The sequence below is a fragment of the Simochromis diagramma genome, unplaced genomic scaffold (genome assembly GCF_900408965.1).
Source record: "Simochromis diagramma unplaced genomic scaffold, fSimDia1.1 OVJJ01000107.1, whole genome shotgun sequence".
In the NCBI taxonomy this organism is placed as follows: Eukaryota; Metazoa; Chordata; class Actinopteri; order Cichliformes; family Cichlidae; genus Simochromis; species Simochromis diagramma.
The window spans coordinates 6,495,673-6,784,030 of NW_024387209.1; the positions used below are offsets into that span (position 1 = coordinate 6,495,673).

General features: G+C 40.9%; 5 protein-coding genes, 1 long non-coding RNA gene and 1 other non-coding gene across 12 annotated transcripts; 3 read left to right on the plus strand and 4 right to left on the minus strand.

The window, feature by feature from the left end:
• Positions 1 to 6,444: 6,444 nt before the first annotated feature.
• Positions 6,445 to 8,322, plus strand: LOC120746051 (E3 SUMO-protein ligase ZBED1-like). The gene is made up of 3 exons (XM_040051258.1): positions 6,445 to 6,869; positions 7,227 to 7,887; positions 8,114 to 8,322. The coding sequence occupies exons 1-3, from the start codon at positions 6,636 to 6,638 to the stop codon at positions 8,320 to 8,322; spliced, it is 1,104 nt and encodes a 367-aa protein (XP_039907192.1). The 5' UTR covers positions 6,445 to 6,635.
• A 24,400-nt stretch (positions 8,323 to 32,722) lies between these two features.
• Positions 32,723 to 105,561, minus strand: ahr1b (aryl hydrocarbon receptor 1b). Of its 5 annotated transcripts, none has more exons than XM_040051372.1 (12): positions 105,082 to 105,553; positions 104,853 to 104,978; positions 102,942 to 103,129; positions 85,459 to 85,574; positions 74,680 to 74,769; positions 70,850 to 70,973; positions 52,803 to 52,939; positions 49,911 to 50,116; positions 49,720 to 49,829; positions 45,287 to 45,428; positions 43,928 to 45,197; positions 32,723 to 34,084 (listed from the first exon to the last, which is right to left on the minus strand). In XM_040051372.1, the coding sequence occupies exons 2-12, from the start codon at positions 104,891 to 104,893 to the stop codon at positions 33,926 to 33,928; spliced, it is 2,583 nt and encodes an 860-aa protein (XP_039907306.1). In that variant the 5' UTR covers positions 104,894 to 104,978; positions 105,082 to 105,553; the 3' UTR covers positions 32,723 to 33,925. The 5 variants fall into 5 exon arrangements, with proteins under 5 accessions (XP_039907306.1, XP_039907308.1, XP_039907304.1 ...); XM_040051374.1 differs by having other exon boundaries at positions 43,928 to 44,104; positions 44,282 to 45,197; positions 104,853 to 105,552; XM_040051370.1 differs by having other exon boundaries at positions 104,853 to 105,553.
• An 837-nt stretch (positions 105,562 to 106,398) lies between these two features.
• Positions 106,399 to 204,581, minus strand: ahr2 (aryl hydrocarbon receptor 2). The gene is made up of 11 exons (XM_040051369.1): positions 204,105 to 204,581; positions 185,622 to 185,809; positions 121,731 to 121,921; positions 121,561 to 121,650; positions 115,544 to 115,658; positions 115,202 to 115,341; positions 114,899 to 115,101; positions 114,698 to 114,807; positions 114,391 to 114,532; positions 111,418 to 112,969; positions 106,399 to 109,736 (listed from the first exon to the last, which is right to left on the minus strand). Exons 1-11 carry the CDS (start codon positions 204,161 to 204,163, stop codon positions 109,650 to 109,652), a joined length of 2,877 nt encoding a protein of 958 aa, XP_039907303.1. The 5' UTR covers positions 204,164 to 204,581; the 3' UTR covers positions 106,399 to 109,649.
• LOC120746098 lies at positions 134,064 to 153,275 on the plus strand. Its single transcript, XR_005698777.1, has 3 exons — positions 134,064 to 134,173; positions 145,969 to 145,974; positions 153,264 to 153,275. It is a non-coding gene; the product is annotated as an uncharacterized LOC120746098 (long non-coding RNA).
• A 40,903-nt stretch (positions 204,582 to 245,484) lies between the features above and the next one.
• Positions 245,485 to 255,402, minus strand: LOC120746162 (cell adhesion molecule 4-like). Of its 2 annotated transcripts, none has more exons than XM_040051474.1 (4): positions 255,206 to 255,402; positions 252,541 to 252,636; positions 249,503 to 249,541; positions 245,485 to 248,703 (listed from the first exon to the last, which is right to left on the minus strand). In XM_040051474.1, the coding sequence occupies exons 1-4, from the start codon at positions 255,339 to 255,341 to the stop codon at positions 248,504 to 248,506; spliced, it is 471 nt and encodes a 156-aa protein (XP_039907408.1). In that variant the 5' UTR covers positions 255,342 to 255,402; the 3' UTR covers positions 245,485 to 248,503. The 2 variants fall into 2 exon arrangements, with proteins under 2 accessions (XP_039907408.1, XP_039907409.1); XM_040051475.1 differs by having other exon boundaries at positions 248,042 to 248,703; positions 255,111 to 255,219.
• Positions 255,403 to 257,967: 2,565 nt separating this feature from the next.
• On the minus strand, positions 257,968 to 262,555 carry s100b (S100 calcium binding protein, beta (neural)). Its single transcript, XM_040051476.1, has 3 exons — positions 262,425 to 262,555; positions 261,415 to 261,571; positions 257,968 to 261,208 (listed from the first exon to the last, which is right to left on the minus strand). Exons 2-3 carry the CDS (start codon positions 261,550 to 261,552, stop codon positions 261,062 to 261,064), a joined length of 285 nt encoding a protein of 94 aa, XP_039907410.1. The 5' UTR covers positions 261,553 to 261,571; positions 262,425 to 262,555; the 3' UTR covers positions 257,968 to 261,061.
• A 17,848-nt stretch (positions 262,556 to 280,403) lies between these two features.
• Positions 280,404 to 280,476, plus strand: trnar-ucg. Its single transcript has one exon. It is a non-coding gene; the product is annotated as a tRNA-Arg (tRNA).
• Positions 280,477 to 288,358: the final 7,882 nt, after the last annotated feature.

Sequence of the window (288,358 nt, forward strand, 5' to 3'; positions counted from 1 at the left end):
AAACCAAAACCAAACCGCTTCTTCTTTGAAGGAAACACCAAACCAGCGTTCTTAATGTCCTCAGCCTGCAGCACATGATGAACCTGAATGATGAGTTCACCAAAGCCACAGAGCAGAACAAAGACTGCTGCTGGAATCTGTCCTCTGAGGCGGTGCCATCGTCCACCTGTGAGACGAGGTGAGTACTTATTAATCCTTTTAAAAACGCCTGCTTCCAGCTGTGGAAAGAGGCGCTAGATGAAATTAGAGGGCTTCACACACTCAGTATAGACGCACAACTCTACAGGACAGGACCATCACTCGTCGCTCTTATTGTCAAAACACTAACATGCAGGTGTGTGTGTTGCACTGAGGTGCCAACAGCTCCGACAATGGCAGAGTGACGTGGCGGCCTGTTCACGCCCCTCCTCAGATCCGCCGTGGCAGCTCTGACTGGGTGACAGGAAGAGACTCGGAGAGGTTGTGGAGGTCAGGAAAACACGGGGTGTGCCGGCGGGAACAGATTGTCCCTGCCGCTGTCAAGTCTTCAATCAGGCCCTCTGATTGAAACACAGCGAGTGGACGCCCAGGAAAGTGATGACGAATGTCTTTATTTATTAAATACAAGTGACTGTTAATTACTGCTGTCCCCCTAACTAGTAGGCTGAGTAAGGGCGTGAAGAAGACAGGGTGTTACGTGGAGTTAAAGTAAATAAATAAATTTAAAAATAAAAAAAAATTAAATGAAAAACACAAATTAATTATAATAAATGCTAATGAAATAAAAGGTGTAAGAATAAAAATAAATAAATTAACTAAAAATTGAAATTGTGGGACGAGAGGAAGAAATAAAGTAATTCTAACTAATGATCAGAAAGAGCAATATTAACAGTAATGAAATAATTGATATTTAAAAAGATACATGTAAATGGGTGATGGAAATAAAAGATAAAAAATAATCAATAATAATGACAATATAATGTAAATAAATACAAATATAAAAAACAATAAATAAATAAATAGCAGAATAAATAGTGAAATTTATTATTGTTGACAACTGTTGGAGTCAAATTGTTAAATGTTGTCATTGTGTTACTTAAATTTGTAAGTCTTAGTAACTGTAGGATCAAAGACATTCCTTTGTCTCTGACCACCTCTCCAGCCAGTTTGTTGGTGGGGGAGGCTGAAGTGTTTTATTATAGGATAGATAAATAGATAAATACTTATAAACAAATTAAATTTGTGAGGCAGGGGAGAGACATAAACAACAATAAATAAAGCATAAAAATAACAAATATTGATAATAAAATAAATACAAAAACTGTAAAAAATATATAACAAACAAAACAATAACAATCCCATTTTAATTTTGAGGATTGATCAACACAGTGCTCGTTTAATTTAAAAAAAATGAAGAAAATATTTAAATACAAAATTTTAACCACTTAGTTCTTTTATCTCGGGTGCTGAAAAAAAAGAAAGTTTAAAATCCTTTGAAATCAGAACCCACTTGTGCTGTACGTGCTGTGATGATGTTAAAGAGTCTGATGGAGGCTCCTCGCTGAGTGTGAACCCATTCCTCTGAATAAACATCATCACTTCTGTCATCGTCACCATCGCCACCTTCATCATTTGTCTGATACTTAATTACTGCTGAGATCAGAACTTCATAAACAATCTGGCAGATTTTTACACACATCTAAGGCTGAGTACTCGTGCTGATGTGACTGGTTTCTGCTGCTATTATTATTTTTTAAAAACACTGCAGTACTCGTTCTGCTATCAGCACATCATAGTCACAAGTACTTGAGCTACACTAAACCTGCAACCACAGTAAAACTACTGCTGCTACCTTTGAAAAACTACAACAATGGGTCCAAGTGATCAGTCTAATAGTAATGCTGTTCAGTGAAGTGTTCCTCTGTTCCTCCCGTCTGGCAGCTCCATCTCCAACATCCTTTTTCAGATATATCCACTATCCCTCCTCTGCACATGCCCAAATCATCTCAGCCTTTGCCTCTCTAACTTTGTCTCCAAACCGCTCAATCTTTACGTACTCATTTCTAATCACGGACATTCTGGTAACTACCAATGAAAATCTGAGCTCGGACTTCCATGTTTTCTTTTTTTTTTGCAAATCTCTTTTTATTAGCATTGTTTTTTTTTCTTCTTTTTAACAAACAGAAAATACTTAAAGAACATTACATAGTAATAAAAAAAAGAGTAAGAACAAGATAAAAACAACAACATAAAAAATTATAAAGACAAAAAGAGGCAGTGGAGGAGTTACAGTGAGTAGGAGATTAGCTCGGCTGCAGAAACCCCATTTCAAGTTAGAATTTGATCATAAAATAAAATAAAATTTAAGATTCCTATGTGAAACCAAAACCTTCATGTTGAAAATTTGTAGAGATTAGAACGTTTGTCCACATAAAGGACAATAATATCGGTTTCCGCCACTGAACACCTCGTACAGATTATATGCAGGTCTAAAGATAAAGCACACATATAATAATAATATTAATAATAACAATAAAAGTTACATCCATAAAAATCCACAGGGGAATACATGTCGTTGTTGTTGAGAGTAAAGTCAAATCTTGCGTCAGAAATGATCAACATTGACCACTTCTTCCAGTTCTGAGTGAAGAGCTGTAGTTTCAGTCGTAATGCAAAAGTTATTTTTCCATACATACTTTTTGAATTATGTTTGTCCAGTGAAGGAAAGTTGGGGCCTCGGGCTTAAGCCACAGCCTAGTAATGGCTTTTCTTGCTGCAGTAAGAAGAATCTTAGTTAAATATAAGTCCTCTCTTTTAACTCTATCATCAATATTTCCTAAAAATAAAGCAGTACAGTCCTCAGGGACCTTGTAACCAAAGACTTTTTGTAAGGTATCATTCACTGTTGTCCAGAATAATTTTAGAACAAGACCAAAAGATATGGGAGTGGTTAGCTGCCACTTCACCACAGTTTCTCCAACAAGGCTGCTGTGTGCCCACCTGCTTGCTCCTAATGTGAGGAGTGATAAAAAAAAACCTAATAAGACATTTCCAATTAAATTCCCGCCACTGTAGGGAATTTGTAGACGTTTGAAGTGAACCACATAACTGGTACCATGTTTCATCTGTAATTGACAGTTTTAGTTCCTGTTCCCATTTTGTCTTTACATATAAAGAGGTAAATCTTTGATTCTTCATCAAATTAGAGTATAATTTGGATGATAGTTTAGTAGTTTTCTGCTGGTAGGCGTCGCACATCATCTCAGCCTCAGCTATCTCTTTATTGTAATAATCTCGAAGTTGTAGATATCGAAAGAAATCCCGGTTTTCCAATTCAAACATGTCCTTAAGCTCTTGAAAGCTCCTAACTTTGTCCTTTTTGGTAATTAAACAGAGAGCAGTTAGGCCCCTGTTGGTCCACTCTTTGAAAGCCTTGTCATATTGTCCTGGTTTAAAACTCTTGTCCAAGGCTCTCCATCTCAACTTCCTCTGACCATTTTGCGGTTTTAAATGTTTGACAATAGAGCACCACATCTGTAATGAAAACTGGGATATGGGATCGAGTTTTGACTTAATAATGTCAGTTAAGGTATTTTCTCCTAACAGTGTCTGGACATTATAGTCCGTGCTATCTTGTGTCTCAATCTGTTTCCACTTTGCAGTGTATGAATTATCACACCACAGGCATAAAGGGCGTAATTGTGCTGCCTGGAAATATAATTTAAGGTTTGTCCTTTGGCAACTGCAGAGTGGAGAAGCGTATTCTTGCCTTTTTGCCTCCCCATATGAATCTCGACAACATTTTATCCCAGGCCTCGAACTGTTGAGATGGGATTTCAACTGGCGGTGCCTGGAAAATGTACAGAAGCCTTGGCATTATATTCATTTTTATCACATTTATTCTGCTGCTAAAGTCCAACGGGTATGTTGACCACCTCTCCAAGTCTTTTCTAATATCATCCGTGATCGGAAAATAATTTGAAGTGTACAATGCAGCTGGGCTTCTTGTTATGAAGACACCCAAATATTTGATGTTTTTAGTTTTCCAATTGATATTAAAGCCTTCTTTAATTTCTTTGCTCGGTACATAATTGAAGTGAATCATTTGTGTTTTTGCGATGTTTAGTTTATATCCCGAGCATTCATGAAATTCTGCTATTACTTCCAGAAGCTCAGGAAGGGAGGTGTTCAAGTCCCTCAGATACAATATTACATCGTCCGCAAATAATCCTATTTTATATTACCTTTTTCCTATAAAGACCCCTTTTATATCTACCTCTTGTCATATTGCTTGAGCCAGAGGTTCAATATATAATGCGAAAAGTATGGGACTTAACCCACATCCCTGCCTTGTTCTGCGATGCAGGCTGAATCTTGCTGATAGGGATCCATTTATTTTAAGTCTAGCTACAGGTTGGTGATACACTGCCCTTATCAATTTTATTGAGTCTTGAGTGAAACCAAATCTTTCTAAGGTCTGATACAAGAATCCCCACCCAACCCTGTCAAAAGCCTTTTCGGTGTCCAGACTAGGTAGATCTAGTGAGTACAAACATTTTTTTATTGATTGTACATCTACATTTCCTTCTTGCAGATAGAGATTTTGGTAGTAATTGTTGAAAATGTTTTCTATTTCTTCCGGTTTAGTTTCCAACTTTTGAGTTATAGGGTTTCTAATTTTGTGTATTGCTGTATCTACATGTATCTGCTGTTTTCGCAGTCTGCGAGCTAATAATGTGGCAGATTTAGGGCCTAGGTCATAATAATTTAGTTTCAAATATCTTGCCTTTCTTTCCGCTTCCTGATTCAATAAATTTTCTATTTGCATTTTAACCTCTAAAATTTGTTTCTGTGTTATGGGGTCCTTTTTAGTCCTGAAGATTTGTTCCAGCTCTTTCAAATTTTTTGTCAGCTGATTATATTTTTCAATTCTTTTTTTTTTTTAACAAAAGAAGCTTTTGCTATCAAGCTTCCCCACAGAACAGCTTTCATTGAATCCCAAAGAATTAGAGGGTTCACTTCTCCGTTGTCATTCTCTTTAATGAATGTATCTATTTCTTGTTTAATATCATATGTAATAGAGTCATTATTCAGAAGCCCTACATTAAGGCGCCAAACCGTGTTCCTTGGAAGTGAGTCCAACTGAATTGTCAAAAAAAATCGCATTATGATCTGAGACATCCGCTACCCCGATTCTACAGTCTAACACTCTGTGACATTCTTCCTTTTGCATTAGAAAATAATCAGTCTGGGTGTGCACTGAGTGTGGAATTGAGTAATGTGTGTAGTCCCTTTGTGAAGGATGCAGTAATCTCCACCAGTCCCGTTTCCTCAAGTGTCAAGTTCAAGTGTCTGCCTATATGTGTTTTGCATCTAGTTTGACTAGTTGTGTCCAAATTATAATTCAATATTACGTTGAAGTCTCCTGCACAAATACAAATTCCCTCTGCCTCCACTGAGATTAGGTCAAAAAGATCTTTAAAGAATGATTTGGGACTATTTGGTGGTGCATATATACAGACAAGAGTCAAGACACTATTTAAGGTTTTGCCCTTCACAATGATGTACCGTCCTTCTTTATCTTTTATTACTTTAAAGAGTTCAAATGACAAAATGTTCGCCATAATTATGGCCACCCCTCTTTTATGGCTGTTGATATGAGAGCTATAATATGTTTTTCCTATATCTAAGTTTCTTAAATTTTTTGTTCTCTTGTGGTGACAAATGGGTTTCCTGCAGAAAGATTATATCCTTATTTTCTTTGTTAATTTTTGTTAATACTCTGGCTCTTTTGATTGGATTTCCCAGGCCGTTAACATTAAGCGACATCAATTCCAGACACTGTGACATAGTATACTGTTGTGAAAGTAAAATGATCCTCCACCACTGACCTCGAAAACAAACAAAACCTAAACCAAAACACGGTAGGACAAATAGATGAACAATTAAAGAGAACTGTAGAATTCAAAACTCGAACAACATTGCAATATGACTCCCAATATGAGACTATCAAAATCGTCGACGCCTAATTTAATAGTCGACGCATCATTTAAATGCCGTAAAATCCTGAAAGGTGCAGGAATAATAGTAGGATTTAAGAGTGTAATAACGGACTGAAACAGAAGATGGCGGAAATGCACCTAAAAAGGATACCGTTAAACGCCAAAGACGAAGAAGAAGAAGCAGTCTTCGTTATCATGGCTACTCGGCAACGGAACTCAAAAGTCTGGGAGCATTTTGACCAAACAAAAGAAAAGAAGGTCCAATGCAAAATCTGCAAAATGGAACTTGCCTTCCATGGCAGTACAACGGCGATGCACGAGCATCTAAAAAGGAAGCACGTAGTGGCATCCGACGACGAAGTGGTACAGTCGTCTCGGTAAGCTAATTGGCTAGTTAGCTGCTAACATTATCGTAAACAGCAAGCTGCTAATTATTTGTGCTGTCAGCGTTAATATGATGTTAACGCCATAACCGCATTAACGCGGCAAATCCCCGTTAGTCAGTGCCGTGCAGCCCTTGCACCTATCGCGCTGATGGGGATTTGCCGTGTTAACGTCGTATTGACGAGATTAACACTGAGAGCACTACTTATTATTGCTTATATTAATAGCTGTTAACGTTACAGGACTGCTAAAAAAATACGTTCGTCTTCAATGAACGACTTTGTCACCAAGCCAACAACATGTACACCTCGGCAAGAAGATGTCCTGACTGAATCAATCTTGAACATGTTGGTGACAGATATGAGACCCCTGTCTATGGTTGATGATCAAGGTTTCAAAGAGATGATCAAGCAGTTCAACCCAGATTACCATGATAACTACCTACCAGGCCGATCCCACTTCACCAAATTGATGGAAAAGAAATATGATGCTACCTTTGAGAAGGTTGGTCCCTCTTTCTCTCCACTCTCTCACACCACAAACAAAAAATAGCAATTTGTATTAGAATTTAATACATTTCATGATGAAATAATATTAAGAGCTTGCTGACTGAGCAACCAATAAATTAATCTTGGTTAAAGCATGTAATGGAAAGTTGTTTTTTTGTTTTTTTTTTTTTTTAATGATATGTTGAATGTTTATTGTTTAACATGCGTAACTGTATTTGATGTAACTGAATTATTCAATTGGTAAATTTAAATCTTAATGCATAAACTGACAAGCATTATTAATAATGAAAAAATATACTGTAATATATTTCCCTAATGCTTACTATTGTTCCAAATCATCTCATATCTTTAGGTAAAGCAGACCCTTGGTGGTGTCAAAGGTTTCTTCACCCTGACTGCTGATGTCTGGACCAGTCGTGCAACAGAGGCCTACCTTGGTGTGTCTTGCCATTTCCTGAGTGAAGATTGGAAGATGAAGAGCTTCATCCTTGATACCATGCGTCTTGAGGAGAGGCATACTGGTGCCAATATAGTGACATGGATGGAAGAGGTGCTAACAAAGTTTGACATCTTGCCTGCCAAAATAAAAGCAGTAGTACATGACAGTGGTTCCAATATGGTGGCAGCAATGCGACTGCTTGAAGAAAAACATGGATGGGCCTCTATCCGCTGTGCTGGACACACACTCCAGCTCATAGTCAATACTGCTCTCAAAGAAACCACCATCAGCAGAGCACTAGGTGCTGCTAGGCAGCTAGTGGAGCACTTTAAGAGAAGCGAGCTGGCTAGTACAAGACTAAAAATGAAACAGGAGCAAATGAATGTGAAGAAAAATACACTGATCCAAGATGTCAGTACAAGATGGAATATTACATTCCACATGATAGAAAGACTCCTCAAACAGCGCTGGCCTCTCACTGCCACTCTTTCAGATCCCGAGGTAACGCCAAGGGGGAAACACTACTTCGACTTGAAGCCAGAGCAGTGGGTGCTGCTTGAAGAACTGAAGCAAGGTTTGGCACCTTTTGAGACTGCTACTGTTTACCTTAGTGGACAGCAGTACACAACGGTTTCAGGTCTTCCACAGGTGGTCAAAGGGCTGACACGGGCTGTACACCAAAGCCAACTGGAGACGAGCTCAGGAAAATCTTTCATTGCCAGTGCAGAAAAAGGCATAACACAGAGATGGGGGAGTATATGTACTCTCAGCAGACAAAGAAAACCCTGTTATTCTCGCAGCTGCCTTGAACCCCAGATACAGAAAGTTGAAGTTTTTGGCTCCTGAAGATGTCATCAGAGTGCAGGGGACTGTTGAAGTGCTTGCTGTCAAAGACGCAAATGCTGGGACACATGAGCATGCAAAAGTGCAGTTGGCCAATGGTTCAGGTAGAACTGAAAAGACTGCTCTGGACAACCTCCTTGAGTCTGACACAGACAGTCAAGGGTGACAATGAGGAAGAAGCATCTAAGGAGGATCAAGATGTCCAAGTTGTGAGAAGTGAAGTTCAGCTGTACTTTAAAGAAGCCACAGTTTCTAAAAAGGATGATCCTCTTAAATGGTGGAGCGAAAATGAGGGACGTTTCCCCACACTATCAAAGCTAGCTAAATCTTTTCTGTGCATTCCTGCAACCTCCTGCATTCCCATCGGAGCGGATCTTCTCCACATCAGGGAACATATGCTCTCAAAAGAGAGCAAGCCTTTCTGCAGAACATGTAGAAAAGCTAACTTTCCTGGCTGTGAACAATAATCTCGTGTAGATTGCTATACTGACTATATAGTCCCAAAGTTCAATATAGTTGTGAGGACTGAGCACAAAATACTATTTTGTTATATTTGTTTTCAGGTGGCTTCAAACTTGAAATTTCATTAAAAGTTTAATAAACTATCATCTTGTCTTTATTTTTAGTTTCACATACCTTAAACACTTAAAGCTGTAAGCTAATGATAGTTATATAAGAGCAGATGCATGCTGCTGCAATAATCTGTACGTTTTACGTCCAATGGATGCATGATCTGATTAGTCGACTAATCGCAAGAATAATCGGTGACTAGTCGACTATCAAAATAATCGTTTGTGGCAGCCCTAAATGACACACCCCCACACAATGATGAGAGGGAGAGCCACACCGAAAGTGAGGGCCCTCTCTTAGAATCAGTGAGAACCCCGATCTGAGTCACACTCATCCTATCTTAAGTTGTTGGCTACCTCAAGGTAGAGCGATTATACACAACTAGAACCATAAAGAACATATTCATTATTCAGGAAAGGCAGATATATATTTGAAATGTTCATCTGCCCCCACACTGAAATAGTTTCTACAAAGTCAAACCCTTCTCTGAAGTCAAGTTGTTCTGCGCTGGAACTCTTGTAGTTTGTCGCGCACTCTCTGAATGGCTCCGCTGTTGCTTCTCCGGGTCACGGGTTGCCATGGTGACGCTTGCTCCAGTTGCTCTAGTTGAGACGTAGGGTCGAGTCCTCCTCTTTCGCGTGGCTCCTCCACCGTAAATCCCCTCCGCTGCATCTCTCGTACCGCATCCGCCGGACTGTGGTACACCTGAGGGCCCGTGTCCCAGTGGATCCGGAGTTTTGTGAACGGGGATTGGAATCGTATGCCCTTTTGTTTAAGTGCGCTTTTCACTTCTCTATATGCACGATGCTGTTGTACTACCGTAGCAGTGCAATTATGGTCGAAACCGATGGGTTTGTCTTTGACGAGGATCTTCTTCTGCCATGCGTTTCTGAGGACGGTTTCCTTTGTTTTAAACTGAAGAAAACAGACGACAATGGAACGGGGAGCGGCATCAGCACCTGGCTTAGGACCGAGGGATCGGTGAGCCCGTTGTATTTGTGGGTCAGTGCCATCAGGTATTAGCCTCTCTCTTCTGATCACATTTTCAACAAAGCTCATTACCGAGCTGCCCTCTTCTCCTTCGGGGACTCCGTAGATTCGCAGGTTATTTCTTCTCGATCTAGACTGAATGTCTTCTAGCCTTTCGGTTAGTTTCCTCTGCTCCATTAGCGATTGTCTCAGCGCGTCATAGGCCACCGCTGACCAGCTTTCAAGCCCCGCCACTCGTGTTTCGGCTTCCTTGAGTTTCTCGCCGTATTCTTGGACCGCTAGCTTGTTAGCTGAGAGCTGTTGGTTTGTGTCTTCTTTGAATTTCTTTAGGTCGTCTTTCAACTCACGCCTGAAGTCTTCTTTGAATGCGTTGAAATCAGCTTTCATCTCCGTCCAGAGGTCAAAGATTTGTTGGCTGATATTTTTAATGCCCTCTTGCAAAGATTCGAGATTGGCCCCCGCGCCATTTGCTTCATCTGAGTTAGCCATATCAGCGTGCGTGTCCTCTCGTTCTTCTGGAAAATACTGTTCAGTTGGTTCATGTATCTTCTTATTCTTTTTCTTTATTCCCCCCGGTATTGTTTTAAACATAGAAGCAGTCGGAAAACTTGAAATTAAGGGGGAATTCGCTCGACCTCGAGGAGCTCATTCTGCTCGCTGCCAACCAGAAGTCCGGACTTCCATGTTTTCATCAGCACCACTCCAAAATCTCCAAACCGTGCACCGTAGAAGGTCTCTATCATCTTGCAAACCGTCACTTTGACCCTGTCATAAATCATCTCCACCCTGCATGTGCTCTCTTCTTCTCCCCTCTTGTGCACTGTCTGTTGCTTTGAGTGGCTGACCCCAGGTATTTAAACTCATCTACCTTCACTCTTGTCCATCACCACTGCAAACAAGAAGGGATTCAGAGCTGATTCATAACCCATCTGTCACTCCTTCTGCACGCCTCACCAATGTCTTGCTGTTCTCATACATGTCCCGCATCACCGCCACATACTTCCCTGCCACCCCCATGGTTTTATTATTCATACATTACTTCCAAAAATTATTCTTTTCACCTTCCAAGCGCACAATCTTCAGTCATAAGTACATTTCCGTCTCTATCCTTAATCATCCTAATCTGTTGCAGATCTTTTTCAGCTTGATCTCTCAGTCTAATCAATGACTACAGGTTCTTTTCTCCTTCCTTTGATTTCAGCTTCCCATACAACTCACTATAGGCCATTTCCTTTCCTTTTGCCAGCTTTCTCTTTGCTGTACGCCTAGCCTCCCAGTACTCGTGTCTACTTTCTTTAACCACTATGTCCTGGATCTGCCCCAAGGTCTTCTGCCAGTTGGGTACACCCAAAACACCTCATCTAGAAGACATCCTAAGCAGCTGCCTCCTTTCAATGTGGAACTCCTTCCAAATGACTGAGTTCCTCATTCTACCACTTATGCTGCTTGTATGTTCTTATTATCTCAGTTTCTACCCACTGTTCAACCAGTAAATGGACAGCTATGGTTTCAAGCTCCACTCTCTAAGTCTGTAGGGGTGGAGTACATTTACAATCCTTAGGGTGAAGATTTGGATCATTTTCATCAATGGAAAACTTCATGAAGTGTGATAAAGGAGAATTCCTCATAAGCACTTAGGAAAAGAGAATCCGGCTTCATTCACTCTAGCCACTCTACTAACATTAATCAGGGTTTTGTTTTATTCTATTTGCAGCCTGGTCACGGATCTCAAGTCTACCATCTGTAACAACCAAACAATTCTTGTGTGAACTCTGACCTCTGTGTGCGTGCACGTTTCCAGACAGAGGTGCAGGCGGTAAAGAAGAAAACACCTACACACACACACAGACACACACACACACACAGACACACACACACACACAGAGTCTGCGTCTCCAGTGGTCTGAGGTTGTCAGGGTGGATCCATCAGACCAACAGGAGGGAGGCGGTGACCTCCAATAATGCTCCTCACTTCATCCCTCTCCCAGCTCCTTGTTTTATTCCTCCTCCTTTGCTTTTTAGCTTTCCCCCCAAATCCTTTCCACTTTCCTCCTGTCCATATTCTTTTCCTGCTTTCCTCCCTCATTCTATTTCCCAACCTCATCTGTTCCTCTTCAGTCATATCTGCTGCATCTGCTTTTTTCTTCCTTTCCTGCTTTTTCTTCCTTTCCTGCTTTTTCTTCTCCGATTCACCCATGTTTTTACTCTTTTCCCTCATGCTTTTCATTTTTTCTTCATATTCCTGTTTTCTTCCTTTTATGATGCTTATTTTATTTTTCCCTCATATGTTTTCCTCTTCCACCTCTTACCATAATTTTCTTCTCCCTCCTTTCCTCCTATTTTCCTTCTCTACCCCTCTTGTGCTTTACTCATTTTCTTCATCGTCTTCCTTCCTCTTCTTCTCAATTTCTTACTACGTTTCTCATCTTTTTTCTTCATCCTTCCCAACTTTCCTCCTCTTCTTTCCCTTTTCTTAATTCTCCTTTCCTCCTTTTCCCCTTTTTTCTTGTGTTTTTCTAATTTTCTTCATCTTCTTACTCCCTCCTTTCCTTTTCCTCCTTGTCTTTCTACTTCTCTCCTTCCAGTGTTCCCCATTTTTATTCATCCTTCTTTCTTACTTTTTCCTATTTTCCTCATTTTCTTTGTCCTCCCCCCTTCTCCCCCTTCTCCCCCCTCTTTTCTGTTTCTTTCTCATTACTCCCTTATCCTCTTCTTCACTCACCTTCTTCCTTTCTTTTTTCATGTCTTGGATTTGCTGTTTCTGCTTCTCAGTTAACTTTTCTTTGACTTCTTTCTTCCTTCTGGTTTTAAAACTTTCCTTCTCTATGAAAACAATTCCATGGTCTGTTAAAATCTCTTTTTTTCAAAGTTTTTAACTTCTTCCCTTCATGTTTGTTTCATATCTTTTCCCCCTTTTGTTTCCTTCTCTTGGTTTCCTCTCTTACTACTTTATCTTGTATTATCCCAAAACTCATTTATCGCTCCACCTTTTCTTTCTTCATCATCTCTCTTCTCCCCTTGTCCTTTTTTTCCTCTTCATCTCCACCTTTCTCTCTTTTAGCCTCTTTTCCTCTGCCCTTGTTTCACCTCTTTATTCTCCATCCTTTCATTTCTTGTATTGATGCTCTTGTCCTTTTCCTTGAATCCTTTTCTTCTTCTTTATCGACTATCTGGGTCAAGGTTGTGTAGCTGCTCTCTAGTCTGGACATGTGACGCACACACACACACACACACACACAAACACACACACACACACACACACACAGGCACTGCTGTGATCACCCCTTGAGATGTCAGAGCTTTTAGGTCAGCCTGATCTGTGAGCTTCAGCAGCTTCCTGGAAAACCAAAAAGCAGCAGGATGCTAAAAACTCTTCTGAATTATTCAGCATCATCGTATCAAAGTCAAGACAACAAACAGCAACAACAAGAGAAGCTGTCAAAAACGGAACAGCACGTTCACCTGTTGGTGCCATGAAGGATTTATGGTTCCACATTTTTCATATTTGAGTTTAAACTCTCTTATTTTGTGCAGGGAAATCATTCACAGGTGGATATAAGCATAAATGTTAGCACATTTTAGAAATGGCCACCAACTCCGGCCATAAAATGTAATTTCTGCTAAAATAGTTAGAAGTGGACTTCAGTTTTAAGCTTTAAGGCGATTCCCCACCAGCTTGCTCAACTCTGGGCAATCTTCTCCAAATCCCTCCAGGAGTGTCTCCAGTGCCAGAATTCATAGTTTCTCTTCATATTTTTGTTTCTCCTCCATGGATAAATGATCCGAGTAGTCTTGGCTCAAAACACTTTTGTCCTGCAGTACTACCGACTGTCCACTACTGACCATCATGATGAAGTAATGTTTTGCCAAGTCAGCAAGTTAGTCATGTGACTGTAAACTATGAACTATGAAAGTTTGTCTGCAGTCTTCACTTGTAATCTTTTGCACAGACAGCTTTCAGAGTGTAGTATAGCTTTCACACCGGTGTTAAACATCCTCAGCTTCAGAATCAGAAAAGCACTTTGAGTTTGTTGTTTCTTTCCATCACATCTGCATCCATTCCACTCATGCGTGTCCCCCATGCTCCCAGTAGATAGGTAAATGGGTGGACCTCTTCTGCTTCATCCTCATGATCTTGGTCTTACTCTCGCTGATTTTGAGGCTTAATAGTCTGAAATTACTGAGAAGCTTTTTTGAAACTCATGTGTACACATTTTTTCAGAGCACCACAGAGTGGGTGTGTGGTTGAGGGAGTAAAACTGGTAAAACAATAAACAAAATTGGTAGGAGAGCCAACCCAAAGTTGGATTTATGTAAGACAGCTAACCTAGGAACTGTAATGAGATGCAAGAAAAGAAATGGAAGGAAGTGAACAGGTAAAACCAATGAACTCAAAGGACTTTCTTGTATGCAGCTTTTAACCTAATGTTCACAGACCTGGGGTTCAGCACCTTGCCCGAGGATGCTGCAGGTTGGAGGAACCTAACTCTTGATCTGAAGTCATTGATTAAATGGCCTCTATGACCTGGATAAAAGGTAGAAATCTTATGAATGTCTGGACTACAATGGGGGAAAAATGTCCTTTTCTGATGTGTTCTATTTGCGCTGTGCCTTCATGTGTTCATTAAACGCACCCTGAGAATTGAGTCCACTCTAAAACTGAGAGTTTCAGAGTGAGCGAGAACTTTGTCCAATAAAGAAAGTCTGTTTCTTCTGAGGGGGGCAGAAGGTTTGGTTTTATTATCCGACAACCTCTCTACACTCCTTGCTCGCTGGGGTCGCCAAAATAATGCGCTGATCCAACCCGATTTGTCACACTGATGAGAAAGAAGATGATGAGAGCCATGTCACACATAAACTGGGTGGTGTGTGAGCATTTGAGGCTGGGTTGAAAGTCAAAGCAGGGAAAACGCAAACACGAGGTCCTTCTTTGTCTTTCTTTCTGGTCTCCTTTTACGTTACTGCATGGATAGATAACATAAATAACATGAAGGGTGTACGGCTGCATTCAAATATCTATTTTCTAAAACTGATCTACCATTTTAGCTCGAGAGCATGACACGTCTCTCACTCTCAGCAGTGATCGTCACGCTTCACTTCACCTCGTTACAGACTTTGTCATGTAGAATTAGTGACTCTTCATTCACTCTGAAAGCAAATGATGTCCTGCCTTTAATTTAGACTACTGTTTGAAAATGACTCATGTATATTGAATTATCTGTGCTTTTTTTTCCACATACAGAAAAGTCTTGATGGGCATATTTGCTTCAGTCAATAATTTCGACTTGATTTTAGTAGGTAAAGAACATTTCTGCACTAAGAGCTCCAAAGAGTGATGGGAATGTTTACCTTCCAAGCCTACATTTAGTAATGCTGTTCTTAGACTTGGATGTATAGTGAAGCTTTCCATGGATTGTTGGTCAGGTAACTCATGAAACAGAGTTTCTGTAACAGTGCGCTCTATGTACCACAGAAATCTGACAAAAACTCAGATCTCTGTTTTGTAGCACATTAAGGAGAAGTTTTTATTCAGTATAAGTACTCTTCTAAAAAAAAAAAAGCTCTAGGATAGTGATATTATAATTGTATAAAAATATAACATTTTAGAGCCTTTTTACTTTGGTGTATTGTTAGGTTTATGTACAGCACACTCAAAATACACAAGCTAGCACAAACTCAATTTCTTGAGGCACAACATTTTTTACAGTGTTTTTTAAAGGGTTTTTTTTTAAAGGTTTTTTTTTACAAGTTTTTTTTCAGTAAAAAAAGTACATCAATGATTTAATAGCTTGTAGAAACACCTCCACTGAACTCTGTTTTTTTTTTTGTTTTTTTTACAGTATATAGCACCTAATCACAATAACAATTGCTTTAAGATGGTTTATATTGTAAGGTACAAACCCTACAATAATACAGAGAAAACACCAACAATCAAGTGACCCAACATGAGCAAGCACTTGGTGACAGTGGGAATGAAAAACTCAACAGGAACCTAAGGCAGAACCAGGCTCAGAGAGGGTTAGCCATCATCTGTGACTGGTTGAGAGTGAAACACCATCAACAGCAATAACTTAAACTAATAATTTTCTGTATGAATTTTTCAGTCGCTCACATTGTTGTGGATGAATTTTTGTCTTTACAGCATTGTTTCAGCTCCTTGTGGTTCATGCACAGCACAGCTCTCTTAAGGTCCCACCTCAGTATTTCAATCAGGTTGAACAGGAGCCTTTCAACAGGAGCCTGTTTCTTTGAAATGGGAAAATCCAGAGATGTCAACCAAAACACCAGGAAAAGAATCGTGGAGCTCCATAAGTGTGGCTCAATTTTGAATACAATTTGGTGCCATTTACAATTAAGAAATACAGACAATTTCTCTCTTTACTCTTAAAGTTAACAAATATGTTTTTTATATTTATCAATCTAAAAAAATGAACATTTAGTCTGATTTGATGTTACAATTAAAAAAGTGTTTGTGTTTTGATCTGAAGAGTACATAAATATCTGGTTTCAACTGTATATTTGATGACTGTCAGCACAAAGAGGGAGAGAGAGGAGAACGAGGACAGAACAGAGATGGAACAAGAGCAGGTGAGACACACATGTTAGTCAAATGGTTGTTTACCAAAAGTATCACCGTATCATAGGTACTCATGTATCTCGTACCTAGTGTTTCTTTTTAGGTTTGCTATTTTTCAAATTCTGTATTTATTAAGTTATGCAGGCTTGTTTGCACAACGAGGCTAAATAATTATATAAACTTTTCTCAATCTAAATAGTGTTCTTTGGTAGAATTAAAAAATAAGTGTAGTGCAGGTCTATGACGATTTTTAGTGCTACTATCATCTAGTTCTGATTCTGGTTCTGTCTTGGTTAAATCCTGAGTAGTCCTGATTTTGAACTGTTGTAGTCCTGTTTTAATTCCGGATCAGTTCTGGGTCTGGTTGAATTGGGGTTTAGTCCCTGTGTCTTGATACAGCCCTGACCTTGTTCTGCCCTGCTGCTTAATTAAAAAACTAGTTTAAGGTGTCCTGCATATGTGATATATATTTTTCCCTATATGAAGTCATTGTTTTTTGAACAAAACTCAAAACAGAGCCAATTAATCTTTCAGTCATTTCTCACCCCCAAAAAAAAAAAAAAAAAAATCCCACATGCATACTACCCTTTAGGGCTAAGCCCCGGGTGTTTCAAATGTCTGGCTCCGCCTCTGGAGTAGAGGCTTTCTCCTGTCAGTTTTTCTGAGCATGCTCCACATCTCCAGGTCTGAATGCTCCAGACCAGCATAATACAAATATTTCTTCTTTTATACAGGTTCTCACCTTTGCTGATTATTAATTTTAATTCCTTAGGAAACATTAAAGGTGTAATTAGTTTTTCACTAAACTGCAGTTAAGTTTATAAAACACATCTAAAATAAACTTAAAGAGTCCTCCACTTTTAGCTCTAATGACTGAAGAACTTTGAAGTAAGGTATTAATTCTGAGAATCTATCCTCAGAGGCACTTTTTGTAATTACCCTCTGTGGGACTTAACTCTATTTTTCACCATTAGGGGGCAGTGTTTTCCCAACAGGTTTGATGTTTTCAGATGTGCAATGCTGAAATGAAATTTAGATATTTCTTTTTATCTTTTGGTCCCTATTGTCATTCTTTGTCACCAACATTGCTCCACATATAACCTTACTGTGAGAAGACAAGCCTTTTGGACCCATGCTTCATGCTTAAATCAACTTGATGAGGCAAATTTTGCACTTACATAAGCATCAGGTGAAAATCACCTGGGGGCTTGCTGCTTGGTGAGTTCAGTGTTCAGTGTTGTCTGTAACTTAAAATTTTGCAACTCCAAATTGCTGTTATAATGTGTGTGATTAATGTGTGTGATTAATGAGGAGATTTACCATTTGGCGGGTCCTAGCTGCCAGCTGTCAGTCAAATATCGGACCCTACAGGACATCTGTGGAGATTTGACCCAAGCATCACGCTGAGGTCGAAACCTGCACGCTGAACGCTGACACTCACAGTAAAGGTCAGGACAGTGGAGCACAGGGCTCTGGAGGGTTGGTGACCTTTCAGCTCGCTACATGTGGACTCTAAGTGAACCAGGTTTTTAGGAAGCAGAGTGAGCAGTGGCCCGACTGTCCTGCTGTGAGAAAATTAGCCCTGTGGTCCATCTGCTGGTTCATTAGACAGCTGATGGTTTGACCTCTACAGGAAGAACTCTGTTCTTGTGAGGAAAGGGTTGCGGTTTATCCCCGTACCTTAAGATGAAACATTTATATTCTGATTGGAGCAATCGCTTCCTGGCTACCTCCTTTTCCTGCTTTTCTCAATAAAAGGCTTTGTGATTGCTGCTATTATTTTGAAGGTGTTGCAACAGTCCGTCTGACCATTTATCCAAAGTTGGGCCGCAGTGCCAGCAGACTAAGCAGGTATTCCAGCAACATTTTCTATCTCCTCCTGGGGGATCCTCAGGCATTCCCAGGTCTGATGAGATATATTGTCACGGTCCTGGATCAGTGACCCAGTGTTTTGATTTTTGTATTATTATTATTATTATTATTATTGCTATTCTTGTTCCCCAGTCTTATGTCTTATGTCACTCCTGTCTCTGTGCTCCCTGTTATAATAAAGCAGCCTCCTTGAGTTCATTCCTCCGTCGGAGTGTTCTGTGTTTTGGGTCCTACATCCTGCCTGCCACAGCTGTTTCATGACAGAACGACGCGACCACACAATGGACCCAGCAGCACTCGCCCCCTCAGAAGAACTCCGGCAGGATATCATTCACTCTGTGGACCAGCTATGTACTGTATTTTCCGCACTATAAGGTGCACTTAAAATCCTTTTGATTTTCTCAAAAATCGTCAGTAAGCCTTATAATTCAGTGCGCCTTATGTATGGATTCTGGTTGTGCTTACTGACCTCGAACGAATTTTATGTGGTACACGGCACTCAAAAAATGTTTTAGTACGACTTTGGTAAGCTACAAAGCCGCAGCTGGAGCATTACGGCTACCATAGTCAGGAGCCGTAATGGAATCTGGGTCCAAAACTCCGTCTGCTCAGGTCCCAAAGTCAAACGAACACTGCGGCATCACTGAGAGTTAAAAACCATCTAAATTCTGTCATTAATGAATCAATGGTACGGAAGTGGAGGAAGCTAGAAGAATGAGTTGAGTAAAGTTTGATCTGATTTTGTTTTGCCTAATGCGCCTTATAATCCGGTGCGCCTTATGTATGAGAAAAGACCCGTTCATCGACAACGCGCCTTATAATCCGGTGCGCCTTTCCGAAAAATATGGTAACCAGTGGCTGGATTTTCCTGAGGAGGAGTATCATCACGCTGCAGCTAACCGGCTACAGCGATTAGTTTCTGGTTACCCCTGGCTACTGAATTCTCTTCACCTGCTAATACAGGATTTTCTTCTCAATACAGTGCACCTTCATTGCCCAACTCCAACCGCTCACCTGCCCGGCCTACCGGAAAATTCGCAGTCCCACCCGGCAGAGGACTCGCAGCACAAGCCACCGGACGTAACGCCACCCTGAAATGTCGGTTCCTCCTTTTTCCCAGAGAAAGTGGCGTTCACGCCGCCGTCATCCTTCGCTCGCCGAGAGAGCTCCGGTGGTCAGTGGAAGTGACTGTTTTAAGCACACTCTACCCGTGGGCGGTCAGCTCACGCCAGCACAGGCTTTCTGCAAAGCATTGGGAATAATTTTCGCTCCACCCAACTTTTCCACACCACAGCAGGGGAAGCCATGTCAGAGCTGTTCCACATCGCCATCAGCTTTCCCTGCTGCTACCGCTCCCTCTTCTAGGAGGAAGCAACTTCCGTGCCACCGGCGGTCATCAGTAGATGTGGTGAGTCACAAAGACTTTTGTATTACTCCATCCAAGCCTGGTGAAATAGAGACTGTATATTCTGAGGCCATTTATTCAGGAACTATGGAGGTAAAAGACTCATTTCATCTCCCTCAGTCCAAGCCAGGAATTACAATTTCTGAGACTGTTTTTTCTGAGGCTAATTTCCCACTCATGCTTAAAGAAATGTTTTTTTTGTGTTCCTCCTGGGCATAGTAATACAACAGACTTTGTTCATTCTGCTCTTTCCGAGCCTGGACTTACACACTCTATGTCAGTCATCCCTGAGTCTACAAACTCCATGACAGCTAACTCAGGTTATGTCGAGTTTAAAATCGTAAGACTGTTTTCTCCGAGACCACATTTTCTGCCTCTGTCGATTATAAAGACTTTTTTCATGCTCCATTTGAGCCGGGGACTATAACAACAAAAAAACTGAAGGCTAACTCAGAGACTGAAGATTCAGAAACTGTGCATGTAGCTGCTAAGGTAGCGTTTCTAGAGACTGACTCTCTCTCCAGGGCTTCCCCAGAGCCTGGGCTTCAGACCTCAGCTGACTCTGGACCTTTGGAGGCTATAGAGCTAGTGCAGCCCGCTCTACCATCCGTGGCAGCTCAAAGTCAAAGTAAACTTTATTGTCATTTCTGCTATATACAGTACAGTATACAGAGAGACGAGACGACGAGGCTCCAGTTCCATTCAGTGCAAAAGAACAACAATAAATATAGGAAGAGTAAGAATAAATATACACTATAATACTAAGGTAAGGGGAGTAAATATACACTTGAGGTAAAAAGAGTTAATAACCGTGTAAAATTTACAATTTACAATTGGGATTTAAAGTGACCTTGACGTGGTTTAAAATGACCAACATAGCAGCTTTTCAGATTACAATGTGGTAATAAAGTGATCAACATGAGCAGGTTTCCTCAGAGTAGGATTTTCCATAGAGCAGCATCTGTATTTACAAAGGCAGTAGTATTTGGAGTGCAATAGAGTCAGTCAATGGTTTGTGTGGGTGTGTGTTGTGGGGGGAGTGGGGGAGCTGGTTGTGAGTTCAGGAGTCTGATGGCTTGCGGGAAAAAGCTGTCTTGCAGTCTGGAGGATCGGGCCCGAATGCTGCGAAAGCATCCGTGGATGCTGAGTGGTGTGTGGGTGGAGCGAGTCTTCCTGAAGTCAACGATCTCCTTGGTTTTGTCCACATTCAGTGACAGGTTGTTTTTACTGCACCAGAACGCCAGCTGCTGAACCTCATCTCTTTAGGTTGACTTGTCACGATCATCTTTCTCAGCGATGAGTTGAAAATGTCTGTGAAGACATCGGCCAGCTCAGCCTTTTGTTTCCACTGAGAGCTCAGGCAAACTCAGCCAGCCTGCAAAGGACTGTTTTTTTATCTGCCCACTCAGAGCAGAGCATTAATCTCACAAAGACTGTTTTCTCTGAGCCTGCCATTCTGACTCCTTGTGCTCCTGTTCTCAGGACAGCTGTGGCCCAGCACTTCACTGCATCTGTCTCTATTTCCAAGGAGAGGGGGGCTGGGGCCCAGTTGATCCCTGCTCTGGTTTCCAGGTCAGCTGAGGCCCTGCTGGTCCCTGCACCCATATCAGCTCCTCGGGTGGGGGCAGCAGCTGCCCAGTCTCTACCGAGACCTGTGCCAACTCTTGAGGTGAGGCCCGCCTGGATGCTGCCGACCTCCGCGCCCGTACCTACTCCTTGGGTGGGAGTGGCAGGGGTCCAGAAGGTATCTGCACCCGTGTCTGTCTTTGATGATGGCTCAAGTGAGCCCGTCCGGAGGCTCAGGAGAACCAACACCTACTCTACGTCCACTACAACCTTCAGCTGTCAGCTCTGCCCGCAGCTCAGTTATCTGTTCAGCCAGGGGCCTCTGTACCTGCTGAACCTGTGTCTGCTTCTGTTGGAGGGTCCGAGGAGCCCGTCCAGCCGTCTTCTGTTCCTGCTGGGGGTTCTGGAGAACTGTGCCAGCCATCTTCTGCTCCCACTGGAGGGTCTTGAGTTTTTCTTTACCCTGGTCTCGTCATGTTGATTGCTCTGTGCTCCCCTCATGTGTCTCATCTCCTCGTTTCCCTCAGTGTATTTTAGCCCTGTGTTTGTCTCTGTCAGTGTCGCGTCGTCCCCTCATGCTGTGTGTGTGTTTCTCCTTCCGTGCTCCCTGAGATCTCCGTCCCTAGTTTCCTGGTTTCGCAGTGTTTTGTTTTCAGTTCCCAGATTTTAGTTTTTGGTTTGATTTTGCAAGTATTTTTTTTGTTTAAGTTTTGTCACTGCAATAAAGCAGCCTCCTCTGAGTGTTCTGTGTTTTGGGTCCTACATCCTGCCTGCCACAGCCATTTCATGACATATATAATCTCTTCAGTGGGTTCTCATAACCAGATGCCCAAAGCACTTCAACTGGCTCCTTTGGACATAAAGGATTAGTGGCTCTGAGCACCTACGAAGGAAACTAATTTCTGTATTTGCAACTTCAGTCTTTTCTTCATTACCCACATGTCATTAGAATGTAGGTGAACTGGCAAATGAAAAACCTTCAAGCTAAACTCTCTCTTTAGCACCATAGACCGGTATGATGGTCACATTACTGCTGGTGCCACACCACTTCATGTCACCCCTGAATGACATCCTGAGAACCACCGCCTCAAACTTGGAGGTGTGGACTATCATCCTGGACAATTTCAGGCTGCAAATTGCTTCAGTGTTTGCTGAAGGTCAATGAAGAGCCCAAGTCAGTTTTGATAAGATCTCCAACACCAACTGAAATGCAGCCCCAAACCATGACAGAGCCTCCAGTGTGTTTCACAGATGGCTGTACCTGTGTTCTGACCTCCATTGTACCGTCAGAAAGCCTGCAGAACTATTGCTCCATACTTATTTAAAAATTAGCATAAAGTCTGGCTCTTAGGAAAAAAATATAAAGAAATGAGAAATAGCCAAAGCTAAGAACCTCTTTACAAATAAAGCCCCAGATATGGGTTACACTGATGATAGGTGGTCTCCTCCCTAAAAGCCTCTCTGACGGTGAACACTGGCCATTAGCCCTCTGTTTGAAGCTTCATGACAGCTCACGCTTCACTTTGCTTGGCTGTCCAGACATGTATGTGTCACTCAGGGACGCTCGGATACGGTGTCGTTAAATTATCAGGAATCAGACGGCTATTTTAGTCGAGCTACAGCTCGACTAAAATAGCTGTAAAGATTTTAGTGGATTATTATGTCTAGAACATCTTCATTTTGTGATTGTACCCCATAAAGTTGCTCCTGATTAGCCATCATTCTCTCACAGGCATTTTTATTTTAACTCAATGCAGGAGTGTGTGTGTGTGTGTGTGTGTGTGTGTGTGTGTGTGTGTGTGTGTGTGTGTGTGTGTGTGTGTGTGTGTGTGTGTGTGTGTTGGGGTAGAGCTAATACACTCTGACAGCCCAACGGGTGGAGACAGGGCATGCAGAGAGAGAGAGATCAGTGTTTCCTGCTGCAGCTCTGAATATGGACAGCAGCAGGACCAATAATAGCAGGAGGACAAAAATCAATCTGCCAGCGATCAATCGCAGCATCAGGGAAAACATCGATAGAAACACTTCTATAATTGAAAAGTTCTGGGGTTTTTTTTTCGTTGTTTGTTTTGTAGATTTTTCACTTAAATGTACACCTGCCTGTTTTGTGAGCAAATGCACAATACAAAGCAGTTTGATGTAAAGTTTTTGAGCGTGGTTTGAAAGCAGGTCAACGGCTCTGCAGACAGGAACAGCACGGTGTCCTCTGAGCAGGCCTGAGTGGTTATAGACGCTCCTTAAATATTTCATCTGTCTTCTGTGCAGCAGGAACAACTCACAGACCGGAGAGGATAAAATGCTGGACACGTCAGTATGAACACAGCCTTCATCGTTACCTTAAGCAACCTTTGGCTACCCAAGTCTGTTGCATAAGACAGTTAAGGGTGTTTTTTCCTTTGGAGCACTCCAGAGAGGTTTAACCCTTGATTTTGCACAGGCTTTTTTCCTGAATTACATTATAATGCCAAAAGTACTTACTCATCTGCCTTCAAACACACCATAAACTTGAGTGAAATACCATTCTTAATCCACAGTTTAATATGTTGTCAACTGACCCTTTGCAACCATAACAGCTTCAATTCTTCCTAGAAGGCTTTCCACAAGGTTTAGGAGTGTTTCTGGGAATTTTTGACCATTCATCCAGAATCACATTTGTGAGGTAAGGCACTGATGTTGGAGGAGAAATCCTGGCTTGCAGTCTCTAATTCATCCCAAAGGTGCTCTGTTGGGCTGAAGTTAGGACTCTGTGCAGGCCAGTCAAGTTCTTCCACAGCAAACTCACTGAACTATAGACCTTGCTTTATGAGCATGAGTTTTTCCAAAATATCTATATATCTTATGTCTATATATCAAAATATCACCCTCCACCAAAATTTACACTTGGCACACTGGCAGTCAGACAGGTACCGTTCTCATGGCAACCGCCAAACACAGACTCATCCATCGGATTGCGATGGATTTATTGCACAGACAAGTGGCATCCTATCATGGCTCCACAATGAAATGTATTGAGTAGCAACTTTAGGTGTGCTAAAGCAGTGTAATAGGATGCCCTGTACAAGATTTGAAACATGGCGTGAGGAAAGGCTGATGTGGGCTGGCACAGAGATTTGCAGAACTGCCATGACTAATGGTATGTTTCAGTTTTTTTACCCATCACATCAAAACACCATCATCAACGATGCCCTTATACATTGTATATAAAAGATAGCAACTTATTTCTGTACTTATTGCTAAGTGTTGATATTCATGTGTTTTAAAATATAGTGCGTACAAAATATTTTTACATAAACAGTAGTAGACTAAATGCAGTCTACAATCTGTGGTGACAATTTTGCACACTGTAACTTTGAGAATTTACATAAAGTGTAACAAAAAAAAAGTATGAATACAGTTGTGTTGAAATTAATCCAGTCATTATCACCTGTAATAATAAAAAAAACATTCCTGTCAGTTTTGGTGTGAAATCAAAGCCTCAGCAGCAGGTATCATTGTTGGAGACACTTTTATCATTTTCTTTTGGTTGGATGTTTTTCATGTGGTTTCTAGTGTTTGCACTGTGGTGAATTATCTCAGTGGGAAAAGAACAAAAACAGCACCAGTAGCTTATTTGCTCTGGGCGGCTGTTCTGTAATATTTGAGCTCTCCCCGCTGCCTCGCTGGGTGGCCTGTGGCAACGGGCTGCGCGAGGCATCGGTCTGAGGAGGTTGAAGTGGGACACAAAACATCTTGCTTGGATGATTGATCACGTCACAAGCAGGCAAAGTTAACTGTCAGCAGGTTGCAGGAGAAGGAAAACTCTCATGAATTAAAGATGTAAAGTCAGCAGCAGACAGTGTTCTGCACTTGGAGAGGAAGCCTTATGAGGAAGCCTCCTTTTAGCTACCTTCTTTTAGTCATGTCTTTATTTTTCGGTTAGTTAGTTTGTTTTAACTTCACAGTCAGGCTTCTGTTTGCATTTTTTTGAATGAAGTAATCTTAATGATGAAAAAGAGCTCAAAGCACAAGTAAAACAAACATAAAGTTGTCAGACCTCTTTTTGCTCCCAGTCCACAATACTAACTAAGGCAGGCTTGATTCATAACATGGTACATCCCAGAGTTTCTGGTTGCACTGTGAATTATTCAATGTGGTGATTGAGATGTGGGTGCAGAGCTAAGACAAATAGCTCAAATAAGCTAAGACAAATATTCAGTATTTTAGTCTGTAAGCAGGGCTGGACTGGGACAAAAAAAATCAGCCCGGGCATTTTGACTAGAGACCGGCCCACCAGGTATTATAGGAAAAGCCATAAAGGCTTTGAATGAGAACAGACGCTGTTGTGACAGTGATGTACACTGTCTTGTTGGTTGGTATATGTATGATTTCTATACATTTTACATCAGATAAAAACTTTGGTTGTAAGATCCACATAATTATTTAATAAAAGCCAGATATTTTTAAATGAGAATAAGAAAGAAAAGTATTTCTTTGTGCCCCCCTCTCCCTGTTAATGCCCTACCTGCCCCCCTGGCAAAACTTTGAGCTACTTAGAGAAGGATCCTGGTGCTATTTGTCTCTCAGAAACAGTTCATAACTTCCCTTCAACTCATTCATGTCACCTAAAAGGTAAACCTGTTTCTCCATCACCTGTTCAGCTCTGATGATTCAGTAAGGACATCTCCTGGTTTCATCTTCATGTTTCCCTCTCACCACATATCCAAACCGATATCATGACCAGCAGCTTTTACAGCTGTGGCTCCAGCAAACATCAGCTGATACTAGAAATTAATATTAAATAAATTCTAACAACAGCTGATCAAGCTTAAACGTGCTGCTGTTGTTTAGCACGACCTCCGCTGGTTTCCTCTTTCTGGCGCAAAGTGGACGATAAATAAACAAGAGGGAAAAGCCGATCAGCTGATCATTGATCAGTTTCATGATTGAAGTAGCAACAGGAGAGGGAGGGGAGAGAATGAGAGAAGAAGAGGCAGCTGTGCAGCATAAAGACACAGAATAACTCCAGCTTTGTGTCTTTTTCATTGTAGCTGAAGTCCGGGACAAACTGTTCCTCTTCACCTCAATACGAAACGCGAAATATTTTCTCTGAATACGAGACGTTTCCGTTTTTTACGGGACGATTGGCAACTCTACTAACTAACCTTATGAATTAAATAAAGTTCACTATCAATAACATCAAAGCACCCACCCAGCTGTATAGAAATTCCGTCATGCTAGCTAGCACGCAGTACGAGTTATTGTAACTGACTGTAAAAAGTGAGCACAACGAAAATAAACTCCACCTAAACTTGGTTTATATCTGACCCAGATAGACTGCAGGTCTTCTTACCTTCTTCTTACCTGAAGTTCAGTTCACCTGACACACCTCCTCCTGCCTCTCTTTCCCTCATCCACCTGCTGGCCTCTGTGGAAGCTCCACCACAGCCACCGCCAAACAACTGAGTTATTTTTACACATCGACTAGCATCTGGCCAATCCACCACCTTTCATTGTTTATACCGTTACAAAAAAAAAAAAAAAAATCATCGGCCCATAAAAACGAAAAATCACCATCGGGCCCACCAGGCATATGCCCGGTAGGCCCGATGGCCAGTCCAGCTATATCTGTAAGTCTTTGCTGTTGGTCACTTTACACTCCCTGGTATCATTGTATGTTTGTTTGCTTTCTTTTGGGCAGGAGTTCACATGTCTGTTGGTGTAAAAAGCGCGAGTAAGGACATGTGCAGCTAAAAGCCTCCTCAACCTCTTGTTGGTGCCGTGTTTCACTTCAGCATTTAAAGTCTGAGAGGTTTCTAATGCAACTGTAAGGAGTGTGTCTAAGTTTCACACATGCCACTTTCTGCCCTTCTGGTGCTTTCTGTTGCCACTGGTTTAGGTATTCCTGGAGAAATAAATATAGTTATGTTGATCAAGAATTAACAGCAAAATCAACAAGGCCAATATGAACTCATAGTATCAGCATGTGTAACATTATGTAACAAAATGTTATACTACCATCAATTAACATTGAGGCTACAATAAATAGCTACAGTTTTCAGTTCTTAGTTGGCAGAAGTTGCACCTGGTGTGGTCTTCTGCTGCTGCCGAGGTGCTCTTCGGTAGATTGGCAGCTTGTGAAAATTCACATCAGCCAGTCTGGCATCAAAAACCATGCTGCGTTCAAAGTCACTTCAAATATTCCATAGATAATTTTGACTATCTTGGATGTTTTGAGTTAGCCCACACATGTTAGCCCACATGGTGGCCGTGCTGCGCTGGGATATGTCGGCAGCTGATTATTAATTCTGATATAACATGGACTCTTAGTGGGCGTTATGGTGCTTTTTAAATCCTTAACTCTTCTTTACTTCTTACCCGACTTTCCTTTAATGATGTCATGCATCTGGAGTGGCTATTTGTACACTGTCGTCTAAAAATCTGAGGACATCAGGTGACATCAGAATTGGGGACTACACTGACACCCGGTGGGCAAAAGACAGCAGTTAGCACAACCAATCAAATAGCATAAACAACACGACAAAGGAGGCCCCGCTACAGTGTGATTACACAAAATCCTTTATTTCAAGGATCCAAGAGCACATTTCAACACATGGCAGACTGCATTTTTTTGTTTTTTAAACACATGTTAGCGCACAACTACAACTTCCAGTGATTTAAAAAAACAAAACAAACAAACAGCAAAATAAAGTCTGCGTGCATTAAAAAACAGCACAGGGAGAGTTTGGTTTAATTTAAACTCAGATTTTTAAAAAAGAAAGATTAAATCTGTGGACAAAGTGGGTTTTAGCAAGTGAAACAAGTGATTTTAAAGTCTCCAAATGCTGAGAGCAGAGCAGGTCTTTGCTCATCGTTATGGCACCATACTGCTTTGAGCTAACGTGTCTTCAAACATGACATATAGATAAAACACACTGAGACTCTTAGGGACAATATTCATATGACAAGGAATCATAAAATGCTTTTCTTAAAAACTACTTTCAGTGCAAGAGCTTGTCAGAGCTGTGATTACAAAGCAGTGCTTGAACAACACCATTATAAACACATCTTATACACACACACAATTAGTTTTTCAGGTTGTAAATAGCCTTGAGATTTCATAAAGTTTTTTTTTCTTCCATACAGCGTGTCAGTGGGTGATCTGACTACTGATTTTAAATGATCTGCTTTAAGAAAAATCTGATCATCATCTGATCGTAAGAAAAAGTCAGTAAGAAAAGGAAAAAAAACAAAAACAAAGAGGCAAATCTATAAATGCGTTTCGATTGTCGTCGGCTGACGTGAGCAAAAAATCGCTTCTAAGCAACTTTCTGTGGCGAGTTGAAAGCTTTGTGATTCACACGAGACATTCAACAACAGAGCGCCTCTTTTGGTTTCTGAGTCAGTGCTAAATGCTAAATGCTGTCCCGTCTGCCCTCCAGCTGCTCTTAATAGCTCCGTTCATGTCATGTCACCGCTGAGCTAATATATGTCAAAACACAAAGCTAAAATAATGATGTTGTGCCCTGCCACATTATACGCACAGAGACAAAACCTGTCAGTGTGTCTTGAAACGGCTCTCTTAAGGTGCAACAATGCCTTTCAGCTAGTTAGTGAGCAGCCAAAGGAAGTCCACAGCCTCAAGTGAAGCCAATCCTGTTCAACTGATGTCTAAAGTAAGTTTTTATAATTATACATAATTAAATATGTGGACTGATCTTGATTTAAAAAGCTGCACAAAGAATGCTAAAACTGCATGGAGAAAACAAACAGCAACATGCTGACTTTAAGTAAATGTTCTGTAATTTTGTTAAATAATACAACGTAAAATGTTCAATTCAATGGAATCTACTCAAAAGAAATTTATGTGATTAGTATACATTCAGTTTATACCAAGCACACTCCTCAATGAAGCAAATAAACCTTTTATTTTATATATTTCAGTTGCATTCCATTAAAAATTAATGCTTTGTGTTTATGAGGTCAAAAAATCATTTTTTCCACAACTTTTCCACATTTTTATTTCATGACAAACTTTCGTTGACGTGAGTCAACACGACAGAAAAGCTTTCCTTGTTGCCTCCTCCACTTTATGCTTGATTTAACATTTCTGGGGAAGCTTTTATTACGCTTACAGTAACATAACGTGTTAACGTTGTACTCCACTGCGTGGGTGAGGAGGTTCACTCACAGTGAGTGAGTGAAGAAAGGAGAAACTATAGAGGTGCTGATTAACAGCGGCAAAGACTCTCACACTGAGCTGAAAGGAAACTAGGGCAACTGAAACAGGTGAGTGACTCCAGGACAATTTTTTTATTGATTGTATTTATCTTGTTGTTTTTAACATTTCACCGATTCAGTACATTTATATTTTAATTTTACAAATCTGGGAAAGCAATGTTTAAGTCAGGCGCTACACTTTACGTGTTCGTGATTCCTGTAGGGTCCACTTGGGTTAATTTCATCATCAAATAGTGAGTGTTAGGCTCTACCCAAGAGTTTTTTGTGACTTCTTTACATTATAATACAACAGCTACTCACATGCAGAGTACTAAAACATAATCATAGCTTGTATTAATTGTGTATTAATTTTACCCTTGTATCAGAAGCATGAAATTGGCACGTCACATTTACATTTCTTACAACTCAATTGAGGTTTTTATTCTTACACTGTTACAGATAAAAATAAGTTTTTAGCTATGCTGCAACGTTTGTATTGTGCATTGTCCATACTGAGTGCCCACCAAGGGTGTTTTGTCCTACCACCACACAAAAATCTTTTTTTAAAGTATGTTTTAATTGGCCTAAACTTAAAATAGACTTATTTTAAGTTCAGGCCATTTTTCATCAAACAGCCAAAATCAGTTTTGTAGATGTAAAAATTCAGTTTTAGGGTCTTCCGAACTTGAATTACAAACAAGAATGTTGCAGAGTGCCCTCTGGTGGACAAACTGTGCAAGCTTAACACTCATAGCATGGTTGAGGGGTGTTTCTTATTTAATTTTCATTTACAGGTTGTCTTAAATGCTGATACCAGCTAATATCAGCCCTGTGATAAAACGCTGAGGCACCAACCAAAAATCCTGATGGTTTCACAGACACTTTATATCGTGTGAGACAAAAACTTTGGCTTTAGTTTTCATTTTCCTTTTGCTTCATAATTTGAAATCACACTTCAAAATTCATGCTTCGCAAATTTTGCAAAGAGGGATGAGAGGAACGGTAAAAAAAATGCTACTGTCTGTGAAGTTTCTGGATTTAAACTAGGGCTGTCACAATTTCCAATAACAATATTTTTGTGATGCAAGCACATTTTGTTTTTTTATTACTGTGTGTTGTTTAACATAAAACACATACAGCCCCAGTTTAACCCTCTGATCATGCAGACATATTGATTACTATCACTTTAATAACTTCTTCAGTTCCAGTTAATCTGACATGACATGAACGCAGTGGGCTGTAAGCTTTGACGTAAACTGCCTTCAGAACAGCTGGATCGCAGTCTCAGTGAGCGAGACATTTTCAAACATTACACAACCAGCAGGGTCAACAGGGGCTTCACGTGAAGAAAGCCCAGCCAGGTGAGCTCTAGTACTGCTAATTAATGTGCACCAGGGTTTAAAGTGTGGAAGTCAGTCAGTGCTAAACCAGCTACAAGTTCTCACTTTAGATATGAGAATAAAATATTTTTTTTAGTTATTCACACTTTGAAGGAATAAACGATCGGGAGTCTGACAGGCTGAAAGGCATTAACGGGAGATTTTCACACTCTCCGGTCAGGAAACAAACCAAAAAATGCTCTTTGATGTTTGATTTCAGCACCGCTGATCGACAAATCAGACCGCCCGAGCCGGTGCACGACATTGGTGTAAACTTCAAAAAGGCGAAAATGCAGCATTAGGGTGAACCGATAAAAACCGTCTGCTAGTCCTCTCTAATCTTAAAAGGAACCCAGATTATGAAATCGTGTAGAGCTTGTGATGTCATCTTGTGTCTTCATTTTATGAAAAGTGGAAAAGTCCTTTCACTAATAGGCTGCCATGTTGTTTAAAGTTGCAGTGCACTCTGGGTAGAGACATCTAATGGTCCCTACAGCAAGACAGACACTTTTTCTGGTCGGCTGTACTCGAGCTGTACAACATGAAGATGACCACTGTAATAATCCTCTACGTTTCTTATATCACGTCCATGTGTCTAAACCCCTCTCCCCTTACTGATCATGGCTGAGCCCGACTCTGCTGGACATTTCTTCCTGCTAAAAGGGAGTTTTTCCTTCCCACTGTCATCAAGTGCTTGCTCATAGAGGCTCGTCTGACTGTTGAGTTTTCTGTGGATTATTGTAGGGTCTCTACCTTACAATATAAAGCACCTTGAGGCAACTGCTGTTGTGATTTGGTGCCATTAAATTGAATCAACTTTATTTGGACCAAAGCACCGTAAATGATATCACAGTAGTTCATCCTTTGTGTAATTTTGAGCTGAATGCATTGCACATGTAAACTAATGGCAGCTTTCGTAGGTCAAAATATACCTGAAACATTTAGGATTTGCTTGATCAGCAGAGGACATTAAGGCCAATAAGCTGAAATAGTCTGGGTTCCTCTTAACCTTTCTCAACATATTTTAAAAGACAAAAAAAATCTAATTTAAAACAACATCAATAGGAAAGAAATGCTTATTTTCCCAATATGTAGCACCAGGGGAAAAAAAACTACTAACCCCACAGTTGATCTACATCTAGGTGACAAAACGAACACTGATGTTTAAATAATCTGTTTGTTTCTCTGATCTGACGTCACAGCGTTTTCCATAAATGAATGGCTCAAAATGTTTGCATTAAAATATACTGCAGCTTGTATATGATTAAAGTCTTCACCAGTGGTTTTAAATGTTTCAGATGACTCCTTGTGACCAATTTTCTAAGCACACCACACCATGAGCTTTAAGCTAAAATGTTTCCTACTTTAAAGGCAGCTGTTGGTTTGAGTTTGCTGAGAAAATGCAGTTTAAGTCGAGCTGCAGACTCAAGACTTTACAGGAGATTTGTTTTTTGGGTTTTTTTGGTCAACACATCATCAAGGTTGTGGTGAATTAGCTCTCAGAGGATTTAAAGACTTTAACCTTCACGTTACCCAACACCACAAAAATGTTTCCTGGATTCATCAGTCTATTTTCCTACAAAGTTTCATAGTTTTGACAGGAATTATTCGCTAGTGTGGCAAAGATAATGGAAAGCATGATTTGTTCTATGTTCGAATTTGATGCTCTGATTTGATCTGATCTTCTCTGTTTTGAAAACCATTTTTGAAACATTTTAGTCATGAGAAATATTTTGAGTGTTTCTCCACAAAATACACTGACTTAAAAGCAACTTTGTTGCAATAAGACAGAGTCTGCAATCAGTCTGCAACTGAATGGGGTCAAGTTGGCAATTACATGCAATCTGCAAATCATTGATAAAAAGTTCTTCAGGATTGTTACTGAATTAAATTATTTTAATTTTACTTACTCATTAGACCTTTTTCATTAATAAACATTTTATTCTATTTATTTTTTATTTTTTGCTTTTTATTGTATTTTATCTGACCTTATTTTATATATCTTTATTTATTATTTCATCTGTTTTACTTTCATCATGTCCAAAGACCATTTAAAATTTCTGTTTTACTTCATCTGCTGCCTTTTTATTTTATTTTAAAATTGGCTAACATTGCAAGCTAATGTCTTATTACCATCTCGTCATTCATCAATCAAGTACATTAAACTGCACTGAGCTGCATGAAAGATGCTATACAAATAAAGATTCGCTGACTGATTGCTGTTGCTTGATGCAGCATATGTGATATTTTATTTTTATTAATGCTCAGCGTGTAAGTTTTGGTCCTTCTCAACTACCATAGAGATCACTTCTCAAAGCTCATGCTCAAAGTGTTTGCCTGTATTTATTTTATTACTTGAATATTTGTATTTATTTCTATATTTTTCAAGATATTTGCATGAATATAAAGTGGTGATCAAAAAGGTTTTCATAGGAACAAGCAGGATAGATTCTATCACACTCAAGTTAATGGAAGTTAGGTTAATGGGTACAGTAAATTATTACAACTACAAACGTGTGTGTATAAGTAGCTGTTATGCTTCTAAAGCATCTCTAATTAGTGTAACTGAAGCTCCGACATATTATAACAGAGTTCTTAACATAAAAAAATGAACTGAAATGAGTGTAATTAATAAACCCCCTAAGTTATTTTAATCAGGAAAAACAGCTCAGTGGTTTGAGAGTTAAAGTCTTTTAAACTTGAAGATCATTTCAGCCTGAACCTAAACCAACAGCTGGGTGTGCATACAGTTAAAAAAATAGCCGGCAGTACTTGAATAGTTCAGTTTTCACATTATGTGCCACTAAAACCGGCCTTTTTGTTGACGTTTCTTATTTTGAGCACCAAAGAGAGATAATAAAGATAAAAAAGTGCAGTAATTGAGTGTAATTGCGTCTTCCACTTATTTTCTGTTCGATTAACTGTTTACACACCGGTCACAAAGTGATGAGTTTTGGCTTGACAGCAAAAACCCAGTTGCGGTCAGATCGTCAGGACCACATGTTTGAACCAGATATGGACACTTTCAGAGAGAGCTCGTCCTCTTCCTCTACCAGAGGAGATCTGAGGTTTTCTGAGCAGCACAGGTGAGATGAAACAAATGCTATTAAAGAGAAGCTGATCTGAAGTCTTTTTAGTTTGCATCCTTATAAAATCATGATTGTCAAATGCAGACACAGTCTGTTTTTCCTCTTCTCTTTTCTGTTCTACCTTCTCAGAGGAAAAATCCAGATTTCTGGGAGTCCTGAAGGGCAGGAAGTTCATCTGGGCATGGGACTGGGATGTCGCCTGTGGCCACTGCGTTCCCATTGGACATCAGACACGTCGTGACGTACGCCGTGCTTGCGGCTCCAAGGAGGCAGCCATTCTCCAGCTGAGAAACAACACAACAGGGTCACACTGTAAGAAAAACATACTAATTTCTGAGAAAAAGGGCACAGTTTTAGAAAAAATGTATCTCTCCCCAAACAACCAATAACAAAACTAAAAAAACTGTCAAATGTCCAAAAAAATGAAGTAATTTCTAGAACTGGCAGATGTCCAAGAAAAAACTGTCTCCAAGAAAAAAACTCCATAACGGAAAGATATCGATTCACTTTTCAAGGTTAAGTTGAAAAGAAATTTAAGTAAAAATGGACAATAGCAGATGTCTGTGTGAAAGTGCTGCAGTTTAGTGAATTACACAGCTAGCTACATATAGAAACCTCTGCTGGAAGGATGAGTCGTTCTAATGAAAACTAATTTGTTGTCTGCTTTACTCACATGAATGAAAAGAAGTGTTGGTGGTGTTCTACTCACTTTTCTTATGAGTTGTAGAAGGCTTTAACCTCATTCATTATTGTTCATGTTAATTATTTCTTTTCTTCAGTGGTCCAAACGCGCTGTAAAACCGTGTAATCTGTTCACAGCAGAGCTGTGCCTCTCTCTGGCTGCCTCCCCCTCCCTCCCCCCTCCTCACTGCATTCGCAGCATTAGGTAATGATGACAGTCAAATTGTAGGTCAGTGCCGCTCATGCTTGACTGGTCAGCCTGCCAGTATTTTTCTTTCAGCGACAGCCACTGACCCTGAAGAATAACAGCAGAGGCTGAATGGGGAGGGGATGAATGGATGCCTGCTGGGGTCGTCCATCTCTGGGGCATCCCGACCTTATTCTATTCATTATTGTACTCCTTCTCACTGCCGTCGCTTTGCTGCTCTGTGCTCCTGTTTCATCACATCTCTTTTGTCATGTCTCAGTTTGTTTTTTGGCTCCAAACACCAGCAAAAAGCTACTATGACAACTACTGAGCAAATTTCAACAATGCAGTATGTCACAAAATCATTAGCACTGGAGCAACATGCTACGTGAGCCCTTTTTCTGTCACACAAGCTTCACGTTGGGCTTTTATTGCCAAGTTAACAATGCAGACTTGTTATAAACCTTCAAGCCTAAATCTGGCAGCGCCAACTGGCGAGGTCTCATTCCCTCATTATGTTTTACAATGGGAATTTCTCTAGACCTCCAACTTGTACTCCAATAGATCAGTGTTTTTAGGACCTTTCTCTGCTCTGCTTAGTTATTACTGGAAAAGGGTTTGGTTGGACTTTAAAGACAAGTTCCCGTTTCTCCTGAACATTTTTGGGTCTCATTAGGCAATTTAAATGATGTTATGGGGAGCTGAGTTTAGAATTGGCTGTTGTGAGTCTAACAGGATCCAAACATCAGAATGCCTGCACTGTTTTAAATACCAACATCTCAAATAAAACACCTCAAAATAATGGATTTTATTCAGGCTTTTATAACTACTAGCTGGGTATCTAACTCGTGAACAGTAAAAACAGTCTTGAAACTCAGTTTAAGGCTTTTCTCTGCAACACGTGACAGTAAAGTGTCATGTTTCTACCTTCATTCGTGGAGTAGCATTCATTATTTAACACCATAGGTGAAAGTGGTGAACTGTTACTAAGCTCTTAGCAACACACTTACATTTCAAGATTTAACTATGGAAAGATTTAAGACTCAAACTCTCATTAACCCTAACTCTCATGTAGCATCAGCTAAAATACCTGAGAGACCAGCGTGGCCACTCTGAGTGAATCTGGTGACAGCCAGTTCATATCATTAGTTGATAAAGTAGTTTAAAAATGGCCAGTTGCTCAGGCCTCAGACACACAGGCCTTGAGGCACGTTGGCAACCATCTGGCAACCACCAGTTGCACTGGAAAAATATATATTCCTCAACTTGTTGCGCGTGGTTGCTGGCAGTCCCTGTGAAATTGATTGCTAAAGCCCCGTTCACACAGGCCTAAAGACTGCTTGGTAACCACCTTTCGCTAGTGGTTGCTAACAGTCACTAGCAAGAAAGAGGTCAATTGTGATTACTTTGGTTGCTAACAGGTTGCCAAACTTTGACTGCAACCCTTCAGTAAAAGTTGTGTCTTACCATCTTAATTGTGCCTTAAGCAACACAATTAAAGCAACACAACTTTACTTTGATGGCAAATGTGCTCATGTTTTCAGACAGGACTGTCTTCAGAGTCAGTGTTGGTTAACTAGTGACCGAACTCCTTGTGGAAAACAAAGAGTCTAAAATTAAGTCTTGGCAGGCACACGTTTGTACTTCCTCTGGCTGCAACAATGAGTTTTACGTTAAAAACCAAAGACTTTCGGGAAAGATCTTTCACTCTTTGTGTCTTAAGCAGTAAGCGGTTTGCTTGGCTAGTTGCACTAAAACAGGAAAATCCACATGTTACCCGTAATGTTAGAGTTTGTAAGGTACTTTATAAATGGGGACTGTGTGAAGGAAACAGAACCAGAAACCAAGACCAGAAACTGGTTCTGAAAATAAATTTGCGTTTGATCTGGAACAACTAGCTGGCTAACCTTAGCTAGCTTTGTTTCCTGTTTGTGTTGGAATCATCAAAATCCCACCAACAAATTAAGATCTGTACAAAGTCAGACAGACAAAGGGTTTATCCTTCAGGTCTCAATAGTGCCTGCACTAAAAGCACACACTGTAATCCAGCGTTAACACCAAGCCCTTCAAACACATTCATCACAAATAAAAATAACCTTCCTAGTAAACTAGCCCTGACTCTAACCTTTCACTTATCCCAACTCCCAGTGACTGTTTTCTTAGGCAGTGCTGCTCTGACCCATCTATCCCTTGTCTTATTTACATGGGATGTCTGATCACATCATCACAGTGTACTCTGAGCTCCATGCCAGCCCGCAGCCTTTGTGCGTTGACTTGGAAAAAAAAATCCATGGTCATGACAGTGAAAGAGAGCAGCACAAGGCTAAAGGGTTGGAGTTTCTAGATTCTGCGGCCCTGGATTTGTTGATGGTCAATGATATTTGAGGGCATCTTCAGGCCTTGTGAGCTGGCTGGAGTCACAAACCTAACCACAGCAAACAGGTCTGACGAGAAGTAGCCACTATGGACATCTGAGGCTAACTAATGAAAGGTACCTACTAGCTATCTTTCACAGTATTTTCATTATCTGACAATTAATATGGCTTAATTGTACTAACAGACCATCCAAGATGTCGATGCTCCAGTTAGGCTGAGTGTAAGCCTTGTAGTTTATTAGTCTGTTGCTTGGCATTAACTAGCAGATATCCGTTTTTATCCCGTCTGTTTTTTTTCTAATTTTGGATGCTAACCAAGCTAGCTAGTGTTAGCTGATAACTCAGTACATCATCGTCTCGTCCAAATACGGCCACTTCTGGCTCAGAGAGCCATGCAAATCTCTCTCTCTCTCAATCTCTCTTTCATATATATATATATATATATATATATATATTTATTAGGGGTGCAACGATACACAAAATTCACGGTTCGGTTCGATACTTTGGTGTCACGGTTCGATATTTTTTCGATACAAAAAAAATGTTCATGCCTTTTTAATTAGTCATTTATTAAAATTATAAATATATATTTTAACTCAAAAGTACAGTTTTTAAATTTAACCCTAACCCTTGTGCGTGTTTTTTATTTTGACAGCGAATGCGCACCTGCGGACCACTTATGTGCACCCCCGGTTATTTAGCTCGTCATATTGCAGCCACAGAAATTCTTTTGTCCATGAAACCATAAAGCTGCACTTTCTTTTTGCCTTATAGTCTGATTTGTCATAACTTTTCCGTTTTGTGGTAAGCTTTTCTTTGGCTGTCACTTCTTCACCCTGACCTGTCTTATTTGGCTCAGCAGAACTAAAATATATATCCTGCTGCTTTTACACAGGCACTCACATAACGCTCAGCGATTCTCTGCGCGATCAACCTCTCACATGTTTAAGCTTGCTGCGGGAGATTTCACTTGTCATGTTTGCGTAGTAAGCTAACGATTGATAAGACGATGTCAGAGGAATTGGTGCGCAAATTATCACCACTCACCAATCAGTACTGTCGCTCTCTATACACAGTTCGCGCGATTGCAAAGTGAAAGCAAAAAAAAACAAGTGCAAATTCAAACGCGATTTCAATATGTCACATATTGACAGTGGCTCACCGATGCCAAAGACATAATTACCCAGCTACATTTCCGAAAGAATGCAAAAGCATTGACATATATTTTTCCTTCCTACAATAGCCCGACGGGGTAGATTAGTAGAGATAGATTTTGGTAGCCCGACTGGAAAAATTGCTAGCCCCGGGACGTCGGGCTAGCGATATTGCGAGCCCTGTATCTGATTGAGGAATCACTCATCTTTGGAAAAGAGAGTTTATTACAGAGAAATGGCTCTTTCCAAAATAAAAGCTATACTAAATGCTTCTTCTGGGCTATATTCTCAGCAGCATATTAAACATATCAGGTCCCCATAAGGAGAATCATGTGCTAACGGCTGTCTAAATGACTTGGGTAAAGTTTGTAGCATGCATGCTTGTTGTTTTTGTCTGCTTCCACTTGTCTTTGCACTAGGATGATGTCAGCGTAAATGTGCAGTCATATTCGTTGTGTTCCCACTAGTGCTTTCAGGTTAATCTCGTTGAAATGACCTTAACGCCACAACACGGCAAATCTCCGTTAACAAGCTACCCCTGATCGCCCGTGCATGGGGCTAAACGGCCAACACGTTAACGAGCTAACTGCGCTAACACACTAGTTCCCACCCATGTAATTGAGCATTGCGTGGCACATCCAACATACTGTTTTACTTTAGTCCATGACGCGCTTACCTTCAGGGTCATACGTCACATGAAAACCAAAATAATTCCAAACGCCAGATCTGAATGAGGGTGGGGGAGGTTCAATTTGCCATGTTGCAAGGAGAGCTTAACTTCTGTCTCGCTAGTATCGTTGCACCCCTAATATATATATATATATATATATTAGGGGTGCAACGATACCCGTATCGATATTGAACCGTTCGATACAGTGCTTTCGTTTCGGTACGCATATGTATCGAACAATACAACATTTGTAATTTATTTTATCAACTTTCCTTCTGACATGCTGTCTGTGTTGAGCGCTCAGTGAATCTGCGTTCGACTACTCCGCCTAGGCTGCACTGTCGAGCGCAGATCCACTGAGTGTTCAACACAGACAGCATTGTCAGAAGGAAGAGCGCAGGGCAAGCTAGCGAGACAGAAGTTAAGCTCTCCTTGCAACATGGCAAATTGAACCTCCCCCACCCTCATTCAGATCTGGCGTTTGGAATTATTTTGGTTTTCATGTGACGTATGACCCTGAAGGTAAGCGCGTCATGGACTAAAGTAAAACAGTATGTTGGATGTGCCACGCAATGCTCAATTACATGGGTGGGAACTAGTGTGTTAGCGCAGTTAGCTCGTTAACGTGTTGGCCGTCTAGCCCCACGCAGGGGTAGCTCGTTAACGGAGATTTGCCGTGTTGTGGCGTTAACGTCATTTCAACGAGATTAACGCTGACAGCACTAGTGGGAACACAACGAATATGACTGCACATTTACGCCGACATCATCCTAGTGCAAAGACAAGTGGAAGCAGACAAAAACAACAAGCATGCATGCTACAAACTTTACCCGAGTCATTTAGACAGCCGTTAGCACATGATTCTCCTTATGGGGACCTGATATGTTTAATATTGTGGCGAGCTCAGACAAGGAGGAGACGGAGGTATCGTTTGGTCTTGCTTCCCGTTAGCTAGCCAGGGAGCACAGCCGTTTATTGACATCTGCAGAAGAACACTGCCGCTAGCTAACTGCTCAGCGCGGCAACCGCACAGCAACAACAACAACAACACACAGGGCGCCCTCTGACCCCGGAAGGACACACCGTCGCAGCGAGAGGGCGTCACCCGTCACTATGGCAACATAAACAAACCATAACTGTACAAACAGAACCCCGAACAGCCCTGACCCGCTACATAGCCCCCCACCTAAGGGGTCAGTCGTCCCCGACAACCCCATTGCCCCACACAAAGTCCTGCAAATGTCCAGGTGCCTTCTTTTGGCGCACCGGCCGGTCACGACTGGTGGGGGAAAAGTCACTCGGGTCAGAACATGGGTTGCCACCATCATCCCACTTCTGACACCAATGTGGCGAGCTCAGACAACGAGAAGACGGAGGTGTTGTTTGGTCTTGCTTCCCGTGAGCTAGCCAGGGAGCACAGCCGTTTATTGACATCTGCAGAAGAACACTGCCGCTAGCTAACTGCTCAGCGCGGCAACCGCACAGCAACAACAACAACAACAACACCACACAGGGCGCCCTCTGACCCCGGAAGGACACACCGTCGCAGCGAGAAGGCGTCACCCGTCACTATGGCAACATAAACAAAACATAACTGTACAAACAGAATCCCGAACAGCCCTGACCCGCTACAATATGCTGCTGAGAATATAGCCCAGAAGAAGCGTATAGTATAGCTTTTATTTTGGAAAGAGCCATTTCTCTGTAATAAACTCTCTTTTCCAAAGATGAGTGATTCCTCAATCAGATACAGGTGTTACCGCGCCAGATCCACGGCCCCGAACCGTAGTAAGGAAACCTCTGTCAGTTACTTGAAGGTTCCGTAACTGACTCGTAGCTGGCAACAGCTTACTATACAGGTCAACTCCGCTAGCAAAAAGATCGAAGGAGGCGTAGGAAACTGCTTCACCGAACTTTATTTCTTCTCTAAGGCACGAACACCGCGTACAGTGGGCTGAAACAGTTTACTCACAGCGAGCATCGCCGACACAACTCTGGCTGTCGAGGGAGTTATTATATTCCTTTTATTTATTTTCTTTTCGTCTCTTCTGTCGCTAACCGTTACTTTTTCCCCTTCTCCGCTCTCTCTCTTCACACACACACCAGGCAGTCCCGCTACACATATCCCGAATACATTTCCCATCAGGCTTCATCCTTAAAGGGCCATGCCTGTAACACAGGGCTTGCAAAATCGCTAGCCCGACGTCCCAGGGCTAGCGATTTTTCCAGTCGGGCTACCAAAATCTATCTCTGCCCTGCCCGTCGGGCTATTGTAGGAAGGAAAAATATATGTCAATGCTTTTGCATTCTTTCTGAAATGTAGCTGGGTAATTATGTCATTGGCATCGGTGAGCCACTGTCAATATGTGACATATTGAAATCGCGTTTGAATTTGCGCTTGTTTTTTGCTTTCACTTTGCAAATGTCCAGGTGCCTTCTTTTGGCGCACCGGCCGGTCACGACCGGCGGGGGAAAAGTCACTCGGGTCAGAACATGGGGTGCCACCATCATCCCACTTCTGACACCAATGTGGCGAGCTCAGACAACGAGAAGACGGAGGTGTCGTTTGGTCTTGCTTCCCGTGAGCTAGCCAGGGAGCACAGCCGTTTATTGACATCTGCAGAAGAACACTGCCGCTAGCTAACTGCTCAGCGCGGCAACCGCACAGCAACAACAACAACAACAACACACAGGGCGCCCTCTGACCCCGGAAGGACACACCGTCGCAGCGAGAAGGCGTCACCCGTCACTATGGCAACATAAACAAAACATAACTGTACAAACAGAACCCCGAACAGCCCTGACCCGCTACAATATGCTGCTGAGAATATAGCCCAGAAGAAGCGTATAGTATAGCTTTTATTTTGGAAAGAGCCATTTCTCTGTAATAAACTCTCTTTTCCAAAGATGAGTGATTCCTCAATCAGATACAGGGCTTGCAAAATCGCTAGCCCCGGGACGTCGGGCTAGCGATTTTGCAACCCCAGTCGGGCTACCAAAATCTATCTCTGCCCTGCCCGTCGGGCTATTGTAGGAAGGAAAAATATATGTCAATGCTTTTGCATTCTTTCGGAAATGTAGCTGGGTAATTATGTCATTGGCATTGGTGAGCCACTGTCAATATGTGACATATTGAAATCGCGTTTGAATTTGCACTTGTTTTTTGCTTTCACTTTGCAATCGCGCGAACTGTGTATAGAGAGCGACAGTACTGATTGGTGAGTGATGATAATTTGCGCACCAATTCCTCTGACATCGTCTTATCAATCGTTAGCTTACTATGCAAACATGACAAGTGAAATCTCCCACAGCAAGCTTAAACATGTGAGAAGTTGATCGCGCAGAGAATCGCTGACCGTTATGTGTGTGTGTGTAAAAGCAGCAGGATATATATTTTAGTTCTGCTGAGCCAAATAAGACAGGTCAGGGTGAAGAAGTGACAGCCAAAGAAAAGCTTACCACAAAACGGAAAAGTTATGACAAATCAGACTATAAGGCAAAAAGAAAGTGCAGCTTTATGGTTTCATGGACAAAAGAATTTCTGTGGCTGCAATATGACGAGCTATATAACCGGGGGTGCACATAAGTGGTCCGCAGGTGCGCATTCGCTGTCAAAAAAAAAAAAAAAAAAAAAACGCGCACAAGATATGAAGTTGCAACGCGTGTTTGCGTACATAAGATTTTCTGGAGGAGGACAGACATTTGTTTAGAACTCTTAAAGATGTCGAAGAAGCTCCTTTAAGCAATTACTTTGGTGTTCCTCCACCTCCAAAGAAATGTCAGAAGGAGTCCGAACCACAAAAGAAGCACGTATTCTCGGAAAAGTGGTTGCAGGAGGTGAGCTGGCTTCAAACAAATGATGAACGCACAGAGATGTGGTGCGGAATGTGCCGTGAAAATCCCACTCTAGCGGACAAAAACAGTGCTTTTTATATGGACGCAAACGCGCGTTGCAACTTCTTATCTGGTGCGCGTCTTTTATTTTGACAGCGAATGCGCACATGCGGACCACTTATGTGCACCCGTGTAAATAACATAATGTTCTGCCGGGTGTGTTGTTGGTTTTCTCTCGATTTCTGAGTCGACAAGCGCCTTTGTTACTGGGACCAGTCATTTTAAGAAAGGCCCCCATTAGAACCCATGAGAAATGCAAGAAATGCATTATTGCTCAGTCTGCAATATCTTTCCCAGAACAAACACCAATTGCAAATAACATACTAAAAATAAACCTGAAAAATCTGTTTAGAACAGCGTACTATGTTGCAAAGAGTGAACTACCACTGGCAAAATTTAGCAGTCTTTGCGAACTTCAAAAAGCAAATGGCCTAGATCTTGGTTCCACTTGTCTCTTACCCGTGACTTCAGTGGAAATTTCAAATTCAGGATCTGACACAGACTGATTCATGTCCTACACAGTTCTTACAAGTTCATAGAAATTTCTGTTCAATTAGAACCAAGTATTTGAGTTGATGATTGTAATTTTTATACAATGTTGTAATTTGTTTTTCAACAATTTTTTGATTAATGTTTTGTTTCCTTTACAATATTATACTTTAATGTATAATATTGTAAAGGAAACAAAACAGGAAACAAAACATCAATCAAAAAATTGCTCTCTTTTTTATTCGGGCTACTTACATTTATTTTGGGCTACCAAAAACTGAAGAGTCCCTGCCCGAAGGGCTACCAGGGATTTTGAAATTTTGAGAGCCCTGAGATATATTTATTTTTTTAATTACTTTTGTTTCAGCAACATTAAATTTAAAAACTGTACTTTTGAGTTAAAATATATATTTATAATTTTAATAAATGACAAATTAAAAAGGCATGAACATTTTTTTTGTATCGAAAAAATATCGAACCGTGACACCAAAGTATCGAACCGAACTGAACCGTGAATTTTGTGTATCGTTGCACCCCTAATATATATATATATATATATATATACACACACACACACACACACACACACATCTATGATTATGACCTATTTGGGTCATGCGATTAACCTTCTGGCTAATTCAGTTTCAGGTTGAACCTATATTTCCACAGTCTCTCACCTTGCTGTGAGTGGAGTCTTGGGTGGCAGCAAACACACCGTAGGTCTCTAAAGATGGTACACTGTGCGGTGGCTGTGTCAGGACCAGTAACTGCTCCAGCTCCTCAGTCTGTTCCTGCTTATGGTGTCCCAGCAGCTGGTAGGGCTGCACAGTGCTCACCAAACTTTGACAGACCTCCTGTAACGTAGAGTCATTTAACACTGCGCCGTCTGTGCCACTGACGCTGTAATGTTGGTGTCCAGCAACCACGCTTGGGGGAAAAGCTGAGAGTCCATTTGGGATGCAAGACCCGTTTAAAGTCGGTCCGTGCGGATTATTCTGGAAGCCAGACAACAGAGTGCTCTCATTGCTTACCTGCAGGTACTGGAGGGGGGCAGAGAGCTGTTCCTGTTGCAGCTGCCACTGTGGAGCGTTCGCATGTTTGCTGTCCAGCTCCGTGGCTTTGTTATCGTTGGTGTGATGACGGTTGTGGTGATTCCCCGTCCGTACCACCCAGTGACTGTCAGGTCTCCCCGTCACTGGTCCAGCAGTCAAGCACACCTGCTGGGAGACACTTTGGGCAGAATCTGAGTTTGACTGGTGGTTTGAGGACCCAAATCTGCCTGTGTTCACCTGTTCCTGCCTCTCGCTCGCACCCTCCAGAGAGTCGTGAATGTAGGAGAGGATTTCGTTGTTGGTGAGAAGGTCACTGAGAGTTGGGATGTGATCTGGGTCCAGTTCCACATGCATCATCCTCTCGTCCAGCAGCAGCCGCTCCAGGTCCTCGGCATTTAGGCCCAGATTCTCCAGGGCGCTGAACAGTTCGCTGTTGGAGCATGTTTCCTCTCCGTCGAGAGACAGAGAGTCCAATGTGGTCAGAAGGGGGTCAAAACTGGAGGTTTTGCCGTTGCGTTCCCCTGGCGACTCCTCGCTAGAGACGACATACCAGCTGTCACCACTGAACAAAGCACCCAGACCATCAGCCCTGCTCTGCTGCTCACTGAAAAGAGTGCCGTGGTAGGACACTTTAGGCTCCGTATCTGGCTGGCATACGTATACGGACTCATCCTGACTCATCAGCGCCCCCAGTAGGGACTTTGGGTCCAGCTCATCTGAAGAGCCCTTCTCTCCTTTGCTTTTCTTGGACTTGCTGCCTCTGGCTTTGCCCTGGAGCGGGTCGGAGAAGCCGTGCAGCGGATACCCAGTTTGGTAGAGCAAAGCCTCACCGGTGGCAAAGGTGAAGGGGAGATGCATAGATCGCTTCCTCAGGTGTTCCCCTCCTTCTTCGTCCCTGTGAATGAATCCATTAGAGAGGAGAAATTAAATAAAGAAGAAGAAGAAGAAAAAAAAAAAATCACACTGGAATCAAGAAACACTCACGCCAAAGGCCTCTGAGTGGCGATGATGTAGTCTGGCTTGCCGTTCTTGTAAATGAGCCGGGCGTTGGCCTGGACCCACTTCCACCTGTTGTCCTTGGTGAGCAGCCTAAAGACGGTGAGGCCGCTCTCACCCGTCTTTATCACTGGAAAGACAGAGGACACGTTAGAGCCTCTGCTGTCTGCACACACTCACTCACTAATGCTCCCTTAGCTCAGCAGGATGTGCTGCCGATGCTGGCTTTGGCTACATGTACATGTTACACGTGCTGTTTGCACACAGCGATGTGACGCCAAAGCTTCATTTTCATGAGTTCCTCATCTTCCACGGCCTGTGCTCGTGTAATCGAGGTGCAGCTCGTGTTTCTGAGCTTTCTAATGTCAAAAACAAGGGCGAGACTACAAAACCAGCACAAGATTTTTTTTAATTATTTTTTTAAAAACTTGCTCTGAAACAATTGCTGTTTCTGAAAAATATTTTTAAGCTTGAACCCACACAGAGAAGCTTCAGGAAGTCAATAAACAGAAGAGAGAGATGGATAATTTATTTTAATTAAATAACAAAGGGATGGATCTGTAAAGTAACATTTAAGATTGAACTGTAGGTCTGTAAATTTTCTTCAAAGCAGACTTGCTGACAAATACCAACATGGATATATGTGATGTAAACACTGGCATTTTCCCGAGGGGTACAGAGAAAAGGATCACCACTCAAACATACACTGTGGAAAAGAAAGAAAAATAAAAAAATATTACTTGGGGAAAAAAGAAATAATTATCCCCTGTGTTGCTCACACAGTGCTGGTTGGATAAATTCAAGGGTGATATCTATGAAACTTCAACTAAAGTAATACATGCCCCTCTTTGTCCCTTTGTTGTCCTCAAATACTTACAGGTAAAATGTGACAATAGGAAAGAGATACAGCTGTTAGGTTTATAGATCCTTGAACATCTGATTGCTCTGGTTTTTAAAAAGAAGTATCAGGGGGAGTGGACACAGCTGGATTATGAGACACAGGTGAAGCTAATGAAAGACAATGTGTCTGGGGAGTAAGTAAAATTTAACACTAGATGCTAGAGATGAGAAGCTATCAAAATAAAACAAGAAGTCAGAGCTATAACTGATTAGGGAACTGCACACAAAAGATGACAAGACAGGAAACAGAGGGAACACTCAAAAATTAACATTCACACTCTAAAATTACAACTAAATTATAATAGAAACCAAAAACCCCCCAAACACTCCAGAAAACATAAAAATGAATAAACAAAACTAAAACACCAAACAAAGAATTCATCAGTGCTCTAATGTTCAAAAACCCACAATCAGACCTAGGATGATTACAATCTGCCCCGCCGATATATCGATATAAGACACTGGCTGATATATTGGTATTGACATTTTGAAGGTGTGATAAACAAAAAAGTAAAGAAGAGACAGGAGAAACAGCCTTTAAGTATATTATGAGTGTCAGCGTTCCAACTGGAACGCTGCAAGCAACCATCTGATCTGAGCAGAGTCGGGCAGAGTGTAAACAAGCAAATAAAAAAACTGCACATAAAAAAGTTGGGGAAATCTGTTTATGTTTTGTGCATCTGAAAGAAAAATATCAACTCATATATCATAGTTTTAAATCACCAAATATCGGTGATGGTATCTGTACTGGTTTTGGTCTTAAAACCACTGTATCGGTCAGGCATCAGCTCTTGTTTTTTACTCCTCAGACAAACGTCAGTTTTTGTGTCACATGAAAGGAGACACAGACAGAATACATGATACTATTTCTACTTTGTGACATCAAATAACAGAGCCAACATCATCTGTCTTCACTTAGGGCTAATAAGATACATAAGCTAATGTAACGTCATTTTTTGTTCATGGTAAATAAAAAGACGCACAGATTTAGTGGAGATCAGTTTGTACTATACCAACAGAAACCCTGAACTTCGCAGATCTACAGATGTTTTAAGAAATCCTGAACCGGATTAGCAGTCTTGGTTTAAAACACGTTTGTGTTTAAAAAAAAAAAGTAAACAAAATGAATCATCTGCTTTCTTCCTCCAAATCACCAAAAACGTGAAATCATCCTACACAGTTTATCTGCTCTTATTGTCATTATGAGGGAATTTTTGTGTTCTGGTTTTATTACACGGGGTCTATGATATAGAAGTGATTTACCTCGCCTCCCATCTGTGTTCATCCGAGCATGCTGAATGTGCATCTCTGCGTTTCTATGCATACATCTCCCATTCTGTATGCATGAGTAAATGCACACAGCATGTATGTGTATGTACGTGTGTGAGATGTGCCTGGTGGTGGTGGTGCGGGCGTTGCTCGGCGCCATGGTTACACATAACCGGGTCATTCGGTACACGAGGTAAGTAGGACACTTGACTCTGGCTCCTCATCCATGAGCGCCTGTTTGTGAGCTACATGTGTTTGACATGTAATGATGAGCCACACGTGAGGTCAGTAAACTCTGACTCAGATTACAGATTATAGATCATAGAGGAGATTATGCACTGACTCTAATGGGACATTTTCTGTCCTATATGTTTCCTGTGTGCCTACAACGGATTCCTCAGAAATGGCCAGATGTGATGTGCATCAAACTTGACCTGCAGCAATTTAAAAGGTTATTTATAGGTTGGAAAATAATCACAAGAATACTCTCGTCCTCTGAGTCACATATGGGCAACTATTTCGCCATAGGACAAATCTCAACCCGACCTACAACATCTGTAAAAACAAAAACAAAACTAGGGATTTTCCTGCATACAAAAGACCTGAGTGCCCACAAAAGAAGTTCTGACCTTCCTTTAGTGGAAGGTCAGAACTTCTTAATCTTAAAATTAATCTTGAAATGAACTCAGTCCTCCTCCAAAGACCCAGTTTGTACCAGAAAGAAACTCTATAATCTGTCACATTCTTGTATACATTCATTAAACATTATATATCTTCCGTGTGATAACACATAACAGATCAAAGATCAGCTGCCTCCTCACTAAGTGCACCCTTAGTCCCTCCATAACAATTAAGTACTAGCCAGGTACTGCTAATCAAATCTGCACATATGTGCACGTCTATAGAAGAAGTTGGGGATGTGTGCTGGTCTGGAGCATTCAGGTGTGTTAACATAGTGACAATTCTCTGAGCAGTGGATGTACCAGTAAATTCACTCCACAGTCAGACCGTGCAATGCTTCAAAAAACCCAAGAGCTACATCTCAGACTCCACAGGCCTCAGTTAGCATGTTAAATGTTGAAGTTCATGGTGGTTCCATTATTACCCAGGAGAGCCTCTTCTTTCTAAAAAGAACACGGCAGCACGGCTTAAGTCTGCAAAGCTGCATCTGAACAAACCACAAGACTTCTGGAACAATCTCCTTTGTACAGATTATACCAGCCCAGTGAAGATGTTTGAGCATAACAGACAAAACCAAACTCAGCTTATCAGTACAAACACCTCATACCATCTGTCAGAGCAGTGGGGTGTTGATTCGGGCTTGCCTTGCAGCCACAGGACCTGGACAGCTTGCAGTCACTGAGTCGACCATGAACTTCTCTGTGTAGCAAAGTATTCTAGAGTCTAAGTCTGAGGACATCTGTCTGACAGCTAAAGCTTGGACCAAAGCTTGGACCAAACTGGGTCATGCAAGCACAGCAGCAAATCTACAACAGAGGGACCGAAAAAGAAAAGAATGAAGGTGATGAAATGGTCCAAACCTCAACCTGACTGAAATGCTGTGGTGGGACCTTAAAAGAGCTGTACATGAACCTCAATGAACTGAAGTAACACTGTAAAGAAGAGTGGGCTAATATTCCTCCACATAATTGTGAGAAACTGATAAAGTCATACAGAAACAATTACTTCAACTTATTGCTGCTAAAGGTGGTTCTACAAGCTGCTGAACCATGGGGTGTACTCAGCTTTTCACATAGTTTCTGCATTTTGGTTTAGTTTTTGTACTTTCTTGTTGCCATGAAGGCTGGTGTTATGTTCCCGGGGTTTTGTGCTGAGTTGAGTTTTGGATTCTTGTGTTTTTACTGAGTTTTTGTTCAAGTTTTTGCCTCCTTCTACCTCTTTGCTGTAATGTCTTTGTTTTCTTTCCATGTTTCACCGATACTCTTCTTTTAATTATTTCCTGTTTTGCATTTATTTTGGTTTTACTTCCTGATCTTTTCCCTCCTTTCAGATCGTCAGCCCCGTCCTCACTGCTGCAGAGCTCTGCTCTCCCCTGTGTATCATTGTTCAGTCAGACCTGTGTATTTTTACAGTCTTGACCTACACCTTCCAATGTAGTTGTGGTTTTTTGCTTACTTTAAGTCAGGCCTCTATCTATATTTAATTCCAGTACTTCCAGTCATTTGCACCAGTAACCTTTCAGGCTGAATGCTGCAGAGAAGCGTACAGAATGTAGAACAGTTGTGACTTACTACGGACGTGATTTTCGGCGCAGTACAGCATGTCAGCAGCGTGGATGAACTGGTATCCTGAACCTCGCACTCTCAGCTCCGCCTCGGTGTATCCCAGAACTATCTTACCCCTAAAAAAAACCAAAACAAGTGTAAACAAAATTATTAAATAATCAGAATAAATAATCATGTTTGCCAGTGCTATGATATACTTTGCATCGCACGCCATGGGCGTGAAGTCCAGCTTGTGTTTGGTCCTGAAGATCATGTTCCGCGTCCTGATTTCCAGGATGGCTGGAGGCTGGAGGGGCGTGGCGATGGCAAAGAGTGCCAGCTGGGGCGGCGTGGTTCGGTCGCTATCGCACTGCTGCCGGCTCTGGCCGTGAAGGAACTTCAGCCGACCCTGGATGTTCAGCGCCTGAGAAGGTTTGACAGCGTTAAAATCGCGGTGTTAAGTCATTAAATCCGAGGCATTAACTTCATCTCCGTGAAGGCAGTGAGACAAATGAGAGAGCCCAGAGTGGTTCCTGCTCAGATCGAGCTTCTCAGCAGACACATAAGTGCTGCTTCCTCTCTCCCTGTCAAGCAACATCAGTCTTATTTACACTGCTGGGTGATATAGAGAGTAGAAACCACTTCAGGATACACTGTAAACACAGTAACATGACTCTGAGCAGTATTGAAGTGAATGTTACAGTTTTTAGAGGTCTTGTTGAGAAAATAAGACTCCTTATTGTCATTCTTTCAGCAGAACAGCAGGACTCTTAAACTAACCAGTAGAAAACAGAAGTGACATGTTCTGTAATATTAAACTTCAGCCAGGACTTTTGATCTGAAGTTATTTAAAGGCCCATCCATGTGTAATGGGGGTTATTGCAGAGGTAGACCACAAAATAATCCTTTATTGGCTGGTTAAAAAGGCACTGAAACACAATGTCAGAAAGGTAAACAAACTAGGAACATGAGGAACAACATAGGGTAAGAGACAAAGGAAAAGGAAAGACAGGCGTGTATCCACAAACAGGGGTGTCAGGTGATTAGAGAGCTCTGTGAGCTGGGGAGGAAACACGGGAAGCAATCAAACCCAGGAGCAATGAATGTTCCCAAAATTAGTTCCCACGCAAAATTATGGTTGAATTCATGAAATGTACGTGCTGACTTTCTTCTCAAAACCATGAGGAACCATTGGCCTTATGCAATCTCCACACTATCCGTATACTGCCCTGTCCCCATTTCTCAGTTAGCCATCGGGACAAATATCTGTCAGTTCACAATGCAACTGTATTCACGCAATAAATCCGAAGTGAAACTTTGCAATTGAGAAATGGAAAGAGCAGCAGAAAGACTCCCTAACTTAAAAGAATAACAGATACGATAAAAACAACATAAAGGGGTGGAGCTGGAGTGAAAAAGGGTTGCAAAGCAGCTTGCAGAGATAACAACAGCAACTGTGGTCAGTGTCAAATGTGTTGGTGAGATATGGAGAGGATTTAGCTCTTTAGTGTCTTCTCATTGGTTATAGCAAACAGAAGGTTTGAACAGCAGGTGGGTGGGGGCACCTTAGAGCTAATCCCTAATATCAAAATATTAGGAACAAGCCCTAAAGGATGAGGTTTTTAAAGCAACACCCAGCAATAAGTTGATGATGTAAACTTTAACGTGTTGTTAACATGTTTTGTTGTCACCTGAATCCACCTCCATCCTTCATAGCTAAAGGTTTCTGATAATGGAAGTTCAGTAAATATCACAGAAGCCTCAGGGAGGCTGTAACAGAGCAGAATGGTTGGATCAGCAGCCCGCAGGGAGGTTTTTACAGCCTCACAAAAACCTAAAAACACTTTCTCCTGTCTGCTGTCCTTTTCTCACCCTGCTGCATCTCATGTGAAGACCCCTCCTCCCTGTCCTCCTCCTCCTCCTCCTCCTCTGTTAGCTCTGGTTAATTGACCTTGGTGGGTTTCAGAGCCTGCGGCTGTGATGTCAGGAATCTAGCCCCGAATAGCAGGAGGGATTACAGAAAACAAAGCCATAGCAACCGGTAGACCGCGGCAGAAACCTGGCTTACTGCTCACGCAAATGCACGTGTGAGAGGGAAGACTGAGAGAAGCTGGTTCAAAACCCACCACAAGTCCTGCTGAAGTACCTTGGAGCAAGACAACCAACACCTTTAACTCTCTCCTGCATGTGCAAGGCTTCAGGTGTTTCGTAGAACAATAATACATTTTTTAATCAAATAGAAGAAGCTGCCCTCACCTCCGCTCCAATCTATATTTTTTATTTATTTATTAAAATATTATTTTTGTAACTTTTAACTTAAAAGCCCTAAAAATCTCCACCGCTCAACCACATTATGCTTTTCTTGGTGGGAGCGGCAGTGGCCTGTCTGAAGCGTCCATTCTGACTGAGCAAGTTTTCCCCCAGAGCTGCTCTCACCTGCTGTGGGTGGTGGTGAGGATTAAGGGCATTTTTTTTCCCCACGACCCCGAGGTTCTCCTAAGGAGGATTATGGGAGTTAATGGTAGCTTCTGATCGCCGATGGTGATCGCGGAGGTGGCACGCCATACCGCCGGCAGTACAGTAGGGTGTAGCGGTGCGCAAAAGTCACAGCTCGGTGTGAACCTCACAGCTTGTTTTTAAGAACCAGCAGAAAACCCCCCAAAACTGTCCATAATTATTTCTGTGAAGATGCAGAATACTGCATAATAAGACTCTGTGGGCTGTCTGCTTGCAGTTATAGAAAAAAATAAAAGGAAAATTCTGCAAAGACAAATCTGCATCATTCCCATGACGAAATAACAATTAAAGCACAAAAACTGTTTTTATGTACACCCTTAAGTAACAGGCCTCAAAACACATTTTTAACATATTTATTTAAAAATCCTTTCTGCAGCAGGAGGGTGGAGCACTCTATGAGGTCACACTTATCCATGAATAGAAAAAAATGCCTGAAAGTGAGTGTTTTCCAGTTATCTGAAACAGACTTTTGTTCACATTGAATATAAACATCTAACACTGGAATGAGGGAAAATAAAATCGAAGATGTTAACTTTTATCTGTTTCCTTGTTAAATTGTTAAAATCTAAAGAATAACCCAAAAAGCGTCTCACCAGGAAGCCGAAGGAATTGTCCAACAAACAGCGGAAGCGGCAGACGAAACTTCGCTCCAGGAAGGACGAGTTTTCAGGGGGAAGCTGTTCAGGATTGTAGCTCACCAGGCAGGAAGAGGTCGACACCGATTTCCCATCTGAGAACGATATTTTTAAATGATATTTTTACCGTGTGGGTGTATATATATACAGTCATTGTAACAAGAACGTACACCCTCTGTCTGTTCTAAGGTTTTTACCAGGACATAATCAAATAATATTTTCTGTATGACTTTATCAGTCTCTCAGTGGATCCATTATGGCCCAGTCTCCATTCAGTACTTTGCACTGTCGTTTCCAAGCGATTTCAAGTCCATCAATCTACACTGAGTGACTGTTCAACTAAGACTGATGTACCTCCATGGATGTGTGCTGTGAAATCAACTGTGAGTTGTGGTTTAGTGGCTGATGTGCAGTCTTCTGTGTGTTTTCCTTTGTGTGCATGCACTATAACATTTAGACCAACTCTCTAGAGGGTTTAGTCAAAGGTCACCTCTTCTGGCCTCTCCGTGACCTTGGTTCAGCAGAAACCAGCACATCTCCTCTGTCTCTCGACTGGATTTGATCTTTCAGCTCTACAGTTTTTACAGAAATAAACCATCTTCGGCCTTTCAGTGCTTCATAACAACACCACACTTAGCCAGTACATCCACAGCTGTAATAACATTTACACGAAAGTCTTTCTATATACAGTGGGGCAAAAAAGTATTTAGTCAACCACCGATTGTGCAAGTTCCCCCACTTAAAATGATGACAGAGGTCAGTAATTTGCACCAGAGGTACACTTCAACTGTGAGAGACAGAATGTGAAAAAAAAATCCATGAATTCACATGGTAGGATTTGTAAAGAATTTATTCGTAAATTAGGGTGGAAAATAAGTATTTGGTCACCTCAAACAAGGAAAATCTCTGGCTCTCACAGACCTGTAACGTCTTCTGTAAGAAGCTTTTCTGTCCCCCACTCGTTACCTGTATGAATGGCACCTGTTTGAACTCATCATCTGTATAAAAGACACCTGTCCACAGCCTCAAACAGTCAGACTCCAAACTCCGCCATGGCAAAGACCAAAGAGCTTTCGAAGGACACCAGGAAAAGTATTGTAGACCTGCACCAGACTGGGAAGAGTGAATCTACAATAGGCAAGCAGCTTGGTGTGAAAAAATCAACTGTGGGAGCAATCATCAGAAAATGGAAGACATACAAGACCACTGATAATCTCCCTCGATCTGGGGCTCCACGCAAGATCTCATCCCGTGGGGTCAAAATGATCATGAGAACGGTGAGCAAAGATCCCAGAACCACACGGGGGGACCTGGTGAATGACCTGCAGAGAGCTGGGACCAAAGTAACAAAGGTCACCATCAGTAACACACTACAACGGCAGGGAATCAAATCCCGCAGTGCCAGACGTGTTCCGCTGCTGAAGCCAGTGCATGTCCAGGCCCGTCTGAAGTTTGCCAGAGAGCACATGGATGATACAGCAGAGGATTGGGAGAATGTCATGTGGTCAGATGAAACCAAAGTAGAACTTTTTGGTATAAACTCAACTCGTCGTGTTTGGAGGAAGAAGAATACTGAGTTGCATCCCAAGAACACCATACCTACTGTGAAGCATGGGGGTGGAAACATCATGCTATGGGGCTGTTTTTCTGCCAAGGTGACAGGACGACTGATCCGTGTTAAGGACAGAATGAATGGGGCCATGTATCGTGAGATTTTGAGCCAAAACCTCCTTCCATCAGTGAGAACTTTGAAGATGAAACGAGGCTGGGTCTTCCAACATGACAATGATCCAAAACACACCGCCCGGGCAACAAAGGAGTGGCTCCGTAAGAAGCATTTGAAAGTCCTGGAGTGGCCTAGCCAGTCTCCAGACCTCAACCCCATAGAAAATCTGTGGCGGGAGTTGAAAGTCCGTGTTGCTCGGCGACAGCCCCAAAACATCACTACTCTCGAGAAGATCTGCATGGAGGAATGGGCCAAAATACCAGCTACTGTGTGTGTGCAAACCTGGTAAAGACCTATAGTAAACGTTTGACCTCTGTTATTGCCAACAAAGGTTATGTTACAAAGTATTGAGTTGTATTTTTGTTATTGACCAAATACTTATTTTCCACCCTGATTTACGAATAAATTCTTTACAAATCCCACCATGTGGATTCATGGATTTTTTTTTCACATTCTGTCTCTCACAGTTGAAGTGTACCTCTGGTGCAAATTACTGACCTCTGTCATCATTTTAAGTGGGGGAACTTGCACAATCGGTGGCTGACTAAATACTTTTTTGCCCCACTGTATATGTTATTTATGCTTGCCGGGAGATTTATAATTCTAATTGGACCACAATTACCAAATGTAATTGGAGCCATTTGTAATCCAGTGTTAAGCCAATAGATATATAACTGAAGAAGCCACATTTGGAGTGTGTTATGTGTTTCTGTTGCCACTAACTTGGCCTGATTATGAGCTATGATCTATGCTCAATGCCAAGCTTTTGTCATACTTTAATTAACGAAACTAAGAAAAAGGGACTATGTTGTAAGTTGTTCTATGAGTCTTTAATTTGAAATATCCCAAACAGAAATCCCTCATTTGATCCGACTTAATGTTAAGTGAGAGTCCTGATATTATGAGCCATATATAGTAAACTGAGAAAAATATCGGGTGAGCACAATTGACCCTGTGCACGAGAAAATGCTAACTTCCTGGTTTGAGACCGGATGTGGGGTTGTACATTTCCGGTAGCTTTACTTTGCGGTCAACCGCTACTGCGAAGATATACTCCAAAATCATGTCCAAAACTCGAAAACGGAAAGATCGCGTTAAGTTACAAAGAGCAGAAGGTGGGAACACTCACCACTGTTGTGTCATAAAAAATCTAATGATCAATTTTGACGTTTAAAGAGTTTAGATCAATCAGTTGTTTACATCACTCAACACAAGCAGAACTGCATTACTGCAGCAGAAGACACCTCGTCCACATTCAGAAGCACATCTCTGTATAGTGACAGTTATTATGATTTAAACAGGCAAATGTTCAGCATTCAAACTACAGGTGAAGAATAGTCAAACCAGATGTTTCCCGTTATGTCGATATCAGCTAGTCAAGTACAGCATGTTAACAAACCGTGAAAAAAGCCACACAAAAATGAATGATTGCTGGTAAGGGTTTCTATACATTAGTATTTACGAAGGGTATGTTGTGACTTACCTTCAAAATTACAGTGGTCCCTCGCTAATAACGCGGTTCACCTTTCACCTCGCTGTTTCACAGATTTTTTTAGTGCAAGTTTGCACGTTTTTTTTACGTCACATTGTGTCCTGCGTCCTGATCGCTGCAGACGATCTCCTCCGTGACATCTCTCCTGTACAGTACAGAATCGCTGCATCGATCGCTAGCAGTGTGACTCTGAAGAGCAGTACTGTATGTCCACGATGTCCACGAAACGTTTTGCACCGTCAAAAAATTAAATTGGCTACTTGATTTCACCTATCGCTGGTTATTTTTAGAACATAACACCCGCGATAAACGAGGGTCAGCTGAGAAATATAACATTTGAATCCCTTTTCTCTTTTGCTCTGAGGCACGGGGAAAAAATATTGACAAGTCGATGAACATCATTTACAGATATATTGGGTAAATGCCCAAGACATCTATAGAAATGTAAATCACCGCTTGATTCATTCATTTGCTTAACTTGTTTTGGACCGTAAACAGGGCGTGAATACGACACCGGAAACAAAGCTCCCCACAGGAGTTTCCGCACTGGAAGTAGCATATGCTAACGTGCACATAGTCAATACTCAAATAATGCTGATAGGTGTGGTTAGTTTTATGGGTGATTAACAAAAGTTACGCTGTTTTGTAAACACAGGTGCAGTCAATTAATTTCATTAGCAAGTGCAAAAAATAAAACAATTAGTAAACTGTGTGTCATAAACATCAGTAAATCGGTCTGCATGTCTGCTTTAAATATTCTCCTCCCTACAAATGCATTCAACAGGGTCAGTCGATGAAATTTCTGAGTTCTCACCTCTTGCATTCAATCTCATCACTGTGCTTTCTTTTTAAATACACAAAGAACCCTGGTTGGGTTGGCACAACTTGTTAGTAAATCTGTCTCTAAGTTAGGCTAATGTTGGTTTCTGTTAGACAGAGAGAGAAAAAAGAAAGATGTGTACATTAGAGCCCAACTTATACATCGGACGATATTAGCTATTTGCTGATATGTCAGCTGATATGTCAGATAGTATCAGCATTTACAACGGCTGATAAATAAAAATTTAAAAAATTAAGAAGCGATGGGTAAAAACCCTGTAACTATCTTATGCATCATATATAGTCGTATTATCTTAGTAAATAATAAACAAAATAATTAAAAATTACATGTGACAAATATTAGGGAAAAGAATATTGGCCTATATTTTAAAATCACCAAATATCAGTATTGGTGTTAAAAATCCTATGCTGGCTCTAGTAAAGGATACATTTGTTGATGTTTGGGGTTTCACTTTACCTTTCCTTTTTTTTCATATTGTGTTTTATGTGTTGAGCTATTCTGCTTTATTTCAATCAATCCTAAAATTGTGGCAAATTTTTCTGTGGCCTTCCTTAATTCTGCACCCTCTGTTACTGACTGTTCCATACCTCCTATGGCTGATGTCTTTGCAAATTCTTTGTTATCCACATGCTTCTCTTTCCTTGACGCTGTGGCACCTATTAAAGTTAATTGTCCTAGAACTCATTCTCAACTTTGGTTAAACGACTCTACACGTGCCCTACGACGTGCGTGTTGTCGAGCTGAGAAGAGGTGGAAAAAAGATAAGCTCCAGCTTTCTTTTGACATTCTACGTACGAGCCGTCTGAAATTTCAATATGCTGCTAAAATGGCTAAAGCAGCTTTCTTGTCAGATATTTTTGTGACTAATGGACATAACCCTCGAACGCTATTTAAAATCTTTAACTCAGTGGTCAGACCCTGTCCTGAAATACCGAGGGTGTCCTCCCCGGCTCTCTGCGCACAATTCTTAAATTATTTCACAGATAAAATTTCATCTCTTAAGTCTCCACACTCTTCAGTGGTGAGCCCTGTTTCCATCCCAGGATGTTTATCAACTTTTAATCAGTTTGAGCCGTCACTCCCTACCCTTAAGCAAATAGACTCTGTGAGCCTTAGCATATGCTACTTCCGATGGGGAAACTCCTGTAGGGCGCTTCGTTTCCGGTGTGATACTCGCTCCTTGTTTACGGCCGTTTTTTCGAAAACAAGTCAACCAAATAGATGAATCAAGCTGCGATTTACATTTCTCGAGATGTCTTGTGCATTTACGGAATATATCTGTAGATGGTCAAAGGAGCTTGCAAAGAAAAGCGTCTGGACTTTAAGTTACTTGAAGACGTTTCACCTCTCATCCAAGAAGCTTCTTCAGTTCTAAGGTCAAATGGTGGAGAGTCCCAGATATAAACCTAGTGGGAGTATCCCCCCACAGAGGGACAAAAGGACCCCCTGATGATCCTCTAATCGCCTGAGCCAAGGTGTGAAACTGGGTGTGGGTCCCAATCAGCCAGAGTTTCGGGTGAGTTCATTGTGAAACCTGGCCCCACCTTATCATGCGAATTCCTGAGATCAGATGGCCCAGGATGTGAGTGGGCGTTAAGGCGTCTGGGAAGGGATCTCAAAACTGGATTATAGATGGCAGAGAGTTGGTGTCGTAAACCACCGCCTCTGTTCAAAGATGGTCGCTCACAGTGGACATAGATGGCTTCTTTCACTCCTCTTTCAAACCATCTGTCCTCTCTGTCCAAAATGTGAACATTGGCATCCTCGAAAGAGTGTCCTTTATCCTTAAGATGCAGATGGACTGCTGAGTCTTGTCCTGTGGAGGTGGCTCTTCTGTGTTGTGCCATGCGCTTGTGAAGTGGCTGTTTGGTCTCTCCAATGTAGAGGTCTGGGCATTCCTCGCTGCACTGTACAGCATACACCACATTGTTAAGTCTGTGTTTTGGCGTTTTGTCTTTCGGGTGAACCAGTTTTTGTCTGAGCGTGTTGCTGGGTCTGAAATACACTGGGATGTCGTGCTTGGAGAAAACTCTCCTGAGTTTTTCTGATACACCGGCTACATAGGGGATGACAATGTTGTTGCGTCTGTCTTTCTTATCCTCCCTCGCTGGTGTCTGATCTTCTTTTCTGTGCCTCTTTGCTGACTTTAAGAACGCCCATTTAGGATAGCCGCACGTTTTGAGTGCTTCCTTTACATGTGTGTGTTCCTTCTTTTTTCCTTCAGGCTTAGAGGGAACATGTTCTGCCCGGTGGTGTAGGGTCCTAATTACTCCAAGTTTGTGTTCCAGAGGGTGATGGGAGTCGAACAGGAGGTACTGGTCCGTGTGTGTGGGCTTCCGGTAAACTTTGATGTTGAGGTTGCCATTCTCTTCAATGTGCACAGCGCAGTCCAGGAAAGGCAAACAGTTGTCCTTTGTGTCTTCCCTGGTGAACTTGATGTTTTTATCCACAGCGTTAATGTGCGCAGTGAAGGATTCCACTTCTTGTGTCTTGATTTTGACCCAGGTGTCGTCTACATATCTGTACCAGTGGCTGGGTACTCTTCCTTTGAAAGAGCCAAGAGCCTTCCTTTCCACTTCCTCCATGTAAAGGTTGGCTACAATAGGTGACACGGGGGAGCCCATGGCACAGCCATGTTTTTGTCTGTAAAAGCCTTCGTTGTATTTGAAATATGTAGTGGTGAGGCAGAAGTCTAACAGTGTGCAAATCTGATCGGGTGTGAAGTTGGTCCTGTCCTCCAAGGAGCTGTCTTCTTGTAGTCGTTTTCTGACAGTCTCCACGGCCTCCGTGGTGGGTATGCAAGTGAAGAGAGAGACTACATCAAAGGACACCATGGTTTCATCTGGATCCAGGGTAAGTTTCTGGACCTTGTCGGTGAAGTCGGTGGAGTTCTTGATGTGGTGTGGGGTGTTCCCCACGAGAGGAGCAAGGATGGTAGCAAGGTGTTTAGCAATGTTATAAGTGGCTGAATTTATGCTACTGACTATGGGTCTGAGTGGGACAGCTTCCTTGTGGATTTTAGGAAGTCCGTAAATGCAGGGTATGGCATCCCCTGGGTAAAGACGGTGATATGTAAGGCGGTCAATAATTTTGTCCTTTTCAAAGTCTTGAAGGCAAGCTATAACTTTCTTTTTGTAGCTGCTTGTGGGGTCTCGCTTTAAGGCTTCGTAGGTATTGTTGTCACTGAGGAGAGTAGTGATCTTTGTATGGTAATCTGCAGTGTTTAGGACCACAGTGCATCTTCCCTTATCAGCTGGTAAAACAGTGATGTTGTGGTCTTTGCTCAGGGAAGCGACGGCCTTCTTTTCCTGTATTGTGAGGTTGGATGGAGGGACTTTGGCACTGGAGAGCGTGGCTGAGACTTTCATCCTGATTTGCTCTGCTTCTGTCTGTGATAATTTATTAATCCGTATGGCAGATTCTGTGGCTGTGATGAGGTCCACTATGGGCAACTGTTGTGGAGAAATGGCAAAATTGAGTCCTTTGGCCATTTCTCCACAACAGTTGCCCATAGTGGACCTCATCACAGCCACAGAATCTGCCATACGGATTAATAAATTATCACAGACAGAAGCAGAGCAAATCAGGATGAAAGTCTCAGCCACGCTCTCCAGTGCCAAAGTCCCTCCATCCAACCTCACAATACAGGAAAAGAAGGCCGTCGCTTCCCTGAGCAAAGACCACAACATCACTGTTTTACCAGCTGATAAGGGAAGATGCACCGTGGTCCTAAACACTGCAGATTACCATACAAAGATCACTACTCTCCTCAGTGACAACAATACCTACGAAGCCTTAAAGCGAGACCCCACAAGCAGCTACAAAAAGAAAGTTATAGCTTGCCTTCAAGACTTTGAAAAGGACAAAATTATTGACCGCCTTACATATCACCGTCTTTACCCAGGGGATGCCATACCCTGCATTTACGGACTTCCTAAAATCCACAAGGAAGCTGTCCCACTCAGACCCATAGTCAGTAGCATAAATTCAGCCACTTATAACATTGCTAAACACCTTGCTACCATCCTTGCTCCTCTCGTGGGGAACACCCCACACCACATCAAGAACTCCACCGACTTCACCGACAAGGTCCAGAAACTTACCCTGGATCCAGATGAAACCATGGTGTCCTTTGATGTAGTCTCTCTCTTCACTTGCATACCCACCACGGAGGCCGTGGAGACTGTCAGAAAACGACTACAAGAAGACAGCTCCTTGGAGGACAGGACCAACTTCACACCCGATCAGATTTGCACACTGTTAGACCTCTGCCTCACCACTACATATTTCAAATACAACGAAGGCTTTTACAGACAAAAACATGGCTGTGCCATGGGCTCCCCCGTGTCACCTATTGTAGCCAACCTTTACATGGAGGAAGTGGAAAGAAAGGCTCTTGGCTCTTTCAAAGGAAGAGTACCCAGCCACTGGTACAGATATGTAGACGACACCTGGGTCAAAATCAAGACACAAGAAGTGGAATCCTTCACTGCGCACATTAACGCTGTGGATAAAAACATCAAGTTCACCAGGGAAGACACAAAGGACAACTGTTTGCCTTTCCTGGACTGCGCTGTGCACATTGAAGAGAATGGCAACCTCAACATCAAAGTTTACCGGAAGCCCACACACACGGACCAGTACCTCCTGTTCGACTCCCATCACCCTCTGGAACACAAACTTGGAGTAATTAGGACCCTACACCACCGGGCAGAACATGTTCCCTCTAAGCCTGAAGGAAAAAAGAAGGAACACACACATGTAAAGGAAGCACTCAAAACGTGCGGCTATCCTAAATGGGCGTTCTTAAAGTCAGCAAAGAGGCACAGAAAAGAAGATCAGACACCAGCGAGGGAGGATAAGAAAGACAGACGCAACAACATTGTCATCCCCTATGTAGCCGGTGTATCAGAAAAACTCAGGAGAGTTTTCTCCAAGCACGACATCCCAGTGTATTTCAGACCCAGCAACACGCTCAGACAAAAACTGGTTCACCCGAAAGACAAAACGCCAAAACACAGACTTAACAATGTGGTGTATGCTGTACAGTGCAGCGAGGAATGCCCAGACCTCTACATTGGAGAGACCAAACAGCCACTTCACAAGCGCATGGCACAACACAGAAGAGCCACCTCCACAGGACAAGACTCAGCAGTCCATCTGCATCTTAAGGATAAAGGACACTCTTTCGAGGATGCCAATGTTCACATTTTGGACAGAGAGGACAGATGGTTTGAAAGAGGAGTGAAAGAAGCCATCTATGTCCACTGTGAGCGACCATCTTTGAACAGAGGCGGTGGTTTACGACACCAACTCTCTGCCATCTATAATCCAGTTTTGAGATCCCTTCCCAGACGCCTTAACGCCCACTCACATCCTGGGCCATCTGATCTCAGGAATTCGCATGATAAGGTGGGGCCAGGTTTCACAATGAACTCACCCGAAACTCTGGCTGATTGGGACCCACACCCAGTTTCACACCTTGGCTCAGGCGATTAGAGGATCATCAGGGGGTCCTTTTGTCCCTCTGTGGGGGGATACTCCCACTAGGTTTATATCTGGGACTCTCCACCATTTGACCTTAGAACTGAAGAAGCTTCTCGGATGAGAGGTGAAACGTCTTCAAGTAACTTAAAGTCCAGACGCTTTTCTTTGCAAGCTCCTTTGACTACGATGACCTGGATGACTGAGAACCTTCACAGACATATATCTGTAGATGATTTTTATCCACTTGTCGATATTGTTCCCCCGTGCCTCAGAGCAACAGAGAGAAAGGATTCAAGTTCTATATTTCTCAGTATTTGTAAACAGCGGTCCCTCGTTTATCGCGGGTGTTATGTTCTAAAAATAACCCGTGATAGATGAAATCCACGAAGTAGCCAGCTTTATTTTTTACAATTATTATAGATATTTTAAGGCTGTAAAACCCCTCACTACACACTTTATACACTTTTCTCATACAGGCATGAACAGTTTCACACTTTTCTTTCTTGTTTAAACACTCTCAAAGTTCAAACCTTTGTAGAAAAATAAGTCCAGTATTATAAAATGAAACCAAAGATCAAACCCCGTTTTCAGGTCCAGAGCATGGGAATAGAGCAGCTGTGAGAGAATTCAACATTAATGAATCATTAATGAATCAGTGAATCAGAAGTCCAATTTTTTGTGCGATGGTTAGCTTCCTCTGCCTTTTGGGTGCTACCGCAGGTGCCTTTGACGGTGTAAGACGTTTCGTCGACATTGTTGTTTGTTGGGGAAAAAACATACAGTACAGCACTTCAGAGTCACACTGCTAGCGATCGATGCAGCGATTCTGTACTGTACAGGAGAGACGGCACGGAGGAGATCGACAATGGTCTGCAGCTGATCAGAACACAATGCGATGTGTAGAAAAAAAACAAAAAAACAAAGCATGCAAACTTGCTCTAAAAAAATCTGTAAAAAAGTGAGGCCGCGAAAAGTGAACCTGCGAGGGACCACTGTAATTTTGAAGGTAAGTCACAACATAACCTTCGTAAATACTAACGTATAGAAACCCTTACCAGCAATCATTCATTTATTTTTTTGTGGCTTTTTTGCACGGTTTGTTGACATGCTGTGTAGGTGTGTACTTGACTAGCTGATATCGACATAACGGGGGAAACATCTGGTTCCCTTTCAGTCGATTCACTCGGTACAACACATAAGTATGGGATATCACGCCCTCGCGTGTCCTGGCTGAAGAAACCTTTATTCACGCCTTTAAGGCAGATGACATGTGATGACACGCGCATGGCCCCGCCTGCACATATAGCCGCTGTCATCACAGTCATCCCTCAGTTCTTACGCTCTTCACCTCGCTGAGAACACCTCTGCTGAGTTGGGCTAGCTAGCTGCTGCTAGTTAGCTCCGTTGTCTGCCGACTTGGACTTAGCTTAACTGCCCCTGTTGGTGTTAGCCTCCACCGCGCAGTTGGTGCATAGGCTGCCCGCGGAGCGCTAATTTCAAGTTTTTCCTGTGCAGCGTTTCGCTTTGCGTTTTGGAATGGACTCCAAACCGAAGCGAGCAAAGCAAAAATCTTCTGTTCGCCCCTGTCCTCAGGGATGCGGTTTCTCTTTGCACAACAGCGACCAGCACGATGCCTGCCCTGTCTGCCTGGGGATCGTCCACGCTAGGAGAGCGTTGACGGAGCCCGAAGCCTGTGCGTTTTGCCGCCAGCTTCGGCGCTTGACCCTGGAAAGACGGGTGACATTTGTGGAAAAAATGCTGGGACGCTCGGCTGTCGCATGGCATGACCCTCTCCTTTCCGAGTCTGGAGCCCCGGCTTCGTCCGAGTCCGAAGACGAGGATTTTCCGGTCGATGTCCCCGCAATTAGCTGGGCTGACCATATGGAATATGTTGACGGGTTAGCTGATGACGAGCCGGAACCATGCAGGAGCGCTGACGGGCTTCAGCCTGGGTTGAAGCCCGCCAGTGCTCCCCAGGAAGACGATAACGTGCTGGACATCGGCCTGGACATCCATGGTTTGTCGGAGGATGAGCAGGAGAGTTCACTGTCGGCCCAATGTGGCTTAGCTAACCCACCCCCTATGGAGCCATCTCTGGCTGCTTATCTGGCCCCGTCCCATAACCATGGTGTCGGTGGCCCCGCAACTCTGCCGTCCAAGCACTGCAGATTCTCTGCTTCGCAGCTGGAGAAGATTTATCGAGCTCAGGCCGGCACTGCTCGCGCCATGAGCTCTGTCACCATGCTCCAGACGTACCAGGCAATGTGCTGGTTCCTGTTGACAGCCCGCTGGCACCTCTTCTTAACGAGGTCAGAGTCTCCACAGATTACATCCTCCGTGCGTCTCGCTGTGCTCTCCCTGGGCAGAGGGATGGCTTCGACAGTAGTGGCGCAGAGGCACCTGTGGCTGACCCTCTCTGACGTCCCGGATAGTGTCTGCGGCTGGGTTATTCGGACATTCACTTGAAGCCATTCAGGCTAGATTCGATCTGAGGAAGAAGCAGACGGAAGCTCTGCGCGACATCATCCCCAGACGTCAGCCGAAACCCAAGACCGCAGCTAGCTCTCACAGGCCCGTCGCTCCTCTGCTGACTGGCAAAAGACCAGCGCCCACTGCTGAAGTGGGTGTGCCGCCAGCGAGGGCACATCCTCCGGCCAAAGGCCCACCCTCGGGCCCCCGGCGGGACCCGACGCCCAGGAGGAAGAAGCCTCAGCCATCCTAGCTGTGGTTTCGAGTGGAGAAGGGGTCCAGCAGCAGGGAGACGCTGCTTTTACCCCTCTGTTGCCGCACAAGAGGTGCTGCTTAAGTTTTGTTCAGGTTGTCAGCCCCAGAAGGCGCTGCACTTTCCTAACACTGTCTCCCAAGCACACAACCCCTGCACAAAAAATGCCTCGGGTAACTCCCTGTTCAGGTGTGTTAAATGTTCAGGTGACCACATCGAGTGTTCCCGCTGTTATTCATTGTTGTGCCCCAGAAAAGGTGCCTCCAACAAAATGTATGAATGCACATGTTTCCATGTTACAATCAATAAAGAGTGTTGTTTATTCTCAAACAATCTCAAATGCTCAGCCTGCAGGCAGAATGAGCCAGGTCAGGCAGGTGATGCAGTCCCCTGCAGACACACTGGGGGGCGACAACGCCCCGCCGACGGTGCTGCAGGTCAGCCGGCTGGCTGCTCACTTCCCTCAGTGGCGCGCTTGCGCCCCCTCTCCGTGGGTGCTGCGAACCGTTGCCATGGGTTACCGGTTGCAGTTCCGGGTCAAGCCGCCTCGTTTCCAAAGAGTTGTAAATACGACTGTCAACACCGAGGCGGCCATGATACTCAGAGAGGAAATAAAGGCGCTATTGCAGAAAAGAGCGATACGAGTGGTCCCCGCTTCGGAGACAGACAAAGGTTGGTACAGCCATTATTTTGTTGTTCCGAAAAAGAGGGGGAGGGCTTCGTCCCATCCTCGACCTGCGAGTCTTGAACATGTATCTACGAACGTACAGATTCAAGATGCTAACACTCAGACAGCTCTTTAATGCAGTTGGCCCGGGAGATTGGTTTGCAACAATCGATCTAACAGATGCTTATTTTCATGTGGTTATGCACCCGAAACACAGGCAGTTTCTGAGGTTTGCATTCGAGGGTGTAGCCTACGAATACCTAGTGCTGCCGTTCGGGCTGTCGCTCGCTCCTCGCACCTTTACGAAATGTGCCGAGGCAGCGCTAGCGCCCCTCAGAGAGAGAGGCATCCGTATGTTAGCCTACCTAGACGACTGGGCTCTCGTAGCTTGCTGCAGAGAGCAGGCGGAGACACAGCTGTCGCTGGTTCTGTCACACATTCAGACACTGAGGTTCTCTGTGAACTTTCAAAAGAGCTCGCTAATCCCGAGTCTGCAGATTACTTTTCTCGGTTTGGAAATATGCTCGCTTTCCAGCCGCGCACGTTTGTCGGAGCACAGAGTGGCCGCGTTTCATCGCTGCCTCGCTCAGTTTCAGCTGGGACGCAGACTGCGTTTCCAGACGATATTAAGCTTGTTGGGCATGATGGCATCTATGATCGCCGTAGTGCCACTTGGACTGTTAAAAATGAGAGCGTTTCAACGCTGGACTCTCTCTCTCACCGTTTGTGTGCATCGCGTCACCTCCGGAGGAGGCTGCCGGTAACCGCGTCTTGCATACTAGCTCTCCGTCCTTGGAGGGAGCCCAGGCTGCTGCATCAGGGCTCTTGGATTGGGAGGGTGTTGTTTCGCAAGGTGGTGTCCACAGATGCTTCCCTAAGAGAGTGGAGAGCGCTGTGCAAGTGTGCATCAGTGAGAGGGATCTGGTCCGCAGCCCAGTGCCAGCTGCACATCAACCACTTAGAGCTGTTAGCAGTGTTCTTAGCTCTAAAGTATTTCCGTCTGAACCTGGGGCCGGACCTTCTCTCCAGGGGGGGGGTCCTCTGGTGAGAGAATGGAGGTTACACCCTTTAATAGTGGCTCAGATTTAGGATGTATTTGGCAAGGCGCAAATAGATCTTTTTGCTTTCAGGGTAAATACTCACTGCCTCCTGTTCTTCTCCATAATCGACCATGATGCACCCTTGGGCTTGGACGCGCTAGCGCACCAATGGTCAGACGTGCTCCTGTATGCATTTTCCCCAGTGGAAATGATATCTCCAGTTCTAGAGAGAGTGCGTTGCATTCCCTCTCTCTGATTCTAGTGGCCCCTTGGTGGCCCACAAGGTCGTGGTATGCAGAGATAATCAGCCTGCTAGCAGCGAGTCCTTGGCAGCTCCCTCTCCGCAGGGATCTCCTCTCTCAGGCGTGAGGAGAAGTGTTTCATCCACGCCCAGACCTGTGGCGCCTTCATGCTTACCTGCTGAGAGGTTAAACTTGATTGCTAAGGGTTTGCCACCTAGTGTGATAGCGACAATTCAGAGCGCTAGGGCCTCATCTACTAGAGGCTTGTATGCTTACAAATGGCGAGCCTTCGAGCAATGGTGCCAGGACCGCCACACTCTCCCATTTCAGTGCTCTATTGTGGATGTTTTCACATTCCTGCAGGAGCTGCTGGATAAGGGCCTTTCATTTTCGACAATTAAGGTTTATTTAGCAGCTATATCTGCTTGTCATATTGGCTTTGACGGGGTGACACCAGGTGCACATCCCCTCGCCATACGTTTTCTGAAAGGAGTTTGCCGGCTGAGGCCTGTGCTTAAGTCCAGTGTCCCTGCTTGGGACTTGTCTTTGGTACTGGAGGCCGTTTGTAGCCCACGTTTGAACCCATTGAGTCTGTGGATATGAAATTTCTTTCATATAAGACTGCATTACTTCTCACTTTGGCTTCGGCAAAGCGAGTGGGTGACCTTCATGCGCTGTCTGTGCATCCCTCCTGCACACAGTTCTCTCCTGATGGTCACAAGGTCGTATTGCGTCCAAATGCTGCCTATTTTCCCAAGATCATGCCTGCATCTTATAGCTCAATGTAGTTTGAGTTGCTGAGCTTTTGCTCCCCTCCTTTTGCATCTGAGGGGCAGAGGAGGATGCATTCTCTTTGTCCAGTGCGTGTGCTACGCACCTACATTGAGCGCACTCAGAATGTGCGTTTATGTGACCAGCTGTTTGTCTGCTTCGCTAATCCAAATAGAGGTAGAGCTCTGTCCAAACAGAGGCTGTCCCACTGGATTATAGAAGCTATCTCACTGGCATACGGCACCAGAGGTCTTGCTTTTCCCCACGGGGTGAGAGCTCATTCCACCAGGGGGATGGCAACCTCATGGGCTCTTTTTAAAGGGGTGCCTGTAGCTGATATTTGTGCGGCAGCTATTTGGGCATCACCGCACACTTTTGTGCGGTTTTATTGGTTGGACGTTACAGCCCCTTCGGTGGCTCATACTGTCCTTTCTGCTGGGTCTACCACTCACTAAGGATGTGGTGGTCCGATTCCGGTTCGGTGGCTGCTCTGTGGGGCGCGTATATATGTCCCATACTTATGTGTTGTACCGAGTGAATCGACTGAAAGGGAACGAATAGTTATGTCTATAACTTCTGTTCCCTGAAGGAGAGGAACGAGGTACAACACAAGCTGGCCCCACTGAGCAGTTTGGCTCGGTGAAGAGCGGCTATCGAACTGAGGGATGACTGTGATGACAGCGGCTATATGTGCAGGCGGGGCCGTGCGCGTGTCATCGCACGTCATCTGCCTTAAAGGCGTGAATAAAGGTTTCTTCAGCCAGGACACGCGAGGGCGTGATATCCCATACTTATGTGTTGTACCTCGTTCCTCTCCTTCAGGGAACAGAAGTTATAGACATAACTATTTGCTTTGACTATTGTTCACCTGTAGTTTGAATGCTGAACATTTGCCTTTTTAAATCATAAGAACTGTCACTATAGAGAGATGTGCTTCTTAATGCGAACGATATGTCTTCTTTTGCATTTTGTAATGCAGTTCTGCTTGTGTTGAGTGATGTAAACCGATCAATCTAAACTCTTTAAGCGTCAAAATTGATCATTTGATTGTTTTATGACACAGTACTGGTGAGTGTTCCCACCTTCTGCTCTTTGTAACTTAACGCGATCTTTCTGTTTTCGTGTTTTGGACATGATTTTGGAGTACATCTTCGCAGTAGCGATTGACCGCAAAGTAAAGCTACCGGAAATGTACAACCCTAAATCCGGTCTTAAAACAGGAAGTTAGAGTTTTCTTGTGCACAGGGTCTATAGTTGAACAACTGAAAAATACCAATTCTGTACACGATATCCTCCCATCTCGCATTAGCAAGGATGGTTTTAATGCAATTGGGCCTAGTATTCTATCTTTAATGAATTCATCATTGTTTTCGGGCTGTGTCCCATCAGCCTTTAAACATGCTGTAGTGCAGCCTGTCCTCAAAAAAAGGAGTCTTGATCATAATGACCCTGCGAATTATAGCCCAATTTCCAAACTCCCGTCTCTGTCCAAAATCTCGGAGAAGATAGTTCTATCTCAACTGAAGGCCTATCTGGACGCAAATAACATCAGTGATACATTTCAGTCTGTCTTTCAACCACGTCATAGCACTGAAACAGCTCTGCTGAGAGTCCTTAATGATCTTCTCCTAATTGCCGACTCAGGACGCTCCGCAGTCTTAGTTTTATTGGACTTGTCCTCAGCCTTTGACATGGTAGACCATAATATTCTACCAACGAGGCTAGAACATACAGTGGGCATTAGAGGTAACGCCCTTAACTGGTTTAAATCGTACCTTTCAAACAGGTCCTTAAACGAAAAGAAAACTGAGATTGTGGTGTTTGACAGTCATATCCCCCGGGGCCAACTAGCTGATACTTTTGGATCCCTTGCCGCTTTCTTCTCTGACACTGTTAGCAATCTAGGTGTTCTGATGGATAGCTCTTTCAAATTCGATAAACAACTGTCCTCTGTAGTCAAATCTAGCTTTTACCAACTGTGTCTTATTTCTAAGGCTAAGCATTATATACCGCACAAGGATCTTAAAAGATTATTCATGCCTTTGTGACCTCTAGATTGGACTACTGTAATTCCCTCTACTTCGGTCTCCAATCTGCCCTTCTCCATAGATTGCAGCTTGTCTAAAATGCTGCGGCACGCCTTTTGACTGGAACCAGAAGGTTTGCCTCTATCACCCCTGTCCTTGCTGATTTGTACTGGCTCCCTATCAAATACCATATTGAATTTAAAATATTGCTACTTACCTTTAAAATCCTAAACAATACTGCGCCTAGCTATCTGGTTGAACTCCTTAGACCATACACCCCTGGGAGAGCCCTCAGATCATCAGCCCAATTACTCTTCGTACAGCCTAAATCTCGCTGTAAGACCATAGGTGACCATGCATTTTCCTTGGTTGCATCGAATTTGTGGAACAACCTTCCCATTGCTATTTGCACATCCGACTCCATCCAAACATTTAAATCACGACTAAAGACTCACTTATTTAACCTTGCTTTTCCGGTTAGTTAATGCATGTATCCTATACCTCACTCCAATACTATCTTCATTTTACTTAGTTACCATTGTATTTATCCCTTCACTTAATATCCATGTGTTTCTATTGATTATGATTCGATATTTATACCTTATTTAACTTTTATTCTTGCGTAATTAATGCTATTGACCTGCTAGCATATTCGGGACATTGTTAATGGTCTTTTATTATTCATGTTTTAATCTGCTGTACTATTGTGAAGCACTTTGGTGTACCCATGGTCTTTAAGTGTGCTATATAAATAACGTTGTTGTTTATTTAATCCCTGCTGTTATAATTTGGGTCACACAAGAATTTCAAAACTTAATAAATAAAGTTTCTCTTATCTCTTATCTTGTGACGGCTGCTCAGAGAAGTCCTTCTGGATCAGGTTTACTGCCTTGCTAACAAGAACACTCTCATTACTCTGGCCTAGACTTCGGTTTTATTTTACCCTCTCTACTCTAGTTTAGTGAACCAGACTGTCTCCGTGAAGCAGACCTGGAGGATCTGTTGGGGGTTCGAGGCTCACAGGGGGGTTGAGGGCCCAGTGCAGGTTCCTCTTGAATTCCTGCTGGTCATCAGTGTGGATCAGCTCAAACACACTCTGGTGCATCACATCAGTCTAAAAGGACAGAGAAGAAGAATTTAAAGGTCAGTCAAGGTGGAACACAAGTCAAATTTTAAGCCTAATTAACTTTTTTATTTTATACAGTAATGCAGACCAAAGACCCCATGAGTAAAGGTGGATGTTTTGGTGGAGCAGGCACTATCAGGAGGTACCCTGAGGGGTGCGCTTGATTCCGTTTGCCTTGAAGTGGAGCCAAGAGAAATCAAGTGTCACTGCGACTTTGCTTCAAAGAGCTGAATCTGAGCCAGAGACCTGCTGCGACTCCAATATCTGTTGTCCAGACCCGCCACGACCTGGCTTTGGACCCCAGTGAAACAACACTCCACCCTCCTCCCACTGTGGGAGGGGTCAGCGCGGGGTCACAGAGAGGAATGTTGACAGGTCGAAGTGTGACATGAAATGCGTTTCAAACATCAAACCAAGAGAAGGAGTTCATATCATACAGCCAATACTGCAGCTGATGAATGGATGTTACCTTCACTCTTATTATTTATCCTGTATACAAATATGTGAGAAAGCGGCTAAAAGAAATAATAAAACCAGAGAAAAACCAACGTTGTTTCTCTAGTTTATAGCAATGAACTACATTCACATTCAAAATATAATTACTTTGACCCAAAGATTTCCCAGCTAGAGTGTAATTATGACACTTCCCATGATAGTTAGTTACAGAAACTAAATTTTGTCTTTGGAAGTCACGAGGAATAACATGCCTGCGTGCAAAAATATTTAGAGTATGAGGATAAAATTCTGCATAGCATCATTAAAAATGAGTGAAGTTACAAAAAACAAAGCAAGTGATAATTCAGAAGGAGTCAGGTGGGAGGAACTGATCTTTCTGGAATAACCTGAGAGGATATGAAGATGACTGTTATTGTATTTCTTTGCGTTAGCCTGTCAGTTGGAGATAACGGGCATCATGGTGGTGTTTATCGACTTTCTCTGATAAGCCAGACTTTCTGCTTCTGGCCTTTCACGCATCATGTGTCAGGGTATGGCTGCATGGGAGGTAAGAGATGGACTCAGCAGACAAAAAGTAAACTCAAAATCCAGCTTTAATGCTGATTGTTCACAGGAACAACAAAAAAGACCAAAACCTCTGCAGGGCTGAAACCAGGAAGGACAAGAACAAAGGACAAGTGGAGACTCGGACAATAAACACACAGGGGAACGAAGCCCGGGGAAAACCCATTGGGAATGAAACAAAGGAAGTTAAAATCAATACAGGGCACATGAGTCGAGAGACTACCAAAATAAAACAGCAAATAACTATACATCCAGATAAGATCGGATATACAATTTGACACAACTAAACAAGAGCTAATCAACCTAAAGTGATTTAAGCTAGAGACAAAATAGGGAACCAGTACCAGGGATTAAACTGATAAAAAGAAGGAAATAAAGCATTATCAACAGAAACTAGGTGTCACGGTTCTGGGTCCGTTGGACCCAGTATTTTGAGTTTATTATATTTCGGTTTAATTCTGCTTCATGGATTGTTTTCTTATTCTCGTAGTGATGATGATGATTATTATTAGTTTCTTGTTTCTGTTTATCCGTGCTTAAGGATTTGTTCTCGGTTATATCTCACGTTTAGTTTAATTCAGGTTCCATGTGTCATTCTGTCTGTCTGTCTCTCAGTGTCAAGTCTGTGTGCTTGTTTAGTAATTCATGTTTCCTGTTTTATTGTGAAAGTCTTTGTCTTATGTTAGTGTGTGCAGCTTGGTCCCCCCCGTCTCGTTAACCCTGATCTCTCCCAGCTGTGTCTCCCTCCTGTTGCCCATTCCCTGATTACCACCCTGTGTATATTAGCCCTGTGTTTTCCTGTGCTCAGTGTTGCGTTGTACCTTCAGATCCTGCCTGTGTGTTCCTGTTTGGTTTCTGGGTTTGGTTTCTGGGTTTGGTTTCTGGGTTTGGTTTCTGGGTTTGGTTTCTGGGTTTGGTTTCTGGGTTTGGTTTCTGTTTCATGCCAGCAATAAAAGCTGTAGTTTTCAGTCACATTTCGTCTCGCAGTCCTGCATTTGGATCCACATTTCCACCTGCCCGCACACAGAGCCCTGACACTAGGAACATTAACCCATTAACGTTACTTTGTAGTACACCCATAACAATACTGAGACCACCCATACTTCTTTAACAGGTAAATAGCTAAAAAACAAGAAATAGCAACAGCATGTTAGACCAGGAAGTAGAAACAAACAGTGAGGAGATCAGGCACAGAGAATATTAACAACACCAGAACAAAATTAGAAACCAAAATTTAAAAAACAAAAAAACAAAACAAAACTCCACAAACACATGATAAAAACCCCAGGACTGATTCTATCTGATAAGTCAGAGGATCCTCTTTTTATTTTGCTTTTATTTTATAAGAGCAGAAACTTGTTTAACACACTCTGTGAAGTGAGCTTCGATTTCTTCCTTCAGGACGTGGGAGTACAGTCCTGTAGCTTTGTGGTTTTATATCTCACAGGATGGGGTATGGATTTCCTTCTCTATTATGTTGTATCATGCTTATCTGTTGATGACTCACCGACTGTGAACCAAATCTACTTATAAGTACAAATAAAGTAACCTGAACCTAAGACTGCTCCTGAGCACATGGGGGTTAACTTTGGCAGGCCCTGGAGCGAGATATTTCATTCTCTCTGCTAATTAAACCTCAATTGTCTGCACTCCTTCATAACTTGTGTCGCTGGTTTTATTAAGCCCAATGGTTGTCCTGTCACATTGTGTTGTGCATGTTATGTAGGAAAACAAATCCTCCTCGTGTCCCTCAGCTGTGTTGCTTAATCGTGCGATTGGGGTCTCCTGGGTGTCACCCTACGTCGGCTTGTTTCCAAACACTGCACGTGAGCAGGAACGGCAGCTTCACCCTGGATTTGAGCTTGTTTGGTAAACGCAAAGTGACGGGCCTCAGGTGGATGGGGAAGTGAGGGGTGAAAGGTCACGTTCACACCCCGATCCGTGTGTGTTTGTTTACAGTATGCTCACATACACTGTGTGAATATCTAAACCTGCAGGCCAGATTTAGATGCAGATAGAAAGACTTTGGGTAATTTGATAATCGCGTTGTCCAGAATGAGATTAGACTGGACGCAGCGTCGCCTCGTCGTGAAGCCAATTGGATTAAACCTCCCATTCCATATGTGCGCTTCCTTCAATCCTCTTGCTGCTCTCGCAATCTACTTCATCTCAAGAAAATAACCAAAGGCAAAAAGAGCAGGAATGACCAAACGAGTGGACAACAAGGGTCACTCAGATCCTCATCCAAATTTCCACCAAACTCCAGCATCTTCACTCCAGGGCCTGTCCTACTTCTTGCTGGGATTCTGCTTTGCTGTGTACCTTTATCTGAGTCGAAGCTCCAAATGGTTCATTCTTCAAATCTGTGCTTTGATAAATAAAATTCAGTTTTTTGAATTTGAGGATGTGTTTTATAAGATTCTGTAGTATCTTTGTATACAATGCTGAAAAACCCAGCGTCCACATAAAAAGCAAAATAAAGACATACAAACCTCTTGAGGTATACTTTTTTGTACTTTGCCATCACGTTCTTAAGAGTTAACAGATTTGTTGACTGATACCATTAGCTAGAAACAAGGAGATATAACACTCTGTCTTCTTGCTGTAACCATAACAACATCATGTAATCCAAAGTCTGACCCCGGTTTAATCATCAGTTGTAGGAATTCGTTACCTGATGGAAGCCGAGGTAATCCTGGATGGTGTGAGAGCAGAAGAAGATGATCCCCTCAGCCGTGACCACCAGAACGAAGCCGTTAAGGGCCTGTGGAGAGAAAACCTGACGATTGTATCATCTCACTGATGGTGATCACGTTTGTGATGTGACCTGATAAAACAGGAATGGGTCAGCGAGGTAAGTTTTGGATAAGTTTAACATACTCAAGATGCTGACATTCTTATGAAGCCACCGAAAAATATTGTAAAAAACAACTTTCATCCAGCATCTGATATTCCAACCTGATCTCAGCCAACAGTGTTCAACAGTATAACTAAATATATGAATGAGTTACAAACAACAACCCCACCACCCTGACTCCATACAGCTACCATGTAGTGCAGTCTATCCACAGAGTTCAAAGTTGGACATTTTAAATGCGACAGAGTCACTTTTGGAGGCAGCCTCTAGTGGCCACTAGAAGAAAGGCAGTTTTAGGTACAGACGCTGCAGCTTATTTAAATCTTTTGCCTTCACATGTGCTACCCTTAGTGTAAAAAAGATTAACTGAGAGTCCCACACTAGTCTCGCTCATGGCCTAACCCACCATCGCCCAAGGACACCGTGTGTGGAACTGAGACACTCCAATAGCTTTTACAAAACTGCTTCATTTTGCACTCTGAGACTAAGAACGACCTCCCTTTTGTTCTGTAATTATATGGAATAATCTCAGCAGAAAAGCTGCTTTCTAGAAATTTCATAAATTACATTTACAATGTCATTTAGCTGGAGGTAAAAGACAGAGCAAATTAAGACTTCTGAATCTCAAACTCCAGCTCTGATTAGTTCATAGAGGACCAAGAAGAGTAAAGGCTGCAAAACAAGAGCGAGCAGAGAGGAAACAAGCAGGGATGAGACTTCTCCCCGGGGCCTAGAGAGAGGCTGGAGAGGAGAGGATGTCAGTTCAAAGAGAAGTCATGTGGCGGAGGAGGAGGTTGGAGGAGAAGGAGGTCACTACTGAATGACTAACACCTCCATCATTGCTCCTCCTCTCCCTCCTCAGAGCCCCAGGGCACCGTGAGGAGGTGATGACACGGTGTCCCGACGCTGCCGAGAGTCACAGCGGCATGCTGCCAGCATCCGCCAGCACCTCTCCGATGAGGACCAAGATGCTTGCGACCTCCGTAGACGCAAAGTCTTTATATGAACGGACACGCATGCAGCAGACGTCCCCGCTTTCCGCACGAGTCCCCGGATGGGTTTCTAAGACTCGGATCACTGCTGCTGGGCCAAAACTCAATGTTTGCTTTTGAAACCTCTTTGAAAATCCATTGCAAGATGTCAAAAATGCATTAGCATCAGGCCCGGAACGAGACAGGGTCTCTCAGCTGCTGAATAATTCACACTGTGGAGGCAAGTGGGAAGTGGGGGGTCTCACTTGAGGAGGGGGCTGCCAGCAACCCAAACTCTGATTTCTTCTAATAAAACCTTCATCCACCCAACTGTCAGTTCTGCTTCCCTGTAATCACTGTAATCAGCTCACAGTTGATCATTATTTTTGCTTTAAAGACTGTCCTTTTAATTATACTACCCCTTGTCATTTTTACAACTACCGAGTGCCCTAATCCTTTTAAAAAATGTAAAAAATGTATTCTACATTTGTAGAATACATTACATTGTATTATACAAGGCCAAACAAAGCTTCTACTCTGGTATTATCAGTTCTTATGAGGGTAATGCAAGGACTGTATTTTCAGTTTTCAACAAACTAATTCAACCCCCCAACGCTTTACCACCGCACTTCTATTCCTCTGAAACCTGCAACTCCTTGATGCTGTTCTGGACTAGGAAAATCAATAACATCCACCAGCAACTCAGATCAAATGTTGTGTCTACGCCCTCTCCAGAACCTTTTCTCCTTTTTGAGCCGTTTTCCACTTTTCATCTTCCTGATTTATCTGATATTTCCGAGTTCATATGTAAATCAAAGCCTGCCACATGTCATCTTGACCCCATGCCCACAGGGCTTGTGAAATCCTGCCTCTCTTCTTTACTCCCACTCATCTGTGCTATCATTCACTCTTCTCTCACCACTGGTATCGTTCCCTCCTTATTGAAGTCTGCTCTAGTCACTCCTATACTGAAAAAACCTTCTTTAGATCCTAACAACTTTAACAACCTCCGTCCGATTTCCAATCTACCCTTCATTTCTAAGATACTCGAAAAAGTGGTTGCAGCTCAACTTCATTTACACCTGGTTAATAATAACATCTACGAGAGATTTCAATCTGGTTTTCGCTCATGTCACAGTACCGAAACTGCTCTACTTAAAGTCACTAACGATCTTCTAATTGGAGCTGACTCTGGTCTTCTCACCATTCTCGTCCTTTTAGATCTGAGCTCAGCCTTCGACACCATTTCTCACTCTGTACTTCTAAGCAGACTTTCCTCTCTTGGCATCTCTGACACACCCCTCGCCTGGTTTCAATCATATCTCCTCGACCGTTCCCAGTTTATTCAACTAAGATCATTCCGCTCTCGTCTATTCCCTGTCACCTCTGGTGTACCCCAAGGCTCAGTTTTAGGCCCTCTTCTCTTCATAATATACATCCTCCCTCTAGGTACCATCTTCTGCAAATTTGATCTTCAGTTTCACTGTTTTGCTGATGACACCCAGTTATATCTCTCTTGCAAACCTGATTCCTCCCTCCCACCTTCTTCCCTTACAGAATGTCTATCCGAGTTAAAATCCTGGTTTACCTCTAATTTTCTAAAGCTCAATGAGGATAAAACTGAGATCCTCCTTATTGGCACCAAATCCAACCTTTTGAAGGCAAACCATTTCTCACTCACCATCGATAACTCCACAGTTTTCCCTTCTCCTCAGGTTAAGAGCCTTGGTGTCATCCTAGACAGTTCACTTTCCTATAAATCTCACATCAATAATCTCACCCGTTCTGCCTACTTCCATCTACGTAACATTAACAGATTGCTTCCTTCTCTTTCCATTCAGTCTACGTCCATTCTTGTCCACAGTCTTGTTACCTCCCGTATTGACTACTGCAATTCTCTTCTGCATGGTCTCCCCCAAAAATCCCTCCATAAGCTTCAACTGGTTCAGAACTCTGCTGCTCGCATTATCACCAGAACCCCCTCCTACCAGCACATCACCCCTGTTCTTCAGGAACTTCACTGGCTCCCTGTGAAATTCCGGATAATTTTCAAACTTCTTCTGCTCACCTTCAAGGCCATTCATAACCTCGCTCCTCCTTACCTTTCTGACCTGTTAACCACCACCTGTTCTGCCCGTTCACTTCGTTCTTCTTCTTCAATCCTTCCTTCCGCCTCACCACCATGGGAAGCAGAGCTTTCAGCTGCTCTGCTCCCAGGCTGTGGAACTCTCTGCCCCCAGAAATAAGAAACATTGGTTCTCTCCTCCAGTTTAAATCCCAACTCAAAACTCATCTGTTCAAATCTGCATATTCACTGTGAATCCACTGTTTGTTCATTTTATCTTGTGCTTTTATTTTATTGTTCTTATTCTGCCATCGTTTTACTAAGTGTTTTATCCTATTGTGAAGTGTCCTTGGGTGACTTGAAAGGCGCTCATAAATAAAATTTATTATTATTATTATTATTATTATTATACAAACTGTGAATGTATTGCTAACTACAGGTTTAAAATAAATGCACTGGTCTACAGTTTAGACTCACAACGATCAGCTGCAGGTATATTAGCGACAGATAAAGAGGGACGGCTGCAATTTTTACCAGGAATGTGTAAAAATTCCCCTTTCAAACTAAGAGCAAAGATATTTCCCACGAGTAATAAATAATAATAATAATAATAATAATAATAATAATAATATTACAGCAGCTGCCAAACATAATTGGATTACAAACCTGAGTCCAGCTTAAGTGTAGGAAACCAGTAAGTGTAGTTTTAACTATTCACTTTTATCATATGGATGTACAGTTTTTACTTATTTTCTGTCATGTATCACATGTTCCAGAGCTGCTCAGAATTCAAATGATGAGGTCAGTATATGCACAAATAATCCCCCTAAGACAAAAACTCGGGATTCAGAATGCTCTAAACCCTCAGTCTCCCCTAATTTTTCTAATCTTGGTTCTTTATGATGTCATAGGGAGCAGATTTCCCTACTGGCTGTGGAGGTTCTCAGTCATCCAGGTCATGGTGATCTAAGGAGCTTGGAAAGAAAAGTGACTGGACTTCTTTAATCAGGTATCTGAGGCCTGGTGGGAGTCAAGAAGGTCGTTGACCCACTTTTGATCATGTCCCTAATATGATATCCCTAATATCGTCATCTCAGGTACAGAAGTCCCATGCACCTGCTGTTCAAAAGGGCCTGTTTGTGAGGGACAGCCAATCAGAAGAAAACTTGCTTAAAGGGGAGGAGCTAAAAAAGCTCGCTTCAGAAGAGGAACTGAAAGGCTCCGAATAATAAGGATCATTTTGAGCTGTGAATGAGGAGAAATGAGGAGAATACACCTGTTAAAAAAAACAGATGTTAAAATATTAAACAGAATAAAATCTGTATCTGTGCAAAGTGTGCAAACACACACACATGCACAGTACACAGTGGAGTGGCACACATGTTCTGTGTATAAATATTTACAGTAGCTTCTTCTGTCTGCAGGTCGGTCTCTGTCTCCAGAGACTGAGACCGAGTGTGTTTGCATGTGTGTTCGTGTTATAAATGTTTGTGCGTTCCCTGAAAGACGACAACCCAGTGGCAGCAAGCAGTGCCAACAAAACACAGGAGAACTGTGTGTGAGTGTGTGTGTGTGTGTGTGTGTGTGTGTGTGTGTCTACTCCAGCCTCAAAGACGAATTTAAAGCTTCGCCTTGTCTAATCCGACCCTCTCCTCTTCCTGTTCTGTGCAGAGTGCTCTGAGTCGGCTGTCAGTCCTCTTTATCTCTGCTCCCGCACACACAATCAGCACTGGGCTGTGTGTGTGTTAGATTCAGGGCTATACTGTGAAACATCCAAGAATACTTTAAATGCTTTTAGTTTATTTCCACCAACACACTTTGTTCGTCTTCACTTCAATAATAGATGCCCTCACCGGATCTGTATAATTCATGGACTGCTGTCTGTAAAAGAGAGCAGTTGAAGACAGGAAGGTTCAGCCTTCCTTTTCATTGCTGCTGCTCACCGAGCCCTTGGGATCAATGCATTTATCAATAAACAGATTGAGGTTGGTGAACTCTGTGTTAAAGTCTGTCTCTAAAATTATCTGCATTTTATAACTGGTCAATTCAGACTTTTATTCTGAGCGCCCTCTATGGGTTATATACCAGTACCAAAGACACTGAATAAAAATGTCAGCCATCTACCAGAATGACCTCCAAACATTGTCTTTTCTTGAGGTCTAGTTTCGGCAAGTTTTGCTGAATCAAAAGTTTTGCTGACGCTGAAGAGGTACATTTCAGGTATGTCCTGTTATATAATGTGTGGACTACATTGCCGAACTTGCTAGCAGAAAAGGGTTTATGTTTCACATTATCCTTTAATCGACTGGAAAATGAAACAAACAAAATGGAAAGAAGAGCCATGATGACACCTACCAAGGGCTGGCCGATATGGCCTAAAATCCATATCGCGGTTAAATTTGAAGCATGTGCGGTAACGATATATATTGCGATATATTCTTTTCTTCTGTATACCGTATCTTCTGCACTATAAGGCGCACTTAAAATCCTTTAATCTGGTGCGCCTTATGTATGAATTCTGGTTGTGCTTACTGACCTCGAACTGATTTTATGTGGTACACAGTGCTCAAAAATCTGTCAAAAAATGTTTAAGTACGACTTTCGTAAGCTACGAAGCCACACCGCTTGATAGATTGTCGGAGCATTATGGCTACCATAGTCAGGAGCCTCGCAGAGTAATCTGGGTCCAAAACTCTGTCCACAACACTCCCAAAGTCAAACAAACACTGCGCCATCACTGAGAGTTAAAAACTGTCTAAATACTTTCATCTTTAATAAAATGATCAGCGTCCTGCTTTATCAGGTGTAACAATCAAGTTTAACATCAGGCTTCCGTGAAAACAGAATTTATCCATGAAAACAGAATTTAGAAGCTAGCAGGAAGTTAGCTTGCTAGTTTCCACCCAAACATCATATAGCATGTTCTGACTGAGAGATTTCTGAAAATTTTTAACGTACAGCTCTGCCATCGCTTCCAACGTAAATGAAGACAGAAAACTACACAGCAGTGACTTTTATAGAGTTGCTGAAGTTGGACTAGCTGGTATATAATGATGTGCTATGTGATCGCTAGCGACACAGCTATGTTAGCATAACATTAACGCAGTGAAGCTGGAGGATGAATGCCAAACTTTTTTCCACTCAATAAAAGTTAACGCAAGGGTTCCTGATGGTTAGGGACAAATCGCATGGCAGGATGCTGTAAATGGATCAAACTTCAGTCAGGAGAACAACTGAGATATCCACAATACGAGGTTAGTCATTAATAACTGCAACAACAAGGGAATAGAGCAGCTGCGAGAGAATTTGACATTAATGAATCAATGGTACGGAAGTGGAAGAAGCTCAGTTTTTGGCTTTCCTCATATTTCAAAACGTACTTCATCTCTTTGCTATTACTGTTGCCCGGCATAATTTCCAGATGATATTGCTTGCAGGCGCTGCAATGCTTTCGACCAAAACAGGCACAGCTTGATGACATCATCAACATGCGGTATAGTCAAAATCTCTACCGTTGGCCAAATTCATATCGTTTCTACCGTATACCATTTATACCGCCCACCCCTACACCTACTACTACTGTATTTACCATTACACCTTTCAGTTGCTTATTTGCAAAGAATCGCCACAACAGATGGGATTACACAGCTCTCACAGTAATTTGTGTCTCCTCCTGCTCTAAAACTGATTATCTTTTTAGGTGAATATGTTAACCACAACTCTATGGAGCCACATAAAGGTACTGTAATACAGTTCATAGGTTTATAAGGCGACACCGTCCCGGATGGTCAAGATTGGCATGCAATAAATGAGAAGTCAATCAAATGTCTTTGGATTAGGAAAAACTGCTAAATGTGCATTTAATCTCTTCTCTGCAATAATCTGATCAATTGTTTTTGCATTCAAAAAGACAGGCATGATGGACTAACAAGTGTCTAACAACAGTTTAGTCTTTGCCATCATAAAGCAGGATTGTCACTATGACAAACACTCGGAATAACGCTTTTTGGAACAAGAAAGCGGATGGTTTGAGGAAAGAGTACAGGAAGTCATCTGGAATGACCACAGGTTATAGTCCACAACTATCAGCCAGCTATCAGCCACCTGTAACACAGTCCTGAGAGTCCAAAAAAGACCATTTAACTAACATTCACACCTCAATCTCAGTAACCTTAATGATTCATGGGATTACAGGGTGGGGCAACAACTCACAAACATCCCCTGACATGTCCTAGAGTGTCTGGGCCACCGTCAAGGCGACAGTCCTTGGGATAGGGAATTGAGTTCGAAAATGTGACCTTATTTCCGGGATACAACCACAAAGGATTGTAGGTAAAAGTGGCTAGCATGCACAGGCTATTACAAGACAACAGTCACACAGAGATAAACAGACACAAAGAATGGCAAGAAGCTGTTGTATTATTAACTGCCATAGCCGGCTGCATGATAGCCACGGGAAGCCGACGGGTAAAGAGATCGTTTTTTATCGGATTCCTTCGTGGAAGAAATATGTTCAAGTCATGTTTCTGAAGTCCCGAAGAGGCGATGGATGGCCTGGATTGCGGGGTAAGTCCCGAGCCACACCGTGCTACAACAAATCTCTTTCACTGGAAAGAACAGTGACTGTTGCTGCCCCCTCTCTCTTCCAGTACTCCGGAGCGAAGAGACAGACAGGACGACTGGGGACGCCGCCGGGTTTTCTTTGCTCCGCTCCGATTTTAGTGGATTTTAATGCTGTGGCTGACGCCACTGCTCGTATGGGTCTAACCTTTTCACTCCTTTGATTTTTTTTCCTCGTACCTTTTTTTTGCCTTTCGTCAAGTCTGTCTTTGTACAGACCTGCCGTGTTGTCCTTCGTTTTGTACATAACTGTTTTGGTAAATGGTAAATGGCCTGTATTTATATAGCGCTTTACTAGTCCCTAAGGACCCCAAAGCGCTTTACATATCCAGTCATCCACCCATTCACACACACATTCACACACTGGTGATGGCAAGCTACATTGTAGCCACAGCTGCCCTGGGGCGCACTGACAGAGGTGAGGCTGCCGGACACTGGCGCCACCGGGCCCTCTGACCACCACCAGTAGGCAACGGGTGAAGTGTCTTGCCCAAGGACACAACGACCGAGACTGTCCAAGCCGGGGCTCGAACCGGCAACCTTCCGATTACAAGGTGAACTCCCAACTCTTGAGCCACGATCGCCCCACGATTGTTTTGGGGGCAAATAAAATGCAAGTAGGGATTAAAACAGCAGAATGAATGGTTAGTGCTGGAAATGCTAGCGCTTGATGCAGTGTTTTGATTTTGCTGCCGCTCGTACCTACAATGCAATGCGCACATGTCACGTGAACTAAAAAGAAACATCTTTAAAACTTAACGGTCCAGGTGCCTTTGACTCCAGCACTTTAGACCACCAGGATCTGGATGACTGAAAGCATCCAGACATGTTTTTCTGTATTTTAATTTTATCATTAATTATTTAAAATAGTGTAAAACTTCCCAAAATGAACTAAATCTATAAAGAGATTGTAAAGAAACAACTTCTATGACTTTATATCCTTTGTTGTGTTGACATGATATCCTGTTCAAGTCACACTAGGCCTGGACTGTGCTGTCGTGCAATACCAAATTTGACCAGAAGACAGTGCAGTGAGTCAGTGTTTATTTAACCGGGTCGGTTTGTTTTCGGCATCTTCTTCCCGCCCAATAGTGGCAATGGGCATTTGTCTCTGCCCATTCTGCCATTCAACAAAAGCCTTTATTGAGAATAATTTAACCCTCATCCTCCATCTTTCCTGTGGTAATGTGCTTGTGTTAGCCTAACCATAGCACTGTAGCTAGCCACCAGCTAGCACACTACTATATATAAACTAGCCCAACTTCACTAACTTTCCAAAAGTCGCTGTTATTTAGTTTTCTGTCTTTGTTTACACCCAACGTTATAGAAATGCTGTGTTTTGTTTTAGTGCTAAGTTCTATCTCGTACGTCTTCTCTTTCATTGATGTCTGGATGTTAAACTTTAACACTGACCATTTTATTGGAGATAAAAATACCTGGACCATTTTTAGCTATTAGTGGTGTCTGAGTGTTTGTTTACTTTTGGGAAGTGAAAGAACCTTTGGACCTGGAAATATCCAGCGTGCAAATGAATTTTCCCGAAACACTGAGGTAAGTTGATGTTATGGAGCTGTATTATTAATTTTCAGTGTCTGTGTTCACCTTAAGTATCCTGAGCCCCCTATTTTTTATATACATATATTTTTAAATAACTTTACCAAGTGTAGGGAGTAATAACAGCAAAAGTGTGAGATGGAAGTCATGTTCGGTTAAACAACAGCTCACTGTGGCAAAGTGAAACTCTCGAGTGCACATCCAAAGGGGAGATGTCACCGCTGTAAGTCAAGGAAAACAAGCCATTTGTCTCCGCATCCTGCTGTGCAGAGCAGCCTCTCCTCCATCACAAGGTTTCCACTGACCTTATAAACCACCAAGTGTGGACACTCTCTGCATGATGCAGCGAAAAAAGCCACAAACTGAGAGCCTCAGAGGCACACAGTTAGCAGTGACACCGGTGAAAAAGACTAGTCGAACTTTAAAAACCATGTTGAGAAACACATCTGTTTCTTCTACAGTTATTAGATGGTTTTAGAGGTTGGCCGGATTGATCCAAATACCAATACCAACGATGGTATTGGTACTGAATCGATATGGTTATGAATAAATTTAGGTGTAAATTTTACCACAAGAGGGTTGGCTCAACTTAAAAGTGACCCTTAAAAGTTCCCTTATCGTCAATCATGCTTTTCTTTCTTTCTTTTATTTGATTCCACTGAAATTTAGAATTCATTGTGAACTCTGCATGGCTCCTGCTTAAGTAGCTGATTTGCTGAGAACTTACTCCATGTGACTGGGGCTATTTAGCTGTTCCACACCTTTAAATTTCATATCCACAGGCGACCAACTTTTAGGCAGTAGCTCCTAAAGTTTGGAACAGCTGTTTTCCATCTGATAGGTTGGCCATAACACTGGTTTTGCTTTTAATTGCATGATGAAGGAGAATCTATGTTGTAAAGACATAAATTTCACATGATCTCTAAAAACGTCAGGCCATCTGAGCACCCAAGTCTGAGGCGTTTTCTGGGAATGGTGATGCTATTTTGTCTGTTTTGATATCTTATCTTTAAAATAATCTTCTCTAGAGCAGGTTAGGTCTCCAGCTTCAGAAGTCTGCTTGAGAACTCAGGCTTAAACCTCAAGTCTGAGTGCAGACTTCAATTCAATTCAATTTTATTTATATAGCGCCAAATCACAACAACAGTCGCCTCAAGGCACTTTATATTGTAGACCCTACAATAATACATACAGAGAAAAACCCAACAATCCAGGCTTCTGGATTTTTTTGGGAAGAATTCTATAACATTACAAGACTGGTAAAATTGGGAGTTATTGTCTTCACGTTCTCAAGAAAATACCACAACCTGAACTGGGCTTTATTGGAGCAAAGTGCAATAAAACAGATGGATGTCAGCAGGTAAAACATGTCTGGCTCTCACCCACCTGAAGAAGCAGCTCCCCCTCGGGTATCTGGATCTCTGTAGCTCCCGTCGTCTTGCTGGCATTCTTGTGATCACTGCTCCTGTTCGTGCCACTGGATAGCCGGTTCTTCAATGCCACTGCAGAAACAAAGGGGACAAGTTAGTGATGACCAGCAAAGGTCCGGGTAAACCAGATCCGAGTAATTCAGGAACAAAAATGGAAAAAATGTTTTGCGTTTGAATTTATCCTTTGCAGCTGCATCCCGTAGTGAAGAAGCCGGAGGGTTTTCAGAAGCTTTGTTTGAAGGTATTTTGACAGGAAGGCCAGTGGGGATAACAGCTTTACAGAAAGAGACAGAGAGTGACAGAGGGGGATTTCAGGACACAGCATAGAGGGAGTAACACCTTAAATGAAGGTGTGAAGAGGGAGAGAGCAACACTGTTTTTACACATGAACTTTGGATCATTTTGAGAGAATCAGGCTGGGATAGTGCTTAGTGTGTCATAACACAGTTGTACTTCCTCAGATGCAGCACAGAGCAGGAAAATGTCTGCTTCAAAGACATTCTCAGAACTGCAAATAGTGTGTGAACTTTGCATGAAGGAACTGCCATTATAGAGGGTGGAGGAGGCAGGACTGCTGTTGTGAAAAACACATATGAGGTATGTGAATGTTGCCTAATTTTAGCTAGAGAATAAACCAAAGTCATGATGGCTGATTTCTTAGTTTTTGCAACAAATTTTTAATATTAGACAAAAATAACCTGACTGAATACAAATGCAATTTTTAAATGATTTCATTTATTCGGGGAAAGGATATCCTAATTTACCTGGTCCTGGGTGAAAAACCTAATAACTGGTTGTGCCACCCTTGGTAGTAACAACTGCAGAGTCCTGTGCAGAGTCCTGAGACCAACCATGGAAGATGGTGTATTATGCGTGTGTGTGTGTGTGTGTGTGTGTGTGTGTGTGCGCACCCTTGAGGAGAAAATCTGTAGCAGGTCAAGTCTGAAGGAAACAAAGAGCTTTTCTGAAGCACCAGTGGAAACCTTAACAGAGGAGGAAGTCTCTGACAAAATAGAGGCCGGAGGTTGGGATGGTCAAGCGGTTTCTTCTGATCGTGATCCAGACGCCCCGCGGGATTTAATAACGCTCCATCGTACCTCTTTAATATCACGAATGGAGTGGCTATGTTGACCAGCCCTCGGTGGTAATGCACAGCATGATGACCAAACACAAACCTCGGCATAGAGCCATTAGAAAGTTATGATTTTGGATGGAAACAACAGCAGTCTCTGCTGAATGAGGTCCTCCTGGTTATTATCTGAGTTACATTTCCAGGATCACTTCACAGGGATAGGAGCCACTTTAAACCTTTAACATACTTCTAGTATTGTCAGCAAAGAGTTGCTTAGATTAAATTAGCATGACAACATTGTGCTTTGGGCCTTTAATTCAAACAGTGACTCCTTAGTGAGCTGCAGCCAAACCTTTGTCTGCTGATGACTCAGACACAAAATAAAGCCTGTCGACCATCAATTATTAAGAGCGAGACAGGGTGGAAGGGGGTTTTTGGACCCTGACGTCATGACTTGGAGCCATTGGACAAAAAACACCCCGAGGCAACCATGAGGAGGAGGAGAAGCGACATGTGTTTGCAAACAGAGGTTGATGAAAATTCACAGAGGTTTCCTCAAGAGGTCCTCACTCGAATAGACACTGCAGTATGTGCACAGAAACGTTACAGTAAACAGGAACGCGATATTATCATAGTAACACATCAGTAACTGAGGGAGTTCATGAAGAGGCCCTTGGATGTCTTATTTTGTCGAAAACCCAAAATATATTCAGTTTCCAGCAAGGTCTAGCAACCTCCCAGGGTGCAGTTCCTCCAATGTCCACTTGGCTCTACCTGCACCTCAGTTTCCAAACAAGACTACAAAAGACAAGGGTCATAAGTGAGTAAATGCTTGTTTCTGCTGTTTATACAGTAGCATCTACACTCACTTTACCGCTCCAATGCCTTTCAGTCAGTTAGCAAGTTAGTTCAACTTGTGCTGCTAAATATTGGCTCTAAAACATTTTGTAGCCGCTTTACCCCACTCTTCTCATTGTATTAGAGTGTTTCATACTACCAGGCATGTCAAGAGTATATCCCTTTAGTGCTTAGTGTGTCATAACTGATACATACAGATTTTAAGATTTCTTTATAATCAGTGTGATGCCCCCCCAAAACCTAAATAAATTGCACAATACATTGTTAAACAATAAATACTCCCCCAAAATTGTAGAGATAAGTTATGTAGCAAATATGATGAAAGCTAAGATTTAATGTCTTTTGTTTAACTCGTCAGAAGGTTCAATAAACGCTCGAATCATTGACTCATCTGATGAATAATTTGGCTTGCTGTGGCAAAATGTTTATTAAACTAGAAAAACACCCAAGAATGTTGCATTTTACTGTGTGAAATTGTAGTATTTTATTATAATAATATCAGGTATTGGTAGGGTTGAAAGCAGTACTCTGTACCTTTTACGGTACCAACTAAAATACTGAGTACCGATTTGCACTAAATTCAATTTTGGTACCCAAGCACATCTGGGTTAGAAGAAGAAAAAGAGTGAGACCATGTGATGACTCAAACCTGAACAAAAACTCGATGCAGGCAACACTAGGCCCTTCAAAGAATGTCTGTGTGAATGAGTCTTGTACGAACAAATCTCAAAATAAAGTAGAAAATCACTTATAGGTACTAGTAAGGTAGCTGGATAAGCAGTTTTATAAGTTTTATGATGGTTACGCTGACATTTCTTATCAGCATGCTATTTATGGTAAACAAATATGTTATGTCGGACGATATGTCTGAAATGTTAGCAGGTAAATGGTAAATGGACTAGTTCTTATAACTTTTACTATTTCATATTTTAGTACACAAACACCAGGAGACTGATGCTTACATCATTTACATCGTCTGACAGCAAAATGTTGTAAATAAATAATAAAACACAGAGAAGTATGGACTTATTTTGTTTGAGAAAACTTTGAATTTACTATTTCAAATGAAGCAAAGCACCGGAAACAGTACCAAATTCCACACACTGGTACTGGTTTTGGTTTAGCTGCTTACCAAGCTAATTACTTTTTATTTGTATTTAGTTTTAATCTTTTATTTTCATCTTTAAAAGTACCGAAAGTACAACAAGTACTGTTTGAAAATGAAGGATTTTTCCACATTATGTTTTATGGATGTTTTTCCATGTGTTTTAATTTCCATGGATATTTACAAAATATCGATAAAGTTCAGTAAAAAACCCTGATATTTTTATAGGCAGAAAATAACCAGGACATAAAATGGTAACACTGAAACTTAAAAATTCAAGAATCCCACAGGTGACATCACAGTGGCCATGTCCATCTTTTACATACAGCCTATAGTTTTCAGTTGTAAAGACCTGTCACGTTAAAGTGTATTGATAAATGACTAAATTTATTTCTACCATTTATGATGACTTAACAGCTGGTTTTTGGACATACAACCATCTTCTTGGATGCTTATTCAATGATAGCAACCATGTGCTTGGAGGTCCAAGCTCTGACAGACAAATACACAGTACTTTTAAAGCTTTCTGTCAAAGTAAGCTATAAACCAGTCTACTATTGACTTCAGAACATCAGCTCCTTCACCTGATCCAGAAAAACTTTGTTAGAAGACTTGCACAGAGCTTTGGCATCAGTTCACAAAGCTGTGTGTGAGCCTGAATATCTGAGAGTCAGTGGATTTGTTTCTGACTTTAATCCAGGCAAAGTCGCAATCATGCTTCCAGGTCCAGCACTCAACAACAAGCAAACACAACAACTGTGAGGTCGACCTGCAGCTAAGACGACCAGCTGACAACAGAGGGATGACGACGCAAATGGTGACCCCATCTAATCTCATCCTGCTGCAGGCCCACGTTCACAGAGCGAGCGATGGAAATGAATTTTTCAAAGGTTCAGACGAGTACAGAGGAGAGCACCTCTCTGGGGACAACAGAAGCAAAACAGAGAGCACTGTCTGCAAACTACAATGTGTTTGTGGGTGTGGGTGTTAAATTTTTATGAAGGACCTCTGCCTTCTCTAAAAACTGCAACCAAATCAATTTTACACTCGTCCCAAATGTCGCAATCTAAAGACCAGATCTTGTTCCATACATTCAGAAGCACCAGTTTTATAAATTTTATAAACAAGTTTTATTATTTTATTATAACAAGTTTTTATTATTAAAATGTTGCTCAGCATTGGTGTTAAGCCACTTAACAGTGACCACTAACTATCGGCAGCAGATAAACAGTATGTGAAAGTCATGTCCTAAAGAAACAGGAACAAATCCATTAAAGACCTGACACAGGACCTAAGAGATCCATCTGGACCTTCAGCTGATCATCTACTGTTCACTGAAGCCTCATCAGAAATTGTCTCAGTGGAAGGCTGGCTGTCAAGAGGCCATTCATAAGGAAGGGAAACAGAGAGAAAAAGCTGAGGTATAAAAATTACAGAAGAACTGGACTGAAAATCAGTGGAAACAGGTCTGATGGAGTGATGGATCTGGTCTTAGTATTCTCATCAGTATGTACAGAGAAGTTCAGGAGAGAGGTACAACAGTGAGCACCTACAGCCATCTGTAAAACATGGTGGAGGCTCTGTCATGGTTTAAGCTGGATTTCAGTCACTGTTGCTGGAGATCTCAGAAAAGTACTGTTAGATTTTGATCGAACATGCAATACCATCTGGAAAACACCTGAGTGGCAACAGCTTCATTTTTCAGAATGACAGTGATCCCAAAACAACTGCCAATGCAGTAAAATATACATGGATAGAAAAATTTGAATTTGAAGCGTGTGGGGTAACAATATATATCGCGATATATTCTTTTCTTTGGTGTATCGTATTTTCCGCAGTATAGAGCGCACTTAAAATCCTTTAATTTTCTCAGAAATCGACAGTGGGCCTTATAATCTGGTGCGCCTTATGTATAAATTCTGGTTGTGCTTACTGACCTCGAACCGATTTTATGTGGTACGTGGCGCTCAAAAATCTGTCAAAAAATGTTTTAGTACAACTTTGGTAAGCTACAAAGCCACACCGCTTGTAGAGTAATCCAAAACTCCGTCCGCTTCAGGTCCCAAAGTCAAACGAACACGGCAGCATCACTGAGAGTTAAAAACAGTCTAAATTCTTTTTTTATCTTTAATAAAATCCAGGCTTCCATGAAAACAGAATTTATTAAATTTAACAGAGTTAGAAGCTAGCAGAAAGTTAGCTAGCTAGTTTCCACCTAAACATGATAAAGCATGTTCAGACTGAGAGATTTCTGAAAAATTAAAACGTACAGCTCTGCCATCGCTTCCAACATAAATGAAGACAGAAAACTACACAGCAGTGACTTTTTTAGGGTTACTGAAGTTGGACTAGCTGGTATATGATGATGTGCTACGTGATCGCTAGCGACACAGCTATGCTAGCATAACATAAACACAGTGAAGCTGGAGGATGAATGCCAAACTTTTTCCACTCGATAAAAGTTAACGTGAGGGTTTGTGGTGGTCAGGGACAAATGCAATTGCATGGCAGGATGTTGTAAACGGATCAAACTTCAGTCAGGAGAAGAACTGAGGTAATCCATCCACAATACGAGGTTAGTTATTGCCTTTTCTCATATTCCAAAACGTGCTTCGTCTCTTCGCTATTACTGTCGCCCGGCATAATTTGCAGAGGATATTGCTTGCAACCGCTGCGATACTTTCGACCAAAACAGGTGCAGCTTGATGACATCATCAACATGCGCTATCGCGGTAGAGCGGTATAGTCAAAATCTCTACCGTTGGCCAAATTCATATCATTTTTACTATACAACGTTTATACCGCCCACCCCTAAGTGGAACACTATCAGTCATGGATTGGCAGAGAAAAGAAGAAAAGGCATAAAAATCCAAAGAAGAGCTTTGAATGTCCTTCAAGAAGCCTGGAGAACTATTCCTGAAACTACTTAAAGACAGACTTAAAGGCCCGCGGGCCACATCCGGCCCAGCGTACATTTACATCCGTCCCACGAGATCATTTTATATAGATTTATTATTATTGTTATGCATGGCCCGGCGATATGAGGCGCTAATAACACACAAACAACAGATTCCATAACGCAGCGCTGCAGCTTCCTTGCCAAACGCTAGGCTACTTGGGAACATTCCCGCGTTAATCAAGTCAAACTTCTGTTATTGCGAAGCTAGCCCCTCACAATGGCGAAGAGAAAAGTTGATTCTGTAAACAGAGCCTTTCAGCACAGGTGGGTGACTGAATATATGTTTACAGATATTGCTGGTAAATCCGTGTGTCTTATTTATGGAGCTAATGTTGCTGTAATTAAGGAATTTAATTTAAGACAACACTACGAGACAAAACATCAGGATAAGCTGAAAAACCTAAATGCAGAGCAGAAACTACAGAAGGTAGAAGAGCTAAAGAAGAATCTAACATTTCAGCAGACTTTTTTTCACCAGAGCAAAATCACAAAGTGAAGCTGTTCTGAAAGCAAGTTTTATTGTAGCAGAGGAGACAGCCAAATCAGCCCGGTACCACTATGAAGAGCTGCATGATGAAGGTGTGCGACGTCTTGTGTCCAGACAAAACGCGCTTCATTCGTGGAGTGGAAATATTGGACATCAAATCGATGCACGGGACAACGACAGGAAAAGATATTTTTTAAAACGTATGTCAAAGTATAACCAACGTGAAATTGCCCTGGGACAAACTTGTTGGACTGACAACAGATGGAGCGCCGGTGTTGTGCGGTGAAAAAAGCAGACTAGTCAGCAGGATGCGAGTAAAGATGCAGGAGGAGAACTGAACCGGTGAGTTAACAGCATATCACTGCATCACGCACCAGGAAAGGCTGTGTGGTAAAATCCTAAAAATGGAGCATGTAATGATCACCGTAAAGCAAACCGTACATTTTATCTGAGCTAAAAGTTTAAATCACCGTCAATTTCAGTCTTTTATGTGGGAAACAGATTCAGAGTTTGCGACATTCCTCATCATACAGAGGTCCGTTAGCTGAGTTGGGATAAAAATTCTCAATAGAGTTTTTGAGCTCAGCAAGGAAATCTGTCAGTTTATGGACATGGCATGTATGATGCAGTGAAGGCATTTCAAGTGAAGCTGTCACAAATGCACCAGTGCAACTTGCCTCACTTTCCCTGTTGCCAAGTAATGTTGAACCAAGTCGGCGCACTTTGCTGAACTGCACCTGTGCAGATTCAGATGGAGCTGCAGTGTAATGATACACTCGAGGAAAAGTACGACACTGAATGGGCCGCACAGTTTATTAGTTCCATTCCTGAAGCAATGCCCAGCTCCGTCTACATGCGGCTCCAACCTTGTGTATGCTTTCATTTATTTTTTCTGGGGTTTTTGGCAGCATGTTCATATTTCTAACCTGCATAATTTTGACAGGATATATTTTTATGAAGAGCAAAATATTTAAAGTTAAAGTTTATTTTTTTTAAGTTTATTTAATCTGGACTAATATTCCTGTCTGTTTTTAATTCATATTTATGTTTAAAAAACATTGTTTTAGTTTGTTCAATAAATGTTTATCTTGTTTGGCCCGCGACCTAAAGTGTGCCTTGAGTTCTGGCCCCCTGTGCAATTGAGTTTGACACCCCTGGTGTGAAGCTTGCACAATTGGGGTGTGAATCTGTTCACACATATAAATAAACAACCTGAAAAGGTTGCTTGAAGTCCTTGATTTCAATTTCACCTGTCTTAATGACCTGCAGGACCCCTGCATCAGTTTCGTGTCCTAAGAAAATGCAGGTAAAAATCAAAGGAAATACTCCTACTTTAAGGACAGCTCTGCATGGATGTGAATGTGGAACAATTTGATGAGAATAAATATGAATAAAATCATACCAACATGAAACAGCTGTGTAGTGCAGCAGCTGTATTTTCTTCTTTGATAGTAAATTTGCTGACAAGCGTCTTTCAAGTTCATGAGTTTTGCCAGATGTCATGAACGCAGCATCGAAGTCTGATGTGACATTTTCTTCTCCTTCATTTGCTGCTTCATGAGGCGGAATGAAATCTGATGCACAAAGACATAATCACAGAGGTTGAAGGGAGAGTTGAAAGTTCACTTGAAATGTTCTCAGTGTTTGTGATGGGCTTACAGATTTTTGGTTGGTATCGGTGTACTGGAGACTTCACAATAAGCTGCGCACAAAGTAGGTTGTAAAATCCACTGATGAAAAGTTAATAAAGTGATGGCACCGTTTTCTCTTTTATGTATATTCAGTGAATTTATATATATATGTTTTTAAGCCTTTAAGTCTGGATCTAACCGAACCCAAAGGGGAAAAGCTTCACACAACAGCTTTCCCCCTTTGGTGTAAAACTATTTATTTTTTAAACTTGGATTAAGAATTATCTTCATACTTTATAACCTTCAAATAGGGCTGTGCGATATGACCAAAATCTCATATCCCAATATAAGACATCTATCGTCCGATAATGATATACAGTGGGGCAAAAAAGTATTTAGTCAGCCACCGATTGTGCAAGTTCCCCCACTTAAAATGATGACAGAGGTCAGTAATTTGCACCAGAGGTACACTTCAACTGTGAGAGACAGAATGTGAAAAAAAAAAATCCATGAATCCACATGGTAGGATTTGTAAAGAATTTATTCGTAAATTAGGGTGGAAAATAAGTATTTGGTCAATAACAAAAATACAACTCAATACTTTGTAACATAACCTTTGTTGGCAATAACAGAGGTCAAACGTTTACTATAGGTCTTTACCAGGTTTGCACACACAGTAGCTGGTATTTTGGCCCATTCCTCCATGCAGATCTTCTCGAGAGCAGTGATGTTTTGGGGCTGTCGCCGAGCAACACGGACTTTCAACTCCCGCCACAGATTTTCTATGGGGTTGAGGTCTGGAGACTGGCTAGGCCACTCCAGGACTTTCAAATGCTTCTTACGGAGCCACTCCTTTGTTGCCCGGGCGGTGTGTTTTGGATCATTGTCATGTTGGAAGACCCAGCCTCGTTTCATCTTCAAAGTTCTCACTGATGGAAGGAGGTTTTGGCTCAAAATCTCACGATACATGGCCCCATTCATTCTGTCCTTAACACGGATCAGTCGTCCTGTCCCCTTGGCAGAAAAACAGCCCCATAGCATGATGTTTCCACCCCCATGCTTCACAGTAGGTATGGTGTTCTTGGGATGCAACTCAGTATTCTTCTTCCTCCAAACACGACGAGTTGAGTTTATACCAAAAAGTTCTACTTTGGTTTCATCTGACCACATGACATTCTCCCAATCCTCTGCTGTATCATCCATGTGCTCTCTGGCAAACTTCAGACGGGCCTGGACATGCACTGGCTTCAGCAGCGGAACACGTCTGGCACTGCGGGATTTGATTCCCTGCCGTTGTAGTGTGTTACTGATGGTGACCTTTGTTACTTTGGTCCCAGCTCTCTGCAGGTCATTCACCAGGTCCCCCCGTGTGGTTCTGGGATCTTTGCTCACCGTTCTCATGATCATTTTGACCCCACGGGATGAGATCTTGCGTGGAGCCCCAGATCGAGGGAGATTATCAGTGGTCTTGTATGTCTTCCATTTTCTGATGATTGCTCCCACAGTTGATTTTTTCACACCAAGCTGCTTGCCTATTGTAGATTCACTCTTTCCAGTCTGGTGCAGGTCTACAATACTTTTCCTGGTGTCCTTCGAAAGCTCTTTGGTCTTGGCCATGGCGGAGTTTGGAGTCTGACTGTTTGAGGCTGTGGACAGGTGTCTTTTATACAGATGATGAGTTCAAACAGGTGCCATTCATACAGGTAATGAGTGGGGGACAGAAAAGCTTCTTACAGAAGACGTTACAGGTCTGTGAGAGCCAGAGATTTTCCTTGTTTGAGGTGACCAAATACTTATTTTCCACCCTAATTTACGAATAAATTCTTTACAAATCCTACCATGTGGATTCATGGATTTTTTTTTCACATTCTGTCTCTCACAGTTGAAGTGTACCTCTGGTGCAAATTACTGACCTCTGTCATCATTTTAAGTGGGGGAACTTGCACAATCGGTGGCTGACTAAATACTTTTTTGCCCCACTGTAAATCACAAAAATGTAACATTTTCTGTAAATTCTGTGAATCTCGGGCAGCTCGACTTGCGTGGAGTGTTTCCAGCTGGGCGTCGTGTACCTGGAGTTGAGTGTTTTAACCGATGCATGAAACTATACATTTTTAGACATAAGTTGTAACGGCCGCCGTTTTCTTTGTGAGTATTTATTACACGGCGTGCTGCGGGGAAAAGCCTGTTCTAACGTTTGAGTCTAAGGTTTATTTTTTAGCACCTGACGGCTCTTTTTTGCTTCTCAACCGTAAATACTCTGCATACTCTTTCAAGTGATTCAGTTTATTTTGAAAAGTCTCAGCAGGATCTTAAGCTTTATTGGTGGAAAGGTGGAAAATAAACAAGCGGACACGCGATGGTTTTACCGTCGTTGTTGCTAACGACAACGCATAAAAACAGGCGCTTGTCCGTCTGTAGTGTGGTTATATAAAATATAAGAGAAAGAGAGAACTTTAAGACATTAATATAGCCACTACAGTGACCATCAAAACGATGAAAAAATATTGCCGTAAACAGTTTATTTTGCGACACCACGAAACAAACGATAGCGTAAAATGAAGCGATAGATGTTTTTATATCATCATCCGATATATATCGTTATATCGAACAGCCTTACCCTCAAATGTAACAAATCTAATGGTTAAACCTCCAAAAATGGACTATTCTAAGAATGATGTTGGCCCTTTTTAAATTCTGTAGTAGCAATACATCTCAAAGAAGTTGGAACATGGGCAACAAAGGACGGGCAAAGAAAGCGGCATAAAAAGAAACAGCTGGAGGCACATTTTGGAACTAATTAAGCTAACTATCAACAGGGCAGTAACGTGACTGGGTATAAAAGAAACATCTTAGAGAGGCAGGGTTTCTCAGAGGTAAAGATGAGCAGGGTTCACCAATCTGCAAAAATTTGCAGGATCTCCTGTTGTGAACTGGTGTTATATGAATGAAACCTAAAGTAATTGGAAAAATGTCAGGAACATTGACTGTGACCCAAACTGTTTATATCACATATCGGAATCAGTTGATAATTTCTTGATGCATCCCTAGGAGTGAATTTGTGACATCACAGCACTGCAGATTCTGCTTTGTTCAATCAGCTGCCCCCTTTCCTCTTCAAAGGCTCTGTAAAGCATCCATGAGTGGATTCTCTCGCTGTGTTTTCATTCTCTGGGGCTTTCATCTCATCTCTGTTAACTGTAGTGCTCAGTTTGCTTAGACGTACATTATTGTGTGGCTGAAACTCAGGTGTAAGGGTCATCTCATGACCACAGGCACGGGGAGCTGACCTACAATACATTTGTGCTGTGCTACAGCGTGAGGATAGGGGGGTCACTCAGGGTTCACGCACTTGTATGGAGATGCTTCTGCAGGCTGTTTTTGAAGCTTCTGTTGTGCATTTTTAGCTCTACAGAGGATTTGAGTGGGAGAGTTAATAACTCAGTAAGTTCCCCAGGAGACAGTGGCGTAGCAATACACTGTGTAGAGTGGATCAGGTGAGCTAAATCATCCAAACTCATACTTATCTGATAACTAGCTAACACTACAAACCAATGTTTTGATGCATACTCAATGATCCAGGTAAGTAAATCCCAAAAGGTTGATTCTGTTCATCTGGACATAACGTTTTCAGTGGGAGAAACGTTTCGTCACTCATCCAAGTGACTTCTTCAGTCTCAGCTGACTGCAGGATTCCCCAACCTTATAAACAGTACATTTGCACAGAAACTGAAACCAGCCCGCTGAATGAACAATGGGCTGTGAGGTCAGGGTTGGGGGCCATAAGCTTTGTACCAGAACACGAAGCAAAAGAAACGAAGAGAGAAGGAAGGAAGTAACCCAGACAGATCCAGAACTCCAGTACAGAGGTCAGAGGTCACAGACAGAGTCCTTTTCAGGTTACCAAAGTAAATCCAGGTAACTCATCTAATGGTGAAAGTAATGTTTCAGTCAGGGCTGGGGGGGGGGTGTTCTAATTTGTGAGTAAAAATGCATTTTACTTGAAACAAGAAAAGAAAATTTTATTATTATTTTATATTCAGAATATCCCCCAGATCACTGTGAAAGTTAGTAATAAACAAAAATGGCTGAAATACTGTTGAATTGTATCTGTATTTGTTATATTTACAACTTACAACTGCTACTTCAAAATATATATATGCACTGAATCATAATGCAGGTAAAATTTACGTCATTCTGGAGCTTTGTTTGAGGAAATGTTCTCTTACTAGACCTCCCTAAATTTTAATTGAATACTCCTGCTGTGAACAGTGTGTTTTGCAAGACCACGATGAAATGTGTGAATGTATGAAACGCTGAAACAGCACTTTTGTGTCCTTTTTGTCATAATGCACGTCCCTAATAACTACACACACACACACACAACTCACAAACTACAACATATCGTCAAACTATTGTTATGCAACACTGTGATAATGAAAAAGGATGAAATTAAAGAAGGCTGCAAGTCATTCCCTGTGTTATCTGGGATTTGCAGCGCAGTTTGGGACGAGTGGTTCCTTCACAGTTAAAAGTAATTATGGACACAGACTCCTTGTTTTACAGTCAGTCGCTCTATTTTGGGTCATGCTCTAAAAAACTCAAAGATTATTTTGTAAATTTGGCTCATTCTAAGTGTGAGAAAAGAGAATTATCCAGGATATCCAAGCACTTTGTGGCTTTATATTTATCATTTGTGGCCGTTACTCTTTTAAAATGTTGCTCTAAATATCTCTAAAATGGACAAAAATGCAGGTTTTAAAAACCAAAATAAATCTACAACACACAGATTTGTGAGAAAACAAAAAGCCACTATTAATGGTTCAACACACGATTTAATGCATCCTCAATATGTTGAATGAATAATGAAATTAAATCAGAAAATAAAGCATAAAGCAATAAAGGTTATTATTTTTAGGAGCTACGTCTGTGTACTCTGATGGCCATATGTAAATCCTTTTTGGTTAGTCTCATTACTTAGATTAAGTTTATGTCAGTTTATATGAACACACAAAATAATCTTGCATAAACTGGCAAAGTCACGTTCTCCCTCACGCTGACTGACGCTGGAGGATTTTTCAGGCTGAGCAGATTTCTGAGGGCTGTTTGTTGTTTTTGGACAGATGTACAATCTGCTTTTAATGGATAATCTGTGAAAACATTCAGCGCTGCCTCACACACACACACCCACGCGCGCACGCACACACACACAGAGTAAAATCCATCTGCTATGCCTGTAAGCCCGCTAACTCCTCGACAAAGCTGATCCTCCTGCACTTTTGCACTTCTTAAACAGAGTCTGAATCACAGACGCAAGGGTCACCACCAATGTTCCCTCTAAGTTTTCATGTGTCTGAGCAAACACACAAACTCCCTGAGCGGTCCTTTAGACGTGTGCACTGAGGTCACGCCAGCATCGAGTTACATGGTTTATTAAAATAATCAAATTACAGCATTTACATTTATGTTAGACTACTTTTAATTAAGTGCTTTAGCCCACTTACAATGAAAATTTAAAAAAATCTTGTTCATGACTTGTGTAGTATGTTAACACTATTGGAAGTAAAAATAACATGAACTCCAATTTTTAAAACACAACTTTCTTTTTAAAAAAAAAATAAAGCTCTGACTTGTATTATGAGTATGAGTCTGTGGTCTGGGAGAGAGTCCTGTAACTCTCTGTCTGCAAAATACAGTATATAATGACCAATGTTGGGCAATTAATTATATAGTTACTTCTAGAGCAGGGCGCTATGGCCAAAAATATTTATCACGATATATATTTGAAAATTTGCGATAACGATATAACTGACGATATAATTGATGCGAGACAAAATACAACTCCACAACTTTACCAGCGCAAAAAAACCCCATCCATTTATTTTCACTTAAACAAGCAGCTGTTTTTTTATGTGCATTACAGTGTTATAAAAATGCAACAGTGCAAATGCAAATTCCTTGCTGAAGGTTTAACCAAAAGGCATTTCCAGTAGAAATGGGCTGACATATCCTGAGCATAACCATGTATAATATCCACTGAAGTTAAAAAGAGCACCACCAACCACGATCACTGACACCCTTACAAACACCATTGCCTTCATAATCAAGCATTGAGCCTCGCTCTGTTGTATAAACTTTTCAGGCTCAAAGTGGTTGAATTATTAACTGCAGGCAGCTCCTAAGTTAGTCTCTGTGAGGACCCAAATATAAACTCCTTAAACAAGAACAGGATATGTTTCTGTGTCCTTGCTACAGAGTTCCTGCACAGCTTTAACCTCCTAAGACCTGAACTCTTCCATGGCATGCATTTTTAATTTCTCTTTGATATTTGGGCATATTGGGACCCGATGAATGTAAAAACAAAGAATCACCGGATTTTTTTTTTTTAACCCGATTTGTACATTTGTTTTAAATTTTGATAACACAGAGGCAGTATAATGTCCTCGTAAATGGATATCTATGGAAGCCCGTTTCCGCCACTAAATAAAAACAAAACAGCTAGCATCCATAACTCGAAATTTCGAGTTATTTTCTCAAAATTTCGACTTATTAATTCGAAATTTCGACTTATTTACTCGAAATAAGTCGAAATTTCGAGAAAAGTAACTCGAAATTTTGAGTTACTTTTCTCGAAATTTCGAGTTAGCTCTGCCAATCAAAAATATACGTGAATGAGGTCGCTTTCTTGTTACCCGGAAGCATATGGCGCAGAGGAACGCGCACTCAAAAACGGATCCCAACAAATTGGTGCTTTGGCGAGTACGTTTGCTGATAGTAACACCATGTGATTCAGCTAATAACACGGGGATTTCATCATTTGTGAAGCCAGGCTGAAAACACTCAGCAATCTGTGCATTCACGACTGGATGTAATAACGGTAGCTTAGCTGTAGCATTTGTAGCTGAGCCTTCAGCTTCCGGGTAACGAGGAAATGACGTCATTCACCTAGATTACTGATTGGCAGCGCTAACTCGAAATTTCGAGTTACTTTTCTCAAAATTTTGAGTTAATAAATCGAAATTTCGAGTTAATATGTCGAAATTTCGAGAAAGTAACTCGGAATTTTGAGAAAATAACTCGAAATTTTGAGTTATGGATCCTTTTTTTTTTTTTTTAGTGGCGGAAACGGGCTTCCATAGATATCAGACCCTTGTGGAGCAAAATTTAGTATTTTGATCTAGTCAATCCAAAATGTGATGGCCACATATGTGGATGGCAGGTCCTAGGAGGTTAAAACGGCAAAAGTGATGCTTTTAAGTCACAATTTTAAAGGTAATAGCTAGAAGTTAGAACTTAGCTGTATTGTTTTAAGCTGCCAGAGAAGCCAAATTACATTTTTGAAAATCACTTCAACAAGGTGCTGGAAACATTCCTCAGTCTGGTCTATATAGACATGATAGCATCACACAGTTGTTGCAGATTTGTTGGCTTCACATCACAAAGGTGCTATCTGGACTCAGATCTGGTGACTGTGGAGCCCATTTGAGTACAGTGAACTCATTGTCATGTTAAAGAAACCAGTTTGAGATGATCTGAGCTTTGTGACATTGTGTGTTATCTTGCTGGAAGCAGCCATCAGAAGATGGTACACTGTGGTACAATACTCAGGTAGGCTGTGGTGTTTAAATGACGTCAGTTAGTACTAAGGGATCCAACGTGTGTTTTGTTCAGTTTTGGTGAACCTGTGTGAACTGTAGCCTCAGTTTCCTGTTCTTAGCTGACAAGAGTGGCAACCGATGCAGTCTTCTGCTACTGTTGAGATGCTCTTCTGTATACCTTGGTTTTGACAAGTGTTCATTAAGTTTCCTTCCTATCAGCTCACAGCAGTCTGACCATTCTCCTTTGACCTCTGACATCACCGAGGCATTTTCAACCAGAGAACTGTGGCTCTTTTTCACACCATTCGCTGTACACTCTAGAGATGGTTGTGTGGGAAAATTCCACTACATCAGCAGTTTGTGAAATACTCAGACCAACAACAACAACAACATGTTAAAATTTACTTAAATCACCTTTCTTTATTATTCTGATATTCGGTTTGAACTTCAGCAGGTGGTCTTGATCACGCTGCTAAATCCACTAAGTTGCTGCCATGTGATTGGCTGATTAACGAGTAGCTGAACAGGTGGACTGAAAAAAGTGTCTGGTGAGTGTATATATTGCATCTGGTCAGATCTAGTCTGCACTGTTTGGCAAGGTGTGGGTTGTAATGGAGGAAGCAGGATTTTATTTAACCAATGACAGAGTCCCAAAGAGGACAGAAAGGCAAGCAGCAAAGTCTGCACTCAAAACATGGAAACTACATGGGAACCCCCCCCCCAAAAAAACCCTCGTCTCCTCTGTCCTCCTACCTGTGACCTGGACATTAGTCTTACTACAACACACTGAAGGTTTCAATTCCTAAAATGCAACTGAAGGACAAAGGAGAGAGGAGGCCACAGGAGGAACTGTAATCACCCAACTTAGTCCCAGCTACCTTGCATCAGAGCCTCACTTATATAAAATTTGGTTCAGCTCCATCATAAACAGCTGTGTTAAAGTGACTGATGTTCCATCTGATGAATCATTTCTTTGCCTTACAACAGTAAAAACCTTCCTGACTCTCCCGTCTGCTCTGGCCTGCAGACCGCCTCTCTGACCTCCTTTCTGTGTACTTAAAACCCTCTCGGCCCCATCTCTGTCTGCATGCTTTTTGCCTCAGTGTCTGCAGGTTCTTTGTGAGGTGTGAAAAGCTACTTCAGGAGGCGAGGAAGGAAAAGGGCAAAGCTGACATTTGCCACCTTCTCTTTCTTTCTGCATCTATCTCAAGTTCAAGATGCATCTTTTGTACTTTTTTAAGTCGAGATCACTTCACCCTGCAAAGATGCAGTCAACTTCCTGTGAGGAGCTACTGGCAGCTACAGCAGAGATGCTCTTTTATGGCAAAAACCATAATAAGTGTAAGCACATGTATTCAACATGATTATTCAATAACCTGACAAACACCACACAGTGATTGAATTCTTTAAAAAATATGGTTTTTATATTGGACTTCCTTGAACTTAAAATATAATAGAAACGATAAATAAATGAACAAATAAAATTGGAAAAAGAGGTGGTTGTGAAGGAAACAGGACTTAGGCCTAAACTAGATGATGTCTTGGACCACAAAGAAATCCCACAGCTGACTTTCTGGACTTATAAATCATGCACACCCCTTTCTTTTACAGTGTTCTTGTTCCGCCGTTTAGTCCACCTTGAGCAAAGGTAACTTAAAGACAGCCCTTGGTCAACGGGTAAAAGTAAAGCTCAGTGTTCCTAAAGGTGAGCCTGTGCAGTGTTTCCTACCTGAGAAGAAGCTCTTGGTGCGCAGGTAGCTGACGCTGAGCCTCAGGATGGACAGCTTGTCCAGGCTCGATATAACATCTTCGGGGAAGGGCAAGAGGCTGGCGAGCTGGTCCAACTCCGAGTTCAGGCGGTCACGGTGGCGTTTGGATGGGTTGGATTTGGCGCCTTCGATGGGGGGCGGTTTGACTCTGGAAATCAAGACATTTTTACAGTTTTCCTGGATCCATCTCTGTCTCTCTCTGGCTTATGGGAGCATTATTGAGGCTTCCCACCCTCTTTTTCATTTTACATTTCGTAACATAGACACACACACACACTCTACACTCTCTCTCTTTCGCTCTCACACACACAGACACACATCCCACAAGAACATTGCTGATTTATATACCTGTGCATTTTCAAATGTTTGAGTTACAGGTGTTGTATGTTTGTTTTTCTTACAGGTGCGGCAGTTGGTGATACATTACACATTTCTATTTTGTTCTGTCCTTTTATTACATCTTACCCTAGTCCCTGTATACCACATATAATGTAACAACTTTAAATAACATGAAGAGAAATGAAGCAATGAACCGACAAACCCTGAACAAGATCAATTATAGAGCTGACGTTGGAAAAGCAAAATGTGTTTGGTACAACAATGCATTCAGATCATAATTCTGATTGCCAATATATAAATAAAATCATATATATATATTAGTTGTTTGCCACTATATTGGTATCAAAATTTATAACGGCTGATAACTGAAAAGTAAAAAAGCGAAGAAGAGATTCGAGAATTTCGTTGCATAGTTTGTCCACCAGAGGGTGCTCTGCAACTTCCCTGTTTGCAACAATTAACATCTAACATTATCATAGTAAGGAGTCATAAATTCCTACATGTAGCAAATACTAAGAGAAATCTATTTGTGTTTTGATTTTGAAAGACAAAAAAATGTCAACTTTCATATCAGAATTTTAAACGCCCAAATATCGGTATTGGTATCAGTCTTAAAAATCCAAAATCCTATATAGTTGTGCACTTATGGACATCTGTGAATTCTACAGATGGCACTCACTGCATTTTTCACTGATTTTGTTTTGGTGTGGGGCTCAAAGCCACATGTGAAATACAATACATCTGTCCGGATGAGAGGCATATGTCAGATATTATTTTCTTTTGCTTCTGTAATTCAGGGTCGAGGGAGCCGGGCACTGGTGTCCTATGAGAGTCTGTCCCAGCTATCTTAGGGCAAGACACGGGGGTATTACCACACCTCTATTTGGGCATCAGCATAGTAATTCATCCATCCATTATAATTGTTATTTAATAATAATAAAAATAATAACATTATTATTATTATTATTATCCATCCCCTGTTAGCAATAATATTAATATAGTAACTGCTGTAGCAAAAAAGAGTTTCCCAAATACAGGAAAAAGGGAAGTCTTTCTGGTCATCTCATAATCTAAGAAATACATTTTTTATTACAGCAGTTAACAGACCACCACTAGTAAAAGTGCACTTTTACTACTACTACTACAAATGATAATAATAATAATAATAATAATAATAATAATAATAATGATGATGATGATGATGATGATAACAAAAATAACATGGAACATTGCTGTCAGTATCAAAAGCTAATATTGGTTACTACTAAACAATTGTTGCCTTTTTATTTGTATCCATCGATCTGTAACATACCAGTGACACTATAAATTTGTAGTGTTTTAAATAAACATTTAAAAAAGATTTTTTTTGTGCCTGTCTTCATAACATTACAATAAATACGACCAATATAATATATATTTCATATTTAAATAATGATGTAATATTTGTGTATAAAAATAAAGCTTACAACAGACCCATTTCATTACTACTTACATGGCGTTCACGATAACAAATATAGTTTTTCATAACGTACCCTTTCTGGGCCGGTTTTCTTCTTTTCCGCCCGGCATACATCTCGCTGATTTATTCACAGTGAAGCTGGAGGAAATCCATCAAACTGGTCCAGAAACCGCGGATCACCAACACCTGTTCTCACCGACTAATGTGCAACATCCCGGGCCGTCACCGTTAGCCAGAGCCGTGATAACGACAACTACAGCGCTAATTCAAAGGGCTGAAACAGACGCCATAGATAAACTCACAGTGAAGCTGAGGCACCGAGGCTCCCGGTGAGGAATGTCGAAGTAGTAACGGTACCGTCACCGGTTTATCCCGTCCATGGCGCCCCGCCGGCGGCTCAAATCCAGCATTTAAAAACAAACAGTTTGAGCTTCACATCCTGACACATCAAAAAACTGTAAGAATAGTCGATAAATTTCAGTTGTCGTCCTCAAAGCGCTCGTCCCTGTTTGCTGTCTCTCTCTACTCTGCTCTCTGACCGGCGCGCGCTTCCCGGGCACCTTTCTGGGCACTGATTTGAAGCCGAGAGCGCGCTTCGGGTCAGAGGTGACGTAAGAGAAGAAGAAAAAAAACGTCGCCGAGTTTTCATTTAAAATGTAAAAAACAACGTTTTTCAACATCATAAATGTACATGTTGTTGTTTTCTGATGTTAAAATTCATTTCCTTGTTTATGTTTTTTTGTTTTACAAAATACAACAAAGTATGAACCACAAAGTTTTTCTGGATTATTATTATTATTATTATACATTGTTTAAATACATTTTTATACATTTTTTGTATGTTTAAAAATTGCAGTAAAGGTTTTGTTTGTTTGTAAGAAAAACAATAACGAGCAGATGAATTTAAAATAGCAGTGTTTTAATCGGAATTCCAACCAGCAATTTTTTAAAGCTTGCAAGCTGCAATTTATTTTGCTTAAGGATTTGTACAGCGAACTCTATATGAGTTCTTTAATTGTGTTTCAAGGGCAATCTTAAATGTTTCAAAATCAGAAAAATGTCTTCAATTTTAGAAGGATTCACTCTTAAATTAGGCTTCTACGATGTCAAGTTTAAAAAAATGTATTTACCAGCAACTTATTTTGTGCTATTGCTGCATCAAAGGTCGATTGCCTCATGTTAGCATATATACTGGAAAAGCTTTAGCTTTTTGAGCAATTTTAAATACATTTGTTGTCACAATTTTAATTTTATATCACAGTCAAAACATCTATCTGTCCATGAAGCATACAACTACGTATGTATTTATTTTTTTATAAATATATTTTCTAGCCCTATTTGCAGAAATCATCAACTTAAAGTTTAACTTCAAGGAAAAAGTCAAACTTACCAAAATAGTTACACTGTCATCTAGTGGCCACTGTGGACACCATCACAACAATCCAAACCAGTAATATTATATTATATTGTATTATTAATCACTTTATTCGTTATTAATTATTAATTAATAGGTATTTATGAATTTCAATCCACTGTTTTATTTTTAATCCCAAATTTTCCTAAAGGAGGTTTAGAAAAACTTTGTTTTCACAAAAAAATAAAATAAAATATAGCCATTGTGTGATCAGATCACATTTAATTTATATGGTGAGCATGTAAAGAGTCAAACACTCATACACAATTAAAGCCAAATATTGACGGCAAAGCCACAAGATATAATAAAAAAACATCATAACAGGAGGTTACATACATATGCAATGTGCAGAAAATGTACAAAAAAATGATAAGCGTGGGTCATGTTAAGGCAATACAATATTAAAATACACAATATATGACAGTACATACTTTGGGAAAAAAAAAAGCATAAAAGGACAAATATATATATTTATATACAGTTACACAAAGATACTGCATTTGGAGTCTTGGCCTCCGACGGACTGAAAATGAAAGTAGAGTAAAAGTACAAAGTCAGTATAATGTAGATAAAGCAACAGGAGATATTTATATTTCCACTGAGAGAATACTTTATGAAGAAAAGCTCTGATTAAAAGAAGAGGAGGAGAAGCAGAAGTGCTGTGAAGAACTATTTCTGTACTGAATCTCCATCTCCACCCGTGAGTGCTGATATTTAGTTTTGCTTTCATGGCTTTTGGTGAAACTGCTGCAAAAGTTCACAACGACGTTTACACAGGCATAAACTTGGAGCTGCATGAGGTCAAATTCTGGTGCTTTAGATCAAGCTGTAAAAAACTAAAAAACGCTTTCAGATAACTAGCGCCTGAGCGATATAGGGTTTTGAAGAACGATACCAATACCGATATTGGTAATCTAAAAATCCAATATTATGATATACTGGCAGATTTTTTTCTTTCAGACACATGAAACATCAAGAGATTTTCCTAACATTATTATGTGTAGTTATTCACTTATTCTCTGACCAACTGTTGTTTTGTGGGGTTCGACACATGTATTGTAGTGCGTGGGGCTGGACGGCGCTAATGTGTTAACGCTCTAATGCGGGGAGATCCGCGTTAACTCGCTAACGGAGATTTGCCGCGATAATGCGGTTATGGTGTTAACGCCATTTTAACGAGATTAACCCTGACAGCACTAGTTTATAACCTTGATGCCACTGGTTTAGTCATGTGAACAAAAATTCACAGCTCAGAACAGGTTGCTTTGTTTCCTAAACTGTTTTAAACAGACAGTCAAAAAGAGGTCAATTTAAAAGACACTATAAAGTGTGAATTCTTTTTTTTTTTCCATTTTTCTCTCATTTAAAATATACAATAGCTGCCTCTGAGTGTTTTACTTCTGTGTTTCAATGTTACTCCGATAGCAAGAAATGAGTAAAAGAAGAAGAAAAGACACAAAGGATGGAGGTTTGTTGTAGGTAACAAGAAATCTGGTTTTGAAAAAAATCCTCAGCTTCAGTTTTTTTTTTTTTAAGATTTAGTTGTTTGGATTTAAAAAAAGATAACAATACAAGTTTTTTTAAAAATCTGAACTTTGACTCAGTTTAAGTTTTATTTTAATTTGTTTGATTTTATCATTAAAACATTTCGATATAACCTTTAAATGACATAATTAAAAAACAACAACAACAACTAAGTACTAAAGTTGTCTAAATTGTTCTCAGTTTTTTGTCTAGCAATAGTAAGTCTCGGACTTCTCACTGTGCTTTGGCAAGTCAAACAATTTAAAGGAGTAGTGCAAAAAAAAATCTCAAATAATGGCTAAAGCTTCAGTCACACAGGCAAACAATGGTTGCTTGCAGTTGCTGGGTGAATCATTTGTGCCGAAAATCTCCTTGCAAGTGCGTTGGTCGCTAGCAGATTGAAGCAGTTGACGCTCACTTGTCTGCAAACTATTTTAGTGGTAGTGAAACTGTAAAAAAAAGTTGTCATTCATGGAAACAATAGGTGACCGCAGCAATCTGGTAACGATCTAAACAACCACAAAGAAGTTTTTTGTGATTGATTGCAACCTCGAGCACCGCTTGTTTGGAGAATGCATGCTTCTCCCTAGTGGCTGGAGGTTATTTGGGCCTGTGTGACTTAGTTAAGGCAAGGGCAACTTTGGTCTTCTAATTAATCTCTACTGACTGTCCCTTTAAAGTTCCTGTCAGTTTAAGGCACGATCTGCAATTTTTTTCCTGGTACAATAAAAATAAAGCAACAACACAAAAGGAAAAGGAAGGAAAGAAAACTGGCTCAGTGACAAAGCTCTTAAAATATATCAACAAGCAGCTGGTTTCACTGAATTAAATCTTACATATGGTCTGTTAGTAGGATGATGCCGATGTCTGGTTGTGCGTTTCTTTTCTTTTTAAACTACAATAATTTTCTACCCTGTCTGCAAAGCAAATCTCCCTCACTGGGACAGTAAAGACTTGAAATGAACTGAATCAGGATGCCTGTTCAAAGGGACATAAAACAGCAATGTTTAAAAAAAAAGTTGGTATATGCTATCCTTCTGAGCGTTCAAATTAGCAAAGGTGTTGAAATTGTGTACATTGCAGACGGCAGAGGATTGACAGGCGGTTGCCTCAGTGATGTTTCCTTTAACTTCCAGGTCCATCTGTCCCACCCAGAAACATCCCATCCACACAGTAAGGGGATTTTTAAAAAGAATAAAAAATAAAGGAGAAGGGAAATCATCTGCTTTTTATTACAACAAGGGGAAGCTAACCCAACCAGCCAGTCCTCATCTGTGGCGGAATATATACATGACCTTACTAATATAGTGATCTTCCTCTTAATTAATTGGTTTTTAAAGTGCAATTGCTGGATAGCACCACCAGGTGGAGCCTCCTTCCTTTTTTTGCTGAGTTTCTGCCAGCTGTTGGAAAACCTGTTTTCAAAATTTGGGGCATTTTTTGGTTTAAAAACTCATTTCAAATATATTAAAACAATTTGAGTTGGTTAACTGGGTTTTGGTGGCTGAGGTCTGATTGGTTGGTCATGTCAGCTTCACCTACCTCTGATAAAAAGCAGCGCCCTTTAACTTGTTTCCATCAGAGGGATCAACTCAGTCAGACTGGACTCATTTTGGTTCCCATACATCCAAATATTCTCACCAAGCAGTCGTTTTGCATTGGTACAATCCAACCACATCCGAAAGAGGAATCCAAGCTTTTATCCTGATTTTTCGTCCTGTTGAGCCACCCTGAACCAAACATGAACTCTAACAGCTTTCATCACTGTTTCGTCATAAGAGAAAGAAAAGAAAACAAATAAAAAGAGGGAGGGAGGGAGGGGTGTCTTTGATTGTCTTCTCGTCCATTTTCTGGAATTTTCTTATTCTTCAGTCTTTTCCTTTCAGTTCAAGTTGAGATCCTCTGCCGTCCAGAAGTCACAGCGACTGATTCCTATTTGTTCTCTGAGTAGCACATGTTCCCATTGGGCAGCGAAGGGAAGGGGAAAACTCCGTTCCCGACAGCTGGACGGTTGTTCATCTGTGTGACGACAAACGACAAGTTAGAAGGACTAATTTCTTCAGACACCACAGAAAGGATGCAAATACAACCTACCAACACTAACTGATCCAACAGTTCGACTAATAGTGGACTTTCATGTTTAAAATTCAGCTGAATTTAGTTTTTTAAACATAAAAAAACAACTGTTTCTAGACCAAAATCACCCAGACATGAAAGGACTTGGAGTGCCACTGTATGTGGATGAAAAACACTGACATTAAATTTCTAGCTGTGTCAAGAACACATCTGATCGACCCCTCTGTGAGCAATTATAAGCTATAGCAGATACACCAAAGTCATGTGTATAAAAATACATCACATAAGACAACAGTTATAGATTCTAAAGGAGAAAAGTATATAGGACATTGTAATTAGAGGCTGCAAAGTTTTCCCCACGAGGGGACAGTGTTTTACCAGAAAGTGTTACTGTAGTTGCCCCTGTGTTGAGAAACACACCACAAAGACGTGCTTGCTGAGTTAAGTGATGACTTTAAATTGGTCGTAAGTGTGAACATGAGTGTGAACAGCTGTGTGTGTCTTTCTGAGCTGGTGCCCCTCACCTCCCGCCCTGTGACAGCTGGGACTGGCTAAGTTGTTAAAAAACAGTTTGAAAGGTCATCTCGTGCTGCAATTACATACGATGAGTTTGTGATAAAGACAAACTGACACAAACTAACACCAGGTGATGTGAACAGCGGCGAAACCACATTCACGTGAGTTAAAATAATTCAACTTCTGACTCACAAAAATCCATCAGCTGACATTCGCCCGAGACCACCGGCAATCAGACCTGAAGCCTAAACTCACTGACACTGTGTGAGGGCTCCTGGAGCTAAATGCTTCAAGTTTTATTTGGAGCAAAGTGAGCTGACTGATATGACTTCACGGTAAACTGCAAAAATATGATCCATAATGTCCTTATCAGTTGGTTGCCAGGGGTGAATATTTACAGGTCTTCATGTACAAGAGTATCATGAGGTAGAACTTGGTGTGGACGCGCCATGAGATCCACCAGTAAACAACTATGAACTGCACATCTGTTGACTGATTAGTAGGTGGCACATGTTAACTGGAACTCAACCCCCTTCATAATCCTGAAAACGCAGCGATAAACCAAAAACTAGCTGTCAAAGTTCCAACTCCTCCTTCACAGTACAATCTTCTGATGTTAGGATTTGTTTACATTTGCACTTAATTTAAAATGGAAATGCGTCTGAACAGAATCTGACAGCATCTATGATCCAAATTCATTTACTAGAGCCTGACCGATATATCAGTGGTGCCGATATATCGGCTGATATTAGCTCTTTGTTGATACACAGCATTTATAACCACTGATAATTGACATTTTTAAATGCAGACTAAAGAAGAGACGGGAGAAACACCCTTCAACTGAGTGATGATGTTGATGTGATTTGGTGCTATATAAATAAAATTGAATTAAATTGGATTTAAACTGAATTATTATCTTAGTAAGGACTCATAAATAATGCCCCACAACAAATGTTAGGGAAGTCTGTTTGTGTTTCGTGTGTCTAAAAGACAAAAGAGATACTGCCAGATTAATAACCAAATATCGGCATCAGTGACTGTATTAAAACCTCAAACCATTCAACTTCACATCTCTACAAAGATTAATGTTGCTGAACTGGCTCTTTACCTGCGTCTGCTCACTGAAGTTCAGATATTGCTTCTGCTGCCCCAGCAGGCCGTTCGGTTTCAGACCAGTGGGCATCTGACAGGACAGTGAGGCCTCATCCAAATTTGGGATCGAAGCCATTCCTGATATGGCTCTTCCTCCGACCTGGTAAAAGCAGGAGGGATTGGAGGGAATCTGACTGGGGGCCGGGTTCAACCTCGGCTGACTGTGGTGCACGCCGTTCACAGGCAGTCCTGGGGCGGCATTTCTGTACATACAGCTTGTAGAAGCCGGCGACCGCTCCAAGATCTGCTGAACAGGAAGTGGATTAGAAGTCTCTGGAGTCATGAACTTGTTGAGAGAGCCGATGTCTGTGGGGTTCCTCTGGAAAGAGCCCATCTGCTGACCCGTGATCAGCTGCTGCTGCTGAGGCCACGCCTGCCTCTGACTGTTGCCGTTTGGGGTCTGTACAGGAAAGTGGCTCTGCATGCAGCTGAGTGATGAAGAGAAAACAGCCTTGTTTGAAATATTGGAGGCAAATGTTTCTCCACAGCTGTCTGCTTGGTGTGTCACTGATTTGCTGCACTTGGTGCCCTGGAAGGTAAAGACATTATTTAACTGTCCTTCCTTGTTTTGGTCCTGGAGGCCAAATGTTTGGTTGGCTGGGATCATTTGAAGAAGCACTGGGTTGGTTGAAGGCTGCCTGAGCGGGAATGCTCCGAGGTTGTTGTCCATGCTGCTGGCCTTTAGCTGACTTTGTGTTTGAGGAAAGCTGTTTGGCAGGACGTTGTTAAAGGTCAGTCCATTGGGACTAGAAGAATTAGGCTGAGGAAAGTCCATGTGGCTCAGTTTCATCGTCTCCTGGACCGCTGTCATCTGCACTCCGTTGGGTATCAGCTGGGTCTGTGTCTCGAGAGCCCAGTCAAAGTTCAGCTCCCCGCCTTGATCTGGATCCTGGTTTTGAAGTGGGTCCAAACCAGAGAGGCAGGCTGGGATGCCGTCAATCTGTTGCGGCAGGTTGAGTCCGACATCCTTCTGCAGCTGCTCCTCCACGTAAGACAGGATGTCATTGTTGAGAATGTCGCTGAGGTCGTCGCCGAACCCACCATGGCAGCTCATCTGCAACAGCGTGCTCTCCCAGCTCTTGAGCTCATCAGGCTCAACATGCAGGCTTTCGATGAGCTCACAGTCCCCAAAGATCTGCTGCAGGGACTCCATGATTTCCTGAACCGTGGTTTCTGCTTTCACTACGTTTCCCACTGCCGGGCTGGGCTCCGTGTCTCCGGGAACGTTGAGTGTGGCGTTGGTATCCTTGAAGACCATGTCGTTGAGGTTGCTGAGGGTGTTGGCGCTGTTCTGATCGCAATAGAGCGAATGGTCCTGATTCAGCATGCAGCCCAGCAAGGAGTCGCGACTGATGGCGTCACTGTCAAACTTCCCCTGCTTGGGGGCGGAGCACGGGTCACGGGGCTCAATGTTGGGGGTGACATCATACAGCAGCGCCTCTCCGGTGGTATAGTTAAATGGCACCTGCAGACGTCTGAGGCGAAGCTGCTCTTCTCCTTCTTCATTTCTGCAGGTGAACACATGAGTGAGTTTTCCACTGGGTCCAAAACAAGCTTTCCATTTACTGAGCCAAACACCTCTGTCTTTATGAGAGTGAGGAAACAGCACAGGAAATAAGGAGAGGAAATATGAAGGACTCAGGGAAGAAGAGAAACTGAGGAGAGGAGAGGAAAATTTAAGGAAAGGAGGAGAGATAACAAAGGGAATACATAGAGAGGAAATAAGAGAAGAAATGACATACCAAGGACACAGGGAAATGAGATCAGATGAGAGGGGAGGAAACAAAGGAGAGGAAATAATGAAAGTAACAAGTACAGGAAAATAAATAATAAAGGAAACAAAAAGAGCAAAGGAAATAATGAAAGAAACCACAAGATGAAACAAGAGAGAAAAAAAACAGTTGAGACCAGAGAGGAGTAGGGGTAACAAGGAAAGAAGGACAGGAAATACTGAGAGGAAACAAACAATGTAAACAAAGATGAGAAACAAGGAAATGTGAGGAAAAAAAGCAAAGAAAGGGAATGAAGAGAGGAGTGGAAGCAGTGAAGGAAATAGGAAGAGGAAAAGAAACAAAACAGGAAGCAGGAGTCAAAAAGACATAATGACAGGAAATAAGAGGAAAAACCAAGAGAGGGAAGGAAACAATGAAAGAAACCACAAGATGAAACAAGAAAAAAAACAAACAGTAGATACAAGAATGGAGAAGAGAAAACAAAGTAAACAAGGAGAGGAAAAAATATGTAAACAAAGATAAGTAACAAGCAAATGGGAGAAAAAACAAAGGAAATGAGGAAAGGAGTGGAAACAGTTTAAGAGTTAAGAAGAGGAGAGAAAATGAAGTACGCAACAAGGAGATGAAACAAGAGAAAATCAAACACTAGAAAAAAGATTAAATGACAGGAAGCAAGGGAAGCAAAGACAGTAAACAAGGAGAACAAACAAGAAAATATAGGAAAAAACAAAGGAAACAAGGAAAGGAGTGGGAGCAATTAGGAAAGTAACAAGAGGAGAGGAAACAAAGTTGGAAACGAGGACAAGAGAGCAAATAACTAAGGGAACAAGAAGAGGAGAAGAAATTATGAAGAAAACAAGGGGAGGAAAGATTAAGGACACAAGAAAAAGGGAAGAAATAAAGAGAAAAGGGAGGAAACAGGAAAGGGAGGAAACAATAAAGGAACCAAGTAGCGAAAGCATAAAGTACACGATGAGGGGATGAAACGAGAAGTGAAAAAACGCAGAGAGGAAAGGAAACAAGGAACAAGGGAAAGGAACCAACAGGAAGAGTTGAACCAAAAAAATAAAAGTGAACTAAAAGAAAAGAAAGAAAGCAAAGCAAACTGATTGAGCAGCAGCAGATAAACATCTGACTGCGGCTTTAATGAATTCTTCTTCATGTTCCTGCTGGAGGAAACAAGTCTGCAGACTTACGTCAAAGCTCTCTGCTGGGCCACGATGAACTCGGGTTTCCCGTTTTTTATGATGAGCCGGGCGTTAGCCTGGACCCAGACCCACCGGCCGGCCTTGGTCAGCAGCCTGAAGATGGTTATGCCACTCTCTCCGGTTTTCATCACTGCAAGAAGACGTGTCATTTTTAGATTTTGCTGCACAGCAGCTGGCAGATAGCAACAGATTTCTTGAGTTATGGAACCCAAGTGATGCACACAGAATTTAAAACCGGCCGTGCCTATTTTGGCATTTTTCGCCTTTTGTAAACCGAGCGGAGCTTCCGACTTACTTCTGACATGGTTTTCTGCGCAGTACAACATGTCGGCAGCATGGATAAAGTTGTAGCCCGAGCCTTTCCTACTGATCTCTATCTCGGAGTAGCCCAGAACCAGCTTCGCTCTGTGGATGAAACACACGCCAGACTTCACTTGAGCGCCACAGCTTCATTCAGACGTTCAGTGAGAGATTCAAACAGCTCTCTGTGCCTTACCTTGCGTCGACGCCTATGGGTGTGAAGTCCATCTTGTGTTTGGTCTGGAACATGAGAGTCTTGGTGCGGATCTCCAGGATGGACGGCTGCTGCATCGGCGTTGCGATGGCAAACAGAGCAAGCTGCGGAGGAACCAGTGACCCGTCCTCCGACACGTGGTTCTGATTGTGGAGAAACTTGAGGCGGCCGTGGAAGTTCAAAGCCTAAAGACAAGCACACAGTTTTAAGAATAAAGACCTCCCTTTAGGCCAGGAACATCTTGTGGATCCCGGTGCAGTGAGGCGTGTTGGTGTGTGTGTTTACCAGGAAGCCAGACGAGTTGTCGAGTAGGCAGCGCAGGCGGCAGCAGAAGTTCCTCTCCAGGAAGGACGAGTTCTCTGGAGGGACGGCATGCGGGTCGTAGCTCACTATGTTTCTGCTGATCTCAGGGTTGCTCTGGTCACCTGGAGCGATGAGGAAACATTCATCTTTAGATTATTACACGAAGCAATACGATGCAAAAGAATTAAAACGAGCACCGCAGATACACAAAATCACACTGGAAAATGTAGACTGCAGCAGCAAAGAGACGTGACCATGTTTCTGGCTCCTCCTCTGCAGGTCACCTGGACAGGTGTGATCACTGTGCAGTGTGGGCAGACTTACTGGGGCCGTCGGCACCCTCTGTGTTTGGGTTGAGAGAGAAGTGGAGCTGCTGTCTGAAGAAAGCTCGGTCGTCTGTGTGGATCAGCTCAAACACGCTCTGATGGACGACGTCCGACTGGAAGCAGGAAGCAGAAACATATTTTTAACGACACGAATCAACCTCAAAACTTTCCTCTGACACAAGCGGTTGCTCTTCACGTCTAGTGCTTTGTCTTTTTTAACCTTTTAAAATATTTTCAGTTAAGCTTATTTCTTCATTTTATCAATTGCACTTACAATCCATCATCTTTCTTCTTGGTCCAATGTCCTATTTCTCCTTTGCTTGTTCCATCTAGTTTTCCTACAGTGCTTTTATGTCTTTGATTTTTTTCACTTTGTTTGTTTTGTTTATTTTTTCCACTCACTTTACATCGTTTCATGATATTTTTGTAGTTGCTTTGTGTCTTCTTTACTAGTTTCACCCATTTTCCTTTATGATTTCACATCACTGTGAGAACAGTTTTACTACTTCTTTATCTCTTTGCAGTCTCTTTTCTTCTTCTTTGGTTGGTTTTGTAGTTGGTTTGTGTCTTTTAACTGTTTATCTCTTTTGCATGAATTTATGTTCATTTTTATGTTTTTCTGTTCTCTCATTAAATAACAAACAAAAACTTGTAAAAAAAAAAACAAAACTATAATATTATGATATGTTAAATTGCAAATGCAACGCAGGGAAAATCACCATGGAAAAAAACACCAGAAAGGTAATCAAAAACTCTTAATTTCTTTAAGTCTTCAGGAATAGTTCTCCAGGCTTCTTGATGGAATTTCATTTGGATGTTTTTTGCCTTTTGTTCTGACTTCTGCTTTCAGGAAGTCTGAATAAACTATTGCTCAAGGCCACCTTGAAAAACAGTCTGGCTCCTTGGAAGCAAAACAGAAAGAAACGAAGGGTGGTGCAATATTTTTGCACAGTACATATTTACATTTGACTGAAAATATTTCTCCCATAGAATGAAGTTACCATAAGTTAAAGTTACCTAAAAAAAAAAAAAAAGTCCCCAACCCCGTTTTGTTAATACAACACAGGAAAATGACCCTCACATGTCTTAAATAAAGGTGTGAAATAACAAGCGATGCAAAACCACAATAACATTAAAATTAACTTATGAAAAGACTCTTAATCACATCGTAAAAGTACCTCCAGTAGTGTGGAGGAAATTTAGACCCTTCTTCTGTGTAAATGTGTTTGCATGTTTATCTGACTAAATACACCCAAAGCTAGTTTGAAACTTGTTAAAACCTTTTTAAATTAAATGCATACACCTGATTTGATTTTATATATTGTGATATTGACATTTTATTCCCATAACTAAACAAATGCTGTACCTTTTGTACAGTGTGACTTATTACATTACCATTGTGGCTACTGTGAGACAGAAAGCAGAGGTGGGCTTGCCTTTATTTTAAAGCTTTTTGAGTAAACGTAAACAATGTTGACCTCCATCCTGGTTTTCGTGAGCATCAGGCTCACAAACTGCACTAACAAAAGGTGTAAAGGACGTCACTTTCTTTCTGAGAACAACAAATATTAAATAATGGTTCCACAGACTCGGTCCTACGCCTTCCCACCTTTCCAGTGTTTGTCCTGCCGAGGTGCGTTCAAGAGCGATGATGCAGGTGTAAACACACATGGAGCGAATAATGCTCCCAGCAGTCAGAGCTGATGGACAGGGCTTGAAACAGAGGCGCTGTTGTTGTTGCTAAAGGAGCAAGGTGCTGAGAGAGCCACACCTCAGCAAACAAAGCCCAACACAAAACCCTCCTTTGTGAGCGACGCTGAAAAATGGCCTCGAACTTCTCATGACAATTCGCTGCGCACAAAGCAGTCCTAAAGTGAGGATTTGTGGCTTTTTCTAGAGAAATACTCAGGCCCTTGATTTTTACAGTAATCTCCACGTTTTCTTCACGTCTGTTTCCTCTTTTGTCTCCTCCATGACTGTGCTCAGAGCTGCTCTATAAATACACTTTATAAAGTCATAAACAGTTGAAGCAGCTGGTGAGTTGGGGCTTTAAAAGTCACTGCAGCCTCCAAAACAAAACGTTTCCTGCCCTGATCTGCAGCCCCACTTCAGACCATGTTATGCATGTGAACGAGTGTTCAAATGTGTGTGTGTGTGTGTGTGAGGGCTGTTTACCACGTGCACTCTCTCCAGGCAACATTTTTTTAGGGTTTTTTTTCTTTTGCTTGTGCTTTTTCTTCCCAGACTACAGACTACATCTTTAACCCCGGTTCAAACAGATTTGTTTATAAGTCAAGAGTTCACCGCTCACAAAGCATTTGTCATGCACGCACGCATACTCACAGAAACAAACGCAGACACATGAGTCCCACACAACTCCACTACTTAGTCATTCGAAATACCGAAACTTTAAAAAATAAATCTTTCTTATGAAGTGATGAAGCAGCTTTTTTATTTTTCAAAAGTCACATTTTAAATGTTAATGCTTCTGATGTAACTTTTAGGATGTAGTGAAACAAGTCGGGTAAAAACCTGTAGTGCTGTTTGTCTAACTACAACAATGTCATGTCCCTACTGCTGAGTCGTGGCTTGTTTCTAAGGCTTGGTAACCATAGGGCCAGTTTACACACATTAACTAACTATACCCTGCCTGACCGTCCTGAGCCGTTCTAAATCTGAGAGCTTAGGTGGAGTACAGGGTTTAGTCAGACAAAAGCTGCTTCATTACAAAAAAAGTCCACTTTAGACTCATGAAATCCATATATATCAGCTGACCTGTAGGGTGTGCAGAAAAGGAGCACAAAACATTACAACCTGGAGACCTTGATTGAGCTGCAGGTATTTATTAAAGTCAAAGGTAAGAATCTGAATCACAACCAGCTGTGGGTTTCTCCAAAATCCCAATTTAGATTAAGCGTTTGTGTGATTGAAACGCACTATCTATATGAGCAAAGACAAAAATAAAAAAACTTATAATGGTAAATGTTTTTATTTTATCGGAACCTATAGCTGAGAAAAAGACTCACTGAAGCCTTGTCACTGGATTTTATGGCCAAATCTTAGGTGGAGTGCATGATTTCTCCTGCTTTATTTAAAGAAGTGTGGTGTACCCACCAGTAATATGTCTTTACTGGCTGCTGCTGATGTTAACGCAACTGAATTTCACTCGCTGAACAAGCAAAGTACAAAAACAACCTAAATGTCAAAATGAGAAAAAGACTGATTTGAGACCGACTTATGAAGGTGGAGTCATCTATTATAAACTGGTCAAGGCTGTGTGGGATCATGGAGGTTGAAGTAGCTGTAATCTTTGAATGGATTCAAAAGGATTTAACCGAGTCCAACATATACGCTACGCCTAAGATCTGTGTCAACGACTGAACTGCAGGACGTGTAGAAGAACAGCAGAAAACATGATTCACAGCCAGACTCTGGCTGGTCCTGATACTGAATTGGACCAATCCATGCATGCCATGTGGGGCTGCAGGTATTTATTCAAGTCAAAGCATCACAAGTGACTGTGAACAAAATGCAAAATTGTTTGACTTACTTTGAAAATTGGAAAAATACTATTTTTGATCCTGTTACATCAATTGGTCATGTAGAAGTGAAACATTTCAACATCTCTAAATGTGAGTCCCTGATTGATTTTGAATTCTAAGTCAAATACTCCTTGTTAGTTTTTTTTTGTGTTTTTGATCAGCTATTAAAAGTCAAAAGATTTACAAGCAGTCCTTGTTTGTGAGGAAAAAAAGAAGGCAATAGATTGAAATCTGTGTGACCTGACTTTCATGGACAACAAATGTGAACTGAAACCCACTGCTTGTTAGATGAAAGGCTGAAAAAATGCGGCGGTGTACTGTTAAAGGATGTTTTTAAGAGGAACATCAGAGTTCAGGAGGTCACTGAAGTGGAAACAGGTTCTTGTGCAGTAAAAACTTATTTCTGCATGCAGGCTTCTCTTTTTACCTGCTGATTTGATCATTTCTGGAAACTGACCATTGTTGCTCCATAAAAGGAAAAACACGGCCCGCCTTCGGATTTAGTACATCCTTACTCTAAAATACAAAGACAAGTTATGTGCAAAGGCATAGCCTCACTGTCAGGCCTTTAGGTCGTTCAAAAAACCTTCAATTTCAGAATCAGAATCAGTCGCAGTTCACAGGTTACTGGTTGGCTATATCCTCCTGAGCCCCAGCCCATTGAAAGATACTGTTTTTCCTTGGGTCTCGGGTGGACCAGTTTAAGTACACTGAGAATCCCAAGGAGACTTGCAAACTGTCATATTAACGATGATTTGATCTCATTTCACTGAAATACTTTGGAAGGAACAGTAATTCTTGTGAAAAGGGAAATGTGCCTGTAAAATGACAAATAGGTCCTTGATCTTGAGCACTGTATGGGTAACGACCCATTAAGTAATCACTAAACTAACTGTTGCTGGACGAGCAAACAACACATAGGTGGCAACGTTTAAAAGTTACACTTTCAACAGAGACGACTAGAACAACTGGACAATCCTGAGCATCTCGATATCACTTGTTATTTAATTCAAATATCCCTTTCTGGGATTTCATTACCTGGATGAGAATCACTTCATCAAGACATTAATACAAATGTATTTGTTCTTCTTGCTAGAATAAGAATAAGTCTCTTTAAAGTTTTAAAAGTGCAGCTTTTTATCCTAAAACTTGATTTTTTTTTCCATGTTTGTCTTGTAAAAATAAATCAAACCTGTACAGTGAAGGGTTACACAGGTTGAGGCCAGCTGAGACCAAATTGGAGCGTATGTGCCCCAGGCTGCTAAAATGAGCGAGACACCCCTGGGCTACGGTTTGATTTTAGCTTGGCACATCAGCGTTATACTCTTGGCAATCATTACTGGCTTTGTGGTATTGATTTAAGAATGTTTGGGCTGTGCATGCTAACTGCCTACACCTCAAGTGTGCACAGAGGCATGCCTAGGGTTGGCATAGGAGAGACTACCACTTCCTGTTAGCTCCTTTCTTACTCTCCTGGTTGAAGTTACACACATTTTAGCTTCGATTCTTTGAATAAACAAAGCCCGTGTTTATTTCTTGGTTCGTCATACAACAGTACCTATGATCTCCCCTTTATCAGCCACCAGCCTCAAGCAAGCAAGACTACACAGCTTCTCCAGCTGCAACTTGGTTGTTGTTGATGGTTTCTTCGCTGGGGATTAATTATTAAACATATTTGATTTTTCCTTTGTTCTGTGATTTTGAGTGTTGCCTGACGAGATGATCAGAAACTGGACCATAAATGACAAACAGGTTGCTGGAAGTTTATCCAAAACATAAAATTTCAGGTTATTACTCAAATAAAAAAAACAGATTAGACCCCATTGTGAGAGATCTAGTGAAAAATCTACTGCAAGAATTCCATTTTATTAAAAATTCTTATCATTATTGTGTGCACGAGTTTTTAAAGATGTTTATTAAACCTTTGAGGTTGATGCCAAACCTAATCTTAGGCAATCGGAACATGAAATTTGTGTTTGTTGTTGTTAAATTTTGGCAATGAGGGAACAGCAACAACATACAGGGTTGGGTAGGGATAGGGTTGAGAGGGTTAAAGGAGTTCTTACTTGGTATCTATTTTCTTCTGCTATGATTTCTATTCTTGACTTCCTGATGAGGAGCTCTGTGTATAAACAGTTTTATGTTACTAAACTGTTACTGACCATCTGTTCATCATGTGTTTTTTCCACCTGAATTCTTGGATGATGGGTCATGGAAGGTAAAATTTCAAGCTAGATTAGTCCAAACGGTCGTTTCGTTGGTTTGCTGCCACTTTTCAGACTGTTTCAAAGCTTTTTTTCCCAATGCTGCTAGGTGGAAATAATTTGAATTCTTCATGATAGATCCTACCACTTTTCACATGCAAAAAAAAAAAATCAAATATTACTATAACAATGAACATTTTTGACATTTTTATCCCACTTTTTATGTGGTGCAAGTATCTGAAGTACTGATCATATTGTTTCTCTTATACCTGATGGAAGCCGAGGAAGTCCTGAATGGTGGGGGACGTGTAGAAGACGTAGCCTTCAGCTGTCACCACCAACACGAAGCCGCTCAACGCCTGGAGATCGAAAACAAGCTTTACCATCTTCGTTCTATCAGAATGTCTGAAATAAGCCACAAGCACGTGAAAGGCGTTACCTGAAGCAGCAGGTCTCCCTCAGAGAAGTTCACCCCATCGATGGAGGTCACTGTGGAAGTCGTGAAGGAGGAGGGGGCAGTGGAGGTTACGGAGGATGGCTGCAGCGCCGAGCTCTGGCTGTTTCCTCCAAACATGATGCTCCGCTCGCTGGTGTAGCTGGAGTTGTTGTTCTGGCCCATCTTCATGGTGGCTGCAGGTGATGAAGATGAACAGTTAATTTGCTGAAGCTTTAAAACGTGTATGACATTTAAAACACCAACAAGGATTGCTTGGGGGGGTAAAAAAAAAAAGACTATTTTGCTTTGTTGTTGGATTTATTTTCCACTTTTGATTTTGTTTTAACACAGAAGACCCCACAGGGCCAAACCGAATGCAGTTTGAGACGTGCTAAACAAATAAAAAGTGATGCAAACATGACTCTGACCTCATCTTGAAACAGCTGGCTGTCTTATTACAAAACTGTCAAATTTCTCAAGAATCTCTGATGAAATATGAAGTGAGAAAAACACCAAAAGCGGAACATCACTGTCTCTTTCCATCAGGGTGGAGCTGCCTCCTGCTTCCTGTCATCTTACAACACCGTAACTCTGCTCTCCCTTCTCTTCCTCTTCCCTTTCTGGCACTTATCGATCAGCTTTTATCACAAAGAAAAACAAGAGAAAAAAATAACTGCCCCAAAGCAGCTTAGCACAGCCCCTCAGGGAGGAAGCAGGTGGTTTTCGAAGATGGAAGCCGGTCTTAAAGGGCGATAGAAGGACTGAAGGAGTCTGGAGTGTTTTTACTACACTCGGTTGGTTTGTTGGTTTTTACTGTTTGTCTCGCACTGATATTGAGAGATGCATTTTACACTTCTGGATATTTTTTCTTTTCTTCGGCCTTGGTCTTTTACCGTCACAGTATTTTGCTTTTCCTTGTCTTGTAGAGCTCGTTGTAAAGTTTTTTTTGGGTGCTCTTGTGTTTTTTTTTTCCTCACAGGGCATAAAAGGTCTGTGCAAATTTGCTTTTATATAGAGCAACACTAAAAAAGCACAGTGATTTGACAGAATCAAGCATTGGAACGCCTTTAAAACTCCAAAATACTAAATCTTGAAACTATAAAAACATCCTTAGCTCCAACATGTCTACTCTAAACATCAAAAATTACTAATATCTCACAGGTTCAGCTTCTTGATTTGTTGTTATTCTTCAAGTTTTATATAGCAAATTGAAATTGTTTTGGTTTTAGGGGGAGGGGAAACAGATTTAAAGATGAAAAATGAGTCGATTAATCCAGAAAATAATAGTGGCGGCCTTCACTCTGTGCAGACTGCTGGTTTAGAGTACTGGCAATGCTTCTGTCCCAGCCCAAGCGCTGGGTTTTGAAATTCAATTCCTGGAGGCTTGCTCAGCCCCCGTCCTTGTTAAAAGTCCAGGCTGAATGAGGATAACAGACGGAGCCACAAAATTACCCGTTGGCCTCGGCGTTTCCCCCCATGGACCAAACGCAGCGGGGAGGCAGCCATTTTGGACGACAGAGCTCATGTGAAGTGGTTGACGGAGGCCCTGGGAGCTGCCGGAGAGGCTTGGATCGATCTGGTTTTCTAAGAGCACGAGAGGAGTTGCGTTGCAGCCTCTTCTCCAACAAAACAATCATAAAGGCATTTCGTGTATAATTTAGAGATACTGGATAAAAACCCTCGGATTATAACTGCCTGAAAACAAAAATCACACAGAGCTTTTTTAGGAAAGAAACTCTTCCCTGAAATGATTATGTTTGACAAGCTCAAACTTTGCTCTGAAATGGGGCCTTCAGCAAAGTCTTCTAAATGATTAAAGACACAAAACTAGAGGCTGTGGAAAAAATGCAACTCCAATGTGGATTAAACATGGGAAAAGTTTTGAATAATAAAGTCAGTTTAAGTACAAGAAGTCCTTAAGAGGTGGGTTTTTTCTACTCTTGGATCTTAATGATGTCATAGAGAGTGAATATCTCTAATTATAGTCATTGGAGACACACAGCTCCCTAATTTATCAACTCACTGTAACACTTACAGGTATATTAGTGATGCTCTATGGCCAGAAAAAGCAACAGTACCAGATTTGAGCACTCAAGCCAGAATTCGAACGACTCGATGATCTTTTATTGAATTTTTGACACAAAGTTAAATAATTCAGTTTTGATATGCTCTGTTTGGTTTAAGTTGCTTTAAAGTCAAATATGTGGTTAAATAAAACAAGCACGGAGAATATCAGGAACATTTTCCCAACTACTGGGATCTTCCAAGGGAAAGACTTCAGTTTGCTTGGAGCCATAAAAATACCACCAGAGCCAGATAATCTGATATTTGCCTGGTACAAAGACAGGAACATGCCGGAGGAAAAGCAAACCAGATGGGTTGGTTAAACACACTAAAGCACACGGAAAGGAAATGTACCAGTGTGGGCTAAACTGGGCACATCAGCGTCAGTGCGTGAGTTTCCTGAGAGAGAGAGTGGCAGCATTACATTTCAGAGTTTATATCAAAAGACACATTCTTGACCACACAAACGATCTGGTACACATAATAATCTGAGGTATGGAACGCTTGGTACAAATATTAAAATACACCAAAAAGCCAAAGAAACATACCCTGCAGAGACGGCTACATCTTTAGCTTGGTAAAAGATATAAATCAGTTTCTTCTTTAAATGTTGTAATTAATGGTACTGCATGGACTTAACACTGGAATTTACAAAATGCTGGGGTGCTTCCAAGCTCTGATATGGTATTATTTAATTGGGACAAAAGTAATTAATAAAAAAAAAACTATAAAAATGACATCAAAAAGAGTTTATATGTGAAAGTCACTACAAGTGGATAACGCATATGTCAAGCTACGTCATGATACATTATGACAGAATATTGTACGATATGTGAGATATGATATCGTAAAATACGATAAGCTATAAAAGGGTAAGTCATCTTGACACAGTAAGAGAAAACAGTTTAGGATAATCACACAATACTGTATGATACAGTGATATCATACGATATTTTACAATACAATAAGTTAAGATACGATACAGCATGACATTGATTTTAATTTAAATACCACCTTTGGTGAAGAAGCAAACATTAACAGCAAAATTCACGCCCAAACCTGCTCATACATAGCACAAGATTATATAAGCAACTGTACTAACAAATGCACAAACAACAATAAGATAATGGCTGGACTCTAAATAACAACAAAAGCATCTCTAAGTTAACAGTCTGGAGACTGTTCATGGAAAATTTACAGTGACCATTTGATTCTGTGTGATTTTCACCATACAAAACTTCATTGTATAAATCCACAGAGCACAAATAACAACATGCTAAACCACATTACGAAAAGTTGCATTACAATGCTCCGTTTTTTTTTTTATATGATAGCATGATGAAATGCAGGATGAAGCTTAAAGCTCAGCTTAAAGATGATTACTGTTTACCTGTGGGTAGCATATTGGCTTCTTTTAGTAAGTTCCCATCGAGCACTGTGGGTGTGTCAACATGCATACTTCAATAACAGACTCATTTTTAATCCCATCCTTCTTTGCTTTCTCCCCCATCTCAGGAAGTTTTCCCCCCGGTACCATGCCAAATGTTTTACTGCTCCCACGGCACGCTTTGCACAGCATTTAACATGATTTATGGGAAAACATAACAGCACCAATCGATTTCACGCCTTCTCGCAAGTCATGAATTTGAATACTGAATCCTTTTTTCTCGCAGGCCTACAGCAGCATTTACAGGATCAGTCTGAGGAGTTATGTACAGACATGATTTTATTTTGACTGTGTTTATCGAGCTAGGAAATATTTACCTGCTTAATGGGTTTAGATTCCCACAGGGAAGCGTCCCGGCACAACCATAGGCATTTAGGTTGGGGTATTTAGCAACTCTATGAGGGCAGTTGTTGACAGCTATAGGTAATGCTAATAAAAACTGTACAAGAACTTCTGACATGGCTGATTTCAGTCATTCAGCAGTGAAAAAATGCTGATTAGCCACATTCCCAGGAGTCCAATTTGACATTGTCTGCTATATCTCATCATCAGTTCCCATCACCAAAGATATTTCACCAGTATTTTATTTTAAAGAAGAAGAGACAATAAGTTCTTCCATTTGTTTTTGATATTTTGGTTACATAGGCTTAATAAAGAATAGATTATTTTTCCTTCATTTTTAATGCCACATTTCATGTACCCATTTGATGTTTAACATGGAATTCTTTTAAATAACTGCATTGTACGCTTGCATAACATCACTACACTGATAGGAGATTTAAAAACGTAAGATCTCTCCAAAAAGTGTTTGCCACACAATCGCAGAAGCTAAAGTCAGGTCCAACAACAAAGAGATTCAAATCAGGAATCAAAATGTGTTGGGAAGTATGGGGAGTGCTTGGTGACAAACAGGGATTATAAAAATGCATAGAGCTTCTAAGGAGGGGGAGAAGACAAAGACAGGAAGTAATACAACAAAAGGTGCCACAGAAAGCCAACTACCAAAATAAGACAAGAAGTAAAAACAGAGACAAAAAGAGACACTGGAAAAATGCAAAGAAACCACAGCTCTGTAAAATGACTTTGAAGTCATTTGTCTCAGGGAATCAACTGAAATGAGCAAAACCCAGTCGATCACCAGACACCACACAAGCCTCATCTACAGTCTGTGGCTACAGGATTATTGTAGCCAAAGTAGCTTATTTGTCAGCAGGGAGCAGGGAATATATATCAATGCGTCAACGCGTTAACAAGCTAAGCGCACTAACGAGCTAAGCACACTAACGAGCTAACCGCGCTAACTCGTTGACAGAGATTTGCCGTGTTAATGCGGTTATGGCGTTAATCTCGCTGACAGCACTAATATATATATATACACACACACATATATATATATATATATATATATATATATATATATATATATATATATATATATATGCATAGTGTACAGGAACATCTGTGCCGAGTATAACCTGGAAGTCCCGAGGTCAAAATGGGAGATGCCCCCAAGGGTGGTGGAGAATGACCGAGCTAAGATCCTGTGGGACTTCCAGATACAGACGGACAAGATGGTGGTGGCTAACCAACCAGACATAGTGGTGGTAGACAAACAGAAGAAGACGGCCGTAGTGATCGATGTAGCGGTTCCGAATGACAGCAATATCAGGAAGAAGGAACACGAGAAGCTGGAGAAATACCAAGGGCTCAGAGAAGAGCTCGAGAGGATGTGGAGGGTGAAGGTAACGGTGGTCCCCGTGGTAATCGGAGCACTAGGTGCGGTGACTCCCAAGCTAGGCGAGTGGCTCCAGCAGATCCCGGGAATAACATCGGAGATCTCTGTCCAGAAGAGCGCAGTCCTGGGAACAGCTAAGATACTGCGCAGGACCCTCAAGCTCCCAGGCCTCTGGTAGAGGACCCGAGCTTGAAGGATAAACCGCCCGCAGGGGCGTGCTGGGTGTTTTTTTTTTTATATATATATATATATATATATATATATACACACACACACACACACACACACACATATATATATATATATATATATATATATATATATATATATATATTAGGGGTGCAACGATACACAAAATTCACGGTTCGGTTCGATACTTTGGTGTCACGGTTCGATATTTTTTCGATACAAAAAAAATGTTCATGCCTTTTTAATTTGTCATTTATTAAAATTATAAATATATATTTTAACTCAAAAGTACAGTTTTTAAATTTAACCCTAACCCTTGTGCATGTTTTTTATTTTGACAGCGAATGCGCACCTGCGGACCACTTATGTGCAGCCCTGGTTATTTAGCTCATCATATTGCAGCCACAGAAATTATTTTGTCCATGAAACCATAAAGCTGCACTTTCTTTTTGCCTTATAGTCTGATTTGTCATAACTTCTCCGTTTTGTGGTAAGCTTTTCTTTGGCTGTCACTTCTTCACCCTGACCTGTCTTATTTGGCTCAGCAGAACTAAAATATATATCCTGCTGCTTTTACACAGGCACTCACATAAGCTCAGCGATTCTCTGCGCGATCAACCTCTCACATGTTTAAGCTTGCTGCGGGAGATTTCACTTGTCATGTTTGCATAGTAAGCTAACAATTAATAAGACGATGTCAGAGGAATTGGTGCACAAATTATCATCACTCACAGATCAGTGCTGTCGCTCTCTATACACAGATTGCACGATTGCAAAGTGAAAGCAAAAAAACAAGCGCAAATTCAAACGCGATTTCAATATGTCACATATTGACAGTGGCTCACCAATGCCAATGACATAATTACCCAGGTACATTTCTGAAAGAATGCAAAAGCATTGACATATATTTTTCCTTCCTACAATAGCCCGACGGGCAGGGCAGAGATAGATTTTGGTAGCCCGACTGAAAAAAATCGCTAGCCCCGGGACGTCGGGCTAGCAATATTGCAAGCCCTGTATCTGATTGAGGAATCACTCATCTTTGGAAAAGAGAGTTTATTACAGAGAAATGGCTCTTTCCAAAATAAAAGCTATACTATCCGCTTCTTCTGGGCTATATTCTCAGCAGCATAAGGAGAATCATGTGCTAACAGCTGTCTAAATGACTCGGCTAAAGTTAGTAGCATGCTTGCTTGTTTTTGTCTTTGCACTAGGATGATGTCGGCGTAAATGTGCAGTCATATTCGTTGTGTTCCCACTAGTGCTTTCAGGTTAACCTCGTTAAAATGACCTTAACGCCACAACACGGCAAATCTCCGTTAACGAGCTACCGCCGATCGCCCCGTGCATGGAGCTAGACGGCCAACACGTTAACGAGCTAACTGCGCTAACACACTAGTTCCCACCCATGTAATTGAGCATTGCATGGCACATCCAACATACTGTTTTACTTTAGTCCATGACTCGCTTACCTTCAGGGTCATACGTCACATGAAAACCAAAATAATTCCAAACGCCAGATCTGAATGAGGGTGGGGGAGGTCCATGTTGCAAGGAGAGCTTAACTTCTGTCTTGCTAGCTTGCCCTGCGCTCTTCCTTCTGACTATGCTGTCTGTGTTGAGTGCTCAGTGGATCTGCGCTCGACAGTGCAGCCTAGGCAGAGTAGTCGAACGCAGATTCACTGAGCGCTCAACACAGACAGCATCGTCAGAAGGAAAGTTGATAAAATAAATTACAAATGTTGTATTGTTCGATACATATGCGTACCGAACCGAAAGCACTGTATCGAACGGTTCAATATCAATACGAATATCGTTGCACCCCTAATATATATATATATATAGTTTTAGGTAAGACTACTTTTCATCCCATATGGAAAAGATATATATAAATCTTATAAAGTTTTTATCTGTCTTGTATGAAACTTGTATGAAAAGCATACAAGAGTGAAAACACATATAAGATCCCTTGAAAAATTATATAATGAAACTTGTATGTTTTGTATACTTACTAAAAAAATATATGAAAGTAATGAGAAAGTGGCCACTTTCATGAGTAAATCATATGTGTTTTTACTATTTCTTTTCCATATGGGATGCTCTGTAACATACCGTTTATCTAAGTGCACATTAGCCTGTTATCAACTGTTAGGTAAAGATTAGGTGGCTTTACTTTGCCTGTGAATACAACAATGGTCATCAAGATGGTTTGTAAAACTGGCTTTCAAAACAGCCAGCGCATAGCTGCTGTATGTTTATGCACTTGCTTGTTATCAGATCACTGTTGGCAGCGTAGGTGTGCACAGCACTAAAAAGTGAGTCCCTGCATGTGTGGTATAGTGTCAGCACAGTTTCATTACCACAGTTTATAAGCTCTGTACCCATGTGTATGTATACAGTATATTCTTCCTGTAACAAATGTTTATCTTATTTGCGATTGTCACAATCATATAAGGAAATTTAAATAATCAATGCATATTTTACAGCAAAAATAATTTATATAGTTCCTCCTGAGCGTGCTACTCAAACCATATTCCCCAAGCACCCATGATGTGAAAGATGAGTGGCCACACACTTTATGAGCTGGGACTTATAGTTTATATATAGTTATATAGTATATAGTTATAGTTTCACACTTTTGGCTATATTAAAGATACAATGGACAGTAGAGAAAGCAACAGCATTAATGCTGCTATGCTCGTCAGGCTTTTCAGCACATGTTAAAAGTATCCAGCTTGCTGAACTTGATAAATTAAAGACAGTTTCTTTGCATTAGACCTGTGATGGAGTGACAACCTGTCCAGGGTGTAGCATGCCTCTTTCCCAGTGACAGCTGGGATAAGGTCCAGCCCAACCACAACCTTGATCTGCATAAGCGGAAGAAGATAAGTGGTTGGAATTGAAGACGCAGGAAACAAAACAACTGCAACAAAACAGTCGATAACATCCAAAAAGTACAGCCCCTGCAGCTCATGCTGAGCTCAGAAAAAGACTGTTAGTAAATAATCCTTGTGCTTCAAGAGCTTTACAGAGGAGTCTGTGGCTGAAGCACGTGATCCACACATGTGGGATTTATGCCATTCTTTAATTTCTTTCATTTGTTACTAAAGAAGAAGAGAAGAAACTTCAATCAATCTTAGAATCATAATCATCTTATATACAGTAAATATAAGAAATAACCTTTGTTATGAAATAACCTGGCATCCTGGTGCACCTACTCGCTCTCATAACACCTAGTTTGACTTCCTTTCTGTAATACAAACATTGCTTCATGATGTAGGAATGCCAGATATTAATTTCTCAACAGATGACTCTAAATTTAGTCATCCACCATGTGAATAAAAGTGACACTTACGGTAACAAAATGTACTGCAATTTAAACAGAAACTGGACAGGATGGGACTTGTTGTCTTAGTGAGACACACTTTATTGAACTGATTGATGATTAGAGGTGTAAATGCCAAGCAGCTGTCAATAACACAAACAATATGCGCTGTATGTGTGAACAAATATCGAGTTAAGCTGTATACCAGCCAAAACTAATCACAAGAATTCTTGAAGTGTGCGTCCTTGTCTTCGGTTTCACCGTTGGCTCAGTGTGGTTTGAGTGCGTGTGTGGGGCGTGGGGGGGGGGGGGGGGGGTTGAGCTGTTTGTCTGGGCATGCCCAGAGAGAGCCTGTAACACAGTCATAGCTAGAGGCATCTGGTTTAGCGGTTCAGCATCTAAGTACGGCAACAATGAGCTATTTTAGTCACGAAAAGAAGAAGACAGACGTGTGATTAACATGAGGAAGAAGAAAACATAAAAGAAGGTTGTGAGGTATAAATAGAGAAAGTGCCAAAGTGATAATTGACAAAAATCAAAGAATAAAAAACAAAATAAGCCACACAAAGAATTGGAAAATTCTTACTGCAAAAACAAGTGTTACAATACGATAAGGACTAGATTAAATTTTAAAAAAGAAAAGAAAAGAAAAAAAAAAAAGAGAGGACCGACACAGGTGCCCTGGGGAACTCCCCACTCTGGTAAAACTACTTCTTTCATCCCGCTACCCATATACTAATATTTAAAGTTAACCCATTCTGCTTTTCATTATTTTCTGTCATATACATACATCCTGTTCAAATAATGAGTATCAGTGTATGCAGATTTTTTTCACTCTAGCAGAGAAATGAGAATCAAGTTATGGAGCTGAAAAGCAGTAAAATAGCTCCCTTTAAAAATGTGAGATAAAAATAAGTTGATTTAAAACAAAAAGAAAACAGAAACAAAAATAAACCCTAGACCAGCGGTCCCCAACCCCCGGGCCTCGGACCGGTACCGGTCCGTGAGTCGTTTGGTACCAGGCCGCGAGAGTTGAGGCTCAGGTGTGAAATGTATGGTTTTCAGGGTTTTTGTCGGTTTTCAGCGTTATTTTGTTATCGTTTTTATCGTTTACTTAGTTTTCCTGGGTCTTTTCACGTGTGTTATGAATAAATTCTCTTTTTTTTCGGTACCGGTACTAGTTTTATTTTGTTGTATTTATCCGTGACACCTTAAAGGCCGGTCCATGAAAATATTGTTGGGCATAAACCGGTCCGTGGCGCAAAAAAGGTTGGGGACTGCTGCTCTAGACGACCTATGCAGGTGCCCTGAGGAACTCCCAGCTCTGTTTGTGATGTGGTAAAAACCCCACTTCATTCACCCCTCTCCCTCAAAAAGGGTTACATTTAACAACGAGCAGCTGACTCCTAACAACTTCCACAGCCCTAGTAAAACAGGACAAGCCCCTCAATAGCACCCTCACCCCTCCATTTCTTCTTCTATGGCTTTTTTAATGGCAACAAGACCCCGCTACAGTTTTAGTGTAAACTTTTCTAAAAGAGCTCTGGTGCTCCTACTATGCCGTTCCCATGCTCATATTTTTCAGTAAGTAAAATTTCAACAGTAAAACTGTGGCAGAAGTATAAACTGAAGGGGAAAAAAGCTAAACTAAACTAAAAAAGTTGGTTAATATAATTTTATTAGATGTCAAATGAAGGTTAGTATGAGCACAAAACCCATTTCTCTCCCCATTACTTATTTGAAGTAGCAACTTCAAATGCTATTTACAGAAGGATGGGTTGAAACACTGGCATGAAAATGTTTTAAGGATTAAAAATTAATTAAGAGTTAAATAATGTGCAGACCCTTTTCCCTTAAATATAGTTCATATCTAAAGAATTTTATCTGAAAGTGAGCACACATTTTTTTTTAATCTTCAGTCCAAATTGAAAGATATTCCATCTGTTATTATAAATAACTTTAAAAAACAAAAACGGATCTGTTGCGCTTTTGATAAACTTTGCAAATTACTGTTGGTTCTAATATAACTTATTCAAATTTTGATATTATGTAATCTAAGAGGAAACTGCGCTTAGTAAATCTTACTAAAATACTTAGTCAATGCATACTAAGAAAATTTGCGGCTGAGCATAATACATTTAAAACATCCACATATAAGGTAGAGAAGTATTAAAACAATTCTTATGAGTTTTCACATCTGTCACTGTAATTTAAGAGATCATTCTCACTTCGAGACACTCCATCTGTGGATCCTTTAAAACCATCTTTCGTATGAGTTCAAGCTTTCAGCGCTGAACCTCTCTGCACTTGTTGACCTCCTAATCAAACCCACAGTACATGAAATAATTTTAGGCTGGCACAAACCTTGAAACTCCCCCCTAACCTCCTCATCTCTCTTTTCTCTACATCTCCACAAGCCCACCCCCTCCATTCTCCAATCTCGCAACACCCGCTCTCAAGCACTTTGTGGTTTTTTCGTTCGACTTTGAAACCCAAGAACTAAATGGAGTCATTGTTCTCCATCTCTTTAGACTGCAGAATGGAGCGGGTGTGTGTGTGTGTGTGTGTGTGTGTGTGTGTGTGTGTGTGTGTGTGTGTGTGTGTGTGTGTGTGTCAGGGAATCGAGATCTCCAACACTCATGCTCTATCTCTCTCTCCCTCTCTCACTTTCTGATCCTCCCTGTGCAGGTTTGGGCATGAATGTCGAGAACTTTGCAAAAGTAGGGCTTGTCTGGTTAGGAAATCGAGAAGGGGTTTAGATTCAAAGCTCCACTGTGAGTGCTTTTGCATTTGGCGTTTGGCTTTAAATCAACACTTTGTGTTTTTAAAATGAGTCACTATCTGATTAATCAGTGACATTTGCTTAAATTTGGCACAAACTATCATTGTTTGGGGGCTAATTTCATGCAGACTTGTGGAGCCTAAAATATACATTCATGTTTTTCAACAGATTGTCTGTACTTCCCCCCAAAAAGGTTGCGATTAGCTTGAAAAAGCAGCCTGAAACAGAAGCCAGAAGAAGAACAAACTTTTAACCATCTTTTTCATCTTGAATGCTGTTTTCTGGAAAAGACCGAAGATGTGACTGAAACTATGGAAAGCAGAAGAAATGTACAGACTCTTTTGAGAAATTCCCAATGATGGAATTGTTTTCCTTAAGCTTTTTTTTTTACTTTTGGGTTCATTGCATTAAAATAAATGTGTTTAATTTGTTAAGTGTCCATATTCACAGTATGAAATGCATCAATGAAAACCATCTCGAACAATAAGGCCTACTGACCATATGCAAGAATTTCACTGAGAGTTATATAATACATGTATAAAAATTTGAGTTAAAGATCTTATTTAATCTACTAGCTAATATACAAATATTTTATTATTTTTAAGTAATTTACTCATTACTCAGTTTGAAGAAAAATGTCAGTATCTGATTGTTCCACCTTCTTAAATACAAGAATATGTTGCTTTTTGCTTCTTGCATGACAATAATTTAAATATTTTGTAAGTTTTGGACTCTCAGTTGCACAAAATAAGGCATTTAATCACTTTTGATGGATTTGTAATGTCATGAAATAACTTGGATTTGGACAAGGAACTGGAGAGCAGCTGGACAGATGAATAAGACACTTAAATCCTCTAGTAATCAGTTTAGGGTCTAGAGTTCTGAGGACTTTCCAGAGGAATCTGTTTTGTGTGTGTGTGTGTGTGTGTGTGTGTGTGTGTGTGTGTGTGTGTGTGTGTGTGTGTGTGTGTGTGTGTGTGCAAAAAATTTTTTTATAAGTCATATTATTAACTCCAGGAGACATATTTCAGACCTTTTCCAATATAATTTGACACATTTAAATATCTTCTTTAGAGAGTCAGTGCTTTTGGAACTATGGATTCCCCTATCAGATGTACATTTGCAAATGGTAAATACTGGAGGTTCTAATAATCTGAAAGGTCCTTTATAAACCAAATATAAATATTAACTTCAAAGTCCAAGCCAAGAAAAGAGATTGTGCTCCTGTGCTCATTTACAGTTTTCATTACTCTTGGACTCCACTAGAAAAGCTTTGCATGATTAACCTAACGAAAAACATCACTGATTCCATTTAAAGATCAACCAATTCAGGGTCTGCAGTCCAAGCTTGCTTCAGTCTTCATGCTATTAATTACATTTTCTTTTTTTAAAATCGTAAATTCTTTTCACAAAACCCTTTTTGTTCTTTCTTGTTTATTCTCAGACAGTAAAAGTTACCCTTATAGTAACTTTATAGTTAAAAAAAAAAGCTAATTGCTCACCTGGATAACCTTCTGCGCTTCCTTTTGGCAAATATCATGAAGGCCATGCAACTTAATATGCTACAGCCTAGAGTTTTTGCTGCATCTGCAAACAGCTTTGCAACCCACTTTCACCGGCTCTGTTGGTTGATTGATGCCTGCTCTATTCTGTCTTACTGCTGTAAATATAAATCACCACAAATGGAAATGCTATTTTCTTTTCACTGAAGTTTTACCTTCCTTTCCACCTCTAGAACTGATTGTGTCAACCTGCCAATCATTTTGATTAACAGCTGTTTGCCACTGAGGCGCCCTCAACGCTTTGATAGCCGATTTTGACACTAATGTTCATATTGTTTTCTAACTGCTTCTCTTCCTGCCCCCTCCTCCATTGTCGTTATGGTGACTTCCTGCTTTGTGGTCTAAAGTTTCAGCATGATAACCACAGCTATTTCACTGATGGCCGCACCCACAGAAAAATGGCAAACAAGCCGACGTTGCAACCATGAAAGAACATAAAAGCCCAATTACATGCAAACCGGACTGAAACAGGCGCTGTTTACTCATCGTTACTTTAATGGTTTATACACAGAGTAGAATCGTTTTTTCAATATGTCTCATCAAATCAAAATCTTTAAGGACACCTGCATACCTGCATGCTTCTACTGAAGCAGTAGCTTTATTGGCCAGTTTTTACTTGAGTCCTGAATTTCAAATATTTAAATCAAACTTTAAATCAACCAAATCTGACTCTAACATAGAAGATGAGCCTCGTCTCAATGCCTCGTACAACGATTTGACCCTTGAAAGTTTACCCCAGATGCACTTGGTGAAGTTTTCTCCAATGAATCATCTGAAAATAGATCAAACACCTGCAGTACCAACAGTTGTTTCTGCTACTATACGTTACAGACATTTAATTGGTGCAGTTTTGTTATTGAAACTATACAGTCATAGTGGTCTCTTTTAGTTCTAAGGTTTTACATATCAGGAAAAAAGTAATCTCAGCCTCCACATGTCTTAAAATTAGGCAAATACAACCGTTCAGTTCAGGAGCAAACCTCGATGAACTCTTCTTGTAAAGAAGAGTGGGCCAAAAAATCCTACACAGTGATCTGAGAGACCGATAAAGTCAAACAGAAAACAATTACTCTGTGGTTCTACAAGCTACTGAGTCATGGTTTGCGCTTAGTTTTTCTGCATTTCTGGCTTAGCTTTAATTAAATAAATAATGACACAGTGTAATCTGTCATGTGTTGTTCATCTGAGTGTGCTCAGGACCAGATTATTTTCATTATGTCCTTATACATGAAAAGTCAGAAGTGAAAAAGCATCTACTTTCTTTTTCTATGTGCAGAGGAAAAGGTAAACAGTGCATGAGAAACAGAGCAGGCATCTTTGGTAACGCATGTTAGAGGTTTCTGAAAGCTGTGTTTTATAATAGTGCAAAGTGTGGCGCTACATCACGCATGCATACGAGCAGACAGACATGATGGATTCAGAAACCACACACAGACACACACACACACACTCCTCTAGCCCTGAACCTGCTCTTCCTACAACCCCTGACCTCGTTCACGTTACGATAAGGCTGCTTCTGGAGAAGAAATCTCAACGTTTACATTCCTGTGTCTGAACAGAGGGTCAACCCCGGGTGCCTCCGCTGATACTGCACACCACACCCTCTCATGCACACATACAGGGATCATACCAATCACTCATTAAAGTTGGGGCAGCAGGAGTTCTGGAGTTCATCTCCCAAGCAGCACATATTTATTCAGTGGAGACAAGTTCATCACTCAGCGGCTCTGAAACGAGGCTCAGTCAGTCAGATCAGGGCTTGAATTCCTCACTTGAGCCTACGAAGAGCTTCGCACCGCAGGTACGTGGCGCTCCCCGAGGTTAGGGTCGGGTTCAGGTTAAGCTTTATCTCGAAGAGAAGCGGGTCAAGGTTTACAGGGTGAAGAAACAACAAGACAGAAAGGCAAATAAGGACAGATAAGCAGAATGATGACTGGACTAAACGGTCTTTCACTGAGGCTGTGTGTATCTTTAACCCTTAAAAGTCTCATCTTGCTATTTCTTGATGGTTCTATTCATACTTTTAACTCCTCCAATGTTTCCTTTATCCTGGAAAGACATCTAAAATCATCTGATGTCACTAATGCAAAAAAAGTTTAAAAATACAACACAAACTACACAAACAGAGTTCCATTTATTCAGACTCCTTACAAAACAAATTTACTCTGTTTTTATAAAGCTAGATGAAAATAATTCATAAAACAATCCATGTTTGAGTGAACTCCTTGTTTCCCACTGCCTTCTGACAGGAGTTTATAGCCATGGCTGTCTAAGTTGACTGTCTACGTTTTCCCAGCTTGCACATGCAAAATTGCACAATCACTGGTTTGTAATGCACATACAGCTGATGTAGCATTCTGTATAAGTAATCATTTATTTTATTTATCTATTTAATGTGTGGATTTTTGTCTATTTGGCATCTGATCTGGATAGTAAAGGAAGAATTTGATGTTTCTTTACCGTACATGTGACAAAAAAACTTGAAACTGGATTATTCTAGTGGAAAAGAAAGTAATACTTTGATTCAAATAGATTCAAATGACGTCATTATAAGAAAAGCCAAAGATTTTTAGTTCAGTTGTAATTAGCGATGACCTACAGACAGGGATGGACTTGTAATCTGGCATACCGGGTATTTTCCTTAATACCTTCACTGTTCCCTTCTCACCAGCTGCGGAGAAGTGAGGAAGAGACGGAGGAAGGTGATTAACGTGTATTAACATGGTAAGTAAATAGATGAAGGGACTAGAGCAGGGCGATATGACCAAAAATATTTATCACGATATACATTTGAAAATTTGCGATAACGATATAACTGACGATATAATTGACACTAGACAAAATACTTTACAACTCCACAACTTTATTAGTGCAAAAAAAACCATCAATGTATTTTCAGTTAAATAAGCAGCTGTTTTTTATGTGCATTAAAGTTGCATAAAAATTTAACAGTGCAAATGCAAATTCCTTGGTAACAGCTTAACCAAAAGGCATTTTCAGTGAAAATTGGCCGACATATCCTCAGCATAACCATGTATAATATCCACAAAACTTAAAAAGAGCTTATACACACACAATACGGTAATATTATGTTGAAGCACAGTACGTATCACTACGCGAGGCTCCTGTCTACGATAGCCGTAATGCTCCGACAATCCATCAAGCGGTGTGGGTTTGTAGCTTAGCAAAGTCGTACTGAAACATTTGACAGATTTTCGAGCGCCGTGTACCACATAAAGTCGTTTCGAGGTCAGTAAACACAACCAGAATTCATACATAAGGCGCACAGGATTATAAGGGGCGCTTGTGGCTCAAGAGTTGGGAGTTCGCCTTGTAATCAGAAGGTTGCCAGGTTCGAGCCCCGGCTTGGACAGTCTCGGTTGTTGTGTCCTTGGGCAAGACACTTCACCCGTTGCCTACTGGTGGTGGTCAGAGGGCCCGGTGGCGCCAGTGTCCAGCAGCCGCGCCTCTGTCAGTGCGCCCCAGGGTGGCTGTGGCTACAATGTAGCTTGCCATCACCAGTGTGTGAATGTGTGTGTGAATGGGTGGATGACTGGATATGTAAAGCGCTTTGGGGTCCTTAGGGACTAGTAAAGCGCTATACAAATACAGGCCATTTACTGTCGATTTTCCGAAAATTAATTTTAAGTGTGCCGTATTTTCCAAAAAACACGGTAATAACGACGGCCCGCTAGCATGCTCTACCAAAAATAGTGTTTTGTTGTGTGTCTGACGGACGAAAGCTAAACCAGTTCCACACCACTGAAATTGCAGCATTTTCACAAACCAATTCTGGTTCATCCGTTTCATTCAACGATCCGCTTTCGCCCTTGTCATTCTCCGTCGCCGCCATGTGCGTATGTAAACAAAGGCACTGCGCTTGCGCCTTTTACCCATATTCTATTGCGATATTTCATTTTCTTATCGTTGCCCAACATTATACCGGTATTACCGTGAACGGTATGATATGGCTCAGCCCTAGCTGGGACATAATTAGGAAGGGAGAGATTCAAAGATTCAGGTAAAACAAATGGTTATTTTGACCATGAGCCACTGCTAATAGCTGAAGTGTAGCTTTAGATTATCACATGCTGCAGTGTAACTAAGAAATACTCCAACAACAACAACAACAACTATACCAACTTGATTAAAACTTAATTTCACACAGGGTCCACTATTTTAAGCTACTTTCGTTTCTGCAAGCCACTTTGCAACCCCCCCTACCCTCCACTTCCTCCTTTTCATCCTGTTTCTGGCTTAATTAATGTCACATCTGCTGCCACTGACACCTCTGCTCTCTGCTGATCGTCTCCAAGAACAAAGCAAAATATTAACTGGTACAGATAGAATTTAACAATCTTCTTTGGACTACAGAGCTCCTGATGGGACTGATTTTCTTCATGTTCAAGACTGTAAGCCAGTTAAAGAACTCTTTTCCACTGTTGTGTGTTGGTTCTTGTGCCTACACTATATGGACTAAAGCAGCGGTCCCCAACCCCCGGGCCTCGGACCGGTACTGGTCCGTGAGTCGTTTGGTACCAGGCCGCAAGAGTTGAGGCTCAGGTGTGAAATGTATGGTTTTCAGGGTTTTTATCGGTTTTCAGCGTTATTTATTTAACGTTTTTATCGTTAACTCGGTTTTCCTGGGTCTTTTCACGTGTGTTATGAATAAATCTCCTTTTTTTCGGTACCGGTACTAGTTTTATTTTGTTGTATTTATCCGTGACACCTTAAAGGCCGGTCCGTGAAAATATTATCGGGCATAAACCAGTCCGTGGCGCAAAAAAGGTTGGAGACCGCTGGACTAAAGTACCACGCTAGTTAAATTACAGCTACAGCAGCTGCTCATCCATAGAAACCCACGTCATGAAGCTCCTGGCCTACCTCGGCATTCTGTATCTGTAACACTTCCACTTTGAAATAATACTGCTTGCAGTTGATGGTGTAACATTGAGGAGGGAAGAAATTTCATGAGCTGACTTGCAGCACTGGCATCCTGTTACAGCTCCACGTTTAGCTTCAGTGAGCTCTTCAGAGCGAGCCCTTCCTTCAAAAATGTTTGTAAAGGCAGACTGCACGACTAAGTGCTTGATTCAAAGACTAAGAGACTCTGTGGCCCAATACCTTTGTCCATATAGTGCGTTTCAACACATTTACACCAAAGAAAGTCTGACGGTGGTGCCAAAGAGCTGTCACGAAATTAACAAATGATTCTTTCTGCCATGCATTTTAACATTTGATCCTTTGAAAGTGTTTAAATAAATGTACGTTGATTTATTCCTGGCAGTGGTATCAGTTGGAACCAGGTAACTTAAACTTGCAGGTTTCCCACATCTGAAGGCCAAAATATTCACTCATAACTCCTCATTTACTGCAGCTCAACATGACTGCACAGAAAAAAAAACACCCAAGTCAAAATATGAGGTCTTAATGGCCTCCAGGCAGGTTTATATATCAGAGCAGAACGCAGGAGCTCAACAGCAGAGAACGCGACGAGAATAACTGACCTCACTGTCGCATCGGTCACTTTGTTCTGAGTAACAATGAACGTTTCGAGGTACGGGGTTTTAGCCACAATTAAAAAAAATCTATGCAAGCTTATCAAGCTAAAGAGACAGAACCGCTTCTTATTCTTACAAAGTGACAGCTGACATTAAAATAAAAGACACTGATGAAACTTTGAGATTACAGAGAATGTAGAGTCATGAAAGAAAGAAAAAAAGAAAACTCACTTCAGCACAGCTCATGGAAATACGGCTAATTTGCCATACTTGCTGCTTATTTTCAAACCACACACACACACACACACACTCAGCCTCGCGTGCGAACTTTCAACCTCCAGCATCCTGAGCCGAGAAAGGAAAGGAAGGAGGCTGGTTGAGGAAAAGATTGGGGGGGCATTTAGCATGATTATTGTGTGAGTGCACACACACACACACACACACACACACACACACACACACACACACACAATAGAAACAGCTGCCAAAGAGTCTGATATGCCTCCACTGTGTTTTGAATGGTTTGCATGATTGCATGTTGTCCAAGTGGGAGCTGCTAAATGCTATTATACAGAAGACTCTAATGAGGAGGTGAGGAAGAGGAGGTGAGGAATGGGTGGAGGAGGAGAACAACGTAAGAAAATGTAAAGGGGGGGACTGAGAAGTAGGAAGGACGAGAAAGAGGGAGATATGGGGTGTAAGAAGGAAGAAGAAGGTTTGGGGTTGGGGTGGATGGAAGTGGAAGGGGCACCAACATAGTAGGAGTAAGGAGTATGGTGAAGGACAAGTGGACGAAGCAGGAGGCAGGTCAAAGGTATAGGCCTTGGGAATCAGGAGGGAGGAAGAGGAGGAAAAAGAAGATAGAGGACAGCGCAGTAAGGGGATGGTGGAAGAACTGCAGGTGAACCAAGCAGGAGGACATGTAAGAAAACAGGAGGTACAAAGAGAGGAGGAGGGGGTACAAAGGTGGTCAGTAAATAGGAGTAACAATGTAAAGGTGTGCAGGAATGAAGGAGGCGAGCTGGATGAAGAAAGATGAGGAGGAGGGTGGGGATAGAGGTAGGCTGAAACAGCACCTAGGCTAAAGGTACAAGTTTTGTAAAAGGGAGGAGAAGAGGAGGAGGAGGAGACACTGTGAGAATAAAGGAGAAACTATAAGGTAGGAAATAAGGGGTGAGGAAGAGGATAGAGATGTAAAAAGAGGTGTAAGAGGAGGAGAAGGAGGACGGAGTGAAAAGAGTGAAAAGTGAGAAGCAGAGGCGGAGGAAGAGGATGGTAAAGGGAGGTGAAAGATGGAGATCGAGAGTTGCAAAATAGTGGAGAAATTAATTTGGGGATTGAGGAGGAGGTGCTGCTGGGAAAAAGTAGGGGGGGGGTGTAAAGAAAGGTAGGAAGTGAGACAGAGAGAACAAGGAGTTAAAGGGAGGTGAAAGAGGGAGGTCTAAGATGAAGGGCAAAGCTAGATGGGAAAAAGAAGAGGGCAGGAAGTGGATACAAGAGGGAGGCTAAAGGTACAGATTTTGGAGAGGAAGGAGATGGGAGGTGGAGGGTGAGGTGAGAGGTGGGAGGAAGAGGGGGAGAATGAGGAGCAGCGAGGGGGGGGTGGGGGCAACACACTGTAATCTGTAATGGAGTTTGAAGCATAATGTAGCTCCGGTGCTCTTATCGCTGTCGTGCCATGGACTCATTGAGGACAGGAAACCCCCCCCTCTTCCCCCACCTCTCCCTCTGACACACACACACACGCACACATACACACACACGCACACACACACGTACACACAAACCTTACTCCTCCACCGCTGAGTAATCGAGCTGGAAGTTGGGGTAAAGCTTCTCTGTCTGCACCAAACCTCGTTCAAAAATGGTCAAATTTAAGAGAACACTCACTATCAGGGTTAATTTGCTTCTCTATGTTTTCCATTCTCCTCCATGCACCAGACCAAACTGTACACCACAGCTCGGAGGGGGGGAAAAAAACACCTAAATGACTTCTAGCCGGGTCTCAAAGGAGGATCAAACCCCAGAAAAAGAGTGTCAGGAATTTGGCAGAAATAATGAGCTTACACAGGGCACATTTCAGATCTCACTTTATTCGCCCCCTTCTCACTGCAGAAATTTGTCTTGATGCAGAAACATGGTGACAACCACAAGTGTTAGCGGCGGAGACTGTGTAATTGTTATTATTGCCGGTGGCAGCTATAATTTTAATCCGGTAAAGCCTCGTTAGAGTGACCCGTTCAACCGGCGAGCTGAAAACTCCAGCTCGGACTCTGATCCCGTCTGACTTGGATGCCTTTCCAGGCTGAAGCGGAGCAAAATGGATGCTTTTGTGTCAACCAGTCGCTAAACAGGCGAGCCTGTTAGGCAGTAAACCTGTTACTCAGTCAGCAATCGAGTCAGTAAACATGTCACAGAGTATCTGCGCCTGGAGTCTGGCTTCAACCCCGAGTGATGACTGACAGGCGGGCTCGGCAGGCAGCCAGTAGAGTTGCGTGTAAAGAGTTTATTTAGACAAGAGAGCGAGAGGGAAAGAGGAGCAGGGGAGAGGGGGAGGAGGAGGAGGAGTGGGGATTTTCTCCGCCGTTTTGTCCTGGACTGAACAGAAGGAGGTCTCACTCCTGACAAGAACCCGACCGACAGGTTAGAACCGAACCGAGCACAGGAGGTGTGGGCTGCTGGGCTTGTGCGTGCACACGTACAGAGATGCAATGCAACATGTGAGAAAAACTAAGAACACACAGAAAAGTGAAAAGTTTGCAAGTACACACACCCAGAAACACAACTGCTGCTGGCAGTGTGTGTGTGTGTGTGTGTTCTTTACATGGAAACTCTATCAGTTGGATCAGAGGACGGCTGGATTTAATCTGCTCTCTGCAGTGTGTGTGTCTGATCATGTCGGAGTGATACGTTTCCTCAGCCAGATATTCTCTCTTTCACCCATTTTATCTCGTTCTCGACATCATCCTCATTTTTTTAGTGTTCTCAGACAGTTTCTTTGATCAGTTTCACAGCAACACAGAGACGCGAGGAAACTGCTCTTGACTGGATGACCAATAATAATAATAGTAATAATAATAATGATGCATGTTGCATGCATGATGCATGTAATAAAAATATCAAACAAAAATAATTTAAAAATTAAATGTTAAAAAACCCCAAAACTAAACATGTAAAAACCAAAAAATTAAACTGTAAAACAACTTTTTGAAAATTAAAAAAATATATTTTACAAAAATGTAAAAAATTAGCAATAAAAATATTACAATGCATGAAATACTAAATGTTAAAAACTAAAAACCACCACTTCCCCTGCCAGTGGCAGGGGAAGTGTCAGGTGTCGGTGCGTTGGTGGTTCTTTGTGTCCGGGGGTGGGCGTCCAGGTACACACCGGCTCACTCCTTGGCGGCCGCTTATCGGGGCCTGGAGCCTGGGGCTCGCTCGGGCCACTTCGGAGGCGGGGTGCCCCCGGCCTGGGGCTCGGTCACTCAGGCACGGCTGGCTGCCGGCGGAGCTCACGGGCGCGTCACTGCAACTCCCCCTGGCTTCTGCTCCGCGGCTGCTGAGTGAGCCCTCATCTGGGACTCTCCTCAGCTCTTTCTGGGACAGTGGCGCGGCTGCCCCTCTGTTGGTCTTCCTTGGTCTCTTGTGTTCTGGGGGCCTCTGGATGTCTGGAGTTTTGATCTCCTCCATACCTGCTTCATGCCCTGGAGGACGGGGCTGTGGCCCCCCCACACCCTCTAGCAGATCATTACATGAAGGAACCTTTAAAAAAAAAAAAAAACAAGCGCGTCCATGCTCACAGGTGTACACACGGGTGATCACACCCACAAACTACACCCTTTTTGGCTCCTACCTCAAAGCACACTGTGTTCTGTTGATCTTATGTGCTGCACAATAATGTTTAATATTTAGTATTTACTGTCATATTCCCATATATCATTGTGATGTTGTTTATTCTATTACTGTTGTTCTCTTCTGCTTGTTTTCTTTTTTCTTTCTCAGCAGGTGACCCAGGTGATTGATATATGTATTTTTTTTTCTTTTTTTCTTCTTTTTTTTTCTTTTTCTGCTCATTCTGTTGGGGTTTTTTTTTGCCCTTCTCCCCCGTCCCTCTTCTCAGCTGTTTCTCTTTCCCTCTTTCTTTCCCCCAGTCAAGTCTGTCCCGTATTCAGTAAGTGAAAATAAAATAAACAATAAAAGGTGAATCAAATGGACCATTACGGCAATGCTGGGATGGTCAATTTGGTAAAGTAAATCCGTTGGGCATCTTTCTTTGCCTTTAGACAACAATTCTGATGGCAAAAGAGCCAAACGGGACAGGCAAAAAAAAAAAAAAAAAAACTAACATTAAAATACTGTAGAAATGCAAAACGAATCCAAAAATAAAAGAAAAAAATTAAATGTCTGCAATTACAAAACAAAAATATATACAATAAAATAGCGCATATTAAAAAAACTATCAAATACATACACAAAAATACAAAAATAATACCATGTGAAAATAAAAAAATTATTACTCATAGCTACGTTCAGCTGCTCCCTTGCCACTAGAGGTCGCTACAGTGAGTAGCTTCATACCGTAACACCAACGGGATTTGTATAGCCGGCAGCAATTAAACCAGCAACCTTTCACTTAAAAAGCAAATATAATAAGAAAAGTAAATATTCCAAAATAAAAACATTTTTAAAAAAGGATAATAAAAAAATAAATAAATGCAATTACAAAAAATATTATCCCAAAAAAATACAAAAAAAAGTGTAAAAGGAAATGTTTTAATTAACTTGAAAAATGCTTCTATAAATAAAATATACTGTAATAACAGAATAGCATTTGTGGTCAATTTTGACATTATATTTATTTAATTTACTCCAGGATTATCAGCCTGGGTTTCCACTCTTCACACTGCCACAAATAAACACTTCCCCCATAATTTCCACATTAAAAGCATTGCCCACCTTCAGATTTATGCTTTCACTGTGAGTGCAGTGAAAGCATAGCATGGTGCAGCCAGGAAATGCTGGAAAGTAGCTAGGATCATCACGTTAGGCTACAACAAACTGTGGACCGTTTGCGCTACTTTTTGTGTAAAAACACGGATTATTTGATGGTCTGTCTTTGATGCGCGTGCTTCTTTTATCAGAGTTATTGAAGACTAAATTAAATACACACATGCCACAGTCCGCCCACTCAACTGCACTCCTCATCAGCCTTTCCCCACAGAGATAAAACCCGACAAAGGGTTTTATCTCAAAACAGGCTCGAGTGGCCCGACAAAGGCCACTCGAGCCTGACCGTCCGTTCGCCGACTGTCTGCCGCATTTGCAAGCCAAATGAGGTGAAGATCGCTTTCCCGGTACTGCCAGGCCTTCTCTGAGCTGCTGCCGCGTCATTTTAAAGTTGAGTGAATCAGAGGAAAACCCAGCAGACCTCAGCAGCTTCCTGTCTCAGCCCGGCGGTGGGCGGTGAAACCCCGAGGAGCTTCCGCAAAGTGACATCATTAACGCCCTCTTCCCCGCAGCGTTTACCTGTGAGTGTCAGTCAGAAATCTTTAAGGTGGACTGAAGAGTTCAGGCTCTCCTTACAGCAGTGGAAAGGTTTTTCATTTGACCTTCTGATGACATTTTAGCTTAAGGAAGAGGTTAACTGTTATGTTAATGACATAAAATGTCCTTTATTTTTCTCTCTTGATGGTTATGTTGCCCTTTTGCTCTCTACACTGGAAAATGTCTCTTTTCAGCTGCTTCCTTATTTATACAGAGTTCCCAAAGCAGATAAGTCCACCATTTGGCAGCATTTTTACGCCAGGTGCCCTTCCTGAAGTAAACCTCTCATGGACTCCTGTTTCTGTCTTGAACCAGGGATCCTTAACATGTTAGACGAGCTGTTGAGCCCTATAACACTTAAAAATATACCTATTATATTCTAATATCCTTTTTTTTTTTAAAGTAATAAAAAATGAATTAAAAAATAGAAAAAATTACAAAAATAAAATAATACATAAAAAATACAAAAAATAAATGAAATTAAAAAATAAAATTTAAAGAAAAAAATAAAAACTCATAGAAAACATGGAAAAATAACCACATTTAAAATGTTAAAAAGAAAAATAAATACTCCAAACATAATATTTTTTAAATTTAACACTGCGTCTTTAAATCCCTCAAACGAGCTGCGTTTCTTCTTCTTCTTTTTTCTTTTTCGGGTGATGCCACTGGCTGCGGGCGCCACGAGGCGGAAGTGGTGGCTCTGAGCTGCCACTGTGGTGAAACACTCTCTCTAACGTAAGTGCCAGCACTGGTTCATTATTTCCATCGAAGCTGGGCGGCTTTTGGGCAGACGTGGGTTACAGATACACTGCGGCACTGCTGCAGATGCGCACGAGCAGTTTTCACCTTTGACAGAAGTGAAGCGCTCTGAGCAGGAAAAAGTGAGTGAGTATTTCTCACTAAATTACTGAAATGACTCAGGTTGAGCTCCTTAGAAAAGCACACATGAATCAGAATTATATTTGGCTATCATCGTGAATCAGATCAGAAACTTTGTGGGGGTTGAGGGGGTTTAAGATCTGATAGAACTTCCTTATTCTCTATTTTAAGCTCGCTCAGAGCAGGAACCTGCTCTGAAGTTTGAATCTTTTCCATAATATATTCACAATAACTGACTATTTCAGAACTAAATGAACAGCTTGGATGTAAAAACCGAGTTAGGCAGGAATACTTCAACCACCAGGCAGCAGAATGCTCTAACATCAGTGTTTTGGTTCTGCTCTTCAGGCAGAATCAAATCCAGACTGCACATCTGCACAGCTGTGAATAACATGGAAATCTAATACACAGAGCCAATATTTATTAAATATTACATATTGTCCACCTCTGATCACAGCTGCAGACAAAGCGTCTGGAGCCGAGACACCTGATCTTCTTAAGAGGCCATTTTATAATCATTCTCTTTGGATTAAGCATTGGGTTTGGTTTGAATTTCTGCGAGGAAATACTGATCAAAGGTGTCAGTGAAGCCTGCTGGAGTTGTTTCTCTCCATTAATTCTTGCATTTTGACTCTATATGTTTGTGGGCGGAGAGGAACTGGTGGCAGAAGGTGAACCAAGAGGAAAAACCCAAAGTGTATACATAAGAAAAACACTACAGAGACATTACCAAACCCTTGATGCATGCAAATATGCATTTCAGTCATGTTTTCTAGGAAGATTTGCTGACTTTTTTCTGAGTAACAGGCCAACAGGTTGAGGCGAGGACATTAAACTCAGCAGTAGAAGGGATGGGCTCTGATAAACAAGGATAATGAGGAAATAAGTGAACAATGAACAGAGTGTGGACTCCTCTTTAAGACAGCCTCTACTACAGAAGTGTCAAACATAAGGAGGGCATCAGTTTTAGACTTTTAATTGTGTCTTTATAAGTTTTAAAGCTTTTTATTGTCTTGAAAAAAAGATCCACACTCAAAGAAAAAACATGACATTTTGTGTGACTAAACAGAAAGTGTCTGCTTTATAATTACAGGAAAGTCTGGCCTGTGAGGTACCAGAACCTTTTCTGTAATTTTACACATTTATTTGTTACATTTTCTACGCAAAGAGTGAGTGATGACAGACGCAGAAAATCTTTATGTAGAAAATGTTAGGATTAGAGATCTGAATGTGTAACTTAACTTCTTTACCACGTCAGAAAAGTGAGTTTCACAGGTCAGCCGTATGTGGCGCACCTTGTAAAGTGTTGCTCTATCGTCTTATTGTAACCACAATGTCACAACTTTCAAAGGCTCATAAGGCAGCTCAATAATAGCAGATATTTCAATCGTTATTATTCTGGTCAGCAATTCGTTAACTTAAAAATCAGCTATTGAACGTAACAGGCCCTGACTCAACAGTATTTCTGATTGTAAAGCCTGGCTCACAATGGCGTCCCTGCACAGGAAGTGTGAGAGTGAACTGAAGCTAACCAGGTAAGAGGCTGTGAGCGATCTCGAGACAAAGGCGACTTTATAATCCTTTTACAGGTTCACCCACAGAAACCTTGAAAGTTTTACTTCCTCTACATACTGTAGATCCTGTTGATTCTCGCTATCAGTTAGCTTGGCTCAAGTTGCTCTAAACTCTGACTAAGTTTTGGCTTTTGTGTAAGGTGCAAAAATGCTCCGCTGTCAAGGCAAAGGGGAAGGGGAAGTAGACGTGGGAATTGATAAGAATTTAGCGATTCTGATTCCTTATTGATTCTCATTGGGTTCTCATTGGTTCTCCTATAAGTCACTATGATCTCTAAGCAGGATATCAAAGACATTGCATTCATTTAAATTAATTGCATGCTGTTCGGTCAAATGTTTGTGCATGTTGGGGGTATTTCTGCTCTTTGTTGTGATCACTGTGGGGGGTGGTACTCAAAAAAAGTAATTATTTTATTACACATATGAAACATATTGCTTCACTTAATTACTCCCAGGTTAAAGTAAATGATTACACTATTCACTGAAATACACTGTCACATAAATACTAGTTAACAATATAAACCTACAGGCTACAGCCCCGCATACAAATGGAAATCCCTATCCTAATAGGGACACACATATGACCTTTCTCTTAGTATTTAGATATGAATACAAAGCCGAAAGCACAAAGCAAAGATCAAACTAGCTCAACGAGACTTCAAAGCGATCGCCATGGTGATTCTCCTTTAGAAACACGAGCAGGTAGAAACAGAGGATGCAGTCTGACTGCTCATCAGTTTGTTACCTGTTGAAGTTCGGGGTCTGGCTGCTGGGCTGGGGTCAGCATTCACTAAAGTCACTCTGGGTTCTTGGCTAGGTTAGCGTTAGTATGCTGTCTGTGCAAGTGTTCAAAAAGAGCCAAAGTTGTGCTTTTTTGTCCTGGATGCATTTTGCACAAGTAACGTAATGTGACACTATTTTCCTCGTCCAGGACACGCACTGAAATCAGCGGAATATAGCACAAGTGCAAGTGAAACTGATAAACAGTATCGATAGACAAGCAGGCTAACAACCCCAAAGAATTAGACTACCACTACTTGTAAAGAATCAGCTCTCGAAAAATCTGTGTCTGCCTAGTAACTGCACTGGTGATAGTCGAGTTTGCCTGAAAGGAGGCATCCTGCCTCCAAAGAATTACTGTCTGACACTCTCAGACAGAGTGATGAAGGTTTGCAAAGAACTAAATAAATGCAGACAGCTCATCGGGTTGCCAGCTCGTGTACTCTGCTTATATTTCTGTTTAAAAGAAAGGTTGACAAACGCCCATGTCATTTAACAGTAAAATCACAGTCCTCCAGCAACTACGTCACTATTTGTGGAGGAATTTTTCTGTTTCAAATCTATGAGGCTTTGGCTGGACTGTGAAAGGAAGCAGTTCATATGAATTTATGTCCATCTAGATGGGAAAAGACTTGCAATTTTTGATGATTTATCACATTTAATCCCCACAAATCACAAACAGATTACAACTTGACCCTATTCATGACTGGGTCTGTCTTATTGCACTTTTATTACTCTCTTCATGAAATAAAGTCGTTCTGACGATGGAAAATGACTAGACGTCGCCGTCTTCGAAGCGACTGTCTCAAAAGCAGCGTAATCGCAGGTTCATTCTAAACGATCAGAACAATTTTGGTCATGCCGCGGTCTCCAGCCACTGTTTTCCTAAACTGTAAATGCAACTGTAGCATTAAACCCAGATTACACTCCAGCTGCGGACAAGGACAGCTAGTCATTCCCATCATTAAAAAAGCAGTAAACGCAGCATCCGATCGTGTAATTATGAGAAGGTTCCAAAGTGAGCAGAGGGATTTCTGTCAGTTTTTCTACAAAAAGGACTGCGGAGGTTTCAGGCACAGAGAAAATAAGGAGAAGAAGAAGAAGTAATCCTTTCAATGTGTAGAACCTCAGGTATATCACACACGCTTTAAAAAGCTAGAACATGTGAGGACGCTCACACAGTGTCTCTGTGTCAGGGGTGAATGCAGTCAAACCGGCCGGTTGGGTTTGTTTATGCACGGCTGCACGACTGCAGCCAAACTCTAGTACTACAAGTACTCCTACTACCACAACTACTGATAATGCTGAGCTACACAATGAACACAATGAAATGTAGGGCTGCAGCTTCTCAGCTAAACAGGTCAACGACTACTGGAGCTAAACACACTCATGAGGGTCTTACCTGTACCAGGGGAGGGCAGCGAGAGGAGGGCCGAGGGACATGAAAGAGAAAGCAAAAGAAAAATATGCATCATTAGTGACACACGAAGCTCACATTTCACAACACATGCACAGATCAGGTTATGCAGGTAGTCAGATGGCACGTCTCCGTGCACGGCCGTAACCGGCTTACTTCAGCGTGTTTACAGTAAGTGCAGCAGGTCAAAAATCATTATTTATGCTTCTTTCTTTGTTTTATCAAACTCATACGACAGGTTACTTCCTGAGCAGCCTCCTCTGCTGACATGATGCACTTCCTGTTCTCAGAAACCTATTCTGACCTTGACTTGAGAGAAAGAGTTTTCACTGTTTGGTAGTAACTTTAATGTTCTTTAAAGGTCTATATTCTTGTTCCTGGGTGCCCGAGTGGCCCAATTCCAGCCATTTCCAGCTCCAGATTTTTAATTTTGGACAGTAGCTTGGCCGCAGCCCAAAGGGGAGAGAATTTGGCCTTTTAGGGAAAGTAATGGGGCGACCGTGGCTCAGGGAATTGGGAAGCTCATCTGTAACCGGAAGGTTGCCGGTTCGATCCCCCTGCTCTCTCTGTCCTGGTCGTTGTGTCCTTGGGCAAGACACTTTACCCTTCCGCCTACTGGTGTTGGCCAGAGGGGCCGATGGCGCGATATGGCAGCCTCGCTTCTGTCAGTCTGCCCCAGGGCAGCTGTGGCTACAACTGTAGCTTGCCTCCACCAGTGTGTGAATGAATAGTGGAATTGTAAAGCACTATATAAATGCAATCCATTATTGTTATTATTAATGGAAAGTTGATGGTGCTGAAAGAAAATTCATTTTTACTTTGATTATCTTGGGTTAATACGTGTCAGAAGTCAAGATTGGAATCAAAAGTTCATCTTCTGTCAAAAAGAAGCCATCATTAGTTCCTCGACCTTCTCGTAATTGGCAGAAGGTTTTAACAGCAGGTGGGCGGAGCTTCTATACTTCTCTGTGACATCAAACAGAGCTGAGAGCAGAAACAAACCTGTGAAACTCAGCGTTCAGAGCAGTGTGAAGTCTGAGGCATTACTCGTACATATCTTGGTCTGATAGAGGTCAAGGTATGTACAAGGTATGAAATTCGGGCCAGGATTAATATCAGCGTCCATCACTGGAACAGTCTTTATGACAGAGAATAAAGAAAAAGACCAACAGCTCCAATTTAAACCCAATACTCTCTGCATTTTATCCCAATAAATACTGGAAATATTCTGGACCTGTTCACACTTTTACCCAAAACCCAACTGTCCTTTAGAAACTTTACTATCTCAACAAGAAATGAAAACATGTTTGCCAGCTTTGGCTGACATTTCATACAAAAAAAATTGAGTGTCTGCCTGAGGCAAACTCACCACCCAGGTGTTTTCCATCTCTTCGTGAAACCAAGCAGGACCTCCACATCAGGTCACTAAACACATCTCAGATAAATAAGAACTCTCTGAACCGAGACTGGAATCCTTACCAAACTTCTGAAAGAGCAAAGACACCTTTTCTGCCAAACTGACATCAAAATCAGATGTTAATACCCTGCAGCTCCGACCGGCAACGCTCAGACGACAAAACAAGATGTTTTTCTTAATTAACGCTGAGCAGCAGACATGAGGCATCCATTTTCTTTCCTAAATAGATTTATAGTGTTTTGGAATGAAACCGTCCAATGTAAACTCTGGCTCGGCCTCAACAAAGAGACTTTGGACTAAATGGTCCAAAATGGGACCAGAGGGGAGCTGCTTGTCCCCAGACAGATGACAGAGCCTCTGGATGGCATCGTCACAGAATCGGGATTAGGAAATCATCAACCGAGCGTGACTTTGTGTCAGTAAACACTGCTGGTTAGGAAGAAAAGAGTTCTGGGAATGCTGCAGGAAAGCTTGTTTTCCGTCAGTCGTCGAAGCTTGACAGGGCATAACCCATAAGTACAAACGCTCGTCCAAACCAGCGTCCCCTCTTTACGTCACACCGACCGCAATGGAAACTAGTCCGTGGGATCTCGCTGTGGCGTCCTGTGGGGCTTCATTTGCACTGGTGCTTTATTAAAGCTGTCATTTCGATATATCAACAGAAAACTGGACAGATGCCAGCGTGTGGCCTTCCAAGACGCAGCGATTTGTAAAGTAAACTCCTTCATAATCATTACAAGAGCTACAGCTAACAAATATTTTTTTCCTCTTTGAAATGTCAGAAAAATATTCAAATTGAATGGTGCGACTTCCCAGAGCCTCAAAATCAGCATCTTTAATGTATCAGAGAGTCCAAAAACCCAAACACCCTCCATCTGAGATTAAACAGAGAAAAGCACTAAATCCTGTAGAATTCAAACTATTAATTATAAGCTGTTCTTGTTATTTACTTTCTGGAAAGCAATAGGCTGAATCTTCAGATACGAGGCACTACAATCTGTACCTCCAGTTTTACATTTAACATACACTATATTGGATTTAATTCTTGTACTCTGAGTTACAAATGAAACAGAGGGAAGCAGATAGATCTGCATCCTTTTCCTGTTAGCGTTACCAAAAGTAAATATATAGCTCTGGAGTTTCATTTCTGGCTGTTATCTCTGGGCAAATGTGCCAAAAACCAAACCCGAGCGCTATAGATCTGTCCGTCTGAGACCAGGAATCTCTCGCCTTCCCTTCCTTTCGTCGCGCAGGGGGACGGGCGGGCGACAGGTTTTATTTGCCAAATCCAAAGCGGCTCCTAAAATTAAACAGCACACGTCTAAAAATATTTCACTGGAGAACTGCTGCACACATGGATCGCTTCAAGACCTCCGTCAGCTGCTGCAGCTCAATAGGAAGCACATGATGTGCTACCTTCAAACAGCTGGAGGGGGTGGCGGGGGGGTTTTGTGTTTTGTGTCACTTTGCTTGAATTTGTTAATCACTCCAAGGTTTTAAGCATCTAAACCAGTTCTTATTTAATACATAATGAAGCATTTAGAAACAATTCAGCTTCACCATTATTATTATTGCCTGTTTATGCCCTGTCCTTATCTTCAACGCCGTGCTGCTCTGTTGTATCTTAATTGCCCCTTGGGGATAAATAAAGTCTTTCTGATTCTGATTCTTATTTCAACTTGTAGGCCTCTTAACATCCACCAGCTCACCACCAGCATGTCTAGGGTAAAGATTAGAGTTTTGTTTCACTACCTTTACCTTTCAAATTAAGTTTTAGCAGTACCATTTCAAAGAAGCTTTCTTTAAAAAGAGGTGGGTATTAACTTAACCCCAGACCTACTTTCATTGTATAGGACATATTATGACAAGATCGAAGACACAAGCTCACAATCCTAAAAAGTCAACAGTATGTTACTTTTGGTTTTAATTTCCACTCAGAAAGAAAAAAGTCAAGTGATATTGACAGCTTAGAGGGCTCAGTGCTCGTGGTCTCAGATGGGAAAAAAGGGGTGTATTCCCCAACCGTTTGGCGAGCGGCTGTTGGAAGTTGCTGGTTGTGACACAAGAGCAAACAGTAAACATTCACCTGCAACCGCTGCAGCCAGCATATTTCAAGAAGCTTAAGTGTCTCCATCTCCACAGTTTCATTCCCGCCTGGTGAGTATTTTGCAGAGGCTTGCAGTCTTCCGTGCAAACTACAGGTCACCGCGCAATCTGCTAGCGATTAAAGCACCTGCAGAAAGGTTTTCAGCATAGCAACGTATACTTCTTCGTGACCATTTTCATGCTAGCGACTGCCAGCAACCTGCCACAACCACTTGCCAAATACACTTTTTTTCCAGCAACAGGAGCTTGCCAGGGGATTGCCAGCTGGCCTCTAGGTCTCTTTGACTGAGGCTTAAGATAAGAAGATGAGAAAGATGGGAAAATGCAAAGACCTAAATACTTGTGTGCTATTTGCATTTCTGTCCTGAGCTTAAACGACCTGGGGTAGCAAGTTAAGATGGGAAATATGACATGTTCTCCTGCTGGGTACAAACCAAAGCCTTGATCACGACAGGTTGTGAAAATCTGCCCCTCCAGTCATCCAGCTGTGCAGCCAGTGGTTCCTCCTCAGACCAACGCAGCTACTCAGGGGGCAGATGCTCTTGAGCCGCTAACTACAGACCAAGTTGACACATGAAAAACAAAAGGACATGATAAAAAAGTAAAGGAGGGCCGTATGATGGAGGAAGATACCAATCGAGAAACTCGCCAAGCGGCCTCTGTGATTGTCTTCATGTTGATGTGCAGCTTGAGTAATGTCCACTATGTTTTCTTCTTCGGTTATGTTTCACTCGGGTTCGACTAGCACAGGATGAAGAAAACATGGAATGATGTTTATCCTGCTGTAGGGTCCATTTGACATCGCTACCCAGACTGCCCAGCGATGTAAACAACAACGGCAGCTCAAAGATTGAAGGTTTTGTTTTTCCCCCCCGTAAGTTTCTACACACTAAGAAATCTACAGTTGGTTTTAAATATTTGATTTAAACTGATTTAAGCTGTATGTGACTTCATCTTCAGAAATATTTACAAGAGAATGATTGAAAACCTGAGGTTCAGTCTTACACTCATTTTAACTCAAATAAGACAATAAATCAAGATCTTTGGCCTCCATGTGAAACAGGCGATGAGGAGGTCTTTTTTTCGCAAAAAATATCCAATTCTGTCTTGAAATAACAGGAAAACTCTGCTAAATATCCAAAATGAGGGTAAAGGGATTTCGCCTCCGGTACAAGACACGGTGAAGTAAATAAAACCAAGAGAGAGCATCAGAAAGTCCAAACATTTTCTCCCAGTTGTTCCTAATAAAGCAACATTTGAGTCACATGCAGGTAGATGTGGACAAAATGCTGTTATTTTTCTCAAAATGTGGAAATCTGTTTTGACATCAGCAATTTTTTTTTTAAATAAGGAAAACATGAGTCAAAGGGATAACTGCATTACACTCCTGCGGTTGTTTAAATTTATCTGCAAAAACAGGTGTGCCTGCTTTAGAAATGCACACCGGGGAATGTTTTCAATCATTTTTCTGGAGTACCATGCTCCCTGACACTAAATTAGTTTCACCTGTTGTGCACAGTCAGCACACGAAAGAGTTAAAGCGTGCAGGGAGATTACACAACCAAGAGCCATTGTTTTGGTGTTTGGACCCAGCGGCGAGGACGGCCAGTGTACCGACATGTCTGAACCAGCTGGAAGGAGGCGCCGGCTCCGCTTTCATCTGCAGGAGCTCAAGTATGTAAACACGAGGAGCAGCGCTGCGAAGGATCACCCGAGTGGAGGAAGCGCGGCGGTTAAAACTGGGCCGGAGAACTTGCTTTGAGAGCACGAGTCATGAGCTCATTTCTCTGGAGTCCCAAACAGATGGACTCCACTTCACAGCTGAATCCTGATGGATGTTTAGATCCTCTCAGTGGGAGTTTGGTCTCTTAATGATTTTCTTTATATTTCTCTAAATGCCGTGTTTTGTTCCAGACTATTACAGGAAGCAATGAAAACAACACTGTACATTTTTGGAAGCTAATCGTCCTTTTGTTTTAAATAATCTGGCTTGACAAGCTTGACTTGACGCTAACAATACCTTTAAAATCTCTGCTGACAGTGAATCGGTTCAGATTTAGACTTTACAGTCTGACGTGTTTACATGTGTAAGTTGCTAAATAATAACAGTGTTTCTAAGTTACTCTACTGCAATATGATTGAATGAATTAATGAATGGAATCACTCGATGCAAAAGAAGATCTGGATTTGGATTAGTTTACAGTATTTTCCAATCAACTCCAAGAGTTCAAAGTTGATCCAATTCACACTCTGGTCCAAAGAGACTGACTGAGTGAACCCCAACTCCACCAGCTTCACCTGCAGCTGCTGATGTGAGTCTTTGAGAGCAAAGTTTTGCATACAGAAACTGATTCAAAAACAAGTTGAAAATAATTCAACTATCACTATTTGTGAGCAGCTGGAACAAAAAAAGTGAGCCGAATAGCCAGCCTTCAAGTTTCTGTAACTTGGTTACTTCTCTTCCTCCTCCTGCTGTTGGCTGTGACATGATGAATATTTGTGGGTTTTCCAAAATCAATACAACTACTGCCATTTATGTGGGGCAAAATTTTCTCTGTGGAGGCAGAAAGAGTGCGTCAAAGATGGTGGAGCTGGTGTAATAATGAAGTTACCACAATAAAATCCGACATACAGAGGACAAAATCAGGTATTTCCCTCAAAAGAAAATCACCAGCATTGGACTTAAAATACTTTAACCAGACTTTTTCTTTTAAGTGGGCATAGACTTTTCACAGCCACATCTTAAAGGCCCGGTCTGAGTCAGACAGAGACTGGCATTAAAGTTAGCAGGTAAATGAGCCTCGAACATATTTAGCTGCTCAAAGTCCGATGTTTTCCTTTGATCAACCTGCTGATTGTAGTTGAGATGCGGTACTGTTTGCAAAAATCACGAACCACTGCTTCCTTTCTATGCATTTTGCTTCCAAGAAGACAGACTTTCTTGTCATCTTTTTTTAAAGTGCTCTTGAGTAAAAGTTCTCCATGCTTTCCAAGGGACTTCCAAAGATTTTCTCTGGACACTGGCTATTTTTTCATTCATTTCCAGTCCAGTCCTTGAACCTGACCATTTTGGGAGGTTTTTTTGTTTGTTTGTTTTTTAAGCCACTTTAACACTGACTTGAATCATGACATCAGGTGAAACAATAGTGGAGCACTATCAGTCATGGATTGGCCTGTCCACACCCGGACCTCTACATTACTGAAGCAGTGTGGGATCATGTTGACAGAGAACAGAACAAAAGGCAGAAACATCCAAAGAAGAGCTTTGAATGTCCTTCAAGAAGCCTGGAGAACTATTCCTGAAGACGACTTAAAGAAATGACAAGAAAGCTGCCTAAGAGAGTTCAGACTGTACTGAAGAATAAAGATGGTCACACCAAATATTGACTTTCAAGCTTGTTAGAATTGTACAAACTCTGTTGACTGCTTCAATAAATTGCTGCACCTATTTCCCATTTTCCCAGCAAAATTTCTTTTGAGATTTTATGTTCTTTGCTGCACTTAAACACATAGCTTCAGGTGTAAGAATACTAGTTTTTATGTGATTGAAGTTTTATTTTGAGTCATTTCTCTTGACTGCACTGGAGGAAGGAATGACTCAAACTGACTCATTCAACTTTAAATCTCAGTGTGGATTTATGGTCAGATATTGATCTGTTTCTGAGCTCCTCACATTAGTAAAACTCTGATAAACTGCTGATGCTTCATGTTGATTTAAAGAGTCATGGTCGATCCTGCTGGAACATGCAGCAGGATAGACAGCTGGGATTACCTACTGTAAACCATCTCTCACACACAAACACACCTCTATAGCTGATTCATTAATACAATACCCAAATTCTGTGTGAGCTTTTAGTTTCCTGAATTTAAACAACACACACATTTGGAAGAGGTCCGCAGTGATGGTGTTTTTGAGAAGCGGAGCCTTCCTGGAATGATTCGTTCCAGCATTTCCCTCACATAGACTTTACTATCAAACTACATCTCATTACTCATTTGAGCCATTAAAAAAATGGTAAATGGCCTGTATTTGTATAGCGCTTTCTAGTCCCTAAGGACCCCAAAGCGCTTTACACATCCAGTCACCCACCCATTCACACACACACTGGTGATGGCAAGCTACATTGTAGCCACAGCCACCCTGGGGCGCACTGACAGAGGCGAGGCTGCCGGACACTGGCGCCACCGGGCCCTCTGACCACCACCAGTAGGCAACGGGTGAAGTGTCTTGCCCAAGGACACAACAACCGAGACTGTCCAAGCCGGGTCTCGAACCTGGCAACCTTCCAATTACAAGGCGAACTCCCAACTCTTGAGCCACGATCGCCCCCCAAAAAAAAAGACATTAAAGAGATCGGCGCCATGTACAGTCAATTTGTTAGCAGACGATACCCACGCTGTTGTATTGAAAAGTTCATCGGATGCAAACCAACTAGCTAACCTGGCAATAAAAAGAGAAAAAAAAAAGACTAAACCTGAAAATTCAAATATTTAAATGTAAGAGATTTATAACAAAAAATGTTTCTCTATACATCACTGATCCTACCAACCCAACCTACCACTACCACCAAGCTAGGTTTCATTTAGAAGCATAAAATCCAGCTATATGGTGTCATACATAACACAAGTTTTATTTTCTAGAGATCTAACATTAAAAAGCACGTGTTTTAAAAATCAAAGGGAGTGACGGTGGCATTGGTGGATCGAGACAGGGTGGGTTTAATGTGTCGGATGGCAGCAGGTCTTTGCTAATCGTTGGCATGTTGTTAATTATTACCTTAATGTGTGAAGTTGGTTTGGAAGGTGGTTGTGGGATGTCAAAGACTTAAGGTTTTGTGAGAATGTTAAGAAACTGATTGATACAAGTTTGCAGTGGGCCAAGCAGATAGAGGTAAACAATCCACTGCATGCTGCGACGCCAATGATGAACCTCTACGCAAAGACAAGCTCGCTGAGGCTGTCTGAGGGCAGCTGGAGATGCTGTGGTTTGCCTCAATAGGCAGGTGAGTTGTTGAAATTTGTTTGTGCACCTTGATTCCAGCTATCTGTTGTACTCTTCCTCGTTCTGTTGGCTGTTAAGGACAAATATTCATGGCTATCTGCTGCAACTGTTGGCAAAACTTTGCGTCGTGTTTGGTATGAACACACAGACTTGTTGACTGGTGTTTTTTTGTTTTTGTTTTTCTAAAAGAAAAGTTAATTATTCATCAGGAACTTACCTCATGTTTATTCCTAGCTTTTACTGAACACTAGTCCTGAACTTCAACTACCTTTTGAAAATTCACAGGAAGTTTTTTGGACTCAAAACCACAACTTCCTTCCTGACAGCAATGCTCCTGGCACCACTCCAGCATGTTGTGGATTTACTTTACACCAACCGCCAATACTAAGTTTCATCAACAATCAGAGGAAAGAAATCGCTGGTACCTAGTCATTGATATTGCTGTTGTTCTTCTGCAGCCCTCGCCTCTGCATTTGGTTTACAGTGGTCATGTTGGTGTAGATCAGGGGTGGGCAACTCCAGGCCTCGAGGGCCGGTGTCCCTGCAGGTTTTAGATGTGTCCTTGAACCGACACAGCTGATTTAAATGGCTAAATTAGCTCCTGCAGTTCTCCAGAGGCCTTGTAATGAACTAATCATGTGATTCAGGTGTGTTGACCCAAGGTGGGATCTAAAACCTGCAGGACACCGGCCCTCGGGGCCTGGAATTGCCCACCCCTGGTGTAGATGGACAGAGATTGTTTTGATTCTTAAACTGTGTTCTATTATTGAATCGGTCCAGCAAAGACTCCAATGGACAGCTTTGAAAAATGTAAAGGAGGGTATAAATATTGGATTTTTAAATGTATTTTAATAAGTTTTGCAGCTTTTACTGCTGTTAAAGACCTCCTACAAGGTCATTCATACAACGCCAAAGTAAATAAGTAACAGATAAACGAAAAACAGAAACATTATTTCAGAATATCAGAACTTTTTCCATTAGTCTCAAGTTATACACATTTATTTCTTACAGTTTAAGCCCAAAGATTCATGCTGACGGATTTCTTTCATTTACTACAGCTGCATTTCTTTATTATGTGGAAAACCGAGACATATTCTTGAAGTTGCACTTCCTTTTCTTATATTAAGATATATCAGAAATTTAAGGTGTAGTTAAACTTCTCTACACTTAAGATTAATGTAAGCTGTATGTGGCCCTCACTGTGTCGAGCTAAGCTAAAGGGGAAAGGACGAATTATAATTTGACTCTTCATTGTTTGTTTGTTTTTTTAAAACTTTTAATAGAATATTTTAGTTTGAAGTCAATATCTCAAACCCTGGAAACCCTGAAAAGACTCATTACTTTGAGCCATCTCGAACCAATCATTTAGGGATTACAATGACTCCCATTCACTTCAGCCAGAGCGGTGATGCTTTGGCTGAAAAAGATCAACTGTTCAGGATGAGTTAGAGTGCTTTCTGTTCACGAGAAACTGCAAAGACATCTCAAACACAGAAAGAAGTGAAAACAGATTAAGCTCAGCGCTGCAGGCTGCGTGTTGCGAAACTAAACAGCTTCCTTTGGGTTATTAAGATAAAAGCGAGTCTTCTCACACCTTTTCTGCTCTGGGGGACGGTTATTCCTCTTTTCTCTTTTTGTTCCCGCTTTTTTTTTTCTTTTTCTGGCATCCGATCACAAAAACACGAGAAAACAAAACAAAACAAAAAACAGGGTGACGCAGGCTGGGCCATTTTTAAATTTTTTTTTTTTTTTTTTTTTTTTTTATAACTTCAAACTAAACTGCTTTCCCCTTTGTGCCACACATCCCTATCAATTACCCTACTTTGATTTCAGAGATTAAAAATATTCCCAGAAATGGCCCAGGGGGCAACTGGGAAAGACGGAGGGGGTTTGCTCTGACAGGCTCTGAGGAAAACAGTGAAAGACAATAACAGATGTAAACTGTAGATTACACTGGAGGAGATCATCAGCTGGTTCGAGCACAAAAAGACGCGCCTTTGGTAAGCTGTATCGGCCTGCACTGAGCTGAACGTGCAAAGCACGGCGAGTCTGAGAAGAACTTTGAAAGATTTCATTCAGCTGAAAGTGAGACAGACAGACTTAAATGTGTAATTGAAGATAAGCTGAAGATATCACGTTGTGTCGAGCCGTCTGGCAGCTTCGCGTTTCCTTAATGACCTCCAAATACTTGCCTCGCTGCCTGTGTAAACTCTCATTCATAAGGAGAGGGGCGGGGCCGAGAGGCTGCCAGTAATTTTCCACCATAAAAATCCAACCAAACTCACTTCCCTGTCATTAAAACGCCAGCGCCGCTGCCGCCACTGCTGCGGCTCCGGGCACGCGGCAGATGCAGGGAAGTCCCAAACCTCTACGGCAGCATCCGCACATTCCCACTGTCAATACCACATGTTTATTTATCGCTCCTGTTTTATGAATACTGATTGGCTGATTAATGCTTGCGAGCAACAAGCAGAAGGTGCAACAGGTGGATGACCGGGGAGCAGCCTTTGGCTTTCACACATGCTGCGGTGAGATTTACAGCTGCGGAGAGGGGGAAAAAAACTCAAGACAGCTGCAGATTTCTTTCTCTGCGTGAGGAAGATTCTAGAAGAAGGGGAATTTTAGCTTCTTATATGTTTGAAGGCCACGAATAACCTGTCACAGCTACCAGCAAGAAGCAAATACAGAAAAAAGGCGACTCGTGTTCAAGTTAGCTCATTAAATTCACAAAATTGGCAACTTTTAAAGCAAAAAAATCTCTCCAAAGCCTTCAAATTCCTTTTTAAAATGTCAAAATCTATGCTGTTGTTTCCCCCGTTCTGATATCTTGAGGGATTTGGATCAAATGCCCAACAACTTCCCAAACAAATAGTCTGGAGACTTTTAGTACTTCTGCTCTATTTCCTCCTGTTGTTTTTTTTTCCTCGCAGGCGTAATATTTTATTTCACTAAAGTTTATCATGTCAGCAAGATTATGCAGACAATGCAGAAAGCCCTGTTCAACATTTCATCCATAAAAAACAAACAGAAGGAGCCTCTGGGATAACCAGGCAGGTAAGGATCAAAATTTTCCAATTCCAACATTTTTTTCCAAATGTTCCAATACATTACCAATCAGAATATTAGTGGTTCAACCCCCTAGCTGTGTCAAGATCCTGAACCCCAAGCCCTCTGATGTGTTCATCAGAGTGTGAATGTGTGATACACTGGGAATCATTCCTTCACCTTTAACTCTTTTCCACATAAAGACAACATCTGACCCCCTTTACCTTTAATCATGACACGTCGAGATAAATCAGATTCCAGGTTTTTCCAAGGGTTGCCTTGGTAAGCTGTGTAGGCAGAGATCAGCCTCACTAACTTCTGATGCAAACACAGTTATTTTGTTCTGGAAGCAGGTCTGAAATATGGCAATGACTGCTCAGTCCAGAAAAGAGAAACAAGGGTTGCCCCTGGTAGCCATCCAAGAGAAGGAAGAGATAAGGCAACATCAGGTTGCACTTAATACTTTGTAAAATAACACCTCACAAAATAAAAACAACCAAGAATATACACTCTTATTTGCACTAGTGTCATTTCAGCTTAGTGTGAGAGTCTTTCCTGCAGGTTGCTGTTATTAAGGTTTCACAGTCTCACTGCAAGTGTGACCAAAGTGACATCACTCCACATTATAAAACTTCAACGTTGCTTTTTTGAAGCCAGAAATGACCGTATATAGATATTAGCTATTTAGGCTGAACTTTATTAAAAGATCAGAGTCTCTCCTGCACTTTCCCACCTTTTCAGCTCAGCTTTCCTGCGAGTGTCTCAGTGTGAGTGTACCTCGCCACACAGAGTGGAGCAGACAGACACAGGAGAGGTGGCATGACATTAATGATACCTTAAGTCAGCGGTCCCCAACCTTTTTGGCGCCATGGTTTTTGTCCAACAATATTTTCACAGACCAGCCTTTAAGGTGTCGCGGATAAATGCAACAAAATAAAATTAAAAAAACACATAAAAATCCTGAAAACCATAAATTTCACACCCGAGCCTCAACTCTCCTGGCCAGGTACCAAACGACTCCCGGGGGTTTGGGACCACTGTCTTAAGTGCATTGAGAGTTTCCCAAGCGTCAAATCAAAAATAACAAGAGAGAGAAACTGACAGGTAAAGCACTGTCCAAAAGGGTTAAAAGAAAAGCGACTGGTGTAGAAGTACCGGTACTGGGTACTGATCCGGCTTTCTGAGTCAGATGGGACAAATATTCCATCCAAATATCGGTGATTCCCTCAAGACACCAGCCAGTATTTCAGTGCTTCCGGTGTAGACAGCAGATATCCGGATGGTGGATAAGGGATATCCTGGCTCTGTAGACAAGCCTTTACTGTTAGTGACTCCCCATCATCTTTTGGCTCCTTTTCCCTCCTATTCAGGCACTCTGCACTTGTGACATGACATAACCTGGGTGTGTTCAATTAAAGTGGGATTTTCAAGTTAAAGGCTGTTTAATTCTGATTATTTTTAGAGGCCATCTGTGGTGAAAGTTTTCAGTATTTCACAAGACGAGCAAAGACTAGCTAGAAGTCTGACGAAGTAAACAAACTGTGACTCCCTCAGATTTATCGTGGGACTCCTGCGTTGGGAACAACTGATCTAATTTAATTCTAATTCCAGTTAAAGACCTCACACAGTGGACAAAGGCTGTGTGGAGAAACCCTCAAGAAGGAGGAGGCTTTGGGAGTTTGAGTTTGTGGTTTATTTGTACATTCATTTAGTCAGCTGTATTATATTCATTAGTTGAGTAACAGTTTTTATCTGGTAACAGGTGGAAATGTGTTTGCTTATAGAATCAAAACACTCATGCAAAATCTATAAAAGCTAACATGTGGCAGAGTTTGTGCATCACGTGACGTGAAATCACTGAAATGGCTTCAAGATGCAGCGAGGAAATAAAAGAAATACATCAAAACTGCTATTATGTCAGTGATTTGTGGCTGAGCTTAATCCCACCACATCAAAGAAGCTGTCTTTTTAATTAAAACCATCCTCAGAGGTATTCCGACATCAACAACATAACCAGCATGTGTACTGGCTGAGGAGATTTCCCCACAGAGCAGCGCAAGCAGCATTAAAAATGTCCAAAAAAAGGAGAAAATAATTGAGATTGATAACAAGCTCAGCTGTCGTTACATGAGTTACTGCTGGAAGGCGTCTCTGACCAATCACAGCGCTTGGCTGGAGCGTCTTGTTATATAAGGCCCATCTATCTACAGTTTATCTAATGAAAGGAGATCCTAACTTTGACCGACGCATCTGGGTCGATAAGGGGGAAGTGGAGTCAGGAAGCAGCTTGTTCCTCTGAGGAAAATGAGGCCATGACTGCTTAGTAACTGTATCCTGACTCTAGAAGCATCTCCCCTGAAAAACTGATTATAAAAAAGACCTTTAATAGGCTTTGAAGAGCGGATGAAACTGTAAACACTTTTTTCCTTCAACTCTGGAAAATCCCTTGAGCGGAGCATCAAACCTGCTGACATCCCACGAGATATTCGGCAAAGATGACTGACACATGACTCACCAAACTTTAACATATGATGTTGTGACGGGATGTTGAAACTAAGAGAAGTTTTTCCCATCTTTATTCACTTTCACTGCATTTTTTTTCAGCACAGAAACAAAAAAGGAGAGTTTTTCCATTTGCCATCTTCAACTACCCCACCTACCCCTAGCCTTTTAGTTTGTAGTATTGGCCATATTACAAACATCCTAGTAGACAGACTTCTTCCAATTTGTGCATTTTCCAGCATGATCTACCAGGACACAAGGGAAAAGTGATAACAAAGGTTCTTGGAGATCACTGAGTTATTGTTTTGGATCCATGAATAGAAAACTCCCCACGTCTCAATCTGACTGAGAATCTATGTGAGTGGACAAAAAATAAGAAGTCCACAAAATCTCAGCTTCAAGGTCTGATAAGGCAGGAATGGTTCACCATCAATCAGAGCTTAGCAGCAGATATCCAGCACGCCGCAGAGAACTCCTAGAGGCATGAATTCTGCAGCAGGATTTAGGTCTTATGACTACAAAAAACTGGTTTGTGCTGATTTTTTTCACAGTTTCTTCAAATTAGTAGTTTAGAGTAGTTACAACTGGATGAACCACAAGGCGAATACTCACCCAGTGGAAGAAATCTATCTGCAAACATTTCCGGTCAGCTCATATTGATTGCAATCACTCTCACAAAGGTTTTCAAAAAACTGGCATCTAATTTACAAATGCAGACCAGCAATCAATCTGTGACATATCTCTATGCAATAGGAGACTTCAACTGCTGTTTTTACCAGTGTGACTGTAGCATTAGTCAGCTAAGCTTGTGCATGGGCCACAATGTGAAATGAGTTTGACACCCCTGGGCTAGCTCAGGTACAGATACCTGTAGACATCATAAACCAGAAGTTACTCCTGTAGTTTTTCTCAGGCTCACGCTCACTACATGATTTAGGAATTCTGCAGAGTCTAGCATACTCACCTACTCTGCAACTACAACATACAGATCCCACTATAATGATTACATCCTTCCAAGTTTAAACTCATTTTATTTTTATAAGCTTTAATTTAGTATTATGATCCTAGTACTTGCTACCCTTATATAAAATTTGCAAGTGCAAGCCAGCCTACTTAGTGGTTTGAATTATGTTCTTACATTTGTTCGTTACCTACTCTGCGACCATTGAATGCCTGCAGCTAAAAGAATAAGGGTGAAACCTTTACCTCAGCAACACATTTATTTATAACTCCATGAACAACCGAACACATAAGTGTAATCATAGTCTTAGCTTCCTGTGTCTTCATAATAAAAAAGTGATGCTGATAAGGATGTTAACTGGCAGCCTGCCTTCCTTCCCGCCTGTATTAATATGATACTGTGTTCGTCTTATTAACCATTTCAGGCGATTCACACCCACAAAAAGCCACATTGAGTTTTCAGTGTGTTGCTTTTTTTTATATCTGCACACAGCTCTTTTCCTGTTTCACACACACAAGCTGGGTTGACTCATCGAGTTGATAACCACCTTCATGTGACCACTTAGCCTGATTGCTGATGTTAGAGTAAATGAAGGCAGATAAGAGAAAGATATCCTGGATATATTGAACTCAACTTCGCAGCGACCAGCTTCACACCGACGCTGTTTTACAGTCCTGTGAATTCATCCTCCTCCTCTTCTTATTGATTGTTCTCTTGTATCTCATCTCTGTTCCCATTTGGAACAGTTGTCTTTTGCAGCACCTTTGCCTTGCATCTGGTCCACTCCTTGTGAACTGAACCACAAAACAACCGTTTACAGAACGCTTTTCTTCTTTTTTTGTTAAAACTTTCACACCATAAAAGTAGCTGATAAGTGCAAAAACCTTCCTGTTTGTGTCGAACCACAACAGCAACAGAAAACACAATAAACCATTCAAATCAGAAAACGTCAGATGGACCGCTGATTGAAAGCGGCTGCTGCAGAGAGACGCTCACTCGCTCGTGTGCAGCATCTGGCCCAGACTGCTGGTTTTTACTCCAGCAAATCGTCACAGCAGCTCATTTTATTAATTAGCTGCTGCACTCAGGCTGAAGATTGAAATCAGCTGCTGTCGCCTCTGATTGGAGAGAAATCCTGCAGGCTTTTGGCTCTCAGAAAAGCAGACTGACACTAACTGTTCAGTTTTGCTGTCGGTGTTCTGGCAGCTTCTGTCTGATCTTTGGCTTTAAATTTAAGTCACAGCTCTGTACAAATGCAAAACCACAAGCCTGGAGCAGCACGTCCTCCACCACCACCACCCCTCGTGCTTCTTTATGGCTGCTTCTAACCCCATTTAGCCCCGTTTGGCCCCAGCTGTGGCTAGAGGTTAGCAGACACCTTTGTCTGCCCCAGGCGCTTCCTCCCGCCCTAACTTCCTCTGACAAACATTACTTCCTGTAAGACATAGAGGAGAGATTAGTCAACGTGTTTTACAGGTTTCCCCCGATTAACTGACAAGCACGTGGAGCTGCAGATAAAGCAACATGTCAGCCTGCAGCTCACATCCACCTGAACTCATCTGCCCTCCGCTGCTACTCATTAAACTCTGGACAGCTTTTCTTCTCAACTTTTCTGCCTTTCTTGCTGTTTTATTTTCCCCGCTTTCTTTATTAGATTATTCTTGTAATTCTGCCATTTTATGTCATTCCCGATGAAGCTTAAGCCTCACTGTTTTGTACCAGGCTCCATTGGATACCCTGTGTACACAGTGTGCTACAAAAATTAAGTCTGGTTGCTGCGAGGCTTACAGCGAGAGGTGCTCTGTGGTTTTGAGGGCTGTTACTTTCAAAGACAACTGAAAACTCTCTGTGTTACGAAGGTAAATGGCTACAAACACCGCTTTATTGTCTGCTAGCTGTGCAGTGACCTCTGTTCAGAATTTGCACAGCAGTAAACAAAAGGTCTTTGCTCCAAAGCTGCAGAGAAGCTCCTTTTTTTCGCCCTCCTTTATGGACACATTTAATTACATAACAACCATACCGTGAGCTGTAGAGAGCTAAGAGACAAAGATTGTTTTCTTTTCATCGTGTTTTCATTCTCTTGCTGAGGGTGTGTTCGCCATTTCCTCTCAGGTGAAACATATTTCTATTATGATGCGTTCGCTGTGCGGCTGTTTGTGAGAACAGCTGAGTGAGCCGCCAATGCAAATCGCCCCTTTGCATAATGGAGACAAAAGTCCTACTAATACTCCTGTAGTAATTAACCACTTAATAAGCACAGGCCGCTGAGGTGTTTGGACACTGAAACGCGTGGTGCGTTTACGGCTGAGAATGCTGGGTAAAATGAAAGTTGAGTAATGGTTGAGTCAGTGGCGGTGGCTGGACAGATCAAAGAGTCGGGGCTGTTTGTTTGCTTGCCAGCTTTATGATCGTTCTCTGTGTGAGGAATAGAGCTCGGCACAGAAAACAAGAGCGTGGCACGAAAACAAAGCACGCCCACCTGTCAGAGGTGATGTCACTGATAGGACGGGAGAAGAGGCGGACAGGTGTGATTGATTAGTCATGTCTGGTGCTTTTCCAGAAAAATCCAGAATGTGAAGGATGTGGATGATTGTTTGCGGAAACAAGTATTAGGTTGTTTATGTAGACTACAAAGAAAGTTTAGTCATTTTTGTCATAACTATAGGACATGCAAGTTTAACATAGCCCGGCTTTCTTTGAGTTAGCTGGCTTTTAAAACCCAAGTCAGAGCTAATAACAAGTATCCCTGTGGTTTGTTAACAACATCCACACTGTTGCACTGACAGATAAGCTGCACTTTGGTGTGACAAACTCGTACACATATTGCTTTTCTGTCATAAGCATAGGACACACAAATTCAACATAGCTTGGCTTTCTATTAGTTAGCTATCTTAACAAAACCTTAAACTCTGGTCAGAGGTAATAACAATATAAGTGGTGGTTATCAACATGCACAATGTTACAGTTAGTAACAAGATCAAGCTTTTTTCTGATAACTTCATACACACTGGTTTATGTCATAACTATAGGCCTTATAGGTGCAACATAGCTTGGCTTTCTTTGAGTTAGCTTAACCAAAACCTAAAACCCCAATCAGCGCTAGTAAGTATCCCAGTGGTGGTTATCAACGTGCACACTGTTACACTGACATATAAGCCACACTTTGCTGTGATAACTTCATAGACACTGGTTTGTGTCATAACTATAAAACTAATAGGCGCAACATAGCCTGGTTTGAGTTCTTTGAGTTAGCTAACTTGACAAAACCTCAAACCCCAGTCAGAGGTAATAGATATGTCTGCATGCACACTGCTACACTGACAAACAAGCCACATGTTTTGTGATGAATGCATACACACCAGTTTGTGTCACTGTAACTATAGGACCCATAAGTACAACAGAGCCTGGTGTTCTTTGCATTAGCTGACTCAACAGTCAAAGATAAAGTTTTATGGTGGTGGTTATCAACTTTCTTAGTTTACCTGGGTTTTGTGCTGCACACTAACATGAAAGGTGTCATTTAAACATGGTTATTTATATATTGTAGTCCCCTGAAAGTGTTCAGGCCTGACTCTGCTCCATAGACTATATTTTTACTGATAAACTGATGAAAGAAAATCTATAACTTTGTGTTGTGTTCACTTCAATTACAGCAGAGTAAAATGTCTCGGCAGCACAAAGACATCCATGCTTTTTAGTGCATCATCAAAAAAGTATAGTGCCAATGTGACCCACACATTTTGAGCATAATTTCATAATAAGATAAGATAAGATAAGATAAGATACAGACAGACAGGCTGTATATACAAAACATATTCCTGCAGTAAAGAATTAATACAGCGTGGTGTTTTTATCTGATTTTATTTAGCTGGCTAAACAGAGGAAAACCAGAGGTTGATTCAAGAAATCTCTAAAACAATACCTGTTGCTAAGGTAACTATTTAGATGGTTTTATAGCACTCCAGTGCAGCTGAAAAAGTGCTGATGCATGTTTTTAATGTGGACCCCAGCAAGACTAAACACGCTTCGCCTAATTACTAAACAAATATGAACTTTAAGTTTTAACCCAGGCTTCCTGCTTCAGCTCTGTGCTTGCTCACATGAAAGGAAGCCTCTGAGACGTCGCATCACTCCTCTTCTGCACAAAATGGACCGACTGAGCGCCGCCTACTTCAGACACAGATGTTATCAGAGAAACGGGTAACAGAAAGCAGGTGAGTGTTTAGAAAGTTGTATACCGTTTCAGTAGTCGGATAACGTTGTTAAAGTCCTGACCTTCTTCAGTTCACCTGTAACAGCAACTGTCAGCGCCGAAGGCAAGGAAACATTCAAGGTGCACCTGTATTCAGATCTGTGCAACCCCCCTCCCATCGGACATCTGACATGTCCTCAGTTTTCCTTTTGACTGCAGCAGACGCCCCATTTGCCTCACACCTGCAATATCCCTTACGAGAGTGCCACCTCTCCACTAGCATTTATCTCAGCTCTGTCGCCTCATCAGTCACTTTGACACAATCCATGCGTTCTGCTTCTGCTCCAGATCTTTTCAGGTAGGTAAAGTTTTCTCAGAAGAGACGTTTAGTTTCCAGTTGCTCCTTCAGCTTCACCGTGATAGCGTGAAGCTGAAGGAGCAACTTCTACTGACATCTAAAGTGATACCAGAGGCAGCATTCGAGATACTTCTTCTCTTTTGTATAATTGTCAAGTTGTGCATCTAGCTTGTTAGTTGTGGTTTAAAAAGAAAGTGATCTTTTCAAACCACTTGTTAATCTTTCCACTGTTAACCAGGGTCTTTGATGTGTCACGCTCTCACAACCATCTCACAACCAAATCCAGCACCTGCTTCAACAGGAGTATTACACAGATTTTAAAAGGGGAAATAACTGTGTAATAAACAGTGTAATAACATTTGTAAGAAAAAAAGTTGTGACAACAACAACAACAACAACAACAACAACAACAACAACAATAATAATAATAATAATAATAATAATAATAATAATAATATTAACTTTATTTATATATCACTTTTCAAAAATCAGCCATACCAACAGACATTCACTCCAACATACACACATGCTATAGTTGCAAACTATAGCCAACCCCCCCAGTTCATCTTGTGGCCCCCTTAACCCAGTTTGGAAACCACAATAACTCACAGTAAGTCACCGTGACGATGACTGGGATCTCGCAGGGTAAACGACTAATCAGAAGGCTCCTGTTGTGTTAATGCATTTTTGTCCTGTCTTCATCACCTCACCACAAACTAGTCACAGTAGGAGGCCGTACCTCCCTGAGCCTGGTTCTGCTGGAGGTTTCTTCCTGTTAAAAGGGAGTTTTTCCTTCCCACTGTTGCCAAAGCGCTTGCTCATAGGGGGTCATATGACTGTTGGGGTTTTCTCTGTGTTACTGTAGGGTCTCTACTTTACAATATAACACACTTTAAGGCGACAGTTGTGGTTTGGTGTTATATAAATAAAGCTGAATTGAATTGAACTGAATTGAAAAGTAGACGACAGTACTTTTAGATTTAAACAAGCTATTTGAATAATAATGGACATGCACTGCCAGTAAAGCCACTGAAAAAAATGTGGCCAGTGTTGTGAGGAAGTCCTTTTTACTTTAGGTTTCAGCTTTTTACAATCTTGGCTATGGGGCAGGTTAAAGTTTCCTTAAACAAAGTGGAAAATCTGTAAGGGTGTTTCCTTGAGCTGCCCATGAGCCTGGCATCCCTGAACGAAGCAAAAAGGGAAAAGAATATCATCCTAGCTGTTATCCCGAGTTTTAAAAACACATAGTCTTTACCTTCAGAAGGAAGAGAGATGAATTTCAAACTACACAAGCACACATTCACACACACACAAACAGATGCCTGGGCAGGTTTCTACACGACGGCTCATCTGCGGTGTTTTGACTGCGATCCTCCAAGCAGAGGGTCTGCAGGGCTGATGCTATCGCACTGGACACGCCGGAGACGCTTTTCCAGGATCATTCCAGGTCATATTCCACAATTTAGCCCGCATGGGCATTTCCAAACTATGATAGCTCTAAAGAACAGGTAATAACTGTCTTTTTACTCTTGACCTGGCCCCACGATTGACTTTCATGCATTTAAGCGAATGAGTAATTGTCCCTTCACATACCCTCCCTTTTCTTCTTCTCTGCTTTATTCCGTGTTAACAGAACCGGTTTGTTTGAGCTTTTTAAAGGCCTCTGCATTGGACTTTGACTCTCCTGCCAACACAAACATCGATGCTAGGCCTCTAACCAGTTCTCTTTCTCTCTTACTTTCTCTCTATTCTTAATCCTCTTCCTCTTCATTGAACAATAGATAAAGTTGTTTCAGCAGCAAACAAAGAATGAATGACACAAAAAATAATGAACGGTGAAAACAAATCCCACCTGAAAACAATACAGAAAAGACCCGAGAAAGTACAAAAATCTCAGTGTCTCAAAACAATGAGTTAGGGCTGCAAACATCAGTGTTCAGTTTGTTTTTGTTGTCTATGCTGACTCTTTTCCAAACAAATTAAAATCTGTGAGAAGTCCCAAAGTCAAAAGATCAAAGATAAATGTCCAGTGAGCACTTCGTTCACTCAGATATGAGAGGAAGGGGTAATTAAGAACACAACAACTCCTCTTAAAGAAATGGCAATTGTCCAAAACTTTCCCAACTCTATCAGGGAAATTACCCCCCGACCTCTGATAAGATCTGCAAAAGTCCCACATATTCCAGCCCTAATGCTCTAATTTAGTTCTGCAGGAGCACTTCAGTGAGCCACATTTTGCCCCAGGACACAGGCAGGTCCCACCAAACACCGTTAAAGCAGCCATCTGTTTCCTGACAGCAGTTACCCGGATCAGGAGGCCTGCCAAACTGAGAATCTACAGCAGGACTGGCTTGTGTTCTGGAGCTGACACTGTGTGTTATTCCTTATTGCTTTTTTTTTTTTTTACATGACACCCAAGAGCCAGCGCCAAGGGCAGAGCTTGTCTGTCGATGCCTCGTATCGGCCCGTCAGTCATAGAGCAGGAAAAAGCAGAAGTGAGAAGAAGTGGAAGGACAGAGTGTTCAAACTCCCAGGATTCACGTGACTCTGGTCTTAAAGCTACTGACAAAGCTCGGCTGCAAACCTCACAGCATTTCTTTGAAGTAAAACTTTCATTTTTGTTCACCAAATGGCCAAAATTAGCAGAAAAACGGACAGATTTCTGTTGAGTAAGAGAACTAAAAATGAGGCTGTAAGTGCTTTTTCTGGCCATTTGATAAACACGTGTTTTATGCTTCAGTAAATGAACCACAAGACTGAATTCTTAAAAATATTTTTATCACAATCCCGGTAATTTTCCTCCTGGAGGGAGGCCAAACCTCTTTGGTTGGTGGGACGCCAAAATTTTTTTTTTTTTTTTGCAAGCAGAAAAAAGATCCAGTGTCTTTACCACGTATGGACTGATCGCTGGAGATCATGGGCTCAAACAGCGAAAAACCAAATATGTTTGCTTGGTAAGCTAAAGGTCGCTAGTTTGTTTCCGACCGGGGACACAAATCCCCTTTGGTTTTGCGACAGGAAGTACAAAACTCTGCCAAATCAAGCCTCTTGTGGCAAGAGAACAGTCAAAAGGAGCTTTTACTTTTTATTTCATTCCTATGCCGGGGCTATGCACCAACATCTCTGATGTAGAGCTAGTAAAGCTTGATAGACTTCTGCAGGAAATCTATGTCCTAACTTACGACGTAATGGGAAACCCCTCTTAACCCTAGACCGCAACCTTCCACGCCGTTCAAGTCGCTGCAGGCTGCGTCAACGTGGCGTGTAGTTACATTTCTCGGGAGGAGATATTACACTACTACTGACGCCAGTAACCGACGGTCTAAACACTGCATCAAGTTCACCACTTTCGAGGCATTTCTCGGCTTCTAATGACAACAACCAACCCTTTTAGCTCGCTTTCTCTTTTGTTGCGTTTTGTCATGTTACCACTTTATTTAGGAAGCTTTTATCCCACCTACAGTAACATGAGCGGAGCCGGGTCTGCTCCACTCCGTGTGCAAGGAGGCGCACTCACAGTGAAAGTGAGAGCAGAGAAAGTAGAAATTAGCGAGACCACAACTGACGGCAGTTTGCAGTAAAGACTCTCACACTGAGCTGAAATCAGACCAGTGCAAATAAACTCTTTTCCTGCCCAACTACCTGCACTCATTAAACCTCGCATACATGCCCACTTGCACTTGGAGGCATGAATAATGACAATTAATAGGATGCTAAAAAAAAAGTATGGAGATATTTATATTTTAAAAGTAGAATTTCCCAACTGGCACTTGGTACAGCCCATGTTTGATTGTTTAATGTGGTGAAGAGCTCCAGAATAAGTGAATAATAAAAGGTTCATTTTGAACTGTGATTCATCCAAATTAGCATAAACCATCTGTAAGCCTGTACCTGAAACCTGCAACCTACAGTATACCCCATGCTCTCCAGCCTTCACTTTGAGACTAGTTGGAGGTCATGCTCAAGATCAGAGGGGGTCACGGGGTTCACAAAGAGGAAGCCTGATGTTGTAAAGCAGCAGCATTAATCAGCTGGGAACACAGACCAAGGGCCTGAATCTGTCCACATCTGGAAAACGCATAAAGGAAGAGGGTCGGGCGGGGTGCGTGCATGTCGAGAGAGGAAAAGAAATGAATGTGTAACACAGAAAAAATATAGAGTGTACACATGCGTGCGCGTGCATGTGTGTGTGTGTTTCCTGAGGCCCAGCGAAGGAGGGAAGTTCAGCCGAGCTATTATAAGACCACAAATTATGACTCTCAAACAGCCAGAAATCTCCTCCTCCACGAGGGGAAACAGGGGAGCTTCATCAGGGACAGCTATTCATTAAGGCTCACAAAGAGAAAGCCTGAATCCCCAGCAGACTTCTTTGTCTCAATAAGAGCCTCTTAAAAGAGACTATCTATCATTTCTCGATGTGCTAGCGCAGGCAGCAGTGGAGGCTTACTTTCACTGTTTACGCTGGCACCGCCTCTCAGGTGTGATAAATCAGCTGACTCAAACGTCCTCCTACACAAACGGCACAATGCAAAAATGAAAGAAGGCAGAAAAGAAAGTGGTATTGATTTTGGTGTCGCACGTTAAAATCTACCTGTGGTACGTGCAGTCTCTCTGTGGTCACGCTCATTTCTTTGCAACTTTTTGAAGACATTTTGTACTCGTTGAAAACCCCATTTGTGTTACTTCTGTGGCTGGTTCCATCTCTCTGTGTTTTTTCTGTGTCTTCATGGACATTTTACACCTTTTGCAGGTGTCTTGGATTATTTTAATGTGTGTGGGTTTTTTTCTGTGTACCTCTTTTGGAAGTCATTGTGTTCGTTTTGTCTTATATCATGGTGATTTTGCTTTGCTATGTTTGGGTTTTTTCACACTTGCTTTGGGTGTTTTGTGGTCTTTATTCATCACTCTGTGGCTGCTTTGTTTTTCTTTTCATTCTGTGGTGATTTTGTGTTTGCTTTTCACTTTTCATGGCTTTATTTTTTATGGCTTTATGGTGTTTTTCAGCAAGATTGTGAACATTTTGGACCTCTTTCTGTGTCTTTTTGAAAAGATAAATCTATTTATGTCTCAGCGTGGACATCCATCCATCCATCCATCATTTTTGTGGACATTTTACATCTATTTCATGTCTCTATGTGGACATTTTATATCCATTTATGACTTTTTGTGGACATTTTGGATTTTTTTTTTAAATCTCATTTTACTGATATTTATGCCTCTATCTCTTTTGGTCCCTTTTGCATCTACTTATGTTGTTGTGTAGAATCTGGTCAAGTGGTCTCAGACTCTTTTAGCCCTGTGCAGGAACCCATGCATGTCCTTGCTATGTGTTCATGTGAAAAATGTTAGAGAAAGTGTTTGAGCAACACGTGAGCTTGTAAAGCAGTTAAGCAAAGATTGACATATAGCTGAAAATATAAAGAAATTGGAAAATGTTCACTCAGTGTTTCGGCAAGATAATAACAAGCTTTGTCTCTGATAAGGGAAAGACAGAAGAAGGGAAAGAGAAGAGACAGACTCAGACAGACAAGCTGAGGATAAAAGCAAAGCCGTGTCTGAACACGAGGGAGGTCTGCTTCAGAAAATGCTCACAGTGTCGAACAATGCCCGTGTTGTGAGCATTGGAAATGGGATCGAACCCTCGGGCGTTTCCCAGCAGCCCATCGTCGCCGTCCTGCGTCTCAGCCCTGTGGGAGAGACGAGGCCCAGAGGACGGACACAGAGCGGTCCTTTCTGAGCCACATCCTGCTAAACCACTGCACCGCGCTGGCCTCCCCGTGAGCCTTTACACTCCCGGGTCGCCTTTGTTCACTGAGAGGCATGCTGGGAAATTCATCAGCAGACAGACTCTCAGTGGTGTGTGTGTGTGAGTGTGAGTGTGTGTTTGGTAACAGCACAATCACAACGAGTGATTCAACACGGCCGCAGACACCCAGTGAGCTTTTTATTTACATCTTCAGTCTGGTGACCAAGCGGTCGACAAAGCTGGTAATTGACGAGCTAAAAATGTTAAAATGTTTCAGTGTCTTTGTGGCATTTTGGGGATATTTTAGGACAAATGTCTGGTCAGATTTATGATTCTGTTTATTTACCAATGCTCCCAGTGCTGGACGAAAAGTTTAGATTGTGTTGTGTCGATTTTGAACAATTATTATCATTTAAAAACTTAATCTAAACAAAAAATGAAAGTAAGTATTGTTACTTGTATCAAATTAAGACTGGTAGTTAGCAAAATAAATGGACTGATACTGGATTCAATGATAAAGCTTCTCAGAATCTGAATTCTATCAGATTATTTTGGCGTTACTGACTTCATTCAGTCTAATGTTGTATGGTTTTAATTTTTTAAGCAGAGGTTTAAGAGATGTCACTTGAATGTTTTTGATAACATGCAAAGGAAAATGTTGATTTAAGAGTTGCGACCACATGTGCAGCTGTGTCCGTGTTATCTACACTCATCGCTGGATCCCTGGTATTTTTTCTTTTGTCGTGTTTATGTCCCTGGTTCATCCTGAACCACCTAAAAAGCTCAGAGTGGCTCAGAGAACGAGCCCACAGCTCTGTGAACTGGTTTGAAAACATTATGACACCTGAACTGTGTTTTTAATGTTTTCACAAATATGTTTCAAAGCTTGAGGTCACAGTCACGCAGGCCTAGAGACTGGTAGGCAAACCGTAGCAACCAATGGTTGCTAGGGCAAAAAGTGTGTTCCCCAACTGAGTGGCAAGTGGCTGCTGGCAGTCACTGGTGAAATTGGTTGGAATCATTCATCAGTGTGAACACTGGTAAAGACTTTTTGGATTAATTGGTTACCGTCCCAAAAAAGTCCTCTTTTAATTTATTTATCAATGGCGATATTTATTAACAACTGAACTGGCAAATGTATGTGTGCTATGTTTTAGGTTAAAATGCTACCTCAGCGCATTAAAAGAAATGATAACTTTAGTGTTTGGATGATACAAATCCTGGGTTTGGTTGAACACGGTCAAACAGCGTCAAAGTTTATCCCTGTAAACACAAAGTTTATCATATTTGATGAGTTTTTAAGACCTCTACATCACCAGTGTGTTTTGTTTAAACCCTAATGCCAATAAATGTTTTCTTTGTTTAAGATAAAAGCTGTGAGCAATAAATCACACAAAATCCTGGATATAGCAAAAATTATGCAAATTAAAACTCAGATGACGATTTTTTTTTATTTCTTTTTTTTATTTGTCAGAAGGTTCAATAAATACTCTAGTTAAAAAAAACAGGGTTTTTACAGGGTTAGCGTCACAACAAGATCATATTTGACCCTGTCCATGGCGTGTTTCTGCATGCAGTGTATTGCATCAGTTTAATTTCCCCACATTCAAACATGTTGCTTAAACGTAACGAAGAGAAGCCGAACATGTCAAGTTACAGGAAACGGTACCGAGACCTAAAAACCCCTCAAACCGAGCAGCTGTAGTGTATCACTGCCTTTTAAAATCACCTTGTAAACTTAATTTTACAGCCTTGCTTTTTGCTGCTCGGTGTCCTTTGTTTTTATTGTTTTCACTGTTATTTTTACCCTCTTCGTCCTTTAATCTTAATTTCCTGACTTTAATGCCTGCTTTTATTTCCCTGGTTGAAGTACTTTGTTTTCTTTTATTGCTTTTAAAGCTGGCTATGCAAATAAGTTTGGGCTTATCACAATTAATAGTGAGTAGAAACAAAAGAGAGGCTAGAGAAATTTATGCTGGAAACCCTAGCAAGTCTCATCGACAATACCTTCAAATTTTCTTCAGATAAAAGCCAACAAAATCCGTCAGACTGATGAGGCACGGCTTGTTTCAGAGAAGCAGACTGCACTTTGGAGTTATCTTAAGGTGGACCTGTCATTACATAATGAGAAAGCCAGCGTAATGAGGACTTTTTAATACTTAAGAAAAGCCCAAAGCAAGCACAAACAAAGCACTTCAAAAGTCTTCATGCACTAAAAAGGCAGCTTTTTAAAGAAGGCTTTGAAGGAGTGCAGAAAAGGTAAAATTGGAGGGTTTTATGAATGCATAAAGTCTCGAGTTGTGCCGACGTAGGTCTGCTGCACGAACAGGCCTCCCTGCTGTAACAACAAACCGGAGTCCTGCAGTTTGTTCGAGGTGGAGATGGAGGGCGGTGGGGGTCGGGGGAGCTGTGAACTTCAGAAAAGGAGGAAGAAGCTGAACAGTTGAAGGAAAAGGGGGCCCACCAAGGGGCTGCAGGGGGCGCCACAGGAAATGGGTGGAGATCGGTGGGTGGAAAAGGGAGGGTGGCCAAGAAACAAGTGGGGATGAGTGAAGAAATCTTGGATCCAACATGCTACGTTCGCAGGCAAACCGTCTAACTTCTGGATCAAGCTGTTCTCAATTTGATATTTCAAAATAAGAGCGGTGAGGAGGGAAGCTGCTGCAGCGACAGCGGGGTTTGAAGGAAACCAGACTCCCAGCGCCGCCTCCAAACGCATTTGTTCAGCTGACACTAAGTGACCCGCACGGCCAAATAATTGATGAGACCAAAGCGAAACCAGCTCTGCTGTCTTGTTTCCTTTGGCAGCAGGCAGTCGGGGCTCCGCTGCTTTGATGAGAGCGGCTACACGCTCGCATTAAAGAGCCAGTATGTCCGTTTTCTCTTTTTCTTTTTGTTTTTTAATACCATGTCTCAGAGCATAAATAGACCAACGACTGCAGGGGGTTGATAGGGTTGTTAGTCAATGCCAGTGATTCACTGATCACTTGCCAGCGCCTGAGACTTCTGGCTCAGTTTACTCGCTGTTCCAGGAGAAAAGTTCCTGTCGGTTCCAGCACAAAGCTAATAAATTGAACGCTGAAGCAGTTTTATTATTCCAGTATTTGGCCATAAATCACCTCCCTTCTGATCTGTCCTCTGATTACCTTATGTAAAACTTTTTGAACTGGGAGAATTTATCGTGGGCTTCCAAGAGATGACGATGAGATACAAACACAGCAGTAAACACGTGCTTAATAAAAGTTTAGCGTCTAACCCGTATGCATTAAATATGCCCCACTATATAAACAACATCTCTGCTCGTTTCAGTTTCAGCTCCTTCTGTCAACTCCACTCAGAAATCCACTTACCATATGACTGAAAATGCAATCTGATAAAAAATAAACTGACCACGCCTTTAGCGCACTGAATGCTTAATCATCTTTTCTTGGCTGGAGCTTTTGGCTTCATTCAACCTTTTCTTTATTCCTCTACAGTTTAATATTTCTAAACACAAAGACAAGGATGTTCACAGTAGCCAATTGTGCTGTCTTCCACATTTTAGCCATGATTCACTCTCTCTTTTAAACTGTCTTTAACCATGTGTTAGATTTACATAGACTGTACTTTAAAGAAGGCCGTAGTCTGTGTGGCATCACACACTGGCTCGTGAAGCCAAACCAATGGTGTACTCAAGCTTAAGGACACCGCACCCTCACACAGGAGGACTTTGTCAATTATAATCTAGACCCACCTTAAATCACACCTGGCTTTATCATGTAATTGATGTTAAATCGGATCAAAATATACAAAATAAAATTTGTGCTTTATTAAATAAGACTCAAAACAAAGAACTGAGATCATAAAGTCAACAGAAAGGTGTTTGCTGAGGTCACAGACTGAGATAATGTAAGTGCAGTTTTATCACAAACGTCTATAGAACCGCCAGTCTTTGTGCACAAAAGAAGGCGCCCCCTGCTGGCCAGCAATAAGAATGCAGGTTTAAAATGCTTCCATGTGGCCTTTTTAAAAGACAACGTAACCACTTTTTCAAGTTGTTACTTTGGAAATGAGCCATTTTTTGTTTTGATTATTTCCTGTCCAGCTCACTGCTGAATGTTCAGATCTAACGTGGGGAGTCAAACGTTCATGCCTCACCCAGTTTTTCCTACTCTTCTACTCTGTATGATATCAGAGAGAGGATATCCCTAATATGGTCCTCTCAAGTACAGAAGTCCCACCCACTAGCTTCTCAAGCCTTCTATTTAGGAGAGGAGAGTTGATATAATGAGGGTGGAGCGAAACTAGCTTACAGTATTTTTCATACATAAGGTGCATTAAGCGAAACAAAACAGTCAGGTAAGTCAAACTTTACTCAACAAATTCTTCTTGCTTCCTCCACTTCCATAACATTGATTCATTAATACTGAATTCTCTCGTAGCTGCTCTATTCCCATGTTGTTGCAGTATATTAATGACTAACCCCGTAAACTGGATGGATTATCTCAGTTATTCTCCTAACTGTAGTTTGTTCCGTTAAAGCATCCTGCCATGCGATTGCATTTGTCTCTAACCATCAGGAACCCTCATGTTAACCTTTATCGAGTGGAAAAAGGTTAGGGTTCATCCTCCAGCTTCACTGTTTGTTATGCTAACATAGCTGTGTCGCTATCAATCACGTACCACATCATTATATACCAGCTAGCCCAACTTCAGTAACCCTACAAACGTCACTGCTTTTTAGTTTTCTGTCTTCATTTATGTTGGAAGTGATGGCAGAGCTGTACATTTTAATTTTTCATAAATATCTCAGTCAGAACATGCTATATCATGTCTAGGCGTAAACTAGCGAGCTAACTTCCTGCTAACTTCTAACTCCATTAAATTTAATAAATTCTGTTTTCATGGATGCCTGGATGTTAAACTTAATTGTTACACCTGGTAAAGCAGCAATGCTGATCATTTTATTAAAGATGAAAGAATTTAGACAGTTTTTAACTCTCAGTGATGCTGCAATGTTCGTTTGACTTTGAGACCTGAAGCAGACAGAGTTCTGGAGCCAGATTACTCCACGAGGCTCCTGACTACAATAGACATAATGCTCTGACAATCCATCAAGCGGTGCGGCTTCGTAGCTTACCAAAGTCGTACTAAAACATTTTTGAGCGCCGTGTACCACATAAAATTGGTTCAAGGTCAGTAAGCACAACCAGAATTCATACATAAGGTGCACCAGATTATAAGGCACACTGTCGATTTTTGAGAAAATTAAAGCAATTTAAGTGCGCCTTATAGTGCGGAAAATATGGTATTTCAAACAGATGATGCATTGAGGGGCTGCACAGGGCCAATTATAAGCTAAATAACTTCTTGACCTACAAATCAAAGTATTTAAAAAATGGAGCTAGGAATTTATTTATTTATTTTTTTTCCAACCTAGCTTTAAGGATAGCAGTGGACTGGTTTGTTTTATAACATTGACCGATGCACCGATGGTCTCTGACCTCTTGGAAAATAACAATCCTCTCCTCTGGGGCTCAAGAAGATTATTTATCTAAAAGTGAATTCTACCCCTATTTCTGTCAACATGGCGCAGACGATCACCGAGGTTATTTGAGTTTCCAGCGAGCTTCCTCGCTTTGTTCTGCTGCCTCTTGTGAAAATAGCAATGATTAGATCCAGGCTGCCTGAAAGACAAGCTTCCTATTTACAGTAAATGATAAGCGGGGGTGTGGTAGCCACCAGCTGAGAGGCTATATCAGTGCATGACTGTGAAATGTGGCCCTTCTGACTTGCCGTGTATTTGGATCAGTCCTCCTCGGCAACAGGAGTGAGAAGAGGCGAGAATTTCTGCATAAATGCTGTCAGGCCGATGAGACATGCACCTGAAATGCTGATATGATCATGTATGTTCTGTACCGTGCGCAGAGAAAATAACAAGTGTACACAAATGTTGGGCTTTTCTTAAAACTTAAAGTGACTTTCTTTGGGCCTAAGACTAACTCTGTAGGCAGTATATTTTATATACTAAATAACTGCAGCTGATTTCCACCATCATATTTTTATTCTACTACAGTAGCTTTGCATAATTCACAGTTCATAATAATCACCCTCAACTGGTTGCCGCTCGCTAAACTGGTGCTGCTGGAGGTTTCTTCCTGTTAAAAAGGAGTTTTTCCTTCCCACTGCCGCCAAGTGCTCACTCATATGGGGTTGTTTGATTGGTGGGGTTTTCTCTGTATTATTGCAGGGTCTTTACCTTTCAAAATAAATCAGCTTAGTAGAATGTTGTTGTGATTTTGCACTATATAAATAAAACTCAACTGAATTGAATTGAATAATCCTTCTTTACCCTATGGTGCATCCCCTCAGTTCACCCTTTGCCTGAAACCATCTATCTTCACTCCTCCCCCTTTAAATCCATCCTCCTGATTATCTTCCCTTTGCAAACACAATGACTGAGCACCAGCTTGTTCAGTTTCTTTGTCAGAAACCATGCACACAAACTGGAGGCAATGCTGGGGTATGTATTCATGGTCTTTTTACCTGGGTTATTCAAGAAGTACCATGCTGAACTGGTGAAGACGTGGAGCTCAGGCAAAGGAAGACTCCACTGCAACACAGCTTTGGCAGACTTTCATGCTAGCCCGAGACGTCTTTCCTTTCTCGTGGCTTGCTGTGCGCATACTGAACAAACACTGTCGTATTTGTCCTGTTGTTTAAAACAACGATTTGGATCACTGTCTAGACCATAGGTGTCAAACTCTGGCCCGCGGGCCAAATTTGGCTCGCAGCCTAATTACATTTGGCCCGCGAAGCCACACCAAATTACTATTAGAGCTGGCCTACTGGTATTATACAGCTAATATATATATTGTTTAGTATTAAGCTTTGCTTGTTCCATATTCAGTTTTCCAGCAAAACTTATTTGAGTCCATAAGAAAAGATTCATTCCTATATCTGGAGGAAGATTTTTTTTTAATAAATATTAATGTTAGCCCGCGACTTTGTTCCAGTTTTGAATTTTGGCCCACTGTGTATTTGAGTTTGACACCCCTGGTCTAGACAGTTGCCCTTTAACTATTCTTAAACGTATCTTCTTCCAGTATCAGCCACAAAAGTGAGACTGAGGTGAGCCTGGCGTATCTCAGCTGAATGCACACCCAGCAGGATGTTTCAAACCGCTGTTTGTCTGCATGCTGCTGCCTTATTTGGGGCCTGAAATGGAAATAAAGCTGGTCTAAAAAGGTTCAGAATAAACAGTTTTCATAAACCCGAAGTGTGTCTGACTAGTGGAGTGTGTTTTAGTGGAGTTTCCACACAGGAAACCAACAGAGGAGGTAAAAAAAAACCTTTCATATATAGTAGGAAACAAAATGCAGGTATACTGCAGAATCACAGAACACTGCAGAGAACAAATAAATCTATCTCGCTGTAACTCTCAAACTGCTCTAATTCATTGCCACGAGGTTAAATACAGCATAAGATCCATAAAATATCAGATTTTATATCAGAGAAACACTGAGGCCTCATTGTGAGTTTTGTGGGACTCTACAGCAGCAAAAATATTAGACTGCTTAAATAAATTATTCATATTTCATCAAGGCACAGCACTAGCTAAGTGTCCAGCATCTATCAGTAAACCGAAGTAAGCTGCTATATGCAGGCTGTGTCAGAACCCAGTGTGGTCTAACCCCACGCAAAGGTGTGTGGACATTAACCTGACACTGCTTTACCAATTTATTAGCTACTCACATATTTGTTACCAGCACTCGGTAAAGATGTAACTTTAGCCAGGAGGTGGTGGCTGTGCGTATCCAGGCTTTTTGCCAGTCAAGAATATGTGTGGTGCAGTGAGATTAAGTAGGCCTGCACAAATAAGAGAAACACAGACGGCCAAAGACTACAGCTGTCAACAAGTCTTGTGTGCAAGCCACTCCAGGTAATCCGAACATGTCGTAAGTCTGCCACATCTAAGTCGGGTGAGGGCAGTTCAGGTGGGGGAGCGATCGTCGAAGAATAGCTGAATGGTTCCCGGTGAATCCTGAAATTGTTCCTGCTTGAAAAGCCCATCCCTATCTGCATATTATTTATTTAGTTTCAGTCTTTCTCGGTTGCTTTGATGCAGTTCTCACATCAGGAGCGAATTTCCCCACCCACATTATCCTTACTCGTCGTGTTTGTGTACACGCTGTTATTGTTGCTACGCGCACCTCACCCCTCAACGTTTTGTCATTTCTCATCTGAATCTCACAGCTCCTCATAAGAGAACGGATTTCTCACTTTCCATAACGCTGTGCAGCACCGAGTGACTGTTTTCAATCAAACCACGTCAAACTTTCATTCAAACAGGTGTCGAAGAGCAAAAGTCACAAGCCCACAATCCAGCATTGCACTGCTTCTTACGCACGAGCATGTGCTGTCAATCTACGTAGTGTAATTTTGCTGTAATATGCAGTAGTTGCTGCAAAGTTTGTGTATTTTTTCTTTTTTTCCTGATGCCTATAGTTTCACATTTATCATCTTGATTTTCTCAGTTCCAGCAGTTACATCGTACCGAGCGTCAAATGAACCCTTCCCATTTCATTTTTGTGTCTGAACACTCTTTACCCTAAATCACGCCCACAGGTTCTTGCAGCACTTTTTCAGAGTCAGTGAGGTTTCAATGGAAGAGTACAACCATTTGTTGTTCAGGTCTTGAAATGGTGGTGAGATGTTTTTATTCATTAACTGTTTGGAAAAACGTATCAAGAGTGGTGAAAATGACTGAATGAAAGCGATAGAAGAAGACGTGCAAACATCATCGGACTTCGGTCCAACTTCAAGTTCATGGTCTACCGTTAAAAAAGGAGTTTTTGGGTTCAGTGACTCAAGATTTTCTACAGTCAATTAAATAACTGTGGTTATGACTTGTTGCTGTAATCAGGCCCTACTTTGTTATTAGATTTAGCCATTTATTGTACCAAACCGGTACCATGGACGATATCTTAGTGCTTCACAATGATGTCTTCCTCTCTTGTATATATGGATGGATGTTAATTATTTCCACTGTTTCAGGGCCCCCAAAAATTCTTCCTTTTGTGTCCTGTCCTGGCCTTTTCTGGCTCTTCATCACAACGTGTCTGAACACTGATCTGGCACAAAATCGCTGTGACACATCCATCAATAAATGCTGACTTATCTGCAGATTTACAGCCACTATATTTGTACACCCACTGAAACATCCCAACCCAACAAAACAACTGTAATCTCCAGAGTTACATATGACCACATCTAATAATTACATCTAATTAGCCAGCTCAGTATTGCACTGACTTTACATCAAGCTCGGATAAGCACAGCTTTCCCAACATTGCTGCTATTAAACATAAATGTCGGATTCAAAATGATGCTGACTTGCTTCATCTTGCAGCTCGATTAGTTTCTGGATTAAGTCCCATTGAACAGCTGACTCCATGGTAAAGGCATACACCATTAAACATTTCAACACAGCACAAATCTGATGCCATCGCATTAACATAAAAGCCTGAAGCATCTCGTGGCATTTCAAAATAGCGCATCTGGGGAAAAAAAGTTTTTTGTTTTTTTTTTAAATCATCACGTACTCATATATTGTTACGTGTCTGAAGCAGTGACACAGCATCCTTTCACTCACTAGGTGCCAAACATTGCGCAAAGACTTATATATATAATATATATCCTGTCATATCTGAAACAAATCCTACAAACTCTGATTTGAGGGACTGCATTTGTCAGACGTGGGAGTTGATCAAAGACTTACCGTTGAAGTAGCCCTTGACCTTCAGGTACCCAACGCTGAGGCGGAGGACGGACAGCTTGTCCAGCCGGGACCGCACCTCCTCTGTGAAGGGCAGCAGGCTGGTGAGCTTGTCCAGCTCGCCGTTGAGCCTGTCGCGATGGCGTTTGGACGGGTTGGACTTGGCGCCCTCGGGAGGTGGAGGTTTGGGCCTGTGCATACAAAAAGAGACAAAGGGGGTTATTTTAAAAGGACAGGTTGACGACCGAGAAACTCCACATCTCAAGTGACTCTTGGAAAAGGTCGGTTTCTCTTCAGAGTCAAAACGTTGGTTTGAGAATGAGAGAGGTCATGAGAAGCCCAACAAACAAAGTTGGGAGCTGCATGTGTTCTGTATACTGACGTGTGTGTGCGTCAGTATAAGAGCAGCTGGGATAAACTGAGATGACATACAGACAGAAAAGACACTGCCGAACAAGCATCAGACATCCTTGAGTAAACCATGGCTCCCTCTATGTCTACATTAGGGACCAAATGAAGCATGACTGAGAAGGCAGGAAGGCAACGGCCACTCAAATAACCACTCGTTACAACAAAAGTATGCAGAAGAGCATCTCTGAATGCACAAAACACACTGAACCTTGAAACTGAAGAGCACAGAGGGTGTGTCAGCTAAGAACAGGAAACTGAAGCTACAATTCAGACAGGCTTACAAAACCGAACAACAGAAAGCTGCATTATGCTGCCTGGTGATGAGTTTCAGTTTCAGATTGCAGGGTCAGACTTTGGCATAAACAACTTAAATAATCATGGATACATCCGGCCTTGTATTAATAGTTCAAGCAGGATAGCAGCAGGATAACGCACCATGTCACAGAACTCAAAAGTTCACTGCACTCAAACGGCCTCCACAGTTACCAGATCTCAGTCCAGTAGAGCACCTTTGGGACATTGTGGAAAAGCACATTCACATCATGTGTAACAGTGTGATGCTGTCATGTCAATATGGACATAAATCTGTGAGGAATGTTTCCATCACCTTTTTGAATCTGTGACATGAAGAACTAAGACTGTTCTGAAGGCAAAAAGTGGATCCCACCCAGAAAAGGTGTAATAATGTGGATTGTGAGTTCTGTGTTTACTGTGCTATGACACAGAGTCAGAGAGAGAGAGACTTTATTTATCCCCAAGGGGCAATTAAGATACAGGCATGGAGGAAGCTATGTCAGGGTCAGCAGTTTGAAGTTGTTTAATACCTGCTACACTACCTGATTTTTTTGTATGCTATAATAGCTGACTCAACCTCAAACTGATATTCAAAGAGTTAACCATCACAAAAAACTCCAATAACAAGCTGTTTGGTTGAATTGATTCAGCACTCTATCTGCACCACCCCATGTGTGAGGAAGTGCAAACACAGTCAAAATGCACGATCCGATATCCTCGTGTTAGTGTTGTTCCTGGATCATCATAATTAATGTTGGTCCAGGTTCAACATTGCAACTGACCAGTCATTGCTGTTGTGACATCACAGTTCTGCAAAATGGAAACACCATCACACCAAACCCAAACCCCATAACCATAACCCTAACTACAGCCCTGTAACCCTAACCACGATCCACATCCTAACCCCCAACTCCAACCCCAACCCTAACCACCCCCTTTTTGGGGATTTTTTTTCCCTAAGTGGACATTGGCAGATTTTTTCCACATAACTAAACTATGACATGATAGCAATATGAACCTGGGCCAACACAAGTGAAGTGAAGACACGGTGAAGACCTCACAGCGAGCTGAAATCCACTAAAAATCAAACCTCACAATGGATTTGTGAATTCTTTTACTCACATCAAATAAAATCGACTAAACAAGCACTCAACTAATCAACTCATAGATCAACAAAATCCACATTAAGAAAGAAAACACATTTTCTAGAGCATTCAGAATAGTCTCAGGTCCACCTTGTCTCAGGCTGTTGACAAGGTGACCAAAACACTCTGTTCCATGTTTTCCAGATTCTCAGTTCACTCGAATTGTTTGTACTAAGCAAAAGAAATTCCAAGGACGTAAGGGAAAACATCCTAAAATAAATGTGTTTGTATGGCATTTTCCCATCATGAGCTTCCAGAACTGTTCAGAAGTACTTGTACTTGTTGAAAAACTTATTATACAGCATCAGAAATACTGCAATTCCTCTGTTTTACATCATTTGAATAGAGAAGAGGTGATTCAAAAGGGCAGCTATTCTATCAAATGGAAGAAATCCATGAGCTGAAATTGAGTTTGCGTGCTGGATTATGGGTCAGGTATCACACACTGATCAGTTCAGCGCGGTTGTTTTCCTTCAGAGCTGCTGACAGTTGGCTGAGTGGAAAAATAACAAAGCCCCGACCACCTCTGCTCTCCAGAGTCTAATCTGCTCCATCCACTCTTGCCATGGGAACCAGGTGAGCCGAAGAGTGATGTAACCTGTTGCCAGACTTGTTTACCAAGCGTGTGTGCTCAGCCCTGTTCAGTAAGCTCGCTTGCTTTGGGACAGCGACAGCGATCAAAGATGATCCACTTTAGTGCGAGTGTGAGAGTTTAGAGGCTGAGGAGGTTTATATACTTTCAATGTGACAGGAAATGGAGAGCTTCCTTCCTAAATGAGGTTTCTTCCATTTCAAAAGGTCAATTTTATTTACAGAAAACATGAAACTAAAAGGTGCAGACTTCACACACTCTGAATAAACTAGAGCATCAGGTCATGAAAAGCAGGTGTAACTCTGTATAAAGATGTTTGCCTAATACAGGGCTTCATCAGACTTATCTATTATGATAGGGGGAAGATTTTAAATCAGATCTGCACAAATCCAAGACTGCACAGCTGAAATCTAGACTGACCACACTCCTCTTTGGCTACACATCCATACACAGACATTAGCAGCTTCAGTCTAAAGCTGGGCAGTGTATCTACTATAACAAACTCCTTTTAATGATGCAACTGCCCCCATCACTGCCATCACATGATTTACCAGTGCTCGTGAATTATGGCCATATTGGAGGTACAATGGACAGTGGTTACTTGTTAAAGGGTGAACAGCCCAGGGACCCTGTTTCACTTCCCATTTGGATCTTTTTTTTTATTTGCACCTAGTTTCATTTTTCACTTCTGGTTACTGCTTAAATTTTGGGACCAAAGGTTGCTTGGTTATGGTTGGGGAAGGACTGCGGTTTGGGTTAAAATGTGCAAATTAGCAAAGGCAACCCCAGCTGTTGACAAATGAAGTGCTGGAAGTGACGATCACCTTCACCGCCATAGGTGTCGGTGGCTGCTCACTCAGTCGTCACTACGAAAGCATAACATGCAAGAGAGCCAATAAACACAAGCTGAAGGTTTAAACCAATTTTTCGGATCACTTAACTACTGCCTGCATCAGTGCAGAAAGTTCTTTCGGCATTGAAAAGCTGCTGTCTGTATTTACTTAAGAGACGCCGTGTGAATTTTGAAACTGAAAGGCGTGAACAGAGGTATTAGTCTTTACTGCTTTCTTTTGAGAGCGCGAAAAAATATTTAGCTGAATCATGTGAGCCTGAGTTTCAGTCACAGGTCTCGAGACTACTCAGCAACCATCGGTCACAAGAAGAAAATGTGTGATCAAAGATCAGTTGTAAGTGGTTGCTGGAAGTTGATTCCAGTTGTTGTGAAACAGGCCTAGAAGATGGCAGTGACTCCCCGGTAACCACCAGTTGCTAGGGAACAGTGTGTATTCTGTGGTGAGATGGCAAGTGGCTTCTGAAGGTTGCTGGAAGTTGCTAACTACTTGCCGAGTGGTAATGAAACCGTGAAAAGTGTGACAGTGGAGGGCCTTGAGTGCCAAAATGAATTAACTAAATACACAATCAAATAATAAATTAAATGTGTTAATTAATTATAACGGGAAATAAATAATTGTAAAAATGTTTTAAATGAAATGAAATGACATTTTATGATTACCTATATATTTAATGAATTATTTCCCATTTTAATTAATTAATGGGATATTTAATTTATTATTCAGTGATCTATCTATTTAATTAATTTTGGCACTCAAGGCACTTAATATGCAGCACAAACAGACGCTCTTCTGCAGCAAGAAGGCACAACTTTTACTTTGAAGGAGAACATTCCCCGTTTCCGGTTTCTCACTGAGTAAGAATTTGTCAACTCTTTACAGACAGGATTGTATCTTCCAGGCAACCGCAGCAATCTGCTCTTGACTAAACTACTACAACCTGAAAAAAAAAAGATTGTTCCTGACCACTGAAACCAACACATTTCAAAAGGTGCAACTTTTACTTCGAAGGTGAATAATCCATATTTCCAGGTTATCTTGAACTTTTTCAACTTTCACTGCAGACCTGAGAGCAAACTGCAAATGTTTACAGACAAGTCTTCCACGCAGTCACAATGGGGGTTTTGCTACATCATCCTCTTTGCTCAAACGTTCAGGGAATGCACGCTTCTCCCCAGCAACTGTAAATTGCCATGTGGCTGCCGATCAGTCTCTAGGCCTGAGTGAGGCCTGAGGCAACTTACGAAGGGGGGCAATTTAGCCATCAGCAGTTCTTCAGGCTACAAAAGCATCAATTTAATTTCCAAGCTTTTCTAAGCTAATGTTGACTAATTGCTGACAATGACCCCTGAAGAGAACAACTAAAAATCCAACCTGAGTCCTGTACATAGAAATCAGCATACAGGCTGTTAGAAGCAACAGATAGAGCCAGGCGAGGTCTCACTAAGTTATTTTACAATCTGATCGGACATTAGCAATAAAATGCATTTAAATGAAAAAATGTCACCTAACAAAAAAACTTACCTAACACATAACTGCACCCCTTGTGCAATTATGTGTTGTGTCTTTTCAAAACCTCCACCAACAGAAACACAGATATTTACATGACACAAAACCACAGTTTCTGGTCACTTTGTGCATCTAACAACAAGGCTGTGGTGGGCAAATATTGTGTGTATTCTCTGAGGTAAAATTGCAGTTTCTTCCAGTGGACTCTGATGGAGTGTAACAGTTTCAGTTCCTCATTAGATAAAGCTGTACGGCTGCAGGTAAAGCAGTGAAAAGGCCACAGCAGAATAAGGCTTTACTTTCTGTTATGGTTGGTGCTCCTGTTTCTGATTTTGTAAAACTGTAGCAGCATATATATAGATATAGATATAAGTTCATGAATTTCCAGCTGATTAACTTGTATTTTTAATATCTAACGCTCCTGTTAGCGGACATACTGATGTTTCTGAAGAGGAAGCCTCGCTTTTTTTACCATGCCAACTAAGTAGCTGTGATATCTCACATATCGCTTTCATAGAAAAGGCAGATAATTATCTTCTGTCACCATTCAACCAGCAAATATCAAGACATGATCTTGGGTATCCATATCACTCTGTACATCTAATGGTCTAATGTTTTAACTGAAAGTAGGACAAAGAGGATGACTGTGTGAGAACAACGTAGGGCTAATGCTGAGAGCTTCTCTGAGTATCTGATATGTAACCTTGTGTGATAAAGCTTGGCATCATATTTCATATGAACGCAACTTCCCGACTTCATTAATGTTAAAGTTGGTTTTTAAGGTTCTTTTTCTACTTAAATAGCTGTTTAAACTGTTGCTCCAGCTGCTGTTGTGGCTGGTGATTATCTCTGGGTGTGAGATAATCTTCTTCCCTTGTGACACGTGTTCACTTCTCTATTCCAGAGCCGATCAGAATGCGGGGTGTTTAATTTACAATAAACCCATCAGTCCTGTTGCTCACGCTGGCTTGGTAAGGACTTGTGCAAAGTGGTAAATAAACCTTGATGGCTGCAGGTCAGCGCCATTGAAAGCAGGTATCTGTAACTGAACTCCAGCAGCAAACCCGCCCGGCATCTCGTCTAAAACTCGAACCAGACGTCCAGAGCACAGAGGAGCTTTTCTTTTTCCCTGAGAAGGTGTGACACTGTGGAGCACCTTAAAACTGTCCCTGGAGATTCTTTTGGTTCACTGTGGTCGCTTTTGAGTTTTCTGAGTGACTTTTTTTAAGTCGGTTTTTACAGCCCAAATAGGCAAACTTCAATATTCATACTCATTTAAGTATAACACAGCACAGACGCCAACCACAGACTTCCCTAAAGTCAGACATGTTCTGCGATTAGATACACCTCACTTTTTAAAACTGAGACATGCGTCTGTCTGTTTAACTTCTGCTTTCTACATGAAAAAAGCACATCTAAAAAGAGCTGTATTTTTAGCAAACTTGAGACAGGTTCGCGCCAGACCTCTTTACCCAAAGTTACCTTTTTGGCCACTGCTATGTCGAATTTTGGAGCCAGACATTACAATTTTTGATAAATTGGGTGGAGTGCTGCACATTGCTATAAGAAATAAAAGTTAATCCACTGGAAATGTCTCTGCAGCACTAGAGAAACTGATATATGTTTAGCACAAGGAGCTATTTTTTCACACATCATCTGTATTTCAGCTCAACCGAATTCACAACTGCTAATGGACATACTGATCCTTCTTCAGCGGTCAGTGGTTACATATGTAACCAACACTGCCTTGTTTTTTTTCACTCAGACTTTCTGAGAAACAAACTCTAAAGCGGAAGATTTCAGATAGAAGATGAAAGGAGGTCCTGCAGAAATTTTCAATATAAGCTCATCCAACTCATGATCTGTCACAGTTCACAGGTTGCTGTCTTTGGTGAAGTACAGAAATAAAGTTGTGTCCACTGAGGCGTCAAGGAGACTTGCAAACAGTCATATCTGGCAAAAATGAATCTCATTCAGCAATAAGAAATCAAGATGACTGTTTAAAAGGACACAAGTGCTATGCAGCAAAGTAAAACTTCAAGCTATCACATCACTGTCCCCCCGAACAGAGGGAGTAAAATCAGTTCTGTTTGTTAGTGATCTAACATCCAGTTTTCAAGATACTGTGTTCAAGTTTTGTGTGATGGTAATTTTGGTGAAAGTCACACCAAATCTTAAAATAAGTAAAAACTTTATATGAACCCACAATTTTTATGGATCGTCTTAAAACTTCACAGCAATATACCAGGCCTCAGGGGACATAAGTACCTAGGTTAGCTAAGCATTTGACCTTGACTGCCAATCTTCTGTTAACGGCTCTGCTAAATGGCTTGAAATTAACAATGTTCAGTATACAAGGAGAGGGAATTTAAGTAAACTCCAAGTATTGTACATGATGTATATGCTGTGAAAAGCTAAATTACAGATGTGATTTGAGGTTTTTTTGAGGTTTTTTTAAACATTAAACGGACAATTCACTAAATGCCACCTGCTAAAAAGCCTCCCTGAGGGGAAATTTAGAAGATCTTCTATTTTAAAACTCAGCTCCACACCTGACACACTGTATAATACTGATGGTCTTTACTTGTCTTTGTCAGGTAGGCATTTTGTGGAAACCACTCAGAGAGAGGCCAGAGATGCAGGTTTCTGACAAATAATGCAATACATATTCAAAGTATCCTGAATGAAGCCGCCAAAGGTCCACTGTGAAACAGGAAATCCCTGCAAGCCCTCTTTACATCCACGCTGGCCCCTGATGTGATTCTCATTTCCCAGTGTGGCACTCAGTGAAAACAAGTTTCAAAGCAGGTCAGTGACAGCAGCTCTGACCTTAAAGTGAGCACTGGGAGAGGCACTGGCGTTTTGCCCGGGGACACTCAAGGAGAGCATCTGGTTGTTGTGGGAACGCAAACCTGCAACCTCCCACTCAAAGGTTGATCTCACACAGACTAGCTGCGCTTCTGCTGCTGCTCAGATTTAAATCTGGTTCAGATGTTCCTGCCGATGACTCCGCCGAGGATTTCAGGTCATGCGAGGCCACTTGAGAAGCCGCCTGCAGAGTGTGGGTGCACCTGAATGACACTGAGCGTGCTCTATGTGTTAAAACTGTGGCGTTCGACCCTTTAACCTCCTGATTTCTGGTCTGAGGTTGCAGAAAAACACAAGCCAACACAAACCGCGTAGAAACACAAAGTACCAAGCAGGAAGTTCGTAGACTGGTTATTAGCTGATATCTCATATGCAAAAAGTAGTAGAATAAAACCACCTGTCACACAGAAAAATTTGATTCAAATTATGAGATGAAAGGACAGAAATCTCTCCCTGTTCGCTACTCACTTTGCTTTGCATTTTCAGCTTCGGCTTCTTTTAAACATCTCTAGGGAACTGCTAGCTTGGTGTCTGAAATGTAAATTAAATGTAAATTGATGGGGTTTTATTTGCTAGACTCTCACTTTACCTGGTGGGGTTAACTTTTATGTCCTTATAGGAAAAAGCAACAACAGGTTAAAGGACTAAAAAGCAAAAACAAGCCAAAAATATACCACAGATCAACCCACGAGTTTCAAGAGAGTATTTATTTTCTATAAAGCCTTAAAAGCCTGGTTTTGCAGTTCTAAACATATAATTAAAGGGCACATGTGCTCAAACACAGACTGAGCAAAGCCATCTGTGATATCTGTGTGACTGTGATTGATGAGATGAAGTGTAACAAAAAAATGACAAACGTGACTCTAAAAATAGCAAAACCTGCAGAGCCGTTATTCCTGGACTTCCTGCTCTCACATCTCAAACATACATACACTTGAAGAAAATACGGACTGGGTACATGCTAAAGATACTCATCTGTAACTCAGAAAACTGTCGGTGTGATTACTTTGTTGTGATCTTGTCACACATCTACAAGTTCTCTCTCTCTCTCTATCTCAGCCCTTCAATCAGCTCCCGTAGTAAGGAGTTGACCTCCAGGGCAGTCCCCCGATAACCTCTCGTGTTAAGAAGTCCAACTTTATGTTTACAGGTTGACTCTAATGAACAGCTTTGGTCTCTTTAGCTGAGTTCTCCCTCCTTTACACCTGTAGGGAGGTGAGTTATTTTAACTTTGGCACATATAGGGCCTTGGGGATAGACACGATGCACATCTTCAGCCTCACCTCCGGTGCCAGTGCCCCTTTTTAGATTTAAATTGCGTGTGGACATTGAGGGTTCTGGAGAGGAGCTGACGCCCGATATTGTCTGGCAGAGGTTCTTCTGCGCCATATGCACTGGCTCGCTGGATAACTGGGGCCCGGGCCTCCTCCCTGCCTGCTTCTGTTCCTGGGGTGGGGCTGTGGCTCCCTACACCCACTATTAGACACTACATGGAGAAACCTTATGAATACAAGCAGGCTCACACACGCAGGTTCGCACAGACACACAGTATCTTGGGCTGCCTCTGCCTCTAAAAATATTTCATATTATTAGCACTGTGTGATGTTTAGTAACATTGTCACTGTTATTTATGCATATTTTGGTCGTTGCTGTGGTTTCTCTTTCTCCCTTTTACTTTCAAACCGTCGTCTTCTACTTTTCTCTCCTTCTGTTACATCGTTTTAATTTCGTTACTTCCTATTTTTTCTTTTGCTTTCTTAAACTTACTCATGTGGCTTTTGTTAAGGCTCAAAGGTAAGGGTCACTCTGATTAAATTTAAATCTAGGTGTGCTAAAGGAGCTGGAGTCGGTGAGCTGGACCGCTCAATCGTGCCTTGTAAAGCATTTTAATGCAATTACCAGATTGATAACCTGGTTCCTGTGAGGCTATATGCACTAACAGATCATGCAAGAAGTCTGTGCATGAGTGTTGATGAGTGAAATTTTAGTTTTTGGTTAGTCTTAAACCTTACTTATTAACAGATATCTATAAAGCTAACAAGAATTAGCTTAGTATTTCAGCCACTCATCCAAATATGGTCACTTCTGGCTCCAGAAAAGCTACATGACAGCGCACTCCAAAAACCGAGAGGCTGAAAACTCTCTTTGTCATCTGTCTCCTTGCAGGCTCTGATTGGCTGTTGTTAAAGTTTACCAATGTGTGGAATTGCAAAACCCTCTCATTAACAGCACAACTACACAAACATGCACACCAAAGTCCCACAGCAGGTTTGCACTTCACATGTCATGACAGGTTAATTGGAGATTACCTTGCCCAAAACTCCCCAAACTCTGGGCGCATCTTAACCCATGATAAAAATGTTTTAGACCGAGGCCGTTTGAAAACACCAACAAAGTCCCAGAAAACTGAAACAGATACTGAGCTCGCAGCAATGGTGCTAGTTTGTAGTCATGTACTGTTTACAAGGAAACCCGCAGTGAGCTTAGATTGAAGAAGTTATTTAGATGAGTGATGGAACATTTCTCTCACTGATGAACAGGATCAACTTTCTAGGATTTCCTTATCTGGATACCTGAGCATGCATCAACAGATCGACATGGTCCACTAATTATACTAACAAACCATCACATCCCAACTGACCCAGTGCTTTAACTACAGCATAGCAGCTAGAAAGTTTTCTTCTTGCTCTTGAGTCAAAAACAGATCAAAATGACAAAGTCATGACTGAAATTCATTACAAGTACAAAAGTATTGCACTGCACAGGTGTAGAAACCAAGTAGCTAGCCATGCAGTCTGCCTTTACAAACATTTGTGAAAGAAGGGATCATTCTAAAGAGCTCAATGAATTTGAGTGCGATGCTGTAACAGCGTGCCAGTGTTGCAACAATTTAGTTTATGTAATATTTCCCTACTTATTATTAAACCCACCATCAACGTTATTGCAAAGCAGAAGTTTTTAGAACCACAGCCACTTAGACCACATGCCATTGTAGAGCAGAGTGGGCGAGTGCTGAGCTGCATCGTGCATAAAACTCTCCAAAGCCTCCTCTGGCATTAACATCAGCGCAAAGTCTGTGCACCAGGAGCATGGCTTTCTTTTACCAAGCAGCCCCTACAGGTGTAATGTGCACATAAGTGAATGTTTTTTTCCACATAGTGTTCTTTTTACATGTTTACTCATAAAAGACTAAACTGCATTTCAACAATAAGAGCAGGCTACTATGAATTATGCTAAATTCAGACTCAATGAAACTGTGCTGAGACAAGGCTTTAGTGTCTGTTTATGTCTGAGTTACATCATGTTTGCACCAGTTCTGCTTTTGTGCAATAATTTCATCTCGTAGGCTTTTAACCATAGATTTGTCTATTGTGTGTTTTAAACAAGTTAAATAAGGTGGGGTTGAATTGCTGTGTGATTCCCGTCTATACAGCGTTATACATAAATAAATACTCCATATTTGCTTGCTAGAGGCTGGACTCAAGATTAAAGTTGACAAATTTCCTTTAGCAATATAAAAGAAAACATGACATCAAATATTAATCATAAGCCATGGTCATTTCAAGAAAAAAAAATCAGTCAGCAGCTCCCACCTGACCCCTCACAATCAGCTGATTTTAACCTTTGAAACATTACACAGAGCTCAAATCTGACTATGTTAGAAAACCACTGTGACCCAGAAGGAACTGCAGCAAGATGAGTGTGGTAGGTAAAAGGGAGACCTTTCATATGCTGTAACTTGTTTTGAGCCACCGCCTATCCCACATGTTTACCCAAACTATAGCTTTTGTATTTTTCTCCAGTGACTTATGAGAAAACTGTTCAAACGTCCAGGGTAAAGGTGCTTGTCTTTTAGCCCTGAATATGGATATGAGGTCTCAAAACTCCCTTTTTCCCCCCAACAAAGTTGAGAAAACCTTCCCCCATCCTTTCAAACTCTCAGGGCCTTCAACTTGGAAAATATTCATAGCGTGAAGCTAAAATTTAACATGGATATTGTGCTTTTTTAAACAAAAACGAAAAAATCAGCTGATTATGAGAAAGTCAAGCGGCAGCTTTGCTCAGCTATGACTGATTTCATGTGGACTGACCTTAAAGTGAGTGCAGCATGACTTCACTGTGTTACTGTTTAAAAATAACAACTATCTATATCTAGAAATGACATTAGGAACCAAACAGCCTGCATCTCTAAACTTTGCTGTGATCTTAGACGTTAATTTTGTAAACACGCTTGCAGTCTAAAATGTGAAATACAGCAAGGGGGTGCAGGAAAAGTGACTTTGCTGTAACTATTAAAAGCCTGCAGCCTCTGTGGGAATGGCTGTAGGCTGAATGGATGAGCTGTAAGTGTAACACGTATGTGTAAAGCACAGCCCCTGATGAAGCCCTGCTTGGCTGACCCTGCTGTAAATAAGACATCTGCTTCCAATAATACTCCAAAACACGACATATCTGAAATCGAGGCGAGATGGCTATCGCTGCATTCCTCACAGCACAGCTCCCTGCAAGAACAATGAGCGGCCAGTGTTGTTGCCGCTCGCTTTATCTGCCAGATCTGTCCTGGAAGGGGCGTGGACTGTAAATATGAGTGTGTGTTACGTGTGTTTGTGTCTGAGAGAGAGAGAGGGGGGGGGGGGGGGTCGGGAGGGGGTGTGCTGGACTCAGAGAAACACTCCCCTGCATTCACACAAAGGCACTTTTGTCTCAGACGCGCCAACGACACCTTTTCAGAACAATAGAAACTAAAGATGATTTTGGCGCCTGTTCCCTGCTGGAATTAAGACACCAGAGCCAATATCATACCTGCAATTTAACACCTGTTTCACAACCCAAGTATGAAAGAGCTCAGTGAAAGAAGCACCCGAGTTGATCTGGAGTCGTTTGCCAAGTTCAGTGTCTGTTCATAGTTTTCTTTTGGGGTCATTTCTTGTGTTTCTTAGTACTTTTCCAGCATCTTCCCTATCTGCCCCAACCTCTCCTTGTCTTTGTTCCTACTACTGCGGTTAAAATTGAGGAAAACTCTTCAACATAAAGATGTCCTTGTTCTTAAGTACGTGCAGGATTTATTAACCCCCATGGGCTCTGTTGGTTACTCTGATGTCTCAGCTCGCCTTTGCTGGTTGACAGACTCCACACTGAGACCAGAACTGTGACTTTAACTGTGAAACATTAATTTAGTGAAAGGCTGTTATGATTGTTTACGGTAGTTTTAGTCCTTGGTTTGTCACTAATAGCCTTATTTATTTTAGATATTCTGCTCTTTTTTGTTCTTCCCAGGGATTTTATTTTTTAGAAACTGATCGATATATTAGCAGGGTCGATATGTAAGCCCATATTAGTTATTAACGACGTACCTGTATCAGCATTTATAACGGAAATTAAATGAAAATTTAAAAGGCAAAAAAAGACAAGAGAAACATCCTTTAGGCATGTTATGAATGTTTATGTTATGTAGTTTTGGCATTGCACAACTTCCCTGTTGGGCGCACGGGTTTGGAACGCTACAAACAACCAGCTGACGAGAGCAAAGTTGAGAAAAGCATGAACAAATTTTTTTAAACAACATTAGAAATGTGAGGGAGATCTGTTTATGTTTCATGTGTCTGAAAGACAAAAAAAATATCGGCTGATATATCAGGTTTTTATGATAATCAAATATCGATATTGGTCTTAAAAAACTTAAATTGGGCTGTAACTTTTTTAAAAATTGAAATAGGTTTTTCTAGTTTATCTCTATGAAGCGGTTTGTAACTTTAAGAAAAGTACTTTATAAACTTATGCCATTATAACCACACAGTTGTTTTTAAATTATTCCAGGCCTAAACTGACATCCCGACAGGCTTAAGCACGGGATAATTTGGCATTTTTAAGACTTTTTGTTAGGCACAAGCTACAGCTGTTAAGGATATTTTCCCACTGTTCCAGGAAAAATAAAAAATACAAATCTGGAACTGTTTTTTAGAGACTTTCAGTTCTTCATCACACTCATCACACTGTTTTTAACACTTATTTAATGCAACACAACACATCGCATACTCATAAGAAATGAAGTGGGACTTTCTCAAATTACCTGCTCCAAAAGTCCCATTAATCCAAATGTTGGCTTTATTAGCCAACATAAATATGCCTTTTTATATGCTTTTACTCCAAGGACTCAGTGGCATCATGATGTTTTGACCTTGATATGACAACCAGGAAGTGAAAGTTGGGATGCTCATGTTCGTCACATGTCAGTCCTAAGAAGAAACAGTGCCTCTGCTGAAAGCTGGCCCATCGCATAGAGCAACAAAACCTTAGCAGCAACATCTAACCATTTTATTCCCATGTGAGTTCAGTCTCAGAGCAGTTAGCAGAATCCTTAATATCCTTAGCTTGTTTACACTGTTTTTTTTTTACAACTTGAACCACAAACCATGCTGCTGTAGAGAAGGTAAACAGACTGGTATTTACATTGTGCTCTCCTACTTAATTTTTAGTGCTCAAAGCACTCTCTCACATGCCTCTTTCACACAAGTGCTTTTTAACTTAAAATTCACACACTCGTACTCAAATGGATGCATCAAAGGCAGCTCAGGGATCAGTATTTTACCCAAACATACTTCAACGTGCAGGCTAGAGGAGCCAGGGATCAAACTAGCAACGTTCTGATTGGTAAATGACCCACTCCACCTCTTGAGTCACAGCCACCCAAAACTTTACACCCCATCCACTACTAACCAGGGTCGACTCTGCTTAGAGATCGGCAGGTTCAGGGTGGTATGGCTGTAATCCAAAGACCCCCTTCTAAAGGTTCTTTCCTGGACTTTCAGGGTTTAAAAGGAACCATAGTGCTAAAGAGGACCGGTCTGAATTATCTTAGTGCACTTTTGACAATTTAAAATCAACAGTGGTGCTATAGAGAACCAATCTAAAGGATTTTTAAGGGTTTAGAATGAACCATGGTGCTACCTCCTAAAGTTTCATTATTGTACTACTATGAGAATAACCATAAATAATAGGTTCTTTACTGGATATTTCAGGGTATTAAGGGACTGAAATGCTACAGAAAAAACCTTTTTAAAGGTTTTAATGACCCACGGTGCTACAGAGAACCTCTTGAAGGTTCTTCATTGCTCTTTAAAGAGTTTAAAATGGGTCATCGTTCATTGGAGAACCCCTCAAGAATGCTTTGGTGTTTTCCCGTCCTGGAGCGAGAGAGCCGGATGTGACACTAGTATGTCCCAGTGGCAGCCAGCGGTACTGCAATGAAAGAAATTCCCAAGCTTCTATTATGCTGAATTTGGAATGCCTTAGTTTTACATTCACAAGGCAATTTGTAAAGTCCAGGAAAGTTTTTTTTTTTTTTGCTTTGACGCACCTAAAAAGTAACCGTTATTCAACTGAATTGGCACCACTTTGAAGTCCAGTATCCAGCTGCAATAAAACATTTGTGGGAAGGAGTCAAGTAGCCTCCTCCAACACCTCTGGGACGGAGTTTAACCCCAAAACAGGGCAGGCCCTCGTTTCCTAACATCACTGCAAGTTTCTGCAGCCGGCTCCAAAATGTGGAGGCTGATACGTCAAGAACGCCTGCAAGCATTTCTCATGCAGATGTCCAAATACTTCTGGCTACTCGTTGTGCAATTCAACCTTCTTGTTATTGTTTTACAACTTTGTACAATCCATCCGCCGTCTCTTTGTCTCTGTCACACATGGACATTAACATAAATTTAAATTCTTCCCTTGTACAATACAGTGTAAACATAAAGGTACACTGCCGCAGGGCAGGCTGCTGTAACGCCGCCTCCAGACCTCTCTGTGGGCTTAACTGACTCTCACACTCACAACTCCCTCACTCAACACTGTTTCCTGAAAGAAAAAAGAAAAGAAAGACAAACTTTTCCTAAAAACTGAACATGGCAGACTTACGTAACCCTTTGCGTGACACTGAACTATGTTAATTTGAGTGGAGGGAGGGAAAAAACAAACTCCCCTAAAACACATAGAGAGAGAAGGAAAAAGACAGGAAAAAAGTATGTTGTGGCAGTCGGAGGAGGAGGAGGAGAAAAAACAGAGCGAGTCTCAGATTACGCCATCCTCCCTCCCTCCCTCCCTCCCTCCTCCCTCGTGGAAACATTGCGTGAGAGCGCTCTACGTCCTGATTATGATTAATGCAGGTAGTGCCACACACATACGCACACATACACTGAAACTGCGGTTCTGGCTGGGTTCTGCCGTGGGTCCCTGCTCAGGCCTGTGGTTCTGTACGGGGCAGTTAACACTCCGTCTGGCTTGTTAAAGCTAAAAATCACAAACTGGTAAAAATCACAGTGAGGAGGCCAGCGTGGCTGAGAGCAAAGAGTTCTTTATGGCACAGCAAAGGGTCTCAAACAATATATATCCCCAGGACGCTTTAGAGAACCCTTCTAAAAGTTCTTTATAGCACTTTTAATGGATTGAAATGTCCATGCTGTTATGGAGAACCTTTCTAAAGGTTCTGTGCTGCACTTTCAAGAGTTTAAAGCAACCACTTTGATACAGAGAACCCTTCTACAAGGTCCTTAAAGCACTTTTAAGGGTGTAAATGATCAACGGGGCTATATAGAATCTACAAAGAACCCTCTAAAGGTTCTCTCCTGCATGTTTAAGTGTTGAAAATTAACACTGATTCTATAGAGAACCAATCTAAAGTTCTTTCCTCGATTTTCAGTGTTTCGAATTAACTATATCCCCCCTGGAGAATCCCTCTGAAAGTTCTTCATGGGAGTTGTTTAAACTGAACCATGGTGCTATACAGAACTTCTTTAAAGGCTCTTTACAGCACTTTAAATATGGTGATAGAAGGTTATAGAAGATCCTCTACAAAGGCAACAACACAACTAAGGATATCAGCTGAAATGCAACAGGATGTTATGGTGCCCCATGATGCCTTAGAGGACTCCCATACAGTGGCCCATGGTGCTACTAAGTCTTAACAGTATGGTTAAGGGTCTATTATTAACTTACTGAGCATTGTTCTCTGGAGAGCCTGCAGAGCAGCGTAATGTGTCCAAGACTCAAATACAGTGCTTTATAAAAACTCTCCAAAGTTATTTACACCCCTATGAGAGGTCTGATGAGGACACTTCAGGATGGTGTTTTGGAGAACCTCTAGAAAAGCACCTTGAATAATATAAGTAGAACAATTAGAGCCTGATGCTTTATATAACCTCTAAAGGGTTCTTTCCCAAAGGGTCTAAAATAGACTTACATACTTGTGGTGACTTTGGAAACAGCAACACCATCTACTTGATCCTTTAGACATCCTCACTCCTATACAGTATCTTCCATCCATCAGTACCACAGGGGGCCTCTAAAGGATCTTTGAAGCAGATTTATTAATGTTTTTTAAACTATGTGGCCATTGCGTACCAGAGTACTGGATTACAATCGGAAGGTTGATGGTTAGAGTCCCGGCTCCTCCAGTCTAAAGAAATCACATGAGCACCAGTTGGTTTAAGTGTCAATGAAGAGATTTTTTTCCCACTAGTTTACATCCAGTTTGAATTGTTGTTTCTTTAAGAACATTCTAGTTCAGTGGCAAGAGAAAAGTCCACTTCTAGTGGTTTATTCACAGTAAAATTCATGAGCAATAAGCCTATCATTAGTAATATCTCTATTTTTTTTCACTTTAGAGGGCTGGGCAATCTGAGGGCTCTGTTCTTCTGTTTTTGTGCAAAGAATAACTTTGTGGTTCCCAAACTGAAGACCTCAGGGACCTGCAGCGGCGCTCGAAGGGCTTCTAACAAGTCCTGAAACATCATCTCTGACAAAGCACAGAAGAACAAAGATTCACTGTGCTTGGCTTCCCTACAAAAACGGGATAATGAAATGAGCAAAACTCCGTCCAAAAACGGTTCCTTCTCTATGCAGAGGTAGTTTTCAAATTGCGCCGTTGGGGGGGGGGGGTTTCTGAGGCGTCCTGATTGGGGAATCAAGAGGGAAACAAAGATACTATACATATATTAAAATCATAAGTAGAATCACAGGAAGGTGGTACGATGAGATTTCTGATGTGGGGTTTCAGTCTTTACAGTGTCAACCTCCCCGCCTACAGGGCACACTCAAACAAAAACTCAAAAGATAAATTCCAGTTCAGCACCATCCACTTCTGAGGAGTCCTTTAAGGAGTTTTTAAAGGCCACAGATCAGTCTGGGAAGGCCAACTGTCCTAGATGGTATAATTAGATTTAAATGATACTGAAGCAACAGTTAACTTTATTCTCCACGCAGTGCTGCTGGACCTCAGCACTTCACATTACCTCGGGGTGGCTGGCCAGCATTGCATAACCACTGCAGGGAAAAATAGACTTTATAGCCTTATGGATTCAACAAGCCAGCTACTATTGCACACACACACATAGAGGGCACAAACACGCTTATTGCAATGTAACGCAGGCTATAATACAGGAGTAGTGCAGGGATGTTTGCACAGCTGCACCTAAAAAAAAGGAAAAAGAGATCCCTGGTGTTAGAAAGCTTTACTGTGACATGTATGCATGCTTTGGGGAGAAAAACACATAGATTGTTGCTCAATATAAACATTAAAAGCCACCAAAGCGAGGTGTTTTAACAGGATTACACGTCCTAGCTTCTATGGAAGGTCAAAGGGACTGCCCGTACTGGCACAACTGTAGTATTACATTAGTAAACAGTAAAAAGCGTTATAAAGCTGGTATAAACCACACCACGGAGCTCATGAAGTGCAATAAAACGTCTGTCTTTAGCTCTCCGGTCACCTCAGACACCTCAGAGTGCTCGGAGGTTTTGCTTTGCGGTGTTTGGGGAGTTGACTTACATTTTCTGGACGGGCTTCTTCCGTTTCTTCGCGGCGTAAAGCGCCGTATTCGGCAGCATGTTGAATTCAGAAGAAACAAAGTGAGCTACAAGTGGCTTTATCCCGGCTTTATGTGCGCGTTAACAGGTCCGGGCGTGTTCAGAAGACTCGCATGGCCTCGAAAAAACTGAAAAGGAGACGATTAGAAATCCCCCCTCCTCTCGGTCCTCGACAGCTTCGCGTCCCGAGTGCCTCTCAGCCGAAAAAAAACTTTTTGTTGTCTTTAATCGAAACAAGCCTCTGGTAGAAGTTCAAAACTACCACAACTTTTTATTTCCACGACGTGTAGGCCTCCTCGTCCGAGATACGGGCGAGTAAAGCGACTTTTAGGCGTTAAAAGAGTGAAAAGTCCTCGGAGTAGTTTTATGTAAGTCCTCGGGCTGCGCGTCACCTCCGTAGTGATTTGACAGGGCCGCTCAGCCGCCGCGCGCTCCCGTGGCGGTGAGTGTGAATGTATGTGTGTGTGTGTGTCACTGTAATGAGAGAGCAGAATATTTAAGGTGGTCCAAATGTGGGCCAACTGAAATACACACCGCAGCCGAGGAATGGTTAGGAAACCGCATTCCAACCGGGAAGACCTTAAGGACTGTTTTTTTTTTTATTGTAACGCTTGTATAAGGCGTTTATTAACAAAATAAATAAAAAGTTAGTCTTTAAATAATATTTATGCTCATAATTACAATTACAGTTATTGAAAAGCTATATATGTTAATATATATATATATATATATATGTATAGAGAGAGAGAGAGAGAAATATTTTCTGATATTTGCATTTATGTACAAATTCTTCAATACTGTTAACATTTTTATGAAGCCCAACAGACAAAATAAAATTTAATATTTACTTATATTATGTAAACTTATGATGTAATACTTAAAAATTGATACTATAATCTATACTTACTTTACACTTACATTATGTTTACTTAAAAGTACACTTACATTATATAAATTTATGTAAGATTATAAAGGAATACATCTAAATTAATACTATAGCATATTCTTCCATTATGCTTACATTTTGTGGACTTAAATGTATACTTACATTAAATTTTAATAAATTGTTCAGTAGGGGAGACCGGGGATAGTTGTAACGTGGGTCAGTTGTAACACTTCCAATTTCTCCAATCAGGGCTAAGTTTCAAATGATGTGATTCATCCTGTGCATGCCCAACTCAGTTCTGCTATCACATGTGAAAAATCAGCACATTTTGTCAAACACAGACAATTTAACACGAAAAAAAGCAATTTGTATGCCAAAAAGTAAGTTTTTCTACTTTATTTCAATTTCTAATAGCATTATCTGCTTTGCAGTTAAACTCATCAAACTTAAATGATGTTATTTGTATGTCTATGGGGATATATTCTGTGTAGGTCTTTAGTGCTAATGTTTTAGCCGTTGGCTGTAATGTTAGCTAGTTCATGGCTATAGGAGTCTGGGTCAGTTGTAACAGCAATAGTCTGGGTTAGTTGTAACAATAATGCAGATGTTACAACTTACCACACTATTACTTTAACTTATATTAAACAAGTTGGGGCAACGACATCAGCAGAGAGAGGTTCACTGGTCGCTTTTGTATATGCGGTTAATGCCATTGGCAACACAATTCCTCCACTGTTTGTGTTCCCACACATACATTATGCAGACCACTGTGTCAGAGATGGACCAGTAGGAAGTACTGGTAGTGGAAATAAATCAGGATGGGTGCAAGAAACAGATTTCCTCACCTTTCTGAAGCACTTTGCAAACCACACCAAGGTAAGCCATGATAAAAAGTAATGGAATTGCGATGCTGGTGAACAACTACATTTTTTCAGCTTCATTGTTATGTTCAAAATTGGTGCAAGAGTTGTAGGTTATAATGCCCACTGAGCCAATGAGGCCAAACTCAAGAAAGACCAACCAAAATTAATGAAATATTCAGTTGCAGAAAATTCCATAACTTGTCTTTTTTGGGGGGTTGGAATATGTTCAAAAGCTAGATTTCTGCATTCTGTCACACACACACAGCTACATAAATGGCTCTAAGTGCATTCATGTGTTGAATAAACAAAGATTACATGTTAATGTTTTGTTAGTACCCTTATTTCATTGTGTTACATCTCACCCCAGGATATGTTACAACTAACCCAGACTATGGGGTTAATTGTAACATTTCACTCTTTGTGTTTGAGGCCATATCATGCAATGAGTAATTGTGCTGCAGAGAAAATAGCTGCACTATTTAATAGCCGAGACATGTAAATACTTTGCATTACATTTTGAATCCACTACCTTAAAAGAGCTCCAATTTACAGACAGAAATGTCAAAAATGTTACAACTATCCCCGGTCTCCCCTATTGCAAATGCTCCATACATTCCAGTAAATAAATAACTTAAAATTACATCAAACAGTAATATTACTGAGAAAAATACATATACATGGCCATATATATGGCATTTGTTTTGCCTATAAGCAACAACTAGTTATAAATTTATTTAAAATTTTCCTATAGGCACTAGTATATCTACAACGATTATATTGGTTAAATAAACAGAATTTAAAAGTTCTAAAATTATTTGAACTCATTACTCTAATGTCTAACATAATTTCATAAAGAAAGTCATAATTAAAAATTCAATCAATGTAAACACAAATGAAATTAAAAATATCAATGGATTATAAATCTTAAAACGTACAAAAAATTAAATACAAATTAATTTAAAAAAAATTAAACAACTATTATACTTTACATTTAGTCATGTATTTTTTGTTTATTTCTTATTTCTGGCATGTACAACATTTCCTATAGTGGAGTCCATTGATGGTAGAAGTAGGACAGGATCCTTCAGATACTAGACGCTGGTGGGGGCAGAGATGGAGCAAGTGGAGACTTGGACGAGGATCTCCATCTGGCCAGGATGAAGTGGAGTTCGGAGTCTGAATGGCAGGATAACAGAAGATAGCTGATATATAAAGAGCATAGAAGTGACTGATTGGCTTGCAAAAAGTGGGCAAGAAAAGGATTAGGTCAGAATCTGACAGTGTGGCAAAGTGTAAGTGGTGTAAAGGACAGACTGGTGTCCCAAACACCCAGGAATGCAGGTATATGAATGAATGCATATCTGTTTCATTGAACATACACATAAGCTTTATAACAAGGATGTAAAACCCATTTTGATCACCAGTGGGCCGAACAAATATGAACCATAGGTCCACATTCAGTCTTCAGAGAAAGAGAGTTTCCACAGGACTCAGTACAGTCTTATGGAAAACTAAGTACACCTCATAATTCAGTAGCTCGTAAAACCACCTTTAGCAGAAACAACTTGAAGCAGTCGTTTTCTGTATGACTATCAGTCTCTCACATCACTGTGGGGGAATTTTGGCCCACTCCTCTTTACAATGTTGCATCAGTTCATTGATGTTTGTGGGCGTTTGTTTAATTACACCTCTCTTAAGGTCTTGGCAAATGAGGTCAAGGTTTAGACTTTGACTCTGCCATTGCAGCACCTTGTTTCTTTTTCAGACTTTTAGTTGTAGATGTTATTGCAGTGTCTGGAACCCAGTTTCGGCCAAACTTTAGCTGTCAGACAGACGGCATCACATTTGACTCTAGAATATTTTGGTATACAGAGGAGTTCATGGTCGACTCGGTGACTGCAAGGTGCCCAGGTTGTGTGACTGCAAAACAAGCCCCTCCACCACCGTGCTGACAGCTGGCATGAAGTGTTTGTGCTGATATACTGTGTTTGGCTTTGTGCATTATGGCCACACATCCCCACTCTGGTGTCATCTGTCCAAAGCACATTGTTCCTGAAGTCTTGTGGTTTGTAGCACAGCTTTGCATCAGCCTAAGCTGTGCGGTTGTGTTTGTTTTACAAAGAAGCAGCTTTCTCCTGGAAGTGATGAAAGCATCATGCGACTGTAACATTTACCCTGCTACCCGAGGACTATTGAGTCCGAGATATAGCTCTTGGATTTTTTGCAGTTTCTGAGCATTGCACGATTGGTCTGGATCTTGGGGTGAAATTGCTGGCACATCCACTCCGGGAAGACTGTGGCATTTTTCATTGGACTGTGAAGAATCCTATGAAGATGTCATTTTTTCCACATTGTTGGACTTCCACCCTTTTTTAATTGTAAGCATGTACTATTCTGAAATGTATGAACCATTCAAAAGATTAATAGTACAAAATATTCTGAAGGAATATTTCATCCACAATGAAATTTATAGACTCCACTAAATCTTCAAAAGCACAAAAACTGAATTAAATAACCAAATTTTATGTCTATCTGTCTATTCTATTAAAAATTTCAAAATATTTTTTAGATTTTATTGGAAAAAAACATTTGATCAGAAAAATGAAAAACAACCATAACAAAAAACACACCAACACTTGTCCCCTTGTTTTTTAGTCTTGAAGAGCTTTGAGCGGTCAGTGAGACTAGAAATGATATATTTAAATCCCAGGAGGGAACATCAGTTCAGGCTGATTTGCTACGTCAGTATCTGTTCACCGTATAAGTCACTGATCCAACTGAGATCCTGGCTACTTAACAGGGCTGTTCATTTATACAAAAAAAAAAAAAAAACTAAGACAGTTTTGTTCACTGTCTGGTCCAAAATTCCTCCCACAAAAATCTCTCTTGAGCAGAAAAGATTTGATAAATGTCGGTAAGGCTGCTAACAGAGAATCACCAAGTTACCAAATTCAAGAATTAAGTGATTCACCAATAAGGATGTGAGACAACTTTAAATAAATTTGCAGCCAAAACACACCTAATGAAAGATTTAGCACATCAGCAGCAAAAGAAATCACAAAAAACTCAATGCAGTCTTAAAACATCTGTATTAGAAAGTGGTGACAAATGGGAACACAGCTGAACTGAATAATAACTAATGAGACAAAGGGAACACGGGATACCAAAATAAAACAGGAAGAAACTAAACGAGAACAGAAACACAGACTGCAAACTGACACACACACAAAAAAAGGGAAACAAAACGTAGCGACAAGACTGAATAAACACAGGGGACACGATTTACTAAACACAGGAGACAAAACTCTGAGATAAATGAATACTCAGTGCACGAAATACACGAATATTCAGCAAGCAAGGAATAATCGAATGAAGATTAGAAAGTCAAAAAGCTCAAACACTGGGACAACCGACCCAGGACCACACACAGGCTGTTTTTACTTATTTATTTATTTATTTGTTTTTAGAAACAATGTTTAGATTTAAAAATACTGGTTTAAAGGGGGCTGCATACTTTTGGACATCTTTACCTTTATCATCATTAAGCTGATGTTGATTTTGCACTTAGGATTTATTTCCCCCCCCCCTTCCTTTTTTATCTAGTGGTTTCACTTACTCCATCAATCACCAGAGGCTTACTCAAGCTACACAAACTTTTGAAGGCCACACTGGCTCAGTTTGGACAGGACATGCTGGTTTGGCCTGTCCTTCAGGTCATCTGAGGACATTTTTTGTGCCCTTCAGAGAATCCAGACCCTGAAGTGCAGCCCAGCTTATAAAACATCAAGTTTGTTTACACAGCCTTAAAATAGCTAGTGGTCGAGCTCAAACTAAAAACATGAAATTTGGGAGATTTTCCCAGGGCCGTGCAATTTGAAATGTTTAAAAATCACTCGGGTTTTACATAAAAATGAATGATTTGGCAGCACAAACTGTAAAACCGTCACTAACTGGGTGTTATTTGAAGTTGAAGGCCGGTTTCTTTGTCATGTGGCTGAACTCTGCCTGTACTGACAGAGGTTTGCAGTTAGAACAAGGTGCGTGTACATGTTTACTCAATGTTTGGGTCATTTGACAGCCCGTGTCCTCCTACGGTCTGTCAGAGGTAGGTGATCCAGGCGTTACAGGATTGTGAAAGTGAACGATTCGTGTATTGTTTATCGTTTCGGTGTAACCACTGTCAGCATGATATATCATGGTGTTTTGTGCTAAGCGAGGGGCTTGTTTCGGCACACCAAATCCATTCCTTGTGAACTTTTTGCCTGAAAATAAGAAGCTCAGAAGCTCCACTGGTTCAATCACAACATCTGTCTGGTATAAAGTAAACTGGAACTTTTGGGGTCGATTTTTTATTTGTGACTTCTCAACACGATGGTTCAGGTTGTGTAACACACCGCTGACTTCCAAGACTGCAGTTGTAAATATGAACTGTCACGCATCGGGATTCTGCTGGATGGAAACAATGACAAAAAGCAGCACCAAACAAAAGGCGAGGTTTTTATTTAGAGCTCGAAGCTCAGCTCGCTTTGTGCTGCAGAAAATGCACCTCGGGCCTAATACACGTAATTTATTTAAAGCAAAACCCCAGCAAGAAAAGCCTGATTCATACTTATGCAGAGACAAACACACAGAATGTGCATTGACAGACAAACGTGGTGCAGCTTTATGTGCAAGAATTAGCCAAAGCACGCACCTAACTTTATTTCCCTTACTTCATGGAGAGACAAACTTATTTAAGGCAGATTTTTCCAGATGTTTGTCACCACACAGGGTGTTAATGAGCCCTCTCAGGCCAGGTACTGGTTACTAATATCTCACTTTTAACAATGAGCTGCTTTCTTTTGCATGCTGTTTTGTCAATGAACTGATCCTGGAACTGAAGCTTTCGTTACCCGTTTTGCAGCCTGTAATGTAGGACGTCTTCACAGAAGCCGCTCTGCTGGTGGCTGGTGTTGTTGGTTACAGGAGCCTCTGATGATGTGGGAACCTCAGAGTGGAACTGAAACTGTCTGGAAAGAAACCAAAAGGACTCACTTTGGACACTAAGTTATTTTGCTTTAACTCGCAAGCAGCTGATCTATTTAGTGACTAAAATGGCAGAGTGGGGCAACACATAGGTGTTAAAAAACACACACATATAAAAACCACTGTTCCGTAGTGCCACTGAGATTGGTTTGGTGTCAGTTGTCTGCCTTATGTTCCCACACCCTGTGCTGTTCAAAGGACATTTGAAAAACTCAGCAGCAGAGTCTCATGACTCACTTACTCAAAAAGAAAATCCACAAACCGTAATGCTGACCAGAAGGAAGTGTGCATCCACCCCCCGACGAGAGGCTCTTGCAGATGTCGATGGTGATCCTGTGGTCACTGCTGCACTCTAGTCCTAGATGAAGGATACAGGTCAACGGAAGGAAAATTGTCCCTACACGTAGACTGTATATGGAAGATGATGATAGCTGCTCGATGAAGCTCAGTAGAAGGAAAATGGTCCTGACGTATAGACTGTATATGAAAGATGGTGATGAAAACTGGAAAAAGCTGAGTAGAAGGAAAAATAGTCCTTAGACATAGACTGTATATGATAGATGGTGACAGAAATAAATAAATGCTTTAAACTATAACTATAAATGAAATTTAATTGAATTGAGAAAGTGAATAAAGCTCAGTAGATGGCAAGTAGTCACTATACATAAGCTGTATATGAAAGATGGTGATAGTTGATTGCTGAAGCTCAGTAGAAGTAAAATAGTCCCTATATATAGACTGTATATGAAAGATGGCAATAGCCAGTGGATGAAGGATGCAGCTCAGTAAAAGGAAAGAGTCCCTAGATATAAACCGTATATGAAAGATGGACAGCACCTGAGTACAGAAACTGTAACAATAATCTATTAACTAAATTATTATTGTAGCCATAAGACTTGATTGTGGCTTTGATACTTTTAACGTTATTTGGACACTAGTCCACATTGTCGTGTTATTCACCTTAGTCAGCCACTTGTCTGCATTTTCCTGTCATTAGACGGCTGTCAGCATCCAGTATGTAGTCAGCTTTGGAAAATGCATGAACTGGCCCTTTAAACAGCTCAGACGGCAAACTAGTTCTGTGAAATGTCACTTTTGTGAAGTCCAGCAACACAATGATAAACATCCCAGATAATGAATTTATTACCTGTTGCCACGTTTTGTTAGTATGTGCATCACTCATAGTTATTGAGACATTACAGTGTGCATGGATGTTTACTGCAAATCATGGGACTTTGAGCGAGGGGGAAATATTGTGACAGCTTTGATTGAGGTCAGACTGTTTGCTATAAAATTAAGTTTACTGTTCATGGGAGGCTAAATAGGCCCCTCAGGCCACTGGGAAATGTGCCTGATGTGCGGTCACTTTCATTCGTATAGCACTCATACACCACAGAAGCAGTCTCAAGGCACTTTAAAAACCCTGACTTACAACCCTATTGGTTGGGACGCTGTGTAAAAATGTAAATAAAAACAGAATGCAGTGATCTGAAAACCTCATAAACCCATATTGTATTCACAATAGAACACAGAAAACACAGAAGAAGATAGTTGAACTGAGATATTTTACTACGTCCTGAAAAATATACGCTCATTTTGAATTAGATGTCAGTAACACTTCTAAAAGGGGTTACACAAATTCGTACAATTTGGTATGACCACACCCACATCGCAGATAAGTTGTAGTACAAGCTCAGTTTAATTGCTTGGTGCACAGGAGTTTAGTGCTTCTGCAGCATGACTGAGGACTTCACTGAGTGGCTGGGACTGTGCAGGTAGAAGTAAACCTTACGTGTCTTTGAAACTAAAAACTCATTCTTCAGCTTGTGCAGCTGGTTTTAAAGCATTTAAAGCAACTAAAATATGGCAAAACAAATGGAAATATGACAAGAATATTGTGCGCTAAGTCCCCTTTTTTTTAATTTTTACTATATTTTTCATGTTTGTTAAAGATATAAAATAAAGTGACTTGAGCTGAAGAGTTTAAATCTGCAATTAAGACCACAAACCCATCAGGACAGTATTTACTGAAGTCACAGATCAACTGAAAAATAAGGTTATTTTTTCTCATAGACTTCTATGCAATCTGACAGGAGTGGCCCCCTGCCGGCCATTTGAAAGAATGCAGATTCGAGGCACTTTCAGTTTGTATTCCTATGTGAGCAGCGCTGCAGCTTTTTGGGGTTTTTTTTTTGGAGTAACTAGGTCATGATTTATGGAAAAAGGTTTTTTTAATGTGTTTTTGTGCGCGAACCTAATGGAACTTGCCTTGTGGTTCTCAAAGGCAGATATCTGCAAAACTGGGTAACTCACACCAAAACAGTCTAGATGGTTACAGGCCAGAGGGAAAAATATGTAAATTTGATATTTTTAGCAGGACTGTGGTGAGGACGACTTTTCCCCAGATGCTGTGTTTCTTTTTCTTTAAAGAAGAAAAAGAAAAAAAGACAATCCCGGTTCAGAGACCCCGAACAATGCTGCAAAGGGGGTACATGGGACCTCCCTGCCAATGGCTTTGGTCAGAAAATCAAACAGATGATTCCAAAAAAGCTGTAGTTTTTGGCATTGAAAGAAAAGGCGTGTCACAGAACACGGAGTGTTCAGGTAACAGGACCCCAAAGCAGACTCAGCACACCGCAGCTCAGAACTGGGTACACATTTTTATTGAACTGAAGAATCTTTTAACAACGTTAAGGAAACGAAAAACTATGGCTCATGCCACGGGGGAAAACGAGGAGTGTGGAGCCCAGGAGCACCGTAATGCTGCCGAATGCTGGTCACACTGGGAGGAGACTTACAGACTGGCGAGGAGAAGCCGTCAGAGCTGGCTGAAGTAGTCCTCCGGTGATTGCCTCAGATGAGACGCAGGTGATTTGGAGGCGGCCCAGCCCAAGGGTGTGGCCACCGCAGCCTCCCACGGCTCCCTGGATGCAGAGCCACGGGCCGTGACAAGGTGAGATAAAGTTCCTCGATCACTTGAACACTTGACACAGACGGCTGCAACGTTCTTATATAATGCAACCGATACACAACTTTGAATTGGATCAGATTATGTCTAGCATTTATAGAACCTCAATATATATTCTTAATGCGCTCTTGCCAAACATCATCAGTAACATCCACCCCCAGTTCTTCCTGCCACTGCTCCCTAAAAGTATCAGATGAAGGACTGTAAGGCCCTGTAAAAGCGAGACACAGCACCTCTAGTGTAGAGCTCGACTGACACGAAGCTGTCAAGCACTGAGTTTCGAGGAATCAAATCATATTGTGGAATAGATGCTTTGATGAAATGTCTCAACTGTAAAAATCTGAAAAAATGTGAATTTGGAAGATTAAATTTCACCCGCAATTGCTGAAAAGATGGAAAATGTCCATCAATGTAAATATCTGAGAGAACAAATCCCTCTTCCTTGCCATGTCACAAACGTGATGTCCTCCAGCCCAGGTCTGAAGGCATGATTGTTACATATTGGAGCATCCAGATACATTTTAGGAGCCTTTACTGTGCCCAATAGTTGGTTCCAGACCTTAATTGAATTTTGAATCACAGGATTTCTGCCATATATTGTATTCTTCACTTTTATCGGGCTATTAAGCAGGGCTGGAAGACAAGTTTGTCTACAAGACAGGTGTTCCATCATCAACCATGAAGGCTGTCCTTCCAAATCAGCACAGCCAAAATGAAAAAATCTTTAAGTGTGCAGCCATATAATATACTCTAAAATTTGGGAGTCCAAGGCCACCACAAGTCTTATGTTTAACAAGATGTTTTTTTGGAAATTCTAGGAACCTTACCCAACCACACAAAGGAGGATACAATAAAATCCAGCTTTTTAAAATATGACTGGGGAATATCTCTACAGCACATTGATATTGATCCACATATCACTACTATCGATACCGAAGCTGGTATCAATAGTAGTGATATGTGGATACGCCTCTAACCTGTAGGCAACCTGTTGCTTTTTTGTTAGAGCAGCGCTGGTGAAACCTGTGCAGACTGATCTGAGACACTTATAGTATATAAACGATCGTTTGTGAAGCCTCTGTTTTTCTTCCCTGTGATTAAAAAGCACTTCTCGTTTACTTTACATACAAAATCGCTGCAAGTTGGCTGGCTTGCTGGCAAAGCCGAAGGGGAACTTTTTGGCCGCTACGTTGCCATGGCAGGGTGTTGCCTCAAACATGGCAGTTACATGTGAGCATTTACCCGGGATGTGCCACCTCTAGGGCCGGTTCGAAAGTAAGCTTTGTTTTTAAAACACACCAGGTTTTAAAGCTGCTTGGCTCGGACCCCGAGGGCCTGGCAGCTGAGCTGCAACCCTCTCGTCTTTATGGGGAGATTTTTAAGAGCTACAGCGTTTCTGTTTCTGGAGCTCTGTTGGTTTTGTTTTTTTCCTGTGAAGTTGTAGCATTTTGAAGATGATGACGGCTTGATTTGTGCCTGCGGAGCTTGGATTTAATGGCTTTGTGATGTAGAGAGGCTAATTGAGACATCCACAAATTGATTTACAGCAGGTAATTAAAGCAAATGATAGTCCTTTGTAAAGGATGATAGGTCCTTGGCTGACAGCGTGCTTATGAATCTGCAGTTTCTTTTGGAGCTTTTTCTCTGATTACGTCTTGTTTTAAAATTAAAGTCCAGCTTCTGCTTTCTGTTGCTGGGATTAATGTTACAGAGAACAGAGGGGGTCAGCCAGCCAGCAGCCGTTGTGCCTCATTATTAGTGTTCTTCATGACTCAACTCCACCGGTTTAAACATTTAGCAGCACCAAAACAGGCCCAGAGAAAGCCTGGGTAACTTTCCACTGTGCCACCGCAGGCTGCTGCAGCTTTTTTTTTATTGCGACACGCAGAGGTGGCATTTACACAGCAGTAAACACGCTCCCAAAGTCTGACGACAACTTGTGAACTTTCTCCGATTTAAAAGCTGGATTTTAAAGCTGACGCCCTCTGTCAGCTCCCAGCCCCGCACAGCGAAAAGACAGCAAATCATCGCCGATTTAGTAAAAACTTCAGTTTATTGCTTCGTGATGTTTATCCCGTCCTTCCTTTGAACGGCAGAATAATCGAATCACAGCTGCAGTCGTTAGATTTCATGGATTAACACTTTTCACACCATAGTCCAGCTTAATATATATTTAAAGATCCCTTGGGCTTTTTTGCAATAGATAATCAACATTTGTCCTGACTTATCTGGACTCAAACCCACACTTTTTAATGAGAGCATAGCATCAAGTCAGTTAAACCTCTGAGATATTGATCTTGTTGGTTAAATCGCAGAGGGGGTTGTTAATCAGTTTCAGCTGCTTTGGCATTCATGAAATTAATAACAGGTGTACTAGAGGGACAACAATGAGACAACCCCCAACACAGGAAAGGTTTTGCAGGTGGAGGCCAGTCACAGATTTTCCCTCCTCATCTGTTTTATTTGGATTTACATGGACCCTAAAGAGCTTGCACAGGTAGTCCAACTCCTCCATGATGGCACATCAATATGTGTCATTGCCAGAAGGTTTGCTGTATCTACCAGCACAGTCTCAAAAGCACAGTCAGCTGTGGAGTTCATTGTGCTGCCTGTAACATTGCTCAGCATGACTGGTTTGGTGGTGGGTCAGTGATGGTCTGGGGAGGCATATCCATGGAGGGACACACAGACTTCTACAGGCTGGGCAACAACACCCTAACTGCCATTAGGTATCAGGATGGAGTCCTGGGCTCAATGTCAGACCCTACACTGGCGCAGTGGGTCCTGGGTTTCTCACAACCATGCCCAACCTGATGCGGCGAGAGTATGCCAGCAGTTCCTGTAGGATTAAGCAACTGATACCACTGACTGGGCGTCACACTTGCGTAAACTAAATCCAGTAGACGACCTCTGGGACATTAAGTTTTGGTCCATCTGACACTGCCAGGTTGCACCAAAGACTGTACAAGAGCTCAGTGATGGCCTGGTCCAGATCTGGGAGATTCCAGGACACCATCTGTTGTCTCATTAGGAGCATGCCCCAGTCTTGTCAGGCGTGCATACAAACTACTGTGTACCATTCTGAGATTCAGGCTCTATAGGATTCATTCCTAACACCTTACCCACCCTGTCCATATCAGTATAGATATCATGCACGATTTCATTTCCCACTGAGATTTGATGTGTTTTCAGAGTGTTTGAGCAGTTTATATCATTACCTTATCATCCAATAATTAGCCCTCTGAGTTGAGTCTGGGTTTGTTGTACCTGCAGGGACAGAGATGGACTGTCTGCCTTGTTTATGAGAGTAAAGAAACAGAAGAAGGAAGAATCAAGCAGAGCCTCGATCTCAGCTCCTCGCCAGCACCTTGAGGATGAATGGAAATGAGCCAGAACTCCTCTCCAGGTTGGAAACTCACTAATGTTGTGGCAGAATGAGAACACGAGGTTACTTTTGTTTCTAAAGTCTCTTTAAACCACGTGTGATGATAATGAACATCTCAGATCTGGTCTCCATTAAGAGCAAACCTCATTTTTGCAATGAAACAATATTATTCAACTCAGCTCGAATGTTGTTTGGTTTCGCAGATGTCAGAATGCGTAAACATCTGCTTCCTTTTGCCCATCCTCGTGCTTTGACACGTCTCCAAAATATGAAACACAGAATCCGGTCGACTCTTTCAGACATATGAGGTCTCAAATTAACATCGGGCCACCGACAGACAGAAGGATAAAGGATGTAGATCAAGATATGATTAAAGGTCACAGCCATTGGAAATTACAGGCCTGCTGGAGTCATGTTATTTTCCATGTCAGGCCAGTCACTAGCACCAGCGGCTCGAGGATGAGTGGCTGGTTAGTGGTGAAAGCTGTGCAGTCGAAGGGGACACGGCGAGCAGCAGCTCTGGTTAATAGCTGTATCCGGGAGCGGATGCTCTGGTAAATTAGTGGCAGATGTTGGCAAGTTTGGATGCAGCGTTGGTTTCCATCATGGAAGTGAGGAATTAAAACAGCTTTTCATTTACAGGAAACCAGCAGAAGCTCTTTGTGCTTGCACTTGTACCTATTTCAGCCACTAAACTCTTTAACTCATTCCTTCTGACTGCAGGATCTTAAGAGGAACATATTTAGCCATTGATAAGGTTACATTGTTGCCTGTTAACAATGAGCATCACCAGTATTTCAAATAATGAGTCAAACATATGGAAACATAGATTCTTTGAGCCAAAAATTCAGCTTTTTTTTTCTTCCTCACTTTTACACCCGCCCATGAAGTTGAACTATGGTCTTTGTCTGGATAAAAGAGAAACAGCCTCTTTTACAACACAGCAGATGCTTTATTACAGCAGGGTAATCTTTCAGAAGTAGCTACAAGTATTAAAGCTGACATATAAACTTTAAAAGTTTATATGTCAGCTTTTATAAAGCCTGTGGCATTTCAAGAATCAAGGCCATCCGAAGCCATCTTGAAGATACCTGCTGAGGACAGAATTATTTTGAAGAAAAAGTCAATCAGACGGCCATTTTTGGATGATTTCAGTTTCAATTCTGAATAACTTAAAATCCCAAAGAGCCTCTGTTGACCTTTAAGCCTCATTTCAACATAATAATAATAATCCCTTTCTGATCATTTAATACAGCTTTGTTTTAGCTCAGTTTTAAACATTGGGGAGTGCCGGTTATCTCTCAATAGGCTAATATATACAGACAGCTTAGTCATGACAAAAAGTCACAAAAAACAGAATAAAACCATGCATTCTTCAGTACTTATGGGCACTCACTCTTACATTTTGTCATGTAAAGGGCTAATAAGTTTTTCTGTACCACTTTCGCCAAGAGCTTCCTCATAGGAGATCATCTAATTGTTGGGGTTTTCTCTCTCTTATTGCGGGGTTTTTACCTTACAATATATAGATTACCTTTAGGTGCTCTTGTTATGATTTAGTACCATATAAATAAATTGAATTCAATACAGTGATTACTTATGCTAATTAGTTTTTAAAGAAATATTAAGTCTGAAATTTTGCTTCAGACTTAATTCTTTGAAACTTTGGATATAATACAAATAAATCACGAAGGACTGAAGGCTCAATAGGGTCCATAAGTCTGAAGTGGAATTCGCCCCTCTGAATGAGTTTTTCCTCATGAATCAGTTCAAAAAGCAGACCAACAAATGGAGCATTTAAGGTCAGGAGGAACAGGAATACAAAAAATGCAGACGCCCGAAAGAACACAGGAACAAGGAAAGTGACTGGGTGGTGTGGTGGAGGAAGAGGCGACAGAGCACAGCTGAACATAGTCAATATCCACAGACAGGAAGTAGATTGGGAAGGGGAACACCTAAAATTGAGACCAAGGAAGGAGCACATAGGAAACACAGAGGAAACTATGACAAACTTACAATAAAAAACATGGGGCTAAACCTATGTAAGAACAGCAATAAGGCATCCAAAACTAAATGTGAAAAAAGTTGCTTAAAGGTTGCTTACAACAAGTAATACTCAAAATCACTCAAAGCACTGATACGTCAATGAAAATGAATCAAAAATGCTTGAGTAATAAACAAGAACCAAAAAAACTCAAAAGCAACAGAAAGGCCATGGAACCAGACCAGGTACGCTGACAGTCCTTCTGCAGCAGGCCCGAAAAATGGCTCTGTTACTTTGAATGGGGTAAAATGTTCTGAACCCCGAGAGGAGTGCGTCATTGACCGCTTTACTGTAATTTAAGTGGAGAAGATTACTGGAACTGGCGTCAAGAGGTTTTCAATCAACAGTGACAGCATTTTTTTCATAAATAACAGCTGCTCTGTCTTTATTCATAACAGTTTAGTCTCCAGCACTTCACCAAATGAGAAAATTACCTCTTTTCTTTGCCCTGATTTGACCTCCAGAGAGAATATAATTAGGAGCCAGGAAACAGGCTCTTTCTCACTGTATTTACTGCAATTAGACAGAATAATCTGCACATAAAATGAAGAGGCACCCCACACCTTTATTAGTCTTTCTCTCTGGAAAGTGGTCTTTGGATTCCCTATTCTTATCAGCTGGTGTTTTAGCTGGTGTCTGCAAGCCATGTCTGCATCGTCTGGTAGTTTGTGGCTTGTTTATTGTGCTTTTATAGCTCATTCACTGTGGATTTTATTGTCTTTATAACATGCTTTTACCACTGGAAACTCCTGCCTGCAGAAACAGTGCTGGGAATTTGAATCAAGAAGACTTTAATGAATTTCTAACAGATTACAGAGTGGATTTACATCGTGGGTGAAGTAATGTTTTAGAAGAATAAACTCACACAACAATATTTCAGCACTCTAATGATGCAGTCTGATATGTTTTATTTTGCAGCTCGGTGTCAGATATCTGTGGGCTGATGAGTCACTCTAAGCTGTTAGTCATTGTTTTTGCGGGATGAGAGGTTGACAGCTGCATGAGGAAAAAAGAAAAAAAAGTCTGATAATCTTTGAAGAAATACCAGTGGTTTTAAAGAACCAGGTATATTACATTGACAAGATCAGGTATTAAAAACAGACATGATGTTAAAATAGTTCAGCTATTGTCATTGAGGAAATGCCCTCTGGGAAGATAAATACATGCGCTTGTTTTAAATAGTGAGCTATCCGAAGGAATGATGATCCCCGTGGCTGCTCAACTCCTGAATAGTAAAAACTAAATGAATCATGATCAGTGTTTGTGTCTGAAACTCTTGAAATTTTTATTTTTTCACAATTTACTAAAGTACATTTTAAAGGTGACTAAGCGTTGCCTCAAGATCGCCAGGGTTACAAAAACAAGAACCCGAGTGCAGAAAGTAAGCAAACAAAACACAAACCTTTATTAGATTGGATGCAAAATGTGAACAAATAGAAGTCCTGCCTATGTTCAAACTGAGCATCTGACTGAGGAAGACAGATGTGGCACGGTTGTTGGTCTGAGTATTTCAGAGTTTACAAAGAATGGTCTGAAAAAGAGAAAATATCCAGTGAAAATGCCTTGTTGATGTCAGAGGCCAGAGGAGGCCGGACTACTTCTGCTAATAACCAAGGTATGCAGAAAAGCATGTCTGAACACAACGCGTTGAACCTCGAAACAGATGGGCTACAGCGGCAGAAGACCACGACAGGTGACAATGAGTTCACTGTACACAAATGGCCTCCACTGTGACCAGATGTCAATTCAGGAGAGATTTTGGGAGATTTACATCATTCAACTTCAACAACTCAGAGACAGCACAAAGCCTGGGACTACGAGAATGTAGATATAAAACATTTTCTATGACAAATACACTGATTCACGAACATTATGCGTTGATGGACATTTTCATTTACATGACCACAATATTTCATCACACCAGTCTCATATCCAGTGATTTGTGTTCAGGCGTACAAAGGGAAGTGAATACGATCCTGCCAGATGGGCCATCTTGGAGGATCATAGCCATTTTTTATGGTTCCATTTGTACATTGGCTGCTATTAGTTGAGGTTAGAGGAAAAACATTCTGGTTAACGGAGACTTTAATGACAAGACCACAGCTTTCAGTTTACTAAAGACCTCATACCTAAACCTGAGACAGTAAGCCCTAGGCTATATTTTCAAATTTCCACTGAAAAACATCTTAGCAACAGAGGCAAAATCACAATGACAAAATGAACAACCTGGGGCTCTCTGGATTGGAGACACTTGAGAGAATTATCCACACCACCTGTCCAGATTGAGACTTCCAAATGATTAATTGGAGAATTTTTGAGCATTTTTTGTTATGCACAAAATGTTTACGCAGCAGAAACGCAGCCCAACAGGTTCGTCATCCATCATATCGCAGGTGAAATCTTCATCTGTGCAAGGCTTTGCAGCCTTCCAGTAAAAAAGTGCTTGCTATGATACAGATATGGTCTGGTCTCATTTGTTTTCTGGTAAAACATCTGATTGCATCATGTCATCTGGTTTCACTGGTTACGTTCACTCATTGGCAGCTGTTGTGTGAGGTTGGAGAAAGAAGGCGATATTCACAGTGATAAAACCACAGCCTTCCTCTAACATTAACCAAAACGCTTTCATTGCTTTAACCCTAAGCCACTAACAAGACACCTGGTGATTGTGAAAAGTCAGCCAAGTGGGTCTGAAAGTGAAAGGGTTGGATTTTGGTTTCAGTTTTTCTGACACATAGTACTGTGTCAAAGCCTTGAAACACCGCTCATAGAGTATGTTTGATAGGAAAATGGAAGATATGTGCAATATTTTGTTGAAATATGTACAAACATACATAGAAATACAGCTTATTAAGCAAACACTGAGTTTGTACAATACTACCGAGTCTTCAGGAATAGTTTTGCAGGCTTCTTGAAGGACAGTCAAAGCTCTTCTTTGGATGTTTCTGCCTTTTGTTCTGTTCTCTGTCAACATGATCCCACACTGCTTCAGTAATGTTGAGGTCTGGGGAGGCCGATCCATGACTGATGGTGTTCTGCTGTGTGTTTTTCTATCCAGGTTTCACATTGTGGATCAAAATCTGATGGTACGTTTCCAAGTTTTCCAACACCACAGGTTGAAATGCAGCCCCAAACCATGACAGAGGCTCCACCGTGATTTACAAATGCCTGTAAACACTCACTGTTGTAGCTCTGTCCTGACCTCCTCTGTATGGAGAGGTCAGGAGATAACAGGCCTGTTGCCATTGGCAGACCTCAGCCTTTTCTCTGTTTCATCTCCCTGTTAAGATTGGCTTCTTGACAGCCAGGCTTCCACTGAGATCATTTTTGATTAATGATGGATCTGTTGAATTTCCAGATGCATCGTTAAGGTCCCGTATCAGTTTTTTTTTTTTTGCTTAAAAATCTCCCTGTTTCTTAAGGTTATTACTTTCAGATACTGTTAATCTGATGTAGATGTTTTTCTAGGCCTGACATTTTTTCCTTTGTTCTCCAAATTTTCAGTTTCTTCACCTTTTTAAGAAAACACTGTACCCCATGTTGAAATTGGCCAAATTTCTAGCCAATAGCTCTTTGGGAATCACGTTGTTGTTACAAGAATATAATTTTATGTCTGTCAAACTGTTATCTTTGGCAGTTTTCATAGACTCAACTAAAGAAGCTGGACTGACAAATGAGTGAAAAAGCAGTCAGTGTCAAAGAAATAAAAAAGACAATCAGAAAGCCTGGAAAACTATTGCTCAAGACCCTGACAATGACGAGAAAGTCTGTCTCCTTGAACACAACGTAGAAAGAAATGAATGGTGGCTCAAGACTTTTGCACAGTAGTTTACCGTTCAAGTAAGCTGGAGATAGAAAGAATTAATAATGAAATGGAGATTTCATTGTTTCAAAATTGCTTAATACAATAACAATTGCTTAATATTTTAAGTAAGATTTATCATGTCCGCCCACTTTAAATTTATTTAGTTTGCTGTAATCACTGCACGATTTTACTAGAAGGCCTAATCTGTTATCATTAATTGTGACCAGTAATAAAATACAAAATACAAAAAGTAATACAATGAGCTAGTTTTCACTGATTAGCACGCCAACTTAAAATTCCTGCCTGGGACACCAGCCACAATCTTTTCTTTGCCCAACCTAGTGGCGTTTTTAGACAATACTGATTTCAGGAAAGTTTTTCAAAACTTCTTGCAAGCAACAGTACATTCTTCTGCATGGAAACGAAACCTCTTTACCGCATTACCTCGATTAAGAACCTTGATTTGGGCTATTGAGAGAGAGCACATAATAATCCCTTAGTCATATGTATGCATATTGCCAACCCACAACAATTGCCATGACTTTTAAAACACACATGATATGCCTACTTGGATGGTTGGTGTTCCAAAGCTTGTGTATTTTGACACGATGTCATGGTTTGGTGCAAACCACTGGAAATAACCAATTTCAGAGTCGTGTTGTGGTCTGGAAGCCCCATCTATCCAAACATCCAGTAAAAGTTGAAATCCATATACAATAGGAAAACCAGTAAAAAAGAAAAAGAAAAGAAGAAGAAGTTGTGTTCCATATCCATATGGGACTCAAACTAGTCTTCTTGGTAACATGACCACTATAACAACTTTGTTATATCAAGAATTTATATTTGAAAGTAGAAAAACCTCAGTGAATAACCCCTGTTTAATGTGCTTATAACACTCAAACATGTGACCATTAAGTGTTCCAGTAATTTGTGATGGTAATACCCTTTGTAAAAAGCAACACTCTAATGTGGCAGTAGCTTATTTTTCCAATCAAAACATCCACTGCTACAAAAGCAGTTTGGCAGGCACCATTGTCTAACTGAGCAAAACTATTCATTTCTTTCAAGAAATAGTTTGGAATAGTTTCTTTTTTATCAAGCAGATGTAAAAAAGCATATGTCAAAGTGCCAAAAATAGTGGTTCCTCTAGTGGCCACTTGAGGCTGGCTCCAAAGGGAGTGAGTCCCCACAGAGTCCCATGTAAAAATGTTTAACTTGTTTACATCCTGCTGCAAATGTTCGTAACTAACCTAACCCCCCCTTCATGAAGGGTGAAACTATTCATAGTTTCACCCGTCATTATAAATGTAGCAATGTATGGTCCATTTTTTAAATATAGCATCAATCTGTCTTTATTGAGGACATGGCTGCTTTGATTTGTGCTAAAATAAGGAGCTATAGTCCTTGAACTGGACCTTTTGACCATGTTTGTGCTGTTGGTGCCTTTGAGCCCACCTACACAAGGTGAGATCTGCAACTTCTTATTTTCTTATTTCAACTTGTAAAATCACAGTTTTTCATCAGGAATGATCTTGGTGACATGCTGCAGTTAGGAAATTTATGACAGACATTTATTATTATTGTTATTATTATTATGAAATTTGATATTATTTCATAGTGAAAGGTGAACTTAAATGTTAAACTGTTTGTATTGTTATGCATGACTGGATCACCTGTATCTGAAGAGAGAGAGAGAGAGAGAGAGTGAAACAAAAGTGAGGTTGAGAATATTGCACAAGTTGTAATGTCACACAGTATTCTTAAATGCTGTGGTTATATGCTTAAGTTCTGAACTGTTTTAGTTAAAGTTCATAATTATTTTGTAAACATCTGGGAACTGAGGAGACCAGTTGCTAGACTTTTGGCAGATGAATGTTGGTCCATTCTTGCCTGATATAGGAGTCCAGCTGCTCAACAGTGCGGGTGAGTCTTTGTTTATTTCACGCTGCTCCACATTATTTCAGTTGGTGAAAGGTCTGGACTGCAGGCGGGACAGTTCAGCACCCAGACGTTTCTACTATGAAGCCATGCTGCTGTAATAGATGCAGCATGCTGTTTAACATTGTCCTGGTGAAATATGCAAGGCCTTCCCTGAAAAAGAAGTTGCCTGGATGGGAGTATATGTTGCTTCAAAACCTGTTTATACCTTTTAAATGGTAAAATAGTAAATGCCCTGTATTTTTATAGCGCTTGACTTAGTCCCTAAGGACCCCAAAGCGCTTTACACTACATTCAGTCATCCACACACACATTCACACACTGGTGATGGCAAGCTACATTGTAGCCACAGCTGCCCTGGGGCGCACTGACAGAGACGAGGCAGCTTCCAGATGTATAAGCTTTCAATTTGATAGGCTGTGGCGTCGATTTTTTCCAAAGACAATTTCGTATCTGTATTAACCTGACTCAGAACAGGTTTCCACTTTGCCTCAGTGCATTTTAAATGAGTTTTGGCCCAGAGAGGACAGCAGCCTTTCAGGATCATGTTTGCACATGGCTTCTTTGCATGATAGAGCTTTAACCTGTTTTTGTGGATGGCAGGACAAAGGGTGTTCACAGACAATGATTGATAGAAGTGTTCCTGAGTCCTAGCACTGATTTCCACGACAGAATCACCACTAATTTTAAAGCAGAAAACGTCAAGATAAATACCGATTTTGAGCTTTGCCTCTTACACACAGATTTCTCCAGATGAGATATTCAAAGCCTCCCCAATTTTACTTCTGAGAAAGTTTACATCTCTACTTATGAGAAACTGCTCCTGCCAATTAGCCCAACTAGCTACAAAATGTTCCTCCAGCTGTTTCTGCTAAGTACCACTTACTTTTCCAGCCTTTTTTTACCCTTGTCGCAACTTTTGAAATTCAGTATGAGATCATATTTTTCTTAGACTGGTACATTTTCTCACAAATCATTGAATTCTGTATTTATTTTTACATTTGACACAGCATGCTAAGTTTACTGAAACTGAGGTTGTACATTAGACCAAATATTTGGGTTGGAGACCTCTTAAAAAGGCAAGAGGCTTACGAGAATCGTAAGAGTGCTGCATGTGAATGTTGCCACACCTGCACCCTGTAAATAAAATTTCTAGGAAGACCTGGTCATGCTTGCTTATTTCTCCCTGCGGTCTTATTGTGATCTTTGTGGAGAACTTGCTACTTGTAATAGAAAAAAAAATCCCATGATTGTATCGTGGAATTTAACACTCAGTAGGATCCAATGATTAAAAAAGTCCCACAATTTCATTCATATTACTCAGTTCAGGAAAGCTCCATTCAGAACCCATTTCCCAGAAGTCATGTGATCCTAAATTTATGGAAACAGAAAAAACACCTTATTGACAGATTTGTTTGTCTGCGTCAGACTAAATAAAGAGAAGTTTTGCATTCGGCCTCCCACAAAGCCGACAAATAGACTGCCAGACGCTTCTCATGAAATCGTCTGGACCTCTGACCTAACTACCTCCTACCCTGTACTTTAACCCAGCAGCCTCTGAAAAACCTCTGCACTTATTTATACTGCCGGCTCACACAGCTGAACATTAGTGCTTGTTAAAGGCACTCCTGTGGTGCACAGCCAGCTTGTTAGCAATTTGTTTGGTGGAGGAGTTATCAGGCTGCAAGCTGCACATAAATTTGGAAGCCCTTTTGATCTTCGCTGCATGTAAATCATAATCAGAAGATATTCAAATCCTTGTGGAAGATCTTTACAGTACAGAGAGCTCAGTGTTGAAGCATCAGCGTTTTAGCTGTTTGCATCTGAGCGTGCGTCTCATGAATACTGACCTGATTTCCAATAAAACAGCTCATTCTGATACAGATCAGAGCTCTAACCAAATAACGACATGTTACCACACAACATGTTAGAATTATTTAAAGCATGTCGGTCGATTATACCGACACTTACTTGGCTTGTTAGTTAAGAACCATTTCCTCCAATGATTGAACTAAAAGTGTCTAATTTAAGGAAAAGCAGGTGTTGGACTTTTATCAGGTTGGAATGAAACTCCTGGAAGGAAGGATGCTGGCTGGTTAGAGAAATGATTTGTGGCCCAGACAGCCTCCCAGCTATTTGAAATAGGAGCATTTTTCTGCCGTCCCGTAAGCGGCAGCATGCCTAGAGAGATCACGAATCAAAGAAAAAATAAATAAAACCTCCTCATTGTATGAGCTTCAGCTGCAGCAGAGATGAAGTAAGTTTGTTAAAGTGGAAGATCTTGAAGGTAAGTGAGATTATCACGGTGTAAAAGTGAACTGTATTTATTAATGTGAATTGAAAAAAACAAACAGGCATTTTTTGCAGTTTTCTGAGCATTGTATGGTCTGAACTATTCCTGAAGACGACTTAAAGACATGACAAGAAAGCTGCCTAAGAGCGTTCAGACTGTACAAACTCTGTTTGCTTCATATGCTGTATTTCTATGTATGTTTGCCATTTTCCTATCAACATAAAAAGAAAGGGGGGGGGGACTCAAAACCTTTGTTCAGTACTCTGTGGTCATTATTTGCTGAATTATATGTTATTGTTTTGAATTATATGCCAAGTTTAGCTACTCAGATTCTGATCATGTAGGACAAGTTTGCAAGCAGAGATTTGGTGTAGTAAAACACAGTAACCATTCATTTTTTCTGTAACACACATAAACATTCATAGAAACTCTTGAAATCCATCTTTGTTGATGTTTCCACAACATCAGCAGAAAGACAAAAGCCCTTTAGCTCACTACAACCCACAAGAACGCTCGCTGAGATCGTCCACAAAAATTCTGAGGTTTCATCAACAACAGCGACTACTCAACTCTGCAGCTGAACAAACTGCAACATCACAGTAAAAATATCCACAAACCCTGAGCGTTGGAGGGGGAACTGACCTGCCACTGAGCTCATGGAACTCATCTGTTTCCCACTCTAATACATCTCTATTGTTTGCAGAATTTACTGTATAGTTATAAAAACTGTTATTGTGGTTCATATGCTGCCTTGTGCTTGATGCCTGTCATCGCTTTGGCATAGTCTGGAAGAACAAGAAACACACATTAGGCCTTTTATCTTTAACATTCATAGGCAATATAATAATTTCAGCCTCAAAATAGAGAAAAAAAAATCCCCCCTCAAATGTAAAACAGTCACTATTCATTACATAGAGTATTAACTCTTATGATTCTATAATGCTGTTCCCCCAAAACTGGGGATGTTTTGCAAACCTGAATAAAATAAAGCAATCATTTCTAAATTATATGAAATAAAAAAAAAAAAGATCTGCTCATTTTGATTTTAATGCCAGCAACACAATTCAAGGACGAGTGTGTTGCATTATCTCTGTAAGAGTTAGAGACTGAGAATTTCGTAGAAGATATAAGATTTCATCTGCTCAGCAGTTTGTGGCCTCCATTTTTGTATTTCTTTTTCATATTTGTGGGTGACAGATCTGGACTGACATGGATATATACACTTAGATGCCACATCTGGACTTGTGGGAAGCATTTCTGCTGCTGCCATCATACTCAGAGGCTCTGACAAGGGGTTTAAACATTTTTCTTGAGAAAACGCAAACCTTTTGTGCTGCTTTTTGATGCTCTAAAGGAAGAAATTCCCAAACTAGCAATGGGAAATAACTGTCCAACCAAGAGAAGCTGTTTTATGTTATTCACCAAAATGTGTGTCATTTGATACAGCACAGTAACTAAGATGTGTTAATATTAAATGACTGCCAAGACACCAAATCAGGCTAATGTTAATTTATATCATGTAGAATTTAAAAAGTATGCTATTTTGATTAAAGTGTTACTAAGATGTGAGAATAACCAGTCTGAAGTGTCCGATCAGGTAGGTTTTATTGTTTTAAGTAGTTCTGAATAACTCAATAACGTGGCACACGAGCACATCTTAGACCCCTGAAGGTTTCCCTCCATATCACATATTATGATCTCATCAAGTTGCCAAAGAACCACCTACCAACAGAATAATTTGACCAGTTTTTGAGCAATGATACCGTCAGTCATTATATTTTTTTTCATTTCACAACATTAACATCTAATTCAGCAAATAAGGATTATAGAGCAGTGAATAAAGGTGTTGAGTCCCCCCATTCCTTTTTATGTTGCTAGGAAAATGGCAAGCATACATGGAAATATTGCTGAGTTTGAAAGTCAATATTTGGTGTGACCACCTTTATTCTTCAGCACCGTCTGAACTCTCTTAGGCAGCTTTTTTGTCATGTCTTTAAGTCGTCTCCAGGAATAGTTCTCCAGGCTTCTTGAAGGACATTCAAAGCTCTTCTTTGGATGTTTCTGCCTTTTGTTCTGTTCTCTGTCAACATGATCCAACACTGTGTACCACAAGTATAAGTTTAACATTTATAACAGAAACTAACTGTGTGAAAACAACACTGATAATTTACCCCCCATGTATACTGGCCAGTTTAGCACCTGGATTCCTACTACAGAGACATGCTGTGTATCTGCTCACATCTACTGTATGTGCTGAAGGCGGATTTATATGAAAGATGTTGCCAGGATGGCTTCATGTGTTACTTGCCATGTGTTCCCTAATACCATCAGAGATGCTGGCTTTGATGCTGGATGGTCCCCCCTCGTCTTCTTTTAGCCTGGAGGAAACATTTCAGGTTTTCCAAAAGCAGTTTAAATTTTTGACAGTTTTCTACTTCGTCTATGTCTGTCTTGTGTCTGGATCTTGTTTGTACCTGTTCAGTCCTTTGATGTTTGAGTTTTCCTTGATGCAACAGTGAACTGTGCTCACTGACGGTGGTTTTCCCGATAAAGATCACCAGCATTCACTGCTGATTTCTGACATTGTCCCATGCATATAGAGATTTCTCCAGAGGCCTGAGAGAGGTTATTACTCAGAGGGGGAAAAATCACTCAGAATTTTGAAGTTTAAAAGAATGAATTCTTTAAATTTACAAAAACCTTCAACGTAATCCGAGATCAATGTGGTTCATTTACAAGTAAACCTGAAAAAAACAAACAAACAAACAAACAAACAAAAACCTGGGAGAATTGGCTTGTTTTGCAAAGTTGGATAAACTTGATCACATCATAGCAATTTCCACTTCACATAATCAAATTAGACTTTGCAATGAGCTTTAATAATCAGGAAGCACTTCTGGTTTTAGCCCATTATCAAAAGCTTTGAAAGAGTTGAAAAGACAGGCTGTAAACTGGAAGGAAATACAGCAAAGAGATGTTTATTAAAACTCAGAGGATATCTGTGTTTTCTTTCCTCCCCCCAAGTGTTTCATCTGAAACTGCGCCTTCCACAAAGGGCTCACTCCAAATTCTAAATTGTTTATTCATAAAATAGCCATAATACAGTGTCATGGCATATGCACAGAATCCCAAATAGGAAGACTGCAGTCTCCCTATTTGGGATTCCTTAAGTGGCATTGCTCTTCAAGACTACTGTGAGAAAATCGCTTGTATCTGTGTTTGCTGATCGTGGCATCCGATGGACTTGTGGAATTTTTGATGCCATGTTTGAGATACCAGAGATAGCTCCCAGAAAAAATGTTCACAGTTTCAAGACGGAGAATAAAACCAGGCCTGAGCAACCTAAGCCCATCTCTGCACAAGCCTGTTGGACGCTCGTGCAGCGATATCAAACAGCCAGCAGTCTGTGAGCGTCTCTTCTCCAGCCAGCTCTGACAAAAAGAAGGAAGTAAATTTATGAGTAATATGATGGAGAGCGTCTTATTTTTCTTCTCCCACTTCATTCCTCAGATATCTAACGCTTCACTGCCCATCAGCATCAGAGCTGAGCAATTCATGGGAGTAACTCTTCGGGGTTTGTCTGTATGTGGAAATAAAGCCAGAAGGAATGTCAGAGGGATGAGTAACAAGGTGGTTAGAAACAAACAACACAAAGAGTGCACAGTGGAATAAAACTGTAAAGAAAATGTGACCTATAATTGTTAAGTCTCTTTGAAGTTTCTTCTTATATTTGGGCTGAGATTTTGATTCCTTTTTTGTTTTCATTATGTTTGAGCATTAGATCCTTTTGTAGTTGATGTATAACGAGTTTGGATGAGTACACTGTCCCAGCATCAGTTCCCCCCACTTTCTCGTCTTTCTATGCTTATGACATTGTCCTCTGTCTTCATGTTTTGCGTTTGTCTCTTGGGGTTGTTTCCTCTTTTACTTTGATAAATTGTTTTCTCTAGTGTCTTGTTCCTGTTTTAAATTCTTCGCTCTCTGATCGTCTTGATTACTTTCTTCTGTGTCTTGTTCCCAGTCAGCCCTCTGTGTATAAATAGACTTGGGTGTGGTCAAACAGTCCAAACAATTACCACCTATCTGATTTTCCTAACCACTTTTCCTTGACCTCACTGGAAAACATAATGAAGTGAAGGAAAGGTGTGAAGGACAATGAGTAAGGACTTAGAAAAAGAGCAGCTTGGTGCTTACGCTAGACGCTTTGTCTTACAGCAGATGTACATTTTCGCTAATATAAGGCATTTAAACAAGAAGCACCAATAAAAGAAATCTCTTCATTACAAAGATTCACATTTTAAAGATACAGGACCATATTACCTGTGAAATGAAACCTTATTGTCTTTTATTTTTTGCTGGACAGTGATCCTTTGTAGTTACATTCCCATTGCCTGTTTAGGATTTCTGAAACTGAGAGAGAATTCCCTCCACCCATCAATTAATGTCCCAGCTGACCCAAAGTAAAAACTCAATTGTTGATAATCCTAAAGTCTGACAATACAACAAGAGGCATAATTCAACTAAAGAAAAATTCACTTTTACACCTCTGTGTTGTTCCCAGCCATCTAAGAGCCCTAATCTCTCCAGTGTATCCTAGGTCTACATCGGGGCCTCCTCTCCATACAGCTTGCTTTAAACACCTCACCTAAGAGGCATCCACAAGGCTTCCAAGATGTCCAAGCTAACTGAACTGGCTTATTTTGATGTGTATTAGTTTCTCTTCCCTCACCTAGAGAGTGGGCTGAGTTTAAAAAGGGCTACATGTGGGACCCCTATATGAAGGAAAGGAGGTAAGGTGCTTTGTGGATTGGGAAGCAGTTGGGGCTCTTCAATAAAGTCTAATATTGTTATTGGTTGGATAAACACTAATAGTGCTAATAAAAAAAAATCTCCCATGGAATATATAAATTATCCAGCTCATTGTCAATCAATTTACAAGGTTTTCAGGACTGTTCAGGACAAAATTGGGCCTCAACATGAAAAATAGTTCTTGGAAATCAGATTCAAAGCACTTTGTCATCCTTAGATTATTCCAAAAAGAATCGTTACACTACATTTATCACACAAAGTATACAGGAAGAAGCAGGTCAGAATTAGACCCAGCCTCTGATGCCACAGTTGCGCCCTTGAATGAGGTACTTAACTTCCAATTAGCTCTGAGGCTGCAGCAGGCTGTGGTTGTAAACCAGGCAGCTCCCAGTAGCTGACAGTGGGAGTCTGTGGTTGCGTTGGGTAGCTCCCAGATGATATTGTGCGCAGCTTTATGGTACTTAATCACGGCATTGTTGAGAGAGAGAGTGAATGTACCCTGGATAAATAACTGGTTGGATAAAAACCTCATCGCCAACCAGGGAAGTGGAAGATTTGTTTTCATGTATTTATTCAGATGAGCTTCAGTCCATCATCCTCTTGTGTGACTAACTGAGCATGCTGGGAAATGTTTTCGTCAGCAGGTCTACTTTTCCAACTGCTTCCCAAACCTTGAAGTTTTGATGACTCATTCCCAGCCAACATAAAACCATCTGGAAAATGAATCCAGAGATTTTTGGTAAGCGATGAAATGAGTGTCTTTTTATGACTTCAGAGGACAGAATGAAAACACACCAAGGTGCTGCTCAGCTCCAAAAATTCCATTTCCACTGAACTCTGCTCCTTTGTGTCTGTCAGACTTGGATTTTATTAGACTGGGCACAGTAAAACCAACGTCACTTTCAGTGCTGCAGGCCTAAACCTCGTCAGGTTCAACTTTTTTTTTTTTGCCTCCTGTCAGCGCACAGTGAAAACGTCAGAGATTTTACAGCAGTGACTAACGGATATGAAAGCTATAACTATTTATTTGCGATGGTGGGAAATGACGCATCCAACATGGAAACCTACACTGTTTTGGTAGTTTTGGTTATCATTCCTGTTGGTTTTGATAAATGACTCACTAACGTCATTGTTGAAATCACTTGCAGGATTTAAACAAAGTTTTGTTAGTGTATCCAGGAAAAACAGGGGTAAATTTCCCCTGATTTCAAATTGAGATTAATGATCGTTCTATTCGTTAAGACGTCTTGGTCACAAAGAAGCTATTGTTTCTGCAGTGGTTAGATTTACTGTCAGGGCGATCCGAATGTGACATCTGATGCTTTTAAAATAAATTATATATGTTACAGAAGAGCAGCATCCAAAGTAAAACAGACTAGTAGAGCAGCAATTTGCCTGTAATCATACGTCTTCACTGTCAAAGCATTTTGCCGAAAGTTGTCAGTCCATCCAATATTTTCCAAAGTGTAGAGAAATATAGGGTGTAAACAAAGCTCACGTTGCAGCCACCAGTGCATCATTATTTTTCTTGTTTCCTGTGAGAAAGTTCATACAAATAAGACTTTTAATGTGACACTTTCCAAAACACTGGGACACTTGTGTGGTTACACAACCTCCTGCATTTGTTTTAGTTTCTGAATGCAGTTGCAAGAAAAACCTTGTTTGGAATTATGGTAGTAATACCAAAAGTATTTGTATATCCATCCATTCATCCACCCATCCATTTTCTGCTGTTTATCCGGGTCTGGGTCATGAGGGCAGCAGTCTAAGAAAAGATGCCCAGATGCCTCCCTCTTACCAACCATCTCTTCTAACTCTTCCCGGACACAGCGAGGCTTTCCCAGGCTCGCCGAGAGATGGAAATTGTCTCCTGGGTCTGCATGAGAGTCTCCTCCCAGAAGGACATGCTTGAAACACCTCACCTGGAGCCATCCTAATTAATTGCCTCAACCACCTCCGGGAGGGTTAGCACCTCAACTCTGAGTTCCTCCAAAGTGACCAAACTCCTCACCCTTGGAGAACCTGTGGCCCTGCTCACCTAGGGTCACAGGTGAGTATGGGTGTCTTTAGCTCAGGAAGTAGAGCAGGTCATCTATTAGTTGGACGGTTGATAGTTTCATCCCTGGCTGCTCCAGTCTGTATGCCAAATGTGCTTGGGCAAAATACAGTCCCTGAGTTGCTCTCCAATACAGCCACTGGAGTATGTAAAAAAGACTTAAAGGGAACCCCGGCTATTAAGACATGTTTGCGCTAAAATATGTACTGTGCTTTCAATAACACATATGTGGTATTAAAATACGGCAAATGTTTTCCTTTTAAGCACATTTTATATAAAACCGATTTACCAGTAGGCCGCCATTGTTATTTATATCTCAATGCACTCTGGGTAGTGACATCATACGGTTGCACTGCATCCAGTTCACAGCAGCGCACTGGAAATGGCTTCTGTTCAACCTCTCCAGTTTGAACCAGAGCAAACCGAGAGAGAGAGGATGAAAATAATCAACCAGCACTTAGTTTAGATGAAGATGAAAACAATCCGACACACAAAGACGCCAGAGCGAGGGAAAACTACTGGTGTCTATGTGGCTACTGCTTGCCAATGGCAACGGAGACTGAGAGCGTTTGTTGTAAAGCACCAAAACTTTGAAGCCGTATGTCTTAATCCAGATGTTCTTTGGGCAGCCCTTGTTAGCCTCCATGACCGGTATCCGGTCTTCAAGGGATAATGTGATGAATCCTGCTTCCGGGCCCAAAGTAGTCTGCATTGTTTTAACGCTTTGAATCTTGTTCTATTTAATCACAACAAGCCCCAAAAAACAGTCAGTGATCACTGTCGGCCTCTCTCGGTTTTTATTACCGCGAATCATTTGAAAGCTCAGTTTTTAATCCCTTAAATACAGGCCATTTACCATTTACCAGCTAGCCCAACTTCAGTAACCCTACAAACGTTGCTGCTGTTTACTTTCCTGTCTTCATTTATGTTAGAAGTGATAGCAGAGCTGTACGTTTTAATTTGTTTCATAAATCCCTGAGTCAGAACATGGTATATTATATTTAGATGGAAGCTAGCGAGCTAACTTCCTGCTAACTTCTAACTCAGTTGAATGTCATAAATTCCGTTTTCATGGATGCCTGGATGTTAAACTTAATTGTTACACCTGGCAGAGCAGCCACACTGATCATTTTATTACAGATGAACAAATTTAAACAGTTTTTCAGCTCTCAGTAATGCTGCAGTGATCATTTGACTTTGGGACCTGCAGCGGAGTTTGGGCCCAGACATAACTAATAACGACAGACTCAAAGACCGGATAGTGCTGGTCTACCAAGTCGTAACCAGATCACTAATAGGCAAGTTAATTAATACCGTTGCTACACCAATACATGTCATCGTCCCAGAATGCATTGTGTGCGGAAAAACATGGCCGCTCCCACGGCTCCAAAATAGTTTTAACAACAAAGATTTAATGAATAACAAAAAAATTGTAGTTATTCACAAGTATGATTTTATGTAGTGGAGATAATTTGCAGCATATCTAGAGTAACTTGTCATAATAGTCAGGGTTCCTTTTGAGCATAGAAAAAAGTGCTTGTTGGAATGGGTGAAGGTGCTTTTAGTAAGAACCAATCCATTTACCATTCATATAACACCTGTCCCCAGATGAGGGGATTGAGCCACCTTCAAACATTTCTTCAACACAGCAGACGACTGCAGAAGTGCCTTTCAGTCTCTGTGTCTCATGACCCTGAGATACTTAAATTCCTCCACTCCACCTTTCAGACTTTTAGGCACCAATAGGCTGCAAACTGCCTGGGGCAATTTAGCAATTGAATTTAAAAGTACAACATCATCTGCTAAAAATGTGATCCTGAGACCTGAGACCTTAAAATATTGTCCATAAAAATCATGAACAGAACTGGGAACTGATCTGATGTACTTAATGGACTGGCACTACTGTGCTTACTGTATATAAAGCTTCTGTACTATATTTGAGCACTCAAAGTGCTTTTTATTACTCATTCATTCATTCATACAAGTGCTTTTAATCTAACATTCACATCTCCAGTGGATGCAACACTACAAATCAGGTTTCAATACCTTACTCAAGAATCCGTTGACCGGAGGAGCCACCATTCAAACTACTAACCTTGCAGTTAATAGATTTGCTCCACCTTCTGAGCCACAGCTGCCCTAAATCAGGCCAAACACTAAGATACTCCATATGCAGGAATGGGTTTCTTGCAACCTTTGTATATTTTTGCATATACAAAAAAAAGTAGTGCTCCCTGTAAATTACAGAGTAATTTGTGTCAAGGTTCCTTTGGCCTCCAGTGCTGATGTGCTGTTTCTATCCACCTCTCCCAGGTCTTTCCCCTGCTGGCTGATTTGTGGCTCATTGTTGCTGCAGCTCGGGAAGTAGAGCAGGTCACTTACTAATCAGAAGGTTGGTGCATTGATCCCTGACTGCTCTCGGCTGCATGCCAAATATCCTTAGATACTAACCCCTAGTTGCTCTCCAATGCATCCACTGAATGTTACATTGAAAGAACATACACAGAAAAAGTGTTTTTGTGAATGAGGCAAGTCAAAGTCTTTTAAGACATCAGAGCAAAAAAGCAGTAAACCAGTCTATTTGCCATTCATTGGCCCTTAGATATGCTAGTGGTTTTTTCTAGTTGCCTTTAGTTCAATTCAATTCAGTTTTATTTATACAGTGTCAAATCACAAAAATAGTTGCCTTAAGGCACTTTATATTGTAAGGTAGACCCTACAATAATACATACAAAGAAAACCCCCAAAATCATATGACCCCTATGAGCAAGCGACAGTGGGAAGGAAAAACTCCCTTTTAACAGGAAGAAACCTCCGGCAGAACCAGGCTCAGGGAGGGGCGGGGCCATCTGCTGCGACCGGTTGTGGTGAGAGAAGGAAGACAGGATACAAGACATGCTGTGGAAGAGAGACAGAGGTTAATAACAGATATGATTCAATGCAGAGAGGTCTATTAACACATGACTGAGAACGGTGACTGAAGAAGAAAAACTCAATGCATCATGGGAATCCCCCGGCAGCCTACGTCTATTGCAGCATAACTAAGGGAGGATTCAGGGTCACCTGATCCAGCCCTAACTATATGCTTTAGCAAAAAGAAAAGTTTTAAGCCTAAACTTAAAAGTAGAGATAGTGTCTGTGTCCTAAATCCAAACTGGAAGCTGGTTCCACAGGAGAGGGGCCTGAAAACTGAAGGCTCTGCCTCCCATTCTACTTTTAAATACTCTAGGAACAACAAGTAGGCCTGCAGAGCAAGAGCGAAGTGCTCTAATGAGGTGATATGGTACTACAAGGTCATTAAGATAAGATGGGATATTCAAGACCTTGTATGTGAGGAGCAGGATTTTGAATTCAATTCTGGATTTAACAGGGAGCCAATGAAGGGAAGCCAAAACAGGAGAAATATGCTCTCTCTTTCTAGTCCCTTTGTTTCAATAGTTCTCTTTGTAGGAATTCCCTGCTTTCTATCCTCACATCCAGATCTCCCCCCTTTCTCTGGATTACCCTCTGTTGCAAAAAACAGATTAGCTGATCTGTCTTCTGAAGAAATTTGGACCTCAGAATTCCTCGTTTCCCCACTTGAGCCCTTTTGTAATGCTGCATTCTAGATACCTTGGAGCTCAGATGTGGAAATGAGTTAGGGTGTTCTGGAAAAAGCAAGGAAAAAAAAGGATTTGTTTTGCTCTTAACAAGGTAAAGCCATTCAGGTATCACTAGCAATACAGCACAATACTTGCTTTTAGAGCTTAAAACCACCACTGTAGCACATTCATGGATAGAGCCTGATCAGTGCTCTGTGTGTGGTTTATTTAGTGAGTCATAAATATGCAACAGTGGCAGTACAGATTACGGATTAGTTTTACAGTTTCACTACTGTTTATGTTCAGTACCGCCATCTTGAAATGTTAACCACTTTGCCAGTGGCAAATTTGAGTTGAGTGGGCGTTCCAGATTCAAACTCCAGCTGGGAACTTGGAAATTCTGACTTCCAACTTATTCGGGAATTCAGCATAAATAAACTGTTTCATATGGGTCCAGTGTTTAAGTTGTTGTACTGCTTGTTACATTACTTTGGGTTACCCTGCAAAATGGCCAAAACATAACAGTTTTTTGTTGATTTCATTTCTAAATAATTGGAAATAACACACAGGTTTAGCCTCAGAGGCCTGGGATCAGGTCAAACTCCCAGTCAGTTACCCTCCCCCTTGCGCACATGCATGTTTTTAGGAAAACCTTCTGGGATAAAGCCCTATTGTTTTGCAATTAAAAAAAAAAAAAAAACACTCCTCTGACGTTACAGCTCTATAAGTTGTTATATTATCATGTCATAAATATGCAAAGAATGCGTAAATATGCTGGCTTTCTTGTGTTGGAAAAGAGTCCACAAACCCTGGCTACAGATTCAAAACAACACTGTCCCGCTTTGACCCTTAATGCAGCCTGACTCACAGCCGAAGTGAATGGAGAAAAGTTTGGTAATCGGGGCCTGTCAGTGAAGGACGCACTCAAACAAACCCTCCCCATCTGAAAAACCCTCAGAGAGCTTCTTTCGCACGCGAAGGTGCCGCTCCGGCCCCCTCGTCCCGACATTCTCAGGTGGTGAATTCAGAGTGAGCGTGTGGGCGTGTGTGCGGCCGCCCCTCGAGTTTTGGGGGGCCGACAGTCCAGACTGTTATTACACACACACACACACACACACACACACACACACACACACACACACACACAGTGACTCGGCTCGTCTAGCCTCTTCGCTCATCTGGCATTGATTACCGTTACCCCACACACACACACACACACTCACAGAAACATGAGTTGTGGTCTGTTACTGAGTAAATTGGGTTGGGATATACACACATAACACACACATATGTGCACACACACACCAAACAAAGAGTCATGTGACAGCGGCATCCCATGAACTCGATCACCCCTTCAAAATAAAAGCTGGCTTTGGGACTCTGTCTCTTGTTTTCTTGCTTTTTTGGAGGCCAAAACCTTTTCAGGACTTTCCAGGTGTGGCTTGTTAAACTGCAATTTAAGAATATTTAGTAATCTGAAACCTCTGACAAGCCGTAGAAGAACTACAGATACTAACAATGTCATTTCAATCAGTTAAAGTGACAAATGCATCAATTGTTGCGCACAACATTGTTTCTTCCAAGATATCCTGGTGGATATTAGCCAAACAACACATTTCAACAGTTCTAGTAGAAACAAATGCAACGAATGAAACAAAAGAGGCTTTTAAATAGATCAAATTGTTTCTGGGGAGGTCTTTTGCCCTTAATGACCTCCTCTGTTCCCTCAATAACGACAATTTTTCACACCTTGGTACGTGTCAACAAAGTTGTGGTTTAACGATGATAAGAATGGATTCTGGGGTTTTCCAATGGTAGCTGCATAGGCAGAGGCCACCCTCACTAACTTCTGATGCAAAACCAGTCATTTTGTTCTATAAGCTGGCCTGAAATTTGAAAGAAACCTCTCAGCTTAGAGACGATTTCAAGGGTTACTCCTAGTCAACTTTCAGGGGTTAAAGGATTCGGTCCTAAAGAGAGAGCGGCTCAGCATTTCTACAAGCTCCGACCGACCACACCGGAGACGTACTTTGACACTCAGCACTAGGTCAAAAAAATCTGTCTTGTTAAATATGATATATGCGTCACATTTCTGTAATGATCTTTGTGGGACTGGTGGGTGGGACTCTGCCAAACTTCCTCTCCACTTCTCTGAAAAAGGCAGAAGAAATTAGCCGACTTTCTGGGGAAATTCATATTGCCTTTTATCTTTTTTTTTATTCCTTTCCCTGCTAAAAAAAACAACAAAAAAACAGTTCCAGCTCATTCTTTCCTTGGCTGCCGCACCGCTGTTGTTACCGAGAGCTCTGTTAGCTCAAAATCATTTGATGAACAATGAGCTAGTGAATCATACATAAAATTTCCCACTTTGGCGGAGCTCCAGTCACTCAACAGTTTGGGCCTTAATGGTGTTTTTTTGTAGAGGGAAAAACCTGACAAAGTCCAGACGTTTTTGTTACATCCTCACCTGCTTGATTCTTAGCGTGTACAGGAGAATTATGCAGATGCTGTCTCATCACAGGCTCATAAAGCTAAGAGTTAATGAACCATCACATTGTGCAGTTCAAAGCCGCCCTGTGAACTCTCTCCTCCTCTGCTGGTGTGAGTCAGGTCTGTTAGTTTTAGCTAAAACAAGCATCGGCAGCTGCTTAGTGTCACAATTGTATGATGCAGGTGGAAGCTTCCTTCAGGGGAATAAGAGAGCAAAGGGATTAGAGATGCCTGAGACATTTTTTAATCTAAAAAACTGTTAAAAAAATACATTCGGATCAGTGTATGAAAACTACGCAAACACCTGCTCTGGTTTGTTTTCAGTTATTCAAATGGGTGCCTGTGGAGGTGGATATTTGAGCAGGCGCGAACAAAATAAACAACACGTCCTTCAGTTCAACTATTTATTCAAAGAACCTCACACAGAATTTAACTATTTGAATATTGCGTGCAATTTTAAAACCAGTACAAGGAGATGGATAACTCCCTGTATCAGTACATAAAATATCTAGATCCTTACAAATTATAAACTAATGATGTAAAATTATCAGGTTAAGTCTTAAAGAATAAACATTTGACTTTCTGACTAGCCTGTGCACTGAAAACAACAACAATGATCGATTTCCTCAGCGTGAACCAGGAAGTAAACTATCAGGAAGCTGTCCTGCATGATACTTTTATTATGAGCATCTTCTTCCTCTTTTTTTCAGCTGCTTTCTTTAGGGGGTCGCCACAGCTGATCATCTGCCTCCATGATCATTGGCATGTGTCACACCAACCTTTTGCATGTCCTCCATCACTACATCCATGAACCTTCCCTGTGGTCTTCCTCTTTCCCCCCTGCCCGGCATTTTTGTGTTCATCAGCCTTTTTTTCCAATGCATCCACTATCCCTCTTCCGCACATGTCCACACCATCCCAGGCTGAGCTGTCCCTCTGATGTACTCATTTCTAATTTTGCCTATTCTCCCAGTGAAAATCTGATCATCTTCAGCTCAGTCTCTTATCTTTTTGTCAGTGCTGCCGTCTCCAAACCGTGCAACATAGCAGGTCTTGCTAATGTCTTGTAAATCTTCCCTTTACCCTTTCTGCTGTCACAAACCACCCCTGACACTCGTCTTCGCCCACTCCACCCTGCCTGCGCTCTCTTCTTCACCTCTCTTGCGCACTGTCCATGGCTTTGGGTGGTTGACCCCAGGCATTTAAACTCATCCACCTTCACTGTTACACCTCTCTCTCTCTCATTCACACAAATGTATTCTGTTTTGCCTCTACTGACTTTCATTCCTCTTCTCTCCAGAGAATACTTCTACCTCTCTAGGCTCTCCTTCACCTGCTCCCTACTCTCACTACAGATCACTTAATTAGCAGCATGCAAAGAACTATGTAATAAGTTTTGCTGGGTGTCAAAAAGCCATGCAGATTCACAGCATTTCCCAGCAGAAGATGGCAGTATAATCTGTCATATTTGTTTGTTTTGTTGTACTTCTTCATGCTCCTGTTTCCATGTTTTTCTGACTCTTTCAGTTGTTATTTAGTTACCTTTGACATAAGTTTTTTCATGTGTCTTATTGTGCCTTTTCCCTCCTTTCTGCATTAACTGCCATTCCTTTGTTGTTCCCACTTGTGTCACTTTTCCCATGCAGCCCTCAGTGTGCTGTATATCTAGCCATTTCTTTGTCTTTGTCCATCTGTCCATCACCCTGTGTTTCTGTGCTTCCTGGTTAATCTTGAATGAGTTTGTCTTACATGGTGTTCCACAGGGATCCATTTTAGCACCATTACTGTTTACCGGTTAACTTCAACAAGTTACCACAAGGTCAGCTGTTATCAGAAGCAGAATGACTGTTATGATAAGTATGCCGATGACATGTGATAACTGGATGGCTAATGCCTTTCTGCAGTCACATCCTGATAAGATGGAACTCCTCATCGTTGGAGCTAAAACTGAAAGTCTGGAAAAACTCTAAACTGTCCTAAAAATGTCACATGGATAAAGAATCTGACTGTGCTGAGGTTGTTACACTAGAACTGATTTTAATGTTACATACTGGGGACATACTAGTCAACAATGAACTAGCTTATCTTCGACTCCATCTCCACCTCCACCTTTTATGCTCCAAAGAACATACTGTCTCGATCAGAGTTTAAAACCAACTGAAAAGATTCCTGTTTAGCCTTTCAGCAGATCCTGATCTTTAGGATCCTTTTTACCTTACTTCTGAGTTTGTTAGTGGATATCAGTTTGTAGGTTTGATTAATTTTACTGGACTACTGTAAGAATTAATTATCTTTTCATTATACTTTTACTGCTTTCATTAGTTTTTATGCATGGACTACTGTCCTATTTAAGGTTGCCTTTTGTTGTTTTTATTGGTATTTAATGTTTTCAAATTATTATTTTTTATTTACTTGCATCTGTCTATTGATTTAACATTTCATTATCAACAGAGACTTATTTTGGTAGTATTTTCAAGGGGTTTTCTTTTTGGTTCTCCACATACATTTGTGTCCTCTTCTGAATAAACCCTAACTCTGCATGTCTGTGATTTTCATGTTGTGATTCTGAGAAATGCTTTAAAGATGATTTTCAGATGAGAGTTTGGCTTCAGGCCTCATCAGTTTCAAAGCAGCTGTCAGTAAAAATGACCATTCGGTCGCTGAACAGCTGCAGTCAGAGTTTGGTTTGCATTGCCGGCAGTAGTCAGACCTGTTTCTCGCGGGTGACTCTGCCAGGACTGCCCTTTATCACCAGTTCTGTTCATAACTTTCAGGATTTCTTGGCACACCTTTTTGGTGACCTCAGCATCACCTCTGCTTTTTGTGGACAATGTGGTTATTCTGGTTTTATCAGTTGGTGACCTTTAGCTCACACTTGGGAACGAGAAGTCGCACCTCCAAGTCTGAGGCCCTGGTTTTCAGCAGGAAAAGGGCGGAGTGAAACACTGGGATTGGGGATACAAGCAGTGTAAATGAGCTTCCTCTGAAGAGGGTCTTGGTTCTAAATTGGAGAAAGGGAGTGGTCATTCAAGACGAGCTCAGAGTGGAGGTGGTCTAAGCATCTGGTCAGGATGCCTCCGGGATGCCTCCTACTTCAGGTGTTCCAGGCATGTCAATCTGGGAGGAAGCGATGGAGCATACCCAGGAGAAACAGGAGGAATGACATCTGTTGGTTTGACTTGAGAACTAGAGGAGGGTCTGAGGTTCTGTGCTTAGATTGTCCATGTGACCCGATGGATGGATGGAAATTCAAAGCAAAGTATTAATCAAATTAGCGGTAATTTGATGATTTAATAAGAAGCATTCAGTGTTTCTGCTACAAGGTGGCTTAGGTGTGCTTGTGTGTGTGTTTTGTCTGAAGGCAGTTCATTTCAGTTAACAAGGGTCACATGGTTTCAATTTGCAGCTTTTATTGGCTGATAAACACGCAGATGTGATAAATTTACTCTGACACTCAGGCTCTGTGTGTGTGTGTGTGTGTTTAGATATTTAACAATGTAACATGAGCACACTCCTGTTTCTATAAAGATAATAAGATCAGATTACTTTTCCTGTATTTAAATTCCCTCATTTGACTGCTCGCATCTCTTTCTTCATCTCTGATCTTTTGCTTTTTCTTCCGCCCTCTCCCTCTGCTTTCCCCCTCTTCTTTAAATTCAGTGTTATTGATCATAACTAAACTGACTTGAATGTGATCGCGCACTCCGAGTCTGTTTCAGTGCAACAGCACACACTGCAGGCCAGTGTTGGCATTACACCCCAAAAGGGTTCATTTTCTGTCAGTTTTCTTGCAGTCAGGCCTTTAAAAGCCGAGAATTAAAGTCATTTAAACTCAAATATTATGTTTTAGACATTTCATATTTAATAGGTGTTTGATTCAGGAACAAGTGATGCTGAGAAAAAAGAGTTACTGGAGGAGAAAACCGAAGAAATTAAGTGAAGTGATGTGATTATCCCAGCTGAGAGGCAGGAGGCAGAGTCACCCTGGACCCTGTGTGAGTCTATCACAGATCATATGATTAAAAATTTAGATATTTATTCTGAGTTGTTGTAGTTTTGATCATTTATGAACCTTTATTGCTGTTGTTTACAAGTAGGATGCTGCAAACCTAAAGAAACCAGGTCGTCGTACATGTGGTAAGAACTTGTTTGGATTTGGGTTTTTTGTTTATTTTATTTTCCTCATGTTTCAACTCACCAAAACGTCCACCCGGTTACCAGAAGTTACCAGAAGTTACCAGAAGTCTGTGGTGACTCAAATCTAAAAACGAAGGCCAGACATTTGTATTCAAACCATCAGCAGCTTAGAGGAATAACAACAATAATCTGGCATTGTGGGTCGGAGCTGAAAGTGAAACCGGCCGGACCACACACACACACACCCTCAGCTCCTTCCTGCAGCGAGTCCAAGTCAAGCTTTGGATGGAGCTGATGGCTGTTACCCGAAAGCATGAGTCATCATGGACGACAGATCGAAGTAAAAACAAACATACTGAAGTTCTTCCACTCTGACGCATCCTGCTGCTGCTGGTCAGACACAAAACAGCAGCTTTGCCACATCAAGGCTTCGGTGGCTGTTGGGCTCAAGCTGCTTTTAGAGCCTCATGGCCACCAGGGAGCTGATTTCTTCTTGCAGGATACCTTTGCCATGCTGCTGTCACGCCGTTTGGACCAGCTTTTAGCTTCATGTGGTGATCATTAAACTGATATTTAGGTTGCAAATGGGATGAAAAATCTTTAATTTTGTATTTTAAATTAATCTGAGGTTCATCCAAAAGAACAGGCCCTCAAACGCTGTTTTCTCTAAATTATATCTTTTAAATATAACTATATGTAAGCTTTTATTTATTATCAATAACGTGTGTAGATTTCTTCAGTGAAAAGACTGCATCCTTAAGGTTTGTGTTTAACATAAACACAGTTTAGTTAATGTGTAGAAAATGTTTCCTATGTTTTGTTTGGAAAAAAAGCACAATTTTAGAAAAAAACTGTTGATAAGTTGCAGTCACGCATAAGCCCCAACACAGTACTGCAGTACAGCACTTTGTGTGAGTGGACTCGGTCTTCGTTTGTAATTTCTTTATCTTTAAAAAGAAAGTAAGAAAAAGTGCTGGGCTGAAGGTCAGGAGTGCAGTTTCACATTTCAGCCACCAGAGGGAGTTTATCTTCAGCACATTGACGCACCAGAAAGCGACAGTGTCACAAAGTATCAAGTTTATTAATGTACTTTTAGAAAAACATCAGCAAATAAAAGAGATTTTACTAAAACAGGATAAAATCAATAAAGTCTGCTGGAGCAGAAAACTGGAGCTTTGATGATGGGAAAACAGACAGAAATGCACCACTCTGGGCTGGAAATTTACAAAGATTTTTTCCTCCCTGCTGATTCATAACTGTCACATGTTAGTCAGACTCCAACCTGTAGTTAGTTGTTTATTACTTTGACCTCAAAATATGACAACAAACACAATGGAAAATCACCAGCAGTAAGCACTCTGGTAGATGTTTATCTTCATCTGCTAGGCTCATTTGAACTTTCAGCTTCTTTGGCAGGATGATGCAAAAACTGCCTGACAACATAGAGACTTGCAACAGCTGTAAAAGTTTTAGAAATAAGAAGCTTGTGAAGAATGTGAGATCTGAGGCCAAATTCTTGAAACGCTGAGAAAAACAACTTAGTACTCAGGAACAAAATGTTACCAACGTTAAAATAAAGGTTATTTAAATGTGTTGCCATTTATTTTGTTCATCAATCACGAGAATTGTTAATAATATGGACTCAGCGAGTTGTTTCTGTACGAGAATCTTTATGCTGGCCCCAAGGTGCACAACACAGCGAGAAAATGGAAAACACAAGATGTACACTGCTCTGCCAAGAAAGAAAAGTCTGCCTGGATTTAAGAGCTTTCCACTGGATTACTACTGCAGTCATTAATATATTTCTGCTGGCTAAAGCTTATTTAATGCTAACAGATGCTGTGAGAACTTCGTTGGAGGATGTATCGAAGGGATGTGGAGAAGATCTTACACTTTTTTTTTAACAACAAAGGCCATTTCTGAAACTGCAAAAACTGGACAATGATAAAAATCATGAAATGTAACCAGAGAAAAATCTTTAATGATCATGTAAATATTTAGTGAAATCAAATTATAAAAAATGATAGTAGAGCTCATGGCAAAGTTTAATAACCAAGTTAAGAGCGCTTCCACAGGCAGTGTGAAGAGAAAATCAGGGGATTGGCATTAAAAGGCTGTACAGCCTTAAGGAAACCACCGATCAGTGATGCTAACTGAGAAAACAAAAGGACAGGGAGCAAGCAGACTGGGCTCAGGAGCAATGGGAAAAGGTCATGTTATCTGGCGAGCGCATATTTAGCTCCAGAGGGATGGGTGCTAGGGCTGTGCCATATTCACACTAGAGGCACAACACAGGCACGTCTCACAGTGAGAGAAGCCTCTGAGTAAAAAAGAAAGCTACTTCAACAACCACCAACAAAATACAGTACGCTGCAAAATATGGAGGAAAAGTTGAGTCAAAAAATACATGGTTGAAGGCACGTGAGGAGCAGATGCTAGCAATCAAAAGGAAACAAAGTCAAGCTAGCATGGCTGGAGCTAGCTCCACTCTATAAGATTGGAAGAGCAAGAAGGAGATGGAAATTTCTAATGTGGTTACACGATGGAAAAGCAGGGCCAGGTTGAAATTATTTTTCAATTTTATTTTATTGTTCACCTTCTGAAGATTTACAAGGTTCAGTTATGTTAGCACTGTTAAGCTAATTATTTAAGCTATTTCCAAGCTATTTCCCTGCCTGGGCTACTTTTGTACCTAGATCTGACTTAGGTTGTGGCACAGTATGTAAGGCTACTATTGGACTATAATGCCACTGCAGCTTGGTGCTGGCACATTAACTAATCAACCATCAGTAACAGTAGCTCAATGGAAAAGAAGGAAAATGCCCTTTGTTTTGTTTGCACTCATAAATGCTGCTGTCTGAGATCAAATGTAATTCAGACACAAATATCATTATCACAAATGTCCTTTAAAAATGAAATTTTGAGGTTATATCAATCATCATTGGGATGAAGTAGCATGCCTAGTGCCAACAGTAGAGACCTGTGAGGGGAGTCTTATGATGTGAGGTTGAGTTCAGTTGGTCAGGTCTACGTTTATCAATGATTTATGCTCAAACGGTGAGGCCAGCTGACTGCCTGAATGTGCTGAATGACCAGGTTCTGCCTGCCCTGATGGTGCAGGCATCTTCCCAGATGACAATGGCAGCATGAGGCATCATTTTCACACATGGATTGGTCACAACAGAGTCCAGACCCCATCTTTGAGATGTGCTGAAGAACCTTTTATGCAGCCATCTGACCGCACTCACGATCAATACACAGCCATGGAGAAAAATGAAGGCCAATCTGGAGGGAAATAAGTGTAACAATGCACAAGCTTATCAAAAATGATGCCTCAGCGATTGCATGCCAGCATCAAAGCTTTTTGTTAGGGGATTGAAAGATATATTATAGGTAATATATAAAACATCATCAACAAAACATATACTCATATGAAACCTTGAAAAAACAAATGAAAAACAACATTAAAATATGGAAAAACAATATTTTAGAAAAGATGTATAGCTTTTGAATAACTTTTCAGTTTTTTTAGTTTATGTTTTCTGCTGCTTTTAAAACTGTTTTTGTTCTTTTTGCAGTTTTTTCTGTTCTTTCTGTTTCATCTTCCCTCTCTTTTTTATTGTAGTTGAGCTCATCTTGTTTTTTCTTTCATTACTTTAAGTTTTGTGTTTTATGCTTTTTTCTGTTTGGCACCTTGGGGCCAACATAGCTTCAGGATACCACAGTCAGTCATAGCATGAAAATGCCTGCTTGTAATTTATGCAGTGTCGCTGCATTAAAGTGGAGCTTTTAAGGAGGGAACAATGTAAACACAGGTCTACCGAACACAAACCACATCTTAGTTTCTTTTGGTTGTTCACATTCCTGAGAAGGGCTCACATTTCAGACAGTCGTGCTTTGCTCACATTTAGTGGTGCCAACGTGCAAAGGTGCTCAGTGCAATTTTTAAAATCGGCTACTTCTAAAGATGTTAAACTTCCCTTCTCACATATTTGTTGTTTGCTGAGTGCAACAAAGCTACAAAGCTCTCAAGTCTGCAACGTGAGTGACACTTTTGTCACTATTTCCCATTTCCCCCCCTTTATTTCTCCTCTTTGGCTGTCAGAGGTTCCTCAGATTGGAGCGCTTCATCAGAGCCAACGGAGTCGCCGTCACCGCTGTCGGCGTCCTCGTCTTTCTCCTCCATCTCGTTGGTCACGTATTCGCCTTTATGTCTGGACAGGGACCACATCAGCACGGCGATGACGCAGATCATTAACAACAGCACTACACTTACGATTCCTGTGACGACAGAGGGAAATATCATCACAGAGCCCCCAACTATGCATTTAAAGCATCACTTTCATTGCAATTCAACATAGAATTCAATATCCTGCCTATGGAGTCTGCTGTGTCTCTATTTTTACTTTTCACTTATAAAGCAAAGTTCATGTATTTCATGAACTGATATCTCTAATGAACTGACATAAAAACCTGATATATATTATTAACTGACATTTGCATTTAGTGAACATTTCTGCTGGAGTAACAATTATAACAAGAAAGAAAAACTAATAAAATAAAAACTTCTTTTAAAAATCCAAATTTAGAAACTTTAACACATTAAAGAATACTTCAATTTTATATCCCACTATTAGTAAAAACTTCATTAACTGAAACAAAAAATTCTGGAGAATACGAGACCTGTAAAAATTTTTCTTTTAACAAATTAGAACCAAATTTAATCAATTACTAAAATTATAGATTAAAGAGGTAATTACATTTCCAAATATGTTCTTCTATTTCCTTATTTATCCCTTAGATTTAATAATTTAATTTAAATAAATCTACATCTACAGTTTAGTCTTTAAAATTTTCATTTTATATTTAAAGCTATTAGTATTATTATATTGGTCGATGATTATTTTATCACATTCCTGACTACATATGATTTGGTCGTTGGAAATAAGATTTGAAAATCATTAATCCGTACAGAACAAGTTATTAAGCAGAACATCTTTTTCATTCATGTGAACTGAAGTAAAATTCAGCAGATTCACACTCATTGTTGAACATCATAAGAAAAGAAGTCACTTCTCACCACCAATCAAAGCGGCAAAATCTCCAGTGTCATAGGTTTCTGTAAAGACATGAAAATTAAGTCAAACTCGGGTGAAGTTTGATATCTAAATCAAATGACATACAGTAGAGGTTAAAATACAAACTTCTGTGTCAGATTCATCTTGTAGAAAAGCTACAGAGGTCCAGATAAAAGTCAGTGACAAAGGCAAGGTGAAATTTTGAATCATTCTCTCAATCTACAGCCTCCTCGCTCATGTACTGTCACAAGCAGCAGCTCACAATATTAAGTTATCTGGGGGACACACACAGCTGTTTGTGTTTACATTTTCCCTCAGAGTCCAGTCGTGTGTGGCATTCAAACAACGGCCGTCAATTTAAGAGCCTCAGTGTGTGTAGAAGCAACATGACTGCAAGGCCAAAAAGAAACGTTACACACCATATTTTAGAAAACAAGTGAGCAAAATCAAGAAAGATATATATATCAATGTTTATGAGGTTTATGGTACCTAAAAGTTTCATAGTTTAAGAAAACCAAAGCCAAATTTAAAGGATAATAATGATGAAATTTGATGAGAAGTTGTTGTTTTAAGTTTGCTGATAATAAAAATGACTGTTTATGCAAACAGAGCTACTCTTTCACTTTTAACTTTCCAAAGATTTACCAAGAAAAAAAGTTTGCTGTAAGTTCCTAGAAAAGCATGTTAACTCATTAATACCAATACAACTGTTGTGTATAGATTCATGTACACAAATAGCCACTTTTTTTCTTGTCACTATTCATAAATTTGTAACATATCTCAACAGGTAACAGTATCCGCTTCAAAAACTAATCTTTAATTGATTAACAATGATGCTTTTGAGGAACCTATTAAAAAGTAAAATTACTGTTCAGAAACACAAGCCAATATCTTAAGAACATAACTTCCAGATACTGTTGATCTGCTATAGATAGTTTTAAGAGCTGATGCATCTTTTCTTTTGTCCTCCACTTGTTTAGTTCCTCAAATTTTTTAAGGACACACTGCACACCATGCTTAGATATGCCACGTTTTCAACTAAAGCTCTTTGGGAATCACCTTGTTGGTGCAAAAATATTATTTTATGTCTGTAACTGTGTTAACTTTGGTATTTAATAAATTAAAGAAATTTGAACAAATTATGTATTTTTGTGACAGGCTGCTAGTAACAAAGTGCCTGAAGATGCTATTTGAAATTCATTCTTTGCTAAGTTGTCTGATATTTGTAGACACAACACTGGATTATCCCTTGAGTTAAGTGCCGTTTTTGTGCTTGAATGGTTCATAGGTCAGTGTTAAGTGGCTCACACAAGCAATCATTCCTCTGAAAATGGTGCAAGAACTGGGCTGAAAATGAGTGAAAAAGCAGCTAATATCCACAGAAAAAACTTCAGAAGGCCTAAAGATCTGTTGCTCAAGAGAACTTTATAACATTACTGGAAATTCTGGCTCCTTGGAAGCAAAAATATAAAGAAATGTTTCTCAAGACTTTTGCACTGCAGGTTATTTTGCAATGGCATGTTACAGTTTGTTTCTGTTTGTAGGCTTCTGATTGGCCAGTGTTTCTGTATCGCCACCTGTTGCTATGGCATCCTGACAGTGCTTAACATCATTTTTTTGCATTTCACGTCGATAGACCTTTCAAACTGAAATTGAAAATCACAGTTTTTTGAAAGATACCTGTGTACACGATGACATAGACTTATTAACAGCAGAATTCAGCAATTTGTTGTTCATATGTGTTAAATCTCTATATCTGATGTGTCTAATATTAATCAAGCATTCTTGCATCTTCTAAAAAGAAGCAGAGAACACTAAGTGTTTAACAACACTTAAGAAAAGACCCTTTGGCTGTTGCAGTTCAATATAAAAGTTATTTCTAGGCTGCGTTGGTCCTGCCAGGCCCTGCTGTGGAAACGAGGACAGGTACGAGCGTTTTAGGCCCTTATCTCCACAGCGACAGACCCCCCGAGGCGTCACGCTCGCTCCTTCCCATGCTCCACTCTGACATCGGGCTGATAAGACACTCCCTGCTAACGCACACAAACATCTCGGCTGGTTCACTGTGTTTGCAGGGTGTTTGTCCCACAAACTGGATGTTGAATTTTAGTGTCCTAAAATCTAAATCTATTAAAAAAATGATTATGCATGTGATACGATTTTTGGGGCTGGTTTAAATTTGTCATTCAAGCAAAAATAATGGTGCAATTATACAATTTATAAGGCAATTATTTTGTGATTAGTGGGGCAATCAGCTGCTTTTCCAGTGTCCCATTGAGTTCTGCACATGGACTCCAGCTCCAGTCTGTGCTGAGATCATGACCAATACAGATCCTAATGAAAAAAATCTTTGATAGGCATTAATCACCGTGATTTTAGTGGTCTTCTTTGATAATCAGACATCGGACACAGACATGTACAGTGCTCATATACAGAATAGTCTTGAATCATTATGGAATGCACTGTGTGAAATGTAACCATCACATTTACAAATACACGATAATCTCTACAGTACCTGACATTAAACTGAAAATAAAAAAATCAGCACTTTGTCATAACACTCTGGATCCTCCTGTAGGTCATCTTTGTCTTCTGTGATAAATCAATACACCCACCAGTGCACAGGAGAAATAACAGCTGTAGCTAAACCGGCAAATTGCTCTTTCAAGATGTCAACAAATCCTGTAGCGCACCAACTCTTATGTATTTGTTTTTGATTTATTCATAAGAAAATAACTATATAAATGCGAATATTTTATTATAACTGTAATCCTGTGTAGCAGAATTAGATTAATATAAAATATAAATCAACTAATCTCTTTATGAACACTGTTAAGATTTTGAATAAACACATATACAAACTTATCAAACAAATTAAAATAATAATAAAAGTGTAAAAAAATATTTAAGCAGCAACAACAGACAGCAGATAGATGAGTGATGTTTCCCTGTGGTCTACTTATGCTATATTCATGTTTATTGAACAAATGTTATGGTGAAATAAAATAAAAGACAATTCACACATTTTCCAGGCACATACCCTTGGGTCCTATCTTGGTCACAAGGTCTGAAAAAGGAGAGGGGCTTGTTCCTGACAAAGGGGGCACTGTTGCGTGAGCGTTCATGCTGAAGTCACCTGTGAAGAAACAGCATGATTTATGAATAAAATTCTTCTTGCAGTTAAACTGATGATAATTTCATTTACAGCTAGTGCAGCTAATTTCCTACAAATTTTCCTCTTAATTAGCTGCATTTTTTCTGCAATAGTTTAGTTATTTTACGCTGGACCATCTGCTGATGTAATCTCTCCAGCATGTCCTGGCTCTGGCCTGGGGCCTCCTCACGTAGGACGTTCCCACTCTACTCTGAGCCCTTTATTAAAGACCGAGCTCCTCACCGTCTCTCTAAAGTTGATCCCAGCCACACTTTGGAGGAATGTCATTTCAGCTGCTTGTATGTGGGATCTCATTCTTTAGGTCACAACCCACAGCTCGTGATGATTGGTGATATTGGTTTGATTGGTTTATTGTGTTATTAATTCTCATTAAAATCTATTTATTTAGCTTTAAGAAACTATTCTGTTAGGCTTAGGTGTTAAAAACTACTTGTTCAGGAGGTAAGAAGTAGTTTTAAAGTTTTGCTGACTGTCAAGAAAGAAAAAGGACATAAACATGGCTAAACATCATGGATACAGTTTATATGGCCCCCTGGATTCTGGCAGGCTAATCCCTGGTCAATCCTTGCTGTGATCAGGGACTTAAGTTTATGCAGCCACAGCTGGTAAAATCCCAAGTTTAATGATGGTAAGCTGGTTTTAATGACTAGTGTATCAACCAGTCATATTAGCGATAATAGACGCTAATGCATTTACCGCTTCCTATATTTATGCATTTTAATGTCTTGTCAGGGATTTAAATGCTCTCTCCTTCTGAACATTGACATAGATATGTGTTTCCAGCAAATATAAACTAGAAATTGTTGAGACGAGCATGAGAGAAATGGCTACAGGCCTTACATAATACTTTGTGTTGCTTCCACCCATTGAGTCTGACTCTAATGACACTTTACAGATGTGCACTCGTAATCAAGATCAAGTTTGAAGATGCAGTGCAGTCTGGGAATTTTTGTAAGTTCAGTAATCATTGGCTAGAACTTTGTGGTGACGATGGACGTAGCGGCTGCTTAACGGACTGATACTTATGGAAAGGAGTGTTTTACTACCAACCCCATTCACCATCCAAACACCTTCATCCAGTACTTTATTCTGTTATCATGGGTACTCAAACACTCTGATAGATGCATTGGGAGGAACTGGGGGTTCAGTGTCTTGCTTAAGGACACTTTGACACATGTGCTATAGCAGCTTGGTATCCAATCACTGACTACCTGATGGATGGATGGTGGATGGATGGATGGATGGATGGATGGATGGATGGATGGCCCACTCTACCTCCTGAGCCATAGCTTCCTCCTCAACCTTAATGAGTTTGGTATAATGATGATGATCAACAAATTTCTGTCTATTAAAAAAGTGACTCAGGTTGTTGAATCAAGAGTTCAGGTTTAGAGATGCCTCAGCATCCTCTGAACATGGGTATTGATTTTGTTGACTGCAAAGCCTATGACCAGTGTTCATCTGTTTTTGTTCGACTTACCTTGTGCTCGTTTGTTTCCCTGACACCAAAAAAGCAACATTGGTACCAGGTCAGACTTTCATTTTCTTGCCTGACATCTTTACAGTCTTGTCAGTGCACACATTAAGCTTTTCCCACCACAAACAACACTCTAACTTGGATCCTAACATATTAGAAACTCAATACACAAAGGTGCCTGAAATAATGTTCAGTTTTCATTTTATCCCATTACCTCATGTGAATCCTTGAGGCTTACGATCAACAAATTTTTAAAGAAATGTTATGAGGAGCATATCCAGGAAATAAGCTGGAAACCCAAACCAACAGTTGTATAACCCTTCCTTTTAAAGTGATTAGTGTTAACTTATTGTATCGTGATCCCCTCAGGAACTTTTTTCTCAGAGCCAGATTTGAATTCTCTGCCAGATGTTTTGACAGCAGTGAACTAAGTTTGTGTCTGCAAGTGAGAAATCCAGTCAGCATCTCCAATTGTGTCAGGGATTTTCTGACCCCGTGAACATTTCATTTGCAAAATGCTCCATCTTAGCACATTTCACCACACAATAGAGCCTTTCAAGGGAAATCCATTTTTTCCTGACTCATGAACTCGAGGTGTCGCACTAAAATGCATCCAAAGCGTCGACGTTTGCCTCCGTAACAAGAGTCATGCTTCGGGTAAACAGCTGCAGAGCATTAAAGTGTAATGCACAAATGACACTTTAATCACCAGGTTATTTGAGTTTAATGCTCTTTAAACATCCCTAACTGAGGTGCCTAAGGTTTTTATTTGTTTCCACTAAAGCAGTACTTTAGTTTCACACATGCAACTTTTAAAATAAGTGAGAACAGATTGTTGACCACTGACTATAACCTGAAAACAAAGTGCCCAACAGTTTGTTTGCAGAGCAGCTCGTTCTGCTCAAAGCAACACAAAACCACAACAAGGATTTTGACATAAAGACAAAAAGAAGCTCACCAGTTTCTGAGAGTCAGCAGGCAACTCTTCTTACACCGACAGAGTGTACGTTGGACAACACACACAATTCAAAACACACTCACAAACACACATACGGATGGGTGTGGTGTCAGTCCCCAGGGTCGAGATCTGTTCCCCCTCTGGCCAATAGCGGAGCTGACTCCACCTCTCTGATCCTAAACAGCCTGCAGATGTCTGAGTGCATGCAGCTGACAGCGCCTCTTGCATCATCTGTTAACACACAGAGGAGCACTTCAGTGTGTGTGTGTATGTGTGTTTTTGTTGTTTGGCCCTTGTGCACGTCCTGTGCTGAATAATCCTTACCTTCAGCCTGGTTATTAATGTGAACCGTCTTCTTTTAGACAAATAAAGATGGTTTCTTAACAAGAAAAGGGTGCACAGCCTCAGAAACGGGGCTAGAGTAAAAGTCCATGTACAATTGTGGAATGTCCTCCTTATAGCTAATTAATGGACCTAAAGGTACATTTACCTTTTCAAATGTGAAAAAAGGTACCTGTATGTTCTAAATCTCCAATACAAGGGTGAATATTTGTATTCAGCCAGATAAAAGAAGAAATAGTGTATTCATTTTACTCTTCCTTAGCGACCCGAGGTAAGATTTCAACATCACAGAAAGATTAGCCCAAATCCACATGCATCAAAAACTAGGATAAGAAAGTGATTCCTTGATGGTCCTGGTTACACTGTTTCTTAGCTTCTCATATTTAAAATTTTCATGGTTTGTCTTCATCTCTCATGTTAGTTTTTTGCCTTCCTGTTTTACTTTGAAAGTTAGTCTTGCTTTGGTTTGACTTCCTGCTTTTGTTCTTTTCCCTCCTTTGTGTATGTCAGATTGTTTTGTTGCCTTCCTGTGTTCTTTACTTGTGGTCTTGTTTTGTACTTTTGGAGTTTGTCTTTCTTGGTTGCCTTCAGTTCTTATACTAAACTATATATCTAGCACTTTTTTGTTATATGTTTCATTACATTTTTCTTTTGTGGAGTTTGCATGTTTTCCCTGTGCCTGCATGGATTTCTTCCAGTAGTCCAAATACATGCATATTGAATTAATTATGGATTCAGTGCAGGAATTGATGGTTGTCTCCATCTGCACTGTAATAGACTTGCACAGCACACTTTCATCCTGCTGTGTCACATAATGCCACCAATGCTATTCAAGGTGTATAACTATCCCTGTCAGTATTGACCATCAAAAAATGTTTGTTAGGAGGTTGAAGGAGTGGTGGAGTTAAGAGGCATTTCAGCCATTAGTACATCTGACCTTCATTTATGTTCACTTGTTGGTTAGGTTTAGACACTAAAAAGTACTTGGTTAGGTCTGTTTGGTATTAAAACACACCATTAGACCATTAATCTTTGACAGAAATCTTGCCATCTTGCTAATGCCACAACCCAACATCAAAAATGAGACCTAATAGTGGCTGTTATGCTACAGTCACACTTGGGAAAACAGTTGCTGGGATAGCATGACCAATATTATTACTGAACACAATGAATTTGGGAACTTGTTGCCTTTGAAGTGGTTGCTTTAAAGACAACCACTCACAGTTAGTTGCCATCTTCAAAGAGACTTTGGTTTGCTGTGATGAAACGGCAATAACATGAAGTCAGTCTGTTGTCAGTTTGTGATTGAATGGGGTCAAGTTGCCAATCGGTTTGTGGTAATGCAGCGATTAACTGTGATAAACTCTGTCGCTGTCTGCATATACAGAAATTAACTACTCACATCTACAGTCCAGCCACAACCTAAAAAATCCGAAACAGAAATTCTTGCATAGTTTCTGCAGGACAGTTATTTAACTGCAACATGACATAGGCATTCACAATTCTAATTTTTTTTATTCGAATATACCCAGAATACAACCAGTTGGCAACCAAATCCCCTGTTCCACCGTGTTTTTCTTGGTACCAAGGATGTTGCTATCCGATTTTTACTCTAGTAATAACAAACAGCATCCGTCGATGTCTAGAGGATAATAAAGGGAATGATTAGTTTGATGTATTTTTCTTTTAAGCTCACACTTGTGATGAATGAGTTTTGATGGCTGTTCTTGAAGGAGCACGTACAGATCACCAGAATTTCTTGGACTGTTATAACTGTGAACTGCTGATCAAAAGAGGTTGTGGACTTCACCTGACTCTCCTTCATATTTGTATCTTATTTTATTATTTGAAGTATTTCCATTAAACTTTAAGAAATGTTGGAGTTGTTTAGCGATCCATTCAGGTTCTGATGACCTGTCATGTACCTCATCATCATCCCAAAATCAACATGAATAGACTCCATCACCTAAGAGATAAATAGATGAGCCATTAAGAAAATGAATGGATGCTTTAAAAAACTGTCATAAAGATGAAACATGCTGATTAAGGTGCACTCTAAAGAGAAATATCCACTGATGCCACTTAATTTTTATGACTCACACTGAGTCATATTTGTGCTGCAAATGTGAAGTCACAGGAATAAAATACTAAACATTTCTGTGCCTCAGAAAAGACTAACCACTGGACCATTTGGTGTATTTATTTAAATTTCACTATGTTTTAGTTCAGTATAGGTCTCAATAAGTCTTAAAAAAGCTTCTCACATTTCCTTAAAAAAACATCTTCTAAAAAAATGTGCTAAAAGGACAAACTGAACTTCAGTTTTTCCTGAATAGCCTCTTTGCTAAACAGGAAAGACCTGCAGGCCAGTGACATTCGAAACACTAAAAGAGCACTGTTAAACTAAACGGCTACAAGTATTTCGTTGTCAGGGCTCTCTGAATACTTTTTTGTTATTGTCACCGTGCTCACTTTGGCATAACACAGATATACTAGGAGTAAAACCACAGAGAAAAACAACATATGAGCCTTTAATGGTTGAGCAACTCTGCAGAACTGCTATGTAAATATTACTGCAGTGCGTCTCTGAATTCTTCTGACAGCCACCCAAGATAAGAATAAACAGCCTTCTTTGTCCCCTCGCTACAGAAATATTGACTGACTCAGTCACAAACTGACCATTTAATTAAATTCGTATCACCAACGTCCAAACAACCCAACATTCAACATGTCATGATGCACATCCGACAAACTCTTCTGTTGCACTGTTTAACTGATCATTTCTACATCTATAATGATTTAGATTTGCTTCTCATGCTGAATACATGTAAACCTACAAAGAGCTACAGCAACTACAAGCTAACATTTAAAGTCAGTTAAAAGTAATTTTAATTACTTGCCTACCAGCAACTATTTTAAGATACGTATTAGTCATTTTAACCATTCTGACCTCGATGTAATTTTTTATCAAAACATCAAATAAACGTAGATGTAAATAACACGTAAAACATGTAAAGTCTACAGTTTTATTAAACACTCTGACTTCAAACTATTGAAAGAGGTTTCCAATGTGACGTCTAAATGAAAACTCACAAGCCATTTTTTAATGTCTTTATGAGCCAATTAAAAGTTGAATTTTAAAATCTGATAGCCGTTTAGACCTTTAAGAAGGATAGACTGTTTGAATTTCATTATCTTAATAGCCATTTTTCAGATTTAGAGATTTTGAGAGCAAATGAAAAAAAGAATAATTAGACAGAAAACTACCAGCATTTTTTTTTCTAACAAGAAAAAACAAGTCGACAATATCGGGGGTTAAGCAAAGCAGCAGCTACAGTGGCACAAAGCACCAAAAAATAAATAAAATAAAATCTTTGCATTGCCAATCAAATAAGATTTAAAGCTCCTACTGTCTTTGTGAGTATGTTTGATGGTATACACAGTTTCATAAATGAAATCGTTTTAAGAATATGCTTAATGTTGATTAGCATTTAAGCAACTTTCTCAAGATTTAGTGGCCATTGATGACTTTTGACCTAATAAACTCATTAAAGTGTCTCCAAAAGATGACTATAGCAACTTTACACAAACCTAAAATTTACTTTTAAAATTTGATATTCATTTTTTAATTCATTTTAACTTGCCAGCCACCTTATCAGTTTAGTGGCTTTGTCAAATTTTAAAAATGTAAGGAATGATTCAGAAGACAAATATTAAAAGAACTAGACGATAAAATCCTTTTTAGGTGCTTTTCAACACCTGTGAAGTCTCTAAGTAATTTGAGTTTAACAACGGAGGAGCTAGAACACTTTAAACTCTCTAGCCAAACTGAACCTTTTACAAGCCAATGTAATATTTTTTTGTGTGCCTAAATTGTTGCATTCAGTATTTGATATTTGATATTTATCTCCAAATCACTATGTTGTGAATTTTAACAAGTACACAAACCAAATTCAAACTATGATAGTATGTAAGATTAAAAACAAACCAGTAGTGTTCTTCAGATTCTTGATTGATTCCTAAAGCTATGAAACTTTTTCAGTTTCAGCGCTTTATTCAATTTTTCAGGAATGGATTGAGCTCGGCAAACAAATCCCAAACCCATCTGCTGTTTAAGTGCTTTTAAAATGAAGCCCAACTTACCAGGTACTTTCCCCCCAACTGCTATACAGTTAAAGTTAACAAACGAGGTGTTAGAATAGCTCATACTCACAAGCCATTTTTAAAACTTTTACTAGCTAACTTTTCTCCCCCTCATGCCTCACTTCCCACTTTTAAAGTTTCACTATCTGCAATATTTCCCCCCTTTACACAATTATTTGACTCCTAAAATAGCTGAGTTATCTAACTTTAAGTCAACTTTCTCAACTTACTGACTATCCAGAATCTCACATGCAAAATCTTAAATGACTGTTAGTCTCTTAGTAACTGACTAGCCCACAATGCAAACTGCAAATATTTTCAAAATGTGATATTCAGATAGATTTTTTAAACCATGGATGCATTCTTGTGGCTGCTAGACTGAATTAACTTATTAGCTACTTTCTTAGTTTAGTATTCTCTAAAGATTTTTAAGATTCATCGCTGTCTGAACAAACCTATTCACTAGCTATTCAGGAGCTTTTAATATAAAGCTCAGCTTACAACATATATTTCCAAACTATGATACTGTGAAGTACTGAGCTGCAAGCCACTATCAAAAAGAAGCCCTTCAGGCAGTTTGTAGTTTGAAAAACATTCTTTTAAAAGCCGTATTGAAGAACTTTGTGTTTGTCATCATTTGTCTGACATACTACTTATACTACGACTAAAGCAACCAAATACTGTTACTTATTTAATGCCCCTAATGATCAATTTCGGTTTAACAAAGGACCCACAAGTCATTTTGAAATGTTTACTAGCCAGTTAGTTAATTTATTATATGACATCAAACCTTAAAGTTGCTTTCAATATTTGATAGTCAATATTTCATTTAGTCGAATAACTGCCTAAAGGGGGCTCTTTAGTTAGTTATTTGACTCCTAAGGCGGTTAACTTGATATGGTCATTCAGGGTTTTACATGCAAAGTCTCAAACTGACGGTTTGTGGCTGTAAGATTGATTTAGCAGTCCATGATGTAGTATATAAACAACTTTTATAATTTCACTGCTAGAACAGCAGCCAAATGTAGCAGCCATTCTCCAAAACCTGTAACATATACAAAGCCTTTACTTATACAAAGTGATGGGAAATGATAAAGAGTACGGGAATAAAGGTGTAACATGTATTGATTGATAAATGGTTGGCTTTGGTGGCCAAACATATAGTGAAACACTTTTAAGATTTGTTCTGCTTGAGCTACTTTAGTTCCTCCTTTTGTACCAATCTTTGCCGCCATTTTGAAGACTTTACATGCCATCTAGAAATGAAAACACAAACGAGGCTGATTTCAGACACTAGACTGGAGCTTTTTACCAGCCACCAGCCACGTAATGGTGGCTGGTGGCTGGATTGTGTTTCCTCCACCCTGCGCTGCTGTGAGGGCATCGACAGTTTGTGCGTTGCTAGGCTTCTGCTTCTTTATAATGTACTGTGGCTCCCCTTTGTCTTCCCGCCCGCTGCCACCTCCTTAGTCGTGCTCGTCCTTGAAGAACTCGTGGCAACAGACGGTAACTACGGAGATGAATGTCATGAACTCCTGAAAGTTGCACTCGGCGTCGCCGTCGGTGTCCAGGCTGTCCATCAGGCTGTCCAGCGCAGCCTGGTCGTTCACATGCTGCAGGGAGGGAGGACGGGTTCAGCTCGGGACAACAAAACTCCAAACTGGTGCTTAACAGTTTATATCATATGCTTTTAAATCTCACTATATATATATATATATATATATATATATATATATATATATATATATATATATATATATATATATATATATATATATATATATATTTTATTTTTTTTATTACAAATTTCCCATCTCACCGCCATCAGATCTGGGAGCTCGTCATGAAGCAGGTCCTTCAGCTCGCTCTTCTTCAGTTTATGTTTGTCTCCTTCTCTCTCCGAATACTTCTGAAACACAGCGAGGATGGTGGCCATCGATGTCTCCAGGTCAGTCATCGTCACCTGTCTGTTAAACCTTGAAAAGTAAAGTAAATAAAAGCGTTAATCTTAAGACCATTTTGGGAGATTCAAAGAAAGTTAAATCACTTTTATTTATTTTTTTTGAAATTATATATATTTTTAAATATATATAATATATAAATATGAAGTTGCTGAATTATTTTCTGATATATTCTGATGAACTTAAAAGTATTGATTTATGATTCCTGAAAAAAACACAAGTAAAAGTACTTAAATAACACTAATCCGCATAATACCAAGGGTTGTTCTTTTTAGCATTTCTAGAATTTGGGAGTGGACCACATTTATTAACATGTGGAAAGTACAAGGATTGGCTCTGTATGACTTTATTTGACATCTTTTTTTTCTGACCATTTGGCAAAGAAAGGTGGCCATTATGCTTGAGTAAATGGACCACAGTTAAAGCCTGTGCAGGTCCTCAGTTGTGCAGGTTCATGGTAGCTTAAGTGCTTGAAATGAAGGCAGATGAACTTCATTTTAGGATTGTGGAGGGGTGAAATGTCTTGACGAATCAAAAAGAAGTCAACTTGCCTTCATTTTAAGCACTTAACCACAGTTAACAAAACTTTTTTTACTCACGTGCTGATGATTTTCCTTTGCAGATATAAAAAAATTGGACTCCATAATTAACAGAGAGACTTAAATTAATTAGTTTTACCAGCATTACAGAGCAAAAAATGCCCCGCTTTAGCCTTAAATGCCAGGCAGTATTGATACGGTAACGAATCCTTCTTAATTTTAGATTTTCTTTTTGTGTTTAACAAGTCCTTGAAAAAAGTCATGAAACTTACTAGAAATAGCTTTTGTCTCTTTGCTGCGACATAAAATACAAAAAAACAAAGACTTACTGTTGTGCGAGTGCAGGCAGAAGTCCAGAGAGCAGAGGCTGAGGATGGGCTGCAGTCTTTATACTGGACCAGTATGTGGGTGGGGGTGTGAGGAGGTGCAGGTCTGAGGTCAGTTAACCTGTCATTCAAAGTGCTGACCAATCCCAAGTGTCCACCTCTCCTCACTCCACTGCAGCCCTGCAGGAACCAGCACTGACTCTGCAAACTTTAAAATAAGAGAGCAGATTAATTTCGTGGCCTATTTTCATGACTTCTGATGTCGTCACTCAGTAATCTCCACACTGCCCTTCTGTATGTCCTCCTTGTCTGAAGTCTTCCTCTTTTTTTTCATACTTTACCTTCAACTTCCTTTGTCCAGTACATCCATCCCTCCTCTAACGTGTCCAAACCATCGCAGCCTTGCCTCTCTAACTTTGTGTCCAAACTGCTCCACCTGAGCTGTCCCTCTGATGTACTCATTTCTAATCCTGTCCATCCTGGTCACTTCCAATTAAATATTAACATTTCCTGTTTTTTTTCCAGTGCCACTATCTCATAGCCATGCATCATAGCTGGTCTCACTACCATCTTGTAAACTTTGCCTTTCACTCCCGCTGCAAACCTTCTGTCTCAAATCATCGCTGACACCTGTCGCCACCCACTCTAACCTGCCCGCACTCTCTTCTGCACTGTCTGTTGTTTTGGATGGTTGAGGTATTTAAACTCATCCATGTGCATTACCTCTGCTCCTTTCGGCTTTCCCTTTACATGATTAAACTTTTTATTGATCTTCTCTTCAGAGCATACCTCCACCTGTCCAAGATCACTTTGACCTGCTTCGACCCTTTGACTACAGATTGCAGTGTCATCTGTAAACATCAATGCATATTTATAAAGTATTCCCACCTGATTAAAGATGCCAAATGTATTGCCTTTTCCCCGTGACCTTGGCATTATCTGAGGACTATAGTGTTAATAACACCGAGGTCATAGGTTCAATTCCTATGCTGGCTATAAAATGGATAGTTGCAAAGCCTGTATCATATTTAACGCAACAGGCATTATACTTAGGTTTTGCATATTCATTGTCAGATATCTTGATGCATTCTCAATCATCCAGGTAACTAAATCCCAAAAAGTTGTTTCTGTTCATCTGGACGTAGCCTTTTCATCCAAGTGACGTCTTTAGTTGACTAAAGAAGTCAACTGGCGAAGGAACGTTTCTCCCACAGAAAATGCTACATCCAGATGAACAGAATCAACTTTTTGGGATTGTCAGATAAGGATTTCACCACCAGCACAGATGTGGTGGAGAGTTTCAGTGACTCTAATTAGCTGACATGAAGACTGGCTGACAGCTAGCAGCTACACCCACTGTTATGGCTCAACAGTCAACTTTAAGCCTTGACAGAATTCAAATGAATAAGTAATAAGAATTAATTCACCTCTCATAAACTTGTCATGAAACTCAGTCACTGAATATTGTTTGGTGGAGAATAAAACTGCTTCAAGGTTTGTACACGGCAGCCGGTTAGCTCAGCTCGTTAACTCCAAGGTCCAAACCTCATACTGGCTAATAATAATAGATTGCATTTATATAGCGCTTTTCGAGAACCTCAAAGCGCTGTACAATTCCACTATTCATTCACTCTCACACACTGGTGGAGGCAGCTACAGTTGTGGCCACAGCTGCCCAGGGGCAGACTGACAGAAGCGAGGCTGCCATATCGCACCATCGGCCCCTTTGGCCATCGCCAGCAGGACACAACGACCAAGACTGTCCAAGCTGGGACTCGAACCGGCAACCTTCTGATTACAAGACGAACTTCCAACTCTTGAGCCACGATCGCCTTAGTGAGAAGGAAGAGCACGTGGTATTGTGCGGTTAAGTGTACATCCAAGAAGTTTGTGCATCAGTTTTGGTTAGTGAAAGTAGCCCATCGCTTAGCACTAATTTGTTAATTACTTAACAAGCTACACTTGCTAGAGTTAGCTGATAATGTAGCACTCTATCTTCTAAACATGGCAACTCTGGCTCCAAACAAAACAGCATGGCGGTGGCTAGCCTCAACTGTTGAAGCCTGAAAATGCCAGAAACCAGCAGGTGACATCTCTGTGACCTGGTCCAGTCCTGGTGTTTATATGTGGTTAAATGATTAAACACACAAAATTTTTTAATTATTTGAGTTATTAATATGACATGTTGGTTAAACCGAGGAGCGTAAAACTGAAATTTATTTACCAAACACCTCAGGACTAATTAAGATTAACTGAGATAAACAGACAAAGTGCCAAACCTCTCCCTCTGTGGCCCTCTCTCTGTTCATAATGGCTCGTATAGCATCCATCTATGTTCTTCTTTCTGCCTCTTTTCGCTGTGTTTGGGCATCTGCTGGGTGACAAAGGCCTGTTTCACAGGAAGCGCCTGGCTGTGCATGTTAATGAAGACGCTCTTTTCACTGCTTAAGTTGGCCAGACGTGTGCCCTCTGCAGCCCAATGAGGGCTCACAAACAGCACATCTGCTCCAGCCAAATAAGCTGAAGTTGACGCTGAAGTCTCGGTGCCAACATTTTACCCCTAAATGCTATAAACAAACATTTCAGGGGTGTACAGAAAACAAATAATTAGTCAGCATCTACACTTTCAGTGCATTGATTTTGGTTGTTCAGCCAGGTGGGACTTTGCCTGGTAATAAATAAGGTTTAATACCACAGCTTAGAGTATCTCCATGTGGCCTAATGGACAGGGCATTTGACTTCAGCTCAAAAGGCTGATGGTTTATGTCCCTTAGTGATTCTGTTCACACAGGCATACGGATCAGTTTGTCTCTAAGCAGAGGCTGCTGGGGTTGGGAAGCCGTTAGCTATATTCAAGGTTGAGGTTTCTGTTTTCTTTACAAATAAAATAACCAAAAACTAATCTGTTTTTTAATGATGACTTCAGTTCAAGTGGGGACAAACGCTAGACAAACCCACCACTTTCCAGGTGGTTCAGCTAAAACATAAAACAAACAAAAAAAAACAACCAAAACCTCGCATACAGGTTTTTTTTGAAGGGGAAACTGTCTATGCTGAGCAAGGAATGGCAGATTGATTTTGGATGTTGTCAGGTAGGACTATGCCCCATTATAAATAAGGTGCAGCTGAACTGTATGAGCATATGGCTTAATGGAGAAGGTGTCTGGCGAGGGGACTTTACAGTCAACCATGACGCCCTTTGTGGTGCTCAAGTGTTTCAAAATGACCTGGTGATTCTGGCATCTTCCATATTTGGTCAAATTAGAAAAAAATCTGTTTTTCTCACTGCATGTTTGGGCTGCATAATTCAGAAGGTTAGAGCCTGGTGCTACTAATGCCAATGTAATGGGCATGGGCCACATACTGGCCACTTATGATTAAGGCTGTCAGAGATAACATAATTGCCTTAATGATAACGTAGTTATCTTATTAAGTCTTATTTTATTAGTCTTATTAGGTTGACTACCTTACCACTCCTGCTCAGTTTGCAGCCCCAACATATTCTCCTCTCCAGAGCATAACTTGACCTCCACCGTTCGATTAAGGTTTACAAATAAAACAACACAAATCTAAATAGTTCTCGAGTAATGCCCATTGGTTTTGAGATTGACTTGGATCTCTCGGCAGATTCTTTATTTGCATGCAACCAAACATGACCGGTCAGTATCAGCAATCACTAGCACTTTGGCTTTTGATTCCTAAGCAGAAACCAGAGAGCTTACAGTAGCAGCAACTTTGTCCAGAGCCTACATATGACAATAAAGTTAGCATTTGAATCTTGACTCTTGCATATTTTTTCATTGCAGTTGTAGAAAACTAGTCAAATGTACTCTTTCAGTGATGAGGATGTGCACATCCTGGACATGGCGGAATGCTGGTTTGAGTGGGGATTTAAGGAAAAAGGGTACGTCTTTCACCATCTTACAATGCTGTGAGTGCAGCCACTCTTTGTGAATGCTACTTATAACCATTGACCAATGGTAGTGCCATTTTGCATATTAAGGATAATGAAACTGAAGTCACAGCCCATTGTCTGTCAGTGGTACTAGTTTTGGCCATTATGCCAATGTACTGTTTATAAGGTTAGGGAAACCTGCAGTCAGCTAAGACTGAAGAAGTAATTTGCATCATTGTGTTTACATGAACTGCATCAGCTTTCTGGGATTTCCTTACCAGGATGACTGAGAATGCATGAAGACTTTTTTGTTATTTAATTGGCTTGAAAGGCACCAGTAGCTTAAGTATACAGTGCACAGGTTCAGGGATAATTGTAGCTGTCTCTGTGTGTGGCCACGTGGCCCAAGGCGTCTGACTTCGGCTCAGAAGATTAACCCTCCATGGTTGCATTAGTTGCTTTCGTTTAACATAAAGATGTTCAGCTTGGTTAGAAGCCATAGTAGGCTCATGGCATTTACAGTGATTACTTTGTAGTGAGGGCACGTATCTGATCACCTGCAATTGAAAACAGCATCCTTTTTCCCTTTGGGCTTTGCTGTCATGGTGGTGTGTCCATTGGGGGTCACCGTTGTGGTTACACTCCACCGGTGCCCACTAAATTTTTGTGACAATTCCTCCCTGAGGAGCTGCTGTCTTGCCTGCTGTTATGTCCTTGTGTTTGTCTTGTTATTGGTGGGTCTGCTGCTTCTTTGCTCTCCTGATGGTACTTGACCACCGCTGTATGGTTCTTCTGCTTTTTTCCGCTGACTGACTGCTCCGTATCCAATATTCCTCTGCCCACGTCCAAACCATGCCAACTTCAGCACCCAAACTTTTGAACAATCTGCTTCAGCCTATCAGGATGGCTGAATCAATAGTTTGTTTGAAACAACTTGTTTGTGTATGCAAGCTTTTCATTAAAATTCATCCCAGAAATGTTGGGTTAAATGTAAAACCATATGTTTGACTGTGCTGTAACATGTATACTTATTTAATATACTCTTACTTAATATTTTTTTAAATGTGTTTTTTTTTACTTTTTATGGCAAACAGGTATCCTTTCCTCTTTGCATCAGTGTAGAACAAACAGATTAAAATGCTTCATTACCTTGTTTATTTGATCACTTAATGCTCACAGGTCTCAGTTAGCTTAATCTTTCTGTGGTTGTTCATTTTTAGACATTTATCTTTGTTATTCTATGTTTTATCTTACTTTGTTTTTATTTATTCTGTAACCTCATTGTTGATGAACTCGGCCTTGACATGTTGTGTGGGAGTAGCGGTGAACAACTTGCCCTTTTTCTGGGATTAATAAACAACAACAAACTTTATTTATATAGCACATTTAAAAACCAGTGGTATACCAAAGTGCTTAACATAGGAGAGGGTCAGTGTCAATAGGAAAATTGTACTTAGTAGCACACACACACACACACACACACACACACACACACACACACACACACACGTACACCTCCACCTCCACATTTCAATGTATGGAACAAATGCTCACTGAAGCATATAAATAAAGACCAGGGCAGTCCTCAGTGCGAGTCTCAGTTTCTGGAGGCTGCCCTTGCTAGCAAGAAATTCTGTGTGTTTCTCTTCTCTGAGTCTGTACTGAAGAAGTGTTTTAGAGTATATCTCTTAACAGTCAGATATAAGTAAAAGAGAAAGATGAAGGCCATGGCAAAGTACCAAACATGCTAGCAGGTTAATGGCATTAAAAACACAGAAACAACAGAAATACATATAAAAGCATAATAGAACATTATGTGTAAAAGACAAAAGAGTCAAGAAAAATTTAAAAATAATTAAAAGAGGTTAAGAATAGAACAAAAGTAGCAACAAGCATTAAACTAACTAACTAACAAGCATTAACTGGTAGAGAAGGCGAGATTAAATAAACAGGTTTTTAAACGCGATTTAAAGCATTGAATGGAATCAGACTCACGGATGGCAATGGGGAGGTTATTCCACAGATGAGGTGCAGCCAAGGCACCTCTAGTCTTCAGCCGGGATCTGTACCAAAAGTGACTGGGAAGATGATCTTAGTGCTGTAGCAGGGGTGTAGAATCTAAGTAGTTCAATGAGGTAACTTGGTGCTAAATTGTTAATAATTCTAAAGGTGAGCAGCAGGATTTTGAATTGAATGCGATACTTAACAGGAAGCCAATGCAGGTCGACAAGGACAGGGGTAATAGAGGCACGCCGCCCGGTACCAGTAAGGAGACGAGCCGCCGCGTTCTGAACAATTTGCAGTCTATGGAGAAGAGTAGAGTTAAGACCAAAGTAACAGGAGTTGCAATAATCCAACCTAGATGTCACGAAGGTGTGGATAAGCTTTTCCAGGTCCCTGTGCGGGAAATAATGTCTGGCCTTGCAAATAAGACGCAATTGATCAAAGCAAGATTTGACAACAGTAGACACTGGTTTGTCGAATTTAAAAGAGCTGTCCAGTAACACACCCAGGTCACTAACAGTGTCGGTAAGGAAACTGGCAAAGGAACCAAAGGCGTCACGGAGTTGGCCACGGGGGATATTACAGTCAAACACAAGGATTTCAGTTTTCCTGTCATTTAAGATAAGAGAGTTACCTGAGACCTCACGCATACACTCACAAAAACATTGCAAAGACACAATAAAGCTTATCTAAATCTGAATTTTTTCTGTGTGTTACTAGGCCAGTTAGCTCAGGTGGTTAGAGCATGGTGCTAAAAGACCAAGGTCATGGGATCAACTCCCATACTGGCAATAAGGTAGTTGGGTTAACACTAACTTAATTGCCTTAAGTTAAAATTAACTTATGACGGTGTCTGCAACCCACTTGCTTAACCGTAACGACCTCAAGCATTGTATTTCTCTACATGGTAAGTTTTGACTCTTTCCTTTGAAGTAATTGGCTGCACGCTCTGCAGGTTTTCAGGTCAGTTAGCTCAGATGGTTAGTAAATGGTGTCCAAAAGACTAAGTTCATGGGTTCACCTCAAATACTGGCAATAACTTAACTGCCTTAGTGATAAAGCAGTTAAGTTAGCATGAAATTAACCATATTGATGATGGCTTAAGTTAGCTGTACCTGTTGTGCTCACTCTGCTTTTCCCTGCCACGTCTTCCGAACACTGTGAAGAATTTCTGATCTTGTCCATCTCTTCAACTCCGTCACCTTCAGCTCTTCCTCTTGTCTCTTCTACAAGTTGTTTTAGATAGTTGATGCAAGGTATTTAAATTGATCTACTTTACTATTAAGGAAAATAGGGAGGCAGTCAAGAACAAGTGCAGCTGGAAGGACGTCGAGCTGAGCATCAGGCTGAAGCAATTGCTGGTTTCTAAATTGACTCCCATATAAATTTCTACGAGGACAAACATGATTTCTCAGTTTCAACAATCAATTGCATTTTGATGTTTTAGTGCCTTTTCTCACGCGTGTTTTAGAATGCCTACAAAAATTCATATTTTAAGCAGTCTTGTTGTAAGCCAGTTGGCTGAGTTGGTTAAGGCTTGGTGCTAATCACATCAACGTCATGGGTTCAAACCCCATCCTGGCTGTAAGGAAAAGTAAGTTCTGGTCGAGATAAGAAGGTCTGAACTCTCCTCCTTATTATGCTATGCTGTTTCCAAAAAGTGTATGTCATGCATGTTGTCTAATTAGCTAGAATTTCACTCAATAAAACTCCAGCACTTTGGTTAAATGCTGCTTCATGAACGCCTACACATCCACAGCTCACTGTAAGGTGAATATGAGGCAACTTGTTCTGCCACAGCTACATGGGAGGGCATAGCCCCTCCTGCAAGAGTTTACTCCCAAGGTGACTATTGTGAAGTAGTTGAAAACCGGTACCACCATAATAAGAAATAACTGTAGTGCATAGTATGTGAACTGCATGCAATATCAGATAACTAAATAAAGAAATTACTTTAAAAGAGGACTTGGAGGCCAATTCTGGCTTATCTCTAAACAAGTGACATTTTTGAACATCACTTGTCTAGAGCATACCTCCATCTCGATCATCCAATTAAGGTTTAAAATTAAAATAACAAAGTCTAACTAGTTTTCATGTGAGACAAGGCATCTCACTTCAGATCAGAAGATTTTTTTGGTAACTCAGACTACCTAAGTTACCAAAAAACCGGCTGTGAGTCACTTATCAGGCTAACACAATATTGCGAACTTACCTTGCTTGCTGGTGCTTGGAGGTTCTCTTCAATAAATTGAGTTTCTCTCTGACTCCTCTCCTCCTGCTGCAACTGAACCATTTGAATGACAATCCAGTTCTTTTCCTCATTAGTAAAATTGTTGTCAAATTCCCTTATCCTATACCTACATGTCTTCACATCAAGATCATTTCTTTTACCACTAAGTGAGAAGTGTTTGTGTTCAAGGCTACTCAGTGTGAAGTGCTTAGTGTAATGCTGGAAAACATTATATATTTTAATACCATCACATGGTGTCTCATCCAGTTCATCCAGATCTCATTTCCACAACAGATCTTGTTGGTATTTTCCTTCTCGACACTTTTAAGGCTGTCATACATCAATACAGTGCTTTTCCTCTCCACTCGCACCGCTGTTTTGGCTATATACCCTGTATATAACCATTTTACATCGTCTAATATTATACTGTTATCTTACTTTGCAAAATCAGCTGCTGTGATTGTGCTCAAAGGTAGATTGGGAAACCCTGGGTTAACTTATTGATTTGATAACCACCTTCATGTGACCACCTGTCCTGATTGCCAATGTCAGGGTAAGGGAATCTGAAGCTGCATATAAAAACTCGTTTAAAAATATTTTTAGTAAAGTTTTAGATTCTTAAAGTTATTTCAGCCTCATATTCAGTCAAGTATTCACATTTTCTCCAAGATCCAGCTGTGACAGACATTTTTCAGATTTACAACGCAGTCAATAATCGATCATTGGTCAGTGTTCTGTGTCAAAAGCTAATTCTTATTAAAATGGTGATTGTTTCAATAACATACAGTAAATGTTTGCAGTGCAGGGAAAACTGTCCACAGAGTTGCAGTGTTAGAAATATAAACACTATCATTTTTATTCCAAGCAGATAAGAAACTACTTGTCATTAATTTAATGCTAACTTAACTACCTTACAGCTAAGGTAGTTAAGTTGTTGCCAGTATGGGGGTTGACCACATGACCTTGGCATCATCAGTACCATGCTCTAACCGTGTGAGCTAACTGACCCACAGAAGCACATGCATTAAAGTAGATTAATTTTCCCACCATTGCACTTGTGACTGCAAGTTACCCGTGGTCTCCCAATCTAGCTATGACTGTGTTCAGATGACAGAGGTGGTGCTGATGGTGTCTGAGCAGTTACAAATATGAACTTGTGTGTTTGCAGCATAAAACTATAATATTAGAAATACACAAAGAGGTTACACATAGTACACTATGAGAGCAGAAGGTTCAACAGCAAACCATAGTCTTGAGTAGGTTAGGTCTGCAGCACACATTACTATGGGGATTATACTGGATGAAGGTAACCTTTTAGTACTTTTAGTACAGTACCTTCTTGTCTTGTGGTACATATTCCTGCTGCAACATATTTTTATAGTAATTAGTTAAAAGACCAGTTCAGTCATCTAGACTAGAAATCTAAAACCTCTAAATGACTCCAAGTTGTCTAGGCGTCTGCGTTTGGATCTGGTGGTTAAGGGTTTAAGTCCCATCACATGCAACTAGTCTTGGCCTCCAGGTTAAACTGTGGGATTGCCTCTTGAGAGAAGCTGTTTGCTAAAAACATCTCTTTTGCTCAGCAATATTGTTACGGCCCTAGCAGGGCCTCTTTTTGAAATTGCCCTTGTGGGGGTAAATGGTAAATGGCCTGTATTTGTATAGCGCTTTTCTAGTCCCTAAGGACCCCAAAGCGCTTTACACATCCAGTCATCCACCCATTCACACACACATTCACACACCGGTGATGGCAAGCTACATTGTAGCCACAGCCACCCTGGGGCGCACTGACAGAGGCGAGGCTGCCTGACACTGGCGCCACCGGGCCCTCTGACCACCACGATTACAAGGCGAACTCCCAACTCTTGAGCCATGATTGCCCACAGATCGGGGTGTGGTCTCTCTCCGCCTCCTCTTCTCTTGCTCCACCCCTCTGTCTCTCTCTCACTCTTCTCTCTCCCCAGGACACAGCTGCTGTTCATTGGCCTCATTTGCCACCTGGGCCCAGTCAGCAATCACTTCTCTGAGGTCATATAAGCTGGGGATGAACTGGATGTAGGAGGGTGGTTTTCTCTGGTGTCTCCAGAGTGTGTCCTAGGTGTCGGAAGAGATCCTATGGTGTGTAGTTGTGGAAGCAGTGGGGAGTATAGCCCAGTAAGAGCCCCCGGAAGTGCCTCTTCATGGTGTGGAGTTTTTTTGTTAGGTTGTTGGGTTCTTTGTTGTTGTGACCTTTTTTCTTTTTTTGTAGCGTTACTGGTAAAACGGCGTTGCTAGCTCTTTACGTTAAGATTTTCTTTAATAAAAACTATTTTATTTACTAAAAACCTCTGTCTGTTTTCCTTTCATTCTGGACCCATTTGTTACCAGTCCCCACACACACCCCTCGACCTTCATCGTTGGGACGTAACAAATATATAAATCTTCTGTTAATAATTTTGTTCTTGAACATTACTTGCTTTCTTGCATGCAACCAACAGTGATTGGTCCATAACACTCAGACTACAAGTAAAAACCACAAAGCTTATGGTACCAACAGGCTTGTCCCATATCTTCATATCAAGGTCATAATTTCATTATATTCCAGCAATGATCTCTGCAAAAATGGCTTAGCTGCATCCAACCAAGCATGATTAGTTGGATAGCACTTGGATAGCAAGCTTAAAACAGAAAGCTTATAGTGCCAACAAAACTTGCACCATACCTACACATCTTTATATGAAGATATGTCAGAAGTGCAAAACAGTCCAGAACATTAGATGTGTAACTGATAGTAGTTTTGTGTTCTGCCATTTAGGCCAACAGCTCCAAACAATGGGTAACCATTTCTAAGGTTACGCTCCTACAATGATCTCCCAGCAACAACAGATTGTTGGTGCTACAAGGAACCAAAGCTCAGACAAACCAGACAGATTACAACACCAAACTATGAAAGCTTCTCATACCTGTAAAGCAAAGCAGGGTTTCATCTTATCCTGTCCAGGTCAATTCAAGGTCAACCAAGGTTTTGAGTACTATCAAGATGTGTTCCTTCTTACTGGGGTATATTGCTATGGTAACGTGTGCTATAGAGCTAACCTGCCTCAGGTCAGGTAATGTTCTAGATTAACTCTCATTTAGTTATATTTTAAGTTTTGAAGCTTTTCTCCTGAAGACCTCACCAATGGCCAAAAGTAATAGATAAGAAATTAAATTACTATCTACTACAGAAATGTATGTTTTTGACAGTTGCTTGACAAAAGGATAGTTTTGACTGTTGGTATTTTGTTTTAGCCAGGATTAAATTTGAAATAAATTGTAATCTCTTGTTTCTGGTTATGTGGATTAAAGTGTGAAATAACCTTTTTAATATCTCACTTTGGGTTCAAAGCCAGCAGCAGTTCTTCAAAGATGTATTTGATCCCTAAACAGGTAGTTTACCTGCATTAAATCAAAACTTGCACAGTGATTTTGGTGGTTAATGCTGGAAAAAGTTACATTTTTACCTGGACCCATGAGGCCAGTTAGCTCCGATGGCTCTAGTATAAAAATAAGCAGACTGGTAAACTATCCACAAAATGATTGCATAGATAATTAAATTATAAGTGCTAGCATTTAACTAACAAACATCTTGTAGTTTCTGCTTGTGTGGGCTACACTGCCTAAGTACAAACATTGTTTTGTGCCCCCTGTAAGTCAGTCAAGCACTTCTGCATTCAATAAAGTTTTCAAGTACGGACTTCCATGTAGCTGATGTAGCAACAACTACACATGCACCACAGGTGGAGGGTCTCCAGCTGTCCATTTCTGTGTCTGCAGCCATGTGTAATGGGGGCTTTTGTCTGTTCAACCAAAGTTAGAATCCTTCTACATTAGAGCACATGGTCAATCACATCTGGAGCTCTTGTTTTAGAGTCAGGATTAACTATTAAAGGGTGGTCCTTGAATTCAAACCAAAAAATTGCTCCTACAAGAATATTTCCTCAATTTAAAGAAAACAAGATTCAGAAATTGTAAAGGAAAGCAACAAAATAAAATATGTAACATCCTTCAGTTCACACTTTTAATGGATTGTTTGAATAGTCCTGTGAGATTACGGCGTAGTATTCAAGGTCACTGGATGGAGTAGGCTGAGTCACATTTTTCTCCGTTTAGCTGTAAAACAAACCTTCACACAGGCATTTGTAATCACCATGAAAAAACAGGTGTGATTTGTGCAGATGATATTATGAGGCAGTCATCTCTACAATGTGCTGAATTCCCCAGATGACTTCCTCCAGCGCCCGATCTGACCTCTGACCTCCCTTCACTCTTTGTGTTTCCAGTAATGGAGAACAGAGCCGTTTATTACATGATAAAACGTGTCTTTGTTTGATGATAAATACACTCCTCACGCGGACGTCTACAGACTGTTTCATTGTTCGCTTCAAACACTGAAACTCTGTGCAAAGAAGCTAGCCGAGAATCGGCCAAACATGCTGGAAACCGGACTCACAGGGTCTGGCGAGGGAGCACCATCAATCATGTCTCTCTCTGTCTTCATTTTTAAAACAAATCTGTCTGCCTTTTGCTGTCAGAGTGAGACATCCTCCTGAGACATACCAAGTCATAATGTTGAGCAATCTGTGGTTTTGACTCATACTTTAGATCAAGAAAATCAAAATGCTAGCCTCTTTTCATCCCATATTTTTTTTGATATTTTTCTGAAATACTTGGGCTCAGTTATTTCAGGGAGTAGAAGGTTACGTCTATGCAGATTCACAGTACTCGAAGTCATGGTAGGTTCATTAGCTTGGAAAGAAAGCGACTGGCTTTCTTTAAATTTGCTGATGACGTTTCACGTCTCATTCAAGAGGCTTCTTCATAGAGTGTCCCAGTAGTCGTGCACCAACAACAGCCAGCTTCTGAAGCCTTGTCTGGTGTTTTTGGTTAGTCCAAAGGTGCTAGTAAGTAAACTAATATATAAGGTGTCTGACTTTGGGGTTGTCCCGTGGTGGCTGTGCATCATTCGGATGCTAAGTGTGTCTTTGTGTTTGAGGAGAAGCAGCTGAGCATGAGTGTGGTTCACTTCCTGAACAATGATTACCTTTCCAGTCATGTCTTGGGAACAACTACTGAGCAAGATCAGCTATTGTTCACTCTTCTAGCTTTACATACAATATCATTAATAATCCAGAAGAAGGTGGAACTCGACAAGTCAACTGTATCATGTAGAAACTGTATCAATAATCAATAATCAATAATCCTCTCTATTAGTAATAGGCTACTAACAGAATCATAGTTTTTCAAGCCACAGTGTTGATGTCATTGCTTTTATTTACAACCCTTGTGTAAATTTTCAAAAAAAAAATTGAATGAAAAAATATTTAAATCTCACAAATTCATATTTTATTCACAAGAAAATCTGAAAACTACCATTTTTAAACTGAGACAATGTGCTGTTTTAAAACTAATATTAGCTCATATTAAATGTAACGACAGGTCATGTGTAGCATCCCCTCTTCTTTTAACAACAGTCTGTAAAAGCAGTCTGGGTCGAATGTTGTTAATACTTACCTTGACTTGTATGGAGTTAAATGAGGGCCAAACAAAGGTTTTGTAAATTGGATATAAAAAATATATAATTCAACACTAATAAAATAAAATTTTATTATTAAACTTTGGAAAAAAATTTAATTTCCTTCCTCTTGTCTTCTCCATGTCCTCCTTCATTACATTCATGAATCTTCCTCTTTTCCTTCTGCCTGGCAGCTCCATCTTTAACATCCTTTAAACTCCTTGCAAATAGTTTGTCTCTTGTCTACTCGTCCCTGCCTCTGCTAAATCATTTTACAACTTTATATATGCAGTATATGTAATTTAAGTATTATAAAAACTACTAATCAGTTTTATGACCTTAAATCTACAACATCACAGTGAGGCATGGGGAGACCAAGTTAGATGTCCATGTAGGTTCTCATATACGGATCCTCGCCCACTAGAGTTAAAGCAAAGAATTAGCCTTTATTCAGTCATATGCGTGCCTAGATAATCCGTCATTTGGTAGTTTTATATGTTTTATTCTACATTGATTTATGATCTAAGACATTAAATCCAGGAAGGAAGGCGTTAAACGTCCTCAGCGTGTCCCTGTGATGATTTACACATGTGCACGACCAGGTGAAAGTATGTCAGATACTGTAATGCATTCTTCGGCTGCTGACACTGTTTTTATCCCAGTGTCTGGTCTATAGAATAAGAGCAAACCCTCAGCAGATCAGCCTCTTTCTCTCTGTCTCTCTCCAGTGTTTAGTAGCATTTTTCCTCCCAGGAGACGGTGTTGTGTAAAAAGCTGAGGAGTCTATGGTCAGCACCTCCCATTGGGCTTCATCAGGCCGCTGAGTCACAGCCTGGCAGCCAACCAGAACGTGGGATTAACACACAATTAAGCTAAAGGTTTAAGTTTTTCCCTGAAGGATATCAGTTATTTGTAGTTTTTAAATTAGTTTTTACTTTCTGGGATCTGATATGTTTACAGCAGACAGCCTCTGACATCTGAGCTCAAACGCCTGATTATAATGCTCCGTAAATGACATCTTTTGCTCTAGTACAAACTTAAAGTAAAGGCTGTAATTCCTGGTTGTCACCTCTGGAGGGCAGTGTGAGCCACAAACATCAGTTTCTTTGACGAGCAATCCAAGCAGCAGGCAGTCAGCTCAGTCTGTCAGCTGCATGTAGTTTTCCCCACACTTTAGATGACTTTATGTTGAAAGTTTTTCCTAAAAATAAATAAATGAGTAAATAAGTAAGGAAGTTAAAAAAAAAACCCTAATGTTTTCACTTCACTTTTTCCACAGTAAACTCTGCACTATGTGGCTTTTTTGCATCAGTTCAGCGATGTTTTCTGACACTTTGCAGTTTTTTAAAAGCAGTTTTACTTTTTATTTTCTTCTGTGTTTTGTGGTTGTTTGCGGTTACGTCTCTTTTTTCCATTTTAAATTCATTTCAGATTGTTTTGTGTCGTTATGTTTTTATATTATTCCTGTAAAGCACTTTGTAACAGATTCCTGTCTTAAAACATGCTATTTAAATAAATGTTACTTTTACTTAGTTACTCTTTCTTGGGTTTGTTTTTTGTGCCCCTGGTATTCTTTTATTTTATTTTTGTTTGTCGGGACTCGGCATCTTTTCTCCATGTGACTGTTTTACGTCTTTTTTATGTTCATTAAAAGTTTTATTTTAGAATATATGGCTGTTGTTTTGCACTTTTTGTGGTCATTTTGTGTCTTTAAGGTTTGATTGTGTCTCCTTTTGGCAATTGTTTTCTATTTCTCTGGGTTGACTGTTTCATTCTTTGTGATTATTTGATAACTTGCTGTAATCATTTTCTACCATTAAGGATCTTTCAGCAGTTGTTTTGCATCTCTCTTTTTTTCTGGGTTGTTTTGCAGCTTTTTGTGGCTAGTTTTATTTTTGTCTGAGCCTTTTTTTTGTCTTTTTGTGTGGATTTTTTTGTAACTGTGGTGTAACATTTGTTTTTACAGTTGCTTCTTGTGTTATGTTTTTATGTTACCTTTTGATATCTTTGCAGACTGTGAATCTTTTCCATCTTTTTGATGTAATTCTGGTTTCTTTTTCTATCATTTTAGCATCAGTCTGATCCTTTGAAGTGATTTTGTATCTGTTCTTTCACATTGTAAATCTTTGCCATCATTTTTGGGGGGTTTTCTTGAGATTTTTTTTTTTTTAGCTTTTTGTGGCTTTTGTGATGGATTTGTTTTTCTCTTTGTGGTGTGTTTGCATAATTTTTTGATAATTTTGGCATAATCTTCTCTTTGTGGTTGTCATCTTTCTTTTTGTAATTCTTCCGGATCATTTTCGGTCTGTTTTCGTTCTTTAGTGTCGCGTTTGTTGTTGTTCTTTATCCCTTTGTTGTATCTTTTTGAGTTATTTTATGCCCTTTGGGGATTTGCTTGTGCCACTGTGTGTTTTCGGGTCTTTTCATGGCTTTTTTATTCCTCTGTAATTGTTTTGCATCTCTTTGTGGTCATTATGTGTCTTTTTTGTAAATGTTAAGCATGATTGCTATGTTTTCGTGGTTATTTTGCATCATTTAGGGATCATTTTGTAGCAAGCTATCGTTAGTTTGGCCCTTTGTGGAGTCATTTTGCGTTGCTGAAGGATCATTATACACATTTGAGGTTTGTTACTAATCTTTTTTTGTGAAGTTTTTGGATTCTTGTGGAGGTCATTGTGCACCATCAGTCACGTATAATTTTCCCTGGCTGTTGTTAGCTTCTTGGTGTGCATTTGTCTGTTTTTATTTTGTGGCTGTTTTATGGATCTCTGGCTATGAAATTGGAAGTGAAGAAACTTGTGATGGTAGAACAGGTAAAAGTTGTGGCCTTAAGGTGGTGCTAGAAGACAGTCATTCATCATACGTCCTCATGAAAATGTCTTTCTTGTGAACATTTTGTTGATAAATTGCTGATAGGAGGTTTAAAGCTTTAACATGACATAACTGATGGATTTGTAGTAGCAAAAAACACCCAGAGATGATTTAAATAAACTACAAAAACTGATGGAATAGACACACTGTGTATCAAAACGTGTATCATTGTGTATCTATAATAAGCTATAGAGACAGCTTGTTGCACGCTGAGGTTTGTCCAGCTCTTCATGGAAAGCCATCCTGTCCGTGCTGATCCTGTTTTCTGGCTGCCGCTGTGTTGAGGTGGCGTGGTAATCTGGACAGATCCTCAGTCAGTCCCATCTGGCTCATTTTGTTGTTCACACAGCGGCGGGCAAAGTGTCATAAACACAGATAAGGCCGGGAGGAAAATGTTTTGTGAGGGTCAGGGCTGCTGCGAGCGTTACAGTGCTGGCATTACGCTGAGTTATGGCTGCAATCAAGCCACTCAGGTGATTTGTGAAGGTCGCCTGGAGCGCAGAGGAAATGATTTTTCCTTCATGTCTCTGCAACACTCTGTAGCTACAAAATGACATTTCACAAAAACAAGTCAGCTTTACATCCAGGTTCTACATCTGATCTGAAAAATGTTGTTTTAACAAGCACCATCCATATTAAAGACACTTTAAGTCTTACCGTCTAGCCATTTTTCTTTTTGTAGTAATTTTTCTGACTGTGTGCAAACTATACATCACCTTGAGGTCTATTGCACCAATTTCAAGATAGCAGACACATTTTGGCCTGGTCCGGTTTTCTTTCAGTCACTTACTATTCAAATATGGCAAATGTTTTACGTCAAAGTCAGAGTTAGAGATACAGCCGTAACATCTGAATAAACTACTTGAATAAACTGTTATTAAAAAAATTCTAGTCCATATGTAGCAGCTACAGGATTGCTTCCCCTGGCTGGAAAACAGCAGATGAGTTAACATTGTGCTAACTAGATATCTTTATGTAAACTGCCAGTTTTCACATTCAAAGTCAACTTCTGCATCACCTTGCACCTTTAAGTTAACTCACATGAAAAACACAAACTAAACACCTGAATTTTTAGCTGAAACCAAAACCTCATGCATATTGTCTAATTAGCTACAAAACAAGGTTAATAGAATTTCACTCAGTGAAAGTGCAGCACAAACAACTTGGATCCTCTGTACCATACAGCAAGCTGTAATTTTAGTCATTAAATTGGCTCCAAAAGGCAACAACAGCACAAATACACAGCGGAGGAGTTCATTTTTATGACTCATATTATTGGAAGTGAGGCTAAGTGGGGACACCTGTTAGACAAAGCCACCAGTACTCAGGTGGATGAGGTAAAGACTAATTTACCTCTGATTAGTTGTTGTGAACTCTCCATGCTGAGCGAATAATGGTGGGTTGATTTTGGATATTCAGTCAGCTGCAGTGAAAGCTCTTCAGGTGTGAGACCACGTGGCCTAATGGATAAGGCGTCTGACTTCGGATCAGAAGATTAAGGGTTCGAGTCCCTTCGTGGTTGTTGCTGAGAGTTATTGTTGAGACCCACTCTCTAGGGGATGATGTGGCACCTGGGTTCAACTGGTGGTGGAAAGCAAGCTAAATCTTCCAGTAAGCTTGTCCAATGGTTCCTCTTCTTTCTGTCCACACATCCTTTGCAGACAATTTTATCAGGTTCTTTCAACCTCACCAAGTCTCTCATCCACTTCTGTTTGTCTTTGTTTAATCTGATTTCCAGAAGAATTCAATTCAACCAATTATAGATAATCATTGTATATAATTTACATGCCCCTCGTATGTGGAGTTACTCAGGCCTCATTCCTTGGTCCTCTTCAGTTTTCATTATACATGCCACTCTTGGTTCATCTACTAAAAACATCCGCCTCTTCTACCTGAGTGAATGATTCACTACCAACAATAATTGATTGGTTGTCTTCCAGTTTTCTTCCTCTCAGCACTGGCAAAAGTGGAATTCTGGCGTTCCACCCTGAAAACCTCTCTAGTTAGGTCAGTCATTACATCAGCACCCTCCACAGCAAAATGAAATTATAACTGAGCAGCATTTGAAGTTTGAATCTCTCATCTCATCTCTCAAATTTGCTTGGCAGAATGCAGAAGCTAGGCTCCTAGTGCCAGTGCTGACACGTCATGCCTATTCAACTCCCTTCACTGGCTTCTGGTGAAATTCATAATTCATTTAAAAACATTTAGTAACATATAAAGGCCGACCTTTTCAGGCTCCAGACATTATAACAGGAAGCTCAGGGTCCTCTAAAGTGAGGTGATCACGCCTGCAATCCAAAGCAAAGATTCCTATGAAAACTTAATTTTTACATGGCTCGTAATGCCAGACAAATATTAGTCTTTAGGACCAAAGTTCTTAAAGGCACTGTTATGATGTCTATTTCAACTGAGCTCTCCCTTAGAAACACAAGGGTTTACTTCACTTTCTCCAGAGGCTCCCTAATGCTGCCTAATTCTTCCTGTGGCCGTCCCTGGTTGACTTATTTAGTAATCCATCTATGCTTTTAGTGCAGACCTATATGATGTAAACTTCCACTCATAAAAACAAACAAACACCCTGTCATTTAACTAATACAGAAGCTGTGGAAGTCAAACCTATCAAACCATTTTTATTATGGAAATTTAATAATATTTTGCTCATGTGCGCAATTATAATCACCTAATGTTGTGCTACTTTAAATGTCAGTTAATCATTTGAATCAGATGTGAAGAAGGACTTAGAAATCCTGTCCATTAAAATTATGAACAGAATCGGTGACAAAGGGCAGCCCTGGCGGAGCCCACCACCCACCGGGAATGAGTCCGACTTATTGCTGGCAATGCGAACCAAGCTCTTGCAACGGTTGTACAGGGATCGAATGGCCCTTAGCAATGGGCCAGACACCCCCATACTCCCGTAGCACCTCCCACAGGACACCCCGAGGGTCACGGTCGAATGCCTCCTCCAAGTCCACAAAACACATGTAGACTGGTTGGGCAAACTCCCATGCACCCTCAAGTATCCTTGAGAGGATAAAGAGCTGGTCCAGTGTTCCGCGACCAGGACGAAAACCGCATTGTTCCTCCTGTATCCGAGGTTCGACTAGCGGACGAACTCTCCTTTCCAGCACCCTGGCATAGACTTTCCCAGGGAGGCTGAGGAGTGTGATCCCCCTGTAGTTGGAACACACCCTCCGGTCCCCCTTCTTTGGTTCTTTGTTTTATATTTCTAGGGGAAAAAGCTATTTGGTATTTCTTACAGAGAAAAACTAAGAGCAATTAACTCTCGATTGCTCTCGAAATCTTTTTGGAAAAGTCACCAAAGTGAACTGAGGTGTTCACATGGTGTGATTACTTTCAAAGTCCATGTAGTGAATTGAACTGATGTGAATTTGCATAATCGAAGTGTTTCCAATGGCAACCAGAACAGTGGGACAAACCTACTGAGGACACCTATAGCAGTACCAAAGAACTTTAGTTTCAGATAAATTAGTTCTATATACGGCTGTGGCTGTGGTAGACTGTGTCGACTACCGACTAAAAGGTTGGTGGCTCAATCCCTGACTCCTCCAGTCTGTAGGTCAAAGTATCCTTGGTCAAGGCACTGAATCCCAAGTTGCCCCGAGTGAATCAGTGTGTATGTGCAAATGTTAAAAAGTGCATAGGTATAAAAAAAACAAAAAAACAAAAACGTGCTGAATGAGTATGAGTGTGATTAAGTGGATGAAACTTGCTGCACTTTGAGTGGACAACTGAAGAGAAATGCAGTATGAGTACCGATCCATTCACCACTAAACGGTTTCATCTATTCAAACTAACTTCTGGCTTGACAAACCAACATGGTTGCCAAGATGCTGCTGTTCAAGTTTTAAAATGCAGAGTCTCAGATCAGTGGGTATCACAGTGGCTACATCCATTTTTTTATGTTGTCTTTGGTATTTACAGTACCGTGCAAAAATCTTGAGCCCCCTCATTTTTTTATATTTTGCTTCATGGAAACTAGAGTTTCTTTTCATTTTTAAAGTGCTCTAGAGCAGTAGTTTTCAAAGATCTTCCTCACTCATTTTCAGCCCAGTCCTTGCATCTGACCATTTTCAGAGGAATGTTTTTTGTTTGTAGTCACTGACATATGAATCATTCAAGCATAAAAAAGCTCCTCAAAGAATGAGCCAGACAACAACACATAACAGACAACTTAGCAAAGAACCAAATTTAAATTGTATCTTTAGGTACTTTGTTACTAGCAGCCTGCCACAAAAACACATTATTTGTTCCCATATCTTTACTTGAATCTATGAACCAAAGATACCAAAGATAACACCATTTTAGGGACAAAAAATTGTATTTTTGCACCAACAAGGTGATTCAGAAAGAACTTGTCAGATATTATAATGGTGTACAGCTAGCTTTGAGGAAACTGGACAAGTTTCTACCATGCTATATAATCTGGAAAGAATTTGACTGGCAGTAGCTTCACCTTTCAGATCCCAAACTGTTAAAAGCAAACTGGGTGAATTATTCTCATTGCCCATTTATTTTTTTCTAATAAAGTACGGATGTACTGTTTTTTTATTACATGTATTTGCTTGTGTGAGATTATGAAAAGGATGTAAAAGGCTTTACAGATGGCATTATGGTAAAAGGCCTGTATTTGTATAGTGCTTTACTTAGTCCCTATGGACCCTAAAGCGCTTTACACTACATTCAGTCATCCACCCAATCACACACTGGTAATGGTAAGCTACATTGTAGCCACAGCTGCCCTGGGTCGCACTGACAGAGGCGAGGCTGCCGGACACTGGCGTCACCGGGCCCTCTGACCACCACCAGTAGGCAATGGGTGAAGTGTCTTGCCCAAGGACACAACTACCGAGACTGTCGGAGCCGGGGCTCGAACCAGCAACCTTCCGATTACAAACTGCCAGCTCTTGGCAACTCAGCCATGATCGCCACAATTGATTATATTACACATAAGTGAAAAACACACATTTGTAGTTCATTAGAATCACCTCAGCTGACTGAAGGTCATTTTTTTCTTTGCTATGAGACAATATGAAGGACTTGAACCCTTTTTGCCACCATGGTGACTTCAAACGTGCCAGCCTGCTGGGGTGCAGCTGCAGAGTGGCCATCTCATGTCGCATCTTCTCCTCTCTAATCCCATAATCCCCTCCCCCCCCAAACCCCGATCGGATTAGAGGCTCCTGGATCAGAGTGGTGTATCCAACACACACACACACACACACACACACACACACACACACACACACACACACACACACACACACACACACACACACACACACACACACACACCTACCTGATGGCCTACATATTTACTTCCTTCCCGTTTGGGATAATTGAGCAGTTGACAACAATAAACAGGCTTCCAAGCCGAACATGGCAGACTGTGGACTGAATGGAAGTGCAGTTGGGAGCAGCGGCACATCCATTGTAAGCTGTTTAGTCTCACACTGATCCGTTAAATCGTATTTTTCTCAGAAAATCTGATGAAAGGAAGCACTGTCATCATCCCCAAGATCATATCTTCATTACTAAGTCCAAAAAAGCTTAAAAAAAAGCCTGATAGTGGAACATAAAGTGTTCTGGTTTAAAAATGTAGAACATTTCAGAGAAATTGTGGTTACTTTTTTTTGCAATTTGAATTTTTAATTAGATAAAATAGGTGTAGAAACACAACGGATGCCTTGTATTGCAAGTGTGGAGCGTCTAATATATTTCGAATGAGTGCTGTTCAATTTGTTTGTACTAAATATCTGACACTAAATCACATATAAGGAGGTATTTTGGAGTTTCTTACAGACTTTGGCATTGTTGTACTTTATCATATTTATTTATCACCTGTGCAAGAACATTAATCTCCTAAGAGCAGAAATCCACTGTACCAGATTTAGGTACTAGCTAATTTCTATCTGCAGTCCCTGAGCAATCAAACAGGCGTCAGATTATTTATTAGTCCATTACTTTGTACTAAATCACCGCTCTCTATATCTGTGCATTGTACCTGTAGAGTTTACGAACTAAGTTTGCTAACCAGGGTTGCTAGCATTAAGTGATAATTTGCACTCCACTTGATTCGTATAACGTAGCTTCTTCTTTACACAGCAGTGGCCAAAATGCTAACAATGAACCTCCAAACGGGTAATAATAAACCAGTTGGTGACATCATGGTAAATAGACATTAAGTTAAAGCTAAATCTCCCCTCAATTTTAATGCTTATATTGCCAGGTAAACCTCTATATATCAGAGTTATTTAGGGGGAGGATTGATATAATTGGTTTACTTCAACTAGAATAGTTTGCCAGAGCTCAAGGCTATAGATGAACAGATGGAGATGTCAGGCTGTTAAATTAAATTAAATTAAACGCTGGCTTTTTTTCTTGAATACATTTATTAATTAAGCTACATTTTATGAAGTGTTGTTTCATTTTGTTTAGTAGGCTCCAGTCAGTTACTTAAGTCACTTAGTAAGTTATTCTATGGCTCCAAGAACTCCAACTCCAAGAAGTCGAGTCATCCCACAACCCTTCAGAAAAAGGCACAAAATGATGCCAGGTTGTTTATTTAAATCTGTCCTGTTGATATTTTTTTCTTTCATCACTGGTCATTTGTTGTTTAGAAAATGATACATGGCTGGATTAACATACTTTGAGGACCGGGGGCAAAATGTTGCCACACAGGCCCCAGTCCCACCTCACTTAAAAGCACCGTGCACGTTCTACAATTTGTTTTGCATTTTTGGGAAACCTTTCCTTTTTACAAAGACAAATAAAAGGATATCATTTAAATAAACAAACCGATGAAGGATATGGGTTTAACTGATGTAAAAGAAAATAATTTCTGTCGAACCCTGGCGGGGTCATCAGAGCCATTTTTAGCTCGTTAGTTAATTAACTGAATCAGGTCACACAGCTGGTGGAAGTCCTGCCGCAGTCTGGAGAAAAGCTTCGCCCTCCCCGGCCTGGTTTTCCCGTCTCAGTTCCAGACGAGGTTTCTGACCCCAGACAACTGTGTCAAAAAGAACAACCTCATGAAACTCACGTGGTTATTTCTCTAATGAGTGTTTTCTACCTTCTCGACCTTTAGCTATTCTCTAAATTCTTAGGTTTTTATTCAAACTTCCCTGAAAACATCAATATAATGAAACAGATCCCTGTACTGGGACAAGGCTGTATCTGATATAGTTCTGCTTTTGGGAAGCTTCAGAGCGTGGCACATTACGCTGCTGTGACTAAAATGGATGCAGCATTGTTGTGCTTTGCTTCTTTTGCATGAAATTTGATATATTTGAAGTTATGAGCTTATAGAATAGATTCAAAAACACTGTTCTCACACAGTTTTGATTAGATGGAGGTAAAATCTCTTTTCTGCTGGGGTTTTTCAGATTTACTCGTACTGGGGGATACATCTGCTGTAACTAATTTTCAATGATCCACAGAGCCCAAGGTTGTGTCATAAGGGAAAAACTCTTTCCAGCATGTAAAAGCTGTACATATCCACTAGGGCTGCCACGATTAGTCGACTAGTCACGATTACGTTGACTATCAAAATCGTCGACGACTGATTTAATAGTCGACGCGTCGTTTGAAGCTTTGTAAGATCACAAAAGACGCAGGAATAAGTAGTAGGATTTAAGAGTGTAATAACGGACTGAAACAGAAGATGGCAGCACTGCATGTACAAGGATGCCAGCTGCCGTTAAACCCTGAAGAAGAAGTAGCTCTGTCCCAGAATTCATAGCGCAGCCCAGCTCAGTTTCCAACATTGGCGGCAGCTAGTTAGTTTTAATATTACTCTTATTGTTCTTTCTGGGTCACAAAATAAACGTTTAACATATTTCCAGGCGAGAATGTAGCTGTGTAAACCTCAAATATCTGCTGAGTTTATCAAGACACCACATACTTTCAAAAGCGCTCCGACGTTTTCAGAGACGTCTGTTACCCACTAGCTCGATAGCTAACCGGGGTTCAAGGCTCACTAGAGCCCGTGAGAACACCGGACTCCCGGCAAATCGTTTTCAAACCCTCCGCCGTCTTTCGCTACTCAGGTTAAACATATATAAGTCACTGAGATAACTTAAAATGTTATTATTTGGCTTTTTTTTTTAGTATTTTATTTGTTCCTGAGTAAATCGGTTTGGCTGAGATTAAAGTTATAGTTTTTACACAGCTGAATAAACGTCAAGCAGACAGCTGATTATCAGAAGTGTGAGATGCTCGAGAATTTACTCCGGTGTCCTGTTATATTTTAGATAGCAAGGAGTTTATTAAACTTCACCGAGACAATCTGCAAATTTCATTAAAATTTAATAAACTATCATCTTGTCTTTATTTTTAGTTAGCACATACCGTAAATACTTAAAGCTGTAAGCTAATGATAGTTATATAAGAGCAGATGCTGCTGGTGCAATAAGCTGTACGTTTTACTCCCAATGGATGATGATCTAATTAGTCGACTAATCACAAAAATAATCGGTGACTAGTCGACTATCAAAATAATCGTTTGTGGTAGCCCTAATATCTACCAAGACTGCATGCAGTGTTTGGTAAAATTTCATCTTGAAACCTTAAACTAAATTTGACTGACACAGACAAAGACAAGTGACATGTCAGTCACAAGGTGGGGTTTCCCTAAAGCATAGCCTGCCTTATTTTCTGTTCCACTCTGACGGTGTCACAATTTGCTAAATTAATGTGGTATATTGTAATTAGAAAGACTAGTGATATCACAACCTCTGCAGAAAAGTGTTTACTGAGTTCAAAAATCAAACAAGAGGGGTCATTTTCTCATGGACGTTTAGTAATCCAAAGAGGGCAATAGAAGAAACACATGTTTATGGCACTTAAGCTTTTCTTAAGCAGCTGTGGCTACAATGTAGCTTGCCATCACCAGTGTGTGAATGTGTGTTTGAATGGGTGCATGACTGAATGTAGTGTAAAGCGCTTTAGGGTCCATAGGGACTAAGTAAAGCGCTATACAAATACAGGCCATTTACCATTTTTATCATTTTATTGTAATGGGTTGTTGATGAGTGAGTATAGGGGTGGGATTTAATAAGTTTTCTTCATCCCACTCCTTTTTCAGGCAATTTTTGTTTTTTGTTTTGTGCATTTTATGTTCAATATAGGTATTTGTTGTGCCTGAAAATGAACAAATAAATGAATGAATGAAAATGGGGTTACATTATATCCATTTAAGTAGGTACCGTATTTCCTGGACTACAAAGCGCACCCGAATATTAGCCGCACAAGCTAAAATCAGGGGAAAATCCTGTTTTGTACATACATTAGCCGCACCTGACTAAAAGCCGCAGGTGTTTCAATGTTGACTTATCATATGTACGAGAATATGCACAAAGCGAATTGTCAGGAAAGAGATG

Bases quoted from the DNA above. Each gene is read 5' to 3' on its own strand.
- LOC120746162 (XM_040051474.1), bottom strand. From the start codon at position 255,341: ATGATGCAAGAGGCGCTGTCAGCTGCATGCACTCAGACATCTGCAGGC. The intron at 252,637-255,205 runs GTATGTGTGTTT...GTTTCTTCACAG, and splicing joins GACTGACACCACACCCATCC to GTGACTTCAGCATGAACGCT. The intron at 248,704-249,502 runs GTGAGAAGTGAC...CTGTCGTCACAG, and splicing joins TTTTGCCGCTTTGATTGGTG to GAATCGTAAGTGTAGTGCTG.
- ahr2 (XM_040051369.1), bottom strand. From the start codon at position 204,163: ATGCTGCCGAATACGGCGCTTTACGCCGCGAAGAAACGGAAGAAGCCC. The intron at 121,651-121,730 runs GTAACGCCTTTC...TTCGATCTCCAG, and splicing joins AGGGAGACCTGCTGCTTCAG to GCGTTGAGCGGCTTCGTGTT. The intron at 112,970-114,390 runs GTAAGTCTGCAG...GTTCACCTGCAG, and splicing joins GCCCAGCAGAGAGCTTTGAC to AAATGAAGAAGGAGAAGAGC.
- s100b (XM_040051476.1), bottom strand. From the start codon at position 261,552: ATGACTGACCTGGAGACATCGATGGCCACCATCCTCGCTGTGTTTCAG. The intron at 261,209-261,414 runs GTGAGATGGGAA...CCCTCCCTGCAG, and splicing joins AGCTCCCAGATCTGATGGCG to CATGTGAACGACCAGGCTGC.
- LOC120746051 (XM_040051258.1), top strand. From the start codon at position 6,636: ATGAACGACTTTGTCACCAAGCCAACAACATGTACACCTCGGCAAGAA. The intron at 6,870-7,226 runs GTTGGTCCCTCT...TCATATCTTTAG, and splicing joins ATGATGCTACCTTTGAGAAG to GTAAAGCAGACCCTTGGTGG. The intron at 7,888-8,113 runs GTTTGGCACCTT...TTATTCTCGCAG, and splicing joins GCTTGAAGAACTGAAGCAAG to CTGCCTTGAACCCCAGATAC.
- ahr1b (XM_040051372.1), bottom strand. From the start codon at position 104,893: ATGTATGCCGGGCGGAAAAGAAGAAAACCGGCCCAGAAAGG. The intron at 103,130-104,852 runs GTACGTTATGAA...CTTGATTTCCAG, and splicing joins AGAAAACCGGCCCAGAAAGG to AGTCAAACCGCCCCCCATCG. The intron at 45,429-49,719 runs GTAAGTCACAAC...CTGTCTTTCCAG, and splicing joins CGCCGAAAATCACGTCCGTA to TGATAAAGACGGGTGAGAGC.